A 288,358-nucleotide genomic window follows, 5' to 3' on the forward strand; every position below is an offset into this window, starting at 1 on the left:
GAAAGCGTTTTATGCTTGATTGTGCCACCTTTTGCATCTTTGAAAACGTTTTGAAGCCAATTCTGTAAATATTCATGGTAGGATTGGACACAATAGAAAGAATCGCACATTGAGTGTGGTTAATTTGCGATCCCTATTTTCAAGTGCCATGATGAACGCTTGTAGTTCAGTTCGCTGAGCTGTACAATCTCCTTGAGATTACGTTTTGTGACCATGGGTCTGAATTTTCCATTGCGCATACGACCTTTAACGACCGCGCATGCAGCACTTGTAAGCTTGTTTCCCCCCGTAGCAGGTTGTGCTGATCCGTCAGTATAAATAATACATTCATACTGTTCTAGAGGCAGAATTTCAGTAGGCAGAGGACATTCTTGTTCATGTTGTAGAAATGCTTGCGTTTTTAAATAGGGATCAAAAACGTATTCAACATCAGTTGCAGCAAGAGAATTAACCCATTGTATCCATCTTGGATGCAAGGCTTTTACATTTGGAATGCTTGCTTTTGTTACTGCTTCTAAGGCAGGTACAGGTGTCACAACCATAACTTGTTTTCCCTGTGCGAGGGCTCTCTTTTGCTGCAGCAGTTTGAACAGCTGTCAGAATTTTTTCTGTAGAAGTGAACCTAATTTATTCTTGTGTGTACAACTGTGATTTGTAAGCTATTGGTACTTTTTCACCTTTGTTAAAAGTTAAGTTTGTGAATCCACATTGTCCTGGAATGATCCCGATCACTAAGTTGCGTACATTTACCCTTGTTTGCAAATGTTTTGTTGCTAACATGTCTGTTTGGAGTGAATGCAAAATTTCTGTGTGTTTTTGTGTTCAATTTACTGTTTTAACATCAGGTTTGATTATTTTGTAGAGAGGTTGAACCCTTTCTGCGTAATTTAGAATGTAAGTTCTTCCGAAGTTCAGGAATCCTAGAATTGACTAAGTTTTTCAGCGTTTCTGGTGGTTGGAGCAGCGCACATTTTTCTAAAAAGTTGTCTGCCAGGCTTTTGCCTTCACTTGATAATTTATATCCTAGAAAAAGGACGTTGAGATGGGAAATTCTTGATGTTTTATAATTGAATTTATACCATTAAGAGGCGAAGCCCAGTATAATAGTGTTCACCCTGTTCAAGTGCCTATCCAAGTCATCATCTGTCAGATAGATGTCATCGACATATGACAATGCCTCATCATCATACGTCTGTGGTAACTGTTACACTTGCTGAGAATAACCCAGGGCTATTCTTGAATCCTTGAGGGAGACAACAGAAGAGACGCTGTGTCCCCATTATTGAGAAAGTGGTCAAATACCTACTTTCTGGTGCAATGTTTTGACAAAAGAAACCGTTAGAAATATCTAATGTGGTTTTATATTTTTTTCGCACAATGTTATTCATTAATGCTGTACTGTGTGCATTTTGCACTGCAAATGTTTTCCAAGAAGAGTTTAGATGTCTGTAATCCAATACTAGATGATATGTATTGTCTGGTTTGGAGACCGGAAACAAAGGATTGTTCATTGATGAGGTGCATGTTTCAATCACCCCATGGTATTCAAGTTGATCTAAGATCTCCCTGACCTGTTTTTTAGCTTCTTGCTTAACTGGGTACTGTCTTTGTGCAGTTGGTTGATTTTTTTTAACTGGATTTGATGGTGAGAAGAATCCTCATCCCATCCTACATGATTTTTGTATAATGCAGGAGCTTGGACGACTGCCCATTTACTGGCATAGGTATATTTTAAATGTATTGGAATATGATTAGAGAAGGCTGGCATAATGATGTCTTCGCCATGTGGGCACTCCCTGACAAATTCTGGTGGCCAGTCTTGTTCAACTAGAAGAATGTCATAACCCTTAGAAAATCGCTCCCAAAAGAGTGCTTTTACTTTTCTTGGTATGTCTCCTTCCATTCGGAGTGTTATTTCATATAACTTACGTGGAGAACTAACACTAGTATCTGCAGTTTCAACTTGAATTAATTAATTCAAGTCCACTGTCTCCAGAAGACCCTTCAAGTTCTGGTGAACTATTGTGACTTCTGCTGCGCCTTCAACATTGTCTGAGCCCATTCTCCCTTCTTGAGTTGTGTCCTCAAGATCCTCGGCATGTCTTATTTTTAGACCTGCGACCTTCTTTTTGGTGAATTGAGGTTTATTGTTTTTCTGAACTTGTTGACTTCCCCTGTTCGTCTTTGTTTTCTGACCGTCCTCTTCTTTCGGATATCTGTGATGAAGTCTGAAAGGTATGAGAGGAACGTGTATCAGTGTCTTGATATCTATCAGGTTTTCTCAAATTATCTTTATTCCTGAGGTTATACCTCCTTTCAGAGGGATCTTTTTGAGGAGACCTACCTCTAGAATGAGAACGCTTCTCTTTAGAAGTTTGTTTGCTCTTTTCCCACTTCTTTTTAGAATGTTTTGAGTAAAGACCTTTTCAGGAATTTCAGACAGTTGTATTTTCACTGGTTTCCCACCCAGAATGTCTCTGCCTAATTCTTCATAGGATTTTTCAATTATTCTGGCTAGTTCTTGTGGTTGCTCTGTTACGTCAAATTCCTTTAACTTCTGGCGAATCGCCACTGATGCTGCTTCTCCTTTAATATTAGCTAATATTATTGTCGAGACCTGTTTGAAATCTTTCAGTAGTTTCATACCCAAATTTAAAGCAGGCTCTGCCTCGTATTTGTTTTAATCTGTTTCAGGACATCTGGTATTACCACCATGAACGGAACACCATGTGTTTTAGTGTAGATACAAGCAAAGACTGTACCCCATGTGGTGCAGACCTCCAGATGTGGTGTTATCCCCAATGGTAAACGGATTGTTAAAATCCTGTGTTTCTCATGAGGGCTAGTATTAGGAAATACTGCTTCGATTTTAGTCATTTTTTGAGCTATCCAGAATGAAATTTGTTCACGCTTTGTAGGTAATTTACCTGTGGCGGAGTGTAAAGTCTGTGGTGTGATTTTTAATGTATTCCCCTGGTGAGAGGTATGTTGAGGAATAACTACTGTAGGTTGGACTGTAAGAGTCCGCATGACATATTGGACCAAATGTCTGTAGATTTTGATTAACTCCTTGAGTTGAACTAGTAATTCTTCGTCTGACATGTTGTTAATGTCAGGACGTGGTGTATAGCCGGCTAAAACCGGCCATGTTGCTCCTGGTCTCCCGAGTGGACTGAGCTGGTAATATGATTTAAATGTTTTAGGGCGCCTTTAAACCAGAGCTCATGCTCCTGGTATGTGAGTGGAATTTCAATATCCTCGAAAGAAGTGTATTCCTCTGGTGGATCATCTTCGTTGTAGAAGTGAAACATGTGTGTTACGGGATTTGCTTCTGGGAAGACTATCCATGAATAGAATACCTCTGTCTGGTGATATTCATGTGCCTCTATCACATGTTAGTTTTAAGAAAGAACAATGGTTTTTGGTGGCCTAAAAAGGTCCTTGTGTTTGAGATATAGTTAATGTTATTTGAATTAATCAATCCTTAGTAGGATAGCATATAAAAGGGTACTTGATTCTATTTGCAAACATATATTTCAAATATTTCAAGTGTTCACATTGGTGACAAAGTGCATAGGGTGACTGAGTGACAAAATACAATAAACTATATACAAATGTCACACAAACAAGGATATATTCCACAAAAATATATACAATGGGGCAAAGGAATTTCCTTGGTAGGGTTGACGGCGTTTCGATCTATATCATTTTAGATCATCATCAGGACATGGTGAGCTTGTCTGAAACAGTATTGGAAATTGGAATAATTTTAGTACTAGATCCTACATAAAATAGATTCTAAACAAGGTGATTTTGTGCTCCCAGTGGCATGTCAACCATAACCTGTAATAGGGACATGCATGTTATTTAAAGTAATTAAAAATTAAAATTAATTAACCGTGGCGTCTCTCGCTTACGTGCCTCTTCACTAAAGGAGCATGCGTGGACGTGTGCTTGTTCTAAGAAAATTGGGGCTTACTTAGAGTGGTGGAATACATTTCCATCCAATTAGACAAAGGGATAGTTAGTTTGATTGCTAAGTCTGAAGATCTGTGAATATCAGAACAAGAGAAAATTAGTGAAATTATTTAACATATAGGCTATAAATTGCTCTGTTCCACGTGGGAAAAGCACTTACTGGTATCTAGTGTCATCAAACAAATATATTTATTAATTTCATAGGTAGAAGTCTTTAATGGCGGCCACAATCTGTGCGTGGAGAGCAAAAAGGAGACTATTATTTTCTTAAAGGATAAGAGCAATCAAGGTGAAATAATGAATTGGTACAACTGAATTACCCATAATAATATGGTGTTGTATCATTTATCATGCAAGGCAGACGTAGAGTATCTTGATTTCTTTTTTCTAAAACTGAATTAGGGGAGAGGTTAGTGTCTGAGTGAGTTTACATAGTGACAGATTAGAACTCCGTGGAAATCAGGTATATTTACCCATTATTTATGCATCGTCCCGGCTGGAGCTGGGGACAAAGAATTTTCAAAGTATTAGAATCCTCGATTAGACCTTCGAAGCAACTGCAATTAGTTACAGGTACAGAGTCCTAGCGCAGGGGAGGGGTGGGCGGGGGAAATTAGCTTACTTGATCACCGTGTCCGCAGGTACGAAGAGTCTACCTTGCTGCTCCGGCTTCTTGTACGAACTAGTTAGTATGCCGGTTGGGGTTTTACTTCCTGATTCCGAGCGGCGCATGCGCGTTAGATGGTAGGCATCGCGCATGCTTGGAAGAGGTGACACTAGTTTGTGAGACTGCGCATATTGACACATCAATAATGATGCTGTAGGGGATGTGTTATATTGGTTGGGAGTTTATTAAACTGAGTTGGAAATATATAAATATATATAGCGCACGGGTTGGATTAGTGCTGGCGTTTGGGTACTCGACTTTAAGCATTACACTTGCGCACACGAGGAGACCATTTTGGAGACAACAATAATGATGCTGCAGAAAATTAAATAAAATATAAAACAATATAGTCATGTATGCATTTAAACTCATTAAACCTAACGTAATTACATTTTTAACAGCAGCAAACTGTACAGATCTGAGGTACTTTATGCATAGTTTCCATAAACGTACATATAGGGATTTGGTTTAGAGTCTTAGTGTAAAGAGTCTTGGTGTTCACAGTCTAAGTTTTTCGAGTCTTGGCATCAGATCAGCCACAGTTGTTCCATTCATCGAGGGTATTCAACCCTCTTTCAATGCTTTTGCAAATAAAAATCCATTTGCATTCAAGACGGTTTAAGATGGTTTGTTGGTTGCCGCCTCTTGCATTGGTACGCAGGTGGTCTATGACTTGCCATTTTATATCATTTTCAGAATGTCCATGTTCCAAATAGTGGTCCACCAGGGGCGCAGTTGTCACCTTGCAGCGAATTCTGATTCAATGCTGGGAAATCCTTGTCTTTATTTGTTGAGTTGTTTGCCCAATATACATTTTTTTGCAAGAACATTCTATGCAATATATCACATTTTTGGAATTGCAATCGCTAAAAGATTTGAGCAAATGTTTACAGTTGTTCTATTCAAACGTTTTTGTATTCACCGTGAATTCGCATGCAGTACAGTGATTACATTTGTAATGCCCTACAATCGGTGGTAAGTTCAGACTTGTATCAATGGTTGTCTTTTTGGTGGTCGTAGTAGCAGCCCTAACCAAATGGTCTTTCAGGTTGCGTCCCCTTTCTGGATGTGGATCTATTATAGAACCCCTAGGGAAATACATTGATTTCTTCATAAAAGACTTGGTTAAGGAACCACTACCTACATTAAAGACACGAAACATCTAATCAATCTGATTGAATCGCACCCATACCATCCCAACTCTGAACTGTTAGTCACTCTTGACATAGAGTCTTTATATACAAACATCCCGCAACAGAAGGGCATGGATGTAACCCAAAAACATCGAAATAACCGACCAGCCCCACACCAAGTCCCTACAGACTTTATAATTAAACTTCTAGAAATTGCTCTCACAAAAAAGTACTTCATGTTCAATGAAACCTACTACAGACAGTGTAAGGGTACATCTATGCCCCCAACTTTGCCATACTCTTTGTGGATGACCTTGAATCTAACATCATCCTCAATTCAACAAACCCATACCGCGACAATATCCTCATGTAGCGCAGGTACATCGATGATGTCCTTATGATCTGGTAGGGAGACGAAGACACACTAAAGAACTATGACAGACACCAAATTGACTATCTGGATGTCACAATCAAATGTCAAGATGAACTACTGTATACTACCCTCTACAGAAAGCCCACCGAGCACAACACGCTCCTTGAATATCACAGTGCTCATCCAAGGGCCCTTAGGGATGGCCTACCTTACGGCCAGTTCCTCAGAATCAGGCGAAATTGTAAGTTCAAGCAAGACTTCTTTGTAGAAGCTGAAACACTATGCACAAAACTGATGAACAGAGGGTACCCAAGAAAGTTGGTCAGACGGGCAATGAAAAGAGTGTGGTATGCACATAGAGAATACCTATTGTAACCCCAAAAGAAAAAATCACCCAAGAGAATTACATGTGTCACCACATTCAGTACAGTTAGCAACAAATTGTGCAAAATAATCAGAAAACACTGGGCAGTACTTGACCCCCTAGAGCTTGATACAGGAACCCCCCTGTTCTCCTTTAAAAGGGGACGCAACGTGAAAGACCATTAGTTAGGGCTGCTACTACGACCACCAAAAAGACAACCATTGATACATGTCTGAACTTACCACCGATTGTAGGGCATTACAAATGTAATCATTGTACTGCATGCAAATTCACGGTGAATACAAAAACGTTTGAATATGACAACTGTAAACATTTGCTCAAATCTTTTACCAATTACAATTAAAAAAATGTGATATATTGCATAGAATGTCCTTGCAAAAAATTGTATATTGGGCAAACAACTAAACAAATAAAGACCATGATTTCCCAGCATCGAAGCAGAATTTGCTGCAAGGTGACAACTGCGCCCCTGGTGGACCACTATTTGGAACATGGACATTCTGAAAATGATATAAAATGGCAAGTCAAAGACCACCTGCGTCCCAATGCAAGAGGCGGCAACCAACAAACCATCTTAAACCGTCTTAATGCAAATGGATTTTTATTTGCAAAAGCATTGAAAAAGGGTTGAATACCCTCGATGAATGGAACAACTGTGGCTGATCTGATGCCAAGACTCGAAAAACTTAGACTGTGAGCATCAAGACTCTTGATACTAAGACTCTAAACATAATCCCTATATGTACGTTTATGGAAACTATGCATAAAGTACCTCAGATCTGTACAGTTTGCTGCTGTTAAAAATGTAATTACGTTATGTTTAATGAGTTTAAATGCATACATGACTATAATGTTTTATATTTAATTTAATTTTCTGCAGCATCATTATCGTTGTCTCCAAAATGGGCTTCTTGTGTGCGCAAGCGTAATGCTTAAAGCGGAGTACCCAAACGCCAGCACTAATCCAACCCGTGCGCTATATATATTTATATATTTCCAACTCAGTTAAATAAACTCCCAACCAATATTACACATCCCCTACAGCATCATTATTGATGTGTCAATATGCGCAGTCTCACAAACTAGTGTCCCCTCTTCCAAGCATGCGCGATGCCTACCATCTAACGCGCATGCGCCGCTCAGAATCAGGAAGTAAAACCCCAACCGGCGTACTAACTAGTTCGTACAAGAAGCCGGAGCAGCAAGGTAGACTCTTTGTACCCGCGGACGCGGTGATCAAGTAAGCTAATTTCCACCCCCTCCCCTGCGCTAGGACTCTGTACCTGTAACTAATTGCAGTTACTTCGAAGGTCTAATCGAGGATTCTAATACTTTGAAAATTCTTTGTCCCCAGCTCCTGCCGGGACGATGCATAAATAACGGGTAAATATACCTGATTTCCACGGAGTTCTAATCTTTCACTATGTAAACTCACTCAGGCACTAACCTCTCCCCTAATTCAGTTTTAGAAAAAAGAAATCAAGATACTCTACGTCTGCCTTGAATGATAAATGATACATCACCATACTATTATGGGTAAGTCAGTTGTACCAATTCATTATTTCACCTTGATTGCTCTTATTCTTTAAGAAAATAATAGTCTCCTTTTTGCTCTCCACGCACAGATTGTGGCCGCCATTAAAGACTTCTACCTTTTGAAATTAATAAATATATTTGTTTGAAGACACTAGATACCAGTAAGTGCTTTTCCCACATGGAACATAGCAATTTATAGCCTATGTGTAAAATAATTTCACTAATTTTCTCTTGTTCTGATATTAACATATCTTCAGACTTAGCAATCAAACTTACTATCCCTTTGTCTAATTGGATGGAAATGTATTCCACCACTCTAAGTAAGCCCCAATTTTTTAGAACAAGCGCACGTCCACTCATGCTCCTTTAGTGAATAGGCACGTAAGCGCGAGACGCCACGGTTAATTAATTTTAATTTTTAATTACTTTAAATAACATGCATGTCACTATTACATGTTATGGTTGATATGCGACTGGGAGCACAAAATCACCTTGTTTAGTAGGATCTAGTACTAAAAATATTCCAATTTCCAATACTGTTTCAGACAAGCTCACCATGTCCTGGTGATGATCTAAAATGATATAGATCGAAATGCCGTCGACCCTACCAAGGAAATTCCTTTGCCCCATTGTATATATTTTTGTGGAATATATCCTTGTTTGTGTGACATTTGTATATAGTTTTTATTGTATTTTGTCACTCAGTCACCATATGCACTTTGTCACCAATGTGAGCACTTGAAATATTTGAAATATATGTTTGCAAATAGAATAAAGTACCCTTTTATATGCTACCCTACCAAAAAGCCTTTCTCCCAGGATTGATTAATTCAAATAACATTAACTATATCTCATAAACACAAGGACATTTTTAGGCCACCAAAAACCATTGTTCTTTCTTAAAACTTCTCTAACCCCGGATTTTACTATTGGGGTACCCTTGTTTTCCCAAACTACTCTATCACATGTTAGTCCATGTTTTATAAGGATCACTGAAACAATATTGATGTCAAAAATATAGATATACCAAAATATTGAGTAAAAAATATAGAATGCCAAAATATCGACTTTCTATCTCCAAACAGGTAAGTACAAAAATATCGAATCAAAAATATAGATGTTAAAAATATAAAGGGTCAAAATATCAACTTTTTCGAATAGTTAAAAGTAATTTAAAATTAATAAAATATTAAATATAACTAACTTTAAAATACTTAAAATACTTAAATAACATTAAAACTAATAGATAATCAATATCGGCGGTCGCCAGTAGGTAGTTATAGTTAGGATTATTTTGAATAGGGAATTCGCAACATTCTATTGGGAATAACTTTGGCGCTGGTTGAGGAATCTGCCTGAAAATGTCCTCATATTTGCCTCGCGGCGCTCCGCTCCTTCCCTGAAAGTTTGGGGGGGATTCGTCAAGCGGGGGCCGAGAAAAAAGGGGGGTCCCAAAACGTGTTTTCCCCATGTTAATTTCCATAGGGCGGTCAAACTCACTTTTAGCCCGAACGGCTGAATGGATTTCCACCAAACTTGGCAAAATTGTAGGTACTGGTAGCCCGATGTGCCTTTGCTATGTCTCAAGATATGTGCTCCAGTGGATTTTGAGTAATTTAGGTAAAAAGAAATATATATATCTATAAGCGCTCTCTGGTACGCGCACCGGGGCGCGAACCAGCGCGCTACGCGAGTTCCCACGTGGAAAGCTGATTGGCTCTCGGGTGTCTGTCAACATTCCAAACAGTCCGGAGCGGCCGCCATCTTGTGTCTCGGTAGGATCGAGACACAAGAGGTGGCAAAAAAAAGGGGGAAATGACCAAAAGGGGTCAGAGTAGACCCCCCTGACCCTCTAGGTTTGATGTTGGGGCCGTAAAAGGGCCCCGCGGGGCAAAACTATTTTTTACATTTTTTTTTTTCGATTTGCGCGGGGGGAGTGCCCGGTACGCGCACCGGGGAGCGTACCGAGGAGCGTACCATGGGGAAAAAAGAATGACAGAGTTCTAAAAAAATTTAGCCTCTTTTTATAAATTGGAGGTAGTTCTAAAAAGAACTGTTTTTTTTCTTCTTTTTGTTGTTTTATATTGTTTTTTGAACATTTTGTACTTTTTTGGCTTTTATGAACAATTATATATTTTTTTTGTTATTTTTATGGGGAGAAACAAAAAACAGGGAATTGTAAACGGCTCAACTGTAGCAAAAAAAAAAATCAGGAAAAAATTATGGTTTTTTGGGGCAATTGTGGTTGTCACCAGCACGGTTGATGAGCTTTATGCTTTGCTCACCATAGGTGATGGTTTGACCACAAAAAATGCAACTGATCTTGTATTCCCCAAACTGGGGTTGTATGTTTGGGACCATCTCCCTTGTCTCTGGTCCCGAAGGAGTGGGTTGCTTTCTTTTGGAGGTGCTGGGTGAAGATTGGGGAGGGTTTCTGGCCAGTTCACGGACCTCTGCCGCAGCATAGTTGTTAGGATGCCTGCGGTGCATGTGGCGAATCATGGTGTTATTGCCAAATGAGTATTTCTTGTTAGGGTTCCCCCTTGCAAGTTCAATGCCACAGATTAGGCAAGTAACCCTTGGCGCATTTACTTTTTTTTTGGTCCTTTGGGATGGAAAAAAACTCCCATATAATGTGCTGCTTTGTCCTATATGGGGTATTATCTTCTGGCAGGAATGTCCTCCTCTCCTTCTCCTCCTCTTCCTCTTCTTCATCTCCACCACTGTGGTGTTGTGGTGGTCCTCTTGGTGGTGGTGGTGGTGGTGGTGCCTGAGATGCTCCTGCTGCTGCTGCTGCTACTGAAGCCATTTTTCAGTCCAAAAAGGTACAGAGAGGTCTTTCAACAGGTCTTCTTCACTCAAAGTACAAAGTGAGAATGAGGAAAAAAGGTGGGAGCGTTCATCATTAGGGAAAAAAAACTGTCCTGAACCAATGAAAAGTGTTATTTTCAGGTCACATGACCAGGGCTTTCATCATTTGGAAACCAAAACTGTCCTGAACCAATAAAAAGTGTTATTTTTAGGTCACATGACCCGATGCGCCCCCGTGCGTGCCCCGGGGCCCGCCCAGGGCCGCGTCGCGTAAGTGCGTCGGATGCTTACGTTGCGCGATCGTATGCGCTCGAGTGCTTCCGGGTGCATTTACGCCGTGCGTATCACGCGGACGCGGCTACGCGATACGTCACGATGATGTTTTCGTTCGCGGCAAAAGCGCTAACTGGACGCTCACCGGTACGCGCCCTGGGGCGCGCCGCAAGACTGCGCTTACCGGTGCGCTCACCGGGACGCGCTCCGGGAGCGCTCCAGGGCAAACAAAAAAAAACGAACAATATACATAAAAAAAATAGTATTACATAAATATACAATATAGGATTCATTATAAAAAATATTACATTTCACAGCTATAAAAATTTGCTAGGAATTAGCATTTAAAAAACCTATGAAATTCACTGAAAAAACTATAGGTTTCACACCAGTTACAGTTAGGAATTAGCATTTAAAAAAACCTATGAAATTCACTGAAAAAACCAAAGGTTTCACACCAGTTATAGGTAGGAATTAGCATTTAAAAAACCTATTAAATTCACTGAAAAAACCATACGTTCCACACCAGTTATAGTTAGCTGGAAATTTTACTGACAAAAAACCATTGAAATTCCAACGTTATAGTTAGTTGGACTCACTATTAATTGCGCGCCTGCAATGCACTGCTGATGACGTCACATATTACATCACTCATGACATGGTCAGTGACATCACTCATGACATCAATTTTTAAATGCTAATTCCTAACTATAACTGGTTTGAAACCTATGTTTTTTCACTGAATATATATATATATATATATATATATATATATATATATACATATATATTGAGACCGCAATTATCAAATCTAAATCATTGTGTAGAGAGGATCTGCTGAAGTATAAGAACAGACAGAGCAGTAAAGAGGGACCGGATGAACCTGTAAGGCTGATTCTCAACTTTTCCAGGCAAGAGAAACCGATCAGGGGAATAGTGAGAAAAAATTGGCCTATCATAAAAAGTGACCCAGTAATTGGAGGTATTTTGCCTATTAATCCATCGGTTTCTTCTAGAAAAATAAACAGTATGGGGACCTCACTAGTAAGGAGTAGCATAGAAGCAAGACCAAAACACTCCTGGTTGAAAGCTAGAAAGGGGTTCTTAAAATGCTCTGTCTGTAAAGCATGTCAATATGGCATAAATACTTCTTGTTATAAAACGGCATTTGATCCTGGGGTTGGCAAGATCAATTTGCACTTGACGTGCAAATCGGATCATGCAGTATATGTGCTCACCTGTAGCTGTGATCTGAAATATATAGGGAGCACGAAATTGCCAGCTCATAAGAGGATTTTACAGCACATCCGTGGCATTTGCAACAATGCTGAAAGTTATCCGGTTGCTAGGTACTTCAAGCTCAGCCATAATAGTGATCCCAAACATCTCAAATATTATGTGATAGATGCCATACTACCTACTAAAAGGGGCGGGATAGGGAGGCAAGATTGAAGAGTCTAGAAACATCATACATTCTGAGATTCGACTCCAAACACCCAAATGGGTTGAACAATACTGAAGATCTATATACCTTCCTATAAAGACATTTGACTATATCCAACATGTATATACATATTTATATTTATTTATATAGACATGTTTATATGATTAGATGGATTTTATTTGAGTACCAGCCTGAGAACACGAACTGTATATACAATCAGATAGGAAACGTTTTCCACTTTTTTCACTGTTTATGATTCTTTTAACTTGAGAAATGGATTTTTGAATAATACTATTTATATATTAAATTAGGGATTGATTTTAGAGATCATTGAATAGAAAGTATATATATATTGGTAAATACTTCTTGATATTAGAAAGGTTTTCTACTAGATCAACCCTTGATAAATTAATATTATGTATATTTTATGTCCTAATGTCCTGCTTTCAGGCACTTTAAAGAATCTAGGATTCCAAAGCACATTAGTCACCTTATTAGGAATAGTCAATTTGAGACTTAGGTTAGATTTGATGTTTTTAGACTCACAAACACACACCTTCACACCGAGTATTCTTATACATTTCACTAACTAAATGTGATATTTATTCCATGCAATAGGTTGAAAAATTACTAAGCATTTAAGCTGTTATAAATTATCACAAAGGCATATAAGTGAAAAGTATTTCTACTATGTCTAAAAGAGTTTGCACTGCACTGGCACTTTAAAAGCGATGTGAAAAATCAATGAGATGTCATGTGATCAAGGGAGGGATCTCCCGAAACGCGTCATGGCGGCATTGGCGAAATAAAATAATGCACACGAAATCTGGGTCTACGCTTGTCTGTTCAAGTCTGGAGTTGAAGGCGAGTTGGAGTAATATATAAACATAGTATAATTTAAAAAAAATACAATCTATTTACCATAGGATAGCGAGAGGGTTAAATTTACTATTACCACACTGCAACTTTACCGGGAGGCGGGGTTGCAACTCTCCTGCTTCATGGTCTGGCGCTGTTCCCATTCCCTGTGGCTTTGGACGTAGGGGACTCGAGGGAGCTTTAAACACATGAACTATGGGGCCACCAGCCGCTACACGGCCCCCCTTTGCGAGGCAAACTTCGGCGCTCGTGCAAGCAGTCCAGCTGCCTGATGGATTAGAACTGATGCATGTAGGAAGCTGTAGTGGTTCATTGCACTGCAGCACTCCCAGGCGGCAGGACCAGCTGAGCTCCCACCAATGGGAGTGCCCTGGAAATTACAAAGGAGGGAGGAGGTGACACCCACGAACAATTCATCATCTGATGAAGGCCTAACGGCCGAAATGTATTATGCTGTGCAGTTTGGTGAATAAAAAGCTCCCAACAAGTACCCCGCTGAGTCCTTGGGTGTCCTTGTATGAAGGTGATCGTGTGGTATATATATATATATATATATAAACATAGTATAATAAAAAAATACAATATATTTACCATAGGATAGCGAGAGGGTTAAGTTTACTATTACCACTCCAGTGAGTGCAACAGTAGAAAAAACATTGGATAGCGTAGCATTAAACATTACTATTCCCACTCCAGTGAGTGCAACAGTAGGAAAAACGTTGGATAGCGTAGGGGTACAAATTACTATTCCCACTCCAGAGAGTGTAACAGTAGGAAACACGTTTGATAGCGTAGGGGTAAAAATTACTATTCCCACTCCAGTGAGTGCAACAGTAGGGAAAGCGTTGGATAGCGTAGGGGTATAAATTACTATTCCCACTCCAGTGAGTGCAACAGTAGTGAAAGCGTTGGATAGCGGGAGGGTAGAACTTACTATTCCCACTCCAGAGAGTGCAACAGTAGGGAAAGTGTTGGATAGCGTAGGGGTAAAAATTACTATTTCCACTCCAGTGAGTGCAATAGTGGGGAAAGTGTTGGCTAGTGTAGGGGTGTAAATTACTATTCCCACTCCAGTGAGTGCAACAGTAGGGAAAGCGTTGGATAGCGAGGGGTAAAAATTACTATTCCCACTCCAGTGAGTGCAACAGTAGGGAAAGTGTTGGATAGCGGGAGGGTAGAAATTACCATTCACACTCCAGAGAGTACAACAGTAGGGAAAGCGTTGGCTAGCGTAGGGGTAAAAATTACTATTCCCACTCCAGTGAGTGCAACAGTAGGGAAAGTGTTGGATAGCGGGAGGGTAGAAATTACCATTCCCACTCCAGAGAGTATAACAGTAGGGAAAGCGTTGGCTAGCGTAGGGGTAAAAATCACTATTTCCACTCCACTGAGTCCAACAGTAGGGAAAGCGTTGGATAGCGAGAGGGTTAAAATTACTATTCCCACTCCACTGAGTTCAACAGTAGGGAAAGGGTTGGATAGCGGGAGGGTATAATTTACTATTCCAACTCCAGAGAGTGCAACAGTAGGGAAAGCGTGGGATAGCGTAGGGGTAAAAATTACTATTCCCACTCCAGAGACTGCAACAGTAGGGAGAGCGTTGGATAGCATAGGGGTAAAAATTACTAGTCCCACTCTAGTGAGTGCAACAGTAGGAAAAGCGTTGGATAGCCTAGGCGTAGAAATTACTATTCCCACTCCAAAGAGTGCAACAGTAGGGAAAGTGTTGGATAGCGTAGGGGTAAAAATTACTATTCTCACTCCAGTGAGTGTAACAGTAGGGAAACTAAATACTTCATATATAAATAAAAATAACATAAATATTAATCCCAATTACAAATTAATTTAAATAATTAACAATTTTATATAATATATTAATCAATTATTAAAACAAATTAAAATTAATTAATAATTACCTACTAATTAAAAGTATTTACCAATTAACAGTAAATTCATTAACAATTTAAAATTAATAAAAAATTAGATCAAAAAATAAAAATGTAAAAAATGTAATTACTTACAATTAAATTACTTCCCACCCTATTCCCCTATAAACCCACAACAGAAAATAAATTAATAAAAGTAACATAATTATCACTTAATCAATTATTTAAAATTAATTAACAATTATATTTTAATTAATTACCAATTATTAATTAACAATTCAAAATAAATACCAATAAATCAAATAAAATATTTAATTATAATTAAATTACTTCCCACCCTATTCCCCTCTAAACCCACAAACCGCTATCAAGAAAATAAATGACTACAATTAACATATTTATCAAATAATCAATTAAAATAAATTACCAATTATATTTTAAATAATTACCAATCAATAATTAACAATTAATTCAAAATAAATACTAATAAATAATTTAACATATTTAATTAATTATATTTAAATTACTTCCCACCCTATTCCCCTATAAACCAACAACCCGCTACAGAAAATAAATTACAAAAATTAACATTTATCAAATAATCAATTAAAATTAATTACCAATTATATCTTAATTAATTCCCAATTAATTAACATTTCAAAATAAATACCAATAAATAAATTAACATATTTAATTAATTATAATTAAATTACTTCCCTCCCTATAAACCCACAACCGGCTACAGAAAATAAATTACTAAAATGAACATATTTATCAATTAATCAATTAAAAATAATTACCAATTATATTTTAATTAATTACCAATTAATAATTAATTAACAATTCAAAATAAATACCAATAAATAAAATAACATATTTAATTATAATTAAATATTTCCCACCTTATTCCCCTATAAACCCACAACCAGCTACAGAATTATATTACGCAAATATTAAAAATAATATTAACTTACTTATCTCAAATTTGATATTTTTGTTGTCTATATTCTGTCCATTCAATATTTTTGTAATCTATATTCTGTCCATTCGATATTTTGGCCATTCTATATTTTTGATTCGATATTAATGCTATTCTATTCGATATTAATACTATTCTATTCAATATTTTGGTAGTCTATATTCGGTCATTTCGATATTATGTCTATTCTATATTTTTTACTCGATATTATTGCTACTCGATATTAAAAACTCGCTATTTTGACTGTACACCGTTTTGTAAGTTTTATAGTGATGGCTTTCCTTAAATTTTGAGGAATGATTACAGCATTCTCAGCGGTTTCTTGGAAACCTGTGAAGTTAAAAGCTGCATCTGCTGGATCAGCCGCAGCTCCACTGGCCCCGGGATTATCTTTGTCGGCCATTTTGTTGACTGAAAGTTTGCAGAGCAAGTTTCAAGGGAACAAAGGTAAGGTACACAATATTTTCGATCACTGTATCCTTCAACGTTGAACAAACCAAAAAAGCTAATACATAGGAGTTTTCATTCTACTCAGATATGGCGGATATTATGCTAAATCGGGAGCAAATGCAGCTCCCATTGCAACTCCTTTTGTTTGCAGGTAAAAGCAGTTCTGGAAAAGGAAGAAATTTCGCATCATCGCAATTTTCAATAGTAAGATGATGAATGTGGTGGGACACGTACAGGAGCCTCTCGTTTGTCCAATGCCAAAGAAGCCACCACCAGTCCCTCTTCCTGAGGGATACTCGTGTAGAGTGACACAATGTCACAAGTAGCCAAGAGTTCTTCGTTGGGATCAAACGGAAGATTGTCTACTATGTTTATAGTGTGGGTGGTGTCTCGCAAATGCGTCCCAGTTTGTTCAGCCAGTGGCTTCAGAAAGAAATCTATGTACCGGCATAGTGGTTCCAATATTGAGCCGCATCCCGACACTATAGGTCGTCCTGGAGGGTTCTGTAGGTTCTTGTGGACTTTAGGCAGGGTGTAGATAGTCGGTATACGTGGATTTATTTGGTTTAGATACTGGTATTCTTGGTCCGAAAGGAAACCTTGATCCACACCATCCTTTGTAACTCTTTGTATATTGGAAACACTATGCCGGTACATAGATTTCTTTCTGAAGCCACTGGCTGAACAAACTGGGACGTATTTGCGCGACACCACCCACACTATAAACATAGTAGACAATCTTCCGTTTGATCCCAACGAAGAACTCTTGGCTACTTGTGACATTGTGTCACCCTACACGAGTATCCCTCAGGAAGAAGCACTGGTGGTGGCTTCTTTGGCATTGGACAAACGAGAGGCTCCTGTACGTGTTCCCACCACATTCATCATCTTACTATTGAAAATTGCGATGATGCGAAATTTCTTCCTTTTCCAGAACTGCTTTTACCTGCAAACAAAAGGAGTTGCAACGGGAGCTGCATTTGCTCCCAATTTAGCAATAATCTTCATGTCCACCTTTGAAACTACTTTTATTTTCAGTGATTTGAATCCTTTCAGATCGAACATACGACTATGGATGCGGTACATAGACGATATCCTTCTGGTCTGGACTGGCACGGATATCGCTATCAACAACTTCTTCAAGTGGCTCAATACAAAATCCCAGGACATCCAATTCACAATACAATTTGACAATAACAAAATTGATTTCCTGGATGTTTCTATTATCGCTGAGGATGGGGCCTTGCACACCAACCTCTTCAGAAAACCTGCCGAACGCAATTCGCTACTTCAATACTCCACCCATCACCCTAGGAGCCTCTGGGATAATCTACCCTTTGGACAATTTTTGAGAATTAGACGGAATTGCAGTAAGAAAGATGACTACATGGCACAGTCAGAAAACCTGATGGACCGCCTCATCGAACGTGGATACCCTAAAAGACTTACCAAAACGGCTCGGAAGAGAGCATGGTTCTGCCCCCGAGAGACACTACTACAACCCAACGAGCACACCAATACTCTAGACCAAAGACTCATCTGTGTAACAACTTTCTCCACGAAGAGCAACATGATAAAGAGAGCTGTGAACAAACACTGGCCCATGATATCGGAAGATGTGGGATGTCAAAATCCTCCTTTGCATTCATTCAAAAAAGCCAAAAATATACGTGACTATGTGGTATGCTCACTTCTGGATAATGCACCAACCCCTACCATTACCTCACTTTGGAACCTCCCTCCTATTCTGGGGCATTTCAAGTGTGGAAGTTGCAAGGCGTGTCCATCCACCATTCAAACCAAGGAACTCATCTTCAAACACCACCGAGTCAAATTGAAATCACACACCAACTGTAACACGGACAATGTTATCTATTGCATAATCTGCCCTTGTGACCTAATTTATGTCGGTCAAACACAACAACGCATCAAAATGCGCTTTCTACAACATTGTAGCCGAGTGAGATGTAAAGTAACAGATGCACCGTTAGTCGAACACTGCATGAAATAGAACCATCTCCCAGAAACCCTGAAATGGGTTGTACTCGAACAAGTAAGACTTGGTCCAGGGGAGGCAACATTGGCCCTGTCCTAAACGTCAGAGAACTTAAATGGATGCAATTTTTTGATTCAGTGCAAACTGGATTGAATGAGTCTGAGAGTAGTTTTGCACAATTAGCTACCCTCTAAATAATACCACTTTGACTTTCTTCTTTCAATTTTCTGAAACCTGTCACGTGCTTTTTCACGTAACTGTAATGATTTTGTGGAAAATGCATTTATACCACCTTGAAAGGCAGGTACATGCGATATGATGTTTACGTATGTACGGAAAGTGGAGTGTATTGGTTTTACCGACATGTGGGTCAGGTACACCAAGACGATTATCAGAAATGTTTGCTGACTAGCTGTACTTTCTCCCTTGAAAAATCCTATGCAATAGATTACGTTTTCACGCTAGCCATGACCACGCAGCCTCCTTTGGTTTCCTAGCAATACCGAGGTTAGTCCCTTCTCACTTTTAGTAACCCGTTATATAAACGTAGCCACGCCCCTGACTCTTACTTCCTGGTTACGAGAGCTGCGTCCATTGACTGCCTCGAGACCTCGCTGATGCGACTTTGGGTTTAACAAGGTAAGCCCACTGGAATACTGTGTAAGAAGAAGCAGTATGACATGTTCCCCATTCCCTGTGGAAAAATACTCATGAGGCCCCCCCTTTTTTCACTTGTTTCCATAGATTCAATCTGTTAAACACCGATCAAGATGCCCAAACGGGAACCAAAGGTAAATCTTAATTGCGTAACCTGTCACGCGTCATACCCTCTGTGTACCCCATAGTTTATTCGACTAAGGTTTTTTCTAAACCACGGTCTTTTTCACATTCAGAAATTCCAAAAGGCGTAACTGACCCGATCTGATGGCAACTCTATCGGTCCTCCCGTCTTAAGGTAATTTCAGCGATCATGCAGTCCTTTTAACATTGTTTGTCCAAATTCAATGACCAGGCGTTCACAACGCTTAGGTAATTGGGTAATCGATACCCCTCTGAGTTCCTCTCCATTTTTTCCCCCGGAGGCCTGCCCACTGCTCCCAAGTCCTGATGAAGACCCGTCTGTAAGGGCCAACTACCCTACACCTTGCTAGGGTCGAAACGTAGACTGCTCCCTATAATCTTACTCCCAAGGTTAATCAGGATTCGAACAGCCTTGTTTGTTTTTTCCAAAAAATGTGATTTAATTCCTTTCTTGGCTCCGACTTAGGGAGATCATTTCAGAATGTATTGAAACTATTAATCAATGATGTACAATTGACGATTGTTTATACATTTCACTTCTGTTCACTCTACTCCCTCACAGCACTTTCCCTTCCCCCTACCCCATGTGGGCACAATTGTTATAAAGTATGAATAACTTTACAGAAAATAGCGTAACCATGAAGTGGTTAATACAGGTACTTTGTGAATAAAACATCGTAACCTCATTTGTTTGTTCCTTTTTGATTCTTTTTTCTGTTCATTCTATGCTCCTTACTATATATCAATCACTGTATAAGTCCGGGACCCCTCTGTCCGTATCAATAATTACCCAGGTCCCAGTGACTATCTTGGGTCGAACCCTGTTTGTGTACAGCAAACCGCATAAACATGTCCACTTTGTTTCCCCTAGAATCGGAACAATATCTTCAGAGTCGTGGAAAACAATAGATAACTATTGAACTCAGTCAATCATGCATGCTCCGTTTCTACAGAGTTGCATAGAAATAGAGAGACGGGTGTTTCAATAAAAGGGTTTATTGAACAGTCTTATTTCTCATGCAGTAGATATGAACTGCTACAATCGTTAGACAGAATGCGGAGTATAATACGTAGAGCGTAAACAGTAATATAAAATAATACTGTAATAGCATTGTCTGTTGCTATGACATATATAAAAATGCATACATAAATAACACAGGCTAAAATACTCAACTGGTGCTTCTAAAATATGCCTACCCCATTGTACCTAACCTAGGTCTAGTAAGAGGGAAGAAGTAGGTGCTGTTTTAGCTAAGTTTAGTTTAGCCAAGAATCTGCAAAGGTTTCTCTGGGTTCTAAACAGCTCCATACCTTTAGAATGAAAGAGGTTGGTATCTCATTCTCGGGACTCGATTTCCCAACACCCCGCAAGGGGAGTCAGAAACACTGGAGCTGGATTCTCGGCAGGAGGATGACCGCTTCTGGTCAGTGAGTCAGCTTCGGGACTTGCTGTAGCGAGCTGCGCCATGCAAGTAGGTAGTCGAACTGCAGCGAACCACACCGTGCTTTGCCATAGCAAGTGAAGGTGTTTAGGAATGCCAGCATTGACGTAAAGTCGGGCATATGAACATCATGAATGAACCCCTAATAGATGTTCATGCATAATAAATGAGTTAGTGGAGAAATCCATATCTAAGCAAGGGTAAGTCCCTAATAGCTTAAGAGTATGGTTTTCCAGGGAATCGTTGGAACGTAGATGAACGGATGGAAGTAGCCATGCCTGTATTTGGGTAGCATGGACTATGCCTAAATAAGGACTGGATATCTATGCCTGTATAAGGGCAATGTGAAATGTACCTATATAAGGGCATGAATCGGGAAATGCATACGAAGTCTAAATCTAAATCGATATACAGTACTGTGCCTCCTATGGTCGGCGGACACCTCTGCCCAGTTTATTTGCGTATCTAGTCTTCCTGGGTGAGGAAACATGGCAGGTGGGTTTGGAGCCAAAGCCTCCAAAGCTCATCTCTCCCAACCTAGAAACGGCAGGCCGGAAGGCTTTCCGAATCAAATATCGTTTGAACCTTTCAAAAAATGCTGCAAAAAACTTCAAACCTAGACTACTTAAAACCCATCCGGAAACTATCATTTTAGACCCCATCTTCTCCATTAACAAGGGTATCTCCATAAATGATCTAATCTTCTACACTAAACACTACTATCAATGGTGGAAGGCCATTTACTCTCTTCTCAAGATTTCCTCTTCCCTTAAAACTCCTCACGGTCTCAGAGTGACCGTTGCTCCCTCCCCGGACTTTAGAGCTGAAGCCACCATCTCACTTTACAAGAATGAAACCATCCTTATCTAAGCCTCTGTCCGCAATCTAATGTTGCTTGACAACAGTCACACTTGAGCACTTTCCTCCTCTAGATCCCACCAACTTAGAGTTAATCATGCATCAGGTTAAGTCTGGCTCACCAAAAGACCCCGCGAATCCTTCTCCCAGTCATCCATCACATCTCAACCACCATTCTGGATCTACTCAACACCTTCCTCTACACTGGTACTATCCCTCCCCCCTGGAAGCAAGCCATGGTCAAAGCCCTTTTAAAAAAATCTAACTTAGACCAGAATAACCCCTCTAACTACCATCCCATCTCCCTACTGCCCTGGCTTAGAAAACCCCTAGAAAAACAAGTCAACGCCGTACTGACAAACTTTCTGGAGTCAAACACAAGTCTGGACCCGTCCCAGACTGGATTCCGTCCCCTCAATAGGACTGAAACCGCCCTGGTCGCAGTGACGGAGGAGGCCAGAAGGATCCTGGACAATGGAGGCTCAACAGCCATCATTCTCCTTGACCTAAGTGCTGCCTTCGACACTGTAAACCATAACATCTTACTGCACCGACTCAGTGGGATAGGAATCTCAGGAATGGCAATTACCTGGCTCAGATCCTTCCTCTCTGATCGTTCCTTCCAGGTATTTGACAGGGAATGTACCTCCCCAGCAAACCTTTGAAATATGGGGTACCACAGGGCTCCTCTCTAAGTCCACCCTTTTTAATGTTTACATGAGCCCACTGGCTGAGATCATCCGCTCCTTCGGAGTAAAAATCGTCACCTACGTGGACGACACCCAGCTAGTGTTGGCTCTAGATCCCCCCCCCCTTAACTCACACCATGGCCTGAAAAAATGTCTGGAAGCAGTCACCGAATGGATGACATCCTCCTGCCTCAAATTAAACGGGGACAAAACGGAGCTTATGCTCCTTGGGAACACCTTTGATAAGACCATAGATCCACTCTGGGCCCCCTGTCTGGGTCCTCCCCCTCCACCCAAAGATTCAATCAAAATCTTTGGCATATGGTCAGACAAATCACTCAACTTTAACCACCAGGCGGCCAAACTATCTGCCACTTGCTTTGGCCTTCTAAGACTGCAGTGCAAAATCCTCCCGCTCCTACCCCTTCATGCTAGACGGATTATGGTACAAGGTCTAATTCTGTCCTGTTTGGACTGGGGGAATGCCCTATACCTCAGGGCCCCCCAGTCCACCCTAAATAAGCTACAGATAATCCAGAACTTTGCCGCCAGAACCCTTCTCCAAATCCCTCGGCGAGTCTCGGTTAGATCCAGACTAAAAGATCTTCACTGGCTCCCAGTAAGGGCAAGGATAGAATTCAAGGCTATGTGCATTGCACATCGTTCTTACTGGGGAACAGGACCCATCATCAATCGCCCCCTGATAACTGCCTACCATACCAACAGACCACTCCGATCAGGATCCTCCTACCTCGCCATATTAGCCAGATTCAAGAGAGCCAGATGCGGAGGCCGCTTATTTTCTTACAATCTCGCTGGCCTCTGGAATGCCCTTCCTCTCACACTCCGATCCGAGCCCAAACTACTCGCATTCCGAAAACTCCTAAAAACCTTGCTCTTTAACAAACCAGAGTAGCTTCTGCAGCTCTGTCTCAAGCATGACCTCTTGCAGCGCTGCGACACCTTAGGGTAGCCAAAGCGCTTTAAAAATTGTCTTCATTTCATTTCATTTAACTTTTTCCCCATTATCATGAAGACAGTCAATAACTTCAATGTCTCTCCCCATAGAGGGGCTAGCCCCACAAGGGTTCCCTAGTACGTGCAAATTCTATCTCCCAGATCTTCATCTCCAGCAGCAAACCTGACATCTGTTCCGAAGGGCCCCCCTCTAGCTACCTCTACTCAGAATAACGACTCCACTGCACTGCACGTTGTGAACGCTAAGGTTCCCCATACTGTGCGAATTCTATCTCGTGCCTTTTAACCCCCAGCTGCCAACCTGACATCTGTTCCGAAGTGACCCCCTCTAGCTACCTCTGTTCTGAATAACAATTCCACAGCACTGCCTGTTGTTAACGAGCCACAAATGCACAGCCATCACAAGAGTCTACATGCTCCCCCTCCCACACCGTTAGCTGGCTCTAACTCCCCTAGTTCCACTGCTCTCTACGCTGCCCGGATTCTCACCATGAACCCGTCCCCCAGCTCAACCCGCAATCCTGACCTGGCCACACATGCTGGCAAGGGTCACCTGCTGTCCGTCCCCTAGCCCACACATCCCTCCAAGCACTCAGTTCCATTTCCCAGAATCCCTTGCCCCGGGGCCCATTCATTTGCAACCAGCTCTTCTTGTCCCTTCCCCCACTAGCTATCCTCAGCCGCAGGGTACCCAGAACCTAGCCTCACATCCCCATTCACACACCTCATTGGAAGACCGACGTAACAAGATTGCACTCTGCCGTCAACAACTTGAAGCTGATATTCGTAGCCTATCACACATCATTGAGGATCTATCGGGTAATTCCAGATTAAGCCGCTCTCTTATGACCAATCTCCATCTACGCTTGCGCCCTGACTGCGCTTGTACCTGGTGCCCCTCCCCCCTATCCTAGGTGAAGCACATCCCAGTCCACCCACACACCCCATAGTTTGGCCTCTGCTCCGCACCCTAGTGACCCCTCTTGCCAACCCCAGATGTAGAGCCTTCCTGTCTGAGACCGATATTAAATCTCTCCTACTGTCTTATGTTCTGCCACTTCCTTCTACCCCATCTAACGCACATCTAATTGAATCAATCCCCAATGATCCCTTCAGGGAACCTAAGCCAAATACAAGAACTTTAAATATGAACAGCCTCACGATGTCAGCGTCACGCTACCCCATCAATGGACACCCCCGTTAGTCTCAAATGTGCGCTCCTAAACTGCAGATCGGCTGTGAAACACTCTGCGGATATTGTTGATCTCATCCTTGTCGAAGATCTTGACTTTTTATTGCGGATGGAAACTTGGCTAAATGACTCCGCCGCTCCTATCCTGGACCTTTTAATGCCTCCCAACTTTGATATCATTAGGTTGGATAGAACTAGTGGTCAAGGGAGAGGCATTGCATGCCTACATCCTAGTAATCTAACAGTGAAAGTCATTCATGCCGACCTCCTGCAGTCTTGTGAATATCTATGCATTGACGTGACTAGAGGCAACAATCACACATGCAAACTGCATACGTTATACCACCCCCCTCGCAACAACCTTCCTTCACAGAACAGATCATGGATATTATTTTATCTAACGCAGATTTCCAGGGCACTCTGATCTTCCTGGGAGACTTCAACCTCCACTGGAATGATATAAACAATGTGATTGTCAACAGCCTCAAATCCTTCCTACTTGACCTTAACCTTACCCAATGATGTGACATTCCTAAGCATAACAAAAGAGCCACGCTAGATCTGGTCATTGGTAAGCCCAATTCTCTCCTCATGGAGCCGATCCTTTCATGTGACTGGGTGGATCACGACTGCATCACCTTCCTCGTCCTTGAATCGTTAAGAGCAAGCAGATCCCAACATAAGAACCTCAAACAGGTGAAAAGATGTTTACGGAACATCAACTAGCAAGGCCTAACGGTGCTCTGTGATAGCATCTTGCCACCCTCTTTGAACATGTTGGATGTCCATGACCTGACAGCCCACTATAACCACGCAATGCTTAATGTACTTGACTCAGTAGCGCCACTTCAGCTTAAAGGAACGTCCTCTTAATGCTCCAAACAGTGGTTCGATGAACGTCTTAATGCCGAAAAAGGAAATGTAAGACTTGTGGAAAGGAAATGGTGATCGCCTTGAACATCTTTGTCACTTGAGATCCTTGCTAAGCACATACAATAAACTCATCAGATGCACCTTCTTCAGAACTCAACTCGATCAAACAAAAAAAAGTCCAAATAAACAGTTTGAACTCAAGTCCCAAGCTAACAACCATCCTAACCGCTCCTCTCCAGGTCAAGGGACACTCCAGAAAAAATCGCTGTTTTCTTCACTGATAAGTCTACTAAGATGGAGATGGATCTAAGCTTGGCCCGTGATCTCATCCCGAGTGGTCCTCTGAACACCCTACACACTTCAGAGTCGACTAGCACTGACCCTTTCTCCCCAAAAACAATGCATCTTGGAGTCTGTTCCAAACCTTGGGTCAACCCACATACTCAAAATGCTGTTGACGTTGAAACCTTCCAATCACTACAACGACCCTTTGCCATTGAACCTGTTTCTGGAAGTGAGATCCTCCTTACTAATACTCTGGACAACGATCGTCAATGCTTTTCTTATGCAAGGTGCTATTCCGGATCGCCTTAAATCAGGTCAAGTTACCCCGATCATAAAGAAACCAAATGCTGATCCCACGGACCTTCTTAAGTTTCGTCCAATCACCAACATCCCCACTTTAGCAAAACTCATGGAGAAGTGTGCTCGCCCAGCTCTGTCATCACATCAACCACTTCCAGGTCCTGGACCAATGCCAATCTGGTTTTCGCCCAGGTCATAGTACGGAGTCAACGCTAACACACATCATGGATGATGTGCTTAGAATGCTGGATCACAATGAAGTGTGCTTATTGATCCTTCTTGACCTCTCGAAAGCATTTGATACACATCACCTAAATGACCTCCTGGACCATAGGAGGGGGCTGTCTGGGCCAGTTTTAAACTGGTTCCTTTCGTTCCTTCACAACAGATCCAAAGCTTCAAGGTGAACTACTCCTTGTCACATACTGCACCGGTCACCTTGGGGGTTCCCCAAGGTTCAGCACTGTCCCCCACGCTCTTTAACCTGTTCATTGAGCCTCTGACAGAAATTCTAAAATCGTCCAGCGTTCATTATCATATATATGCGGATGATAACCAACTATACCTGAAGATCGCCTTCCCCGAAGACATTCAGTCCCTCAAAGCAGTCCTGCTGGAAACACAAAACTGGTTGACAAGTAATCACCTGAAGTTAAATCCTCTTAAAACTGAATTCTTACTGATCTCACCCCACAACCAATCCCCTGTCATGGAGCAATGGCTGAATCAGCCGACTGCTCTTAACTGTAGACCACACCTCATGGACTCTGCCTCGTCTCTGGGTATCATTCTTGACAAACGTCTGAACATGCAGAAGCACATCAGTTCCCTCACTAAAGGAGCGAACTTCCAACTCAGCCTACTCGGGAAACTCAAACCCTTTCTCCTTGCTCATGACCTAAAGATTGCAATTCAAGCATTAGTGATCTCAAAGCTGGACTGTGGTAGTGCAACCCTTTGCAGCCTGCCTAGAGTGAGGATGGCTCCTCTTAGGGCTTGCCTAAACTCCGCTGCTAGGCTCTAAACTGGCACAAAAAAAAACATACCACCACATGTCTCCAGACTTGACAATTGGCTTCCATATGAAGGTCAGATACAGTTAAAAATTGCATGCATGGCTCACAAGGCCATCCACTTCAAGACCCCGCTAGGAAACAGGACCTCTCCTGCGGTTCCAGAGCTTCCAGAAGTGCCAGCACCCTTTTGCTAAAACCAGAAAAATTTAAGAAAATAAAGACCTATAACCGAAACCTTCTTAGGAATGGCTCCGAGGATCTGGAACTCCCTCCCACGAAGACAGGGTGAACTCCTCCACTGTCTTCTTTAAAAAGAAGTCAAAGGACTCTTGATGAAGAAATTTCTTCCTTACCCGTCCATACCCGTTGACTCTGGCCCAGCCAGCTGGTTCACGAGCTTCCTGGACAATTCTAGATTGTGACCTTGTTGCGCTATCGATTCTATTGTATCTGTTTTTCCCTCGGGATAATGTTTATCAATTAGATTTTGATTTTGTTGCCTTGTTTATTATGTAGCTTATAACAATTGTGATGAATAAGCTGTAAAGCGTTCTGATACCCTCCGTGGTCATGTTTGCTCTAGATAAAACTTTCAAAAAAAAGAAAAATAAATAAATATACGGGTAAAGAAATCTTGCTGTGGATGTTCCCTGGTACGCTTGGGGGACCCGTCTCATATGTGGCCGTAGCTTCATGGGAAAATTCTTAACAGCTTGTTCGCTCCAAGGGATTGGAAATGATTTGGCCCCCGCATTCAAGGACAGTGAAATGCTGCTGACAGTTTAAGGCCATGACTTCATGGTGAGACAAGCTCACTGCAGTGGAATCTCTGGCATCACAGGACTTGAAAAATGCGGTGAGACGTGATGGGGCCAGAGAGAAGAGTGTGTTCAACTATGAACTGGGGACATTTTAAACTGCACCTATTTTGTTGTTTCAAGATTACCAGCACTCGCTTGGGGTTTTAGCAGTCGACAGAAAAAACACTTACCCTGGCAGCCAAGGTGGTGCTCCCTGGGAATTGCAGTCTGCAGGAGAAGGCTGTGACCATGTGTTTTCAGGAACCAATCGACTGAGCTGGGTTTCCACCAATGGAAATAAAATAGGAACATTTGAAAAACGACTGATGAGAGTTACTGGGACAGGCAAATGATTAAGGCACTCCAGCCGAAACCGGTCATGCAGTCTTTGCTGAACAAAAACAAATCTTCCTGGCTCCCTTGTGTGTCCCTCCGGTCTCTTTCCCTCGGGTAAAGAAATATATATATATATATATATATATATATATATATATATATATATATATATATATATATATATATATATATATATATATTCACAGAAAAAACCATAGGTTATAGTGGATATATAGTTAGGAATTTGCATTTACAAAACCTTGAAAATTCAATGAAAAAAACCATTGGTTTTAGGCCATATATAGTTAGGGATTTGCATTTACAAAACCTTATTTTACTCGCATAAAACCATTGAAATTCCATATATAGTTATAAGCGCTAACTATATATCGCGCACCCGCAATCCACTGCTGATGATGTCACATATTACATCATTCATGACATGGTTAGTGACATCACTGATGACATCACTGATGACATCTCAAATGACATCACTGATGACATCACTGAGGACATCATCCAGTGACTGTGTGTTTCTGTAAAGTTTAAATATGTTTTACATATTGAAGAATGAGTAGATGTAGAAGTGTCTGGATGAAGGATTTAGTAGGGGCGTGACTGACTGTATGAGTGAGTGATCAAATGTGTCTCACTAAGTGCATGGGTTAGTGACTAAACTGTCTTAATTTGTGCATCATTATGTCTGTTGTTCTGTAAACTGCTGCATGTGTTGATCAGTAGCTATATGAGTAACTGTATGGGTTATTCATTGGTTGTCCAAGTATTTGTATGGGAAACTGAGTGTGTGTGTATGGGTGGCTGGGAGGTGTGTGACTGTACATAGATGTGTGAGTAGTTGATTCACTATATGTATGGATTCAAAAGTGTATGTGGAAACAGCTGTATGGGCGGTTGACTGTGCATGAGTGTATTAGTGAGTGAATGGATATCTCAGTGCTACATGTCAAATTAAGTACATATGTAAAACACAGTACATGTGAGAGTTGACATCTATAAATAACTGTGCATAAGAGCCAGTGAATGTGTGAGTGGCTGTATGGATCATTGTGAACATGTATCAGAGATTGTATAAGAGAGTAAAGTAAATATGTGTTAGTATATGTTTGAATAAGTAAGGTGTGTATAACTGTATAGTTGAGAAAATGGAGGTGTGATTGATTTTTGGCATAACTGACTAGGTGTGTGAGTAACTCCATGGATGAGTGACAGTCTGTGACTGTCTGTTTACACTGATTGTATCTAAGGTTATATTAGAGTCTGAAGAGGTTCATGGTATTATCACATGAATGATATCATCAGTGATGTTATCAGTCATGTCAAATGAGATGTTTTCAGTGATGTCATCAATGATGTCATTTGAGATGTCATCAGTGATGTCATCAGTGATGTCACTAACCATGTCATGAATGATGTAATATGTGACATCATCAGCAGTGGATTGCGGGTGCGCGATATATAGTTAGCGCTTATAACTATATGTGGAATTTCAATGGTTTTATGCGAGTAAAATAAGGTTTTGTAAATGCAAATCCCTAACTATATATGGCCTAAAACCAATGGTTTTTTCATTGAATTTTCAAGGTTTTGTAAATGCAAATTCCTAACTATATATCCACTATAACCTATGGTTTTTTCTGTGAATTTCATTGGTTTTTTAATAGCAAATATGAAAAGCTTTAAAATTTCAAGTACGTGATAGATAAAAACATTTTCGTATTTATGCACGCTGATGTGCTTTGAACGCTGCCCCCCCCCTCCCCTCTTTTCTCTTAGTAGTACTCTCTCTTTGCAGATAGTGAACGGTAGTTAACGCAGGCCTTTGCCCCCGTTGTAATCCGTCGTGCCTGCTTGTCTCTCCATTTGATTGATTGTTATCCAAGCATTTACTGTTTTAGAATTGGTTCTCTTTGGATCATTCTCTATTTACAAACAAGCACAAAGTCGCAATACTCTGTTTAGTCTTTGCAGATAGTGAAAAATCGTGTAAAAAAATAAAAGTAATCGAGCAAAATCAGTAGGCCACTAATTGGATCTCTTTTTGACCTCGCTAAAATAGAAATATTAGGAACAACCCTTCATGAGAAATACGAAAATAGTGAGATGAACTGAGCTCCACACCATGAGGGCTGCAAGACAGCTCGACTCCGTCACCCACCCCGCCCAAAATAACGACAAACCCTATGCAAATATTAAAAATATAGACAACACACCAGCAAAGAAACAGGGTAAAACATTTTATTAAATAACTATTTACATAACTATTTTATACTTTTTATTGCCCGATCCGGCTAGCTCAATCGATCGAGCATGAAACTCATGCACTCTGATAGCAAGCGTTGCTACTGATGCTATGCAGACCAAAACTGGTTTTCAGTTTGTACATTTTTCTAGATTTTTCAATCCAAGGTTGGTTGACTTTGTAGAACGATGGCTTCAGATTTTCAACATACGGTGTGGTGGCGCGGACTGGGAGGGGGCGCTTCGCTCCTGCCCGCTCCCCAAGTAAGTTTTTCATACGTGAAAGTACGTTAATGGTTTTGGTCCCTGAGTTGCTTCAATGTCACTGCCATTCTCAAATGGCATAAGTTCTGGATGTTGGGTGCCATAGTTAAGAGTTCTGAGCAGTGCTTGTAACACTGTCTGAAGCTTATTTCCACCTACTGCAGCTTCACTATTCTCAAAGTAAGTGAGTGTCGTTTGTGGACCTGACTGCATTAGAAAACAATGTGATATGTTACCTTCCTAAACAGCTTGACGGAGGCCCCTGAGGGGCGGTGTGATGGCCATGGACTCGGAGAAGACGCTTGGCTCCGACACCCTCCCCAAGTCTTATAGCACTGGTGTAGCCTGAGATCGCCCCCGACATAAGCGGCCGGCTCCCGGGGTCCGGCGGAACTTTTTGCCTTTTGATGACTCTTCAATTCTGGACCTTGTCCCACAATCCGTTTGACCTGAAGACACGCTGTAGTGGGGCGCCCCTTTACCGTTTCAGTTGCCATTCCGCCCGCTTTTGCTACACTGTGCCTCTTCCGCCATTCTGCTGTTTACCGCCCGCTCTTGCGACTACAGCGTCTCGCTCATCATGTAGTTGAGTTGCTCCCGCTCTTGCGGTGCAGCGATAGGCGGCTGCCACAGGACTCTCAAAATGGCGGCCGGCTCTTCGGTTTTGGGCCTGGTCCACTAAAATGGCCCTGGGACACCTTTGAACTCGGACGCTTCCCTGATAGGGCTTGGGTCCCATTCTCGAAAGCGTCCCCTCAGCCGTGAAGATTCTACAAAAGTCTTGGGGGCCTCCGACTCCAGCAGGCTTCTGGTGGGGAGCGGCTGCCATGATTGCTCGTGGAATGGCCACGACGGAGATACGAGATGGTAGTGCTCTCATGCTGACGCCAGCTTTAGTCTGAAACATCCAGAAACACTTTAGACTACCAATTCGATCAGTTCCGGTAGCGCCCCAACATGACCCGGAAGAGAAGAACTTGCCCTCCCCTCTTTGACTGATGGTTCTTCTTGCCTGTCCCCTCTGTTGTCATTTAACAGAACTTTTTGGACTGCTGAAAGGGGTTGTGTTCCGAACGCTGGTTGGTGGAGACATTTTGACTATATTCTTGACCTACGTTGTCGCGTAATGCGTTATATGACACGCCGCGTTAGCGCACCCGGAAGTGATCCGAGGCGCGGCGCGCAGCGCGTAACGTAAGGATAAAAGGTCATGTGACTTGTTAATAAAACTTTTCATTGGTTCATTTTGCTTTTGTTATTTTAATGATGAAAAGCTTGGTCATATGACCTAAAAATTACGCTTTTTATTGTTTTCGAACATTATTTTTTTTAAAACATATATGTTATAATATTCCAGGCTAATGTACTTTCCCGGAAAATTTACAACTGTCCTGCAAGTAAAATATATTCCTTTTTCGAGAAAAAGGGCGTTTCTTCGTTCCATGACGGAGCCGTTGAGTAAAAGAGACTCGGCCTGCTGTCTTAGTCGCCGATACGCCTGATTATCAGATTCTTATCGATCACTTTATGTTGCAGAAATGAAAAACACAACTGCCCTTGACCATTTATCTTTACTGCGTTCCTACATATTATACCTTTTATCCGTCATGTAATTGGACTGCTTTATTTCACTTGCCTTTTACTGATTCGAAAACAGTGACTAAAACTAAAAACTTTACCAATGTAAATACTACTACCGTGTTTTGTTTTAAAAACCTTTATTGTGAAAATGTCAGTATACAAATACGGGCCTATAACCACGTGGGCCGGCCACGGAGCAAACTGAAATCGTATATGATGAGGAGACATTTACACTGTAGAGGAACGTAACGAGCGGGCCATTAGGTTGCAAGAACAAAGGTGTCTAACAGTTGCGGAATCGGTGAACGTACATTTTGTAATTAAAATACGACAGGGCCCCTTACAATAACATTTTCTCGATATACATTTGCCGGCAAGGAGTTACGAGTCCCATTTATACCGGCGCCATTTTGGGCGAGGCCGGGCAGGTCCAAGATATAGTCAAAATGTCTCCACCAACCATCGGCCAAACCAGAACCCCTTTCGGCCCTTTATGCTACAAGATGGTGTCTTCCATTCAGAAAATATTGTTGGCAGCATTTTGAAAGGAAACAGAAACAGCCGTTCTCCTAGTGAGTTTCACATTGTTACATTTAGGAAGAATGTTGAAGAGTAGTATGTGGAAAATCTGAAGCCATTTTTCTACAAACTCTCAATCAGACTTGGATAGAAAAAAAAATCCTGAAGAATGTACAAACTGAAAACCAATTTTTGTCTGTATAGCATCAACAGCAACGCTTGAGTCAGCTTTGTGTCAAGCCGCCATTTTCATTCAATCAATAGCGTCCCCCTGCACACATTCAGGGACCTGGTCGTGTCTTCAGATGAAACGGATTGTAGGAAAAGAAGCAGAAAGGAAAAGGAAAAAAGTTCCGCCGGACCTCGGGAGCCGGCCGCCTATGTCATGTGCGACCTTTGGCCACACCAGGGCAATAGTGAAGCTGCAGCAGGTGCACATAAGCTTCAGACAGTCTTACAAGCACTGCTCAGAAATCTCAACTGAGGCACTCAACATCCAGGACTTGCCATTCGGATCTTGGCGCCTTGTGCTGGTTCCGACCTATTCACACATCGGTCCACTACTGACATCACCTCATAAGCCAACGGGGCACCCCACGCCGACTTTCGGCGCAGCATTGTAGGATGGCCACACCAGTGCGGCAACTTGCTGGACACCACCTCGGTGCCATCCGGATCTCGGCGCGTTCGAGTCACTGTGCCGGAAGAGTGACCGGAACTCAGCTGAACACGCCGTCTTTCGGCGCAGCATTGTAGGATGGCCACACCAGTGCGGCAATTTGCTGGACACCACCTCGGTGCCATCCGGATCTCGGCGCGTTCGAGTCACTGTACCGCAAGAGTGACCGCAACTCAGCTGGACACGCCGTCTTTCGGCGCAGCATTGTAGGATGGCCACACCAGTGCGGCAATTTGCTGGACACCACCTCGGTGCCATCCGGATCTCGGCGCGTTCGAGTCACTGTACCGCAAGAGTGACCGCAACTCAGCTGGACACGCCGTCTTTCGGCGCAGCATTGTAGGATAGCCACACCAGTGCAGCAACTTGCTGGACACTAACTCGGTGCCATCCGGATCTCGGCGCGTTGTGCTGCCTTCGGCCTATTCGCACATCGGTCCGCTACTGACGCCGCCTCACGTGCCAACGGATTTTCTACGCTTTTTGTAGCCCTATGCCGCATAACAGGTCATGTGACTTGTTTATAAAACTTTTCATTGGATCATTTTACTTTTGGTTTCCTAAAGATGGAAGGCTTGGTCATATGACCTAAAAATAACACTTTTCATTGGTTTAGAACATTTTTTTTTCCCAAACGATGAAAGCCCCACCTTGTTTCTGGATCATTCAGACTGAAGCTGGCGTCAGCATGAGAGCACCACCATCTCGTGGCTCCGTCGTGGTCATTCCGCGAGCAATCATGGCAGCCGCTCCCCACCGGAAGCCTGCGGGAGTCGGGGGCCCCCAAGACTTTTGTAGAATCTTCACGGCTGAGGGGACGCTTTTCGAGAATGGAGCCCAAGCCCTAGCAGGCAAGCGTCCGAGTTCCAAGGTGTCCCAGGGCCATTTCAGTGGACCAGGCCCAAAACCGAAGAGCCGTCCGCCATTTTAAGAGTCATGTGGCAGGCGCCTATCGCTGCACTGCAAGAGTGGGAGCAACTCAACAACATGGTGAGCGAGACGCTGTAGCCGCAAGAGCGGGCGCAACTCAGCTGAATGGCCACCACCTGGGGAGGCCTGTTCACGCCGCCTCCCCCACGCCCCCCCCCCCCCCCCCGGGCCGCCGCACGCAAATTTTCGGAGCAGCATTGTAGGATACCAAAACCAGTGCGCCAGTTTACTGGACATCACCTGGGTGCCATCAACATCTCAGCGCGTTCTGCTGCCTTGGGACTATTCGCACAACAGACCGCTACTGACGAGGCCTCCCCCCGCCCCACCCGGGACGCCCCACGCCAATTTTCGGAGCAGCATTGTAGGATCCCAAAACCAGTGCGGCACCCAGGCGACATCACCTGGGTGCCGTCCAGAACTCTGCACGTTGTGCTGCCTTGGGACTATTCGCACAAAAGACAGCTTCTGACCATTGTTGCTTTTTTGGGTGAAAAATGTTTAAATGTTTTTACAGTTTTTGTTCCGTTCATTATAGTTAAATGTTAATAAAGTTTTAAAATCTAACTTTGTTGGAGTGCTATATATCTTTAAAAAATCGAGTGAATGGGGCCTTGAATCGGGTTATTGTCATGTGTGGGCTTTGCAAGTGTACTGCTACAAGATCGGACATTTCAAACTCAAATGCACGTTCTTTTTCTTACCTTTCCGAAGCATGGAGCGCAATAGCAGGCAGAGAAAGGGTGATGCACGTGTTGAACACTGCCTGGCCTGGCAAGTTGCTGGCAGTGCCCCCCCCGCCCGCTCCTGAAAGAGGGCACACACACACCGCCGCCCCGAGTACTTCACAAATCTTTAAAAGACCATGCGCTTGTTCATGAGGCTTAAATGGTTTATCACCCCTTCTAGAACCCCTGCATCGACCCTCTGACGTTTCCTGGAAGAATTAGCACGTAACACAATACCAAGCCCTGTCAGCTGAAACCCCCGAGAAATCATGGGGCATATTATCAAGGGGGTTTATTTCCGCTTTTTGGGCTTTAAAAGCCAAAAAAAAAGAGATAAAATTATCTCCCTATTACCAAGCTGTCGCTAACACCAGTTAGTGACAGCTAAAAGGTGATAGCGACCATCTTGGGCCCCGCTTTGCATATCAGTGATATTTATCACTAATGACATGCAAAGTGGGCGTGCCAAGATTTTAGCGACTGGAAACAGTCCCTAACCATCGCTATCTCCTATTACCAACTTTTGGAGATATTCGCGCTAAGCGCGAATATCTCCAAAACCTAACACCTGCCCTGAGCAGTTTTAGCCATGTTATCCAATGGGAAGTGGATAACATGGCTAAGAGCATTTGCTGGATAATGCATGAATATCGCTGACTTTTCAACGATATTCATGCATTGCGGCCGTTTTTTATCGCATTTGCGATAAACCTTGCTAATAGCAAGGTTTATGAGCGATAAAATTCGCCGATGTGCGGCGATAATTTTTGTCTCTAAATAAGTTAGACACAAAAATTATCGCTAGTTGTTGGTAATATGCCCCCGGGTTTTTGCTTGCAGGAATCGGGAGGCGGGAGACTAGCACTGAAATCAGTAGTCTCACGCCTGAATCGGGAGGGTTGGCATGTCTGGATACTCTACAGCTGGGGCCATAAACTACATCCGCAGGGCTAGGTGATAGCCTAGGTCCGGCCTGGACAATCGGACACAGAGGAAGAGGAGTGTCAGAGGGTGCGGTAGTGAATAGGGTGAAAGGGAGGTGTCGGGCGGGCACAGGGTGTGATTCTCAGAGAAGAGCAGCGCAGATGGGGGGAAGTATATGGCCCATGCATGAGAGAAACAGCGGGGGTGACCAGTGCGTGGGGGAGATGCTTGCGAGGGTGGGGAGCCATGCTGAGGATCGGCGGCGTGCAGAGAGTGGCCCTGGTCAAGGCATCTAAAATGGCTGCCGTGCACGACAAAATTGTGGCATTGGACAAAAACGCAAGATGGCGCAGACAATGTTTATCAATAAGGATTCATTTATAACAAAATATTTACTCGCAGTGACAAAATGGTGGTCAACACTTCCTGATTTCCATCGAATCGAACGTTAACAAACGTCACGCAGCAAAAAAAAAAAAAAAAAGCTCACGCACAGAGCAGTTTTTAGCCATGTTATCCAATGGAAGGTGGATAACATGGCTAAGAGCATTTGCTGGATAATGCATGAATATCGCTGACTTTTCAGCGATATTCATGCATTGTGGCCGATGTGCGGCGATAATTTTTGTCTCTAAACAATTAAAACGAAGCACAAAATGGCGAATTCCCGTTTCGCTACCAGTTTGCGGCCCAGTTCGCGGCCCGTGAAGCGCTTCTACCGTGAAAAATCATTTTTTTTTTATTTTCCCCACGGGACCCTTTAATAACCCCAACAACAATCCTAGGGGGTCAAGAGGGGTATACCTTGCCCCCTTTCAATAAATTCCCCCTTCGTTTTTCACCTCTTCTTCTCTCTCGATCCTACCGAGAGATAAGATGGCGGCCGCTCCGGACTGTTTAGAATGTTGACAGACACCGGAGAGCCAATCAGCTTTCTGTTATCCAATGGAAGGTGGATAACATGGCTAAGAGCATTTGCTGGATAATGCATGAATATCGCTGACTTTTCAGCGATATTCATGCATTGTGGCCGATGTGCGGCGATAATTTTTGTCTCTAAACAATTCAAACGAAGCACAAAATGGCGAATTCCCGTTTCGCTACCAGTTTGCGGCCCAGTTCGCGGCCCGTGAAGCGCTTCTACCGTGAAAAATCATTTTTTTTTTATTTTCCCCACGGGACCCTTTAATAACCCCAACAACAATCCTAGGGGGTCAAGAGGGGTATACCTTGCCCCCTTTCAATAAATTCCCCCTTCGTTTTTCACCTCTTCTTCTCTCTCGATCCTACCGAGAGATAAGATGGCGGCCGCTCCGGACTGTTTAGAATGTTGACAGACACCGGAGAGCCAATCAGCTTTCTGTTATCCAATGGAAGGTGGATAACATGGCTAAGAGCATTTGCTGGATAATGCATGAATATCGCTGACTTTTCAGCGATATTCATGCATTGTGGCCGATGTGCGGCGATAATTTTTGTCTCTAAACAATTCAAACGAAGCACAAAATGGCGAATTCCCGTTTCGCTACCAGTTTGCGGCCCAGTTCGCGGCCCGTGAAGCGCTTCTACCGTGAAAAATCATTTTTTTTAATTTTCCCCACGGGACCCTTTAATAACCCCAACATCATTCCTAGGGGGTCAAGAGGGGTCTACCTTGCCCCCTTTCAATAAATTCCCCCTTCGTTTTTCACCTCTTCTTCTCTCTCGATCCTACCGAGAGATAAGATGGCGGCCGCTCCGGACTGTTTAGAATGTTGACAGACACCGGAGAGCCAATCAGCTTTCTGCGCGCAAAGTTCCGTTTCGCGAAAAGTAAGCGGACCGGATCGCTGCCCAGAGCGCTGTTACAGATATATATCTTGTTTTGAACGTTAATTTCTCAAAAACTACTGGAGCACATATATTGAGACCTAGCGAAGGCACATCGGGCTAACAGTCCCTACAATTTTGCTAAGTTTCGTGCAAATCCATTCAGCCGTTCGAGCTAAAAGTGAGTCCAACCGCCCTATGGAAAAATGAATGGGAAAAACGCGTTTTGGGACCCCCCTTTTTTCTCGCCCCCCCCTTGACGAAACCCCACCAAATTTTCAGGGGCTGCTCAGAAACAAAATGTGCCATTTTCCTGAAAATTTCAGCCGATTCCGTCCACAAACGCCAAAGTTATTAGACATAGAATTTTCAAAAATCCCATAGGGAAAAAATCCTAACTATATATACCTACTGGCGATAGCCAGTAGGTAATATATATATATATATATATATATATATATACACACATATACCTACACACACACACACACACACACACACACACACCCACCCCCCCGGGAGAGCTGTGTGCGAGCCGGTCTCTCCCCGGGTAGATTCGCGTGTGTCAATGGCCACGGCAGGTGGGTCCTGATTAGCGAGGGTCAGGTGGGGTAATTAGGGTCAGCGCAGGGAATCATTGCGCACTAGGGAGGCGGGCGGCGAGGTTCGTTTTTGTGCGGGCCCCTGTTTGTTTTCTGACCGGATGACGGAGCAGCTGCCAGCCCCCTCCGGAGTGTCGGGCCCCCTGCTGCAGGTATGTCCTGCCCCTCGTGGGGCTGCTGGCTCGCGTGGGGTGTCCCGCGGGAGGCGGGGCGCTCCGGGGGGAGGCCCCTGAAACAGGGGAGTGGCGTTTTCTCTAGCAAGGCCCTTAAGCCTGCCTTGAATGTTAGAGGTAGGCGGGGGCGGAGTTTGCTGCACAGAGGCTCGTCCTGTGAGCCCCGGGTGAGGTCTTCTTCTGTTCCTGCCCCCACTGCAGGGGTGGAGTCCCCCAAGCCTAATTTAGAGCCCTTCTTAGTGCTGAATGGGCAGTGCTATCTTTTTTCGCCTGCACCATGTGCTGCCACTGGGGTTCCTGCGATTTCTGCTGTGTTCCCTGGTCCTGTTGAGGTTTTTGGTGGGGTAGGTGGCCTGTTTGCCCAAGGTTTTTTTCGACCTTTGCCCAGGGTTGTCGAGTATGCTTTTCACGTGAGTTGGGTTGCGCAGGGGCCTTCAAGGGGAGATGTTGGTTCCCCTTTGCTTCCCGTTGTTTTTTCCCAGCCTTCCGGGGGTGTGCATCTCGTTGGCGACGCCTTGGCTGCCCACATTCACCCCCCCCCCCCCCCCCCCCTGTGTCCTTCTCCAAGCCTAGGGGGGCGCCCCTTGATTTTTCTGACCGGCGGCGTGGGGACTTTGGGCGGTGGCCGTTGGGTGTGGTTGGGCGCTGGTGGGGATTCGGCGGTGGCTCCTCTGGGTGCGGGTGGGGAGTTAGGTGCTTCAGTGACAGCGCGGTCCGGTCTGAGTGGCCGTAGGCGTAAGGCTCCTACTACCGCATGTCTTCCTATGCCAAATACAGAGTGGTTTGCTGGCTGCCCCAACGGCGGTTTCTGGGGAGGGGAGAGCGGAAGGGGTTTCTGGAGCGGGTTCCTCTTTTCAGCGGCAGGGTGCAGTGCGCATTGATGGTATCCAATGGGAGTCTTATGATGGAGGTGTGGGAGATGGGAGATTCCTGGTGGAAGTGGAAATTATGTTGAGGATGATGTCTTGCATTTGGATATTGATGATGATGATTGGGAGGAGGGAGAGGTACGTGATGGGGAGGTTGGTAATGTAGCACCGGTTTGGACACGCTTTTTTCCCTTGTACAACACAGTATACTTCCTTTCACATTTTGTTTGCTTTTGATACTTGCACAGGTGCCCCCATTGCCTACGTTACGTTTATGCTGGTGCCTGGTTGTCTAGCTTATATTGCAGTATTATACCTCTACTTGTTCTTGGTTTTCCTTTGTAACCTGCACATTTGTCATTTTTTCCTTCTGGCGCTTTTGCTACCCATGTCTTTTGTTTTCTCACAATTGTCGCTTTTACCTCATGTTACTTAACGTCTGCTTTTGTAATCTGTTCACGTATAATGTTCTCCTCATGTATCAGTCTGTTCTTTTAGGGGAGTGCTCTGGCGCCTTCGGGTGGGGTTTGCGCTTTCTGGAAACGCTTGAATGGCTGACTAACTACATACATATATAACTTTAAGTTTTGCATGAGTTGCAGGGGGGATGCTCAGAGGGAACTTGTGAGGGTGCAAGCTGTAGGGTCGCACAATGAGGAGGCTGGTGCTTATAGTTATCTCTGTATACCTGGGATGGGATACGCATGGGTATACTCTACGTGTTACTTAAGAATTGTAGCGTACAGAGGGCTAATGCATATACTAGTGCTTAGAGTTATCTCTATATACATAGGGAGGGGATACGAATGGATATACTCTAAGCGTCACATCGGCATTGGTTCTGGGTACAATGGCCCCTCCTCGTACCCCTGTTTCTCCGGTGTGTAGTGGGGCTGGCCAGGTTTTCGCTACGTCTCTCCAATTAATTGGCAGGGCTTATGTGTGAACCCCTTTCCCAGCAGGTTCAGCCTGGGGCCCTTGGTTCACTTGTTTCCTCTGTCGGTTTGTTTGGGGCATGGGGGTGTGTTGCCACCGAGCTACGCTCCTTTTCCTTTGGGAAGCAAGGTGGTTGGGCCTGACTCTATGCATGCTGCGGTGTCCTGGTCCGGGAGCCTGCTCCAGGTGGCGATTCATGCGCGGTAGTTTCCACTGCTGTGGGTATGTCAGTACGGTGCAGTCTGGCTTGAGCGGCTACAACTGCAAGGTTACAGCTACAGTGCGTCGGTCCTCGGCTGACAGGACACAGTTACGGGCGGAGCAGGAAACGTTTCAGTCTGGGGTGGAGGGCACTGGAAGGGGATCTAGAGCAGATTTCTCTTCTGGAATGTGAGGCGCAGTGCGCAGCGAAGTTATCCAATGGAATTCTAACGTTGGTGGACTTGGTGATGGCAAGTTGCCTAGGGGCTGTGGGGTTTATGTTGGACATGATGATGACCTTATTTTGGATGTCTCAAATGATAACCGGGAGGGGGTGAATTACGAATTGAGGATGTTGCACATGTTCAAGTCACAAATGAGAGGGGTGGGTTGGGGCAATCTGTTTCTCTCAGTATTTTGCAGGAGTACTGTGCGAACATGCAAAAGTTAAAGTCTCATCGTCAATCAAGTCGTGTCAAGGGGACCCTGAGTGGTTTCAACAGAGAATGTTGCGGTGCCGAAAGGTAAGGAAGGCTGGTGGTCTGTTTGGCAACAAGGGGAGAGTCTCCCAGTTCCGTACTAGATCTATTGGTATTGGGGATAAGGTTGTTGGGGAGCAAGTTGCTCTTCAAATGCTGCTTGTGCGGAAAGCTGATGTGAATTAGAAGTTTGGTGGGGACGATGCCGCCATTTCACGTGAGCGGACAGGAGACTATGTTGTGGGCTGCCCCAACTGCGTTTTTTTGGGGAGGGGAGAGCGGAAGAGGTTTCTGGAGCCGATTCCTCTTTTCAGGAAAAGGGCGCAGTGCGCAGTAATGGTATCCAATGGGAGTATTACGATGGAGGTCAATCCCATGTCGTTAGTTTTTGCAGGAGTCTGGTGCGGACCATGCAAAAGTGAGAGTTCCGTCTTCAAACAAAGCCACGCCAAGGGGATTTTTGCGGTGTCTCGACAAAAGTTGGCGCAGTTGCCTAAAAGTCAAGAAGGTTGCTGGTCTGTGTGGCAACAAGGGGAGAGTCTCCCTGTCAAATGTACTTGTTCTATTGGTTGGGGATGGGGATGTTGGTGAGCAGGTTGCTCTTACCAAGCTGCCTGAGCGGCATGCTGCTGTGAAGTAAGTCAAGGGGATGATACCGCCATTCGAGCAGGGCAGACAGGGGATGATGCTCACACAATGCCTTCAAGTGAAGGGGACCAGTCTGTTCGCAAAAAGTTGCCTTACTCTGGAATTGGTATCCCATTAGGTTCACACTTATCGGAGAAACCTACGTCTGGGATTTGGAGTAACGAGTTTGTTGATTTTTTTTAAGTTACCATCTCTGGCACATTGGAGGGGGTCTCTTTTTATGAGCTGCTGCCGTGGGGAAGCGATCCGGTGGGGGGGTGTTGGTCAAGGTTTTGAAGGGCCTGGGTAGGCTGCAGTCTGTTTCCAGGTGTTTACTCCGGCCGGTCACTTTGGATTGCTCCAACAAATGTTGTTTCAATTAAAGGGTTTGCTGTTATGATGAGTTTGAGTATTTCAAATTTAGGTTGTGTTTTGTGTGGTTGTTTTTTCGGGGGGGCATTTCAGGCCTTTGAAGTTTTGGGCTTGCGCACTAGGGTGGGCATGACCAGTGAGGAAGTGGTTCTTAAACCAAATAGGTTGCGCATCTGTTTGCGCGCTTCCAAAACGGACCAGCTGGGTAGAGGTAAGTGGGTTTTCTTGGTAGGAGTGGTGTTGTGGCTTTTTGCCCGGTGTGTGAGTGGGAGTGTTTTTGAAGTCTTGTGCTTTTTCGTCTGGTGTGATCTTTTGTCACGCTGATGGCAGTTCCGTTACAGTTGTCCGGTTATTGGCTGTGTACGAAAGGTATTGTTAGCTCTGGGATTGGAGCTTTCACAATTTGGTACCCCTTCTTTTTGGATTGGGGCGACCACTGAGGCTGCCCGGCAGGGGTGGGACTGGTCTCAGATCCGGAGAATTGGGAGGTGGAGGTCGGAGTGTTGCGAGCAATATGTGAGAAAGTAGCACATCTGTGCTTCGTTAACATTTCTTTTTCTACTAGGTCCCTGGCTCAGGCTGGCTGGCTTAAACCGAAGGGTTTGGATTATTGGACACTCCTTTGTGTCATGGGCCGCAGTGGCTGCAGAAGGAAAACTTTGTGGGCGATCTTTGGGGCTCAGCAGTTTAACACACTAGGTTGTTTGGCATGGTATTGGAGGAATGCTTTGGGGGGGGGGGGGGTTGCTTCAGTTGCTGGCTACTCTTTGTCTTAAGGGTGGGGGCCCGCCTGACCTGCTAGTCCTTCATCTGGGCGAGAATGACCTGGTCTCTTTATCTGGTTTAACTTTGATTCAGACAATGCAAATGGATCTGGAGGTCCTCAGAGAAGCATGGGCGAGCACCATGGTGATCTGGACAGAATTCCTACCTCTACTTCACTGGACTGGTGCAAGGCAGGGTTCTGCGATGGAGAAAGCACGGAAGAAGGTGAACCGTGCTATGAGACTGTTTTGTAAGGATTTATGTATTTATGCTTTGGCTCACCCTCATTTGCAGGTTTCGGAATGGCACCTATTTCGTGTGGATGGTGTCCACCTTTCTACAATGGGTCAATCCTTTTATCTTATAGAGCTACGTGATTTAATTGCCAAGGTGCTTGATGTTCAATTGTGGTGCTCTCAGCATTCAGTTTAACTCTTTGGGTGGAGCAGGAAAACTCTAAAGGTTTTCCTGGGTGGCGGATTTTTAGTGGGGGGTGGGCAGCCTGGAGCGGGTTGGTCCATCCTCAAAAGGCAGTTGTAGGAAAGGAAGGGGTATACATAAGAGTTAGGGGCTTCTGGTTTGTTTAGGATTAACTTGGTGGGGGGTTTATCAGTTGGTAGGAATGATCTGTTAGGCTGAGAGCTGTTTGAATTAATAATTAATTAAATAAATAAACAAGTTGTTTGATGTGTTCACACCTGTCTTAATAAAGTGGCCTTTCTTGCTGACTAAGAAGTTGTGGACAATGACTTTCTTGCGCGAATATGTATATATATATACAATCTGATACGGCAAAAAAACACCAGCGCGACAGTATCACGGACGGCCACAGCAGGGTTCGCCAACCCCAATATAATCCAAACAAACAGTTGTTTTTCGATATCTTGTAAACAACACGCTGCAGCCCATTCAGTTCCTTTGTGAAATGTATTCAGGCACAATCAGCCGACGCATTTCGCAGCAGCCGCTGCTTGTTCACTGGTACGGGTACTAACACACTCAAAAAAATTATATTGTTTGGTTACATCATGTGATAATTCTCACCAAAATGTGAAGACAGACTTCGTAACATTAAAAACATTCATGACGTGATACAAATTGTTACATTCTTAAAGTCAAACCAAAACATTGTGCCAAAATTAATGAATAAATCTTTAGGCATGAGCCGACATTTATCATTTACTCATTTTAAACGGTGCTCGGCAGTCAAAATTAGACAACAACTGACCAAGTACTAAACACAATAATTATCTAATGAGCATTAAGTCAATGTTTATGCAATTTAGTACAACATTGCAAACAAAATAAATGGGAGAAAAAAATTGTCATTTCTAAATCCCAACAGAAGCCTCGAACACCTGTGTTACATGTAATCAAAAGGGTTTCGTATTCCGTGCTTCTATCACTCGAGCTACGGAAACTATGTGATTAATTATTACAGTTCAGTGAAGGTATATACATAAACTTTTTGCCCCCCGTGGGCTAAGTAGTAATAAACACAATAACGATTTACAGCCTTACAATGATAGGTAACACGACATGCCCCATTGGACTGATAGGTATGTAATGTAGCTTAAAGCTTAAACATAGCTCATTAAAGTCAAGGAAATATTCCATTCATATTTAACTGTTAAGTTCTGCCCAAGTGGGCCAAATTCTCATGTAAAATACAAAATGATAGCACCCCAAGCATTATATATACACAATATCTACATTATGGCCTGATGGATGTAACGTATGATATCTGATAATCATTCTTGATTCCAATCTACGCAGTACTTTTAGCCTATCTCCTCCTCTTTCTCGTCTCGGAATGCAATCCAATACGACAAAAGACAGGAGACTTGTATTTTGTCTGTGTACATTAAAGAAGTGACGTGCGATTGGATATTGCTTGTCATGGTGGGTTATTGCCCTCAGGTGTTCCTGCACTCTTTTTTTAGCTTTATGTATTGTGCTCCCTATGTAATACTTATTACATGGGCACCTACCGCACACTCAGTTTCACAGGACAAATGTTTTTTAATCCTGAACGTGCTACAGTCATCTGACAGTTTAACTGTCTTACAACTGGAGCTGTACTTACAGGCATTGCACCTGCCACATACATAGAACCCCTGTACAGCTCCAGTTGATTTTTTGTTGATTTTGGGTAGCAAAGCAGGGGACATCATATCTTTCAGAGACTGTGCCTTTCTGTAGGTGATCTGTGGGGAGCTACTGATACATTTTTCTAAGTCTGAATCCGTTTGCAATATACCCCAATGTTTTTCTAAACCTTTCCTTTGACCCAACCATTTGTTGCTGTAGGTGGTGATGAACCTTACTGTATCTGATTCAACTCTTTCCATAGGTGTATTTTTTACTTTTAACAAATCATCTCTGTTCCTCAAGTCCATCCTTTTGCATGCAGTTTTTATGCAAGCCTTATTATAACCTCTTTTATCAAATCGTTTGATCATTACTTTCTTTTCTGATTCATAACTTTCCACCGTACTACAGTTTCTTTTAGCCCTCCAAAATTCCCCATATGGGATACTTTGGACTAAATTCCTGGGGTGGCAACTTCGTGCATGTAGTAAGCTGTTGCCAGCTTTACTTTTGCTTCCGAACATTCTTTTTTTTTTAACCATTTTTATTAGTATTTCATCACCCAGTCCAACCCCCTCCAACCCCCCCTCCCCCCCCCCCCCGGAGAACATGTGCCCCTTTTTGTTACACACAGGTATATGAAGACATTTTTAAGGATAATACAACATTTTGGCCAAATATGTATATAGAAGATACAAAAAGTAAAGGAGAAAAAAAAAGAGAATATCAGTACACAGTGCTTAGTAACGGTTGTTCCCCTTAATTCAGTTGGTACGCTTGTATCCATTCTAGTAGCGGAGCCCAAATTTGCATGTTCTTTCTCCGAATATTATGCCCTTTTTATTCCCATATATGGCAACCTCAAGGCTGCAGGTCGCTAGCAGCCTAGCCCTCCATTGCAGAAAGGATGGTGGTATCGGATCTAGCCAAGCTGATGCGAAACACAGCCGAAAAACGGCCATAGAGACAAAGATCATTCCTTGAATCGGATTGGGGCAGTTAGTGCTAGATGTACCCAACATGACCTCCTCCGCTGTGATGTTGACCCTTTCATGGGCAAGTCCGATAGGACGCCAGACATTTCACCTAGTAGATTGGTTAAAAGATTACATGAGGCAAACATATGTATGAGGTATGCCGCAGGGAGTGCACAGCCTGGGCATGTTGTGCCTTTCCCCGTCCCCCATTTTGAGATTTTATACGGGGTATAGTATAATGAAAGAAAAGTTTTATAAGATTGTGTTTGGAGTTTCATGGACATTAAACAGGTGAGTGAAATTTCGTATGATTTGAGAGAGGCTCGGGAGGGGATGCCAAGTTTAGTCTGCCATGCCAGCACATGTTTGTCCATATCATCTGGTAGTAATACATTCAGCCCTTCATAGATCTCACCAATTCCTCTACACAGATTCTCTATGGCTTGACAAGTTTGGAATTTAATACGGCTGCCCCCTTTCTTTAAAAGGAAATCTCCCACCTGAAGAAATTTGAAAAAATCCTTGTTCGTAATATGGAAATCAGATTTCAGCTCATCATACGATTTGATGCCATTAACAGTAAAAACGCATCCAAGCTGTCTGACCCCTGAGTCAGTCCATCTCCCCCTACAGCCATCATGAAATATCTCTGGTAGATCCGTGTTCTGTGGCACAAGGGTATAGTGGGAATATCGATCTAAGCCTAATAGCTTTTTCACATTTCCACATACTTTGACGACACTGGAGATAGTCTTGAATTTGACTTTTTTTAAATAACCATCATTGACATGTCGCCACAGGCATCCCGCACTCCCATCCCCCAGGATAAGTTCTTGTGGAGTGGGTATATTCATTCTACACAAAATAGCAGTTAAAAGTCTCACGCTGTACCTCAACACTGAAGCCCAATAATAAAGCTTAAAATTAGGTAGGGCCCATCCTCCACGCTCTCTTGGTAAAGTGATCCACCTGAATGTGCTGCGTGGTCTATTATATCCCCAGATAAACCGTGAGAACATGGTGTCTATATTTTTAAATACTTGCGGGGAAAACTCTAAACAGATTGCTCGGAACAAATATAAAAACTTGGGGTAAAAAGAATCTTCACTACGTTAGTTCTGCCACCGATAGTTAAGTGCAGGTTGTTTAGTCGGATCAGTTCTTTCTTAGTGCGCAGTATGAGTGGCTCCACATTATTGTTAACTATGTCATCAACATTAGCACTAATACTGACCCCCAGATATGTCGCCTTATCGATTACTCTCGGATCCCTCATCACAATTCTGCCGTTAAGTACGATCTGGGTCTTGCTAGAATTTAATTTATATCCCGAGACTCCACCGAAGACTTGCGATTCTTTTTCAATCAAGTTTATTGCATTTCTCGGGTCCCCTGTGACGATAGCAATGTCATCGGCATATGCAAGACATTTTGTATCTAGATCATGCACACATATAGGAGGAATTAACACATTATTTTCAAGTTTGTATATGAATGCATCAATATAAATTGCGAACAAGAGGGGGAGCAAGGACACCCCTGTCTCGTCCCCCTGGTGATTTGGAAATTTTCGGACAAAACCCCATTGATCAGTACCCTAGCACTGGGATTTACATAAAGCTGCTGGATTGCTGTTATAAATCTCCCTCCAATGCCACAGCTTGACATGGCGGCCCACAGGAATCCCCAGGAGACCCTATCAAACGCTTTCTCTGCATCAAGTAGTATTAGTGCCATAGGGTCTCCTGTTGTTCCCGTGTACTCAAAGAGAGAGATGACTCTTTGTACATGATCAATCGTGGATCGCCCTGGTACAAATCCATGCTGTCTTGCAGAGACTATTTTATGTATCATGGGGGCAAGTCTTGTTGCTAATAATAATAATAATAATAATAATAAGGGAGTTTTATAAAGCGCGCGGTTACGCTCAACTAGCGTGTCCCTGCGCTAAGACAGAAAACTCATGCAGGCAGGCCGCAGAGTCAGCTAGAGTTACTGTGTGTATAGATGTGTTTTTAGCTTCTTCCTGAAGTTGGCTTCAGACAGTTCTAGGCGAAGATCCAGGGGTAAACCGTTCCAGCCCTTTGCTACCAAGTAGCGAAATGATCTGCCTCCCATGCGAGCCTTTCTTATCCTTGGGACCTTTAACAGGCCACCGTGGGAGGAACGCAGTGCTCGCATAGGTTCATATCTGGAGACCAGACTCTGGAGTGGTGCTGGTGCCCTCCCATTAAGGATACGATGGCAGGTGCAGAGGGCCTTAAACTCTACCCTTCTCTTCACTGGGAGCCAGTGAAGAGTCTGAAGGGCAACTTTGGAGGCTGATCTTTTAGGAAGCTTCAGAATAAGGCGGGCTGCCGCGTTCTGCAGCACCTGGAGACGATTAAGTACCTTACTGGTTGCTCCCAAATACAGTAGGTTGCCATAATCCAGGCGCGATGTGACGAGGGCATGTACCAGCGTCCTGCGGGCAGATATGGGAAGTAGATCTAAGACTTTCCGCAAACTTTTTTAGGACGCTGAAACAGACACCCACCACCCGGCCTATCTGAGGTCCAAAAGACAAATTAGCATTCAGCCAATCTCCAAGATTCTTGGCTTCACGACGGGGTGTAGGAGCCTCGCCCAGGCAAACGGGCCACCACGCTGACGACCACACCGAAGGGCTCCCCCCCCCCCCCCACCACGAGCACCTCGGTCTTATTGCCATTAAGTTTGAGGCAATTGGTGGACATCCAGGTTGCCAACTCCTGCTAGTTAGTTATAGTTAGTAGATAGTTTGGAATATATTTTTGAGTCCCCTTTGATCAAGGTAATCGGTCGATATGACCCCATTTCCTGGGGGTCCTTATTTTTCTTAGGAAAGATGATTATTTTAGCTAATGACCAGGACTTAGGTGGATTCCCTCCCAGAAAAATATATTGAAAAAGTTCTGTCATAATGGTCCTCAGTTGAGGTGCAAATTTAACATAAAACTCAGTGGGGATCCCGTCCATACCTGCAGCTTTCCCATTAGCTAGGGAGTTCATAGATAGTAGAATTTCTTCCCAACAGAGTATGCTCTCTAATAGTAATAGTTCATGATCTTCTGTTCCCAGATGCTCTGTAATGAATGGGTCCAGATACGTTAAGGGGTCTCCACATTCATTATGAACTTCTTGATATCGTTTTTGGTAATACCCCTGAAATGCCTTGCTAATATCTGAGGGATCTGATTTTAAACCATGTTCTAGGTCCTTAATTGCTTTTATTAACGTGATTGATGTCTCTTTCAGAGTTCGAACAGCTAATTGGTGCCCCACCTTCTTACTCAACTCATACGTTTTTTGTCTACGGAAACTGGCTCTGACAATCGCTTTTTCAGTTGATATTTCAGAGATATAATTTATAGCGATTGCTACCCTGCTAACTTCACTATCTGTTGCCCTGCCCTCATGAGCTCGCAAACTAATTGTTGCTGCAGCTGTGCCGGAGGAAAACTATTCCGGTCTCGGTCCATCATTGAGTGGCCGAGTGTTTTGATCGTAAACGAAGTGGGATCGAGCATTTTCTCTCCCGCCTTCTTGGACTAACAAGAAGTAAATGCACGCCGCTAATACACCTAGTATCAAGTGGAGTAATCGTCTAAGCAGATGTTAATCATTTCTACTGGCTCAGGATAAAATACGAGTCCCATAATCGTTGGATTTCCTTTGCTTCACGTGCAAGTACTGTCCCCAGATAAACAGTCCTGATGAGACCCGGTATCTAGAGAGGGTCGAAATGCCGTCGACGAAATAGATTAAAGAGACACACAACAAACAAAATCATCTCATTTTATACAGTGTCCTTTTCCTTTTGTTTCTGTACTGATAACCTCGATTTTGAATATGTCACAACATTTCACTGTATATATGGTTACGGTCACCACACTTGGGGTTATGTGAATGTTTTTTTCAAAAATTGTTTTCAATGTTTATTTAATATTTTTATGTGAAATGTATATAAATTGATGACTTTTGTAGAAATAAAGTGCCTAGTTCAGTGAAATAGGCTATAACCATTGGGATGTTCAGTGAGCTTGTCAGTGTAAAATGTAATGATTGAATCATAGTAATATACAGAAGAGATCACCAGTATATAGTTTTCTATCAGACAGGGCAATCAATCAAATTGCCACAAATCTGTTATCAAAAATTTTAAATGAGTTCCTTGTGAACGTTGTTTCTTTAGTACAACTGTACTTACCCAGTTTGCAAGGACATATGGGTTGCTCTTGTTTGGTTAATAATAATACTTCCCTCATGTACTGCCTTAATCAAATCCTCCTCTGCTCTGCACAAATTTTGTTCTAATACCGTCATTTTCTGTCTTTCTGCTTTATTGTGTTGAAAGGAGAATCTCATAGTTTCTCCCCTAACACATGCCTTCAACGTGTGCCATACCATGTCCATTGATGTAGACCCCATGTTATCCTCCAGAAAAAGCTGGGATACAGGCTCTCATGTGCTGGCAAAACTCATCATTATTCAATAGTGCCCTTTCAAATGTCCATATGCTAACTGTGGGACTATCAGGGCAACAGGTAAGGCTGAGTTTAAATGGATTGTGATCCAAAAGAATTCTTGGTAGCTTTTCCATTCGACAGGCTGACTTCAAAGAGTTGGACATAAACATGTAGTCTAGTCTTACATGCCTAGAGTATGGGTGGGAATAATAGGTACAGCCTGGATCACCGGGATGTTTCTCCGACCAGCTGTCTATTAAGCCATGCAGCCCACACATGTCTTTTAAAGCTTGGAAAAATTTTCGTTTTCTGCCCTGGAATTTAAATTCTGAACCTGAAGACCAATTACCTGACAGGTGGATGTTAAAGTCTCCACATACTATCAAAGGGAGAGGGCAATGTACAAGTTCATTGGAGACACTATTGAATACGTCCGGGTCGTCGCTAATATTGCCATATATAGTGTATATTGTCATCTTATTTCTCCCCTTATTGTAGCAACATTCTGCTATTGCATATCGTCCAAATGTATCCGCTATTGACCGTGAGAACTGCTCCCCCCTCCTTTTGCTAATATGGCCACCCCCCTAGTGCGTGACCCTTGTGTTGTGGCAGAGATAAGTCGGTATCCGAGTGTTATGAGTAAATATTGTTGTGACCCCTCAATGTGTGTCTCCTGTAGACAAATAATATTTGCACCAGACAGTTTAAATCCCTCTGCTACTTTCTGCCGTTTCTTTAGATCATTCAGGCCGCATATATTTAGTGACAGTATATTTAGTCTAGCCATCCTGATCTCTGCCTACCCCCCGGCTGGTTTATGTGCCTTTTTTCCTGCCATTTTCTGTGTGTACCCTATGTCCTCTGTATAAATCCTGATCCCTGTTCTCCCCCACGCCCCAACCCTCCCTCACCCCCCACCTTTCTTGAAGCTGCCAGGCTCAACCTGAGCCTGTGTGATGTCCAACCTCACCCACACCCCACACCACCTCTCTCTCCTCAATTCACCAGTGCTCCCTGTCTAACCTGAATAAATTAATCCTAAGTTATATCACATTATACTTTATACATTATACAATCCACATTGCTAGTAGCCAAGACAAAGCAGTTAAATGGACCACCGCCCCCCAAAAAAAGAAAGGAAAAAAAAAACATTGCATAAAGAGACAATTTACAGAGGCTCAAAATAGTCCAAGCATCTCAGATCACCGATCTGCATTTGCTTACATCATTCTTATACTAGTATCATAACAGTGGTGTTAAGTTCTTATTATTGTGCTTCTATTGTCAATTTATTGATGACTTCCCCCTGCCGCCCCATTTTTTTGCGAAGTAATAGCTTTTAAAGCCTGCTCTGACTGTATTTCAGAGGTAAAAAATATTGTCTTGCCCCGTGAGATAACTTTTAATTTGGCCGGGTTTTGTAGAAAGGCAGTGGCACCAGCGCCAGCTTTACTTTTGCGATGCAAAATTGTATCCAGTCTGCCATTGCATGTTTCAAGCATCACATCTAAAAATTCCATCTTATGTGAACTAATGTGACTTGTGAAAGATAAATTCAAATTGTTTTTATTCAATGTAATTGCAAACTCTTCAGCTTCACTTTTTGTGCCCTCCCAAATGCAAAAAATATCGTCAAAGTATCTTGACCATACCCTAACATTTTTCCGATACATACCAAGCACCTGGACAACCTGCTCCTCCCACCAGCACAGTTCACTAAACTTTTGAAATCCATTTGCAATATTTATTTAATTCACTAGCCCAGTAGTCTGCCAATAGGCCTTTCAGCCAGTACACCCAGAGCTATTCAGGGGTGCATGAAACAACTGTTTCTGTGGTGTCTGTGGAATTTGAACAACATTTAGGGCATGGATCTCATTGGATTGAAATGCAAAATGTTTTTTAAAAAAATATTTTACTTTTTTTCATGTGTGTTAAATAAATTCCTTTGTTGGATAAGTGTGGTTGTTGTGTACCTTGCAAACCTTCTTTAGCCCTGTCGGTTTTCGTTTTTGTCATTGTTGCATTAAAGCTGTGTTGTTTAGCATGCTTCCTTTGTCTGGCCAATGTGTGTGTGCTTGTAATAGTGGGCCATCATTTGCCTTGGCTAACCCTCCTAATGTGGCATGGGGCCATTTTGTAAAGTCTGTGTCCACATTAGACCCGCTTGAGTTCATTGTTTTTGAGGCCTCCTGCTTGTTGTGAGTGACCATGTGGCTGGTGGCCATTTTGTGGTGGTAGTTAGTGTGCTTTTGCATGTATTTCCTTTGTTCCTCCTGGCTTTTTGCTTCTTGTTGTGGTAGTTTGGCCGTGTGGCTGTTGGCCATTTTCTAAAGACAGCCAGTGTGCTTTTGCCATAGGGCTGCATTGTTTGTCTTCCTTTTTATGTTATTGTGGCCAGGCCATGTGACTGGTGGCCATTTTGGAAAGGAAGCCAGTGTGCTTTTGTCATTGGCCTTCATTGTCTATCTTCCCTTTCTTGTTGTGGCCTGGCCATGTGGCTGGTGGCCATTTTGGAAAGGAAGCCAGTGTGCTTTTGTCATTGGCCTTCATTGTCTATCTTCCCTTTCTTATTGTGGCCTGGCGATGTGGCTGTTAGCCATTTTGTGAAGGCAGCCAGTGTGCTTTTGCCATAAACCTGCATTGTCTGTCTTCCCTTTCTTGTTGTTGTGGCCAGGCCATGTGACTGGTGGCCATTTTGGAAAGGAAGCCAGTGTGCTTTTGTCATTGGCCTTCATTGTCTATCTTCCCTTTCTTGTTGTGGCCTGGCCATGTGGCTAGTGGCCATTTTGTGAAGGGACAGCCATCGTGCTTCTGCATTAGGCCTGCAACGCTTCTTTTTGGTGGCCATGCCTTCTTGCTGGTTGTTTTGCATGCAATTTTTTCTTCTTTCATCCAGCAAAAAATGTAGCACAGTTCACTACATTTTGTAATAAATTTGCAATGTCATTCATTTGAAACTAATTATTTCCACTTCCGCAAAACTCTTAAGACCTGGCTTTTTGATCAATAAATACATCTGACTGCCCCACGTTCTTTGCTCCCTGTCCGCCATGGCGCCCGGAAACCCTTTTTGGGTAGCTGAGCGCCTTACAAGTCCAATAAATAAATAAATTGATTCCCTATGAGGCCTAGTCTGCCAATGGGCTATCCAACCATTAGGCCCAGAGCTACTCATGGGTGCACGAATCAACTGTTTCTGTGGTGTCTGTTGAATTGAAACATCATTTAGCGCATGGATGGCGTTGGATTGAAATGCAATGTTGTTTGGGGGTATTTCACTTTTTTTCATGTGTGTTAAATAAATGCCTTTGTATGTGTCTGGTTGTAACTTGCAAACCTTTTTTAGGCCTGTGGATTTTCATTTTTGGCATTGTTGTATTAAAGTTGTGTTGCTTAGCATGCCTCCTTTGTCTGGCCAGTGTGTGAGTGCATTTGTAATGGTGGGCCAGCATGTGCCATGGCTGAGCCTCCCCATGTGGCCAGGAGTCATTTTGTAAAGTCTGTGTACAACTCGATATAGGCCTGTTTGAGTTCATTGTTTTCCAGGCCTCCTGTATGTTGTGACTGAGTGACCATGTGGCTGGTGGCCATTTTGTGCTGGCAGTTTGTGTGTTTTACTGTTTTTGCCATTGGCCTGCATTTCCTTCCTTTGTTCCTCTTGGCTTATTTCATCCATCCATTGTCAGCTGCAGCTCAATGATTGCTGCATCCCACGTGATGCACAATGTCAAACCAGGTCCGTTACATTTGTATTTTTATTGTTCTTCTTTCCTATCATTCCTGGGTATACTGCACAGTACACCAACCTTGAAAGCCCTTGTTTTTGTCTAAGTCTCACAAATGGCTACACTGTATTGTTATGTTTATTTATTAATTGAGGTAAGACATGTAATAATAATAACACTAACAAGTATGACCACACACTAAGTTATATATTATATTTGTTTGTTTGTACTAGTAGTAGTTGAACCACAGCAATGGATGGCACGTTTCACTGATGTTCTTCTTGCTTCTTTGTTTTTAGGTGCACAAAATAGGAGATAATATCACCCATTGTACTGCCAGACAGAATTCCTGCTGCGCACGATGTCATGTAACGTGTGACTACAGACCTTTCTTCAACTTGTGCCACTGCGTGCTGCTTACATCTTCAAGATGGCCCCAAAGAAAGGTACCAGGTCCAGTAACAAAGTTGTCAGTGAGAAGAAGGCACTGCCACTTACCAAGACCGGTATGTCGCCCAAGACCTTTTTTGGGAAACCAAAAATTTCACCTGCAGCAGCAGTGTCCGGGGAGCAAGCTGGGAGCAGCACACCCACATCAATAGACCCGCCAACCAACCTAGGCCCAAGCCTATGTCTGTCGCAGCGGCAGCCAGTCTAATCACGAGTCCAATGCCAACGAGAAATGATGTTGAAATTGACTTAACGTTATCTCAAAGTAGTACCCAATCAATGCAGGAAACTCAGATAAGCGGGCAACAACAGCTGCAACCACCCCCAATAGTAGTAGTTCCTCCCGAAGTAGGGGCAGTTCAAGAGATCGAGCTTCCTGTAGAAGACGAAGAAGAGTAATCCATTCTTTCAGAAGATCCATTGTCTTCCGGATCCCCAGCAAGGAAAAGAAGGGTTAGTCCATCAACTTCTAATGCAAGCCTCCCTTCTGATGATCTAGATGCCACTTGGAAGCTACCTTAGTCTGAGAATGAGACTCACCACGAGACAAGGCTAGGGAAAAGGAAGGTTTCAGAAAGCCATAGAGTTATTGAGGTAGATGTAGAAGAGGGGGATGATGACGGTCCAGTCATCATGGACATCAGTCCGCCCCAGTGGAGACTGACATTGCCTTATCCCATATGGCTGTGATGGGTATGACACGGATACCACCAACAAATATACCACCACCAACACCACCTCCACTTCCATACTTTGCTGGCCTAGAAGTAGGTACTGCATAAGTGTCACACACACCTACCAGCTCATCTGACATTGCAAGTGGCACAATCAGTGCCAGAAAATTGACCTCTCCAGTTTGGGACTTTTTTCGATTAGCAAGAAGGAGGTGAACATTGCTATATGCTCCATTTGTGGACAGGGTGTTAGTCAGGCTAAGCTTGGTACAAACTATGGTACCGGAGGCCAAACAGCCCATCTGAGAAAACACCACTTGATCCAGTGGGAGGAACACCTTTGCGGCCAAGAAACTGGACATGTTGTTGGTGGAAGGGATAAAGAAGAAGATCCGATCACGGTGGAAGGTGAACAAGAGGGAGGGAGACATTTTCTCTGTTACACAAAGCAGCCCTGTCCCCAGCAGTGAAGTGGTACCGCCAACATCATCATCAGCAACATTGAAATGGCACAAGAGTCAGGCTGAGACACCAAGGGGTCCAAGGCAAGAAAGTACCTAAATGAAACAACATGCATAGAGCATAACATCTGGTGTCAAGAAGTCACCTTCATCAGTGGCACCAAAAAAAAAAAAAAGCCAGACTGACATTCTCAGCATGTTTAGGTCGGAGGGGCAGTGCGAACGCAATGAGAAGCTGGCTAAAATGTTAGTGCTAGACCTCCTCCCTTTTTCTTTTGTGGAAGGGGTGGGTTTTCATGAATGTGTGGCAGCCATCCGCCCCAAATGGAATGTTCCCAGCCGGTACTATTTCGTCAGAGTTGCTGTTTCAGCACTAAATCACAACGTGCTAGAATTGCTTGGACAAGCTTTCACACTAGCCACCTGAAACAGATACGTGGACCAGTTGCCAAGCCACTGATTACATGGACATCACTGCACACTGGATCTCTTTTGTGGGGGGAATAGAAAAGATATTTGCAGGTGTTGACACTGCTGAGATTAATAATGCCGCTCGGAAACATGCAACTGTAGCCATGTTAATCATGGAGAAATCTCATACTGCTGCAAACATTTTGGAAGACTTTGACAGCAAGGTCTTTAAATGGCTGCGACCAAGAGGGCTCAACATTGGGGCTGTTGCCACGACCAATGGCAGTAATATAGTTAAGCAAACACAAGGAGATGATGGACAGAGTGCTGAAACTTTTCAAGCACTCACTCCCAGTCACAGATATGGGTTGAATCCATCATCATTCTTTAGCTCACTTTGCCACCCCAGTTCTGACACAACTATATGAAAATCAGTCTTGACCCTGTGTCTCATGGGAACAGTCCAGCCCGAACTGCCAGTCCATGGACCATAAAAAGCATCCTGGGACCGGTTTCAGGCTAACAGCCCTCTTCAGCCAGGCTAGCTTGAATCCTGTGGCAAAGTGAGCAAGGGGCCTACGTCTGGGCCTACCCTGCCAACTTAGGGCAAACAACGCAAACACAAGGAGCTGATGGACAGAGTGTGAAACTTTTCAAACACTTACCACCAGTCACAGATCTGGGTTGAATCCATCATTCTTTAGCTCACTTTGCCACCCCAGTTCAGACACAACTATATGCAAATCAGTCTTGACCCTGTGCCTCATGGGAACAATCCAGCCCGAACTGCATGCCATGTCTTCCCTGGGCCGGAAACAAGCATCCTGGGACCGGTTTCTGGCTAACAGCCCTCTTCAGCCAGGCTAGCTTGAATCCAGGGGCAACCTGAGCAAGGGGCCCATGTCTGGGCATACCCTGCCAATTTAGGGCGAACAAAGGAAACACAAAGAGCTATAGTTAAAGCCATGGCCAATGGAGGCCATTTCAGGGTCCTGTGTTTGGTGCACTGTATTAACATCATTGTTCAAGAATTTCGGAAAAAAGAAGACCCAATCAGCAACTTACTGATCAGCTGCAGAAGAATCTGCACACATTTCAGCCATTCTTTAAAGTCCGGAAGCAGCTGAAGATCATTCAAAGTGATAATAGAATGCCAGTTAAAGCACTCATGCAGGATTGCCAACACATTGGAACTCAACTTAGTACATGCGTGAACATCTGCATGAGCAGTACAGACCAATCAATGAATATATCACACCAAGAGGGGATGCTAGTGTGAAAGGCATGATCATTGAGATGGACCAATGGGGCCTAGTTAAATGTCTGACAGAGATGCTACTTCCTTTTGAGGTTTTCACACATGAAGTCAGCAAGGGGGGCTCTACTATGGGCCAAGCTATCCCATTGTTGCACATGCTACTACAACAGCTGAAGGGGGAGTCTGCAATGTATGTAGGTGTGGAGGAAGAAAAAGAAGCACACAAAGGTGCAAAGAGGCATTGTCTCATCCAACCATTCATTACATTTGTGCCACAATTCTTGATCCATGGTACAAACCATTACTGCACACTTTCTTTCCTTTTTCGGTCCGGGATGTTGCCAGCTACAAAACTTGGATAGCTGTGCAAGCCAATCTACTAGAAAAAGAACGGCCGGGAATTGGAGGCCCGTTCCTACAGGGCACAACAAGTACTGCAGGTCACCCTTCAAGTTCAACTTCAGAGCCTGAGGGCAGTGCATTGGCTCACAGCAGCCAAAACCACCAATAACAGGATCAGGAGCATCAGCCTCAAAATCGGCACAGGAATGGTTTCAACAGGCAGGGCTTAAGTCCAGTGCTGAGGCAAAGGCAAAAGAGGTCGAGCAAAGCGGAGCACCCATACGCATTGAGCGGATGGTCCAGGCCTATCTGGATGACCCAACTGAGATCTGCTTTGATCAAAACACATTGCTGCATTGGCATTGGAAAAGGCGCCAGTAGCCAGTGCTCAGCAGTCTGGTGCTAAACTATCTGGCTTGCCCTGTCGCAAGTGTGTTTTCAGTGCAGCTGGTGCTGTCTGACAGTGAGAAGGACCAGTCTCTTGCCCCAAAATGTCGAGAGGTTCACCATGATCAAAATGAATCTGCACTTTATATCACTGGAATACACCATACCTGAAGTAGCACAGCAAGAAGATGATGACGGCGACTCAGGTAATGGAAGTAGTGTGTTAGGTGACCTACTTCTGGGTGAACCACCAGAGTTTGAGGATGAGCTTTACTTCCCTAACAACTAGACTTTTGAGTTACTTTCTTTCTTCCTTTGACGCCCCCAAAAAAGCACCCAAAAAAGATATAGCTAAGGAATATTATTTACTTTATTTGTGTGTTTCACTGTCTTTCTGGTTCAAATCTCACAAATCCATCAGAGTCTGTACTCACTCCAGATACTACAGAGTTGGACACAATGACCATACCTGTCCTGTACCAAGCAAACCTTCTGGGCCCTACCGATGCTCAAGAGGGGTCCACCTCTTGAGAGCCCCAAGTCTGGAGATATATATTATGCAGGCTTTAGGATGGTCAAGCGGGAGAAGGAAAGGATGGTGACAGCAGGGAGGGAGACCTGTTAAAATAGAAAGAGAACCTTGTAATGCACTCCTCTAAAACCATAAGATAACTACTCTTCAAAAAACATAGAGGAAAACAATGCTCAATTAACTACCTGCAAAGGAGAAAGACATAACCCCCTGACAGGGGAGGAGAGCAGGTGATCATGAATCCTCAATACTAATACACTTTAAAGGAGAGAACAGGGAGAACGTAAGTATCTCCAATTCTATACCTACATAATCTACCTAGGAAAAACAATACCTATCAACCTAACCTCTGTATCGGGTTGAGATCCCCAAAGATGATGTACCCGCAACTGAAACGGCAGTCCCCTACTACTGACCACCCCCTGTCAAGTTAAACATAAATAGTTGCCAATATGCTGATTATCAAAGTTTTGAAAAGATCCATAGATGAGCATGCATCAATATGTTATCAATGTTACTGCAAAGGATGTGTTCTTTCAATAGTAAATCACAAATGAATCAACATGGATTATAGATGGAGCAGGTCCTTTCCAACCGGAATCTGCTCAGGCACAATAAGAAAGAAATCTCTCATATGGTGCTAAAAATGTATATAGAGAGTTTACTTCACTTTCCGAATTTCCTGTTACCACACTGTTAACCTGTAAATCCTCTTCCCTGCATGAGCCAAGGAAACAGGCTCGCCAAGATCAGGAATAATTCTGTTGTTACTCTCAATACTGAATTGTACGCACAGCATAAGAGCAATTGCTGCCCAGCCTCTTGCTCCCTCGCATCAGCACAAGGAAAATACATAGGGAGACCTTCTGGTATATTTCATGAAGTGGCCTAAAAGGTAAACATGTCTGTGTAGTGGTGGAGGCGAGTGTGGTCGTGTGACTGACAGCAGTGCATTAATTTTGTTACTTAATTTGGAACATGCTATGTTGCTGTCTGTGTATGTGTGCTCAATGCTATCTGTCTCAAATTCTAAGCTAAGTGGAGGTTGGGTGGGGGGGCCTGTTGGAGGTAACTGCTGAAACAGGCATGATTTAGCCATGCTGCCTCTGAAAGTCTTCTTACTGCACTCCTTTAATTTATGCAGTTTAACTTTTCTCCTTGATTTTTCAATATCCTTTTTGTTTTTCTATCTATAGGCCGGCCTTTACCTTGCGCTATACTGGGAACAAAAAAACTAACACTTACCTTACCAACCGCATGCGCCAGGCAGGCACCCAAGATTGACGGACAGTCCAAGGAAGGACCAAGAGGAATGCGGAGATGCAACTCCCATTTTGGCAATAATTATAGAACCATTTCATTTGATTTATTTTTTCTCTTCATTCATTATGACTGTGTGTGTTGTTTGTTTTCTTATATATTTGACTCCTACATATATTCCTTAATTTTCTTTGCTATCTTTCAAAGGAAGGCCGGTACAACAACAGAACATAAAATGTATGTAACTTGGGTCTCTCTGGGGGAAGACAAGCAAGACAATTGCATATTAATTAATTATGTACTGCCCTGAAATAGTACTACATTCATCAAGTCCTTGTCATGCATGCATTTCCTTTTTCTCCCTTAACAGATTTATGATGGTCGGCTCCCAAGATTGTGTGTTGTGTGTGTTGTCCATGTGTAGTATTTGTCTTTGTCAAACCTTTCCCTCAAATCCACCTTCTCAACCATTCGTCAAACCCTATCCCTCTTCCCCCGGGCTGTGTGGTTTATATAGAGGTGTGACTAAATTAAATTTATACCAATTATTGATGGCACACTTGCTGGGGCGGATGTGTTGAAAGCAACTCTAACTCAAGGCAGGGCGAGGATATTCTTCTGCTGTAAGTATATATACTATAGCCCACACTGGCAATATTAGATTGCCCACCCATGGACAGTATTAGATAATCAAATTGTTTATCCAGAGGAAAATAATCCATCATAATATAATTGGTTGCCAGCATCGAGTCATCAATCATACTAGTTCCAGCACTAAAGGTTACAAAGCCGCTTCTCCGCTTCATTGCTTGAGTCGACTTCAGTTTGTAACTTGTACTAGGACAGGCATTCTGGTTTATTTTACTTTAGCATTGCTTATTATCATCATGGTTTCTTGTTTGGCAGTTCTCTTGTGTACTGTACTTCTACTACTTGTTCACTAGTCTCCCTCAGGTGACTGACTGTCTCATTTTCTTTTTTTGCAAATGCTACTGTCAGTGTCTACTACTCCTACGTCACCTTCGGAAACCAACTCATCACCATGCCGCCTAAGTATAAACATCAATCACAGGTAAGAGAAGAAGTGTGGGGGAGGCATAATGTATTATAATGTATTGTATATAATGTATTATAATTAATTAAAACACCCACACCCTTTCCGAGTCCATAGGGGTTTTAGTTGCAGATGCATAGACTGGGAGGAGAGACTGACAGTACTAGAAGGACAAGTGAGGGTACCGCATCTATCTGTTGGCGTGTTACACTATCGTAGATTTCAATCAAATACTGGCTGCTGCCCTGCAGTAAGGGAAATTGTGTGAAGTAAAAGAGTAACCCCCCACAAGAGATTTACATCATATGTAAACTATAAATAATATATTCCCCTAACAAACTAACTAGACCCGATCAATGTCCATCATTAAGAGTCCAATGTCCATAAATTAAAATGTCCATAAAAAACCCCAGGTTTTCCCCAGCGCCCAATTTACACCCACCAATAAAAAGATTAAAAAGGGGGCAACGCAACGGAGGTCTAGCGGCGGGCTCGTCGGTTCTTCCGCTCCAGGGTGTTTATCCGCTCCTCTAGGTGTGCCATTCAGAAGAGCACACGGCGCTGAAATGTCTTGCAGTTGCATGAACAGGGGTGGGCAGCAGTGTTTAAAGAAGTGTGGCAGGTGGGTGCCAGACACAGCGCTGTACGACTTGAGGCACTAAGGGGGGCCTGGCTGGGGCCTGCGGCATTGGAGGAGGCTGCAGCTGCTGCCTCCTCCTGCTCCACCAGAACCAGCAGCTACCGATATTCATCACGGATGGACTCCAGCTTCCATTCCTTCCGTTGCCGGGCCGTGGCTACTAACGCCTTCCTGTTGTGTGGTTGTTTCGGTTGGGTAGGAGTAGCTATGTCAAGAAAGAAAGAAGACCAATACTCTTAGCAAAACAGTAACACAAAATTAGTTTTACACATGAAATTATAGTGGCAAAGTAGCACTAGCAAGCACAGTACATAACATTTGTGGTATTCCCCCACTTCCTCGGCTTCTTCTCTCTCTTGTTCAGCTAAATTAACCTTGTAGGCATTCCAGCTCAGTCAGCTTGCACCCTAGACAGACATACGTGTGTCACAGTTGCAGACTCATGTTACTTTACTACTGTCTGCAGGTGGGGCAGCTGTAGTCTACAATGACACAATTATCAATTTTTCTGTTATGGCCATACTCTTTTAAATCAATGGCAACTGCTCAATTTCACTTTCGCCCAGACTACTACAACAAGCAGATGATATCTGATATGAAAGATTATATGGGACAAAGTGAGATACTATTATTGTTTGATTGTGTAACCATGCAGCCGCTAGGCCACTCATGGCTGACACGGTCGAAATGCCATAGGTAGGGAGTGGGCCTCGGAGTCGGAGGGAGGCGATTGAAAATAGGTGGGTGTGGGTACATACATATACCATATATATGTTGTGCTTGCAAACTACTATGAGTCAAGAGAGTATTCTGAAATTCAACCTTGAATCAGAAACCTTAAAAAAAACTCCTTGTTTCTTCCGAGCTATTTTTCCATTTATCATTGCATTGCCCTGCTAGCATTCTTTTTTTATTGTGATCTTATTCTTTGCATCTTTTTCCTTTTACATTCTCTTCATCCAGTGACAGTCTGCACCTATGCTATGATTGAATACCATCTATGCATCCTTCCATTCAAAGTAAACATGTCTAAAATTCTTCTTAATCTCTCAACAAACCTTTCACCAACAATATACATTTCTAATTGTTTAAACCCCCACCCATGCATCCTTGCTTGCTTTTGAGTTTGACCCATTAAACCCCCCAGGAAGATTCCTATCGCTCATACAGTTTCACTCACCCAGGCAGGCATCCTTTCTTTCTCCTTTCACCCATGCTTCAACCACCCCTGCATCCTATCAGCCACCTTTGAAGATTACATTTCTGCCACCATTGATTTTAAACTGTATTGTATTTTTAATGTTTTGTGTATATGGAGATTAAGTATGGGCGAATTTTGCGAATCCGCGATTCGCGAATTTGCGTATTCATGAATTCGCAATCTGCAAAATTCGCGAACTTTCGCGAATGTGCAGATTTTTTTTTTGTGTTCGCAAGGGTTTCTGCCAGTTTGCAAGGGTTTTTTACCAGTTCGCCAACGTGAACTTACTTATCGGATCGCAACGGTCGCGACCATGTTGTTTCTACGTCTGGTTCATCACAGCACCCTCTGTTTCACCACTGCCACCCTTTGGTTTACCATGCCACCCTCTGGTACATCACTGCCACCTTCTGGTTCATCACTGTAGATTATGGGGGAAAAGTACACCTGCCCTGCCTCAACTGACATGAATTAATTTGGGGCTGATTAATGTGTCACTGAATTTGAGCTGGCACCTGCTTCCTTAGCTGTAAGTGCTTCCTGATTAATGATGAGCTTGAACTTTTGCACCTGCCAAGTGCTTTCAGTTTTGCTAAATTCGTTAGCACACCTGCCCTGCCTCAACTGACATGAATGAATTAGGGGCTGATTAATGTGTCACTGAATTTGAACTTCCAGTCTGGCACCTGCTTCCTTATCTGTAATTGCTTTCTGTTGCAGTGTAATTTTTTTAACAGGACCTTTGTGGCATACTTGTAGCTATTCTCTGAGCCTGCTGTGAAGGTCAGAGCAGGGTCATAGAATAGTTACAAGTAGGCAACTGAACCATGGAGGGGCCCCTCAGGAAGCTCTACAGGGAATGGTTACTAATGATGAGCTTGAACTTTTGCACCTGCTGAGTGCTTTCAGTTTTGGAAAAATCGTTTGTCTGCAATTTCGCGGGATTCGCGGGGCTCAAATTTGCGCGAGATAAATTCGTCAGCCGCGAATTTCATTCGAATATGCGATTTGTTTTTTTGCGGCGTGTTAGTTTGCGTGTTTTATTGCGTTTTCGCGAGCCGCTTGTAGCGCAACGACGCGAAGTTACCCTAGCGGTCGTACATGGGCGCGGCCATCTTGTTTGCTTGACATATTTCCGTTTCCGGGCGCTATGTGTAATCTCGCGAAGTGTGCGGCTCGCTAGTACAAGTTCACGTTTGATCGCGGGGGAAATCTCACGCAAACTTACCCACGCGGTCGTGAACGAGCACGGCCATCTTGATTCTCATTCATTGCTATGGTTCTGGGCATGCTTTCTGTATCCTCTCTCAATCTCTGCCATCCTTTGCTTGTTTGAAGTTTTTTTAAATCTATTTTACATATTATCTATCCCTCTATTTTTCTAGCTCTATATTTTTGTGTTTTCTGCTACTTTTGGTTAATTTTAAACTACTTTTTTAAACTCTTTTCTTTTCTTCTTCCCTATTCTATTTCTTATTTATTATTTACCTTCCTTTCTGCCCAGACCATGGTAAAGGGAGCCAGGAAGCAGCCCGAGAAGGGGAAGGGTCCCGCACCCCGTGCCCGGCTCCCGTGCGGGCGTTTGAGTGGGGAGCTAGTGATGCCACGGGAGATCTTTAACGCGGAGGAAGTGGCCGCACTAGTGTTCTATGTACAGCGCCGCCTCCCCAGGACCATCACGGCAGACGGCAAGATCGCAAGCGGCTACGGGCACCGGGAGCACCGGAAGCGGTGGGAGAAGGTGTGCCGGGCCATGTATGAACACTCTCGGGTCCAGTGCACCTACAACCAGGCCACCCACCGCTGGACGGATCTCCTGGACCGGGAACGCGACCTGCTCGGCGTCGAGATCCCCGGGCTTGGTGAGTAGTAGTAGCTATTTAATCACTACTCTGTTTTCTCCTGCTCTGTGTGTTATTATATTGCAAATTTTTGTTTTTTACCAAGAGCAATAATGCTGCCGATTACATTGTAGGTAAATTATATTTCAAAATCTTCTGTGCATTTCAGGTGCGCTGCTCTCCTTCTCAGTAGCGTTGCTACTATGCTTATTTGTTTTCGATTTATTATGTATGAGTGTAGTTTACAGAACTCCGTAATGCTAGACACTAAGGGGCAGATTTGCAATTACCGGCGCATCCCTGCAAAGTAGCAGGGATGCGCCAGTAATTGTGCGCCACGCCACCACCACCCAGGGTGCGCCATATTTACAATGCAGTGCTACAAGGGATTTGTTTCTATAATGTTAAAACTCAGTTGGGAGTCGTATCAATAGTATCAACCTCCTGTGTAACAAGTATCACATATTTACTGCAATAGAGACCAATCTTATGGAAGGCAAAGGAGACACGGAGAGGTGAAATCTGTTCTTCACAAAGTTTTATATTGATTCAGTAAAGTGAATTTCGAGTCAAAATATGGGGAGACATACATAAAAAGCAAGAAAGAAGTGAAAAGGGGTATATATCACTTCACCACATCAATTCACAACTTGAACATCAACTCCAATCAAATTATAACAACAACCAAAAGAAATCAATTAGTAATGGTTGTATGCTTGTGCCCAAGCAACAGTAAAGGAGATGATGTAGTTCATTTGCAGGTAAAAAAAACCCCTGACTGTTCGCGACGTGACCCGAAGATACTCTGCCATCGGTTCTGAATTTCAAATTTCAACTAATTGGCCTTATATCTCAGTTGTATGAATTTACAAGATCACTGATACCACACACGCTTCGAATGAGAATCGTTTTTAACATACTGAATTCCACAAGAAAACAGTATTACTGGAATTTTCAGGGGTTTTTTTTACCTGCAAATGAACTTCATGGTCCTGATGATGGTCTTGACGACGGCAGCAATATAAGACCGAAACGTCGACAGCTACATCATCTCCTTTACTGTTGCTTGGGCACAAGCATACAACCATTACTAATTGATTTCTTTTGGTGGTTGTTATAATTTGATTGGAGTTGATGTTCAAGTTGTGAATTGATGTGGTGAAGTGATATATACCCCTTTTCACTTCTTTCTTGCTTTTTATGTATGTCTCCCCATATTTTGACTCGAAATTCACTTTACTGAATCAATATAAAACTTTGTGAAGAACAGATTTCACCTCTCCGTGTCTCCTTTGCCTTCCATAAGATTGGTCTCTATTGCAGTAAATATGTGATACTTGTTACACAGGAGGTTGATACTATTGATACGACTCCCAACTGAGTTTTAACATTATAGAAACAAATCCCTTGTAGCACTCCTTTGACTTGAAATAACCATTGCCCAAGCCTACAAGGGTTTATTGGGTTTCCCCTGTTACGTTTATATTTACAATGCGGCGCACCATGGGCCCAAAACGTTACCGAAGCGTTACGCATCTGTGCCGTAAAGGCGGCAGATTGCTGGAGTTGCATCGCAATGATGGCGCAGCTCCAGCAATGCTCTGGGGTGCCCTATCTCCCCAATGCTGCGTCAAGCCATACGTCTGCTTCAAGCAGGCGCAGGGTTTGAGTGACGCATCATTGTCTTAAAAGTGACTGATTTTAATCTTGTAGATTTCCCTCAGCCACTTTTAGGATGCGTTCCTGCGCAGGAACGCCCTCCCTTGCGCCGGAACGCCCCCTGATGGCGCAGGGCTTTACAACGTGATGCATCTCCCATATGCGTCACGTTGTTAATATATGCCGCACCGTGGCGCCTCTTTTGTTCTGCCGCTGCGTCACAAAAGTCAAGCAACAACGGAGCAAAAGTGCCGCAAGGGGCTTGTAAAAGTGTCCCTACAGACTCAAGTCCAGTCCTTCCTTTGTACACCTGGCAATATGAAGAAATAGTGGTGGTGGATTGATAGTTTGAGTATTTTAATGACTGGTCAATGTAGTAGGAAACTTTTTAGTGTTGTCACTGATCTGCAATCACAATGGAGTTTGTCTGTCACTTCGCGTGCTATGGACTGCTGCCTGCCAGTCCTAGGCGAACCTTTTTAGTAGGTTGTTTAGTGAGTTACATAACTTTCCAAGTCGACGGTCCGCAAATCAAGCAATACTAATATCGTAATAGACCACATGAGATAGGTCAATATATCCTGTGGAATAGTTGTCTATTTGCTATTTCGCCAAAATACTTTGTTATTGTTCTTTTGAAATGTTTGATTTGGTTGACAACAATCATCCATGTTTTCGGGTCTTTCTTTCATGTTGTACATCAGCTCCCCCCAGGGGCCAGAGGACAGAGGAGGAGGTGGTGTCGGCTGCTGCTGCTGTGGAAGGCCAGGATCGGTCAGGCGAGGGCTCCTTTGCTGGCCCCGGTAAGTTTTCATTTTAATATAGAGTACCTATTTTTTTCCTAGCGTTCCTTATTCGATTTTTTCTAAATCGTCTTTGATCTTCTTGTAGACTGTATCTAAATTCTTATCCTGCCTCTACTATGACTCCCTGTGGTATTACTAGATTATTCTTATTAGTCTGTCTGTGTAGCTAACTAAGATTGCACATTTTGCAAAATGTGTTAAACGAAACACCCATTCTAGTCAGCAATAGCTCTATTCACAGAGTGCAGTCCTCTGGGATTGTCCATAATGTCTTTTCAAGTCTTCTAAATGCTTATGCTTTGACAATTCCCAACAATAAAATGTGAATGACCACCAAGAAAGAATAAGATACTACTTTACTTTTGGTTTGGATAGGAGGACAATCCATACTACTACTGTTGCTGGGACAAATCTGCACAAACAGAACTATGGACACTAAATAGTGCATTGTTTATCAATTATAATAGGCGCAGGTAGACTTTCCACATACCTCAGTGATATCAGACTTTGAAGAACCCCCAATCTCCTTACTGACTAGATAGTGTGGCAGTCATTTAGCTCCTGAATTCATCGATGATTGATCCCCAATGATGATTTTCCAACGCAGGACAAGAGTACAGAGTCCAGAAGTGTCAGAGGCATGGACTCATGCTTGCAAATTGCAAAACCTTTTGCTCAGTCACTCTTGACCAAAAACCACATAGTTTTAAAGCTTTATTAAAAGTAAAAACATTTATTAAAATCAAGCTTCTCATAAAACATAAACGGTTTATTAAAAATGGAAAAGTGCTTGGAAAAGTGCTTAGTGATTTATTTCACACATTTATTGTGGGCGAGCCGAGCCCTCACCTGGTTTGAACTTTAATTTTTCTTTTTGGTGCTGAATCGTTGGTCACTCCGTCCTAGTGATGATGATGATCTGATCTTGCTCTTGTTCTCAGAAGTGAAGCTTCTGTCTGTTATGAAAAAAATGGTGTGTGTTAAAGGGCAAGCATTCATCAGTTAAACTAAAAAGTGCAGCAACACCCTTCCCTGGAAAAAGGGACATTTTTACTTTAGAGTAGACAGTCACAAATTATTAGATTGGTTTCTGTATTCACATTTCTTCATTCCTAGACAAAATACTAGTGAGTGGTGTATGTCTATGACATCTAACATTCTTAAATGTACTTTGTAGGTGGAACATCTGGTGCTGGGGCCAGCGCGGAGGTGGAGGAGGACCCTTCTGGGGAGGAGGCGGTGCAAGTGCCGGAGGAAACTGCTGTGAGGGTTGCCACGGTAGTGGCGGGCAGTGGTAAGCTGTTATATTCCTTACTTATTGAGATTGCAGACTGCAGAGTGTGCTTTCTGCACGGGTGTAGTATATATGTTCTACAGTTAAGTTACTATACTGTTAAGAAGACTTTCAAATTTAGAACAAAGTTTTTATCAACCAGGTAGTAGCCTCCTCTACATTTACTTCAACTCAGGAGTGATTTTTTTTTCGAGAATCCAAATCAGATCTGAGATGAACTTGATGGATGGGATGAACGAAAAGCGAAAGAAGGGTGTAAGTAAGTGTGGAAGGATGAGCAAGTTAAAAGTAATGATGACTGACAAAGAAGAATGATACGTGTTTAGTTGGTGCCCGAGGTGGCTGGGAAGGAATATGATGCATGGCTGGGTGAAGGATGAAGCAAGGATGGGTGGAAGGAGAACAGCCTGGGTGGGTGAAACAGAAACTGTATGTGTGCGCAATATATCCTTTGGTTGAAATTGAAGTCAAGCACGGATGTATGGCTTGCGGTTTCCCAAATAAAATGAAAAGGTTGTTTTCCTGTGTGAAAACGTAAGGTTTGTCCAGATGAGAGACATGAAGAAGAATGATTGACATATAGTTTGAATGGATGGATGCCTGGATCATGGTACTATCTGACTCTTAGATAGCATATGTGTATCTAGAGAGAGTAGGCGGTCAATGGATGAACTAAGTGTTACTTTGAAGAGCATGTAACACCGCACCCGCACGTCCGTCCCAGCGTAGGAAAGGCAAGGAAAAGAGGTTTTAATTTTGTCCGAATACTCCCATGAATAGTAGCAATAGTTTGTATTGCAAGCACAGCATATATCCGGCTATTACGATGGCCATTCACTACCTCTGTTAATAAGTTTTGTAGAACTCGGTCATTCCTGTGTGGATGTATCACTGTTCACTCAATAAAAAGCAAAGCACCTTTAGTCATCCCATATGTAAGCAAATACATGCCATGTGCAGTGATGGATAATCAGATTATTTATCTTCTTAATTTTCCTTTTCTAGTATTCATTGGCACTGTAGGGTGAAAGTTAAATTAATTAAGCAGTAGCCATTGTAACAGAGTATTCTCAGTGCCACCCGTAATACAAAAGTTAGAGCATCACCACCTTCATGTACTGGACTGGCACAGTAGCGCAAGTCTGTCTCACTCATCATGGCGGGTGTCTGTTTTTCTCGGGTGCAAGTTGACTGCGCTGGCATTATGCCGGCTTGCAGAAGTTAACGTACCAATTTTGGTAAACAAGAGAGAAGAATAAGAATAAGACTGGTGTACTGTCATAGTCGACTCTAATGGAGTGAGTCCATAGTGCTCGTAGAATTGATTCCTTAAACTCCCACTAATGTTAGAGCAAGGATGAAGAAGTGGGAGGTTAGATAGATACTGGCCACAATAGTTATGTACTGCGCTTGCAAGTTGCTAGTTCTACTGTGTCACAACTTTCTGCTGAATCATTTTGTGTTAATCTTAAAGAGCATTGGTTACAGTCTGTCTTTTTTTCTTCATATAGATGCTCCTTCCAAACCAACACGGAAGGAGCTGGCTAAAAGGGCCCGGTAACGGAGGCTGGAGGCGACTGTCACCGAATATCGGCGGCTGGTGGCCCAGGAGGAGGGGGAAACGCAGTCAAGCACAACATCGACCGGGACAGCTGCATCCTCCTCCGCGCTCCCTGGGTCAGCCAGTCAGCGCAGCAGGTCTCCAGTGGTACGGAGCCGGGGTACCGCAGCCACCCGCCACCGCCGAGCAGCAAACAAATCAGCTGCCCCCCACAGCAGTACCAAAAAAAGGTTGCACCGCCTTTCACTCAGGGTGTCCTACTTCGAGCAGGAGCTGTAGAACACCAAAACCCTGCTCGAGACCCTCTGCAAGGAGCATGCCGACTTGGCCCAAATAGTGAACAGCAGCCAGCAGTAGGAGGAGACTGTCCCTTGCCCCTTTTTTAAAGACTTCTGGGGGTGGGAGTTGGGTTTTTTGGACTTTTCATGGACATTCGTTGGGGTTAGGGAGGGGGGGTGGTTGGGTCTTGCGGGAGAATGTTTATGTTAGGGATATAAATATACTTTAAACTTTATCCTAGCATACGTGTTTTTTACTGCTTTTGAGGCTGGTGGGTGGGGGTTTAACAGTAAGTTTGTTTTCCTGAAACTTAAGTCTGTGTCATTTTCTTCCTTTAAGTGTAAATGGCTAAATGTTTTCAACACTAAGTGCCTCTCACAGAGTAAGTTAATTCAATAGTCCTAGGACTTTACTAGTACTACCGTCAGTCTCTCGTCTCTCCTAATACCCCATTATACTACCTCCCCCCAAACACTTATCTTACCTGTAATTTGTGTTTGGAAATAGGGCTAGCACAGGGCTGGCTGCACGGGAAATGGCGATTAAGGTTGGCAATACTTGGCGGATGAAATGTCATCATTGCGGTGGTACTAGTGGTGTTACACAGTGGCAGTTGCAGCATATGAAAAAAAGGAAAATGAAACCTTGTTTGTCCTTACCGTAGCATTAGAACGGTACGATAGAGAATATAGCAGGTGACGGTACACTAGAACAGTGCCACAATGTAGCCTAACAAATGGTAAAGTATTGAAAGTATAACTAGTACTTTCGTTGAATTTCTTTGACATCGGCTACTACTACAGGAAATAGTACTGAAGGTGAAGGACACAGCAGCGTAATCATTTGCCACATCTAGGAGGAGGATGTTCTTGATGATCAATCAGGTTGATGGCGCACATGAAAATCTGCTTTCATTTGCCAATAGTGACTATGTGTCAAGCTGAGTAAGAATATACCTTCGGATTCCTTCACCAGCCTGTTGCTATGACCTTATCCTCCCCAGCAAGTGTGTGGAATTATGGCTGTCATTTAGTCACACATTAATCAAAACCACACAGCCCGGGGGAAGAGGGTTAGGGTTTGGAAAATAGATGGGAATGGCGGTTTTTGGGAAAGTTTTGTTGAGAGAAGAAAAAAAAAAGCACAGCATGGACAAACAATAATTGAAGATAAACAAATCTTTGGGTACAAAGCTATCCATAAATCTTTTAAGTGACATAAAGGAAGTGCATGCACTACTGCATGCATGGTTACTGAAAAGTAAGTAGTACTTTCGACAACCGTGAATAAAAGAATGCGACAGTACTGGGCTGCAGTAATAATTATGCGTTTTCACTTGCCTATCTCTGCACTCTGAGAAACACTTTGTACATTAAATTAGGTTTGAAAAATAGCAGAAGTAAAACCTATACAATGGCTGTAGGGATGAATTTAGAAGCAGAGATCAAAGAAATGCAGTCACACTCATAGAAGTTCACAGCAATAACATTACTTAAAAGATAATTAGAAAAGAACGGATACTGTATCTGTATGTTGTTGTAGTTGTCCTGTTGAATTTGGGAAGTTGAATGCATCCAACCATTCCTCTTATTAGCGGGACTCCTCCATTCCATCTGACGCTCCGTCCATCAATGTTGGTGACCAGAAGACACCCTGTCCACTGCCTGCCTGGCGGATGCTGAATTGCGGCTCGCTAATGTGAAGCCTGACTTCATCCTTTTTTTCCCATTGCACAGGCTGAAACCCGGCCTGTAATTATTGATGGAAAAACAGGAAGTGGTATTAGAACACCACTGACAAATAAATATAAGGTATGTATGCTGTGTAGTGCAAAAAGTCACACTTTGAGTTTCCCAATAGACAGTACAATATTTTTGAAAGTGCGTACTCTGTCTGAGTCTCCTTTTGAAGGATAAATAAGAATGGGCGAATTAATTTAGCGGATCTTTCCCCTCAAGCTAGGTGTACTATAAATTGTGTTTTAGAGCAAAAGTAGACCTTCCCAGCAGTGCTCCCAGACCCTTACTAAACCCAGTTGCAAAAATGTAGAAGACCCCCAATCAGATCTCCAAAAACGAGGCCTAGTAGAAAATGGTGACAAAACGTACTTTGAAAGTAAAGTAGGCCCAAATCCCCCCTTACCCACCATGGATTGTATTCAAACCACTTGCAAGCAAGCAAAAGTATCCATACCCAGCATTGCTCCAAGACTCGCAAACCCCCCCCACAAATACCAAGAACCCCCACAAACAGCCCCCCGAAAACGGTAGAGTGAGCGAAATCTCAGAAAATGCAAAAACTTTTTCCCCAGGGATTGCCTCCAAAACACTTTCTTTCGGGTATTATACCTTCCCAGCAATGGCCCCAGAACTTTCAACCCGGGCAAAAACAAGTTTAACACCCCCAACAAGCCAAAGGCAAATCCCGGGAAAAGCCACACCTGGAATTCAGTCCAAATGTGCTCTGCAGCTAGGCCCCAACTCCCCTTTTCCACCATGGTTTTCCTGTAAAACAAATGCAATCAACATTAGAATGTGCCAGCAGTGCTCCCAGACCCCCAAACCCACCTACAAAAACCTGGAAGCCCCCGAAACAGCACCCCAAAGACAGGCAAGTGAGCAAAAACTCAAAAGGTTTTTCCCCGTGGATTTGGTCCAAAACACTTGATTCCGATATTAGACCTTTCGAGCTATGCCCCCAGACCCCTGCAGCCACCCGCGAAAAAGCAGAACACCCCCAAACAGGCAAAAAGCAAAAATGGGCCTACCATCAATTCTGTCCAAATGCGCTGTGCAGCTAGGCCCTAACTCCCCTTTTCCACAATGGATTTCCTGAAAAACAAATGCATTCAACATTAGACTGTGGCAGCAGTGCTCCCAGACCCCAAAACCCACCCCCAACAACCTAAAAGCCCCCCAAACAGCACCCCAAAGACAGGCAAGTGATCAAAAGCGCAAAAACTTTTTCTGCTCTGATTTTCTCCAAACCACTTTTATCCGGTATTAGACCTTCACAGCAATGCCCCAGACCCGTCAACTCACCCGCAAAGAAGTAGAACACCCCCACAAGTGCTAGGTCTTTCTTCATTGGGCGTAATCCAGCCCTCTGCTTTGAGGGAAATAGGAGTCTGGAGGAGGAGGATAGAGGAGCATGTTCTTGTGAACCTGAGGAATGCAGACTGCGGCACCTTCAAATCAATAAGCAAATAAGTGAAGACAGTTCTGCTGATGGGCTTGTTTTTGTGATTAGGTGATTAAAGTTTTTTTGTATATAGATTTTGCAAAACAAAGAAAGACAGACACACAGGAATAAAAGTGAATAAGGACGAAAAAGAAAGTTAGTGATTCATTGACTCATTTTCAGGGCTCGGTGTCGGGGAAGAAGAGCTCATCCTCAAACTCTGCGAATTCAGACGGGAGTAGGTCAATTAACAGAGAAGAACTTCCCTCATCTAAGTTGGTGTCCTCCTCGTCTTCTTCCTGCCTGCATTCTCGTATTTTGTAATCTGGTGGTATGAGGTGCTGATTCATCTTGATCATTGTTAATCTCTCCACATTTTTGGCGAGAGGCGGGTCCTTTTGGAAGTTAAAATGCCACCAGCAGCACTGAAAACACGTTCAGAAGACACACTTGCGAGTGGGCAAGACAAGTAATTTATAGCCAGGTTGGTGATCTCTGGCCACACATCTCTTTTCCCATGCCACTACGCCAATGGGTCATGATGAACATAGACCTCTGTTGAGTCATTCAGATAGGCCTGCACCATCGACTCAAGGTTCTCCTGGGTTCCTCCACTTTGCTTACTTTTTTCTGAGACCTTTTGAGAAGCAAACCCAAGCTGAGTTAGCCAATCCTCTTCTTCACACAATGTTACTGTTGTGTCTGGTGCAGATTGTACGGTTGCTGGTGTCGTTAACGGCTGAGAGAGAAAATCGCTCACTTCTGCCACAGATGCAGAAGTGGATTTTTTTGACTCCGGATGGCCTCCTGATGCTTATGTACTGCCTTTTTCTTTCAATTTCCTGCTGTTCTCTTTCAAACAGAGTGGCTGACACAGCTAGCCAATGTTTGTACTTTGTAACATCTGCGTCATCAAAAGGAAAGAATACTCTGCCTGCCACTGCCTTTTTGTACCGTGGATCCAGAATAGTAGCAGAAATGTAATGCTGTTCTGCGTGGATCTTTTCAAGACGTTCATCGCAAAGTAGGCGCTGTAATAACTTCTCCGCCAACTCAAATGCTTCTTGCTTTCCATCTTTTTGAAACGTAGAATACACCGCCTTCAGTTGGTGCTCTAGCAGGCGCAACAATGGGATATCTTTTCCCAAATTACAGTCCTCCCTGCTGACTGCACACGTGAAGACCTCAAAAGGACTAAGCATGTCGGTCAGGCTTTTAACTAGCTTCCATTGCTCCACCTGTATCCTCAGGTCTATCATAGGTGTACCCAGTTTAAAGAAATACTGATCGACTACCGCATACTGCTCATACAGATGCTCAAGCATGTAGAAGGTTGAGTTCCAACGTGTTACCACCTCCTGGATGAGTGCTTTCACTGGCACTTTACGTTCATGTTGCAGGCACCTCAGCTGCTTCCGGGCCTTAAAAGAATGGTTGAAATGTGTGCACATTCTTCGGCAGGTGGTCAGTAACTCGTACACTGGACTTTCTTCACTCAAGAATTTTTTAACAACCAGGTTTATACAGTGCGCCAAACACGGCACTCTGAAATAGTTACCCTTATCCAGGGCCTTAACTACATTGGCGCCATTATCCGTGGAAACATAACAATCATGCGTTTTCTTGGGGACAGCCATTGAAAGACATTTGTGTTAAACTCATGCAAAATGTTTTCTCCTGTATGATTTTTCTCCATGGCAAACATGGTTAGTGTTGCATGTTTCCGAGCAGCTTTATAAACTTTGTCCGTGTCAACACCTGCGTTTACCTTTGCTTTAACCCCTGAAAAAGAGACCCAGTGTGCAGTGATGCACATGTAATCAAGGGCTTGGCAACTGGTCCACATGTCTGTTGTCAGATGTATAGTGTGAACAGCACTCTTCTGCAAAGCTGCCCCAATCACCTCCAGCACATCTTCATGTAGTGCTGGAACCGCAACTCTGGCAAAATAGAACCGGCTAGGAACCTTCCATTAGGGCAGAACGTTGCCACTAATTCAAGAAAACCCACCCCTTCCACAAAAGAAAAAGGGAGAAGGTCCAGCGCTAGCATTTTAGCCAGCTTAGTGTTATACAGACACACCGTTGGGTGGTTGCGTTCAAATGGCGCATCTGAAAACAACATGCTTCTAATGGTTGGCTGGACCATTTTACGGGATGATGATGACTTCTTTGACCCAGTTACGCTCAGTGATGATGAACTTTTTCGCATTGGTGTCTCACTCTCTCCCACACTCTTAGTGTGGCTCATATATCTTGCAGGGGGTGTGCTGCTGACAGGGGTACTGGGTGTAACTGAAGAAATGTTTGACGCTTCTTCCTCCTCATCAGATGAAACATCAACGGATACAATTTGTTGACTTGCAATTCGGGCTGCCTTGATCTCACTTAGGTGCGCATGCCATTTGACAGTGTGCTGTCTCTCAAGATGACCTCTCTGGCCTCCGGTACCATAGTTGGTACCAAGCTTACCACGACTAACTCGAACCTTACAAATGGTACAAATGGCTATGTTTTCCCTTGTTGGGCTAACACTAAAGACGTCCCAAACTGCGGACTTCAAATGTCTGTGGGGGGCGGAGGAGGCGATACTGGGAATGCTAATGCCAGATGAAGTGGAGGATGTGTGTTGCCAAAATGTACTACGTTGTGCACTTACAGCACCACTAATTGAGGAAATGGAGGTCGAGGTGTATGGAGGTCCCATCTGGCGAGAAAATATGGAAGCTGTAGGTGGTGGTGTACCAGTTAACTGCATTGGTGGTGGTCCCATTGACACATCGCCAACATCACGCTCAGCAGCATTTCGGGATAGGGTAAAAATGTCTGTTTGCTGCATGCCCGCTGAGGCTGGAGTGACGTGTATGATGACTGCGTCGTCGTGGTGAGAGTCTTCATCAGCAGGAGAATACGCCACTTCTTGTTCAGCCTCATCATCACATTCCATAACTATGAGACTTTCGGGGACCTTCCTTTTAGGCTTAGCTACCTTTGTCAGATCATGGTGTGCCTCACTCTCAGACGGCACTGGTGGTTCCCAATTTTCATCCATATCATCAGAAGAAAGGGGGCTTGAAGAAGATGTAGACACCATCCTTGATCTTTTCCTTGCTGGGGATCTGGAAGACAATAAATGATCAGGAGGAGTGGTTTCCTCAGATGATACCTCGGCTTGAATGTCGATTTCCTGATGTGCCCCTACTTCGGGAGGAACAACTATTGTGGGCACTTGTGCCGCTCCATGCACCTCTGCTTGCGCCGCCTCTCCTTCCACATGTACTTGGGCTTGTACTTGCACATGTGGTTGTTGTTGTGGCTGTGGTTGTTGAACACTCGTCAGATGAGTTACAACAACCTGTGTTGATTGAGGGATGCTGCTACTTTCTTGCCATGAGCCAACATCACTGGTCGATGGTGATTGAACAACTATACTGGCTGCCTCTGCAGCACTCAAGGGCTTGGGCCTAAGTTGGCGTGGTGGTGGTGGCACTGAGCCCAATGGAGCGGAGGTGCTGCTCCCAGCTTGGTCCCCAGCAGACACCGCTGCTGCTGCAGGCGTACTTTTATTTTCCCAAAAAATGCGGCGGTCGGCACACCAGTCTCCTTGGTAAGTGGCGCCACTTGCTTCTTCTGCTCCTTACTGGCAACTTTCTTGCTAGAGGAGCTATGGGCAACTTTTTTGGGGGCCATCTTCTTCAGATGTCAGAACAGCAGGCCACAGTTGCACAAGTTGCAGAGTTGTCTGTGGCCACACGTGATGTTGTACTGCACACACCGCAGCAGCTCTTGTTCCTGGCACTGATGAGGAACAATGAGGCTGATGATTCGTCTTTCTGCACCTAAAAGCAAACTAAGCCAGAGGAACATCAGTTAAATAACTGTTGCATATGTAGCGCTTCAATTAATAGTTTGCAAGTAAGCATTTTTATTATACCCACCCCCCAAAATGGAAAAACCAATAAAATGCACCACTGGCAGAGTACCCCTGGGCATAATGGATGAAAGCATGGCAGACTGGGTGCAGGCCTATGGCACAACAAAGCACACTGCCTGGCTTCAAAATGGCCCCTAGACCCCCACCCTCATGGCCAGGCCCTGCCTGGACCAGGCCTCAAAATGGCCCCCACCCACATGGCCATGCCCCATCAACACCCCAAAAAATCGAAAAACACACAAAAATCACCACAATTCAATGCCATCCATGCCCTCCATGATGTTTACATTAAAGAGACCCCACAGAAAGACTCAGTGCATGCACCACTGAGTACCCCTGGGCAAAAGGCCCCAACAACAGCCAAAAAATCGAAAAACACACAAAAATCACCACAATCCAATGCCATCCATGCCCTCAATCATGTTCAAATTCAAGACACCCCACAGAAAGACTAGGCCCATGCACCACGGAGTAACCCTGTGCATAATGGATGAAAGCAAGGCACATTGGATGCAGGCCTATGGCACAAAGCACACTGCCTGGCTTCAAAATGGCCCCTTGACCCCCACCACATGGCCAGGCCCTACATGTACCAGTCCTCAAAATGGCCCCCACCCACATGGCCATGTCCCATCAACACCCCAAAAAATCAGAAAACACATAAAAAATCACCACAATCCAATGCCATCCATGCCCTCAATGATGTTTATATTCAAGACACCCCACAGAAAGACTAGGCCCATGCACCACTGAGTAACCCTGGGCTTTATGGATGAAAGCAAGGCACATTGGATGCAGGCCTATGGCACAAAGCACACTGCCTGGGTTCAAAATGGCCCCTTGACCCCCACCACATGGCCAGGCCCTGCCTGTACCAGTCCTCAAAATGGCCCCCACCCACATGGCCATGCCCCATCAACACCCCAAAAAATTAATAAACACACAAAAATCACCACAATCCAATGCCATCCATGCCCTCCATGATGTTTACATTAGAGACCCCACAGAAAGACTCAGTCATTGCACCACTGAGTACCCCTGGGCAAAAGGCCCCAACAACAGCCAACAAATCGAAAAACACATAAAAATCACCACAATCCAATGCCATCCATGCCCTCCATGATGTTTACATTAAACAGACCCCACAGAACGATTCAGTCCATGCACCACTGAGTACCCCTCGGCAAAAGGCCCCAACAACAGCCAAAAAATCGAAAAACACACAAAAATCACCACAATCCCCAATGCCATCCATGCCCTCAATCATGTTCAAATTCAAGAGACCCCACAGAAAGACTCGGTCCATGCACCACTGAGTACCCCTGGGCATAATGGATGAAAGCATGGCAGACTGGGTGCAGGCCTATGGCACAACAAAGCACACTGCCTGGCTTCAAAATGGCCCCTAGACCCGCACCCACATGGCCAGGCCCTGCCTGGACCAGGCCTCAAAATGGCCCCAACCCACATGGACAGGCCCCAACATCACCCCCAAAAATCGAAAAACACATAAAAATCACCACAATCCAATGCCATCCATGCACTCAATGATGTTTACATTCAAGACACCCCACAGAAAGACTAGGCCCATGCACCACTGAGTACCCCGGGGCATAATGGATGAAAGCATGGCAGACTGGGTGCAAGCCTATGGCACAACAAAGCACACTGCCTGGCTTCAAAATGGCCCCTAGACCCCCACCACATGGCCAGGCCCTGCCTGTACCAGTCCTCAAAATGGCCCCCACCCACATGGCCATGCCCCATCAACACCCCCAAAAAATCGAAAAACACACAAAAATCACCACAATCCAATGCCATCCATGCCTTCCATGATGGTTACATTAAAGAGACCCCACAGAAAGACTCAGTCCATGCACCACTGAGTACCCCTGGGCAAAAGGCCCCAACACGAAAAACACACAAAAATCACCACAATCCAATGCCATCCATGCCCTCCATGATGTTTACATTAAAGAGACCCCACAGAAAGACTCAGTCCATGCACCACTGAGTACCCCTGGGAAAAAGGCCCCAACAATAGCCAAAAAATCGAAAAACACACAAAAATCACCACAATCAAATGCCATCCATGCCCTCCATGATGTTTACATTAAAGAGACCCCACAGAAAGACTCACTCCATGCACCACTGAGTACCCCTGGGCAAAAGGCCCCAACAGCCAAAAAATCGAAAAACACACAAAAATCCCCACAATCTAATGCCATCCATGCCCTAAATCATGTTGAAATTCAACAAAACAGTTGTATCATGCACCCATAACTAACCCTGGTCCTACTGGATACTGTGGCTACCCACAATATATTTTATTTAATGTTCTGAAAAAGTTCCAAAATTGTAGTTGCAGCAACTGTAATGCCCCAAACAAACTTACTTGTGAAATTTCTAATCCAAAAGTGATCCAAAGAAAGTCAAAAAGGCCACAAATCCAAATATCCAGCAGCATCCACAAAATGTAATCCTTCCAGGTCAAGATCCAAATCAAGGGACCAGAACATGAACAAAGCACAGGGAGGAGCCTGTTGGACAGGAACAGGAAGTTGGAGACTCTGGGGCACTTCCTTCCTCCCACCCCCCCCCCCCGCCCCCCCAAATGGACTCCTTGCAAAAAAAAGTGCAGGCAAATGTCAACCTGAGGAGTTATTCTGATAAAAATCATCATTTTCAGAAGGTTTATGCTGCCTGCTGGTGGATTTCTTGTGCAGAATCGCAAATTTTGCAATTTCGCAAACGCGAGATTGTTGCTGCCAGCCGCATCTACGTGTTCGCAATTGTTTACTCCCACGATGCATGATCTCGGGCCTTTATGACGTACTCGCGTTGACAAACTCTTGATGTGCAAGGTGGCAAGCTGCGATGACGTAATCGCGGTCTTCAAACTCCCGCGGGATCCCGCAGCAAGATCCAAAATGGCGCAGCACACGCAAACATGGAGAAAAACAACTCTTCAAACGCTGAATGACGGTAAGTAAACGCCGCACGCCGCAATATTGAATCACCAAGCAAAAAAATCTGCTGCGTGCAAATTTTCGGCAAATTCGTGAGAATTCGCGGATCGTGAATTTGCCGAAAATCCGCAAATTCCGCGAGCGGAACGGATTTTACGCCCATACTTAATGGAGATAATTATAATACCATCTATATAATGTCATCAAATTGATGTCTTTTTAAAGAAACAACTGTTTCAATATGAATGTCATATCTGGTTTTTTTTAAATCAAAAACAAATTTCTTTTATATGGTATACACTGAACTGTTTTCTTGTAAACTGTTCCATTGTGATTTTGACAACTTGTATATTGTCTAGGAATTTTATTTTCAATTGCATATTTGCCCTGTCCTAGGAATTACACTTAGGACAAATGTAAGTATGAAGGACCCCCTGTATTACTATCAGCGACCTATGCATCCCGGGCCCCCTTCCCTCACCCACACATCCTTCTCCGCCAATCATATATTACATGTCACCCGTCCTTCCTCCTTCCATCCTTCTTTGCCTTTTCGTTCAACCCATCCATCAAGGTCATCTGACTTTTAGCCTTCTTCATAAAACTTTCCCAGATGAGTTGAAGTCAATAGTCTATTAGTTACTAAACTCCAGCCGCTAATGCTATTGCTAATGCTAAGTAAAGGGTGTCTTCTTCAACCTTTGTTCACAACATCTGTCTCTCTCAACAGTACAGTGTACACCGTTGCAGCGAGTGTGTATTGTCAATAAGTAAGGAAGATAACTTCCCACCGCCCGCCACTGCTGCTAGCTCACAGTAGCCATTCTGAACTGGGGTGGCGGAGTGGGCTAAAGAACGGTGATGGTTTAAACCCAGATCTTTTGACTGTGTGTAAATGTTTGATTGATTCAAATGCTCCGTCCATCGCCACCCCCTTTTGTACAGCTCACACCCTGCAGCTGCTGCATCTGCTCCCTCCTGCCTGGCGTTGCCTTCCCTGCTGGCCCCGGCACTGGTGGTCGGTATGCCTAGACAAAACATTACACATTTTTTAGATGCCATATATGCCTCCCCCTATTTTTTCTCTAGCACGATTGAAAATACAATACATACATACACCATTCACATCACTAGTACAAATCGGGTACTAGAGTAGAGTAGACCGTAGACCGTATGTCCTATTGTATCAAAAATAATAAAATATCGGGTTGGACATTTTGTTGGTGCCAGTTCTCGAAAAGCCTCTCAAGAAGAGGACAATCCAAAGGACTAGACTCCGTTGCACGAGCTATTGGTAAATCTGAGTTTTAAAACTTTTTAAAAAGACAAAGTGTGGCAAAATGGGCGGACAATTGGACATGAGGTCTCTTGAGTCTCCTCTTTTGGTTGGAAAATATAATTGTGCCCTCCTCCTCCTCATACTACCTTCCAGACATGGTGCACTCTAATCAGTTGTTCACAAGCAACCGCTGCTAATAATAATAGTACTAGGCCTAGATGAGAAAAGGTAAACATATACCACTTTGGGGTGTCCAACGTGACCATCATTTAATTTACTGATTGAGCATGAGAAAGAAAGTAAAAGGAAAGCCTTCTAATCTCAACAAACATGCGTAGAATACCTTAGTTGGGCATGCAATCTGCACAGCAGAGTAGTAGTAGTAGTAGTAGTAGTAGTAGTAGTAGTAGTAGTAGTAGTAAAGGACCAATGTGGTCTCTGAGTCTTATAGTAGTAACACCACTAGACAGTCCACAAAATAAGAGGAGAGGGAAAGCTGACTGAAAAATCGGAATAAATTATAAAGCAAGCTCCAGACAGACTAATTGTATTAGAGTCGGAGGCAGTTAGATAGATGTAAAAAAAAATGGCATTAGAAATATAAATAACTAAGTTGGTAGATAATGCAGGGATAACAAGAATTTAGAAACGGATAGATCAAAGAAGATTTGGTAAAAATTTGAATTAGGAAACAGAATTTATTCGTTCGAAAAACATAAGGTGCAGTAAAAGTTAGGGAAATATAATTATTAACAACAGGAGGACTTACTGGGGCCAGCAGCAGAGCCAAATGTAGAAGAGTGATCCTGGGAGGCACCTCCAGCTCCCGCCTCGGCAGACCCCAAATAATAAATATTTGAGAAATCTCTCCAAAAGATTTTTTGACAGGAAATTGCAATAAAATTGACCTATGTAATCAGATCAACTAGTAGTAATAGACTAGTGTTGCGGGCCGTCCTATCTCTTTATTATTCCACTGTTCCATTCCGATTCCAGAAGCCTAAACCTAAGTACCACCTAGTTTAATCATTAAATATTTATCCCAGCACTCGCAAGTGTCAGCATACATTACATAAATTACAGATATCAACGATTCTGGTTTTTCTTTGTATTGTTAGATTTGTTCTCTTACTTCTTGTTTAGTTCTCTTTTTAGCCAACACGCGTTTCGTCGCCAACGGTAAGAGATGGCGACTTCATCAGGGCTAAAAGATACAAGCATATTTATTTGCTACAAGGATATGATGCTTTAAAAGTCTTTAGGTATAAATGACTTGTGTGCCTCTAACCTTTGTTCTCATTCAAGTGACTTTATAGTGGCAACCCATGCACATTAATTAGAGCGTAATAATGTAATTACACAAAAAAATAATTTTCAAAAAGTTTCCAAATTTAGTACACAGACTTAGGGGGCCATTATGATGACGGCGGTGGCGATCCGATCACCATAACTCCCCGCCAGCCCGCCATTTACCCCTGCCATATTACCATGGCGGGGGTACCGCGGCGGACGGAAAGTCCGTTGGGCGCATTTACACTGGTCAGCAATCATCACGATTGCCGGCCGGGCGGAACTCGGACATTATATTGTGGCGGTGTCTGGAAGACCGCCATCCATATTAGGATGCCTGGCGGTGAAGGTCTTTCCATGGCGGCAATGCCGCCATGGAAGGGCATGCAGGAATTGGTTTGAGGGCCCGTTACAGACCTGCTTGGGGCTGCATTGGGTGGGGGGTACCATATACATTGACATACACAAGGTGGCAGGCACCGCTCAGTGCCTGTCACGTTGTGCATGGCAATGCACAACATGTCTATTTAACATTGCTGTGGGTGCTGTTTACCTCACTGCCTGCCGCAATGTTAAAATCCAGAATGCGCCCGGCGGACCCATCCTAATTGGCCTTGTGGTACCGCCACACTTCTGGCGGTCGGTTCCGTTTTCCGTTACGGTGGCGGGCGGACTTTGTATTTGATTTTCTCACCTTTGATTGTTCAACTTATGTCCCCGATTTTTCAAAGTTCCAGCTCAGTTAAATATTTGGATTGACACCATAATCTATAAAATCCTGAAATGCATTTAAAATCGCTTCACACATTGGTTACCTTCATTTTCTTATATCCTACATTTATCTAGGAAACATGCTCCCCAGTAAAACAAATTGCAGGCCTGTTTACCTGTATATGAAACGCCAAATGTTTGATAACCCAAATATCTTATTTTCTGTGACGCCATTATAACATATAGTGTACCTGTTGCATTGGTGCATTAGTGTTACTTGAAAATATATCGAATAGATACAATAAGTTTGTCCATTAAAAAGTCCATAATTTGCTATTGAAATCCTAATGTCAATATGTTAAGTTCAGCCTGTAAGGGCTAAATGTCCCTATCTTTCAGCTGGTTTTAATTCAGTCCCGGTCTCCACAAATCATCCTGTGTTTTCGATTATGTTTTCTGTTCCAACAGTATCAATGGTGTTGTCTCAAATAAGTTTTTTCTCAATTTTCCCGGATTCTGAAATTTTAATAGGATTGAATTTTCAGACTTATGTCCCATATATAAATCTAGCTGAACTTTTAACCCCCTCCTCTGCGGGAAATGTTTGAATATTTTACCCGAGTAATTACTCGTGCAGCCTTCCATCATCTAAGCGAGTACGCTTTGACAGTTTCCCACGATAAGCAAGCATTTTAAGTAAATACGCGTGGGAGTAGCAAGGGGACTACCCACTCATCAGTCTATGTTTCTATTTTCGCCATTTTGAAATGGCATAGAAACTACTTTCACAATTCAATTTAACACAATATATGTGCTTGGATATGCCGAAGTACATGTCTAATGTAAGACATGTTTTCTACCTAATCAAATTTAACAAAATGAGGAGCCAACAAATTAAGGCAGTAGTTTCGCTTCTATGTTAGCGATCAGGTTTTTGACTTGTTTCATCTTTTCCAGGGCCGCCATCTTTACGTGGCATCTAGTATTTTCTTACATTGAGGCCGAATATGTATGTCAATATGTGTCAATCCTCTCAGTCGTTCTTTGTAAGGTTTAATATTATAGTGTAGTGTTACTTCAGTAATTTCCCCTAAGAAGTGGTGGCTGAAGCCAGAAATTCCTTTTGTCTCGATTGTTTTCTTGGGTCTTATGTATGTATTGAATAGTGGTGATTGTTTACCAAGACTTGTAAAGCTATATAAGCATCAGCAATTCAGCATGTGTCCAGATCTGTGTTAAGACCCATTTCAACACATCTCAAGCATAATACCCACATAGCTTCCTTCCTTCTGAGGGTGAGTTCCCCGTTTCCTCCACGAGGGTCTCTAGGAATGTGCTCCATACCATAGAAGGTGAAAGATCTGTGTTCCCCTTGCTTGTTTCAATTCAGTTTGTGTGGCTATGCGGTATCTCATGTCATTCTGTATGACAGCTTTCATATGTTCACTGATTCTTTCCCGGAAAGTCCTTATTGAACTGCCCACATACCTCAACTTACATTTACATACAATTGAATATATCACGTATTTAGTGTTACAGTTAATGTTTGAGGTAATCTCAAATATGTGTTTATGGACACCCTCAAACTCCTTCTTTTTATCTGAAGCCCATTTCCATGTGACACAGTGGCCCCACTTGATAACGCCTTGTATGTGTTCCTGCATCCAATGGTGTTGTGAGGTGTAAGTCCGACAGCTGGGACTCAAAATATTTCTGAGAGAGATTCCCTCACGAAAGGTAAAGTCAGGTTTGTCTAAGGTGAATCTTTCAAAGCTTTTATCCGCCTAGAGGATATGCCAGTGTTTGCTCATGATGTGTGTCAATATTTTGGAGCTGTTGCAGAAGTCAGTCACCATGTGTACCTTGTTTTTGTTGTCTTGTTTCTTTATCTTTCAGTTTATCCGTTATATGCATCTTGTATATTCTCTTGGTAGCTTTCATTAATGTGTTTTTATTGTAACCTCTATTAGTGAATCTTGTGTATATATTAATTACAAAGTATGAAACTCCAAATCACGACTGCGGTTGCGTGATGCACATACCAGCTCTCCATATGGGATGGCATTAATCTAATGTTTGAGATGGGAGCTGCTGGCATGGAGTAATAATACATTGCAGGAGCTTGGCTTGCTGTACAGTTTACTGTGTATCCTGTCCTTCTCTATGTAAAGTTCTACATCCAAAAATACCAGTCTTTGTGTACTGGGTCGGTACATAAATTTAATGTTGCTCTCATTATTGTTTAAGTGGTGACTGAATTTGTGTAATTTATCTATGGATCCAGTCCAAATCATGAGACAATTGTCTATAAATCTGCCGCAGTATAGGATGAATTATTCCATTGTGATGCCTTATGACCCCAAATCCATTCCACCTCTAAGCGGCACATAAACAAATTGGCGTACGAGGGGAAAAATCTTGAGCCCAAAGCCAGTCCTTGTGTTTGCTTATACCAATCATTTTTAAATAGAAAAACATTATTGGACAGAATCAGTCTCGTCATTTCCACCAGCAATTACTGTATGTTCCCATAAGGTTGCAGATCTTGTATTTAACATATGTTCCAAAGCCTGGATCCCCAGGTCATATTTAATGTGCGTGTATAAGGAAACAACGTCTAATGTTACTAGTCATGTTGGGAAAGGGAGATTTTTATGTATTTACGATAGGGTGTATATGCATGGATATCTAGGGTGGTTTATTTTGAGATACATGTATTCATTTTAGTCTTTAAGACATCCATTGTGCCTTTGCCTTAATGAGTGGTTGATTTTATTCATCAAGACCCATATTTGGTTGTTATCTATTTTTTTATGGCATATTTGGTCATTCAGCTTTGGGAGTATGTTATGTTCATAGTCCTTAGTGTTTATAGGAACTATGTTGCCCCCTTTACCAGCTTCTCGAATAGTAAGGATCGTCCTTCTTTAGTACTTTTAGTGCATTATGTTCCACTTTGGTAAGGTTATCTGGTGTACTGTAACATGTTACTTTTTTGGCATGTATTTTGTCCAGGTCGTTTAGGACTAATGTGTGAAAGATATCAATATTGCAACCCAAAAATAGATTGGGTGTCCATTTTGATTTATCTATTAGTCCACTGATAGTCCATTCGTATATTTAAGTCTTTAAGAACTCTAATGGTTGTCGTTGGGTCTCCCTCAAAGTCTGTTTTTTTTAACTTATTTTTTTTATATTAGAAATGCATCTTCCACATTGCATTAGTCCACATCATCCTTACAACAATAATTATCAATTTTCTTTTCATCACACAATATAATCAAGTGTGCCCCAAATTGTACTGTATTAATATCGTAATTTAATCTTCATCAGAAATTGAAAATCTACTCTGGACAACTGGAGCTGTGCATAGGAGTCCCCGATATTCATTCCGTTTGTTCCATATCTTTCTCCACTTCTGGGGGTAGCCTCTGTTAGCATAGATTGTCTTTTTGGCCACCATACATCAATCTACATCTTTTTCCCAATAATACTGCTATCTGTTCCCCCTCCCCTGGTCCGTCGCATCCCATACATTGAGCAGGCACCATTTGGCCGAAAGTTGCAAACACAATGGGTCTGGATGCTGCCCATTTTACCCAGTGTGGTACATGGTCCTGTGCAATATCTTCAGCTGAATTAGGCAGAAGCAGGACCTAATAGCTATCTCTCTAGGGGAGGCTAGGGCTTCTGGCCATTCCTCCTCTTGTATATCCAGGATATCTCTTCCCCAGTTTTCACGCAATGCGTTAACCTATCTGGTGTGTTATTCACTAGTTTCTTGTATGCTAGTGATATCGCTTTCTGGGGCATGTGTTCCTCAAGTAGCCTGTTTTCCAGTGGTGATGATTCTGGTAAGTTATCCCCCTTCGGAATCTTTGCCTTCAGGGAGTTGTATATAACGGAATATAAAGGAATGCCTCGGTTGGGTCTAAGCTAAATGGTTTCCGCAGATCCACTAATGGAGTTATCCCCTTTCCTAAGTATATGTCACCCACCCGTGAGATACCCAACAGGTTCCATTTATCAAATCCCTGTCTCTTGTCCATATCTCCGAGCAAGTCTGAATCCAATAAGGGTGTTGCTTGGGTTATCTTGTTTTTCCAGCATAGCGATTTGAGCGTGAAGTACCATGTCTGAATTGTTAGGGCCGTAGGTCCCTCTAAATGGTCAGTTCTAGGTTTAGTGTGCAGTGTTCGAAGGTATTCCCATGGTTGTAAGACTAAGCGATCCATTCGGAATGCTGGTTCCGTCATAGGTTGGTGCCCCCATTGGTTTATGACAGTCAATTGCGCCGCCCAGAAGAATGTTTGGATGTACAGAAGTGCAATCCCACCATCGTACCATACCAGGGTTAATTTGTTTAGGGCAATTCCAGGTGCCCCCATCCCACAGTAGTGTTCTGACATCACCCTGTTTGGCACTAAACTAATTATTAGAGACGGGGAATGGCGTGTTCTGCAAAATGTATAGAAAACTTGGCAGAGCCTTCATTTCAAAGAGTGCTGCTCTTCCCAGAAGCAAGAGGGGGAGTGAGCACCATTTCCGCACATTTTCCTTCAAATGGTTTAGTGGCACGTGTAACTTTTTTATGGTGAATAGGTCTTGGTGAGGCTAAACACACCCAAATAACGGAATCCTTCAGTCACAACCTGTGCCTCACAGTATTGGAGCAGACGTGACATTGGTCTGTATTACACAAAGATTACTGAATTGGACCAATTGATCGTTAATCCGTAATATCTCATGAACGTCCAGAACCAGTGCCAATAATAAGGGGCAGAGAGGACAGCCCTGTCTATCGATGAATCGGATATACCTTCAATATTTTCCCGTTCACCACCACCTGGATAGGTATCAGGACCCAGACCTCGGTGTTCAAACACTGTCATTTGGTATGGCTACTCAGTGGTGTTAAAGGCCATGCGGGCATCAAGCAAAAGAACCACTGCATCCTCCTTGATCCTATTTATACACCCTAGCACCCAATGCAGCCGGTGCAGATTGAGGGCTGTATTTCTTCCTGGCATGAACCCGGATTGGTCAGGGTGTACTAGTTGGGCACTGATTGGAATATGTCAGAGAGCTAATAGTTTGGCCAGAATTTTTGCACCGCCGTTAAGTAAGGATATGGGTCGGTATTACCCACATTGATCTGGTGCATTACTGAGATTGAGGCAAGTCTTTGGTCTCTAGGTAAACCACCCTTTACCACACTGCAGATAGGATGCTGTGCATTTTGTTGTGTGTGTATATAGTTCAATTGGTAGGCCATTGGGACCCAATGCATCCCCCGATGCAAGCGCCGCAATGGCCAGCGCTACTTACTCGGAAGTCAAATCCTTATCCAGATGTTTTTTGTCTGCAATTGGGAGCACTGGCATGGGTCTGTCCCTAAGGAGGTATAGGGCATCTTGTGTGGTAGTTGTCATCTTAGAAGTGTAGATCTGTTCATAGTGGGCAGAAAATGTCTCCGCTATTACCTGAGGATCAGTGCAGTTTTCACCCGGCTTGCTTTTCCCCGCTTCTCTAGACAACCGAGCGATCTACCCGCCTTATCCCCCCGTTCATAAATTCAGTGTTGCACTAGTTTGTGGCTACAGCCTCTCCTGTTGTCAGGTCCTTATATTTCTGTTGTTTAAGGCTCAGTAGGTTTTTTGTGTTATCATTAACTCTGGTTAATTGTATTTCTAATTTTAGGAGGTCACTTTCCAACTAGTCTACCTCTTTTTTTGTGTCTCTTTTATGCCCTACCATCAGGAAGAGGGCTTTGCCTCTTATTACTGTTTTGTATGCCTCACCGTAGTGTTACTGCTGAGACTACTGAGCTAAATTTTCAATAAAATATTGTTTTATTGCATTTGTAATCTCTTTCTTGAAACTTGTCCTGAAAAGTGAACAGGGTTAATGGCGAAAGTTTTACTAGTTCTCTCCCGTCTCGTACCATATTTCATCCAGATTGGGGAGTGGTCGGAAATCCCTCGAGGTAAGTGCCGTACATCACTAAAGCCTGGTAGTTGTGGTGCTAGGGAGATTAGCTGATCAATACGTGAGAAGCTGGCGTGGACACCTGAGTATAAGGTAATTCTCAACAGGTTGCATTCAGTGTTCTCCAAACATCCACCAATCACAGGGCATTGAAAAACTCTGCCAACTGTGTTTGTGTTGTGTATTGTCTCCTTGCCGGAAGTCAGTCCAGCGTATCTTTTAATGACATGTTGAAATCTCCACCCATGATCAAGTGCCCTGTGGGTAAGCCCAACACGAATTTCCTGAGCTCTGGGAGTGGCGTGGCAGGTAGTAATGAAGAGGTGTACACCAAAGGGATATTAATCTTTTCACCCTCCCATCTTCCAGAGATTGCTGCATATCTACCCTCTTTGCCCACGTGTTCTTTATGATAAATGGGAAGCCTTTCTTAAACAGTATACCCACTCCTCTGGACCCAGATGTGAATCCTGTGTACACTACCATTTTATATCCTCAGAGGTCTAATGCTTTACACGTGTTGCTGAATAGGTGTGTTTCTTACCGGAGAGTGACGTCTGGGAAGTGTCTTTTCAGAAACTGGAGTACTACTCCACGTTTAACTTTGTCTCCTAAGCCATTCACGTTTTGGGACTACACTAGAAGCCATGTTGGATAAATATGCTGTCAACACATCGGATCTTAGGTAAGTCTACTTTACTTTTTGGCCCACGTGTGGCTTTTAATGCTGGCTCTAGGTGTGTCAGTTGCTGTGCTATGGCTTGCAGGATTGTGTTGTTGTCGTGTTGTGTATCCAAAAATGCAATGTGCACATATAATTTAACTAACCTCCCCCAACAAGTTTACCCTTCCAAATGAACCTCCCTTCCTGCATCCCTGCTTGACGAGACCATTGTGACCCGCCACCCCCAACTTAGAAGAGTGCCTGTTGACCCCTTCAACTTGATTACCTACTGTAGAGGAACGTTGACCACCGCAATCCCAACCCTCCTGCTTAGAGGCAATTTATCTCTTCTCCCTAGCCCCGGACTCAAGAGATGGGGCAATGAGTATTGCGCCCCTCACTGCGCTCACCCAGTCCTTGGTTGTGTCTCTTCTTAGTCTTCATCCCGGGGGCCTCCTAGGAAATTCTCATTCACTCCTGGGCCCTGTTTGTAGACCGAATTTTCTGTGCATATTACAACTTGCAGACCTTCAGATCTGTGCAAACATTCAGTCCTCTTGGTGTGTTGGGGATAATTCCTCCCCTCGGTTTGCTCCGTGGCAGCTGTATTGCAGAGGTTGCTGGTTCCAGATGATGTCTTCCATGCTGCTGTTTGGCTGAAGCGCCCCCAACAGTGTGCCATCCCTAAAGCCATTTCCACGCCAACTCTGGTGTGTCAAAGTCCCATGCTTTGCCTTCACCTTCAATTTGTGACTTTGCTGGAAAGAGCATAGAGTATTTTACACTTTTGGCCCTTAATTTTTGTTTTAATGATTGGAAGCTGCTTCTTTGTCTTTGCACCTTCAGGGTGAAGTCTGGAAAGAAGGTTATTCTTCCTTTTTCGTAAAGCACCGGCCGAGCTATCAGTCATCTGCAGTTTTACATCTCGATCTCTGAAGTTGAGGGTAGGTCTAGGTGGTGCACCCGGTTGGCTTTTACCTCCTGGCACTCTGTGGGCTTCCTCAACTGAAAAGAATTTCGATAAGCCATGTGGCTGCAGATGTTTGAGGATTAGTTCTTCCACAAATTGGTCTGCATTTGGCCCTTCGGCTCGCTCACGGACCCCTAATATGCACATGTTATCATGTCGCGACCTGCCCTCATAATCATCTAATCTTGCTTCCAGATTCGCCATGGCTGCCTGTAGGGCTCTGTAGGTCTCCAACCTGGTCTTTGAGCATTTTAGAGTCTTGCTGCAGGTCCACCGTGGTGTCTTCAACTTCCTTAACCCTTGCCCCCATGTTCGGGAGGTCTGCTGGAATGAGGGATATTTCCGTCGTGATGATGTCCATGCATCCCTCTAGGGTTGTTTGTACTCCTTGAATCGCTACCATTATATCACTAAGCGACACTGCGTTCAAGGTTGAGGTATGAGATGGTACACCGGATGTCTTATCCCCAGGGCCTACTGGTCTGTATGTTCCTTTGGGGAGGGCAAATTTGTTTGATGAATTCCTTTCATATTTTTGCAGCTGGACATTTCTACTGGGTCTGTTTCTAAATTAGTGCCAAGGGTAAAGGTCATCAGGTTCCTACCTGCTGCCTGCTACCAGGCTTAGCTGTATCTGGGTGGCATGTCAGGTTTCTCCTGGTGTATTGATGCCTCCTGGATGTTGTAAGTACCTTTGCTGTCGTGTTGCTGGGTTTTCAGTCACTGTTGCTGCCCCAGAGTTGTGATGTTCATGGTGTTACTTCTTGGGCAGACAGGGCTAGTGTCTCAGTGGCCACTCTCATTTGTATTCCTTTCACACGTTCCATTTCACGTTCTCCACAAACAATGGGAGGGAAAGGAGCGCGCCGAGTCCCAACCATCAGACAACCGAAAGCAGTGCCGGCCCTCAGACCTCATCCTTATGACAATTCAGTGCACACCTGTCACTACGCTCGGGAATTGGCACAAGTCTGCTATGTTCACTCACCTGTGTTGGAATCTCCGGTGTCTTTGCAACATGGCTGTGTCCTTCTCTACCACACCCTTGCTGGCTCGCTGGCTGGTGTCCCGGCCCTGCGATCCTAATTTTGACTGCTGCCATCACCTCCGCAGCCCTGCCGCATCGTGTTTATCCCATAGGCCGATGTTGCCGGTTTCGGGAACAAGCTCATCAGGTGCCCGCTTAGTTTACATGCCTCCGATCACACAGGCCAGGGCCTTTGATTCTGATTATGGTACAGATATTGGAGGGAAAGGTGTCGGGTTTCGGAGCCTCTTTAGAATGCAGCCATCTTCTCTGGCGGTTGCCCACGCCTCAAAGTCTGTTATTGAGAGTACTGTCTGTGTCATGATTTCCTGTATAGATAAGTCACTCAGCATACCATCATGTTGAAATTCCTTTATTGGTTTATTGAGCTGTGGGTTGAGTACAAAATATTTCTTAATTTTCAACCGTCTGATGAATTTAAAAACTGCGATTTTCATTTTGCAGATATCCTCGACACTGTTAGGGCATAAGCTCATTCGCTTTTGTAGTAGTGAGATCATGTCCTGACTGAGTGTTTTGTTAGTTGAGTTAAACACTGTGATATCTAGTTTCTTTTGTTTCAAGAGCGTGTTTTCATTCTCTCGTATCCTGCCTCCTGTGCCGCCCCCTCTCTTTCCCATCCTTGTGTCCTTATAGTGTCCACACGTTGCGTTTGTTCCCAGTTGCTCTTTTTTATCCTCTGTACTTCCCTTAAAAAACGATTGCTGGAGGAGGTGTCATGGGAAGCTCCCTGTCTCGGAGCCGATTCACTTTCACTAGTCTGTGCTGTGGTATTGAAGTAGAGCTTTAGCTCCTTGATATATTCCCTGATGTCTTGTTAAGCTTATCATGAGGTATGAGATGATCATATTTTTTAGCAAATGTGAAGACCCTCCCTCTTTCATTTTGGATTTCATGCAATATTTTGTAACTTTTTGTCAGTCGCCTCAGTAAGGTTTAGGTTTCTTATCTATAATTTTAAAGTTTCTATTTCTGTTTGCACCTTTCTGATTTTTATTTTTGAATTCTCTATAAGGATGTCCATCAAATTGTTAGAGTTAGATGTCAATTCATTCTCCCAGCTGTTAATAGGTCTGGGTCTTAACAAAAATCATGAGCTTCAGTACTTCCTGGGTGAATACGAATGCTTGAGAAGTAAATAAAATATATGTCTGTGTTAAAAGATTGGTATTTAAAAAAAATGTGATTAAGGGATGTTCATTGCAACGATTGATTCAAGTATGTCATATCAACTGGCATATAATTACATGCTGAGTCATAAAATATAATGTATTCTATACCCATTGCTTGTAATGTCTAATGTTCTGATATGTAATGTGATGAATATAGACATCTGGACATGTGGATGCTTATATAGCTTTACAAGTCTTGGTAAACGCGCACTACTATTCAATACATACATAAGACACAAGAATACAATCAAGGCAAAAGGAATTTACTTGCTTCAGCCGCCATTTATCAGGGGACATTACTGAAGTAACACTACACTATAATATCAAACCTTATAACGAATGACTGAGAGGATTGACACATATTGACATACGTATTTGGCCTCAATGTAAGCATATACTAGATAGCACATAAAGATGGCGGCCATAGAAAAGTTTGAGCCCTGGGGGTGGCTGTCCTCGGGGCTTGGGGGGGCCTTAGCCCGGGGGTGGCAGTCACCGTGGCTGCCGGGGAGTCTGCGTGCCCCCCGCAACTCATCAAACACATTTTTTTCAGTGCCCCTGGGACCTGGCCCACCCGGGTGCTTCAATACAACAAAGCACGGGAGGCCGCATCTTTTTTTTTTTCTTTTTTTCTCGGCCTGATTTGCAACCCCTGTGTGAATTCGACCGATTAAAAACAAAAAAATGCTTTTTTGGTCCCTGGAGGACCTTGTGGGACCCCCTGAGGGGGCCTAGGGGGTCAGGATGTTTCTACCCTGCCACCTTTTCTTGTTTTTGGCGTTTGTTTAACTGTTTTCTTGTGACTCGGTTTTACCGAGTCATAAGATGACTGCCAGCACTTCCTGGTTTGGAGTGTTGACAGCCAATTAGAATAAAGCTAGTGGTCGAGAGGATCTACTATGCCTCTAGATATCGATATATTTTTTTTAAATTTCCCAGCAACTACTGAACGGATTTACACCATTTTAAAAAAGGTTGCTTTCTGAACAAAGCACTACCTTTTAGCAAAATGTGGTGTCATTTGGTTCAGCAGTTTGGGCTGTAGCCCTGGTTAAAGTTAACATGGAGAAAACACTTTTTGGGACCCCCCTTATTTCTCAGCCCCTGCTTGACGAATCACCCCGAAACTTTCAGGATAGGAGCTGACCTGGATAGACTCTTTTTTGGAGGATTTCGAGAAGATTCGGCAAACCACGACAACGTTATTAGCAAATCAAAAATGCTTTTCCTATGGGAACTAGGTTCTAACTATAACTATCTACTGACTGCCAGTAGGTAATATATGTATGTATATATGTATGTATATATGTATATATATATATATATATATATATATATATATATATATATATATTACCTACCGGCGATAGCCAGTAGGTATATATAGTTAGGATTTTTTCTCTATGGAACTTTTGAAAATTCTATGCCTAATAACTTTGGCGTTTGTGGACGGAATTGGCTGAAATTTTCAGGAAAATGGCACATTTTGTTTCTGAGCAGCTCCTGGAAATTTGGGGGGGGTTCGTCAAGGGGGGGCCGAGAAAAAAGGGGGGTCCCAAAACGCGTTTTTCCCATGTTAATTTCCATAGGGCGGTTGGCCTCACTTTTAGCTCGAACGGCTGAATGGATTTGCACGAAACTTGGCAAAATTGTAGGGACTGTTAGCCCGATGTGCCTTTGCTAGGTCTCAATATATGTGCTCCAGTGGATTTTGAGAAAATAACGTTCAAAACAAGATATATATCTGTAACAGCGCTCCGGGCTGCGCTCCGGTCCGCTTACTTTTCGCGAAACGGAACTTTGCGATGCGAAGCTGATTGGCTCCCCGGTATCTGTCAACATTCTAAACAGTCCGGAGCGGCCGCCATCTTGTCTCTCGGTAGGATCGAGAGACAAGAGGAGGCCAAAACAAACGGGGAAATGAAGGAAAGGGGGCAAGGTAGACCCCTTCTGACCCCCTAGGATTGATGAGGGGGATATTATAGAGCCACGCGGGGCCCAAAAAAAAAAAAAAAAATCCGATTTTTTTCGCCGTAGAGACGCGTCTTGGTACGCGAACCGGGCAGCTAACAGGGAAGCTAACCGGCAGTGTAACGGGAGTCTGAGGAGAAGCTGATTGGCTGTTATCATTGTAAACAGTCTGGAGCGGCCGCCATCTTGTCTCTCTGTGGGATCGAGAGACAAGAGGTGGAAAAAAAAAGGTGTAAATGAATGAAAGGCGTAAGGCAGACCCCTCCTGAACCCCTAGGATTGATGAGGGGGCTATTAAAGTTCCCTGCTGGGCAAAAGAAAAAAAAATTGCGATTTTTCGCGGTAAAGGTGCTTCCTGGTACGTTAACCGGGCAGCTAACCGGCAGCGTAACGGGAGTCCGACATATTGTGTTTTTTGAACGTTTGTGATATGTGCACGTGTGGATTTTGTCTAATTAAGGTTAAAAAAATATATATATATCTTTAAGCGTGTTCTGGCGCGCTTACGTTTTGGGTTTGGTTTGCGCTGCAGAGACGATACATCACGGTTATGCGATGCATCATGAGGCATCTCACGGGCTACGTGATACGTCACTTAATAAAGAATATATTTTCCAGCTATAGATATTAGCTTTTAAAAAACCAATGAAATTCACAGAAAAAACCATAGGTTATAGACCATATATAGTTAGGAATTAGCACTTACAAAACCTTGAAAATTCAATGAAAAAACCATAGGTTATAGACCATATATAGTTAGGGATTAGCATTTAAAAAACCTTATTTTATTTGCACAAAACCATTGAAATTCCATATATAGTTAGTTGCACTAACTATATATCGCGCACCCGCAATCCACTGCTGATGATGTCACATATTACATCATTCATGACATGGTCAGTGACATCACTGATGACATCACTGATGACATCTCAAATGACATCACTGATGACATCTCAAATGACATCGAGAATTGGTTTTATGACAGTAAAATTTCCAGTTAACTATAACTGGTGTGAAACCTATGTTTTTTTCAGTGAATTTCTTAGGTTTTTTAAATGCTAATTCCTAACTATAACTGGTGTGAAACCTATGGTTTTTTCAGTGAATATATATATATATATATATCTATATATATATGTGCATCTATGTATATGCATGTATATGTATGTGTGTATATATATAGAATTCTGTGGATCGGATCGGATTCTCAATTTGCATATATATATATATATATAAATTGCAAAATCCTTGTTATACATTTCTATCTTCAAAAAAAAGGAGCGTGGTCCCAATTTTGTGCTTCAAAGTTGTTTATTGCCACCAAGTTAGTCCACCATGACGCGTTTCGGCCGTCCCACGTCCTTGATCACATGACACGACTCATACTGTGCTGATCATTTTTAAAGTGTTAGTGCTCTATTCAGTGGCGGCTGGTGACATTTGAAAGTGGTGAGGCGTAAATGCTGGGTATAAGTGTTATGTCGCAAGCGTGCGAAGTGCAGAAGCCCAACCAACAGAAAGGGTGTTTTGGGTTCTTCCCCAGAGAAAAGTTTGAAGAAAATAGTGGCAAATAGTACATTTTAAAGCAAATTTGAGAATGGAAGAATGTTTATATAGCAATTGTGAACGTGTGGTGGTAAAATATTTAAACATATCAGAACTGACCCATATCTTACTGCATTAAAAACATTCAACAGTTTCTGTAGTGAGCCACTTGTACAAGTGGACATTAGTACACCAAAACTCGAACTGTCACACATAAGCAACCTGAAGACTTGGCAGCTGTAAACAAACACTTTGACTGTCGGATCACCAATTAGCAATTAAAAAGCTTAAAAGCTCACAAAAGGAAACTTAATTGTTCCAAATGTGAATGTCACCTCAGACCAGCTTTCACCTTTCCCCTCTTTAATTTCACTCTAGTCTACACACTCCAGCAGGCGGCATTGACCATGGACGGACACATCCAGCTCACAATTTATGACTTCCCAACAATAAAACCAGCAATTTACAGAGTTTTTGATTGCGACAATCAAGGGTTCACTGATTTGGACAAATGCCAAGCCCCTTCCCAAGCATTCATATAATAAAATCTCTTAGCTTCCCAAGACTCTGCAGCCTTCAATATTTATGCTGTCTGTACGCCATATGCAGAGCTCTTTTATGCCATGCAGAAGATAGATGGTGCAGTCCTGTTACATACACACAATCCAGGCACTGAGAAACATTGTTCCAGCTTCAAGAGATTACTATTGAATTCCAGTGACATCTAAACTCCTTCGAAATTGTTATGAAAAATGTGAGATAAAGTCGTTGCCAGCTCAAGCACATTTTGTCTGTGAGACTTTCAATTATCCTAATGAATAGGGTGAGGCCGAGACTCAAACAGCGCTCACTGATTTTGTTTATTTTTTTCACAAATCTCCAGTTCGCCTCGTGTGTTACATGTATAATATTTTCACTGTATGGAGCTATAATCTGTACGTAAATATGTATACATGTAGCACACGACTCAATGTGAAACGGAAGCTCAAGAAAAAGAACTAAGTGCTTGACACCTTTTGTAGAAAGATGTGTAAGGTCACAGTTCTCTTGAAACCATGTCAAGCAGAGCAGAAGTTCCCAATTGTAATGAGTTGATGAATAAGAGGTACACTTTGTGTCAGAAGGCTCGAAATCATTACTGAAGGAACTGTGTCCCACAGGCTTTCAGAGCTGGCAGCTCACCGCTAGTTTTCAGGACTCAATCTGCTTCCAGAACTATTCCCCCAAATCACAATACACACTTGCAGTATCATTCATTCTGAATGTTGGCGCAGTTCAATCTCGGAGTGCAGCAACTCTTTCTCATCTTGGGAGTAAACAAGGAAGTCAACGCCACAGGCGAAAGTGCAGCACGTGTGTAGGTTTGGGGTCCGAGTCTCTGCTTTCTAAGGTTGCTGGTGCGACAGGTAACAGTCCAGTGGGAGAAATCATGACATGAGTCAGGCCTATTCTTCTGAACGGCTGGTGAGGCTGGGGAAGAGTCAGTCACAGGCCACACAGAGCTTGGACATCATTAATATGCCTTGTCTTCAGTCCTTTTAGAGGCTCCCGCCTTTGGGGCTATCCTACTGGGCATGTAATCCAATCTTCGTAGGAGGAAGCAGAAAGGGGGTTCCTGCAGACTGCTGTTGGCTCTAATAGATCCTGTAATTCTGGGCAAATCGCTTAGCCTCGTGGTGCTTACAAACAACCTCTGAGCTTGTGTAATGTATCAAGAGCGCACATGTAACACCCACCATACATTCGCCATTGTTTGATTAGTCAGTGAAAGATGTGTTTGCATTGCACAAAAATACAGCGTTTGAATAAACGTTTTGTTTAATTTATGAAGGGCAAAGAATAGATATGCAATTGTTGAACTCTGAACGGAAGTAAAATATTTGGCGATGTACTGTGTCTGCCCTCCTACCCACCCCGACATCAATCAATGTGACAAGGCCTTAAGGCTAAACGAACCTACATAAGTAAAAAAAAATGCCCACCTGAGCCTTACCTTGTGAACTGCCGGAACGTAATGTTGAATACGAGTCTGATTGCCTGCCTCCGGCCCTGGCCTCGGCTCCAAATCCAAGCAGTCTGAACTTCTGCAGTGACACAGACAGCAGTGGTGAAATGGCTTCCATCACTTTAATTGATGAAGACTCGTGTGCGGGAAGTAGACTCAGAGTCTGCGCAGACTTCACCTGCCACAGCCACACCCATTCCCAAGTTGTCACAGAGTGGGTTTACTCCCACCACGCCCGGTGACGAGTTGGAAAAGGGAGGGGTAACAAGCTCTCCAGTCTCCACTCTCTGATTGACGTGGAGAGTTTGCTATACCGGGCTTAAAATTAAAATGCCCGGGGCTAACTCTACCTTCACGCCATCAGGGGGTGGAGACTGGGCCTTGAAGCTCAGTCTTTGCTGAGCTGATGACCTCACAGACTTCAGGGCTGTGAGGTTTTCAGCCGGCAAACGCTTAAGCTTCTATGGGCCCGCTCAGAGACGGAGCAAGCAAGCAGTCAAGCAGAGTCACGTGACAGGGTTCACTGCACAACGCAGCGGTGTCAGTAAATGGGGCAGACAGTGCCCGGTGTTCCAAAAACAAGTATGTACAGTATACATTACCAAATACCAAAGGGGGTATTTTTTTTTAATTCAAATAAAATGTATGTGGGCATTGCTGTCATATTGTAGAATGTAAGCCCCGACGCCCTTGGTGAGAAACCGCCACTGGCTCTATTTGCATAGGATAGACATGGACAACATACTATAATAGCATTGCAAACAAAATTCTATGTATTGTACACATTTAAATAAATATATAAATATATGTACATAACTATTTACAATGCAAAAGGTAAAACATTATTGCAGTTTAATACAAAATCAACCTTTTAAACCAGACAGATCCCTGTGTGGTATGCTTATGTCATAGTTGTCCGGGTTCTACTGGGACAGGGTATTCACTTAATGAATGCTTAAATGCAAATAGAACTCCCGGTCCCAATGAATATCTAAAGAAAGGTCTACAAACAAGCACATACTATCATATAATCAGAAGATGTCGTTTTGATTATATCTAAATCTAAATCTAAATTAATAAACAATTTTAAAAAGTGCAAAATTAAAATTGTGTCCAAAAGTTTCTTATTATAAAGTGCTACGTGCTTTATTTTTACGTACATCGTAAACTATTCTGTCTAATACAATGAATCGTGGATACTATTATGATGTACTAGTGCATTTAATGCAATTAATTAACTCGTAAGCATATTCCTATATTCTTTAATATATATAAGCTTTGTAGTCTTTCTTGTATTGCAATATGCTTATTTATTGCAAAGGGTGTGAGGGCCAAGCTGAAATATGTAAACATTAAAATGAATTGAGATCCAACAATTTAGGGTATCTTACTGATGTACTAAATGACACTATAGTTTCTTGTTGTGATGCTGATACAAAATCCTAATTAGTTGTAAAATAACTCTCATAAATATTTATAATATATTCATGAAAATGCTGCATATATATATATATATATATATATATATATATATATATATTTTTTTTTTTTTTTTTTTTCATTTAAAAGAAGAATACATTTTACAGCTTTTGATATTTGCTATTAAAAAACCATTGAAATTCACTGAAAAAACCATAGGTTATAGACCATATATAGTTAGGAATTAGCATTTACAAAACCTTGAAAATTCACTGAGAAAACCACAGGTTATAGACCATATATAGTTAGGGATTAGCATTTACAAAACCTTATTTTACTCACACAAAACCATTGAAATTCGCATATATAGTTAGTTGCACTAACTATATATCGCGCACCCGCAATCCAGTGCTGATGATGTCACATATTACATCATTCATGACATGGTCACGGAAACATGTGAATAAATCTCTTTCTGCTTACATGAGAGACTTTAGACTGGGTTCAATATACAACAATAACTTGCATTACAACATGCAAGACATCTACAGAGGAGACGGTGTGCACTTCTCAGATGAGGGGAATAGAATATTCCTCCTGAATTTAAAACTGTGCATTGGAACCTACTTGTAGGTACCTAAATCAGCCACAGAACCCAATAACTCTTTTCAGAGCTACCTTACCTCTGATCATTCTAAACGTTTATCTTTTTCTAACTTTTTTCACTATTTTTCACCAAAGTACGCTCCCCGGTTTGCTTACCAGTGCGCGTACCGGGCGCTCCCCCGTGAAATTTTTCAAATTATTTATTTTTTTTGCCTATATGAGCGTCCTAAGCCCCCCTTAGAAAACCTAGAGGGTCACAAAGTATCTACCGTGCCCCCTTCTACCCATTCCGAACATTGTTTCCCCTCCATCTTGTGTCTCAATTCTACCGATACACAAAATGGAGGACTCCCGTAACGCTGTCGGTTCGCGTACCGGTGCGCGTACCGGTGAACGCTCACAAAAAAAAGGTGGGAAAGTAATCTACAGAAAAACCACTGAAGACACTTTCATCAAATATAGAATAGGCCCTACTACATAGCAGTCCCTACCATTTACCCAAATTTTATGGAATTCCATTGAGAAAATTATGCTGTAGGACTGACTAAATATCCTGAGGTAAATTACATGACAGAAACACATATGAAGTGTTAGAATTGACAACCAATTAAAATGTTACTTTCATTTTCTACTATTATTTCATGACATTTGATTGGTTATGCACCTGAATATATATAAAGAAAGAGAGAAACACAGCCATTTTGACTACTACTTCCTGAAGTACATTTCAAGAGCATTTTGACTGTGAACTTTAACTTCTTTTTCAAAGGTAAATTATAATTTTAAAAATTTGAAAGGAGAACTATGTTATGCACTTTAAATTAAATAAGGAAAACATTTTCAGATAGTTACATACTGTCCCTCTATAAGAGTTAGTCATTGAGAAAGACTTAATGATTTAAATTATTGATTGAGTTAGGCTTCTGTGGTATAATTATGAATTTACTTAGGCTTCATCACAGGCACTTTTTAATAGTTTTACTTCCTGCCTGAAAACATGCACTGCCCAAAGATTACTTCACTGTTAAAAACTCACAAGCACCTGTCTGAACTTAAACCCAACAGTGCCCTATCTCCACTGATATATTTTTTTAATGCAATTTACAGCACGAAAATGGAAGCACAGCCAAAAGAAAATACAATTTCATTTGAAATTAGGATTGAAAGCAATCCAAACCAAGAAAAAGAAGAACTAGACTTTATGGATGAATCAGTAGACCAAGAATTATTAAAATGGGCTGAAGAATGTGAATGTGATTCTTGGAATGCAAAGGAGGACATTCCTGATGATTTAAAGCTACAAATTCTCTTAGATTATGAAAAATCAGAACAATAAATTTAAATGTCAAAAGTTAAAATTGTTTGAGACATTATTCTTTTTAATATGAAAATTATGAAATAGTACCCAAAAAGATAAAATATAAACTGAGACTTAAAATATACTGTGCAACTTTTTTTGTGTTACATAGTAAGTTTGCTCATAGTTACTTCCTTCTCCCACTATATTATCTCCAATGTGTATTTAACATCTCTTTATCATCTCTTTCTGCTTTCCTCACAGACTATGCTATGAATTCCATATACCACAATAACTTCTGAAACAACATGCAAGATATCTACAAAGGAAACGGTGTATATTTATTTTTAGACTCTGCATTGGTACCTACATGTTGGTACTTAAATAAAAAAATAAAAAAAAATACAACAAAAAGAACAATCAATAAACATACAATATTTGAACATTCTTTCATTCTTTTTTCCGTATATTACGCTCCCCGGACCGCTTCCCGGTGCGCGTACCGGGCGCTCCCCCCGCAAAAAAACGATAATAAAATATATTATTTTTGCCCCGCGGGGCCCTTTTAAAGCCCCCTCATCAAACCTAGGGGGGTCAGGGAGGATGTACTCTGCCCCCTTATGCTCATTTCCCACTTTGTTTTTTCCACCTCTTGTGTCTCGATCCTACGGAGACACAAGATGGCGGCCGCTCCGGACTGTTTAGAATGTTGACAGTCACCGGGGAGCCAATCCGCTTCTCCTTGCGAAGTTCCGTTACGAGTCAGGTACGCGAAATGATGAGGGGGGGTCCAAGGTCCCCAAAGCCGCGGGGACCATCACCCCCTGGGGCTTTATGTATTGTGGGAGGGGAACTGCGTGGCCCCCCTCCTGGAGCACTCGAGGGCCCGTCTCTCCCCGAGGCTACAAAAAAAATGGGTGGGGGGCTGCAAGTTCTCTAAAGCCCCGGGGACCACCACTCCCCGGGGCTTTATGTATTGTGGGAGGGCTCCTGCAGTGTCCCGGGGTGCCCATCCCGCCCTCCCATAGCAAGGAAATCTGTTCTCTCTTTCAAAATCTAAATCAGATTGCTTTTTCACATGGGGAGCTTCATGTTAGTAGCTCCCCATGTGTAAAACCAATGCCGGCTCCCAAACGCGTAGAAGTTGTGCACGAAAGGCGCTTGAGCCGTGCACCCTACAGATTGAGTTGTGCATCCAGCGCATGCACACCAGGGGGCCTCACTGAGCGCAGCGCTGGTTGTGCAACTTCTAATTTTACCGTAAAAAAATAGCCCCTATCAGTAATTTCTAATATACCTGGGGACTCCATCCCCCGGGTCTTATAACAAATGTTGGGGACCGTGGGAGGAGCCAAAATACTCTCACGGCCCCACCGGCTCCCCACGACCTTTGGTAGCCAGCATTGCTTTTCCACATGGGGAGATGCTAACATGCATATGGAAAAGCAATCTAGTTTGGATTTTGAAAGAGAAAACAGATTTTCCTGCTCTCTTTCAAAATCTGAACCAACTTTGCTATGGGAGGTCGGGAGCCGCAAGACTCCCGTCCTCTCATAGGAAACAGCAGTGTCCCGGGGGTAGTCACCATTTATTTTATAGCCCCGGGGGTTAGCTCTCACTCTTGAATAGCAAACAGCAATGTTGAAAAAATCTTCCGGTAAAATAACAAAGGATTTTGAAGTCTATTTTCGCAGTTTTTGTTGTAGTTTGCTGCCGTTAAAGCGACGACAATTTTAACGCCGTGTTTGTAAATATGCCCCTAAGTTTTGTAATGTCGACAATCCCATTTAAAAAGGCACAAAGTATTTATTGAAGTGCATTGTGAATCATGAAGCAACACTGTCTAATTGTGATCGATAACGATTTGAAAGAGTTGTGTACTTCTTTTGCGCGTAATGTGCATAGGGGCGGATTTACAAGTTTATTGTGTTACTGTTGCATAATTTTTAAGCTGGGCAAAGTTACGCAAAAATGGCTCAAGGGGATTGTAAATCTGCCACACAGTGTTCTGTCTTACTTTGCTTTCCTTTCTGTTATATAAAGAATCCAGGGTAAATATAAAGGTTTCTGTACAGCCAGTACTTTTCAACCCTACTCCCAAACTGCTTACTGCCTGTTACCATAGTAACAGTTCATGGACCAGTTAAGTGAGAACAGAGGTTAGAAGTTCACCACACAATGTTGGTAATCGAAATAGTTACAGTGCTGGAGTTTTAATTTTTTTCCATAGGAACTGTTAGTCGTAGAAGAAGTCAGTGGAAAATATAATAAAAATAATTGCCGGGGTTCGCTGGGGCCCTTACAGTCCATGGGCTTTACTCATGTTGGGAGGGAGGTGCAGTAGGCTGCAGAAAATATATTGGGAAAACAACAATGCGGCTTATTGCGGCATTTCTTCAATATAATGTGGAATAATGTTTATTTATTAGGCAGTGTTCACTTTTGTTACGGATATAGTCACTTTGTTACAGGAAATGTATTAATATGTAGGACTGTATGTGTGCGTGGAACAAATTTAACGTTTAATTCGCTAAGGTGTTCCAACAACAAGCTTAATGTTCATTGGGTGCGAACTATTGAAAGTAGAAGTGTTTTCTGCAATTCACTTGTGCTCCGGAGAGTAGCAAGGACATCTAATTGGCTTACATGTTGTAAGGAGGACTTTCCTGAGCTTTATGTTGGTTGGTTGCGAACTATTGAAAGTAGAAGTGTTGCCAGCCATTCACTTCCGCTCTGTGGAGTAGGAAGGACATATGATTTGCTGACGTGCTCCAAGGAGGACTTTCCCAAGCTTAATGTTTTTTGGCTGTAAACTGTTGAAAGTAGAAGTGTTGTCAGCGATTCCTTCCCTCTTAGCGGAGTATTAGGGACATTCCATTGGGTAACGTGTTCCAAGCAGGACCTTAAGAAGCTTAATGTTCATTGGCTATGAAGCATTAAAAGTAGAAGTTTTGGCAGTCATTCCTTCCTCCTCTGCGGAACAACATGGACATTTTATTGGCTAAGGTGTTTCGAGCACAAGTTTGCTCCTTATTGGGTGGGAACGGTTCACTGTTGATTTTGTGACGCACTTCCAAAGGAGTATGGGAAAAGAAAGTAGTAGAGGGGAGGTTAGGAACACTATTAACTCTGTACAGTGGTCACAAGGTGGTGGACAGGGATTATGAAGGTAAAATTGTTTTTATATGTTTTAAGGGCCATTTACATAATAATCCGTATGGTGTACAAATCACGGCGGAAAAATGACAGTGTCTTGCGGTGTTTTTTTTATCAAGTTTGCGGGTGGGATACTTCCCAGGAGCACTATTTACTTATAATGTGGTGTTTACTTTTCTGATGGGGAGGTGTGGTTGCGCAGCAAAAATTTCAGTCTAGCTTTGAAACAGTTTTTTTTTAGCAAATACAAATAAACTTACTTCAGAAACTGACGCTGTATATATAAAAGGGGTGATAATTAAAAATGGAATTTAATAAAATATCAGTTAAGATTGGCGATACCCTCCTTTTTTCTGCTTTGGTTTGTAAAAGTGTTGCCCCATATTCTTGATAATGTAAGAGGGTATCAGTTACTGTTAGATAAAGTAGAATAGAAGTGATACAACAAACACTCCCGCACTACATTATCTGAGGTCAGAAGAGCAAGTAAAAACCTGTTAAATACAAGTGACTTCATATCACAAGAAATGTATGCATTATTATTTTTCAAATTTGTATTCTGTAGAATTCAGGAACGTTCGGTCCTAGTGCTTAGAGGTCGCACACTGCTCCGCTAACAAATCACATACTCACTTAAGAATATATAGGATAGCACTATTATAATATACAGTTCTGGTCCTATATATTCTTTTGGGAGAAGGTGAATAGGAACCGCAAATGAGAAGAATAGAAATTAGAAAATAACATACAGAAATGTAGGGTTTATCAAATAATTAAAGTAACAAAGTATGTATGAAAACTATTTTTTATTCAGCAATTTCGTAAAATATGCTCCCTCAAAAAAAATTTCTGATCAAGTGCGTTCTCATGTTTCGTAAACTGTATTACAGATGGCGCCGAAAAATCTTCTATTCCTCTTCTGTAACAATAAGAAAATCTATTACAATATAACGATTGATACCATTGTTACAGTAAAAAGAAAAGGAAAATAAAGTAATCTATTTAACAGAACATCCATAACGAAATACTTTTGAGCAGTAATTATTTTCTGAGCTTCTTTTCTCCAGGAGGTCAAAAAGTTTGATCTTCATGGTGACGGGTCATAAACTCCTCTGAGATCATGACTGAAAATTATAATATATATATTCACAGTACATAATCAAAAAGGGGGAACAGACTAAAAACCAGAAGCTGGTGACATTGCTTATATATCTTTACTCTTTGTGCCGACGGGTCATGAACTCCACTGAGATCAGGATAACTGTTAATATTATAATATACATATTAACAGTATATGACCCTAGGGGAAAACACACTAACAACTGGAAGGTGGTGACGTTGATTGTAAATGTTTAGGGTTTGCACCGACGGGTCACCAACACCTCTGAAGCGAATTACAGTGTCAATATTATAATATAGAAAGTCAATGTATAAGCTGAAAGGAGCCAGAAAAGGAGCAGTGTTTGTTGTAATCTATCTGTTTTTGAAAACAAGCTGCTGACGTTAGATAGAAAAATGGAAAAACATGGATTAACTCTTTTTTTCTAGATATAAATGTTTAAATATTGACAAATAGCCTCAAATTGTAACTATCGACTATGCCATAATGAAACAACTTACAACTCTGGAATATGTTTGTTGACGCAAAACAAGAATCCGATGCTAGAAAAGGGAACCTGCATCACAGATTGGCGACGCAGAAATAACTACAAAAATGAAACTAATCGCACAATAGGTGTGGTTTATATAGTTTTTGGTTGTTTAGAAGTCTAAGGAAGGAAGATTCGGCTCCGCCTATGTCGATGTCATGTTTTATATTTTACACGTGCTCAAGTTTTAATTGTTTTACTTGTGCACATGTTGGGAAAAGTTACAAACTGTGAAGCTGTAAAGGTTTCGATTTCCATAGTAACACGTATAAGGTCATTATTATCTACATACGTTGGAGAGTTTAAAAAGTGTTACCCGGTAAACTGTGTCTTTTGCATTCTCATGATTAAAAAGATCTAAATAGAAGACAAAAAAAATATTGTTTACCATAGAAGAAAAAAATACGTATTATTTGTTATCACTATTCTTTTTAATTTTAAAAAATGCCAGCATTTGTAAAACGTGAAGCTACCCCCAGTATGGTGTGCCGGCGCTTGGGGCATTGGGAAGATTAAGCAATGCTACCTACAGTGAGATAGTGGTGGGCCAAGATGCGGATGGACTTTGGAATCTAACTGTGAAAGCTGTTCTTGAATGTCCGGTATTATAGGTGCTGTATCATACTTTTACCACACTTATATTTTAATTACTGCTAATTAAGTTGAAAATATTCTTAAATTATAAGTAGGGCTCCTTGATTTATGTTTTTACTGATTTTTACAGATAAATACAGACGGAAAAGTATTTATTTTTTGAGCGTTTGTAGTTGCTGTCAATGATGAGTAGTAGGCCAATAGGTCTGTCGTTCTAAAAGTAAAAGGGTAAAAACAATAAAAGACTTTTAGTAAAGAGCCTTAAAGAGCAATATATATCCTCGTATAAGAAAACTTGCACATTTTAATATGAAGGTTGTGTATAGTTTATCATCTAAGAGTGTTTACATGAGTGAAACAGTCAGTCTTTCAGCCATGAGTGCATATTTATCAGTAAAATAAATGTGGAAATATACTAATTTCAGATTCATTTTTTTACAAAACCCGAAATATATATGGGTAAATACACATACAATTATTATTTTTTAAATATGGATAAATATAGATGCAAATGTCCCAAAAATATACACCATAAAACCAGGAGGTATATATAAGTTATAAAGCACTACTGTTAAGTTTGTTTTTACTATAAAAAGTATACACGTGTTTTTAAATTTTACTCAACAAACACTATAGGTTATAGGGATATTGTAGTTAAATATTGACATTTAAAAAACCTTTGAAATTAACTGAAAAAACCATAGGTTTCAGGCAGGTTATAGTTATGAATTAGCATTCAAAAAACCTTAGAAATTCACTGAAAAAACCACAGGTTTCAGGCAGGTTATGGTTAGGAATTATCATTAAAAAAACCTTAGAAATTCACTGAAAAAAGCATAGGTTTCAGGGGTGTTATAGTTAGCTGGACATTTTACTCATACGCAACCATTAAAATTCCTCCGTTATAGTTAGTTGTATGAAGTATAACTTGAGCGCCCGTAATCCACTGCTGATGATGTCACATTTTATATCATTCATGACATCTCAAAGGACATCACTGATGACATCATGCACATGACAATCAGATACACCTCATCATACACTTGTATAACCTTTGATCACTCACTGTAAAATACAGAGTACCATATTTGAATTCATTGACACACCAATACAACTTTCTAAAAACCCACTCAGTGATTCCTAGATCTACACACACATCTAAACACTTGCCTATAGATCCACTCATACATGCTAACAAAGATCAATAGAACACTATTAAATATACTTATACACCTACATCGACATTACACACCAGCACACACCCTATTCACATATGCAGTCATCCTACCCAGTTATGCAAACAATTGATCATACTTACATTTACTAAGCTACCCACTTATACAAACACCACTTTATTTATTCATATAGATAATAACTCATACTTAGTGTGTTATTTTTTGGGCCCCCCTGAGCAGGCCTAGGGGGTCAGGGTGTGTCTACACTGCCCCCTTTTTACGTTTTGCGGCATTTTGGGTTTCTTTTGCCTCGGTTGTACCGAGGCACAAGATGGCTGCCAAAACTTCCTGCTTTTCACTGTTAACAGCCAATTAGCATACAGCTCATGCACTGTATTGTACGTGCAGGCTGCGCTTAGGGTACGCGGATCCACCACGCCCATAGATATATAAATGATTTTAACTGTCATTTTCTCAGGAACTACTGAACGGATTTACACCAATAAGCAAAAGGCATAAGTCTGAACCAAGGACTACCTCTTTGCCAAATTTGGTGTCATTCCGTTTAGCAGTTCGGGCTGTAGCTGCGGCTAAAGGTCCTACGGGAAATTGCATAAGGAAAACGCATTTTGGGACATCCCTTTTTTTTCTGCCCCTGCTTTATGAATCATCAGGAAACTTTCATGAAAGGAGAGGACCGGAGCTGTCCAAAAGTTTGGAAAATTTCACACAGATTCGTAAACCGGTGGTATAGTTATTGGGAATAGAATGTTCTGGATTTCCGATGGGTAATAGGTCCTAACTATAAATACCTTCTGGCGACCGCCAGTAGGAGATATTTATATTTATATATATATTACCTACTGGCGGTAGCCAGTAGGTATATATAGTTAGGACCTAGTTTCCATAGAAAATCCCCAACATTCTATTGGGAATAACTTTGGCGCTGGTTGATGAATCTTCGCAAATTTCTCAAAGAAGATGGCTTGCTCCGCTCCGCTCCTTCCCTGAAAATTTGGGGGGGATTCGTCAAGTGGGGGCTGAGGAAAAAGGGGGTCCCAAAACGTGTTTTCCCCATGTTAATTTCCATAGGACCTTTAGACTCGGCTACAGCCTGAACGGAATTATTTGAAATTTGGTAAAATGGAAGAGACTGGTTCGCAGATTACGCTTTTCTTTAAATGGTGTAAATCCGTCCAGTATTTGCTGAGAAAATTGCATTTAAATTCAATTATATATCTATACGCGCGCACGCGTGCACGCACTGTCCCCGCCTGCCTGCCTGAAATTGGGCCGCCGCGCTGCCCGCGGCGACCCGGAAGTGCTGCGCGGCCGGCTGGAAATGTCCGCCCCCGCCGCGAGGGGGGAAGAAGGATGATGGCGGCTGACTCTGCAGGGCTCCCGTGATGGGAGGGAGCCCTGCCATCCGCAAAAGAAGCGGCTAAGTGCCCACCTCGTTTTTGTCTCCGCCTACCTGCCTAAACTCGGGCCGCCGCGCAGCCCGCGGCGACCCGGAAGTGCTGGGGCCGGCCGGCCAATCCCAGCGCGGCCGGCCGGGAATGCCCGCCCCCGCCGCGAGGAGAGAAGAAGGAAGTCGGCGGCTGACTCTACAGGGCTCCCGTGCACGGTACCGAGGCCGGAGCTGCTGAGCCAGTGGCGGTTCGTCCATGCCGGTCTATAGCTTTCATATATATATATATAATGAAAGCATTGTTTGGAGCTTCCTCTTTGAGTCTGTGTAGATAGCCATCTCGAAACGCCTGACACCTTCCTCTTTCACCTATTTTAGTAATTCTGGTAGGTTCTCGCTCACCGCAGAGTAAGGGAGCGGAATGGTTCTGAGGAGTGTGGGGGTTGAGGGGAGTCACGGTCTGATTGCAAGTTTACTCAGAGAAGGCAGAGGAAGTGGTGCATCTCTTCCTCAGCCATGAATGAGCGCGGCGTGCCGCAGGCGCTTGAATCATCCTCACAGAGAGGCTCCGGGCTGCTGACTTGCAGGGCCGTCTTTGAGCCTCCTCCTCCGCCTCTTCCTGGCGGAGGGCTGTGGAAATGCCGAGGCTCGGCAGCGGCTGACTGTCAGCGCCGAACTCCTCACAGCGGCGCAGTGACGTACACCATACTTCACATACCTGAGAGGCCCCGGCTCCCCGTCATATCTGGGCCAATGCACAGAGAGAGGTGACAGGTCATGGCAAAAACATGGCATCCCCGGGTATTATCAAACCCAGCGTAATGGGAACTGCGAGAGCTGTTGAAACACACACCGCCACTCCGGGCTGTCGTCCAGGAGATGACAACTTACTTTCGGTGTAAAAACGTCACCTTTACTAGTTTAGATTTCAATTTATTTAGGAGTTTTGAAAAGCTATCACAGGATAATTACATCATGCTAATGCATTTTGTGAGTTTTGTAGAGTGCAAACTGGCAGTGAATCCAAGCCTACAATAAGAATTTTAGTTTGTCTCGACAAAATAGGGCTACAAGTGAACGGTAATATTGAACCTAGGTGCATATTCCACATGCCATTTTCTTTATCTTTTCTGAGCACTGTATTTTTATGTATTTTAAAGATTCTTTTGTATTTTGTAAAATTGATTGATCTGACCTGTGCTTTTATTGACACGATAAAAAAATCCGAATAAAGATTAAAAAAAATAAAACAATAAATAAGAAATTGCAGTAGGAAACAACACTTACAACGCAACTTTTACAACTTACTACCTTTACAACAAAACTTTTACAATGTAACATCCATTACAACGCATGCCAACACAACGCAACCATTACAACGCATGTCACTACAACTCATACCACTACAATGCATGTCATTACAATGCAGTCATTACAACGCATACCTACACTATCCAACACTTACCCTACTGTTGCACCCCCTGGAGTTAGAATAGTAATTTTTACCCCTACACTATCCAATACTTACCCTACTGTTGCACCCCCTGGAGTTAGAATAGTAATTTTTACCACTACACTATCCAATACTTACCATACATGCTATGTAATGGTATGCGTTGTACTGGTATACGTTGTAAATGTAGTATGCGTTGTAGTGGAATGCGTTGTAAAGGTAGTTTCAAAGAATTCGTTGTAATGGCATGCGTTGTAATGGGATGCGTTGTAATGGATGTTGCAGCGTAAAAAATGCGTTGTAAAGGTAGGCGTTGTAAAAGTATGCGTTGTAACAACATACATCCAATTGCAGTGAATGGTATCATGGCAGAAAGCTAAATCTTGGTCCTGAAATAGTGCTTTATGTGATTTAGTGTAAACCTGTTCTGTACCTTTGGAGAACTTTTGAATCAAAACATTTGTATATTTCACACTGCTACTGATCCGCGTGGCCAACAAATCTCAAGATGAGATCTGATTGGCTACCACCACATCAACAAATATTTAGCAGCAGCTATGTTTAGGACGTGGGAACTGAGTCTACAGTCCTAAAAAAAATTAGCAAAAAAGGTGGAATGGGGCAGGGTAGTGATACCCTGTCCCCCTTGAGCACCTTCGGCCAAAAACATATTTTTCTTAACATTTTACTGCAAATTTGTAGTGGATCCACACATCTGGATTAACATTAAAAAAACACAATGGTGGGTTCCTGCTGTAAAATAAAAATGCAGGGTTGGGAAGGGCCCAGGGGGAGGGGGAAATGCACACAGGGCCGGACTGGGAACCACAACCGGCCCTGGCAAAGAGCTCGGCCGCCCCCTCCCCACTCGGGGGGGGGGGGGGGTTGGAGTTGCCACCGAGCTCTTTGCAGGGGGCGGTTTTCAGCCAATTTTGGTACAGGGTCGATTTTGCAGCTATGCCGCAAAAACGTCCCTGTAACAAAAACGTCCCCAGGGGCAAAAATCGGCCCCCACCCATACGGCGCACCGGGGGATTGCCCGGTGACCGCTTTAGCCAGTCTGGCCCTAAATACACACTTTAGTTAATAGAGGAAGGGGGCATATGGCACTGTCCATGTGGTTGTCCGCCACCGTAGAGTTGGTTGCTTGCAGGGTTTGGATGCAGGGCCTTGCCATAGGTCATGCCCTGTGCCCTATGCCTTGCTGCAAACGGTCAAAGGGTATGTGCAGAAGGGAGCTGGGAACCTGCAAGGGGTTGGAAGGAGGGCCTGGCAAAAAGCCAGGTCATACGTCCAGTCTCATGCCACATACATTTATGGGCACCTTACTGTATGTTAAAAAAACATAGAAACTCATATATATATATATATATATATTGGCTTTTAAAAAACCAATGAAATTCACTGAAAAAACCATAGGTTATACACTATATATAGTTAGGAATTCGCCTTTAAAAAACCTTGGAAGTTCACTGAAAAAACCATAGGTTTAAGGCCTTATATAGTTAGGAATTAACATATAAAAAACCATTGAAATTCCTCCTATATAGTTAGCTGGACATTTTATTGATATAAAACCAATGAAATTCCACATATAGTTAGTTGCACTAACTATATATTTCGCGCATCCGCAATCCAATGCTGATGATGTCACATATTACATCATTCTTGACATGGTCAGTGACATCACTGATGACATCACTGATGACAGCTCATTTAACATCAATGATCACACCACTGATGATATACTTCATGTGATAATACAATGCACCTCCTTACACTCTAATATAACCTCTGCTACACCTAGTGTAAAATACAGAGTATCATTTTTGAAACTATTGACACACCAATACCATTTACTACATACACCCTCACTGATTCCTACGTCTACATGCACATTCATTCATTCACCCATAAGGTCACTCGTACATACAGTCACTCATCATTACAACACTATCATATGCACTCATACACCTATGCAGACACTCACACACTGCCACTCATCCATGGAGTTACTCACACACCTAGTCGGTCCTGTAAAGAATCAATCACACTTTGATTTCTTCATCTATACAGTTAAACACAGAACAGCTTACATTTTCACAGATATACTAACACATACTTACTCACTTATACAATCAAATACTTCATCCATACTCTTATACATCCACTCATTCTTCAATATGTAAAACATATTTAAACTTTACAAAAACACACAGACACTGGATGATGTCATCAGTGATGTCATTTGAGATGTCATCAGTGATGTCATCAGTGATGTCATTGACCATGTCATGAATGATGTAATATGTGACATCATCAGCATTGGATTGCGGATGCGCGAAATATATAGTTAGTGCAACTAACTATATGTGGAATTTCATTGGTTTTATATCAATAAAATGTCCAGCTAACTATATAGGAGGAATTTCAATGGTTTTTTATATGTTAATTCCTAACTATATAAGGCCTAAAACCTATGGTTTTTTCAGTGAATTTCCAAGGTTTTTTAAAGGCGAATTCCTAACTATATATAGTGTATAACCTATGTTTTTTTCAGTGAATATATATATACATATATCTTTTATATGTATTGACTGAGAAAACCAAAAGCTACAGTGACATTATAGCTTGAAAATGGAATTTTTCAAAAAAGTTGAGATTCATTGAAAAAACAAAAGGTTACAGAGATGTTATAGTTAGACTCAAACTTCACTCGCACAAAACCATGGAAATTCAGTAGTTATAGTTAGTTGAGCTAACTATAACTTGTGACAGCACAATGTACTGCTTATGACCTCACATATTACATCACTCATAACATGATCAGTGACATCACTCATGACATCACTGATGGCATCATACAGTGACTGTGAGGGTTTTATGGTTTAAATCTTATTCACATGGATCAAGAACATTAACATAGAGCGTTTGAGCACACTTGCTCATTACCTTCAATACTCATACAAATTACGGTGATAAGCGGCTCTTCACTTGTCATGTGGGTTTTATATAAACAAAAAGAAAGCTAAAACTAACCCAAAACTCCTCCCTCCTTCCTCCAGTAATCATCACGAGGTGCAGAACCTGTCTACTGTGAGGAGATGTATCTGCCTCTCCCGGCCTACAGTCATGTTGTGTTGTACTCAACTTTAGCGAGCCAAAGAATGTGTTGAAATGTATGACAAGTATGTTCCCTACACTTGTTGGACAGAAGTGGAAGGAATCGGAGCCATATCTCAGGGAAAGAGGCCTCAGAGGTTGTGAGGGTAGCAGACATCCTTACCATAACAAAACTATACCAAAATATATGGAGCCAAACCAAATGTGTGAGAGTAACTGGAACCCCCTAGTGAGCAAGAATATTCTGGAGGCTTCTCCTAGTGCCTATCCCATCTGTCTTCCTTTGCGGGATTTGAGTGGGAAAGTCAACTGGTTAGGTAAGCCCAGTACTGTATACTCAGAGAACCTAGGGATCTGAGTGTCAAAGTGTTTATCTACCTCTTCTAGAATTTGGGCCCAGTAAGCTGTAATATTCAGACATTTCCAGAGTAAGTGTAAGAGCATGGCTGCTGAGCCGCATCAACGCCAACCTTCAGGGCTGCGCTCTGGATTACCTTTGTTAAGACACACTGAGTTTAGGTACCAATAGGTGACTATTTTAGTGGCCGTCTCTATACTAGATGTGCTCCGGCTGTATGGCGAGCTCTATAATAGATCCCTCCCCATTTAGAAAATAGCTCTCTCACAAGTTCTTTTGCCCAACGCTGCTGGCTTGGTGTAGTCTGTGTGGAAGCAGGTTGGTGCAACAAAACATACAGTTCAGAGATCAGTCGTTTATCTGTGGTTTTGGTAACTAGCCACTTCTTGTAGCTGGTAAGGCGTCTGCTTACTGTGGGGAGGTTAGCGGGGTGTAGCAACTCATGCCGCACCTATAGTTAGGGAAGTCTTTAATCTCTGGCAGTTTATATTGTTGCCGCAGTTGTGTCGAAGGAGAAGATTCACCCCTCGATAAACATGTGGCCCGCTGTGCGGCATTGGGTCTGATGCCAAGCCGCAAATTATCCCCATTGTAAGCCCGTAGTAAAATCTATGCTCTCAAATAGAGGTGCCATGGGGAGGGTAATGTGGTGAGCTCTCTTCTCATTGCTACATAGTCCCACACTTCCATAACCGTCTTAGTGATAGTAGACTTCTCGAGGATTTGAGGCCTATCCGATCTCTTAAGGAACAGTACCTTCCAGAGGGGAAGCCGCACCATTACCCAGTCCTGAGATAGCCAGAACTTTTCATAGTCCACTTTAATCCACTCCACAAAGTATCTCATTTCTGTTGCCTGGAAGTACCACTGCAAATCTAGGATTCCTAACCCCACATCCTCTGGCCCTAGGTAGCTCAAATTCTTTCTCATGTGTGGTCGTGCCCCCATCCACACAAACCAGTGTATTTCCCTCTGCATTCCTTCAAGCGTCCCTCTGGGGACGTACTGGTTCCCCCAAAACTAGAAACAAAGAAAATCTAGAACATGTAACGTTCATGGTGAGTCCAAGTCCAGTGAATCGAGTCCACAAGCCCCTGGGAACTGGAAAAGGTTGGAGCAATATGTGGCCCATGGGGTACCTCCACCTCCCGGTAAGCCCCCTGCGCGACACCAGCTGGCTTCTTCTGAAATTTAATGTCTGCCCTGAAATTCAATATGGTCCTCCTGTTGCCTTTTTTCAGACTGTGGTCTGTCCCGTTCCTCCGCCCACACTTCCCCCAATGCCATGCCAAGTGGAGTCTGGCCATGGGCAGTATCTCTGCTTTCTCCCTTGGCTCACCTCTTCTCCTGCACGAGGCCCGATGAATCACGCCTGCTTCCAGCAGCAGATCTTTGGCAAGGTATCTTCCTGATTGGTGGCATATCTGGTGTCCGCCCACTGCCATGCCGTGTGGCAGCCACGAAATAGTTGTGAGGCTGCTGCTGCCATTACATGCGTCTAGACCTCTGCACCTCTCTGGCCTTTCGTCACGCTCGCTGGTAAGTGTGCCCTACTTGCTGCTCTAGCAGTCAACACCTCACCCCGGATGGGAAGCAGACCCCCAGGGCATTTGATGTGCCAGCTGTATTCACGGCAGGCATCGGGAAGCAGGGAGATGAGGAGAAACACTTTTTACCCACTCGCATCACCCTCCACTGTAAGTTGTAAAAAAAAATTGGAGTGTATATACCAAGGTGTATTGGTGAATCTGTGGTTGCATGAGTACCTGTATGGATGGTTCAGTGGGTACATGACTGACTGTATGAGTGAGCGATTAGGTATCTCAATGAATGTATGGGTGAGTGACTAGGTTGTATGAATGCCTGTATCATTCTGTCAGTTTGTGTCCAAGCCGCTGTATGGGTTGGTGAGTGGGTATGTGAGCTGTATGGGTGACTGATTGGTTGTCTAAGTACCTGTATGGGTGTATGAGTGTCTGTGTAGATGGGTGAGGGTGTGTTTGACTGCCTGCATGGATGAGTGAGTGGGAAAGTCAGTGGCTGTAAAGGTTGGCCAGTGCATCTGGCTCTATGGGTGACTGAGTGTGTGTATGTCTGTGTCACTGAGTAAATGGATGTGTGAGTAGCTGCATATGTGAAAGGCAGTATAGGTGAGTGTTGGGGTATATGAGTGATTGTATGTGTGAGTGAGTGATTGTGAGAGGGGCTGAGTAGGTGAGTGTGTGTTTGTGTCACTGACGGTATAGGTGAGTGAGTCTATGTTAGACTATGTATAAATAAGTGAGAGGGGGTATGTATAACTGTAAAGGTCAGTAAGTGGCTGTGAGTGAGTGGGTTGGTGGGGGTCCCCAGTGCCATTTTTCTTCAGGACAGGAGCCCCAGAGAGATGGTGAACCAAAAAAGGGATGTTTTTTGAAAATTTTGAGAAGATTTGTCTTGTGGTGCCAATTATTGGCAAAACAAAAAAATGCTTTTGGTCCTGATTATAACTAAGTACATATATATTTATATATTCACAGAAAAAACCATTGGTTATAGACCATATATAGTTAGGGATTAGCATTTACAAAACCTTAATTTACTCGCACAAAACCATAGAAATTCGCATAAATAGTTAGTTGCAATAACTATATATCGCGCACCCGCAATCCACTGCTGATGATGTCACATATTACATCATTCATGACATGGTCAGTGACATCACTGATGACATCACTGATGACATCTCAAATGACATCACTGATGACATCTCAAATGGCATCACTGATGACATCACTGATGACAACATCCAGTGACTGTATGTTTCTGTAAAGTTAAAATATGTCTTACATATTGAAGAATGAGTGGATGTATAAGTGTTTGGATGAAGGATTTAGTAGGTGCATGACTGACTGTATGAGAGAATAAATTAAATGTGTCTCACTGAGTGCATGGGTTAGTGACTAAACAGTCTTAATTTGCGCATCATTATTTCTGTAGTTCTGTAAACTGCTGCATGTGTTGATCAGTAGCTATATGAGTAACTATATGGGTTATTGATTGGTTGCCCAAATATTTGTATGGGAGTGTGTGTGTGTGGGGGGGTGGCTGGGAGGTATGTGACTCTGTGCATAGATGTGTGAGCAGTTGATTCAGTAGATGTATGGGTTCAAAAGTGCATGTGGAAACAGCTGTATGGGCGGTTGACTGTCTGCATGAGTGTATTGGTGAGTGATTGGATTTCTCAGTGCTACATGTCAAAGTAAGTACATATGTAAAACACAGTACATGTAAGAGTTGACATATATAAATAACTGTGCATAAGAGCCAGTGAATGTGTGAGTGGCTGTATGGATCATTGTGAACTTGTATCAGTGATTGTATAAGAGAGTAAATATGTGTTAGTATATGTTTGATTAAGTAAGGTGTGTATAACTGTATAGTTGAGGAAATGGAGGTGTGATTGATTCTTTGCATGACTGACTAGGTGTGTGAGTAACTCCATGGATGAGTGACAGTCTGTGAGTGTCTGTTTACACTGATTGTATCTAAGGTTATATTAGAGTCTGAAGAGGTTCATCGTATTATCACATAAATGATATCATCAGTGATGTGATCAGTAATGTCAAATGAGATGTTATCAGTGATTTCATCAGTGATGTCATTTTAGATGTCATCAGTGATGTCATTTGAGATGTCATCAGTGATGTCATCAGTGATGTCACTGACCATGTCATGAATGATGTAATATGTGACATCATCAGCAGTGGATTGCGGGTGCGCGATATATAGTTATTGCAACTAACTATATATGCGAATTTCTATGGTTTTGTGCGAGTAAATTAAGGTTTTGTAAATGCTAATCCCTAACTATATATGGTCTATAACCAATGGTTTTTCCAGTGAATTTTCATGGTTTTGTAAATGCAAATTCCTAACTATATATGGTCTATAACCTATGGTTTTTTCAGTGAATATATATATATATTATTTATATATATATATATATATATATATATATATATATTACCTACTGGCGGTCGCCAGTAGGTATATATAGTTAGGATTTTTTCTCTATGGGACTTTTGAAAATTCTATGTCTAATAACTTTGGCGTTTGTGGACGGAATCAGCTGAAATTTTCAGGAAAATTGCACATTTTGTTTCTGAGCAGCCCCTGAAAATTTGGGGGGGTTTCGTCAAGGGGGGCCGAGAAAAAAGGGGGGTCCCAAAACGCGTTTTTCCCATTCATTTTTCCATAGGGCGTTTGGCCTCACTTTTAGCTCGAACGGCTGAATGGATTTACACGAAACTTGGCAAAATTGCAGGGACTGTTAGCCCGATGTGCCTTTGCTGGGTCTCAATATATGTGCTCCAGTGGATTTTGAGAAATTAACGTTTAAAAAAACAGATATATCTGCAACAGCGTCCCGGATAGCGCTCCAGATCGCGTACTTTTCGCGTAACGGAGCTTTGCGAAGTGAAGCTGATTGGCTCTCCGGTGTCTGTCAACATTCTAAACAGTCCGGTGCGGCCGCCATCTTGTCTCTCGGTAGGATCGAGAGACAAGAGGAGGAGAAAAACGAAGGGGGAATTTAATGAAAGGGGGCAAGGTAGACTCCTCTTGACCCCCTAGGAATGATGTTGGGGTTATTAAAGGGTCAAATAAAAAAAATTTGATTTTTCGCGGTAGAAGCGCTTCTCGGTTCGCGAACCGGGTCGCAAACTGGTAGCGAAACGGGAATTTTGCCATTTTGTGTTTCGATTTAATTAAATTACAAGATGGAGGAAAAGCAATGTGAGTATTGGGTATAAGGGGGTATGGGAGACGTATCCTGACCCCTTATGTTTTCTGAGGGTGGTTGAGGAGGCTCATATATGTTGATACTTGTCTTCCAGCGGTTGCGCGTGAGCGTTTTTTTTTTTTGCCGCTTGACTTCTGTTAACGGTCAATTCGAAGGAAATCAGATAGTGTTGACCGCCATTTTGACACTGCGAGTAAATATATTGTTAAAAATAATTGTTATAAATTAATTCGTATTGATAAACATTGTCTGCGCCATCTTGCTTTTTTTCCAATGCCACACTTTTGTCGTGCACGGCAGCCATTTTAGATGCCTTGACCAGATCCTCAGCATGGCTCCCCACCCTCGCAAGCATCTCCCCCACGCACTGGTCACCCCTGCTCTCTCTCATGCATGGGCCATAAACCTCCCCCCATCTGCGCTGCTCTTCCCTGAGTATCACACCCTGTGCCTACCCGACACCTCCCTTTCACCCTATTCACTACTGCACCCTCTGACACTCCTCTTCCTCTGTGTCTGATTGTCCAGGCCGATCCCAGGCTATCACCTAGCCCTGCGGATGTAGTTTATGGCCCCAACTGTAAAGAATCACCCCTGTTCAAAGGAGTTACAGTAGATCAAGGCCCCCACCTCATGAGATCCGTCACACCACACGCGTTCCCACTATCTGATAACGATCCTGTATTGTGATTGGGGAGGGGATTCTCACTGTAAGGGTGTGTGGGACCGAGCCTGAAGCGGAAGATTCCAGGGATGCCTTTTTGTTCATCAAAGTCTTCACAATTATGTGTCACATAAAAAATATATAGCACTCCAACAAAGTAGTAGGATTATAACACTTTAATAACTTATAAATATATACAACGCTCCAACAAAGTAAACACGTTAAAAAAAAACTTTTTAAACAACTATTTACATGACACTGCTTTAACCAGGATAGACAAAGAAATGACACAGTGATGTAAAAGTTTCTGAAAGAAATGCCAAGAACGTCCCATGTGAAAGTGAATTTTATCTGGCAATTTTTTTCTTTTCCTTCTCATGAAAAGAAAGTTAAAGCCAGGTTCGTTACCTGCCTCATCTGCAAAAAAAAAACTCTCGAGAGAGACCGAAAAAAAATATAGCTATGGTAATCATACCATGCATCGGCACATGGAGAGGTGGCACCCTCTTAATTATTCTAAAGCACAACTTCGAGATTTGGTGGATAACCCCCGACCGGCAAAAACATCCACCAATGACTTAGCAATAAGTGAGTCAGAGGCAAGGGAAACGGTCCCAAATCTGCAAAAGAACTTTGGGCAGATGAGATTGACTTGTGTAGCATGTGGAAAATTAATTTCATGCGGAGAGATTACGTTAATAAATAGATCATATGAAAATCATCAACGTCCAAAACGTCCTAGAAAGTAATTTTTGTCATTTTTGAGGAAGAGAGATAACCTACAGTGGTACGGGGTCGTTTTCGTTCGTACTAGGGGGGGCAGGTGACATTCCTTTGGGGTGGCTTAGGGGCATTTAAAACAACTTCCCTGATACAGGTAGCATATAAAGTAGAGGCTAAATACCAGGATCTTTATCGATTGCTTTATGCTGTACAAAAATGAAAAACACATACAACAAACCTGGACCATTCATATTTTCAATGTTTCTGCGTACTATACTTTTTAACCCTTAACTAATTGAGCTGCTTCATTTCACCTGCTTTTTTTTTTTTTTTAAATCGGAAACAGTGGCCATTTATTCTAAACTTACCAATCTACACGTTACAACTACGTTTGCTTTTTCAAAAACCTTTAATAAAAATGTTGGTGCCCAAATACGGGCCTACAACCCCGTGGGCCGGCCACGGAGCAGGCTGGAACTGTAAATGGGGGGGGGGGTATTTATTTGTGGAAAACATAACAGAGAGTCAGTGGTCGTTGATTTCATAGTAAAAAGTGCGACAAGTGCAACAAAATCATATCGATAATTCATTGTGAGCAAGTACCAAAAGTGTCGACAATTCGAACCTTCAATAATAAATACAGTAATCAATGATGCATTAGAACTTAATATCAATTCATTGTTCGTACGTGTAATCAGTACTCGTCCCATGTCAATTCATTGTTCGAACGTATAATCAATACCCATCCTGGATCAATTCATTGTCCGAACATATAATCAGTCTTATCCCATATCAATTCATGTGCTAAAAACTGCATACATATCTCATGATGTCAAGGCTGAGCAATCGGTGCACAACAAGGAGTTGAGAGTTTCATTTGTACCGGCGCCATTTTGGGTGAGGTCAGGAAGGTCCAAGTATAGTCAAAATGTCTCCACCAACTCGTGGTTGGACCGGGACCTCTTTCGGCAGTCCAAAAGTTTTCGTTGAAGGGTAGCAGAGGGGACTGGCGACATGAACCAACAGTCAAAGTGGGGTGGGAGGCAACAATCTCTCCTACCGGGTCATACTGGTGTCCCACCGGAACTGATCAAGTTGGTAGTCTTGCAGGATTTTGGTCATTTCAAGACTGAGGCCGGCGCCGGCATGAGCGCGCCGACGTCCCACGGCTACGTCGTGGTCGTTCCGTGGGTGATCATGGCAGTCATTCCCCATCGGGGGTGTCTGCGGGGGTCGGGGGCCCCCGTGGCTCTTATAGAATCTTCAAAGTCGAGGAGAACGTTTTTGGACGCAGGACCCATTTTTTAGCTGAACTCAGAAGCGCCGTTGCACCGCAACAGTGGACGAGACCCCCGCTGGGTGAGCGGAGCATCATTGCCTCGCAATAGTGGACGAGACCTTTTGTCGGGTCAGTGGAGCACCGCTGCATCGCAAGAGTGGAGGCACCCTTGTCGGGTGAGTGGAGCGTTGGGGGTGCAGCTGAGGGGCCCCAACCTGGGGGGTTGGGAGAGGCTCGTTCGCGCCGCCTCTCCCTCCCAGCGCACCCCACGCCGACACCTGGCGTTGATATCCGTGATGTCCGGACCAGGCGATAAGAGGGGGGGGGGTCGGAGGCAGAGGCAAGACATCCCCCCCGTGGCCTGCAGGGCGCCAGAAGAGAATGGGAGGACCAGTACATTCCTGGCCGACCATCCCACGACTTCTCCGGCTGATGGCGGCTAGTCGGGCCCCGCCCTGCACGTGTCGAGGCCTCGTCTTCCGGATGGGCGTAACCGTGGACCTGTTGCACTTCGGGAGTTTCCGGAATGGGGTAGGTATCTGCTGATTTGTATCTATTTCATGTTACCGTTATTGGGCGTGGTGGGCGGTGGGACAGACATGCTTGGAGCAGTGGGGGGGGTGGCGGAGGTTAGCTACCTCGTGGCTGCCGTAACGTCAAGCTTGGCTTCTCTCACCACTTTCATGTTTCTTATTTCTAGCGAAGTCAAAAACTCATCAGTGGCCTACTGATTTTGTTCAATTTCTTTCCCTTCCTTTTCAAGTGTGTTTCATGTTTAAGTGTCTGTTTAACAGGATACAGTGATTACTTCGTATTTTACATATGTCTTCTTTATTAGGGGTACTCTCCGGTTGAGACAGATGATGTACCTCTAATAAATGATCCGGGTGGAACTAGTTTCTCAATCAGTGGGGAGTAGAGGGGCATGACAGATTACAACTGGGGACAAAAGTCCGCATTACCTATCCTTCACTATCAGAAAACAGAAACAACAATGACAACTAATAGTAGTGATATCCTGGGCGGGTGATGGAACTGGGATTGTTAATGGAAAAAGATCTACAGAGAAAGCTATTGGTGAATTATACTTCTCCGGAAATTTAAAACTCACAAATGTTTTATTTGTGTAATCGTTTCAGGTCAAACGGATTGTGGAAAAATGTTCAGAATGGAAGAGTCACCAAAAGGCAAAAAGTACACTCATGTATGAAAATCTTACTATTAATGCTTGACTGAGGCCAAGGAGATCAGAGTGCATGAGTCTCATGCTCGATCGATTGAGCTAGCCGGATCGGGCAACAAAAAGTATAAAATAGTTATGTAAATAGTTATTTAATAAAATGTTTTACCCTGTTACTTTGCTGGTGTGTTGTATATATTTATAATATTTGCATAGGGTTTGTCGTTATTTTGGGTGGGGTGGGTGGCGGAGCCGAGCTGTCTTGCAGCCATCATGGTGTGGAGCTCAGTTCATCTCACTAGTTTCGTATTTCTCATGAGGGGTTGTTCTTAATGTTTCTATTTTAGCGAGGTCAAAAAGAGATCCCATTAGTGGCCTACTGATTTTGCTCCATTCCTTTTGTTTTCTTAAAGATTTTTCACTATCTGCAAAGACTAAACAGAGTATTGCGACTCTGTGCTTGTTTGTAAATAGAGAATGAACCAAAGAGAACCAATTCTAAAACAGTAAATGCTTGGATAACAATCAATCAAATAGAGAGAGAAGCAGGCACGACGGATTACAACGGGGCAAAGACCTGCGTTAACTACCCTTCACTATCTGCAAAGAGAGAGTACTCCTAGGAGAAAACAGGGGGGGGGGGACAGCGTTCAAAGCACATCAGCGTGCATAAACACGAAAATGTTTTTACCTATCACGTACTTGACATTTAACAGCTTTTGATATTTGCTATTAAAAAACCATTGAAATTCACTGAAAAAACCATAGGTTATAGACCATATATAGTTAGGAATTAGCATTTACAAAACCTTGAAAATTCACTGAAAAAACCATTGGTTATAGACCATATATAGTTAGGAATTAGCATTTACAAAACCTTAATTTACTCGCACAAAACCATAGAAATTCGCATATATAGTTAAATGCAATAACTATATATCGTGCACCCGCAATCCACTGCTGATGATGTCACATATTACATCATTCATGACCTGGTCAGTGACATCACTGATGACATCACTGATGACAACTCAAATGACATCACTGACAACATCACTGATGACATCAATCATGTGATAATACGATCAACCTCTTCAGACTCTAATATAACCTTAGATACACTCAGAGTAAACAGACACTCACAGACTGTCACTCATCCATGGAGTTACTCACACACCTAGTCAGTCATGCACTGAATCAATCACACCTCCATTTCCTCAACTATACAGTTATACACACCTTACTTATTCAAACCTATACTAACACATATTTACTCTCTTATACAATCCCTGATACAAGTTTTCAATGATCCATTCAGCCACTCACACATTCACTGGCTCTTATACACAGTAATTTATATATGTGAACTCTCACATGTATTGTGTTTTACATATGTACTTACTTTGACGTGTAGCACTGAGATATCCATTCACTCACCAATACACTCGTACACAGTCAACCACCCATACAGCTGTTTCCACATGCACTTTTGAACCCATACATCTAGTGAATCAACTGCTCACACATCTATGCACAGAGTCATACACCTCCCAGCCACCCACACACACTCAGTCTCCCATACAAATACTTGGGCAACCAATCAATAACCCATATAGTTACTCATATAGCTACTGATCAACACATGCAGCAGTTCATAGAACAACAGATATAATGATGCACAAATTAAGACAGTTTAGTCACTAACCCATGCACTCAGTGAGACACATTTAATCACTCTCTCATACAGTCAGTCATGCACCTACTAAATCCTTCATCCAGACACTTATACATCCACTCATTCTTCAATATGTAAGACATATTTTAACTTTACAGAAACATACAGTCACTGGATGATGTCATCAGTGATGTCATCAGTGATGTCACTGACCATGTCATGAATGATGTAATATGTGACATCAGCAGCAGTGGATTGCGGGTGCGCGATATATAGTTATTGCATTTAACTATATATGCGAATTTCTATGGTTTTGTGCGAGTAAATTAAGGTTTTGTAAATGCTAATTCCTAACTATATATGGTCTATAACCAATGGTTTTTTCAGTGAATTTTCAAGGTTTTGTAAATGCTAATTCCTAACTATGGGGGTCATTATGATGGAGGATTTTCCGCATCCTCTGGGCCGGCGGAAGCCACTGCCGGCCCGGAGGATGCGGAAAATCCTCTGCGGACCCACCAGGACCCACCGCCACATTAGGATGGCTGGTGGGTCATGGTTTAGGTCCGCAGCTTTTCCGCCGCGGCTGGCTTACAACCGCGGCGGAAAAGCACTAAAATGGTGAAGGTGTCTCTTAGACACCGTCAGCCAGATTAGGATGCGCTTGGGAACATGCTTTTCCACGGCGGCTTTTCCGCCGTGGAAAAGCATGTGTAACTGCACTGCAGGGGCCCGTTGCGGGCCCCTAGGTGTAGTGGGGGGGTGGGGGGTGCACATGGGGGGTACCTATGGTACCCCCCTGCATTTGCGTGCCCAATGCAGCAGGCACCGCGCGGTGCCTGCCACTTTGTGCACGCAAATGCTGTGCGTGCATTTTTAACATTGCTGCGGGTGCAGCTTGAAGCTCCACCCGCAGCAATGTTAAAAATAGAGGATGTGACCGCCACCCTGGCGGTCACATCCTAATCTGCACAGAGGGAACGCCGCAGCCCATGCGGATGTTCCCTCATGCTCTGGGGTCGCGGACGGACTCAAGTCCGTCCGCGATCCTAATGACCCCCTAAATATGGTCTATAACCTATGGTTTTTTCAGTGAATATATATATATATATATATATATATATATATATATATATATATATTACGCTGCCACAGTTGGAGGTGCACGCAATGACAGGCGAACACACCCACCAAGGGCCTGTCATTGCGTGCATCTCCAACTGTGGCAGCGTAATGGAACATATTTACTGGCCGAGCCAGGTCGGGGAGGTAGCAACATCACGAAAATGTTTGTGGACGGCAGAATTTGAAATATTGAGAAACCGTATTGCAGAATGACCGGGTTTATGCATGTAACTTTCAACGAACACATATTTGGAGTCCCGACTAAGGGCTTGATTTTATCTTGCCAGAGGCAGAGCCCAACATGGGCCATATGGTGGTTGGAGGACTACGAATCCGATAAGTTCAAAGATTACGTCAGCAATAACTGCTATGAAACAGGACGAACCAGGGACTTGTTCTCTTCCTACGTCTGCCTCTGCATGCCCGCCCCGTTAGCAAGGAGCATAAGGAGCTCCGAAACGCGTTGGGGCTGCATGAAATATCCAGCGCTATGTCCCGTTGTGCCTCAATAAAGGACTTAACCATGGTGGCTGAGTTCGCCTGTCATTGCGTGCACCTCCAGCTGTGGCAGCATAATGGAACATATTTACCGGCCGAGCCAGGTCGGGGAGGTAGTAACTTCACGAAAATGTTTGTGGACTGCAGGATTCGAAATATTGAGAAACCGTATTGCAGAATGACAGGTTTTATGCATGTAACTTTCAACGGTCACAGATTTGGAGACCCGACTAAGGGTTTGATACAACTTGACGGAGGCAGAGCCCAACATGGGCCATATGGTGGTTGGAGGACTACGAATCCCATAAGTCCAAAGGTGATGTCAGCAATAACTGCTATGAAACAGGACGAACCAGGGATGTGTTCTCTTCCTACGTCTGCCTCTGTATGCCCGCCCCGTGAGCAAGGAGCATAAGGAGCTCCGAAACGCATTAGGGCTGAATGAAATATCCAGCGCTGTGTCCCGTTGTGCCTCAATAAAGGACTTAACTGTGGTGGCTGAGTTTGTCTGTCATTGCGTGCACCTCCAACTGTGGCTGCGTAGTGGAATATATATATATATATATATATATATATATATATATATATATATATATATATATATATATAGATATATATATATATATATATATCCTGGGATGAAAGCAGCAAGGAAGATCACCAATTTTATGACGTGCAGTACCACATTAGTGGTATACTGCCTGACCTGTCCTTGCGACCTCAGATATGTGGGGAGCACCATCAACCGGGTAAAAATGTGGGTCCTTGAACATCAAAAGGCCATCGCCAGCAGTTACACTAATTATCCGGTGGCGCGGCATTTTGCCAGCCCCCACATGAGAGACAGATCCCTGTTACAGTTTTTCTGCCTGGACCACGTCCCCAGAGATGTCAGAGGAGGGGGAAAGGGAGAAGAGACTAAGGAGATTGGTATTTAGATTCATTATAGACCTCCAAAGCAAGTTTCCAGGAGATTTAAATAGTGAGGAAGAACTCGCTGTACATCTGGGAACATAAGTACTCCTTTAGAAGAGCTGGGCCTAATAAGAACGTTGGTATGGGACCGAAGTCAGCGGCCATCCTGTTGGTAAAACAGTGGCCCATATAGGGCAATATAACCTCAATGTATGACCGGGTATTACCTGTGATATGGTAGCGTCAAACCAAACAGTGGATCTGATTAAAAGGCGCAATCTATATGCCCATACAGGGCGAGAGAAAGGCCTATAATCCACTGACAATACACTGAGATTGGTACTCAGTGTAATATGTTTAAGGAACTGAGAAGTCCCCACTAGGATTTGCCGTGTAAATATGTACATGGAATCACTGGAACAAATGTGTATAATGTGAATAATCTACACAGGATGCGCTTGGACAGAGAATGAATTTAATTTAATTTAACTCACACTCTCTGATTTTATTGTATTGATGATATGAGTTGAGAAATGAAATAGAATATTCAAATTCATTTTAGTGTTCAGAGAGTGTAATGCAATATAATACTGTATCCCGCAGTTCGTTCAAAGATGGCACCCATAGATTTGTATTTTAAAATGTCTGTTTTCGAATTATTGCGAGAATCAAGCGTTGAAATGTCACCATGACAATGGGGCCGCCGACATTGACAAAGGCAGGATTGCCGAAACACGTTTGTTGTGTTTATTTTTTCGCCCAATAAATCTATAAACAGATTTACAGTAACGCAAGTGCTGGTCAATTTTTACTTGTATGGGGAGCTGAAATATATATATGTATATATATATATATATCTGTGTGTGGGTGTTTATATATATATATATATATATATATATAATTACCTACTGGCTGTCGCCAGTAGGTATATATAGTTAGGATTTTTTGTCTATGGAACTTTTGAAAATTCTATGTCTAATAACTTTGGCGTTTGTGGATGGAATCGGCTGAAATTTTCAGGAAAATGGCACATTTTGTTTCTGAGCAGCCCCTGAAAATTTGTGGGGGTTTCTTCAAGGGGGGGGCCGAGAAAAAAGGGGGGTCCCAAAACACGTTTTTCCCATGTTAATTTCCATAGGGCGGTTGGCCTCACTTTTAGCTCGAACGGCTGAATGGATTTGCACGAAACTTGGCAAAATTATAGGGACTGTTAGCCCGATGTGCCTTTGCTAGGTCTCAATACATGTGCTCCAGTGGATTTTGAGAAATTAACGTTCAAAACAAGATATATATCTGTAACAGCGCTCCGGGCTGCGCTCCGGTCCGCTTACTTTTCGCGAAACGGAACTTTGCGATGCGAAGCTGATTGGCTCCCCGGTGTCTGTCAACATTCTAAACAGTCCGGAGCGGCCGCCATCTTATCTCTCGGTAGGATCGAGAGAGAAGAAGAGGTGAAAAACGAAGGGGGAATTTAATGAAAGGGGGCAAGGTATACCCCTCTTGACCCCCTAGGAATGTTGTTGGGGTTATTAAAGGGTCCCGTGGGGAAAATAAAAAAAAAATGATTTTTCACGGTAGAAGCGCTTCACGGGCCGCGAACTGGGCCGCAAACTGGTAGCGAAACGGGAATTCGCCATTTTGTGCTTCGTTTTAATTAAATTACTAGGTATAAGGGGGTGCGGGAGACGTATCCTAATCCCCTATGTTTTCTGAGGGTGGCTGAGGAGGCTCATATATGTTGATACATCTCTTCCAGCGGCTGTGCGTGAGCTTTTTTTTTTTTTGCTGCGTGACGTCTGTTAACGTTCGATTCGATGGAAATCAGGAAGTGTTGACCGCCAATTTGTCACTGCGATAAAATATTTTGTTATAAATGAATCCTTATTGATAAACATTGTCTGCGGCATCTTGCCTTTTTTCCAATGCCACAATTTTGTCGTGCACGGCAGCCATTTTAGATGCCAGGCTGGTCCCAGGCTATCACCTAGCCCTGCGGATGTAGTTTATGGCCCCAGCTGTAGAGAATCCAGACATGCCAACCCTCCCGATTCAGGCGTGAGACTACTGATTTCAGTGCTAGTCTCCCGCCTCCCGATTTCTGCAAGCAAAAACCCGGGGGCATATTACCAACAACTAGCGATAATTTTTGTCTCTAACTTGTTTAGAGACAAAAATTATCGCCGCACATCGGCGATTTTTATCGCAGATAAACCTTGCTATTAGCAAGGTTTATCGCAAATGCGATAAAAAACGGCCGCAATGCATGAATATCGCAGAAAAGTCAGCGATATTCATGTATTATCGAGCAAATGCTCTTAGCCATGTTATCCACCTCCCATTGGATAACATGGCTAAGAATTGCTCAGGTCAGGTGTTAGCTTTTGGAGATATTCGCGCTTAGCGCGAATATCTCCAAAAGTTGGTAATAGGAGATAGCGATGTTAGGGACTGTTTCCAGTCGCTAACATCTTGGCACGCCCACTTTGCATGTCATTAGTGATAAATATCACTGACATGCAAAGCGGGCCCCAAGATGGTCGCTATCTCCTTTTAGCTGTCACTAACTGGTGTTAGCGACAGCTTGGTAATAGGGAGATAATTTTATCTCCGCTTTCTTGGCTTTTAAAGCCAAAAAAGCGGAGATAAACCCCCTTGATAATATGCCCCACGATTCCTCGGGGGTTTCAGCTGACAAGGCTTGGTATTGTGTTACGTGGTAATTCTTCCAGGAAACGTCAAAGGGTCGATGCAGGGGTTCTAGAAGGGGTGATAAACCATTTAAGCCTCATGAACAAGCGCATGGTCTTTTAAAGATCTGTGAAGTACTCGGGCGGCGGTGTGTGTGTGTCCTCTTTCAGGAGCGGGCGGGGGGGGGGCACTGCCAGCAACTTCCAGGCCAGGCAGTGTTCAACAGTTGCATCACCCTTTCTCTGCCTGCTATTGCGCTCCATGCTTCGGAAAGGTAAGAAAAAGAACGTGCATTTGAGTTTGAAATGTCCGATCCTGTAGCAGTACACTTGCAAAGCCCACACATGACAATAACCCGATTCAAGGCCCCATTCACCCGTTTTAAAAAAAATATATAACACTCCAACAAAGTAGGATTATAAAACTTTATTAACTTTTAAATATAACGAACGGAACAAAAACTGTAAAAACATTTAAACATTTTTCACAAAAAAAAGCAACAATGGTCAGAAGCTGTCTTTTGTGCGAATAGTCCCAAGGCAGCACAACGTGCTGAGTTCTGGACGGCACCCAGGTGATGTCACCTGGGTGCCGCACTGGTTTTTGGGATCCTACAATGCAGCAAAGAAAAACAGCGTGGGGCGTCCAGGGTGTTGCGGAGGGAGGCCTCGTCAGTAGCGGTCTGTTGTGCGAATAGTCCCAAGGCAGCAGAACGCGCTGAGATGTTGATGGCACCCAGGTGATGTCCAGTAAACTTCCGCACTGGTTTTGGTATCCTACAATGCTGCTCCGAAAATTGGCGTGGGGCGGCCCGGGGGGGGGGGTGTGGGGGAGGCGGCGTGAACGGGCCTCCCCAGGTGGCGGCCATCCAGCTGAGTTGCGCCCGCTCTTGCGGCTACAGCGTTTCGCTCACCATGTTGTTGAGTTGCTCCCACTCTTGCAGTGCAGCGATAGGCGGCTGCCACATGACTCTTAAAATGGCGGACGGCTCTTCGGTTTTGGGCCTGGTCCACTAAAATGGCCCTGGGACACCTTGGAACTCGGACGCTTGCCTGCTAGGGCTTGGGCTCCATTCTCGAAAGCGCCCCCTCAGCCGTGAAGATTCTACAAAAGTCTTGGGGGCCCTCGACTCCTGCAGGCTTCCGGTGGGGAGCGGCTGCCATGATTGCTCGCGGAATGACCACGACGGAGCCACGAGATGGTGGTGCTCTCATGCTGACGCCAGCTTCAGTCTGAATCATCCAGAAACAAGGTGGGACTTTCATCGTTTGGGAAAAAAAAATGTTCTAAACCAATGAAAAGTGTTATTTTTAGGTCATATGACCAAGCCTTCCATCTTTAGGAAACCAAAAGTAAAATGAACCAATGAAAAGTTTTATAAACAAGTCACATGACCTGTTATGCGGCATAGGGCTACAAAAAGCGTAGAAAATCCGTTGGCACGTGAGGCGGCGTCAGTAGCGGACCGATGTGCGAATAGGCCGAAGGCAGCACAACGCGCCGAGATCCGGATGGCACCGAGGTGGTGTCCAGCAAATTGCCGCACTGGTGTGGCCATCCTACAATACTGCGCCGAAAGACGGCGTGTCCAGCTGAGTTCCGGTCACTCTTGCGGTACAGTGACTCGAACGTGCCGAGATCCGGATGGCACCGAGGTTGTGTCCAGCAAGTTGCCGCACTGGTGTGGCCATCCTACAATGCTGTGCCGAAAGTCGGCGTGGGGTGCCCCGTTGGCTTATGAGGTGATGTCAGTAGTGGACCGATGTGTGAATAGGTCGGAACCAGCACAAGGCGCCAAGATCCGAATGGCAAGTCCTGGATGTTGAGTGCCATAGTTGAGAGTTCTGAGCAGTGCTTGTAAGACTATCTGAAGCTTATTTGCACCTGCTGCAGCTTCACTATTGCCCGAGGTGGTGTCCAGCAAATTGCTGCACTGGTGTGGCCATCCTACAATGCTGCGCCGAAAGACGGCGTGTTCAGCTGAGTTCCGGTCACTCTTGCGGTACAGTGACTCGAACGCGCCGAGATTCGGATGGCACCGAGGTGGTGTCCAGCAAGTTGCCGCACTGGTATGGCCATCCTACAATGCTGCGCCGAAAGACGGCGTGACCAGCTGAGTTCCGGTCACTCTTGCGGTACAGTGACTCGAACGCGCCGAGATCCGGATGGCACCGAGGTGGTGTCCAGCAAGTTGCCGCACTGGTATGGCCATCCTACAATGCTGCGCCGAAAGTCAGTGTGGGGTGCCCCGTTGGCTTATGAGGTGATGTCAGTAGTGGACCGATGTGTGAATAGGTCGGAACCAGCACAAGGCGCCCTGCACTGTTGAGCTTTTTTCAATGCCTGTTTTTTGTTGTTTCCCCTCCATCAAAAACAAAAAAAATATATAAAACTGTGCAAAAATACAAATAAATGTTTAGAAAAGCAGTGCTTGTAAGACTGTCTGAAGCTCTTTTGCACCTGCTGCAGCTTCACTATTGCCCTGGTGTGGCCAAAGATCGCCCATGACATAGGCGGCCGGCTCCCGAGGTCCGGCGGAACTTTTTTCCTTTTCCTTTCTGCTTCTTGTCCCACAATCCGTTTCACCTGAAGACACGACCAGGTTCCTGAATGTGTGCAGGGAGACGCTATTGATTGAATGAAAATGGCGGCTTGACACAAAGCTGACTCAAGCGTTGCTGTTGATGCTATACAGACAAAAATTGGTTTTCAGTTTGTACATTCTTCAGGATTTTTTTTTCCATCCAAGGCTGATTGAGAGTTTGTAGAAAAATGGCTTCAGATTTTCCACATATTACTCTTCAACATTCTTCCTAAATGTAACAATGTGAGACTCACTAGGAGAACGGCTGTTTATCTTTCCTTTCAAAATGCTGCCAACAATATTTTCTGAATGGAAGACACCATCTTGTAGCATAAAGGGCCGAAAGGGGTTCTGGTCTGGCCGATTGTTGGTGGAGACATTTTGACTATATCTTGGACCTGCCCGGCCTCGCCCAAAATGGCGCCGGTATAAATGGGACTCGTAACTCCTTGCCCGCAAATGTATATCTAGAAAATTTTATTGTAAGTGGCCCTGTCTTATTTTAATTACAAAATGTACGTCCACCGATTCCGCAACTGTTAGACACCTTAGTTCTTGCAACCTAATGGCCCGCTCGTTACGTTCCTCTACAGTGTAAATGTCTCCTCTTCATATACGATTTCAGTTTGCTCCGTGGCCGGCCCACGTGGTTATAGGCCCGTATTTGTATACTGACATTTTCACAATAAAGGTTTTTAAAACAAAACACGGTAGTAGTATTTACATTGGTAAAGTTTTTACTTTTAGTCACTGTTTTCGAATCAGTAAAAGGCAAGTGAAATAAAGCAGTCCAATTACATGACGGATAAAAGGTAGAATATGTAGGAACGCAGTAAAGATAAATGGTCAAGGGCAGTTGTGTTTTCCACTCCTGCAACATAAAGTGATCGATAAGAATCTGATAATCAGGCGTATCGGCGACTAAGACAGCAGGCCGAGTCTCTTTTACTCAACGGCTCCGTCATGGAACGAAGAAACGCCCTTTTTCTCGAAAAAGGAATATATTTTACTTGCAGGACAGTTGTAAATTTTCCGGGAAAGTACATTAGCCTGGAATATTATAACATATATGTTTAAAAAAAAATAATGTTCGAAAACAATAAAAAGCGTAATTTTTAGGTCATATGACCAAGCTTTTCATCATTAAAATAACAAAAGTAAAATGAACCAATGAAAAGTTTTATTAACAAGTCACATGACCTGTTATGCTTACGTTACGCGCTGCGCGCCGCGCCCCGGATCACTTCCGGGTGCGCTAACGCGGCGTGTCATATAACGCATTACGCGACAACGTAGGTCAAGAATATAGTCAAAATGTCTCCACCAACCAGCGTTCGGAACACAACCCCTTTCAGCAGTCCAAAAAGTTCTGTTAAATGACAACAGAGGGGACAGGCAACAAGAACCATCAGTCAAAGAGGGGAGGGCAAGTTCTTCTCTTCCGGGTCATGTTGGGGCGCTACCGGAACTGATCGAATTGGTAGTCTACAGTGTTTCTGGATGTTTCAGACTAAAGCTGGCGTCAGCATGAGAGCACTACCATCTCGTAGCTCCGTCGTGGCCATTCCACGAGCAGACATGGCAGCCGCTCCCCACCAGAAGCCTGCGGGAGTCGGGGGCCCCCAAGACTTTTGTAGAATCTTCACGGCTGAGGGGACGCTTTCGAGAATGGGACCCAAGCCTTATCAGGGAAGCGTCCGAGTTCCAAGGTGTCCCAGGGCCATTTTAGTGGACCAGGCCCAAAACCAAAGAGCCGGCCGCCATTTTGAGAGTCCTGTGGCAGCCGCCTATCGCTGCACCGCAAGAGCGGGAGCAACTTAACTACATGGTGAGCGAGACGCTGTAGTCGCAAGAGCGGGCGGTAAACAGCTGAATGGCGGAAGAGGCACAGTGTAGCAAAAGCGGGCGGAATGGCAACTAAAACGGTAAAGGGGCGCCCCACTACAGCGTGTCTTCAGGTCAAACGGATTGTGGGACAAAGTCCAGAATAGAAGAGTCATCAAAAGGCAACAAGTTCCGCCGGCCGCCTATGTCGGGGGCGATCTCAGGCTACACCAGTGCTATAAGACTTGGGGAGGGGGTCGGAGCCAAGCGTCTTCTCCGAGTCCGTGCCATCACACCGCCCCTCGGGGGCCTCCGTCAAGCGGTTTAGGGAGGTACCATATAACATTGTTTTCAAATGCAGTCAGGTCCACAAACGACCCTCACTTACTTTGAGAATAGTGAAGCTGCAGTAGGTGGAAATAAGCTTCAGACAGTCTTACAAGCACTGCTTTTGTAAACATTTTTAGATTTTTTTGTATTTTTGCACAGTTTTATATTTTTTTTTGTTTTTTATGGAGGGGAAACAACAAAGCACAGGCATTGAAAAAGGCTCAAACTCAGAACTCTGAACTATGGCACCCAACATCCAGGACTTGCCATCCGGATCTTGGCGCCTTGTGCTGCTTCCGACCTATTCACACATCAGTCCACTACTGACATCATCTTATAAACCAACGTTATGTAAATAGTTATTTAATAAAATGTTTTACCCTGTTTCTTTGCTGGTGTGTTGTCTATATTTTTAATATTTGCATAGGGTTTGTCGTTATTTTGGGCGGGATGGGTGACGGAGCCGAGCTGTCTTGCAGCCCTCATGGTGTGGAGCTCAGTTCATCTCACTATTTTCGTATTTCTCATGAAGGGTTGTTTATAATATTTCTATTTTAGCGAGGTCAAAAAGAGATCCAATTAGTGGCCTACTGATTTTGCTCGATTACTTTTATTTTTTTACACGATTTTTCACGATCTGCAAAGACTAAACAGAGTATTGCGACTTTGTGCTTGTTTGTAAATAGAGAATGAACCAAAGAGAATCAATTGTAAAACAGTAAATGCTTGGATAATAATCAATCAAATGGAGAGACAAGCAGGCAGGACGGATTACAACGGGGGTAAAGGCCTGCGTTAACTACTCTTCACTATCTGCAAAGAGAGAGTACTACTAAGAGAAAAGAGGGGGGGGGCAGCGTTCAAAGCACATCAGCGTGCATAAACACGAAAAAGTTTTTACCTATCACGTACTTGACATTTTACAGCTTTTGATATTTGCTATTAAAAAAACAATGAAAGTCACTGAAAAAACCATAGGTTATAGGCCATATATAGTTAGGAATTTGCATTTACAAAACCTTGAAAATTCACTGAAAAAACCATTGGTTATAGACCATATATAGTTAGGGATTAGCCTTTTCAAAACCTTATTTTACTCACACAAAACCATTGAAATTTCATATATAGTTAGTTCCACTAACTATATATCGCGCACCCGCAATCCACTGCTGATGATGTCACATATTACATCATTCATGACATGGTTAGTGACATCACTGATGACATCACTGATGACATCTCAAATGACATCAATGATGACATCTCAAATGACATCACTGATGACATCTCAAATGACATCACTGATGACTTCTCAAATGACATCACTGATAAAATCACTGATAACATCTCATTTGACATGACTGATCACATCACTGATGATATCATTCATGTGATAATACCATGAACCTCTTCAGACTCTAATATAACCTTAGATACAATCAGTGTAAATAGACAGTCACAGACTGTCACTCATCCATGGAGTTACTCACACACCTAGTCAGTTATGCAAAAAATCAATCACACCTCCATTTTCTCAACTATACAATTATACACACCTTACTTATTCAAACATATACTAACACATTTACTTTACTCTCTTATACAATCCCTGATACATGTTCACAATGATCCATACAGCCACTCACACATTCACTGGCTCTTATGCACAGTTATTTATATATGTCAACTCTCACATGTACTGTGTTTTACTTATGTACTTACTTTGACATGTAGTACTGAGATATCCATTCACTCACTAATACACTCATGCACAGTCAACCGCCCATACAGTTGTTTGCACATGCACTTTTGAAACCATACATATAGTGAATCAACTACTCACACATCTATGTACAGAGTCACACACCTCCCAGCCACCCATACACACACACTCAGTTTCCCATACAAATACTTGGACAACCAATGAATAACCCATACAGTTACTCATATAACTACTGATCAACATATGTAGCAGTTTGTAGAACAACAGATATAATGATGCACAAATTAAGACAGTTTAGTCACTAACCCATGCACTCAGTGAGACACATTTAATCACTCACTCATACAGTCAGTCATGCACCTACTAAATCCTTCATCCAGACACTTATACATCCACTCATTCTTCAATATGTAAGACATATTTTAACTTTACAGAAACATACAGTCACTGGATGTTGTCATCAGTGATGTCATTTGAGATGTCATCAGTGATGTCATTTGAGATGTCATCAGTGATGTCATCAGTGATGTCACTAACCATGTCATGAATGATGTAATATGTGACATCATCAGCAGTGGATTGCGGGTGCGCGATATATAGTTAGTGGAACTAACTATATATGAAATTTCAATGGTTTTGTGTGAGTAAAATAAGGTTTTGAAAAGGCTAATCCCTAACTATATATGGTCTATAACCAATGGTTTTTTCAGTGAATATATACATATATATATATATATATATATATATATATATATATATATATATATATATATATATAATCTTACAGACCACTATCCATGTTCAAGAAACGTACACTCTGCTTAGGACTCTCCTTCTGCCCTACTAACTCCTTTAATTATCCCGAAACCAGAGTTGATATGTTTAAATTTATCAGAAAGGTCAAACTGAAAAAATGGCACATGCTGAAAGGAACACCTCAGGTCCCGCAAGTTAGAGTCAGTGATGAAGAGAACACGTATCTCAGCATAAGAGATAGGGAAACGATGATGGCGATGCAAGGTCTATAACAGGAATCAGGACTACATGACCTGGATACTGAGCAAGAAGTAAGAACAGATAGACTGGCCAACACTAAATTCAAGCCTAAATCCATCTTCTCACCAACCATGCCACATAACAATATAGATGCCTTTCATGAGACCACCATCCATGACTTGATGAACCTTCGGAAAAGCAGAAACCACAGAAATCATGACTCCACTAACTTTTCCAAAAAACAATGGGAGTTCAAAAAATCCCTCAGTGAAGATTAGAATATCATCATCCGCCCTGCGAACAAAGGGGGAAATATTGTACTTTGGGACAGGGGGGTCATATATTTTTTAAGCTACTAGACAACTAACTGATACCAGATTCTATGTCACTACTACTACCATGCAGGAGTACAACGCCAGTACCATTAACATATGGGACACACTCAAAGGTTACAAAGATAAAGGGATTCTCCAATGGGAAGAATATTGTTACTTGATGTGTGATTACCCTAGAACCCCGATTTTTTACCTTCTACCGAAGGTGCACAAGGATCCCAGGGAACCTCCGGGGAGACCTATTGTGTCTTCCATTGGCTGTGTTACTGAGAATCTCAAAATACATTGACCACATTCTCTGTGAATATGTTGAGAAATTGCTGTCACATGTTAGGGATACTAAAAGATTTCCTGTACAAAGTTAAAGACATTGTATGGAAAGAGGGTTACCACATGATCTCCCTCGATGTGAACTCATTGTATTCTATAATTGATCACTCACTAGGAGTAAGATGCTGTCAATATTATCTTAAGAGACGTGAAATATGTTACCTCAAGCATACCGAAATGCAATTAGAACTGATGCAGTTCTGTTTCCTCAACAACATGTTCATATTTAATGGTACCATGTTTAAACATGTACTTGGAACGGCAATGGGCACGTGCTTTTCCCCCAGTTACGCTAACCTTTTTCTGGAGGTATAGGAGGGAGAGTTCCTCAAAAAACTATACCAAGACCCCAATGGCAGTAAAGTCGTCAAATGGTATAGGTACATCGACGACCTCTTCGTAGTATGGAATGTCAGCGAGTAGAGTGCTAAAGAGATGAATTGAACAACAACAATTTTAATCTCACCCTCACACACAACATCAGCACCAGTCAAATTGCATTATCGATGTGGTAGTGGAGATTCCAGAAAATAGAATAAACACCAAACTCTAAAGGAAATCCACGGCAGGGAACAGTTTGCTTCACGCTCTCAATAGCCATCCATGAACACTGAAATGGAGAATTCCATTTGGAGAACTACTGAGAGTGAAAAGAAACTGTAGAAACCAGGAAAGTGTTCATGCAGAACAAGAACCATGATAAAAAGATTCAGAGAAAGAGGGTATCTGAACTGGGTCCTACAGAGAGCCAGAGACAAGATTGGGAAAGTTGAAAGGGAGGCTACGTTGAGTGAGAAAATCACAGAGGAGGATAACACCACCAGAGTGATTCTAACTTACAACAAAGAATCGAAGGCCATATCTAAAATACTTACACGGAATTGGAACATTCTCACCACTGATCAGGTGGCACGCCATACCATACAGGAGAGACCCCGTATCACCTACAGGAAGGAGAGAAACCTTAAAGATTTCCTAGTCAAGGGGGATATCACTAATAAGAGCTTAAATTCACAGATTAACCTCCAAGGGTTCTTCCCCTGTGGCCACTGTAAAGCCTGTAGGAACAGTTCCATGAGAAAGAGCTACAGCACCGCAACTGGAGAATACAACAAAACAATTTCTCACATATGGCACAATCTTTACCATCTATATTATTGAGTGCCCATGTAAGATGAGGTATATAGGCAGCACTACTCTGGCCACAAAAAAACGGGTGTTGGATCACATGTGGGCTATAACCAATAAAGACCCACATTACCCTGTAGCCAAGCACTTTGCAGAGTTCCATCTCTCTAATAGCTCCCATTTGACATTCTTTGCCATTGAACAGATCGAATATACCCAGAGAGGGGGTAATAGAGTCCCACATTTGCGCAAAAAAGAATCCTGGCACATAATCAACTTCAAAACAAAGAGCCCAGTAGGGCTCAACCAGGATGAGGAGATGAGCATACATCTCCAAGAATAATGACAGTACATGCTTGAGACTTTACCATCTTTTTTTACATGATTATTACCCATGCAACTGTACACTTGTGTAACTGTAACTTTGTTTTGAAATGTTTTTAATCCTTAAATGAGACTGCTCATGGATCTTAATATGTGTGTTTTTTTCTTCTTTTTACAGGAGAAAAGGAAGGGGCAGATATTGAACGACAACCTCTCCTCTCACATCCCCTACCCTTTTCTTCTTAGCAATGGTGGAGGGCCCAACCACACAGATAAGAGACTTTATAAAAATCTTTTTTAACTCTGTTTATTTGTTTTCACACACATATATATCACTTTATTTCCTTGCTGGGTGTTTGTGTAGCTCTGATCTACGGGGAAGTGAGCATATATACACAGCATGATGGGAAGGCTTACCAGCAATTCTAAAAAGGCATTAGTCCGAATGAATTTTGTGCATCACACACAGTGGCCCAATGACATTTTTGCACCACACGCTGTGCTCAATGTTGGAAAGACCATGACACTGTTCTCATTATCTCCTTGTACATTTCCTGATACCTGTAGCATACATGTTACAAGATGCCACCTAGGTTTAAATGTATAATTCATTGTTTGCCTGGTTTTAGCCTTCACCTTTGTGATTGACTTTGATATTTAATTGTCAATATTACGTATATTGTGACTACTACATGAGAAGGAGGGAGTATGATGTAATACACCACCTTAATTCTCTATAGGCTACACACTACAAAATGGATGCGACTTGGCTATGTCTTAGTGCACCTTATGTTGGTCCTACGTTTATTTCTAATATGCCTATGTAATGCTTTCACTTTCCCCGGTTGCATTGTGTGAACAAGCTCGCTGGGTGAGCGAAATGCGTAACCTGGAATAAATTACCATCACTGGTGTATGCCTTAACTCGGAGTGATCACATTATTGAACCTTTTCTAAACTGGATGTCTATGTTGGCACGCTCCACCAACTTCATGCGATCCTGTACAAGGGCGGGGAAGGCAGAAGGAGCAAAAAAGTTAAAGATATATATATATATATATATATATATATATATATATATATATATATATATATATATATATATATATATATATATATATATATATTCACTGAAAAAAACATAGGTTTCACACCAGTTATAGTTAGGTGGAAATTTTACTCGCATAAAACCATTGAAATTCCCACGTTATAGTTAGTTAAACTCACTATAACTTGCGCGTGCAATGCACTGCTGATGACGTCACATATTACATCAGTCATGACATGGTCAGTGGCATCACTGATGACATCTCAAATAACATCACTGATGACAACATCCTTGTGACAAAGTGGCAGACCTCCTATCAGCATAAAATAACATTTGACACACACATTCAAAAATAGAAACTAACATTTTCTTAAAAAAGGAGAAACCAATACCAATTACAACAACTTATTAGGTAATTCCAACATCTACATACACATCCACTCATTCACCAACAGTTCTATATAGTCACTCATGCATGTACTTACTCATCATATGTACTCATACACCTATACATCCTGTTACACACTAATACTCATCCATATAGTTACTCACACACAAAATCACACATGCAAATAAACTATCAAAAAACCATTTACTTGATTATACTGCTATATACACACCACTACACAAACTTCTACAGAAACTGAAACATATTTACTCTCTTAAACAATCAATTATAAAAACACATACTCACTAACCCACCCATACACACAATCATCCACCCATACAGTCTTGCACACATGCTGTCTTCAAAATACATACAAATAGTGAGTCACTCATTTATGCATCTGTGCTCTAAGTAATATCCCCCACCGAACCATACAGACACTGATACTGATACTCAAAAAACAACTAATAACCCATATACACACTCATGTAGCTACTCACCAACCCATGCAGCCACTTATACACAAAGTGAGACACAGATACAGATATTTGATTATTTAAACATTACTCGCTAATATATGCATTCACTAAGATACATTTAATAAGTCAGTTAACCAATCAATTTTACACAAAATAAACATCCATTTAGACATTTATTTACCCATTTATTCTTCCATCAACCTTTAGATATACATATATAAAAAATATTTATTTTTCAGAAAGATACACATTCACTGGATGATGTCATCAGTGATGTCATTTGAGATGTCATCAGTGATGTCATGAGTGATGTCACTGACCATGTCATGAGTGATGTAATATGTGACGCCATCAGCAGTGCATTGCACGCGCAAGTTATAGTGAGTCCAACTAACTATAACATGGGAATTTCAATGGTTTTATGCGAGTAAAATTTCCACCTAACTATAACTGGTGTGAAACCTATGGTTTTTTCAGTGAATTTATTAGGTTTTTTAAATGCTAATTCCTAACTATAACTGGTGTGAAACCTATGGTTTTTTTCAGTGAATATATATATATATATATATATATATATATATATATATATAACATTTCTATGGCGAAATGAAACCCCTCATTTTGTTCCTTTTCAAATTAAATGTATTAAGTGTTACCACTTTATTCCAATCAAGATGACTTCAGGTGTGCCATACTTTTGTCATAAGTAAGACTGTTAGCATTCTAGTTGTTCTTTAGAACACTCTGTCATTGGGCTATAGTTGGGCTACATCTGGCTGGTATTTGGGCTACATTTGGGCTCTTTTGTCTCTGGTGGCCATCTTGGGAGACTGCATATCAGAATTTTTTTAATGAAATATAAGAGGATTTGAGAAGTCACTCAAAATGTGCCCTAATTTTTCTTTCTTCAGCACTAATCATAATTTCTATGGCAAAATGAACCCCCTCATTTTGTTCATTTGCAAATTAGATGTTTTAAGTGTTAACACTTTATTCCAATCAAGATGACTTCAGGTGTGCCATACTTTTGTCATAAGTAAGACTGTTAGCGCTCTAGTTGTTCTTTAGAACACTCTGGGACATTCTGTCATTGGGCTATAGTTGGGCTACATCTGGCTGATATTTGGGCTACATTTGTTTTTTTTTGTCTCTGGTGGCCATCTTTGGGCTACATTGGGCTACATTTGGACTCTAACATATATATATAGCCCAATATATATTTGTTCAAAGTTAATTTTCGTAAAAACCACTGGAGCACATATCTTGAGACATAGCAAAGGCACATCGGGCTACCAGTCCCTACAATTTTGCCAAGTTTGGTGGAAATCCATTCCGCCGTTCGGGCTAAAAGTGAGGTCGACCGCCCTATGGAAATTAACATGGGGAAAACACGTTTTGGGGCCCCCTTTTATCTCGGCCCCCGCTTGACGAATCCCCCCGAAACTTCCAGGGAAGGACCGGAGCTTCGCGAGGCAAATTATAGGAAATTTTCAAGCAGATTCGTCAACAGGCGCCAAAGTTATTCACAATAGAATTTTGAGATTTTGCATTGAAAAAAATCCTAACTATAACTACCTACTGGAGACCGCCAGTAGGAAATATATATCCTCGCAGCTTCTGCAAAACGGCGTTTGGACCACAGAATAACGGACCACCAAGCAGCAGGTAAGTATTCCAGGAAGATTTATTATCTCTTCATACGGTTCACTTCGGCATGATGCGTTTCGGTTAACAAGTAACCTTGATCACATATGTATATATATATATATATATTCACTGAAAAAATCATAGGTTATAGACCATATATAGTTAGGGATTAGCATTTACAAAACCTTAATTTACTCGCACAAAACCATAGAAATTCGCATATATAGTTAGTTGCAATAACTATATATCGCGCACCCACAATCCACTGCTGATGATGTCACATATTACATCATTCAAGACATGGTCAGTGACATCACTGATGACATTACTGATGACATCTCAAATGACATCACTGATGACATCTCAAATGTCATCAAAGATATTAGACATAGAATTTTCAAAAGTTCCATAGAGAAAAAATCCTAACTATATATACCTACTGGCGACCGCCAGTAGGTAATATATATATATATATATATATATATATATATATGTATGTGTATATATATATATATATAAATCGATGGTGAGGAACTCCAAAAAAAGATAGATATACTTGAGGAGAAAATAAAAACACTCCTAGGTGAGAAGGAAACCCCACAAACCACCAAAATGAGGGATGAAATGGTAACAAGATTATCCAAGGAGGAGGAAAAAATAAAGACAAGGAAAATATGCAAATTTAAAAGAGACCGGGACAACTACGCAAATGGCCAAATATTTACTTTTGCACGTCGCTATGATAACTTAAGAGCAGCAACAGCAAGTAAAAGAGGAGCAGCCAGTACGGGAGCATTACCAGCTGAGTCTGAGGATATATCTATATACAGCTCTGCCGCAGAAAGTGGCTCTGATAATCAAGGTGCAAGAGGCAAAAGCAATGTTGTTCTGACAATGGGGGAAGAGTTGGCGGTCTTGAAAGACAGCAGAAAGGCAACCCTAAGATCGCACTTCCAGGGAAAATTGTCCCAACCAAATCCCAACGCAGGAGGGGCAGAAGAAAAGCTGCCAAACAAAGGCGAGACAACCAAGCGGGGACGAGGCCGAGGACGGGGAGGAACAAGAAACCCCAGGCCTAGTCAGAGACAATATAATGGACCCTTTAAATAATGAGAGCTGTGATAGACATCAAGTCAGCAAGGAACAACAAGCAAAATCTATAATTAACCTGAGCTTAGTACAACTATCAGCTGCAGAACAGCAACTTCTAAGCTTAGGTTTAAGCTTCTGCCCTGAGTCCAATTTCTCCTATACCACAACGAGGGCGGATATCTACAGATATATAAGGAAATTAAAACTTAAGACACAATTCCTAAATAAAGCAGTCAGCACAGAAAATGCTCCGACAAGATCAGTGACAGGCACCTCTGAACTGGCAGTCAGTGACCTAAATCTATACCGTGATATGTGCCAGCTAGGGATTGATGAAACTATGGGGACACAGGAGATAGTGGCATCTAGTGGACAGATGAAACTAACTACCCCATTTAAGCCAAAGTCAAAATATATTCCTCTGGCGGCACGTGATGGTCTTGACTCCTTTAGCAACGCAGTGGTGCAACAAGTTAAAAAGATGGCTTTAAACACCAAAAACAATAAGTGACAATACACGAATCAGGAGAAAAAACTAAACCAACTGTCTACCAAGCTTAAAAATGCTGAAGTTATAGTTCGGAATTCGGACAAAGGCGGAAATATTGTTTTATGGCCTACCGCGGAATATCTTGAGGAGGCGCATAGACAATTGGATGATATACAATGTTATACTAAGAGCAACCCCCAGAAATACAGGGCAATGCTAGAGGCCCTGTGTAAGAACCTGGTGGCATGGAAGGGCCATGGCATGTTAAGTGGAGATGAGTTTAAGTATGTGAAGAAAGATCATCCACTCACTCCATATATATATTTCATACCAAAGGTCCACAAAAGTATTACCAAGCCACCTGGCAGACCAATAATTGCGGCTTGTGGTGGCCCACTGGAAAACCTCTCACGATACATTGACTATTTTTTGCAGCCACACATGAAATCTTTAAAGTCATATGTACAAGATTCAAGTGACTTTCTGCCAAAACTAGAGGAGGTAGTGTGGAGCCCAGATCTGCTGTTGGTAACATTGGACGTTAGCTCTTTATATACTTGTATAAAGCATAGGGATGGCCTGCGTGCATGTGAGTACTATCTGAGCCGCAGGCCCATCGAACTGGCCCAACATACTAAAATGCTTCTAGAAATGCTAACATTTTGCCTCAACGATAACTTCTTCATTTTTAACGGACAAATGTACCAACAGGTTCAGGGTGTAGCAATGGGGGCCAGTTTCTCCCCTAGTTACGCGTGCCTGTTTATGGGGTGGTGGGAGGAACTGGTCCTCAAGCGTAAATTTGAAAAATTCTGCACCACCAATATAACCTGTTGGCTTCGTTTTATTGATGACTTATTTATTGTATGGCGTGGTTCTGAGGAAAGTGTTTTAAATTTCATACATGAAATCAATGAAAATGATCTTAATTTGCATTTTACCTCTGATGTAAGCAGGGAATCGGTGACATTTTTAGATGTACAGGTTTTTATATCTAACAATATTCTTACCAGTACCCTTTTTAGGAAACCGACGGCAGGTAACACTCTTTTACATGCAACGAGTGCCCATCCCCAACATCTAATCAAATCAATACCTTACGGCGAGATGCTACGCATCCGCCGTATTTGCAGCAACAATGATGACATGATTGTTAAACAACATGAAAGTTTTTTGAGATTTGTAGATAGGGGCCAAGATACTGAATACTGCTGTAAGGAAATCCAGGCTTAAAAACAGAGGTGATTTGTTGACTGAGAAAATAAAGCAATGTGACAAAACCAATGAAGTCAGACTAGTACTGACATACTCCAAGCAGGAAAAAGAAATCAGGAGTATAGTTAGAAGAAATTGGCATTTTGTTAAAGATGATCCCACGATTGGTGATGTGATGCCCCTAAACCCTTCAATAACGTTTCGTAAAAGTCGAAGCATGGGCACTATCCTCTCAAAAAATAGTGAGGAACACATAGGTAAAGAGCCATGGCGACCTACTAGCAGGGGCTTCTACAAATGCCTGGCATGTAAGGCTTGCCAACATGGTGTCAACACCAAAAAATACACTACAGTAATTCCAAGAACTACCAGGGAGATAAAACAGCATCTAACCTGCAGAACTGAATACTGTGTGTATGTATTGGAATGTGACTGTAAACTCAAATACATTGGTAGTAGTAAATTACAAATCCACAAGCGTATTTTACAGCACCTCCGCGCCATTGTCAACAAAGACCAGAGTTACCCGGTGGCTAGACACTTTGAGGCATGTCACAATAGTAAGCCTCAGTGTCTTAAATACTTTGCCATAGAATCTATCCCTCTTACAAAAAGAGGAGGTGACAGAGAGGCGTGTATGCGCAGGCTTGAAACCAAATACATTCTCGAGTTTAATTCCAAGTGGCCGGGAGTTCTCAACACCACGGAGGACCTCCACACATATCTATGACCAGCCTATGTATATGCCGTATTACAGCCATATAGTTAACATCACCAAACCATAGTAAACCATAGTAAAAGAGGAGTTGGATCATACCCTGCACTTTTTGCACATATGTATTTATACTGTGATATATTGTGTATAATCTATATATATAGTGTGATGTATGTGTATATATATGAATTGATTGATTTTAGCCATCTTTTAAATATTGGGGTAGATTTTTATCCTAATGTTTTTTATGATAGCTGATTTTAGTCATGTCACCGATTCCCTCTTTTATAGATTGGTTTTATGGTGTGACTTTTTCTATATGTGTTTCATTGGTACTGTATGACTATATTTTGTCTTGAATCTAATGATTATAACTCTTGTTGAATAGTGTCAAGTTTTCCCCTCCCTATACCATTTCATTCCATTATAACCTCCTAGCACCAGTCACTTTATTCTTATTGCACTTTCTTGACACGATGTCCTTTATGGGAAAAAAATATATTTTTTTCTATTGACACGAAGTCACTTTAATAATATGTGCAATAATATGGTTGAAGGTGAGAATGTATCTACAGAACTAAATAATATCAAGTGGTATTATAATCCCTTCATCCAAGTACTTAGTGGCTGGCCAAATGTTCATTATGGACTCATCTTTTGTTGTATGGTCCTTATAGATAAAGTTTATTCTTTTTTGGATCTTCTTTTCTCTATTATTATGAAATAGTAGAAATTATTATTATTTTTGTTGTATTATGATTTAATACACGTTGGTGAGCACTGATTATGCACTTTAGTTATTAACTTATTTGATGGACAAGGTTGAATTAATTCTTTCAGTAAAAAATTTCCCTACCTTGAGGAGTAAAAGGCATTTATGCTGTTATGTATATGTTTGAAAAGTTAAAAACATATTCCCATAGGAAAATTAAAAATTGCAAATGTATTTTCAAAAAACTGCAAGATTAACTTATGTATTTATACAGTTAATAACTATCATTTGCAATGGTAAGGATGAGAGAGAAATAACATATATGTATTTATACATGTAGTATTTTGTTTATGTCCATCAAAGGAACATGTGACTGCACGATATCACTTTAAAAAGGGCAAAAGCAATATGTAACGCCATGTGACCAAGGCCGCTGGGACGGCCGAAACGCGTTATGACTACCTGTCTAATGGCTAAATAAACAAGAATGCTGAAAAAAGATGGTCCTTGCCTCGTGTTTCGCTAAGGAAGCGCCGCTGCTGCGAGGTATTTGCAGATATATATATATATATATATATATATATATATATATATATATATATATATATATATATATATATATATATATATATATATATTAATTACCTGCTGGCGGTCGCCAGTAGATATATATAGTTAGGACCTAGTTTCCACGTTTCCCCTGTTGTGGCCTTGTCTTCCTTGGAAGAGTGTTCTGGATATTATCTCAGCGCGATTTCCAGTGTCGCGCTCACAAGGCTCACGCATCATCTTGGGTTCAAGCCTCACTGGTTCCCGCCTTCGTGGAGGATTTTTGCTGTCCTGGTTACAGGAATGTCTTGAACCTGCCTACTCGCACTAGAGATGAAGAGGCGGAGTAGGTGTCATCGACATCACGCAGGACAAGGCTACTTTGTTTTCCAAGTCCCCGCTACAAAGTCTCCTGTGCTGTGGTAGGAGATGCGGTTGGGGACCCGAGGAAGGGGCTTGTTTCCAAAATTCCGGACTTTGGAGTTTCAGGCGGCGCTGCCCCACCCGTCGCATTGCCTGCCAGCAGTTTCCTGTGCATGCTGGTACCTGTAGGCGCTGGATGAGAGGCGTCCTGTAGGAGGCTAAGGCGATTGGCACTGACCAGAATGGGCGGAGCAGCAGTCCACGAAGCAGGTTGCGGGACGATATTTAAATCAGCTTACTCACCTGCTTCCTGTTCGTCACACCCACGGCGCTGAGGAAGGCTGATATGATGCCGAAATGCATTCGCCACTGCGGGTGTCTGTGAACTTCTTACCGGTTTGGTGAAATAAAGCTGCTTTCCACGTTTCCCCTGTTGTGGCCTTGTCTTCCTTGGAAGAGTGTTCTGGATATATATATATATATATATATATATATATATATATATATTAATTACCTGCTGGCGGTCGCCAGTAGATATATATAGTTAGGACCTAGTTTCCATAGGAAATCCGCAACATTCTATTGGGTATAACTTTGGCGCCGGTTGATGAATTTTCACGAATTTCTCAAACAAGATGGCCCACTCCGCTCCTTTCCTGAAAGTTTTGGGGGGATTCGTCAAGCGGGGGCTGAGAAAAAAGGGGGTTCCAAAACGTGTTTTCCCCATGTTATTTTCCATAGGACGATTAGACACGGCTACAGCCCGAATGGCTGAACGGAATGACACCAAATTTGGCAGAGAGGTAGAGTTCAGTTCGCAGATCGGCCTTTTGCTTAAATGGTGTAAATCCCTCCAGTAGTTCCTGAGTAAATCAAAAGGAAAAAAGTTATATATCTGGGCGGAGCCTAACCACACATCTCATCGTGAGATCTGGTTGGCTGTCAGCACTTCATCCAAGAATTGTTGGCAGCCATCTTGGGACCAATATACATGATAGCACCTCATTAAAAAGCAGTACAGTTAATAGAAGGTTTTAGGACTTTAGTTACATTATAAATCATTTGTTGATGGTACCATACACATTTTAGGAATTGTGGTGTGTTCTAAGGTGATTTTACCATGTGAAAAAGCCTTCTTCTGGGATATCATGAATCATGTTTGAAAGGAAACTATTATCTCATGATTTTCCCACAGTGGTTTGGAAGGGGATCTATAAGCTAAACTGAAAGCATATTTTCTGTAAATTCACATTATCTTTCCCAGTCATGTGAGACTGAAGTCTGGCATTCTCAGTAAAACATGTACATCCAATAAGGACAGAGACTGTCAGTTGATTCCTTTGTGTTCTACTGCAGCCTCCTAGAGTGTTCTAAAGAACAACTAGAGAGCTAACAGTCTTACTTATGACAAAAGTATGGCACACCAGAAGCCATCTTGATTGGAATGAAGTGGTAAGTCTAAAAACATTTTAATTTAAAAAGGAACAAAATGAGGGGGTTCATTTTGCCATAGAAAGTATGATTAGTGCTGCAGAAAGAAAAATGAGGGCACATTTTGAGGGACTTCTGAAATCCTCTTCCATTTCATTATAATAATTCTGATAATGCAGAGTGAAACATGCACTTTAAATACCAGCAGCAGACTTCCCTGGTGAGCAGTAGCTTTACTACAGTGATCTAATGAGCAACTAGAGTGCTAACATTCAGAATTTTATGGCATATGTGTGACACATCTGAATGCCTTCTTGATGGAACCAAAGTAAACAAGCATTGAAAATGCAATAGATCTCGCCCTTGTTTAAGTTAAAGCCATTCTGTTTGTAATGAGGTGGCAGTTTAGCTTTGCTTTTATTAGTGTTTTTCAAACTTTCATGTAAATAACATGCATATGTATGCATATATGTATATGTATGCATGCATTTATATTTGTATTTATATAGATATGCAGATTATATATGTTTATATATGTATGTATATATACTGCTCACAGCATCCACAGGTCCTCACCCTATATAATGATCGCAGCACTCGTGGGGGTGGTTCCTCAAATCAATTTTATTTGCAAACCTTACAGCATGGTAAGACGCGTTTCGGCATCGCCTTCGTCAATTGTTACATAAAGGTGCGCGGCGGCCATTAGTACTTTATAACCATTGCATGTTCACATTTCATCGAAATAGACAAGAGGCGCATAAACATCATGAAAAGGTGCCGCCATATTGTAACCTGCAATTCCCTCTTATGTAGAAAACTTTGTAAACATCATAAATGTTAAATCAGGCTACTCTGCCTAGAATATATCTCTTTAGTCAATACTCATGAGATGTTCTGTAAAATACAGGTCTCAGCTCTCAAATACCTGCCCTGGATGGGCAGCAGGTAGCCTGGGCCGATGACAATCAAGAGTGGAACAACAGAATCGTAGGGTGGTATCGTTATATCGACGATCTTTTAATCATCATGGATTGCCCCAAAGAATTAGCAGCCACCTACATAGAAATACTAAATAGAAATGACATTAACTTGAGGTTTTCGGGAGAAATCAGCAAAACATCAGTAAATTACTTAGATCTTACGGTGTATATAGATGAGAGAGGCAAAATGCAGACCAAACTTTACAGGAAGGCCACGGCGGGCAACTCGACATTGTATGCAACGAGTAGTCACCCCAAAAAATTGTTTGAAAGCATACCGTATGGTGAGCTGTTACGTATTAGGAGGAATAACTCGAATGACATAGTTTCATAAAGCTGTCAGACTAAGTCTTCAATGGTTCAGAATAAGGGGTTACAGTGTGAGGGTGTTCTCACACAGGCCCTTAGGAAGGTTAGCAATATTCAAAGGAAAGATCTATTGCAGTCCCAAAAGAAAGAGAAGAAGAATGGGGCATTCAGATTGATCACCACATTTTCTGAGAATGCAGGTGAATAAAAGAGAATACAACGCAAGAATTGGAACATCTTACTCACTGATTCAATCATTAGGGAAGATCAGCCTACCAATCCTTTAGTTACTTTCAGAAAGGCAAGGGCCCTAAAGGATCATCTAGTCAAAAGCCACCATGTAGGACATTCATTACAACCCAAACTGCCACCTCTAAAAGGTTTCTATCCTTGCGGCCGATGCAAGGCCTGCAAATATAGTAAGCGTACACTTACTTATAAGTTACCAGGGTTGACTACACCTAAACGCATACAGAAATTCCTGACATGTTCTACCCCCTATGCAATTTACTGTTTGATTTGTCCTTGTGGGCTCAGATACATTGGCAGCACAACCCATCCTGTGAAATTGCGTATTTTTGAGCACATACGTGCCATTAACAACAATGATGAGTCCTATCCTGTGGCTAGGCATTTTGATAAGGGACACAAACGCAACAGGGATCTGTTGTCTTATATCTGTCTAGATAGTGTTCCAGTGAATGTGAGAGGGGGACATCGTTTACAGAAATTAAGGCGAGTAGAATCGCGCTATATCGTAGATCTCCAGAGCAAAATGCCGAAGGGACTTAACATGCATGAGGAATTGTCGGTGCATTTGGGATAATATGTCTTTCGAAATGTCCAATGTTTGATGTGGAACTGTGGTCGGCTGGCCACGAATGAATTTCATAATCCTGCTGTATATTTATGAATTTATAGAATAACAAAGTTTAGCCAGTATGTTGTGGCCGGACGGCCAGGAATGACCTTTGAGAACCTGCTATAAATTGTCGAAGTGAATTTTATTATGTCTGAGTATTGTAGTATTGTTTCCATAATGATGGAGATAAATTGAATGTGGTAATAAGCATAACCATTGAAAAGCCCATACAGGACGTGATAGACTAATGAATTAACAACAAGGTCGCATTTACGGGCAAGGTCAGTAGAGTGAGTAGTAGAGTGAGTAGTAGAGTGAGTAGTAGTAGAGTGAGTAGTAGAGTGAGTAGTAGAGAGAGTAGTAGAGCGTAAGTAGTAGAGTAGTAGAGAGAGAGAGTAGTAGAGAGAGAGAGTAGTAGGGAGAGAGTAGTAGAGAGAGTAGTGAGTGAGTAGTAGAGAGTGAGTAGTAGAGAGTGAGTAGTAGAGAGTAGTAGAGAGTAGTAAAGAGTGAGTAGTAGAGAGTAGTAAGGAGTGAGTAGTAGAGAGTAGCAGAGAGTGAGTAGTAGAGAGTGAGTAGTAGAGAGTGAGTAGTAGAGAGTGAGTAGTAGAGAGTGAGTAGTAGAGTGAGTAGTAGAGTGAGTAGTAGAGAGTGAGTAGTAGAGAGTGAGTAGTAGAGAGTGAGTAGTAGAGAGTGAGTAGTAGAGAGTGAGTAGTAGAGTGAGTAGTAGAGAGAGTAGTAGAGAGTGAGTAGTAGAGAGTGAGTAGTAGAGAGTGAGTAGTAAAGAGTGAGTAGTAGAGAGTAGTAGAGAGTGAGTAGTAGAGTAAGTAGTAGAGAGTAGTAGAGTAAGTAGTAGAGAGTAGTAGAGAGAGAGTAGTAGAGAGAGAGTAGTAGAGAGAGAGTAGTAGAGAGTGAGTTAGAGAGTGAGTAGTAGAGAGTGAGTAGTAGAGAGTGAGAAGTAGAGAGAGTAGTAGATAGTGAGTAGTAGGGAATGAGTAGTAGAGAGAGAGTAGTAGAGAGTAGTAGAGAATGAGTAGTAGAGAGTAGTAGAGAGTGAGTATTAGAGAGTAGTGGAGTAGTAGAGAGTAGTGGAGAATATTCCAAAGTTTGGCACAGCACCACTTGCACAACAAGTCCAATCAAATCATATCACTTAGAGTCCTTAATGAAGAGCTGAATCTTGGTGTATATTCAAATGTTTTTTTTTCCTTAAGTTTATGTACCACAGCCAACCGACGCGTTTATTTCTGTACAACAGAACTTCTTCAGGGCGTACTTATTTCCTTCAAGTTATGTCGGTATCCTGTTGTCATATAACTAGATATTTCTTCCAATTGTTAGACGATACGTAAGTACATTCTTATTCAAAGTGACTAGGTATAAATTTTACCCACTCAATTCCGGCAGACTTGAGTAATTTATAGCATCCTCAAAGTCAGTCTTTCAAAAATTCCAAAGTATAGGACATGATAATCCAAATCTTTCTCAAGAAAAGTCATTTTCAATCGTTCGGAATATCGGCGTTTGGGCAGATATGACCCACAGACACGGTTTATGACTTTTCTTGAGAAACATTTGGATTTGGATTATCATTTCCTATACTTTGGAATTTTTGAAAGACTGACTTTGAGGATGCTATAAATTACTCCAGTCCATGGATGCTGCTGGGAACGCCCCCAGCAACACCCATTGCACACCCCTTTAACGCAGGACACTGCGTTAAAGGGACTGATACTGTTCAGGCAGTACTACGCCACAAAAAGTGGCTTAGTCCTGCCTGATAAATATCACTCAGTCTTCTGCGCCACCGGAACGTCACAAAAAGTGCATCATTCATGACATGGTCAGTGACATCCCTGATAACATCACTGACGACATCTCAAATGATATCACTGATGACATCATCCATGTGACAATCATACACCTCATCACACACTAGTATAATCTTTCATCACTCACTGTAAAATAGAAAGTGCCATATTTGAAACCATTGACGCACCAATAGAAATTTCCAAACACCCACTCAGTTATTCATAGAACTATACACATATGTAATCACTTACCTATAGATTCAGTGTTATATGCAGTGAATAATAACCTCAGAACACTATCAAATATACTTATACGCCTATTTCAACATTACACACCAGCACACATTGTATTCACTTATAAAGACATCCTTCTGACTTATGCAAACAATTGATTATACTTACATTTACTCAACTACACACTTATGCAAACACCACTTCATCTATTTATATAGATAGTAACTCACACTTAGTGTGTTATAAAATCACTATTACAAGTATACAGTTATCCATATAGTGACTCATACAATCACTAAGTCTTAGGACACTTAATTAGATATAACTGTCACATACACTGCCTTTTTTCAAGTTTAATGGAGATGTACCATTGAGAGGAATATTTCATCACCACCACACCCATAAACATATACACTCACTGAAACAACTGTTATAACATGTAGTCTTAACCTCATATGCCTACTGAATGAACTATTCACACATTTTTGGGCAATCACACACCCCCCACCAAACAACATAGACCTTCATTTACCCATGCAAATACTCAGTTAAGAAACCAATAACAAATATAGTCTTTAACATAGCATTTAAGACAAAGCAATAAAGACTTTCACACAGTTTAGTAACTACACATTATATATAGTGAGACTCTACAAATTAGTCAAGGAAACAATCAATGACACTGTTACTAAATCCACTATCCACACATTTATATTTATATATCCACTCATTCTTCAATGCAAAGTAGTGTATTTATAACACATATTTAAATATCAAAACAAACCACATTCACTGGATGATGTCATCAGCGATGTCATTTGAGATGTCATCAGTGATGTCACTGACCATGTCATGAATGATGTAATATGTGACATCATCTGCAGTGGATTGCGGGTGCGCGAGTTATAGTGAGTACAACTAACTACAACGGGGGAAGTTCAATGGTTTTATATGAGTAAAATGTCCAGCTAACTCTAATATATATATATATATTTATATATACGTGCGCGGACGTGCACGGACCTTCGCGTGCGCGAGCTGCATGGTGATTGGCTGCCAATGTCTGTCAATGTCTGTCCACACTCCAAAACAAAAATTGTTGGCAGCCATCTTGTGCCTCAGTAGACTGAGGCACAAGAAGCAGAAAAACAAACGTGTAGAACTAAAAAAGGGGGCAGGGTAGAAGCACCCTGACCCCCTAGGCCTGCTCAGGGGGTCCCACTAGGACCCCCCCCCAAGGCAAAAAAAAAAAGTTTGAAAAATCGCGGGTTGTGCGTACCGTGCGTGCACAGGTCCACGTACGTACGCGGACGGTGCGCGTACCTTTCCGAGAAAGCTGCTTGCTTATTGGCGGTCAACACTCCAAACCAGGAAGTGTCGGCAGCCATCTTGTGCTCATTAGACTGAGGCACACGAAAGCAGAAAAACAAACGTGTAGAACACAAAAAGGGGGCAGGGTAGAAACACCCTGACTCCCTAGGCCTGCTAAGGTGGTCCCACAAGGACCCCCAAGGCCAATTATTATTATTTTTTTTAAACCCAGTATGTTTTTTTAAAAATTACCCCCCAGGGGGACCAAATCGCAGTGGCATAGTGATAAAGAAGTGTGGGGGGTGCCCAATCCCCCCACACTTCCCCGGGGACCGCCGCCCTCTGGGGCAAAGCAACACAGCCCCCTGGTGCATACTGGAGGCTCCTGGTGGCCTACTTGCCCCCCAGGGACCCCCAGTATGCAAGGGGAATTAGTTCCCCCTCTGCAAACGCGCCAGTGGGCTGCGTTGCAGAGAGGTGTAAAAAGGGGCTTAATCTAATTACATCTCTGTGCAATGCAGCCCCCTGGCGCATACTGGAGGTTCCAGTTGGGCTAGTTGGCCCCCAGGGACCCCCAGTATGCAACAGGAATTAGTTCCCCTCTTCAAACGTGCACGGGGCTGCGTTGCAGAGAGGTGTAAAAAAGGGTGTGGCCTCATTACACCTCTCTGCAATGCAGCCCCCTGGTGCATACTGCAGGTTCAAGGTGGGCTAGTTGGCCCCCAGGGACCCCCAGTATACAAGGGGAATTAGTTCCCCCTCTGTAAACAGGCCCGGGGCTGCATTGCAGAGAGGTGTAAAAAGGGGCGTGGCTTCATTACACCTCTCTGCAATGCAGTCCGCTGGCGCATACTGGAGATTCCTGGTGGGCTTTCAGGTCTTATATAGTTAGGAATTAGCATTTAAAAAACTTTTGAAATACACTGAAAAAACCATAGGTTTCAGGCCTTATATAGTTAGGAATTAGCATTTGAAAAACCTTGCAAATTCACTGAAAAAACCATAGGTTTCAGGCCTTATATAGTTAGAAATTAACATTTAAAAAACCTTTGAAATTCACTGAAAAAACCATAAGTTTCAGGCCTTATATAGTTAGGAATTAGCATTTAAAAAACCTTTAAATTCGCTCAAAAAACTATAAGTTTTAGGGGTGTTATAGTTAGCTGTATATTTCACTCATACAAAACCATTGAAATTGCTCCTATATAGTTAGTTGTACTAACTATATTTCGCGCACCCGCAATCCACCGCTGATGATGTCACATATTACATCATTCATGACATGGTCAGTGACATCACTGATGACAACTCAAATGACAACTCGAGGCAAGTCAGAGCTTTGATAAATATATATATATATATATATATATATATATATATATATATATATATATATATATATATATATATATAATTACCTACTGGCGGTCGCCAGTAGGTATATATAGTTAGGATTTTTTTGAATAGGGATTTCTGAAAATTCTATGTTGAATAACTTTGGCGTTGATGGACGGAATTGGCTGAAATTTTCAGGAAAATGGCACATTTTGTTTCTGAGCGTCCCCTGAAAGTTTAAGGGGGGTTTCGTCAAGCGGGGGCCGAGAAAAAAGGGGGGTCCCAAAACGTGTTTTTAACATTGAGTTTTCCATAGGGCGGTTGGACTCACTTTTAGCTCGAACGGCTGAATGGATTTCTATGAAACTTGGCAAAATTGTAGAGACTGTTTGCCCGATGTGCCTTTCCTAGGTCTCAAGATATGTGCTCCAGTGGATTTTGAGAAATTAACGTTCAAAAAAATATATATATCTGTGACAGCGTCCCGGTTAGCGCCCCGGTTCGCGTACCAGACGCGTAACGGAAAATCGCGAGGAGAAGCGGATTGGCTCTCCGGTGACTCTCAACATTCTAAACAGTCCAGAGCGGCCACCATCTTTTCTCTCGGTAGGATCGAGAGACAAGAGGTGGAAATAAACTAAGGGGGAAATGAATGAAAGGGGCAAGGTAGACCCCTCCTGACCCCCTAGGATTGATGTGGGGGCTATTAAAGGGCCCGGCGGGGCAAAAAAATAAAAATAATTTTTTTTCGATTTTTCGCGGTGGAAGCGCTACCCGGTACGCGAACTGGGTAGCTCACCGGTAGCGTAACGGGAGTCCGCCATCTTGTGTTTTGGACGAATTTAGTCACAAGATGGAGGATAAACAATGTTGGGAATGGGTATAAGGGGGCACGGGAGACATATCCTGACCCCCTAGGTTTTCTGAGGGTGGCTGAAGAGGCCCATATATGTAAAGCACCGGGTAGCGTCCCGGAAAGCGTAACAAGGGGAAAACCAAGGGAAATAGTAAAATAATATTTTAGAGTGCTTTAAGGTAGGGTAGCTCTGAATAGAGCTGTTGTGTTGTGTGGGTGATGTAAGTACCAACATGTAGGTACCAATGAAGAGTCTAAAATTCAATGTACACCGTCTCCTCTGTAGATATTTTGTATGTTCTAATATGGATTATTTAAATGTAAATGTGTGGAAAAGCACTTCATGCTTTAAAGCAATTGTATTTTTGAACTGATTGTTCTTTTCTCTTAGTCCTCCTCTTTGTTTTTTTTTCCCCACACTCTTCTTCAGCATGATAGTTGATAAATTTGTTCCCTCAAAAAATGTATATACATAAAAAAATTATATTAAATACATATAAAATATATATTTCCTTTAAAAGAAGAATACATTTTACAGCTTTTGATATTTGCTATTAATAAACCATTGAAATTCACTGAAAAAACCATAGGTTATAGACCATATATAGTTAGGAATTAGCATTTACAAAACCTTGAAAATTCACTGAAAAAACCATCGGTTATAGACCATATATCGTTAGGAATTAGCATTTACAAAACCTTATTTTACTCACACAAAACCATTGAAATTCGCATATATAGTTAGTTGCACTAACTATATATCGCGCACCCGTAATCCACTGCTGATCATGTCACATATTATATCATTCATGACATGGTCAGTGACATCACTGATGACATCTCAAATGACATCACTGATGACTTCACTGATGACAACATCCAGTGACTGTATGTTTCTGTAAAGTTAAAATATGTCTTACATATTGAAGAATGAGTGGATGTATAAGTGTCTGGATGAAGGATTTAGTAGGTGCATGACTGACTGTATGAGTGAGTGATTAAATGTGTCTCACTGAGTGCATGGGTTAGTGACTAAACTGTCTTAATTTGTGCATCATTATGTCTGTTGTTCTGTAAACTGCTGCATTTGTTGATCAGTAGCTATATGAGTAACTATATGGGTTATTAATTGGTTGCCCAAGTATTTGTATGGGAGACTGAGTGTGTGTGTGGGTGGCTGGGAGGTGTATGACTCTGTGCATAGATGTGTGAGCAGTTGATTCACTAGATGTATGGGTTCAAAAGTGCATGTGGAAACAGCTGTATGGGCGGTTGACTGTGTGCATGAGTGTATTGGTGAGTGAATGGATATCTCAGTGCTACATGTCAAAGTAAGTACATATGTAAAACACAGTACATGTGAGAGTTGACATATATAAATAACTGTGCATAAGAGCCAGTGAATGTGTGAGTGGCTGTATGGATCATTGTGAACTTGTATCAGGGATTGTATAAGAGAGTAAATATGTGTTAGTATATGTTTGAATAAGTAAGGTGTGTATAACTGTATAGTTGAGGAAATGGAGGTGTGATTGATTCTTTGCATGACTGACTAGGTGTGTGAGTAACTCCATGGATGAGTGACCGTCTGTGAGTGTCTGTTTACACTGAGTGTATCTAAGGTTATATTAGAGTCTGAAGAGGTTCATCGTATTATCACATGAATGATGTCATCAGTGATGTCATCAGTGATGTCATCAGTGATGTCATCAGTGATGTCATTTGAGATGTCATCAGTGATGTCATCAGTGATGTCATTTGAGATGTCATCAGTGATGTCATTTGAGATGTCATCAGTGATGTCATCAGTGAAGTCACTGACCATGTCATGAATGATGTAATATGTGACATTGAGGTAATATGAATTTTTATGGTCAAATGTGTCCCCTAACGTAGACCCCAACGGCTCCATGTACGTGCTTCAAGTACATGTATGTTCCCTCCACTTCCAGCTATGAAGACGCAAATACATTTGCGTCCAACGTTAACATGTCCTCTTTCAGATCCACCATGAATGGGTCGGATATTCAGTTTCTAAATATGCCTTGCCACCGTCTTTACATGGTGCACTTTCACATTTTCCTGGCTCTGGTGAGTTAGGCCCTGATTCCTGCCATCGAGCCCTTTCTGCCTTTTGTCTCTGAAAGCTGCAGCCTACCGCTTCCATGACCCTTGCCTTACTCCCTGTGCGGCGAGCGGTGCCTGGCTCGACCTGCTTGCCTGCCAAGACTGTATTTTGCCTTCAAGTTATCTGCTCCGCTCCTCGAAAATACATTCCTATCTAGTGATTTAGGAAAACATCTCCCCAGCTGCAGAGCAAAGGGCCCGGCCTTTCTGTCTCCGTGCAAGTAATTCATAGCTCCCGTTACCATGGTAGGCCCATGGCCCCTCGCATCTCACGTAGACACGTAGTCACATATGCACACACTAGCAGTCAGTATAGAATAGCCTCTGCCCGAGAGACCTTTCCTTCTAGATAATACAGTTCCTCAAACACAAGATATTAGATATGATTTGGGTTTAGGTTGTTCTGACACACCAGACTTCTGTCTCCTCATGTAGGGCTAAATGTCAAGTCCCCTTCACCCTCCAGTTCCACGTCAATCACACGTCATGCTGCTGCGCGCGCATCTCTGCCATGTATTTGTAAATGTAAATGTAAATGTAAATGTATTGGCATTTATATAGCGCACTACTTACCCGTAGGGTCCCAAGGCGCTTCGACCGCTGCGAAACCCTTCCTGGCTTCCCTGAGAGATGGTCCCTTAATGGGTATCTCCAGGGTGAGACCAGGCATCCCCGGCGGTCTGGTGGGGCCGTTAGTGAAGATGAGGCAAGCTAATGCCCAGAGTTGCCGAGTGTGATCGCTGATCAGAGTGGGTACCGAGGCGAGAGAATTATCGAGTCCGCTGACCCTGGTCCAGAAACCTGCCACGCCGGGAATCGAACCCTGGTCCCGGGCCGTCCTCTGCTCTCGGGTCTGCCGCCTCTAACCAGTGAGCCACACTACTTCACTGTTTCTGCTGACACTGCAGGATTCCTCTATGGATCCACCTACCTGTGATACGTTTCATGTGACGTTGTCTAGCACACACCTCCGTGTACGCCCTCATGCACGCCTTCTGTTACGCACATGTGTTCTTATCTCTTTTCTCTCAGCTGTTACGTCTTCTGCATTCATCACCACTATATGCATTGACTATATATATGATATTCTGTTAATAAAGCATTGTACATGTCCATGTCCATTCCCTTCCTGAACCCTTGTGGTGATGGAACATGATACCTGGTTCGAACCAATTCCTTTTTAAGGAATAAAACCCTTATAAACTCAGATGCCACGGACTCTGCCTCTTATTTCTGATTGAGTTATTCTTATTGAACTTTACCGCATAGAAATTAAGTATAGGTAATTTAAATTTACCACATAATTGGCGCCCGAATAGGGACCCCTCCCCCACCTTACGCGCCGGCGGTGCGTTGCAGGCCTGGTCCCCGCCACAGCCGTGACGGACAACCACGCGTACCCGCAGGATTTCCTGTATCTCCATCAGGCCAACGGAGGTGACTGAGGCTGCGATCGACACCCAGACGAGGCGGTGAGGAGTGCGGAGGATCCCGACCAGAGCCCAGCCGAGAGAGCAAGGTCCGAGGTATTCAGAGGCCCACCAGTTCCGAAGTTCCGAAGTACCTACGTCACGAATCGAGTCGAGTCCAGTCCGGTCCAGTCCAGTGTCGAGTTTCCGAGGCCTTCCATTCCGTGCTTCCCGGTGAGTACCGTTGCTGGGGACGCATCTAGACGGGTGCATTAATTTGTGTCCGGTCAAGACGGGTTTGGGTACACAGATCCGGTCTGCACTGTTTAGCAGTGTATCTGTACTGTTTAGCAGTATATCCGGTATTCCGCCATCAAGTTATTGTTCGTTTTCCGAAATGTTTTTATGTGTTTTTAATGTCGTGGTATGAGTGATTGTTTGATTTTCATTACTGTGTTTATTGTATTAGTTGTGTCCAAGTCCGAGTAAGTATCAAGTATCAAGTATCACGGCTCAACATGCCGCTGTTTTCTAAACTGAAACAGATAGGAACTAGAAAAGGGATACTCGAGGAAGCTGTTCCCATCCCACCCAGGGACACTCCAGGATATTTTATGTACCACAAACACGGCTTAGATGCTGTATTATTTCTCGATTTGTGGGTGGACTACACCAAAGATCTAGCAGAGAATCAGAGATGGCCCGTTACAGGGACATGGGATGCCGATTGCATCATGAGAGTAGAATAAGCGTTATGGAAAAAGAAAGCCAGACAGTCACAGAAAGATGCCATTGAATTATGGCGTAAAGAATCGCACAGACGGACAGAGAAAGCACTCAGAAAAGCAGAGAGAAGTAAAGAGGATTCCGAAAAAGCCAAAGAAAAAGAACTACTAGAAGAAGGAGAACGAGTTAGGATAGAACAACACGATAGACGTAGTAATGCTATTATGACAGGATTGTATCCAGTCCTGGCCGAGGGCCTGCCCAAGGCGACCCCGGAAGTACCGAAAGATCAGCCCCCACCATTAGTTCCGACTAAATTACGTCACAAGACCGCAGCAGAGATTTTCCTTTCTTCGTATTTAGACGATGTAGCACCCGCATACACCAATGTTCCACCTGCACCTATACCACCCACTAATAACCGCCTTCCCCAACAACAGGCCACTCCTCCACCACTTCCTGCACCCCCATTAACCCTATTAATACGCTTAATCCTTTTGGGCCTGACACGGCCCTACCGACAGGTCATGCTCAAGCCTCCGTCACAGGAGGTGCAACAGGAGGTTTCAAGACCCCGCCACCAGTACATCGATTAAATACTAGAGAACTAGCAATGCAACGTACTCCGAAACCGATTACCAATGAAAAGGCAAAAGAACTTATCACATACTGTAGATATGACCCCATACCAGGCAAAGATGGTTGCATGTTATTAGCCTCAATACGTATAAGACGTGCTGCAGACTTTTTAGTTCTGTTTCCAGGAATAAAAGATAATCTAGACAGGATATATCATTTTGTTCAGACGGGGGAGGGTCAGGAATGTATTCAGGATGCTATGGCGCATCAGAAAGTAGACATTCAGAGCCTACTATTAAGATTCCTCATAAACTGTTTCATAAGAGAACGAGACCGGCCTGGTGTAAATGAAGAAGAGATGAAGGTACTAACTGCATGGAGTCAGAATATTTCAGACGGAAAACATGATAAACAAAATTGTATAGAGAGCATGTACAGAAAAATTCGTAAAGAAATAGTAGTATTCCATGCAAAAGAGAAAGCTGAAAGGGAAGCAGAATCAGATGCAAATAAATCCTCAGAGGAGGAAGAGCCAGAAGATAGAGGAACAATAGCATATGTAGGAAAGGGTAGATCCTTTAATAAACAGATACGCCCAGAAAGCAAGAGACTTTTTCACTCTACTATGTCAAATCCGAAGACTCCTGAACATCTGTTTCAGGCTACCGATAAAATACTTCAAGAACGAATGGGGTACCATGTACTCGATTCCATGGATGAACAAGAATTAGCCAGGTCAGCAGTACAATGGGCTGACAATTCTGATAAATATAGCGATGACGCATTAGCGCAGACCTTTTTGAATCTTTCCCCAGACGAACAGCGACTAGCTAGTATGTATATGATACAACACCTCCTTATATTGTATAAGAGCCAACATTCTGATCCAGGTCCCTTACCTGATGTATTAATAGAGTTACTCATGAATAAATGGAGGGGCCTGGGTACCGATTTAATTAAGGTAATTCTAGAACATCGACACAGATATAGTGCTTTCCTGAATCCACAGTTTGTTTCAGCTCCACCCCCAGAAAGAAAAATGTTTTACATAGACAGACAAAATCCCTTGCGAGAAGTGCATCCAGTCAGGAATGCTGATAATACCTTTAGACGTGTGTTTGTGTACACGCCCATAACTAAAATGGAATTATTGGAAATGAAGAAACTAGTGCCCAGTCACGATAAAGACCCTGCAGGTTTCCACCGTGAAATAAAAGACATGTTACTCATGGGAGATTATACCTATCCCGACATCATGAAAATATTGAAAGTATTATTGCCTGCCGGTATTTACGAGAAACTCAAAGAAAAAGAATGGGAGGTGGGAGAGCAAAAGATTGATTGGGCTGCATTAGAGAATGAAGAAAATACTCAAACCCCAGGCCTAGGGCTTGGGGATAAAACTAAAGCATTACCAGGATTGTTAGTGCAAGTATTGCCACGTTTATTAGCTACGAAAAAGGAGGACTGGGATGCAATCTCAGCCTGCAAACAGAAACCCGATGAAGACACTAGTGATTTTTATTCCCGATTTGAGAAATGTTTTATTATTAATAGTGGCCTGAAAGCAAGTAGCGAGTCATATCCACACCTTTTTGTATCCAAGTTAGTCGAAAATTCCCTGCCCCAAGTTAAGAATCGTGTACTGAAAGTCGAGAGCACATGGCAAGCAAACACGCCTTCCCAAATGTTACAAATGTTACAGTACCACCAGAACAGAATTAGAGAAGAACATGATCACGAACAAAGACGTATGAAAGACACGAAAATGAAAATGTTAGTGGCCCAGTCAGTTCCAGCTGACGGTCAGAAAAAGGGCATGACACAGTCCAATAATTCAGCAGCTCCTGTTAAAGGGACATGCAACTATTGTAAACAGCCAGGTCATTATATAAACGATTGTGCAGTTTTGAAACACAATATAGCTACAGGTAAAACTAAAGAAAGACTGCGTCCTCCTAGACAGGACCAGGTCCAACAACAAGTACCACAGAATATCCAGCCTATGCAGGCTCCACAACAGACAGTACAGACCGTAGCAGTACCACAGCCACAACCGATTGCTGCAACACAACATGCAACGCAACAGATGTACCAGTATGCCCAAACTGATTATCCCGATTATCAGCGATACACATGAAACAGCCTAGAGAGGGAAGTTGGCTTGCCTCTTATTGAGGTTCCTGTAGATCAAGAGGGTCCTTACGTTCATAGTCAAGTATTAGGTAAAGATAGAAAGTTTTTGATTGACACAGGGGCAAGCAGAACAACCATAAGTCACGACGAGGTTCCAGGGGCACCCCTCTCAGGCTCCCAGAATGTTTCCCTTGGATTTTCAGGCAAACCTATTGTAAATGAAGTATCGAAACCAGTACCTCTTTTAGTTGGTCCATTGTCTCGCACTACAGATTTGTTATTAACAAAATCATGTCCAGAAAACTTGTTAGGTATCAAGACACTGAAAGCTCTAGGAGCTGTGATTTGCTGTTCTCCGGAAGGAGTAAGATTGTTCTTACGTGACTTTAAGGGTCACTATGTGTTGAGAGATATTGATCCCAGATTACAGAATGTTCCTGCACATTTATGGGCACAAGGCCCCACTGATGTAGGTTGTATGCACATTACACCATATCGAGTCACACTCAGGCCAGGAGTGGTATTACCACGAATCCGACAATGCAAGCTACCCCCAGATGCTGTAGTGGCTTTACTGAAAATCATTGACGAGCTTATTGCACAAGGAGTGGTTGTAGAAACCGACTCAAATCTATGTAACTCCCCTATCATTCCAATTCTTAAACGTACTGATCCAAATGCACCCCCAGTTTATCGATTAGTGATCGATTTACGAGAACTAAATAAATGCATCGTACCACAGTATCCCGTGGTCCCAGACATCTCGTCTCTATTGACTGCCATTGATTCCGAAGCAGCGTTATTTACTGTAATTGATCTGAAGAACGCCTTCTTTAGTGTCCCCATTGATCCGGAAAGCCAATATCTCTTCGGATTCTGTTTAAGTGGTCGAAGCTTCAAATTTGCACGCGCACCTCAAGGATTCACAGAAAGCCCCAGCATTTATAGCCAAGCACTGAAAAGACAACTTGACAGTATACACATGCCTGACAACACTGCCCTGCTACAGTATGTCGATGATCTACTGATCACCGCCCGCAGCGAACCTGAATGTGAGCAAGCATCACTGACGGTTTTGCATTTCTTGGCTGACAAGGGACACAAGGTGTCCCCTTCGAAGCTGCAATTCTGTGTTCAGCAAGTGGTTTACCTTGGGCACTTGCTGTCCAAAGGGGGGAGACAGCTAACACCTGACCGTATCCAGTTAATTGTAAACATGTCACAGCCCAAGACACAAAAGGAGGTACGAGCCTTTATAGGCCTCACTTCTTACTGTAGACAATGGATCCCTCAGTTTGCATTTCTAGCGAAACCACTCATACAGTTGACAACCCAGGAGGCAGCGACATCGACTGTCCTCCCTTGGACTCAGGAACATACACAAGCTTTTGACGAATTAAAGAAAGCCTTATGTCAAGCACCAGTTTTAGCGACACCATGTTACAACAAGCCTTTTACACTTTTTGTCACAGAACGAGAAGGTACCGCATTGTCAGTACTCACCCAAGATCAAGCAGGTTCATACAAACCGTGTGCTTATTTTTCTAGTACATTGGATCCAGTAGCCCAGGCGCTGCCTGCGTGCTTGAAATCAGTAGCAGCGACAGCTCTAGCAATCAGACAAAGTGATTCCATAGTGTTAGGACATCAATTGACAGTACAAGTTCCACACTCCGTGGAAGTTCTTTTAAACCGAACACAGACTCAGCACTTGACTATAGCACGACTGACAGGTTATGAATTGACATTGTTTCAGCCACACATAGAAATCAGACGTTGTAATACATTGAACCCTGCTACACTTCTGCCATTAAGTGAGACAGATCCATTGGCACATGATTGTATTGAAGTCATTACCATCACGACGAAACCCAGACAAGACTAGACAGACACTGCATTACCAGATCCAGACCTGAGACTTTATGTGGATGGTTCATGTATGAGAACAAGTACAGGAGAATTAGTGGCCGCCTACGCAGTCACGACAGAAACTGAAGTCATAGAAACAAAATGTATTGACACCCTGTCAGCTCAAGCAGCAGAGCTCATCGCTCTGACTCAAGCCTGTATTCGAGCAAAGAACAAGAGAGTTAACATATACACAGATTCACGTTATGCATTCGGAGTCGTACACGACTTCGGTGTACTCTGGCGAGAGAGGGGTTTCTTGACCTCTCACGGGGCCAAAATCCAGCACGGTCCCCTCATTGAAGCTCTGTTAGACGCAATACATCTGCCTACAGCGATATCCATCATGAAGTGCAAGGCACATACGAAAGTCACAGATACAATTTCCCAGGGTAACGACCTGGCAGACCAAACAGCCAAGCATACAGCTCAGACTCGGACTCACGCAACTGATCTGACAAAGACAATAGTCCCGACACCGACACATTGCATGACAGTTAAGGATCCCGCCCTAGATGTAATTGACATACAGACACATGCTACACCAGACGAAATCAAGAAATGGATTGAACTAGGAGGGATCCAGACAGAACAGGGATGGATGACGAAGGGAAAATCTACATGGTTTCTCCCCGACTCTATGGTTCAAGTTATCATTAACACAGTACACAGTCCTTCACATTTAGGAGAAAAAGCCATGTTAGACAGTATTCAAAACCTCTGGTTCAACAAACATTTACGAGCAGCAGCCAAACAGAAAGTGCGTACTTGCATGATCTGTTGTCAGTTCAACCCAGGTAAAAGCATTCCTGTAGAGCAAGGTGGATTTCATCCTCCCGATCATCCTTTTGAAGTCCTCCAGATGGATTATATCCAGATGGAACGTTGTCGAGGATTCAAATATGTCCTCGTAGTTGTATGTGCACTCTCCCGTTGGACAGAAGCATATCCAGTCCCAGATTACACTGCTCCGACCACTGCCAAGCAGCTGGTTCGTGAATTCTTCCCCAGGTATGGTTTGCCCCGCATCATATACTCAGATAACGGTCAGCCATTCTCGTCCGAGCTTATGAAGCAGATATCACTCCTGCTAGGCTATCAATGGAAATTCCACTGTGTCCGACATCCCGAGGCAGCAGGTCTCGTGGAACGTCATAATCAGACTCTGAAAATTCGTCTTGCCAAGATCTGTAGAGAGAAAGGCGTCGACTGGATAGTAGCTTTACCATTGATTGATTGATTGATTGATAAAAATGTATAATGCGCATAAACAATAACCCGCAGGTATCAAGGCGCCTAACAATACGATCAAATTGAAACAGATGTCCTTACACATAGGCTTCTCGAAAGAGGTGAGTTTTTAAAACATTGCGGAAATTCTGTAGAGATGGAAGGGATCTCAAATCAAGCGGAAGGTCATTCCACCATTTGGGGGCTAGCGTCGAAAAAGCCCTGCCACCCCATTTGGCTCTTCGTACACGCGGGGCTTTAAGGAGCAATTTCCCGGAGGAACGCAGGCTCCTACCAGGGGTATAGTGGGAAATGATAGAGCCAAGACCTGTGTCGCTATTTTTTGCGATGGCTCTGTAGGTCATACATAGCACTTTGAACCGGATTCGAGATTCCACCGGTAACCAATGCAGCGATTTCCTGGCCGCAGTGGCTGAGGAGCGCCTGGGAATGTCCAGAACAAATCTGGCTATAGCGTTTTGGACCACCTGCAAGCGCTGTAAGTGGCTCCGATTTAGCCCAGCATACAGCGCATTGCAGTAATCCAAACGAGAGCCAATCAATGCAACAGCAATTTGCTTTCTTGCCTGCAGGGAAAGATATTTCCTGATCCTTCGCAGGGTGTGGATCAGGCCCCAGCAGGTAGAGACAGTTCTGCTCACCTGAGCGCCCATGTCAAGGGCTGGATCTAACATCACCCCAAGGTTCTTAGCAGACGTGGTGGGGGAGGGACATATTCCTAGTGAGTCAGGCCACCAAAGGGCTGACCAGATGTATTCTTTTCCCCCAAACACCAATATCTCAGTCTTCTCCCCATTCAGTTTAAGAGAGTTCTGAATCATCCAGTGGCCAACCGCCTCCATACAGGATCTAAACTTGGAGGCGGTAAGCACATCAGAATGGGGGAGAGAGACGAGTATTTGGGTGTCGTCTGCATAAGAGACTACCTCCATCCCGAAAGATCTTATTAATCTGGCTAGTGGGGTCACATAGATGTTGAAAAGGGTCGGACTAAGCGCCGACCCTTGAGGGACCCCACACTGCACTGGTCGGGATGGAGATAGGAACTCTCCCAGCTTGACTCTTTGTTCTCTCCCAGTAAGGAAGGAGGTCAAGAGATCCAAGGCTGCCCCTCTCACCCCCACCTCCTTCAGGCGAGATGTAAGCACTGAGGGGGAGAGGGTGTCGAAGGCCGCTGTTAGATCTAGCAGGACCAGGAGGGAGGTCTGGCCCCCATCTACTGTCGTGCGGATCTTATCAAGCAGTTGCACTCTTTTATATGAGAATGGTCGCACACTCTAGAACAGGGCTATCCCCGTACGAGGTGGTCTTTGGTAGGCCACCGAATATGTGGGGGACGCCTCTGCCGAGAAAAATTACTGATGTTGACTGTAACATGCTGACAGATTACCTTGCTTCCTTGATGTCTGCACTACAATCATGTCGTTCACAGGTTGCTGCAGCCTTTCCCGACAACACCGAGGTGAAGCCACATGAGGTTGTTCCGGGGGACCTGGTATTCGTGAGGAACTTCGACAGGAGAAGTCCGCTGGAGCCCCGTTGGCAGGCGCCGAAGCTAGTACTATTGACTACAAGGACTGCGATTAAAGTCGAGGGCCGTAAGGGCTGGCTTCACTCGAGTCATGTTAAAAAATGCCATGGACTGCCGCCAGATTTAGACTCCCAGCCCTGCCCTCCTCCACAGACTGACTCGAAACTCCCCCTGGTCGAGAAAACTTCTTCTCAAGAGTATAAAGTAAAGTTGAGGTCTAGCAAGTCAGACAGTTTAATTGTTTAAGTCCTCCCCTAGGTGAATCGGTTAGACGAGTTTCTGACATGTATCCCCTAGACCCCAATAGAGAGAGAGATAGACAGAAACAGCTCAAGAAACGTGAATATTGTAAATCACTTCGTAGTCACTGTATTGTGACACTATTGATTATGTTTTTTCTGAGTCTTTTGATTATTGCTGCAAGTATACTGTTACATATATATTATCCTATTTTCAAGCGTGCACATTCTTCCTTAAATGTCACTGTCGAGCACACTTTCAGTGAACTGCCCCCGCATGAGTTATCTTATCGACTTGCGCTGCGCAACAATACATTCATTAGTATGTTACATCATTCCCATCAGACCAGCAATGCTACCAATTGTTGGATATGTGGCCAACTCCCTCCCTATCAGAAATACAAGGGAGTTCTGCCCCTCTTCCCGTACCCGTTCACACACAATGGTTCCTGTGGTGCATGGTTTAGTTTAATGAACTCTTTAGATTCCAATTCCGTAGTTTACCAGGGCAACTGGGTATGGGGAAATCTGAACACAGTTCTGCATAAAGTATGTTTTCCTGACAAGGAGGGTCTTCCCAAAAGGACAGGGACTGATCTAGAAAACGAAGTATATGGATTAGGTAACTTTACACTTAACCTCATGATTCTGAATGTTGAATCCGAAACCGAACCAGTCTTGCCTGCTATGTCCGTATTACCAGTCAAAGGTGAATTATGTGTCAGAAAGAATGGTTCAGTACACCTGGGTCATAGTAAATGTACTACTGTGATCGAATTCAGTGATAAAGGCAAGTCTACATTTAAAGCTTCCCGTCATTCCTATTTCATTTGTGGTCATACTGCATATATACGCTTACCTCTAGATTGGGATGGCACCTGTTACATTGCATTCCTTCTGCCACCTGTTTTCCTAGCCCCTCCTGATTATCATAGGGACTCCCATCTAGTACACGTTAGACCCAAGAGAGATCTCCCGATTGTCGACTACACTGAAACGGCATGGGAGCAGTATACAGACTTCAATAAAGGTTTCTTTCCCTACTTAGGTGCTGTCTTTAATAGTAAACTGATACGTAAATTAACTAGAACCCTCGAAGCAGTAGTGAATGAAACTACTTCCGCCCTAGGCAACTTAACGGAGGAGCAGTCTGCTATGCGGATTGTTGTTCTTCAAAATCGTCTTGTCCTTGACGTCATCCTGGCCGATAGGGGCGGAGCTTGTAGAGTCATCGGATCGAGCTGCTGTGTTTTCATTCCAGAAAACGCGCCATCAGTATATAGAGCCATAACCCGTCTTCACAAGATTGCAAGTCAGATACACCAGAATCCAGGCACCTGGACTTGGTCCGGTTGGTTCTGGAGTGTACTATCAGCCTGGGGATGGAAGGTCCTATCCTTCCTAGGAATAGCCCTTCTCATAGTATTCAGTTGTTGCCTATGTTTACAATGTGGGCCAGCGATTTGCGGCTTGTGCGCCACATCATGTATTCCTCATTCAAGTCCACGTTCGAAATACCGTAAGAAGAAAGAAGAGCAAATGATGTTACATGAACAGATTGATAGATTAATGAGGATTGATATATCATGAAGGGTCCGTAGGGGACAAGGAGGGAATGAGGTAATATGAATTTTTATGGTCAAATGTGTCCCCTAACATAGACCCCAACGGCTCCATGTACGTGCTTCAAGTACATGTATGTTCCCTCCACTTCCAGCTATGAAGACGCAAATACATTTGCGTCCAACGTTAACATGTCCTCTTTCAGATCCACCATGAATGGGTCGGATATTCAGTTTCTAAATATGCCTTGCCACCGTCTTTACATGGTGCACTTTCACGTTTTCCTGGCTCTGGTGAGTTAGGCCCTGATTCCTGCCATCGAGCCCTTTCTGCCTTTTGTCTCTGAAAGCTGCAGCCTACCGCTTCCATGACCCTTGCCTTACTCCCTGTGCGGCGGGCGGTGCCTGGCTCGACCTGCTTGCCTGCCAAGACTGTATTTTGCCTTCAAGTTATCTGCTCCGCTCCTCGAAAATACATTCCTATCTAGTGATTTAGGAAAACATCTCCCCAGCTGCAGAGCAAAGGGCCCGGCCTTTCTGTCTCTGTGCAAGTAATTCATAGCTCCCGTTACCATGGTAGGCCCATGGCCCCTCGCATCTCACGTAGACACGTAGTCACATATGCACACACTAGCAGTCAGTATAGAATACCCTCTGCCCGAGAGACCTTTCCTTCTAGATAATACAGTTCCTCAAACACAAGATATTAGATATGATTTGGGTTTAGGTTGTTCTGACACACCAGACTTCTGTCTCCTCATGTAGGGCTAAATGTCAAGTCCCCTTCACCCTCCAGTTCCACGTCAATCACACGTCATGCTGCTGCGCGCGCATCTCTGCCATGTATTTCTGCTGACACTGCAGGATTCCTCTATGGATCCACCTACCTGTGATACGTTTCATGTGACGTTGTCTAGCACACACCTCCGTGTACGCCCTCATGCACGCCTTCTGTTACGCACATGTGTTCTTATCTCTTTTCTCTCAGCTGTTACGCCTTCTGCATTCATCACCACTATATGCATTGACTATATATATGATATTCTGATAATAAAGCATTGTACATGTCCATGTCCATTCCCTTCCTGAACCCTTGTGGCGATGGAACATGATACCTGGTTCGAACCAATTCCTTTTTAAGGAATAAAACCCTTATAAACTCAGATGCCACGGACTCTGCCTCTTATTTCTGATTGAGTTATTCTTATTGAACTTTACCGCATAGAAATTAAGTATAGGTAATTTAAATTTACCACAACATGATCAGCAGTGGATTGCGGATGCGTGATATATAGTTAGTGCAACTAACTATATGCGAATTTCAATGGTTTTGTGTGAGTAAAATAAGGTTTTGTAAATGCTAATTCCTAACTATATATGGTCTATAACCTATGGTTTTTTCAGTGAATATATATAATATATATATATATATATATATATATATATATATATATATATATATATATATATATATATATATATTCACTGAAAAAAACATAGGTTTCACACCAGTTATAGTTAGCTGGAAATTTTACTGACATAAAACCATTGAAATTCCCACGTTATAGTTAGTTGGACTCACTATAACTTGCGCGCCTGCAATGCACTGCTGATGACGTCACCTATTACATCACTCATGACATCACTGATGACACCATCCAGTGAATGTGTGTCTTTCTGAAAAATAAATGTTTTATTTATGTATATGTAAAGGTCGATGGAAGAAAATATTTAAATAAGTGTCTTAATGGATGTTTTAAAAAAAATTGATTGGTTAACTGGCTTAGTGTGTATGTGTGTGTTAGTGAGTGAATGACTGTCTCGCTAGTGTCTTTATCAGTAACTACATATGTTTTAGTCTAGTATATGTGAGTATTGATGTATATAAGTGAGTATATGTGAGAGTGAGAGATTGAAGAGTTCTTGTTTAAATAAGTATATGTTTCTATAAGTGATTGTTTAAGAGAGTAAGTATGTGTAAGTTTCCTTAGAAGTAAGGTGGTAGTGTGTGTATAGCTGTATATGCAAATAAATGGATGATCAATAGTTTATTTGCATGTTTGATTGTGTGTGAGTAACTTTTGGATGACTGTCTGTGTGTAACAAGATGTATAGGTGTTTCACTACATATGATGAGTGAATATATGTATGAGTGACTATATAGAACTGTTGGTGAATGAGTGGATGTGTATATAGATGGTGGTATTACTGAATTGGTTGTTGAAACTGGTATGGGTACCTCTATTTTTTTTGAACATTTTAGTTTCTATTTTTGAATATGTGTTTCAAGGGTTACATTACACTGAAAGGAGGTCTGTCACTCTGTCACAAGGATGGTGTCATCAGTGATGTAATGAGTGATGTCACTGATCATGTCATGAGTGATGTAATATGTGACGTCATCAGCAGTGCATTGCAGGCACGCAAGTTATAGTGAGTCCAACTAGCTATAACGTGGGAATTTCAATGGTTTTATGTCCGTAAAATTTCCAGCTAACTATAACTGGTGTGAAACCTATGGTTTTTTCAGTGAATTTAATATGTTTTTTAAATGCTAATTCCTAACTATAACTTGTGTGAAACCTATGGTTTTTTCAGTGAATTTCAAAGGTTTTTTATAAGCTAATTCCTTTCTATATCGAGTTTCTAACCTACGATTTTTTTAAAAATGTGCTGTTTTGTGTAAGTATTAATTATTTTTTTTAATAATATTTTAATTTTATTTTATTTTTATCATTTTTTCCTGGGGCGCTCTTGGTGCGCGCACCGGTAAGATCTCCGGAAAGCGCATCCAGAGCGCTACTTGCGTTCGTGAAAAAAAATACGAATGAAAAGTAAATAATAACGCAAGAAATTTAGTACCATACATATAAAAGCAGTTTTTTGAATAAGGAAATGAAAATGATTTTGCATTTCCGTGAAACTATCAAAATGTCACTTAGGTGGGCCGCGTAAGCGCCCCCGGAAGCGCCTTCGTTCGCGCCGCGTATGCGCCCCCGGAAGCGCCTACGTTTGCGCCGCGTTAGAGCCCCCGCAATCGCTTTAGTGCGCGCAGCGTAAGCGCGTCAAGTCATGTGACTTTAAAATAACACTCTTCATTGATTGCTAGTAGTTTTTTTTTACAAAGAATGAAATCCCCACCCATTTCCTTCACTTCTTCTTTCACTTTTGTGACTGAAAGACCTGCCTTTTTGCTCTCTGTTCTTTGTTGGATATCTTGGATTGTCATGGTGTTGTATCCTCGTGCATATCCTCGCGTTCACCGTGCGCACTGGAACTTGGAATACTTTGTACTTGTTATTCCATGAATGCCGGTGCAGCGGTTGGCGTGGGCTCCTATACTCTCTATCTTATCTAAAGAAATAAACTATCCTAATTCACCATACGCTGTGTTCCGAGCACCTTCTTTACCCGGATTCTTCACTGGCGACGAGGGAGAAGCGAACTCACGCGATTTGTGAGCCCACAGCCCCGGGAGCTCCGGACCAAGATTACCGTTGCTGAAATCGAGAGCTGAATCTCCGCTACCTACTTCGCGGAAGCTTCGTTATTCTTCAATTAATACGTTCCTGAAAATCCCGCTCTTTCTGGTCAAGCGGTGAGACTTTGATACATTTTCATCACTTTTACTATAACGCTGTTACTTTCTCTTGCGCGAGTTAACGCATGCGCACTGTCACGCGCTAAGAACACTATTCCTCGCGCGAATTAATGCATGCGCACAAGCTCATTCTCCTCATTCCACTTTACATCATAAAGGCAGCGTCAACACAAGCAAATTCTTGTAACAAACATCACTCGCCTTTGTGACATCACAAAGCTCTACTTCTAGGAAATTTTATTTGCTCAACAAAGAACTGCAGTTATGTCACAATGATCTTCTTCTTATAATGTGTTAAAGGAATTGATTCTATCCTGGATTTCTACCACGGTTGTTTATGACATCACTGTTATTTCTGAAAGCAATTCTTTGTTAATTATAATGGAGAGTTTCAACGCTCCTCCCCCATTTCTAGCAAGCCCTGGAGAACCTCCTTTAGAGTGGAAACAATGGCGTGAAGGTTTTGAAGCTTATCTAGAAGCCATTGGTGGTGAGAATTACACTGATAAATGCAAACTCGCTATTCTTAAACATTCACTAGGTGCTGAAGGAAGACAAGTTCTTTCTCATCTGCCTCCTCTAGCTTTGGACAATTCTTCCAAAGAAGAAACTGATGTCTATGAAAATGCCATTATGCAGCTCGACAAACAGTTTATCAAAAAAGTCAATGAGGTTGTGGCACGTCATAAATTTCTGAGTAGACAACAATTACTCGCTGAACCCATCGATTCTTTTGTGAAAGATTTAAGAATTCTTGCTGCCAAATGCAATTACCAACAATTTCATGATCAAATGGTGAGAGACCAGCTTGTACATAACGTTTCTGATGTGAAACTTCAAGAGAAATTACTTGATGCAAAAGATCTATCTCTTTCAAAAGCCCTTGACATTGCACACCGATTTGAAGACATGAAGTTGGGTATCAAAGAGTTGTCGGATAAGAAGCCAAAAGAATTCTCTTTAGAAAAACCCAACATTTCCGTAGTTCAAACCGTCAAAAAAAATCAAACTGAACCTGTTTCCAACAAACCAATGTTTTCGTCTTCAATGAATCGAGGCTTTAGAAAAGAAGTAGTTTGTTTCAAATGTGGTTTTCCCGGCCACGTTGCAACTGATAAAAGATGTCCTGCGATCGGACAGTTCTGCAACTATTGTAAATCTAGGGGTCATTTTGCTAGAATGTGCAAAAGTCGCAACAAGTCCAAAAACTTTTCGTCGGATCCTAGACGCACTAGACATTCCGATATTCAAGCCGTGGACAGTGATGATGATGAGTATGATGATATATGCACCGTATATGAAGTAGGAGAGGAGAAAAAGGATTCGCCTTTCTGTATGCTTCAGATTGGTTCCAAATCAATAAAAGTCATGGCAGACTCTGGTGCAAAATACACTTTGATTGGTGATGTTTTATTGAAAGAATTTCCTGATGTAATCTCTTTGTTTCCTTCTGACATTAGACTACTGGGTTATGGTAAAAAACCTATTGAAGTGTTTGGGTACTTTTGCTCCACTTTATCGTTCAAGGGCAAATCTATTACAGCGAAAGTATATGTGGCCAAAGATGGTTCATGTTTGTTGGGTTGGCCACAACAGAGAGAGTTAATGATGAAACTTGATCCCAACCACCCTGATCAAGTTTTGGGGTATTCTGATTTTGTCAATTCTGTTGATGTTCCTTCTGGCAACAAATGGGAAACACTTTTTCCTCAAGTTTTTTCCTCCAAGTTAGGTTTACTAAAAAAGTTTAAACATAAGATCATACTTAAACATAATGCTATTCCCAAGGTACATAAGGTACGCAATATTCCTTTGGCTTTAAGAGAATCTGTTAAAAAAAGAACTTCAGAGATTATGTGACCTTGATGTAATTGAAGAAATTGAATCTTCAGAGTGGCTTTCACCTGTGGTTGTTGCCCACAAACCTAATGGGAAGATTCGTCTTTGTGTTGATATGCGCGATTTAAATTCCAACGTGTGGGTTGATAGACATCCCCTTCCTAATATTGGATAGATGTTCTCCAAACTTAAGGATGCATCCATTTTCACCACGTTGGATTTATCTAACGCATATCATCAGATAGCCCTCCACGAGGATAGTAAACATCTTACATCTTTTATAACCACTGAGGGTGCTTACAGGTATAAGAGGATGCCTTTTGGCTTAGTGTCCGCGTCCTCAGTGTTTCAGCGTGTCATGCACAATATGTTCAAAAATGTTTCTAATGTTTTATATTTCCAGGACGATATATTAGTGTTCGGCAAAGATGAGTGTGAACATTCTGAAATTTTATTTAAAGTTTTGTCGATTCTACAAGACAACGGTCTTACTCTCACCAAAGAAAAATGTAAATTTGGCAGAAATTCTGTAGACTACCTAGGCCATTCCATCAGCAAAGAGGGTATTTCTCCCAAGACGAGTTTAGTTAAGGCTATTGAGAATGCTCCCGAACCAGTCAACAAGGATCAGCTCAGGTCCTTTCTTGGTTTAGCTGAATATTATGCAAAGTTCATCCCTTCTTTTTCTGACAAAACTTCTCACTTAAGGAAGTTAATGAAAAACCAACATCAATTCGTTTGGGATGCCAATTGTAAAGATCAATTTAATTTTGTGAAAAAATGCATTGTTTCTGCTCCTGCCTTATCCCCTTTTGACACCAATTCTAAATCATTCATTGTCACTGATGCAAGCAATGTTGGCATTGGTGCGGTGTTGATGCAGAAGCAAAAGAGTGGCTTTGAAACCATTGCTTTTGCATCAAGACCGTTACGTGGTGCTGAGATAAAATATTCTACCTTAGAAAAAGAAACTTTGGCTTGTTGGCGGGGAATTGAATATTTCCGTAGATATGTATATGGCACAAATTTTGTTGTACGCTCTGATCATCGTCCCCTAGTGGATCTTTTCACGACTAAAGGTTGTTGTAAAGCCACTTCCCGAATTGCAAGATGGCAGTATAAATTGCAAGACTTTCATTTCTCAGTTGAATACATTCCAGGTGCAAAAAATGTTCTAGCCGACTTTCTTTCAAGGTTACCTGTGGAAGATGATAACCATGTTGCCCCCGACGATGATCCTGATAAAGTTGTGTCAATTTGTGAGGTGTCCAATGGTTGCATCCGTGAGGACGATTGGATGAATGCTTGTGGTGGTGATCGTGATTACTTAGATGTTTTGTCCTTTGTCAAAAATGGTTGGCCTTCCAAAACCAATTTGTCTTCAAGTATTTTGCCTTATTTCCATGTAGCTCATGAATTATCCATCCAATGTGAAACTTTGTTGAGAGGTCTGCTTTTAGTTGTGCCACATGGCTTAAGAGACACCGTTTTAAACATGGCTCATGAGGGTCACCCGGGCATGTCCAGTATGAAAAGGAGAATTAGGAGCGAATTTTCGTGGCCAGGTGTCGACAGGTTTATTGAAAAAAAGGTAAGATCTTGTGTTGAGTGTTGTGTGAGTGATAAATTGCAAAAACCTATAAAATATCAACATGATACTGTTTCTAGACCTTCTAGACCCTGGGAATGTGTTTCTGTAGACATCGCTGGTCCAATGAGTTTAGGTTGTAGTCCCGTCTATGCCATCGTTTTGATAGATCAGTTCTCCAGTTGGCCTGAAGTGAAATTTGTTCCCCATGTGTCTTCTAGGGTCATTATTGACTTTCTAAATTCGATTTTTGAGAAAGAAGGTTTCCCGACTTCCATCCTATCTGATAACGGCACAGAGTTCACCTCTACGGAAATGAAGTCCTTTTGTTGCAATCATGGTATTTTACACAAACGTTCTTCTGTATACTATCCACAAGGTAACGGCATGGTAGAAAAGTGGATCAGAGTCCTTAAGGAAGGTTTACAACTTGCTGTGTGCAACGGTGGGAATTGCTACGATGCTGTTAGGAATCTTTTATGGAGTTATAGGAACACTCCTAGGTCTGACGGGGATTTGTCCCCTTTTGAAAAAATGCGGGGGAGGAAGGGTGTGTGTAATATGAGCCAACCCTGGATGAGAGATCTGGTTAATGGCAAATACCAACAATCCGTGCAAGGTTGGAGATTGGGTACGTGTGAGAAAGTCTGTTTTTATTAGATCTGGTGAGTCGCACTTCTCCGATCCCTTGCTGGTTGTTAGAGTGGGTAGACAGGTCGTGGAATTGTCGGACGGAAATGTTTGGAGCCTCTCCAAGGTTGTTAAAGTTCCGTCTCTGTGTATGAGGTCGTCACCCTCTGATGGTGGTGCTGCTTCTCATAACCTGTCCAGAACTTCCCTACAACTGTTTATCCGCACCTGCCTGTTCCCATTCCTTCACTCCAGAAGTGTAATCCCCGTTTAAGAAAACCCCCTACTTGGCTCAAAGACTACAAAGTTGGAGAGTAATTTTATCATATCAAACTGTTATGATTAGTTTCATCCATTGTATTTCATGTACGTATCTTTGTTGTTATTATGTTTTCTTTTCTTTTCTAGAAACGAGGATGTGTTGTATCCTCGTGCATATCCTCGCGTTCACCGCGCGCACTGGAACTTGGAATACTTTGTACTTGTTATTCCATGTATGCCGGTGCAGCGGTTGGCGTGGGCTCCTGTACTCTCTATCTTATCTAAAGAAATAAACTATCCTAATTCACCATACGCTGTGTTCCGAGCACCTTCTTTACCCGGATTCTTCACATGGCTGCCAGACCATCCAGCAGTGAAGATGACTCCAATGAATTCCTTGATGAAGAGCCTCCTCAGCCGAAAGTGAAAAGAATATTTCATCTGGAAGTTTTTTTCCATACCTGTTGACCAGAAGAAAGTAAATGCTCCAAAAGTGGAGGATCTGTCACACAGTCCTGTCACGGGGTGACCCCACTAAAAAATATTCTGGCACAAGAGGTCCCCATCAACCGGAGGACCAACATCATCGGTGAGGGGGAGATCACAAGAGCTGGTTCCGAACATTCAGCCTGCATTTAAGAAAGGCGTCCTTAAATGCAGATACTGTGATCAGCTACTTTGCTTTGGGGTGCAAAGTGTTCTGCTCATGGTTCGATCATTGGAGAACCATCGCTGCCGTTCCCAGCCCTAATTTTTTTTTTTTTGCTCCTGTTAAGCAGTTTCCATTCCCTGTTTTTGTTTTTGTTGAAAAAAGAAGAAAAAAAGTTCTTTTCAGAACTACCTCCAATTCTCATCAAAGAGCTATATTCTTAAAAAAATGAAAAAGAGTAAGCGAAGTCGAGTGCATTGATAAAGGAAAGGAAAATGAGTAAGAAAGAACAGAAAGGTATGAGAGGAGAAATGAAGTGAAGTAGGGGGACTGAAAGAAGGTGAGTGTTGGGAAGGAAAGTAAGGAGAAGGAGAGTGAACATGGGGAATGTAGATATTCAAAGGAAATGTAGAAAAGGAACAGGGGTGTGGAAGGGTAAGAAAAGATGCATTGCTGGAGTTGCATCATTTTGTGACGCACTCCAGCAATGCATCACTTTTGCGCTTACAGATACATCTGAAATACTGACGTATCTGTAAGTACTTGCGACATAATGCGTCATATATTTAATATGACGCATGAGTAGAAGACTGAAGGCCTCATTTATGAGGCCATGCGTCACTTTTACGCCACCGGTACGTCACTTTGTGTGACGCACCAGTGCTGTAAAAAATGCACCTTATTGAGTCATATTTACAAAGTGATGCATCTAGGTAGATGCGTCACTTTGTAAACCAATGTGCCACATTATACCTACGTCAGGTGTAATGTATGCAAAAGGGACGAATTGATGCAAGAAAGGGTCGTAGAGGTGACGCAGTGAAATCTATGAGATATCACTGCGTCACTTTTATGACGCTGTTACGTCCAAATCTTGCGCCTGTTTCACAGCAGGCGTAAGACTGATGCAGGCCCTTTCACATGGGCCTGGCCCCATGTGAAAGGATGCATTGCTGGAGTTGAATCATTTTTGTGACTCACTCCAGCAATGCATCACTTTTGTGCTTACAGATACGTCTGAAATACTGACGTATCTGTAAGTACTTGCGATAGAATACGTCATATATTTAATATGACGCATGAGTAGATATTTAATATGACGCATGAGACTGAAGGCCTCATTTATAAGGCCATGCGTCACTTTTACGCAGCGGTACGTCACTTTTTGTGACGCACCAGTGCTGTTAAAAATGCACCTTATTGAGTCATATTTACAAAGTGACACATCTATGTAGATGCGTCACTTTGTACTTTTACGCCACCGGTACGTCACTTACTGACAAAAAACCATTGAAATTCCAACGTTATAGTTAGTTGGACTCACTATTAATTGCGCGCCTGCAATGCACTGCTGATGACGTCACATATTACATCACTCATGACATGGTCAGTGACATCACTCATGACATCACTGATGACACCATCCAGTGAATGTTTGTCTTTCTTAAAAAAAAAAAATTTTTTATATGTAGTTGTAAAGTACGATGCAAGAATAAATGGTTAAATAAGACCACCACCTCCCAGGGGCTGTGTCCTGTAATGGAGGAAGTCTGCGCTCCCCCCTCCTGAAGCCAAGGAAGGCCCTGGGAACCGCCGCCCCCCAGGGCCGGCTCCAGCAATGTCCCGAGGTGCCCAGCCTAAGACATTGCAGTTTGCTATGGCTTGGCGGAAGCATTACGGCTCCCGCCAAGCCATAGCAAGCTCTACTCTGCTTATAGTAAGAGAGCAGAAAAATGCTCTTGCTGACTAGAAACTGAGCAGACAGAGCTTCATGTTCGGCAGCTCCCTCTGTTCAAAATCAATGCCGGCTCCGGCAGGACATGGAGAGCCGGCAAGGACAGCGGGAGCCTTAAGGCTCCCCCTGTCCCAGTCAGTGGGGGGACCTTAAGGCCCCCCTGTCCCAGTCAGTGGCAGTGGGTGCTCTGGGTTGGGACCCTGGCACCTGCAATGAGGATGGGCCCTGGGGGATAGGGTCCCCAGTGCCGAAATTGGCACAGAACGGGGGATGCGCAGTCCTCTCCCCTTATTGTTTTTAATAAAAAAATTATTAGGTCAGGCCCAGGAGGAGGGGGTCCCCGGGGTCGAATTCAGCCTGGGGAGGAGGGCCATGCAGCCACACTTCTGTAAAAAATAAAAAAATGCAGGACCAGAAAACTTGTTGGTGGCCCGCCCCCTTTCTCCACTACTCTGCAAACAGGCCTCCAGGCGTACTGCTCGTTGAGGGATGCCCTTGGATGCTGAGGGTTCTTGGGTGCCAGGAACCCCTTCTGTTACCTCCAGTAAGTTCCAGACAGCAGAATTGCTAAGAGGTCTTTGGAGGCCCTGCCCCCTTTCTCTCCAACTCTGTAAATGCTGTAAATGCATCTCTTGGCGCACCACTGGTTGGGGAAGGAATTCCACTTAACTCCTGAGGGCATCAGGAGTAAAGTGGACTTCTTCCCCAACTAGTAGTGTGCCAGGAGGAGCATTTGCTGAGTGGTGGAGAAAGGGGGTGTGGCCTCCAAAGACCTCTAAGCAATCCCGCTGTGTGGGACTCACTGGAGGTAATGAGAGAGGGCGTGTTGGCCCCCAAGGATTCTCAGCACCCAAGGGCACTTCATTCCCCAACCAGTAGTGCACCAGGAGACTGGTTTGCAGAGTGATGGAGAAAGGGGGCATGGCCTCTTACGACCTCTCAGCAATATCGCTGTGTGGGATGCACAGCTCCCCTCCCCCATTCACAAAAGTCTCGGCCCTGGGGGATGGGGTCTCCAGGGTCCAAATCATCCTAGGGAAGGGGGGCCACATGGCTCCCCTCAGGTAATAAAAAAAAAGCCAGACCGTTAAGTAGCCGGAAGCCCTGCCCCCTTTCACCACCACTCTGCAAACTCTCTTGCTTGGCAGGAGCATTTTCAAAACTACCACCAAGCGAGAGCAAAAACAGTCTGCTCGTAGTGGGTGAGAACATTGAAAATGCTCCGGACTGCTAGGAGCAGCCTTTTGGTCTATTTTATTGCGGTCAGGGAAAGAGATCAAAATATTGCACCTGCATGCAGGGAACAGCATTAGTAGCTGCTCCCTCCAGGCTGGAGCAGTGCCAGCTCCTGCTGCATGCAGAGAGCTGGCTGGGGCTTTCCCCCTCCGCAGCCCCTAACAAGAGAACTAGGGCACCCACTTAAAAAAAAAAAATGTGGGCCCCACAGAATGGGGTCCCCGGGGCCGATTGAAGGTTGGGGAGAGGGGCCTCTCCTTTCATGTGCAAAAAAAAAAGGCCCAAGGGGGATGAGGTCCCCGGGGCCTAACAAGACTTGGGAAGGAGTACCACTCGCCCCCTCTATATATAAATAAGTGGGGATGGGGTCCCCAGGGCATAACTAGGCTCGTGGCGGGGGTCCGTGAGTCCTTCCTTCCCTTTATTGAAACGAGTGACCCTGGGAGATGGGGGCCCAGGGCCTGATAAGGCTCGTGGAGGCGGACCACTCTGCTCCGCCTTCATTTAATTGAGTGACCCTAGGGATGGGGTTCCCAAGGCCTAAAATGGCTGAGAGAGGAGGGCCGTGTGGACCCCTTCCCTTTATTTTTAGTAATGGCCCTAGGGTATGGGGTCCGCAGGGCCTAATGAGGCTCGGAGGCTGCTGCCCCCTTCCATTCATTTTTAGTAATGGCTCTGGGGGGATGGGTCTGCAGTACCTAATAAGGCTAGGAGAGAGGGCTGCGGACCCCACCTCCCCTTTAAAATAAACTAGGCCCTGGTGGATGGGTTCCCAGAGCCATAATGGGTTCAGGAGGTGGTCCACACTGCCACCCTTCTCTTTAAAAAAAAATGGGATGGGGTCCCCTGGGTTAGGCCTTGTGGCCAACCCCTGCTGCGCATTGCAGAAGTCAGTGTGAGGTTGGTAGCATGCAGGCGGTTGACCCTGTGGCCAATCCCTTGCCGTGCACGACCAAAGGCCCGGCACAGTGTGGGATTGGCTGCCTTTACGGGGGTTGGCCACAGGGCCTGGCTGCATCAATGTTTTGAACTAAAAAAAACACAGAAATGTACCTGTTATTGTTAGCATAGCTAACCCCCCCAGCCACCCTGCCAGGATGGCCCATCCTGTCACACTTCAGTCCCCTTTGTGTTACTGTCTTGAGGCAGTACACAAAGCCCAAGAGAAGAGCTATTTACAGTCATGTGACCTAGGACACTGGCAGAAGGCACAAATAGTTGGGACAACAAAATGCCAACTTTCTAAAACTATAGAGCAATAAAGGGTTCTGGTCCTTAATCAGTAAGGCTGGACCAATGTATAATCGATACAACACAACCGTTGCCAATACTGATAATTATTCAACATTTCATTCCTGTCAATCATACGTGACACTCAGTGATTGAAAAAACATAAATTAATGAAAAAATCGTTTTATTTTCTTTTCGATTTTGTAATCTTTAAGAGCTATCCTTAGTTTGTTATTACTTACATAAACATTACACATATTTATCACACACAAACCACAATACAATTATAAAGCAATACTTTACACTTCTGAACAAAACACAATTACAGAATAGAGACTGGATGAGGTTCACCATCCCTCGTCACCAGATTAGTACGACATGTACGAGGCTCTGAAAACCAAGAACGCATTAAAATTTGACTAGCCCAGTCCCCTACACCAACGATGGTAACAATCAAGCTGACCGCTTGAGCGCAACCTTATTACCCCAGTTGAGAACTTGGGAATCTATCCACAAGCCACTTTCTAGCAAGTGATTGTGACATACAATTCGTAAATTGGTTCTAATGAGTTGAGGCACATGAAGTTAGAGTTCAGAAGCTCATCTTTCCAGGTCCTGAGGAAAACCCCCCAAAAAGTATTAAGGGTTTGAAACTCGTAGACATCTGTATTTGTCCAAACAAGTATTTCTACTACCTATTGTATATCGGGTCTCTCTTGAATAAGTAAAAGAAAGCAACAAACCTGAATATTGAACTGTTTGCCCATTACCCTCCCTGGGATTGTGTTGCATCGTAGTGTTTAACTGTGGTGTATCCTCTATAACCTTTCCCTTGGGCACTTTTCTTTCTTCTTTTTTATTTTTTTCTAATTTTGAGGGAACTTGAGCTTCTTAGAAGTTCGAAAACTTTTTAAATGTGATATGCAATGTATTGCTTTGTTCACAAGTGTAAAGTATTTCTTTATAATTGTATTGTGGTTTGTGTGTGATAAATATCTGTAATGTTTATGTAAGTAATAACATAAACTAAGGATTGCTCTTAAAGACTAAAAAATCTAAAAGAAAATAAAACGTTTTTTTAATCATTTGTTTTTTCAATCACTATGAGTGTCACTTGTGATTGACAGGAATGAAATGTTGAATAATTATCAGTATTGGCAACTTTCTAAAACTGGCATTTTCAGAATTGTGATTTAAAATACACTTTTACAATTAAAGAGTATTTTAAATTACAATTAATTTGAGTCAAAAAAGCATATCTCCATCAATTCCCAATCCAAAGTCAGCACTTATTCATGTAAAAAGGAAATTCAGTGTTAGTTGATGGGAACAATAAGCCTATCAGCAGTAAAAAATAACCTCAGGAGTTTTTCATGGTTAGGAAGGTAAAACTTAAACCCAAATGCCCACTTCTTAAATACTATGCACCTTGCCCTAGAAGCGTTTAGGTTCTGCCTTCGGGGTAACTAATATGTATTAAAGAGTGAGGTTTAAGCCTGGCAAAAATGTTATTTTCCAGGTCAAAAAAAGCAGTTTAAAACTGCATTACAAGCTGCAATAGCAGGCCTATAGCATGTTTAAAAAGGCTACTTTAGTGGATAGCACAATGAATGCTGCAGGCTCACTAGTAGCATTTAATTTACAGGCCCTCTGTACATGTAGTACCATATACCAGGTACTTACAAGTAAATTAAATGCATCAATCAGGTGTAGTTCAGGTTTACCATGTTTGAAGGAGAGAGCACATGCATTTAACCACTGCTAACCTGTGCTAAAGTGGAGTGTCCTAATGCCAACAAAAATGAATTCAGCAAAACAGGAGGCATTAAGGCAAAACATTTGGAGGAGTACCCCACAAAAAATGTCCGGTCTAACATGTGCCTTCCCAAAGCGAAAAACTGAGAGAACTACCCTCCCTAATGGGAGTTCTCAACGCTAAGGCGGAAGAACGTGGAAAGATCATCAGCATTGATGTGGTCAGTTCCAGGGTGTTGTTCCACCGTAAAGTCCATTCCCTGTAGGAAGATTGACCATCTTAACAGTTCAGGATTCTCACCCCTCTCTGCATTAATCATCTGTAGGGTCTGTGGTGTCTGAACCCACAAGTGAGTCCAAAACCAGTATTGTCTCCACTTCTTCAGTGCTCAAACCAGTGAAAAGGCTTCCTGTCAGTTGCACTTCACCACTGTTCCTTGGGAAGCAGTGTCCCACTGATTAAGGCTACTGCTTGGTCTAGGCCCTCCTCATTCAGCTATACCATGATCTAAGGTGTCCATCTGATCAATACATTCTTTGTAGAAGTCAGGGACACTAAGCATGGGTGCTGTACATACGGGCTCCTTCAAGGTATCAAGTGTTCTAGCATGCTTCTGTCCAGATCAGCTTTTTGGGTTGTTTTTTAAAAGGCAGCTCTGTCAAGGAAGCCACAATGGTGTTTTACCCTTTGACAAATCTCCTGTAATAACCAATGAGGCTCTCACCTCAGTCTGGTTCTTTGGGAGGTCCCCAACCAAGATGGATTGAACTTTGACCTGGAGGGGCTGTACCTTCCACCACCTCCTGCCCTATCTGGTACTTGCTGGCCTTGATAGGCCCGCCTTCTGCAGGACCTGGAGCACTTCCTGGAGGTAGAACAAGTGGTCTACCCAGCTGGAGCTGAAGACCTAAAAATTATCTAGATAGCAGGCACCTAAATCCTCCATCCCAGCCAGGACGCAATTGGTCAACCTCTGGAAGGTGGTAGGAGCAATTATTAACACAAAGGGAATCACTTTACAGTAGAAGTGTCCCTCTGGGGTAGAGAATGCAAATATCTTCTTGCCCCCCTTGCTTAAGGCAATCTGCCAGTACCTGGATATGAAGCCAAACGTGCTCAGGAACTTGGCAGCTCCTAGCTGATGAATAAGCTCATGAGCTATGGGAATGGGGTGGGCATCAGTCTCTGTGACTGAGTTTAGCCCTCTATAATCTACACAGAACCGGAGTTCTGGTGTTGCACCAGATGGGTCAACCTTGGGTGGGGGCCCCTCTGATGATCATTTGATTTGAGACTAATCTCCTGTATTGGGAGACTAAAGTTCCTGAGTCTGGTGCAACCCATGTGATGGTGGTCCCCCAGTGCTACAGGGCCTTCCTACTGGGTTACTTGATCTGGCTCATAATGTAGCCTGCTAGGAGGTTATGAAATTCGGGCATGACCTGAAGGCCACTCTGGTTGAGTTTCAGCACCACTGGGCCGCACCAAGGTCTGTTGGAGTGCTCAATCCCCCCTACCTCCAGCATCTTGGACACCTCCTCCTTCATGTTGGCTCTCACCTTGTCAGATATGCTGTAGATGTATTTTGTTCTTTACAGGCATGCTTTTCCAAGTTCCCACATCATGTGTGCACCAAGTGGTGAGCCCTGTCGTCAGTGAAACGAGAGAGGCAAACTGCCTAGCTAGTGACAACATTTCCTCTCTTGCTCAAGGGTCAGGGTAGGTGAAAGGATGATACTTTCCACTGACCCATCCTGCTCCTTGGAAGGTAAGAGGTCAGGGAGAGGTTCACTCTCCTCCTCTACCCCATCATCCGTCACCAGTAGCAGAATTACCTCGGACCTCTTAAAGTGAGGCTTGAAGGAATTGACATACAGGACCCTTAGGGCTCCCTCCCTCTTACAACCTTACAGGCGACAGTGGTCTCCCTTCCGAAACCGGGGAAGGACAGTAGAGATATGGCAAGTTGTCAACCCCTTTCACTCCTTAACACGGATTACAAGATTTTGAGTAAACTGTTGGCAACCAGGCTCTTGCCATATTCCCCCAGCTTGATACACACTGATCAGTGTGGGTATTTTCCCGAACAGAAGTATAGCACTCAATATTAGAAGTCTTCACCAGGTAATGTCCCAGATGCCTGCAGATGCTGCTCCGAGGAACTGCATCTCTTTGGATTTACGTCAAGCATTTGACTCCCTGCGATGGGAATATATGATGAATGCTCTGCCTAGATTTGGGATTCCGCCCGAGTTCACGAACTGGGTGCGACTGTTATCTACGAATCCAGTGGCACGGATTTGCACGGGGACCCACATTTCACAACAATACAAAGTAGCGCGGGGTACTTGACAGGGCTTGCAGCTCTCGCCCTTATTATTCATTTTAGCATTGGAACCTCTATTGCACAAGCTCCGTGTCATGGCAGGCCACAAGGCAAAACACATAAATGGGGAGGTGTATGTGGTTTCGGCATATGCAGACGATATCAGTTTATTTATTAACAATCTAGACTAGGACTATGACCCTATTCCTGCGCTTTTTTCGGTGTTCAGGAAAATCTCGGGACTCACAATTAATGAGAACAAATCATATGTCTTCTTTTTTAATGACGTAGCCAGGACAGAACCAATTCAATTCGGCTTTTGGATGTTTCAAACTGCGATGGTTACCTTTAAATATCTGGGTATCCAAATATACCGGGATGTGGAGGATGTGTTGGATGGTAATCTGACTTGCACTATAACATCGCTTCGGAAGCAAATACGGTTCTGGACTTCCTGACCTATATTGGTAGCTGGGCGGGTTGCCATTGATAAAATGGTGATGCTGCCAAGGCTGTCATATTATTTTGTTAATCTACCCATTATAATTCCGCTTCAGACGTATTAGTTGCTGGAGACCCTGCTCGTGGAATTGATAATGGGTTTGGGACGTAGACTTATAGGGCTTTCTAAACTACAGTAAATATAAATGTAAATTGATACTTGTATAGTGCACTACTCACCCGCAAGGGTCTCAAGGTGCTTGTACGAATACCGCTGTGGAACCCATCCTGGCTTTCCCTGTGAGGCTCCACTCCAGGGCACCCCTAAGGTGGAGGCCAGGCATCCTTAGCGTTGTGGGGGCCGTTGTGGAGATTAAGCCCAGAGTTGCAGAGTGGGACTCCATGATTGGAATAGACACTGAGGTGAGAATTATCAGGTCCGTGGAATTTTGAGCCCAAGACCCGCCGAGGCGGGGAATTGAACCCTGGTCCCGGGCTAGACCTCTGCATCAGGATCTGCTGCTCTAATCATTGAGCCACACTTCTCCAGTTAGCCTCAAAGCAAGGGGGTATGGGAGTCCCTGATATGAGAGCTTATTGTTACGCAGGCCAGCTGCAATGGTTGGCTTACCGGATCGCAGGTCGCAACTTGAGAGAAATATCTATGACCACCCAGGTGTGGGAACGGGGGGAAGAGCATGCACCGCTGCTACTGGGCAGCAAAATTTAGTTGACTGCGTCGCCACTTTTGCTGACAGCTCTGTTATATTGGAAGAAGGCAACGCGTTATACTAAAATAACAGCACCATACGGCCCCAACATACCCCTAATGGGCCTTCCACTACCATCGGGAGGGTGACCCTTAGACATATTGAGGCATGGGTAGAGATGGGTGTGTCCATGATAGACGCTTTCTTCTCCAACGGCACACTGATGAATTACGATGCATTTCTACGGGAGATGGGGGTACCGAGTAAATTGCTTCTGCTCCATGCACACGGTATACAACTGTTACAACACATTTTTTACAACGCAATACCATTACAACGCATACTTTTATAACTGAAACTGTTACAACGCTAGTACTTTTACAACGCAGGTACTTTTACAACGCATTTTTTTATGATATGTTTGGATTAAATTGAACTAATTTATATTTGAAATAATGAGTATTTAATTTTTTTTTAAAAGGGTATTATAGTATAAATTTTTTAAATAATTTTTTACTATTACTATTTCATATTTTACATTTGTAGTTTTAATTTAATAATTTATTAATTCGAGTATTTATTTGGGTACTATAGAATTAATTTATATAAAGTAATTTTTTTTTTTAAAGGGGGATTTAATTTATAAACTTTAAAGGGAAATATATTAGTAATTTAAATGTAGTAAATAGTAATTTATTTTAAAATAATATTTAAATTAGAATAAAAATTAGGGTACTATAGAAGTAATTTAAAAAATTACAATTTCAAATTTCAAAAAGGCAAAACCCATGACTAAGCGCTCATTTAAGGATATAACATTTTTTACTCGCCCAGATTTCTGCCACACGACGGTGGAGAGAAGGTGGCGCATGAGGCAACTAATAACGCCTTTTCAGAACCTGGGATGTGAAGTATATCTAATGTTTCCTTGCCGTCTCAGAGTTGGCCTTAATGGCCAATTCAGGGTCTTCTTTTCAGAAGTAGTCGCACAGGAGTATTTGAATTATTTAAAAGAAGTGAAAGCACAAAGAGATGGGAGGACACAAAATGAGAGAGCATAAGACAAACTGAGTACGTGACACAAAAAAAGAAAAAATGAAATGTAAAAAGAAGAAAATGAAGTATCAGGGGTGAGGCAGTATGGGTAAAATGTATTAATGATATAGATTGTACAACATGATTTTGACATTTCGGGAGGGTGGGAACGGAGAGGGCCGCTGGGGGAGGATCGGCTGTCAGACAGAGGTCAATATTGACCTCTTTGCCAGTAGGGAGGGGGGGCGGGAGGGATGGGGTCTAGGGTGGGGGGAGGAGAGGGAGGAGGGGGAGGGGGGAGGGACAGGGCACGACAATGCAGAAAAGGCAGAAAAAGACGGAGTTATTGACGGAAGCGGAAAGTAAAAGATATAGAGTGATAAAGCATGAGTATGAGTATGAGTATGAGTATGAGTACAAGTATATCTGGGTACACAATAGACATACAAAGAAACATTTATGGGGACGAAGTATGTGACATGGAACGTATGTGGGTTAAACGAGGCTCAAAAAAGACTTAATGTATCACTGTTGTTAAGGCGAATGAATCCAGATTTTATTTTTATTCAGGAAACGCATGTCATGAGCTCACAAGATTTTTTTTTGAAACAATTGGGGTTTCAACTATTGGTAGCTTCACAGCAAAATGTTAAAAAAAGAGGAGTTGCTATATTATCTAGGGATAAAAACATATGTTTGAGAAAAAAAGCATACGATCAATGGGGAAGATGGGCAATGGTTGAATGTATGATTGATGGGGAGTGGACAACAATGATAAGTGTATATGGGTCAACAGAGGATGACCCGGAGATTTTTCAGTTCCTAGATGTGGAATTAGCTACTTGGGCTCCAAGAATTATAATGGCGGGAGACTTGAATATTAAGGATTAGGTTTAGGCTCATTTGGCAAATACTGTGGTAGGAAAAAACGAGTGTGTTATGCCCTACAAGAATTAGCAACTAATAATTCTGTATATGATGTGTGGGGAAAAAGAATGCCAGGGAATAAGGGCTACACATATTATTCTGCCCCACACAAAATATGCGTGAGACTGGATTATTTCTTTGTTTCAAATGAAATATTAATAGAATCCAGGATAGATAGATTTCCGCGAATCTTAAGCGATCACAACCCCCTAATACTCACAGTGAGAAAATCAATAAATACTAAACAACATAGGCAATGGACCTTTGAAAGGGCACTCTTCTCGGAAGAAAAATACGTGGAGCATATGAAGCAATGGATAAAAGAATTTTTTGAGATTAATAGAGATAGCACCTCTGTGGGGGTGGTATGGGATGCTTTCAAGTCAGGGGTGCGGGGAGAGACGCTGAGTTTTAGTTCACATAAGAAAAAACAGGAACAAAAGAAAAATGTGGACCTAGCCGAGGCAGTACTTAAAGCTGAGGAGGACTTAGAGGAGTGCATTCAGAGTGGAACCCCGGTAGAAAATGCGTATGTGAAACTATTAAAGGCTAAGGGGGAAGCTGAAGGGGATATTGCTAGAAGGGCTGCAAAACTCTATACTAGTAAAAGAGAAAAGTGTTATGAGTTTAGTGAAGCAGTGGGAAGAACTCTAGCAGTCCGAACGAGACAACAAGACGCATTAGGCACGGTAAGGGAGATTAAGGACTCCTTTGGCAGGATACACACAGAGACTGAGAAAATAAGGGAAGTCTTCAGATCTTTTTATGAAGACCTATATGAGGAACCGATAAGGAGTGACCCCGGGAGAATCAGGGACTATTTACAGGATATTCCGGTGACTAAATTTACGGAAGAGGAGGTAGATAGTTTAGAGGAAATTTTTATGGAGGAAGAAATAAAAAATGCCATATCAAATCTCCCATCTGGTAAAGCAGCAGGCCCGGATACAATCCCAGTAGAGTTTTATAAAATATTTTGGGAGGTTCTTAAAATAGATATGCTTAGGACAATGCAGAAGGCGCAAGACGGTAATTCAATACCTATGACATGGGGAGGTGCCGAAATAGTTATAATATTAAAAAAAGGGAAACCAGCAGAAGAGCCTGGCTCATATAGGCCTATCACGCTAATGAATACCGATACCAAAATCTTTTCTAAAGCACTGGCGACAAGATACGCTAAGATCATAGACAGAGTGGTGAGCAAAAATCAACATGGCTTTATACCTGGGAGGGGCACCACCCACCATACGCGCAAAGTAATTACATTGTTTGACGCCACAGCAGTCTCAGGGGATCCGATGGCAATTATGTTATTAGATGCAGAAAGGCATTTGATCAGGTCTCCTGGGACTATCTGTGGTATACACTGGAAAGAGTAGGGGTTAAAAAGGGATTTATTAAAGCAGTTCAAGCGCTATATGTAAATCCTGTGGCCTCGGTAAGGGTGAATGCGGGGGTCACTACCCATTTTGGTATAAAGAGAGGTACAAGACAGGGTTGCCCTTGCTCCCCATTGCTATTCGCAATGTATATGGACCCATTAATCCGAAAAATAGAAATGAGTGCTTTAATAAAACCATTATTTACACGACTTGGGTATTGTAAAATATTGGCATACGCCGATGATGTTGCAATAATTACACCAGATCCAACGGAGGCTATCCCTCAAATAGAAGCAGAAGCTTTGAAGTTTGGAAAAATCTCGGGATATAAACTCAACACTGCTAAGACCCAGATCATTAAAAATCGGTACACCATATGTACAGACGATCGAGTAACTAAATCTGGAACATATTTGGGGGTGAGTATATCGTCTGAGTTAGATAAATTAGTGGAAACAAATGTAACCCCCTTAATAAATAAATTACGAAAGGATTTAGATAGAATAGATAATCTACACTTAACAATCTTGGGGCGGACTAATGTGGGTAAAATGTTGGTGTTACCAAAGTTTCTTTATTTTTTTAGAGCAATTCCTTTATTATTTGAGAACAACTTATTTAAGAAGATAGAAAATGTAATTAATAGGTTTATATGGGAAAAGGGTAAAACTAGGAGAGCACTTAGGTTCATGACGTTGCCAAGGGAGAGGGGAGGGTGGGCACTGCCAGACCTAAGGTTTTATTACTGGGCAGCAGCTCTACAAAATATGGTGGGTTTGGTGGGTGGGGGAGAATATGAAGGAGGGAATGAGTTAGGCTCATTGGCAATATATGGTTTGCTACTAGGGCCAGAAGCAGAAAATGTTTTTTTGAAGTATACTGAACCTAGCTATTATAAAAGAACACGCTTTAAGACACTCATTGATGCATATAATGTATGGAAAGCTTTCACAAAAAAATTCGGGATGGGGCGGTATAATGCATATACAAGATTGAAAGGGAATCCGAATCTATCCGAGGAAATTACATCGGGGACTATATTGGCAGAGTGGGAAAGAAAAGGGCTTAGAAAGGTGGGAGACATTTTAGGTCAGCAGGGAGTCTACCAGTTTTCTGAATTACAAATTAAGTTTGCAATAGATAGAAGACAATTCTTAAGTACCTACAAATCAGGAGTTTTTTATTTAATAAGAAAGGTGGTTTATTAGGTTTCAACAAAAATTCAATTATGGAAGTGATACAAGCAGGGGAGGATTGTACCATTAAGAGATTTTATGCAGAATTGCTGACCTCAAAAGAGGATGATATGGAGAAATGGGCAAATAAGTGGAAAGATGGTTTGGGAATTGATGAGGAAAGTTTTGATATATCCTTAGAAATGGGATACACATTGTTATGCTCAGCACCTCTACAAGCGCAACATTACAAAACATTATATCATTTATATTATACGCCCGCTAAAATAGCACAATGGGGCGGCACAACTGGAACTACCTGCTTCAGATGTGGGGAGTTAGAAGCAGACTTAATACACATATTCGCAACATGCCCTCACCTGCAGCCATTGATAAAAGATATTGAGGGTTTTATAAATCAAGGATTAGCAATAGATGTGAGCCTCACTTCTTCAGTTATTCTTTTGGGGGTAAGAGAAGAAGGGGATGGACAGCAACAGAGTAACAACAGGGTAGGTGAGAGATGGGAATATTGTTTATTTGTGGCTATGGCAGTACTTAGACTCTGCATTGCATCGTCATGGTTAGATCCTAAAATTCCGACATACCACCAATGGCTGGCTAAATTACTCAATATATAATTTGGAGAAAGGAATCTACGAAAGAAAGGGGAAAAAGGGTAGGAAAATTGGTAGGCAGATCTGGGGACCTATTACTCGGTGGAATGAGGAGAGATAAGAATGAAATGCTTAATGTAAATATTTTTTCTGGCCTCGAGTGACTCGGATAGAATGTATTAATATTGTTTGATGTATATGGAAACTAAAAAATATTGTATCTTATTTTATTTTATTTTCTGTTAATCTGCCTTGATATATGTAATGTAAAAGTTATGGTTGTGCCCTGTATGGTTAAAAATTTGGAGAAAAAATTTGACAATAAAAAGATTTAAAAAAAAAAAGAAGTAATTTATATTTATTATTAATGAGTATTTATTTATTTTAAATAAAAGGTACTTTAGTATTTTTTTTAAAAAAAATATTATTAAATTATTTATTAAATTTAGAATTTTTAAAGAGTTTTTATTTTTTTATTAAAAAGGCTACTATAGTATTAACATCTATAGTATTATTTTTCAAATTATATATTTGTAGTATTAATTTAATAATTTATTAAATAGAGTATTAATTTGGGTACTATAGAACTCTATTATATTTATTATTTAAATTTAAAAAATAAGAATAATAGTTTAATAGTGAATTTATTTATTAAATTTAAAGGGAAATATAGTAATAATTTATATTTAATATATTGCAATGTATTGAATAAAAATATAAATAAAATAAAACGGTACTTTTGAACTAATTTATATTTTTTAAAAATGAGTAATTATTTATTTAATTTACAGGGTACATTAGTATTATTTTTTTATAATATTTTCATATTTTCAAATTTATTACATTGAGTATTAATATGTTTACAATATTAATAAATTATGGTTCCCACAGTTTTATATTGTTGTCTATGGATAAATTTGTCCTTTATTTATTTCCATGGTTTCTTGATATGTGTATTGCGGTCCGGAATTACAGTAATGGAAAGAACAGGATTGAATCGGAAAAAAAGGGTAATGAAAGAAGAAAACAGGTAAGTAATGAAAGTTGTAAATTTAGATGATAAATGTATATATAAAAAAATAATGCTTAAGAAAATAATAACACGAAACCAGTGATTACATAAGTTTAGTTTTTATTTTATTAGTGACAAATATATTGAAAAATACATCCAATTTTTAATAATTAAATGCATATTTTTGTACAATTTATAATATAATGTAAGAGTAAATAAAAAATATAAGTTTATTAACATATATGTAATATACATAAATGTACAGTAGTCCATTCTTTATCGTTGCAGCACTTTTTGATGTCCTGACGTTTACGTGAGCGTCAGCGGCCATTTTGTGGAGTATCGAAGCAGGAAGCAGCTGGAAGCTGATCTACGTCCAGGTAGGAAACAATTTAAACCTTCTTAAATAAATTTATTGTTAAAAAGATTAACATTTATTGTAAGGAAAGGATAAGTAGAGGTTGCTCAAATAGTAAACAATGTAAAATATGAAAACATGTCGCTACCCGTATTTCTAGAATATGCCTCTGTTGGGTCTGTGGGTGGGGGAAGATCGGAAACTTAAAATTTGGAAGTAGTAGTTGTATTTAATGAAGAATAAGTGATTTAGAGTTTATGTTTTATAAATTCGAAATTGTTTGGAATGTGATGTATTATAATGCATTTTTGATCTAATGTAAAGGTTTGCAAAAAGACGTTTGAGAAAGTTAGTTTCACTTTATTGTTGATAAAACATAAATCGATAGTAAACAGTGATATTTCTAATGTTGTTTTCTTGATTTGTGGAAAAGGAATAAGATTTTTAGTTTCGAAGTGTTGTATAATGTGGAAAAAAAGACATTATGAAAGGCCGAATTGTTTTTCACTCATTTTTGAAAAATATGGTGAAGCTTATATTTATAGATTATATTTGAGTGACTAAATTTTGGGAAAAAAAATCCGATTTTGCTACTTTCTTGATTGGTTGATTATTTAGCGTTGACAATTCATTGCAAAAAAAGATTGTACTCGAAATTTTGTTTAGAAAAAAATTTCAAGAAGTATAAAATGTAATGATTACATTTGCTCTTGTGTATTTGGGTATGTTTCTAAATGGTAATTAATATGTTTAATCCGTTTGATTAAAAAAATTTGAATATATTTACGAATTAATAAAATATTGGATGTGGTGTTTTAACAAAATTAAAAAAGATGGAAACTGGTTATAATGAAACCAAAAAATATACAGAAAATATTTTTGCAGACTTTTCAAGTTTAGAATCATGTTTGATTGGTACGAAAATATAGAGGTTTTGTACAAGTAGATTGAAGATTTTTGGAAACTATGTTTTGAAAAATTTTTGAAAATAATTTGCCAATATCGGTAATTTCTAAGAAATATCAAGTTACTGCTTTAAGAAATAGTTTTATCAACAATTGTATGGTGTAGACTGAAAAGAAGAAGAGTATTGGATCTAGATTTTTGTGGGTAGTACTCTGAAAATAATATATGGAAAAAAATATGTTATTTATGCTTTTTTTAGAATGAGAGACAATTTATAAGCACAATGTTTATATGTTTTTCAATTTAATATGGATTTTAATGATGTGCACTGTTTTAGTTAGATTGTCTTTTTGACTTTTTTAAAATTAATCTGAACGTTCACTTTTGTTGCTGCTTAATAATGTTGATATTGTAATTTATACCTCTATACTATCCAGCACTTTCCCTACTGCGGCACTTACGCGGTGTTGGAATAGTAATTTATACCTCTATACTATCCAGCACTTTCCCTACTGCAGCACTTACCCGGAGTTGGAATAGTAATTTATACCTCTATACTATCCAGCAATTTCCCTACTGCAGCACTTACCCGGAGTTGGAATAGTAATTTATACCTCTATACTATCCAGCACTTTCCCTACTGCAGCACTTACCCGGAGATGGAATAGTAATTTAAACCTGTACACTATCCAGCACTTTCCCTACTGCAGCACTTACTTGGAGTTGGAATAGTAATTTATACCTCTATACTATCCAGCACTTTCCCTACTGCAGCACTTACCCGGAGATGGAATAGTAATTTATACCTCTATACTATCCAGCACTTTCCCTACTGCAGCACTTACCCGGAGTTGGATTATTAATTTATACCTCTATACTATCCAGCACTTTCCCTATTACAGCACTTACCGGGAGTTGGAATAGTAATTTAAACTTCTACACTATCCAGCACTTTCCCTACTGCAGCACTTATTTGGAGTTGGAATAGTAATTTATACCTCTATACTATCCAGCACTTATTTTTAGTTACTTATAAAAATTAACAATTTACACTCATACACTATTGTTTTGTGTATTTATTATTTTTCAACTTCACTTACTTATGAGATTGGAGTTTTCTTCACTTGATACATTTAATTGATGTGGTTGTTTCTTTGAGCTGTTGTTTTTTGGATCGAGATTTTTGTGGGTAGTACTCTGGAAATAATATATGGAGAAAAATATGTTATTTATGCTTTTTTTAGAATGAGAGACAATTTATAAGCACAATATTTATATGTTTTTCAATTTAATATGGATTTTAATGATATGCACTGTTTGAGTTAGATTGTCTTTTTGACGTTTTAAAAATTAATCTGAACGTTCACTTTTGTTGCTGCTTAATAATGTTGATATTGTAATTTATACCTCTATACTATCCAGCACTTTCCCTACTGCAGCACTTACTTGGAGTTGGAATAGTAATTTAAACCTCTATACTATTCAGCACTTTCCCTACTACAGCACTTACCCGGAGATGGAATAGTAATTTATACCTCTATACTATCCAGCACTTTCCCTACTGCAGCACTTACCCGGAGATGGAATAGTAATTTAAACCTGTAGACTATCCAGCACTTTTCCTACTTCAGCACTTACTTGGAGTTGGATTAGTAATTTATACCTCTATACTATCCAGTACTTTCCCTACCGCAGCACTTACCCGGAGATGGAATAGTAATTTATACCTCTATACTATCCAGCACTTTCCCTACTGCAGCACTTACCCGGAGTTCGAATAGTAATTTATACCTCTATACTATCCAGCACTTTCCCTACTGCAGTACTTACCCGGAGTTGGAATAGTTATTTAAACCTGTAGACTATCCAGCACTTTCTCTACTGCAGCACTTACATGGAGTTGGAATAGTAATTTAAACCTGTAGACTATCCAACCCTTTCTCTACTGCAGCACTTACCTGGAGTTGGAATAGTAATTTATACCTCTATACTGTCCAGCACTTATTTTTAGTTACTTATAAAAATTAACAATTTGCACTCATGCACTATTGTTGTGTGTATTTATTAATTTTCAACTTTACTTACTTATGAGATTGGAGTTTTCTTCACTTGAAACGTTTAATTGATGTGGTTGTTTCCTTGAGCTGTTGTTTTTTGGATCGAGATGTTTGTGGGTAGTACTCTGGAAATAATATATGGAGAAAAATATGTTATATATGCTTTTTTTAGAATGAGAGACAATTTAAAAGCACAATGTTTATATGTTTTTCAATTTAATATGGATTTTAATGATGTGCACTGTTTGAGTTAGATTGTCTTTTTGATGTTTTAAAAATTAATCTGAACATTCACTTTTGTTGTTGCTTAATAATGTTGATATTGTAATTTATACCTCTATACTATCAAGTACTATCCCTACTGCAGCACTTACCCGGAGATGGAATAGTAATTTATACCTGTATACTATCCAGCACTTTCCCTACTGCAGCACTTACCCGGAGATGGAATAGTAATTTATACCTCTATACTATCCAGCACTTTCCCTACTACAGCACTTACCCGGAGATGGAACAGTAATTTATACCTCTACACTATCCAACACTTTCCCTACTGCAGCAATTACCCTGAGTTGGAATAGTAATTTATACCTCTATACTATCCAGCACTTTCCCTACTGCAGCACTTACCCGGAGTTGGAATAGTAATTTAAACCTGTAGACTATCCAGCACTTTCCCTACTGCAGCACTTACTTGGAGTTGGAATAGTAATTTATACCTCTATACTATCCAGCACTTTCCCTACTGCAGCACTTACCCGGAGATGGAATAGTAATTTATACCTCTATACTATCCAGCACTTTCCCTACTGCAGCACTTACCCGGAGTTGGAATATTAATTTATACCTCTATGCTATCCAGCACTTTCCCTACTACAGCACTTACCTGGAGTTGGAATAGTAATTTAAACTTCTACACTATCCAGCACTTTCCCTACTGCAGCACTTATTTGGAGCTGGAAAAGTAATTTATACCTCTATACTATCCAGCACTTATTTTTAGTTACTTATAAAAATTAACAATTTGCACTCATGCACTATCGGTATGTGTATTTATTAATTTTCAACTTTACTTACTTATGAGATTGGAGTTTTCTTCACTTGAAACGTTTAATTGATGTGGTTGTTTCCTTGAGCTGTTGTTTTTTGGATCGAGATTTTTGTGGGTAGTACTGTGGAAATAATATATGGAGAAAAATATGTTATTTATGCTTTTTTTAGAATGAGAGACAATTTAAAAGCACAATGTTTATATGTTTTTCAATTTAATATGGATTTTAATGATGTGCACTGTTTGAGTTAGATTGTCTTTTTGACGTTTTAAAAATTAATCCGAACGTTCACTTTTGTTGCTGCTTAATAATGTTGATATTGTAATTTATACCTCTATACTATCAAGTACTATCCCTACTGCAGCACTTACCCGGAGATGGAATATTAATTAATACCTCTTTACTATCCATTAATTTGTATACTGCAGCACTTACCCGGAGATGGAATAGTAATTTATACCTCTATACTTTCCAGCACTTTCCCTACTGCAGCACTTACCTGGAGTTGGAATAGTTATTTAAACCTCTACACTATCCAACACTTTCCCTACTGCACCACTTACTTGGAGTTGGAATAGTAATTTATACCTCTATTCTATCCAGCACTTTCCCTACTGCAGCACTTACCCGGATATGGAATAGTAATTTATACCTCTATACTATCCAGCACTTTCCCTACTGTAGCACTTACCCGGAGATGGAATAGTAATTTATACCTCTATACTATCCAGCACTTTCCCTACTGTAGCACGTACCCGGAGTTGGAATATTATTTTATACCTCTATACTATCCAGCACTTTCCATACTGCAGCATTTACTTGGATTTGAAATACTATTTTTTACCTTTATGCTAACCAGCACTTTCCCTACTGCAGTACTTACCCGGAGATGGAATAGTAATTTATATCTCTAGACTTTCAACATTTTTACCAATACAGTACTTATCTGGAGTTTGATTGTAAATTTATACCTCTACATTATCAAGCTTTTTTTTTGGCTGCACTTACCCCGTTTTTGAAAAGTAATAAATAATATTAGGCTATCCAGCACTTTACCCACTGCAGCACTCACCATGAGATTGAGTAGTAATTTATACTTCTAGGTTATGGAAACACAATAGGTGATGGACCGAATGTGGATCAATGTCACTCCAGTCCAAAGATATAATACATATTAATTATTTTTTTTTTAATTTACCTTTTGGAACGAAGGTTGGATGTTTGATTTTTCTTGAAATGGATGAATTTTCTTATCTGTTTTTTAGCCTCAGTTTTCGTATCTAAAACATATAAAAAAATAATATTATTTCTTCTATTTCTAGTTTACATGTTTTTTAAACTAATTGCTCTATTTACTCTTCCTTTAAATAATTTTATTTACCTTTTTCAAAAGATGTCGAGACACTTTTTTCTGTCAGTTATGAAGTGGTATTTATTTTTGAAGTGATTTTTTTGTCAAAATAATTAAGAATATGTATTGATTATGCGACTTACTTCGTATACTTCATTTTAAAGTAGTTGTTAAAATACTGAATATGTACCTTTTTTTAAATTGAAAAATACGGTTGGAAGTATCGAATAGAATATTTTTCGTGGTCACACGTTTTCTGCGGCCAAGAAGTGATTTCTATGAGTAATAAATTAAACACATTTTAACCTTATGTTAACCCAAACAAATGTTATTGCGTTTTTTTTTTCTGGTCAAGAAAATTACCTGCATTTAGAAATACATATTTAGCGTTCTTTCTTAATATGTGTTTCTTTCACGTATATGTTTAATAATTCTCAGTAATATATTTAAAATATAAGTTCAATTTTTAAATATTAATAATAATTATTTTTAACTTTTTCCGTCATTCCGTATAAATAAAATGTGTTCTTTTTTTTATTGTTTTCTATTAATGTTACTCACTTGTTAATCGTTTAATTATTTTGCTCTGTTGGTAAAACGGATCTCAAAAGGTGAAAAGGTCAGGGGTTCAGATTTCACGTCTGCTCTCTCGGGTAGTTGAGGATCAACTGGTTTAAAAATGGTGTCTGGCTCTTATTTATAAGTTTCGCTTACTGACTCTATTTTAGTATTAAAAATATGCGTTCTAATTGTTTTTATTTTTTTGATTTATTTCTCTGTAAACGCTTATTTAAAAAATTAAGTAAAAGTAATTTTGTTTGCGATAATTCTGCCGTTTTGGCATCCATTTTGGATAATGTGTTGTGGTATTAATTCATAGAAATAATAGTAGGACTAATCTATGCAATACCTTCTTAAAATGGCGTCGAATTTCTTTAATGATTAATATCGTAAAAATAATTGTTGTTTCATTTTTTTATCATTTTGAAATGTAATGTGGTAAAATAAGTTGATTTTTAGCAGCCAGAGTATCAATTTAAGTACCCGAGTATTCATTTTCATACTTGAGTATTAATTTTTAAAAAATACTTAGTTTTCGTTATAATATGGTAGTTTCTTTCATTATTATTTAATACACTTCCCCACCCAAAACCCCTATTTTCCCTGCATCCCGTGCCAGGTTTTATTGTACAAAAAAAAAAAATTATATATAATTATATTTTTGCGTTGTAATGGTATACGATGTTATATGTTGCGTTGTAATGGTATTTTTAGTATTAAATTACTATTTTGAGTTGTTATAGTACTCATTGTAAAAACATGTGTTGTAACAGTATTTGCGTTGTAAAATATGCGTTGTAATGGTATGCGTTGTAATGGTACGCGTTGTAACATCATATATCCCATGCACACATTTCTCGCTACATAAAAATGGTTTGGACCCTAGGGGGAGTCGAGCCGTTGACACATGCACTGACACACAGGCAATATTTGATGGATGCTGGTAGTCACCTGATGAAGTGGTTGTACAGGGGTATCCGCACACATACATTGGCGTCACTTCAGTTGATCTGAGATAGGTGGGACACAGATATTGGCCATACACTCACGGATAAGGAATGGTAGATGCTGTTGGAACACCCACGCAAGGTCTCTAGGAACCCGAAGTTTAAGTTTATCCAGCTCATGATTGTGCATCATGTGTACTTAACCCCACATAAACACAGCCTAATGTTCCCAGAGGTATAAGGTGATGCCCCCGCTGACTCTCCCCAAACGCCAATTTACTGCACATGTTGTGGGATTACCCGAGACTCATTCCTTATTGGTCATGGGTGCAGGAAATAGTGAATAGTGTGGCACAGATGAGGAACATTCGGTCATTGGAATGTTGCATATTGGGACTAGGTCCCAAGGGGCAGAAGGGAAGCTCTGCCCGCAAATTCGAGAAACTTGCATTTATCTTGGCAAAAAGAAACACCACCATGAGGTGGAAAGCAACCAGGCTGCCCCTATTATTAGATCGGTATAATGAGGTGGTTCGATGGGGGAGGGCGGAGGAAGTTGAGATTAAAATAGAGGAACAGAAAGAGTTGCGAAAGATACCTATCTCGCTATACTGGTATGCTATGTTGGAGGAGTTTGTGGCCAAAGAATTATAAACATAGAAGTGGAAGGTATAGTCCTGGGATGCAAGTTTTGCCAGACGGTGAAGGCAGAATGTGGTGCGGGACAGTCCGCCTTTCTGGGTATTGCTCATGTCACGGAATTTTTGTGTGCTGATATGTATCAATGTCTCTACCTGTGGGATCATCACTAGGCATGTATAAAAATTTTAGTTTAAGCCCAGGGAGGGGTGGTGGGTGGTCAGTTACTTTCGATTTCTTTCTTACACGCATGAAGGTAACGTTTATGTTGTAAAATTGTCAGATATAACATTTGTATTAATGTGAAAATCAATAAAAACATACAGGACCCTTAGGGTGTTCCAGGGGTTCTTGAGGTCTATCAGGTAGGTGACTGCCCCATTTCGGCCCTTCACCTTATATGGTCTGGACCACTTGTACTGCAGGGCCAGGGACTCTACTAGCTCCATCACCCACTCTTTCTGAGCAGGCTGAAACTTAACTAGAGTGGCCTTCTGGTCATGTCAGAGTTTCATAACCTCCTAGCTGGCTTCCAGGTTCTCAGTAGCCTTTTTCCTACAGAGTTTATCGGAGTCCGCAGAGCCAACATGTGCCTGGCTACATCATGCAGGGTTTCTTGGAAGCTTGTCCTCACCACTCAGCTGAGAGGCACTGATAGGGTGGCCATACAAGAGCTCATAGGGACTGAAACTAACTTCCTTTGGTGGCACCTTCCTGTATGCAAACAGGCTTGGCAAGACGACGCCTCACTTCCACCTCAAGGGTTCTGACAGGCCCATAATTATGCCTTTGAGGGTCTTGTTTAATATTTCAACAAGCCAATTGGTTTTGGATGATCGGGTGTGGAGAACTTGTAGGTTACTCCACAGTTGTCCCAAATGGACTTCAATTATGAAGACACTTCCTCCTTGGTGAAAGCCACTCGGATATATAGCCCTATCAGTGCCCTGGCAACCTCGGGCGCAGTTACTGTCCTCAGGGATATCGCCTCTAGATACTGGGTGGCATTGTCCACTAAGACAATGTTGAACCTGTTGCCTAGAGCAGTCTTGGGATTCAGGGGCCCAACAATGTCGATGCCCACCCTTTGCAAGGGTTTCTGTGACAGGAAGGGAAACCAGGGGAGCATTCCTCTTTCCCCCTGATTTCCAACAGGCCTGGCAGGTAAGACAAGACCTGCAGAATGTATCTGAAGTCACTCGGGCCAGTAGACATGAATGACAAGCTTGGCAAAGGTCTTGTCTTGCCTGAGATGTCCTGCCAGTTACATTATGAGCCAGACCCAGTAACTCAGTAGGAAGACCCTGTAGCACTGGGGGACCACCATCACATGGGTTGCACCAGACTCAGGAACTTTAGGCTCCCATACAGGAGATCATTCTCAAAGTAAATCAGGTGATCATCAGAGAAACCACCAGTTGACTGGGCCTCGGCCTGCCGCCATAGGCCCTCAAGAGTAGGTGACTCCTTCTGGGCTTTGCAGATTTCCTCCCTGGATGCCCCCCCTTTCAGCTTGCCAGCTTGGGTGGGTGCCCCAGTGCACCAATGTCCTCACCTGTAGGCTCGGCGGTGTCACCCTGAAGCTCAGCCTCCTCTAAAACTATGGAAGCGGGTTTTCCACGACCCCAGCACTTCTTCTTTTTGGCAGGTTCCTGGTTCATTTTTCTAGGCTCCAGGTCCTCTTGACTTCACTCTTTCTTGGGCTGCCACGGACTATGTGGTCAGGCACATCCACTCAGCCAATCTTACATCTCCAGATGTGACCAGAGCTCCACATCCTTCCAGATAGTGTGCTCCATGTCGTTACCAAGCAGACATTCCACAGGAATGGCAGGTCTCACAGCTATCTTCAAGGAATCTGAGACCCTCCCCAAACCCAAAATTTAAAGAGAATACGAACCACAGTATAGTGACTCTTGTCAGCTACTACAACCTTGTTGAATACATTAGGCATTACATTCTCTGAAGACACCAGATGAAACCTGGCAATGGTCCTACTGGCTCCTATGTCTCGGAGTCTCCATTGATTGATGGTTACCCACTGCCTGTACCTATTAGTGAAACTAGAAATATGAGCCCTAGGCACCATGTCTCTTTCACCCGGTGTCACTAGGATAACCTCTGAACTTCCCACCCTATCCTAAATAGTGCAACCACGTTCCCAAGCTCTACACTACCCATCCCTGGTATCTTAGGTCCAACAACAGTGACCACCAGTCATCGCTGGTGGTCACTGTTCCACATAAAGCAGGTCTCACCGGACCTTCACCACGTTGGCAGTAGTTGTGGGCCCCAGAGTCTTGATGCTAACAGCCCTGTTCAGAGTTGCAAAGAGCCCAGCCTAAGGTTTTTACCTTTTCACTTCAGAAAATGTGCACTCTGATGCCAGCCAAGGGTACAGGACCTCGAGAGGCACCTCTGGGGGATCATGGACTCACTCCAGCAGATGCCAGCAGGGCTCAGGCAGGTCCAGTTGTAGGTTCATGTAGGTCATTTGCAGCGGGTCATCTGGGCAGTCACATAGAAGCATCTGGAGGTTGTTGTGTATCTGTAGGTCTCACAAGAGGTGACCCTTAGAGTCATTCTGGTTAGTCTGTGAGTGAGGCAAGAAGGTCTAGTCTTCCTTCTCAGACAGCAGAGCAGTCCTTCTGTAATTTCCACAGGTCCAGGAGTGTACTGATGAGTGGCTCTGGAGGTCCTATACGTATACCTCTAAGGAACTGTGAGTCATTCCTTCCTTTTCTCAAGATGTTGAAGACGTTGCTATTCTGAGAAAGCGCTGTGGGATAGTAGAGCTGCGTCTGCCTTGCGCTGGGAAACCCTTCGAGGTAGCTGTGCGCACTACAAATTGCTAATATTAGTAATGCCTGGTGCCAGCCTTTGTGTGTGGAGGAACACTCTGTCCTACACCCACATCTAGTTCTAGAAAGTTCTTCTGTTCCCCTGTCAGGGTTCCAAACTGTCTAAGCGTGACAAATGGCATGGGGGCCTGGTGTCAGATTCCTTTGTGCATCCAAGAGACAAAGCTCTTCGAAATGTAAGTGAGGCTGGGTACAACTCCTTCTCCCCCAACCTTCCTGCCAGGATGGCCCATCCTGTCCACAACTATGCCCCCTGTGTGTTACTGTCTGGGAGCAATCCACAAACCCCAGCAGCAGAGTTATTCTCAGTCATGTGACCTAGGACACTGGCAGAAGGCACAAATGTGTGGGACAAAACAATGCCACCTTTCGAAAAGTAAGACACACAGTTGATGGACCGAATGCAGAACAAATCAAAACATTCACCCCCAGTCAAGAGATCTGGGTTAAATCCATCATTCTTTTGCTCCCCTTGCCACCCCAGTTTAGACCTGGCCATATACAAATCAGCCTTGACCCTGTGCCTCATGGGAACAGTCCAGCCCGAACTGCTAAGCCAGGTCCTCCCTGGACCGGAATCAAGCATCCTCAGACCAGTTTCGGGGTTTCACCCCTCTTCAGCCAGGATAGCTTGTATCCAGTGGCACAGTGAGCCCAGGACCCACGTTTGGGCATACCCGGCGCACTTAGGGCGAGGAAGCTTGCCACTGGCGTCAAGCTATCCTGGCTGATGAGGGCTGAAGGCCCAAAACCGGTCCTAGGATGCTTGTTTCCAGTCCAGGAAGGATCTGGCCTGGCCATTTGGGCTGAACGGTTCTCATTGGGCGCAGGGTCAAGACTGATGTGCGTACGACTGGGTCCAAACTGGAATGGCATGGTGAGCAAAAAAACGATGGATTTAGGCCCAGATCTCTGTACTGGGGTGAATGTATGACATTGTTCAGCATTCTGTCCATCAATTGTTGTTTTTGCATTTGTCACCCCGAGTGGGACGGGTATGCCCAGACGTGGGTCTTGTGCTCTCCATGCCACGGGAGTCAAGCTATCCAGGCTGAAAGCCTGAAACTGGTCCTAGGATGCTTGTTTCCAGTCCAGGGAGGACCTGGCCTGGCAGTTCGGGCTGGACTGTTCCCATTGGACGCAGGGTCAAGACTGATTTGCATATGGCTGGGTCCAAACTGGAATGACATGGTGAGCAAAAGAACTGTATGGGGTGAATGTATGACATTGTTCTGCATTGTGTCCATCAATTGTTGTTTTTGCACCTTTCTAAAAGTGGAATTTTCAGAACTGTGACCTACAATCAGATTTTATCATTAAAGAGGATTTTAAATTACAATTCATTTGAGTCTAAACAGCGTATCACTTTCTGCTCCAGATCCATAATTAGGTGTTATAAATCTAATAAGGTAACCCAGTGTTAGTCAATGAGCATGATAAGCCTTACAACAGTGAAAAATTACTTGAAGAGTTTTTTACTTTTATGGCATAGAAAACTTAAACCCTCATGTCTCACTTTAAAAATACTGTGCACCCTACCCTAGGAGCCTTTAGGTACTACCTTAGGCGTGACTTACCAGTATTAACAAGGAAGGGTTGGGCCTGACGATAGGTTTATTTTAACCTGTCAAAAAGGGTAGCTTAAAACTGCACTCCAGGCTGTAATGGTAGGCTTGAGATACATTTTAAAGTGCTACTCTAGTGTAAGTAAGTAAGTAATTTGTATCGTTAATTAAAACCATTGCAATACAACCTTTAAAATTTCGTCTACACGCAAGAACGTATACCACTACAAACATTAAAATTTCATCTGCATACATAAAATGATATATATTCTTTTGAAATGTTTCCTTTTAAAATCAATAAAATGGCAATTTTTTTGACAATCATTATTAGAATGAGGTATACCTTGTGTTATAATGTCATTTAAGGGGCAATTCAGAGTCAGATTTTGACATTTTCTTTTCCACCACTTTCATAAGCTTCACAAAGCTACAGGTCAACTGCTGGTCATTGGGTGAAAAGCACGCAAGAACTGCTTGTCTTCGTGAGCGTATTCTTCACTGGTTAAATTGAAATTTAAGCAAACGTTTTTGTTCCTCCAGCAATTTGTCGCAGGAACACAACAGATGCGACATATCCTCAGACGCCATGCCACATAAGGCAATTAAGAATGAGCAACCCAATATACCCTTGAGGGCTTGGGTGATAGGTATGAAAGGGTAATTGTGCCGTCAAGGGTTTTTGTTAAACTGTTCAATATTCAGAATTATATATTATTTTGTGGTCCTAAACATTTGACACCACTGATGCGCAATTTGTGTCAGACAAAGTTTTTAGACAAATAGAGCTAATACCAGACGGTAATAAAAAGAGAGAGCAATAGCAGGGTGTATGGAAAAGTTCTGTTTGTTTTAATTATTCACAAAACAAGAATAAAATGTACGTGGGTATACCATTTGTTGCAAAAGCTACAATAGGAAAAATATCAATAAAACAGCCTATTTGCAGCAATTGTTGTAGCTTATCCACCTATTTACAGATTCTATCATTACAAGCGGTGGAACAAGCGCAGTCGACGTTTCGGTCTCTAGACTGGCGTTATGGAGACCATCCTCAGGACAAACAAATCAAATCATGAATACCCTTTCTTATAGATTAATGAAGATCATGGAGTTTAAATGGGCCTCAAATTCAAGTAGATGGTAGCGCTGAGTGCAATCATTTGTAAAGACAGGAATCAACTGATTTTATCTCTCCCTGTGTAACTTTAGAGGTGGCACTGCTGATAAACACGTACATCTAGTCTGTACTTCAGTTCTCTATATATTTAAACGATTGGCAGGCCCTCGGTCACTTTTACATGAAGTTCACTTAACACAGCAGTCCTGGCTAAACAAAGGTCGAAGGCGATCCTCACAGTTCAACAGGCAGCAGCAATCCGTGCTGATCTCTGCCGGATTGCTGCTGCCTGTTGAACTGTGAGGATCGCCTTCGACCTTTGTTTAGCCAGGACTGCTGTGTTAAGTGAACTTCATGTAAAAGTGACCGAGGGCCTGCCAATCGTTTAAATATACAGACAACTGAAGTACAGACTAGATGTACGTGTTTATCAGCAGTGCCACCTCTAAAGTTACACAGGGAGAGATAAAATCAGTTGATTCCTGTCTTTACAGATGATTGCACTCAGAGCTACCATCTACTTGAATTTGAGGCCCATTTAAACTCCATGATCTTCATTAATCTATAAGAAAGGGTATTCATGATTTGATTTGTTTGTCCTGAGGATGGTCTCCATAACGCAAGTCTAGAGACCGAAACGTCGACTGACCTTGTTCCACCGCTTGTAATGATAGAATCTGTAAATAGGTGGATGAGCTACAACAATTACTGCAAATAGGCTATTTTATTGATATTTTTCCTATTGTAGCTTTTGTAACAAATGGTATACCCATGTATATTTTATTCTTGTTTTGTGAATAATTAAAACAAACAGAACTTTTCCTTACACCCTGCTATTGCTCTCCCTTTTTATTACCGTCTGGTATTAGCTCTATATGTCTAAAAACTTTGTCTGACACAAATTGTGCATCAGTGGTGTCAAATGTTTAGGACCACAAAATAATATATAATTCTGAATATTCAACAGTTTAACAAAAACCCTTGACGGCACAATTACCCTTTCATGCCACATAAGGGACAGAGGGATCCCGCCTTATCCTTAAGCCAGTGTGGAAAATGGCAGATACAGGGTAACAGGCCCAATCTGTACTTTAAGAATTTCAACTTAGTAGTTTTTGAGTAGCCCAAGTCAAGATAGCTCTGTTGTGCTTGTGCGGAATAGGAGTTTAGGGTCATCCATCCATGAGACCTTTTCGCAAGAGATGCTGTGTCTTCAGTCCATGAGAGATGTTTAATTGTTTTCTTTACCAATTTTTTAACCGTTATATGGTTGGTAGGGGTATTCCAAAGCTTTTCCAAGCCGAGATTCGCCAGACTATCTTTCAGATACTTGGAGGATGGTGATGCTGGGCTTCGCTCTAATTCCGACCATAAATAATCATTTAAGGTACCCTTTTTGGCTTTCCGGACTTTGTCCCAAACGGGTATGTACGCCCCTGTCTTGCCAGGAGCTGTTTCTGGCCACCAAACTCAAGCCTAACTTGAGCTTGGGATGTGTATTTAGGCAGACTAAAAATAATCCTGTATGCAGCTGTAACTGTATTGTCCAAAATCATTGCATCTCTGCCTCTCTGTACTTCACTCCCATTAGTAATTGTTGGCAGGAGCTTGGCTCATATTACTTGTGCAGGGGCAGGAGGGCGGGGCTAGTACGTTTACGATTTAGTGCTTTTAAAGAGATTGCTACAGCAATGCCTTTACCTCTAATGCTAGCTTTCTGAAATACGTCTTGACAGGTGGGAACCATCACCCAGCTTTACCTGGATCCATGTCTCATTGTGCAAGTTGATCAGCAGATCTAACAGTGGTCTTGATTTCCCCCACCTCTTCAGTTTGGACCATAATAGGTTCCAGTTAATGTGATCGGAAGCAGCCTTGTAATCTATAAAGCAAAAGTGGATGGGCATTTTAGTTGTTTTGGCCTTGTCATTTAGCAGGCACATGGTTAAAATATTGGTAGTTGTCCCAACCGATTTAGCAAAGCCAGTCTGGTTAACCGGAATTTGGGATTTCTCTGCGGCCCAGGCCTGCAATTCCTCCAAAAGTAGCCCAGCAAAATACTTTGCCTCGTTGTCCATAAGGAGGAAGGGGTCCCAGTGTGGACAGGGAACATATAATGCAATTCATATGAATTAATCCAAAACAATTATTTTGATCCGCAAAGTTTATTTCACTGTGGGATCCAGTGTAATGAATACACGTAACATAGCAAACAGTCAACTGTATTGGAGGTCATACAGTGCCCCAGGAGGGAGAGGGGAAGTGGTAGGGGAGTGGAGGGATTATGTGACAGTAAAATCAACAATTCAAAACACTTCATGCTATAATTCGTATAGCAACAGCTGCCATGAAAAATGGCGACATTATTTATGGAAAGGCATACAACACAAAGTACAGTGTATATACAAATATTGGCGTGTGGTTGCCGCAATTGGAAAAACCGTCGACGTTTCGACCCTCTGAAACTGCAGGAAGAGTTAACCTTGCTGCGGGGTCTTCATCAGGACCAGGGGGAGGGGCAGGGAACCTAATGAAACGGGTATAATAGACTAAAGTTAGAGGGTTGCTACTCCAGCCTCTAATTGTCACATAGGTAGATATTAGCATTGGACACCATCCTAATTAAAGTCTTTAGATGATAGCATTGGGAATTTAATACAAATCGAGAGTAAATTATAGAATACCAAAGTTTGGTCATGTCCAGAACATGGAATAGAGTCTGAGTCCAGTTAAATACAAACGTCCAAGCGCCTGAGTGGGGAAACCGGCATGGTACAAGACGGCCAACCACTCACACAGTAAGGCATACATTGATTGAGATTACCAAGAGGAGAGAACTTAGACTAAAAATAAAGGGGTCATGAAGGAGCCTAAATATTAGTTAAGTTATGACTAACATTTAAAACAGCGTGAGTACAAGATTTACAATGAAAGACATACCACAGGGTCAAAAGTCCTCCGTGTGGTCTTGTGGTTAATTAAGGCAATGACGGTAGTAAATCAGCACCTAAGGTAATGAGCATAGACTGATTAGGGGGACACTCACAAGAGAGTCAAAGCGTTAACCGGTTGGGTAAAGAGAGGTGATGCTTACCGATAGCGGCGTCATGCACTCATTGGTATTCGGTAGATTCAGATATCATAGGGAGTTGATCCAAAGTTCGTCTGATGAGTCAAAACAATGGGGTCATGAGGCAACAATTCACTAGCGAATGATTCAGGGCGGAGGGTGGAACAGGAGGGGAGTTGTACTCACTCGGTAAGAGTTAATCTGGGAGCTCCGTACGAGGGCAGCCGATGAGTGCTGCGTTTCCTGGTTTAGTGAAATAGTCATGGTAACGGATCACGTGGTGATCGTGAGAATCGTGAAACGAGAAGAAAGACTATCAGTCTCGTCAATGATGATTGGTGAAACTGAGATGCGCTTAGGTAAATTTGAGGAGTTAGGCATAACAACCGTCCACTATATTGTCATACGTAAATAAATAAATGCGAGATAGTATTCAGAGCATAATGTTAGAAAAAGATATCATCTCAAAACAAACAATTAGTATATTCAGGGCGTACCTCTTCAACATGAGGGTAAGGCCCGTCGAGTAGTCAATCAACTCATACAATCCCAGATCATGTAATACACAACAATTGAACAATTGAACAATTGAACAGTAGCGTACCTCTCGAACATGAGGGTAGGGCCACCATGTTGAGACATGAAAGCAGTTAGGTTGGATGTTACTGGGAGAGGGAACCCTACTTAAGATGATAACAAGGGGATTCACTGATGCGGGATTTGGAGCTAATATAAGCAGACAGACCCATCATGGTAGTGTAGCCAATTGGGAAAATGAGCTGTCAAGTTCATTGAGGCCAGTTTCAATTGAGTTAAAAAAGTAGATCCATTTCAATTCTCGGGTGTTTAGAATATCAGAGATATTACCACCTCGTGGTCCCAACGTTGTTTTCTCAATGACCAACCATTGTAGACTTTCAGGGGGATGGGAATTCAACTTGAAATGTTCTACAAGTGGTGCGCCAGGGACATCACATCGGATTCGACTCATATGTTGTAGGATACGTGCTTTTATTTTTTGCTGAGTCTGGCCAATGTAGATTTTTTGACATGGGCATACGATGGCATAGATGATGTTATTGGAGTTACAGTTACTGAAGGATTTTAGTTTAACAGTTAGATGAAGATATACAAATTCTTTAGTCTGAATAGCCGAATCGCAAGCCTTACAATGGCCACATTTGAAATGCCCAATAACTGGTGGTAAGTTCCACATGGTGTTGATCGTGGGTTGGTTGTCTGGGGATAAGAAGGAGCACACAACATAGTCCTTAATGCTCTTGGCCTTCTTAAACGCATGAAGTGGTGTCTCAGGTTGTTTGATATCATCAGATACCAAATGCCAGTGCTTGTTAATGATCCGTTTAATGCTGTTGCTTTTAGTATTGAAAGTAGTGACACAGACAATACGGCTCTCTTCACAGTTGGTTCTATCTTTTGGTGTTAAAAGTTCTTCACGGAGATAGAACCATGCACGTTTACGTGCTTTTTTTATCAGACGTCTTGGGTATCCCCGGTTTAGCAGGCGGTTCGAAAGATCCTGTGATTCAGAAAAATAGTCGTCTTTATCTGAACAATTCCTTCGTATCCTCAGAAGTTGCCCAAAGGGCAGGTTATCGCGGAGAGCTCGAGGATGATGACTATTGTAAGCCAGTAAAGAATTTCTCTCAGATGGTTTGCGATATAATTTCGTACATAGTCTTCCAGAGTGATGGTAAATTGTGACATCCAAAAAATCGATGGTGTTGCTATCCGATTGGATCGTAAACTTGACATATTGAGATTGTTGGTTTAGCCACGTAAAGAAACTGTTCAATTGGTCATGACTGCCACTCCAAATCATTAAAATGTCATCAATGTACCTCATCCAGAGGCCAACATGGTCTCTGAATGGGTTCAATTGGTTGAGTATGGTATCTTCTTCAAAAGCTGCCATGTACAAAATGGCTACATCAGGAGCGAAGGGAGCACCCATGGCTACACCGGAAGTTTGAAGGTAAAAGTTATTGTCAAACAAAAAGAAATTGCGGGTCATCGCGATTTTGAGCAAAGCTACGATAAACTCTGAAGGAACTTGTACAGGTGCAGGACGTTTCTGGAGGCATCTGGCTATCACTGTAAGTGCCTCTTGTTGTGGAATGCATGTGTAGAGGGAGATTACATCACATGTAGCTAGTCTTTGGTTCAACGGATCATAGGGTATACTTTCAACTATGTTGATGGTGTGCATAGTGTCTCGAAGATATGACGGAGTGGACTCAGCAAGTGGTTTAATGAAAAAGTCAATATATTTCCCCAATGGTTCCAGTATGGAGCCGCAACCAGAAACAATTGGGCGACCAGGAGGATTTGTCATATTTTTGTGGATCTTGGGCGAGGTGTATAGTGTTGCCAGGCGAGGGTGTTTATTATTCAGAAACTGAAATTCATTCTCAGACAAAAAGCCTAGATCAAGACCTTCCTGGGTTACTTCAAGAATCTCCATTGCGATTGATCTGGTGGGATCAGACCTCAATAGTTGGTAGCAATTGTCGTCCTGTAGTTGGCGTAGAATCTCAGACTTATAGGCAGATAAATCCTGTATAACAATGGCGCCACCCTTGTCTGCAGGCTTGATCACGACTTGATGGTTATTTGCCAGTGATTGTAGGGCTGTCTTTTGGGGTTTGCTGGTGTTATATCGAACAAAGGTTTTGTCTTGAAGAACTCGTTGCACATCACGCCAAACGACAGTTTCATAGGCTAGGATCTGATTCGACATACTGTTGGCATATGGAACAAAAGTTGAAGGAGGTCGCAGGCCAGTGACAGATGACTTGAGCTGTGTTTCAGCGTTGCGGAAAAAATACTTCAATCGGATCTTCCGGAAGAATTTGTAAAGTTCAGTTCTTATGGTAAAATTATCTGGATTATACGTAGGGACGTAGGATAGTCCCTTGCTAAGTACTCGGAGTTCTGCATCAGTGAGTGGTTGTTTGGAGATGTTCACCACAGGATTCAGGGTTTCAATCGGTTCTACCAGCGGTAGGTCTTGTTGCGAGTCACTCTCTCGCCGTGTTGTTCGGGTTGAAACCGAACTTGTTTCGAAGACTGGCCTCGTCCTCCATCCCAGTTGGTTTGATTCTGCTGGGAACCACGTTGATTTTGACCTCGGGGCCATGAATTGCCTCTTCCTTGTGGGGGTCGCCAAGATCCCCGACCTTGTCCTAAAAAAGGAGAGAATTGTTGGGGTGGGTAGTTGTAATCAGGATATTGGTATTGATAGCTGGGACCTGCTGAGTCCTGTTCTCCCTCGGAACTGTAAGACGAGTCAGAAAAAGTTGGAAAATTACGTCTACCTCGGTAAGTTCCACGGCCTCTGTTCGTGAATCGACCCTGTGTATCTTGTCGGTAGTAGTCGTCCTGTAAGTATGGGTATGTCTTTTTTTATCGTATAAACGAATATCACGAGCCAATTTTTCAAGTTTGCAGGTTTGGGTGGTTAAGTCAAAATCTTTGAGTGTAGCTTCCAAATTGGTTAACGTATCCTTTGCGCTGGCAAAGTTGGTATCAGCGGCAATTTCGGCTTTTAATGTCTTGATTTCGGCAGTGAGAAGTTGGAATTGTTCCGCAGCCGTTTCAACGCCCAGCACCATCCAGTGGCGCGAACAATTGTTCGAGATGTGGCTAAATCCTTCTCTAAATTTCGGGACTTCAATGAAGATAGCCGGTTCAATTTTAATTTGTAGTCCAACCGGAATTATGTTCTCTTTGAGATACCTAGTGAGCAAGTGGCCATGCCACCGTGTCCGTACCAATTTCTTCTCCAGGCGCTCGAGACGAGAGATTTTATCCTTTAATGAGAAGTCAATTGATGGGATATCAGATGGGAAGAAGATATCGGGATTCTCCAACAGTTTGTCTATATAGTCCTCCGAGTAGGACAAAAGTTCTCTTTCTACCATATTGTGATATCGAAAAATAAAATGAAAAAAAGGGGGAAGGAAAACCTCGCAGACAGCCGTCTGCTCGAAGTAGATTATATATGAGGGGGTTACCCAATTAGTCACTGGGACCTGGGTTCAGTAAGTACTAGGAGGAAGGGGTCCCAGTGTGGACAGGGAACATATAATGCAATTCATATGAATTAATCCAAAACAATTATTTTGATCCGCAAAGTTTTATTCACTGTGGGATCCAGTGTAATGAATACACGTAGCAAACAGTCAACTGTATTGGAGGTCATACAGTGCCCCAGGAGGGAGAGGGGAAGTGATAGTGGAGAGGTAGGGGAGTGGAGGGATTATGTGACAGTAAAATCAACAATTCAAAACATTTTCATGCTATAATTCGTATAGCAACAGCTGCCATGAAAAATGGCGACATTATTTATGGAAAGGCATACAACACAAAGTACAGTGTATATACGAATATTGGCGTGTGGTTGCCGCAATTGGAAAAACCGTCGACGTTTCGACCCTCTGAAACTGCAGGAAGAGTTAACCTTGCTGCGGGGTCTTCATCAGGACCAGGGGGAGGGGCAGGGAACCTAAGGAAACGGGTATAATAGACTAAAGTAAGAGGGTTGCTACTCCAGCCTCTAATTATCACATAGGTAGATATGAGCGTTGGACACCATCCTAATTAAAGTCTTTAGATGATAGCATTGGGAATTTAATACAAATCTAGAGTAAATTATAGAATACCAAAGTTTGGTCATGTCCAGAACATGGAATAGAGTCTGAGTCCAGTTAAATACAAACGTCCAAGCGCCTGAGTGGGGAAACCGGCACGGTACAAGACGGCCAACCACTCACACAGTAAGGCATACATTGATTGAGATTACCAAGAGGAGAGAACTTAGACTAAAAATAAAGGGGTCATGAAGGAGCCTAAATATTAGTTAAGTTACGACTAACATTTAAAACAGCGTGAGTACAAGATTTACAATGAAAGACATACCACAGGGTCAAAAGTCCTCCGTGTGGTCTTGTGGTTAATTAAGGCAATGACGGTAGTAAATCAGCACCTAAGGTAATGAGCATAGACTGATTAGGGGGACACTCACAAGAGAGTCAAAGCGTTAACCGGTTGGGTAAAGAGAGGTGATGCTTACCGATAGCGGAGTCATGCACTCATCGGTATTCGGTAGATTCAGATATCATAGGGAGTTGATCCAAAGTTCGTCTGATGAGGCAAAACAATGGGGTCATGAGACAACAATTCACTAGCGAATGATTCAGGGCGGAGGGTGGAACAGGAGGGGAGTTGTACTCACTCGGTAAGAGTTAATCTGGGAGCTCCGTACGAGGGCAGCCGATGAGTGCTGCGTTTCCTGGTTTGGTGAAATAGTCATGGTAACGGATCACGTGGTGATCGTGAGAATCGTGAAACGAGAAGAAAGACTATCAGTCTCGGCAATGATGATTGGTGAAACTGAGATGCGCTTAGGTGAATTTGAGGAGTTAGGCATAACAACCGTCCACTATATTGTCATACGTAAATAAATAAATGCGAGATAGTATTCAGAGCTTAATGTTAGAAAAAGATATCATCTCAAAACAAACAATTAGTATATTCAGGGCGTACCTCTTCAACATGAGGGTAAGGCCCGTCGAGTAGTCAATCAACTCATACAATCCCAGATCATGTAATACACAACAATTGAACAGTAGCGTACCTCTCGAACATGAGGGTAGGGCCACCATGTTGAGACATGAAAGCAGTTAGGTTGGATGTTACTGGGAGAGGGAACCCTACTTAAGATGATAACAAGGGGATTCACTGATGCGGGATTTGGAGCTAATGTAAGCAGACAGACCCATCATGGTAGTGTAGCCAATTGGGAAAATGAGCTGTCAAGTTCATTGAGGCCAGTTTCAACTGAGTTAAAAAAGTAGATCCATTTCAATTCTCGGGTGTTTAGAATATCAGAGATATTACCACCTCGTGGTCCCAACGTTGTTTTCTCAATGACCAACCATTGTAGACTTTCAGGGGGATGGGAATTCAACTTGAAATGTTCTACAAGTGGTGCGCCAGGGACATCACATCGGATTCGACTCATATGTTGTAGGATACGTGCTTTTATTTTTTGCTGAGTCTGGCCAATGTAGATTGTTTGACATGGGCATACGATGGCATAGATGATGGTATTTGAGTTACAGTTACTGAAGGATTTTAGTTTAACAGTTAGATGAAGATATACAAATTCTTTAGTCTGAATAGCCAAATCGCAAGCCTTACAATGGCCACATTTGAAATACCCAATAACTGGTGGTAAGTTCCACATGGTGTTGATCGTGGGTTGGTTGTCTGGGGATAAGAAGGAGCACACAACATAGTCCTTAATGCTCTTGGCCTTCTTAAACGCATGAAGTGGTGTCTCAGGTTGTTTGATATCATCAGATACCAAATGCCAGTGCTTGTTAATGATCCGTTTAATGCTGTTGCTTTTAGTATTGAAAGTAGTGACACAGACAATACGGCTCTCTTCACAGTTGGTTCTATCTTTTGGTGTTAAAAGTTCTTCTCGGGGATAGAACCATGCACGTTTATGTGCTTTTTTTATCAGACGTCTTGGGTATCCCCGGTTTAGCAGGCGGTTCGAAAGATCCTGTGATTCAGAAAAATAGTCATCTTTATCTGAACAATTCCTTCGTATCCTCAGAAATTGCCCAAAGGGCAGGTTATTGCGGAGAGCTCGAGGATGATGACTATTGTAAGCCAGTAAAGAATTTCTCTCAGATGGTTTGCGATATAATTTCGTACATAGTCTTCCAGAGTGATGGTAAATTGTGACATCCAAAAAATCGATGGTGTTGCTATCCGATTGGATCGTAAACTTGACATATTGAGATTGTTGGTTTAGCCAAAAAGAGAAACTGTTCAATTGGTCATGACTGCCACTCCAAATCATTAAAATGTCATCAATGTACCTCATCCAGAGGCCAACATGGTCTCTGAATGGGTTCAATTGGTTGAGTATGGTATCTTCTTCAAAAGCTGCCATGTACAAAATGGTTACATCAGGAGCAAAGGGAGCACCCATGGCTACACCGGAAGTTTGAAGGTAAAAGTTATTGTCAAACAAAAAGAAATTGCGGGTCATCGCGATTTTGAGCAAAGCTACGATAAACTCTGAAGGAACTTGTACAGGTGCAGGACGTTTCTGGAGGCATCTGGCTATCACTGTAAGTGCCTCTTGTTGTGAAACTGAAATTCATTCTCAGACAAAAAGCCTAGATCCTAATGAAACGGGTATAATAGACTAAAGTTAGAGGGTTGCTACTCCAGCCTCTAATTATCACATAGGTAGATATGAGCGTTGGACACCATCCTAATTAAAGTCTGTTTTAGTCTATTATACCCGTTTCATTAGGTTCCCTGCCCCTCCCCCTGGTCCTGATGAAGACCCCGCAGCAAGGTTAACTCTTCCTGCAGTTTCAGAGGGTCGAAACGTCGACGGTTTTTCCAATTGCGGCAACCACACGCCAATATTTGTATATACACTGTACTTTGTGTTGTATGCCTTTCCATAAATAATGTCGCCATTTTTCAGGGTAGCTGTTGCTATACGAATTATAGCATGAAAAGTGTTTTGAATTGGTGATTTTACTGTCACATAATCCCTTCACTCCCCTACCTCTCCACTATCACTTCCCCTCTCCCTCCTGGGGCACTGTATGACCTCCAATACAGTTGACTGTTTGCTATGTTACGTGTATTCATTACACTGGATCCCACAATGAATAAAACTTTGCGGATCAAAATAATTGTTTTGGATTAATTCATATGAATTGCATTATATGTTCCCTGTCCACACTGGGACCCCTTCCTCCTAGTACTTACTCAACCCAGGTCCCAGTGACTCTAATTGGGTAACCCCCTCATATATAATCTACTTCGAGCAGACGGCTGTCTGCGAGGTTTTCCTTCCCCCTTTTTTTCATTTTATTTTTCAATATCACAATATGGTAGAAAGAGAACTTTTGTCCTACTCTTAGGACTATATAGACAAACTGTTGGAGAATCCCGATAATATCTTCTTCCCATCTGATATCCCATCAATTGACTTCTCATTAAAGGATAAAATCTCTCATCTCGAGCGCCTGGAGAAGAAATTGGTTCGGACCCGGTGGCATGGCCACTTGCTCACTAGGTATCTCAAAGAGAACATAATTCCGGTTGGACTACAAATTAAAATTGAACCGGCTATCTTCATTGAAGTCCCGAAATTTAGAGAAGGATTTAGCCACATCTCGAACAATTGTTCACGCCACTGGATAGTGCTGGGCGTTGAAACGGCTGCGGAACAAGTCCAACTTCTCACTGCCGAAATCAAGACATTAAAAGCCGAAATTGCCGCTGATACCAACTTTGCCAGCGCAAAGGATACGTTAACCAATTTGGAAGCTACACTCAAAGATTTTGACTTAACCACCCAAACCCGTAAACTTGAAAAATTGGCTCGTGATATTCGTTTATACGATAAAAAAAAGACATACCCATACTTACAGGACGACTACTACCAACAAGATACACAGGGTCGATTCTTGAACAGAGGCCGTGGAACTTACCGAGGTAGACGTAATTTTCCAACTTTTTCTGACTCGTCTTACAGTTCCGAGGGAGAACAGGACTCAGCAGGTCCCAGCTATCAATACCAATATCCTGATTACAACTACCCACCCCAACAATTCTCTCCTTTTTTAGGACAAGGTCGGGGATCTTGGCGACCCCCACGAGGAAGAGGCAATTCATGGCCCCGCGGTCAAAATCAACGTGGTTCCCAGCAGAATCAAACCAACTGGGATGGAGGACGAGGCCAGTCTTCAAAACAAGTTTGGTTTCAACTCGAATACCACGGCGAGAGAGTGACTCGCAACAAGACCTACCGCTGGTAGAACCGATTGAAACCCTGAATCCTGTGGTGAACATCTCCAAACAACCACTCACTGATGCAGAACTCCGAGTACTTAGCAAGGGACTATCCTACGTCCCTACGTATAATCCAGATAATTTTATCATAAGAACTGAACTTTACAAATTCTTCCGGAAGATCCGATTGAAGTATTTTTTCCGCAACGCTGAAACACAGCTCAAGTCATCTGTCACAGGCCTGCGACCTCCTTCAACTTTTGTTCCATATGCCAACAGTATGTCGAATCAGATCCTAGCCTATGAAACTGTCGTTTGGCGTGATGTGCAACGAGTTCTTCAAGACAAAACCTTTGTTCGATATAACACCAGCAAACCCCAAAAGATAGCCCTACAATCACTGGCAAATAACCATCAAGTCGTGATCAAGCCTGCAGACAAGGGTGGCGCCATTGTTATACAGGATTTATCTGCCTATAAGTCTGAGATTCTACGCCAACTACAGGACGACAATTTCTACCAACTATTGAGGTCTGATCCCACCAGATCCATCGCAATGGAGATTCTTGAAGTAACCCAGGAAGGTCTTGATCCAGGCTTTTTGTCTGAGAATGAATTTCAGTTTCTGAATAATAAACACCCTCGCCTGGCAACACTATACACCTTGCCAAGATCCACAAAAATATGACAAATCCTCCTGGTCGCCCAATTGTTTCTGGTTGCGGCTCCATACTGGAACTATTGGGGAAATATATTGACTTTTTCATTAAACCACTTGCTGAGTCCACTCCGTCATATCTTCGAGACACTATGCACACCATCAACATAGTTGAAAGTATACCCTATGATCCGTTGAACCAAAGACTAGCTACATGTGATGTAGTCTCCCTCTACACATGCATTCCACAACAAGAGGCACTTACAGTGATAGCCAGATGCCTCCAGAAACGTCCTGCACCTGTACAAGTTCCTTCAGAGTTTATCGTAGCTTTGCTCAAAATCGCGATGACCCGCAATTTCTTTTTGTTTGACAATAACTTTTACCTTCAAACTTCCGGTGTAGCCATGGGTGCTCCCTTCGCTCCTGATGTAGCCATTTTGTACATGGCAGCTTTTGAAGAAGATACCATACTCAACCAATTGAACCCATTCAGAGACCATGTTGGCCTCTGGATGAGGTACATTGATGACATTTTAATGATTTGGAGTGGCAGTCATGACCAATTGAACAGTTTCTTTACTTGGCTAAACCAACAATCTCAATATGTCAAGTTTACGATCCAATCGGATAGCAACACCATCGATTTTTTGGATGTCACAATTTACCATCACTCTGGAAGACTATGTACGAAATTATATCGCAAACCATCTGAGAGAAATTCTTTACTGGCTTACAATAGTCATCATCCTCGAGCTCTCCGCGATAACCTGCTCTTTGGGCAATTTCTGAGGATACGAAGGAATTGTTCAGATAAAGACGACTATTTTTCTGAATCACAGGATCTTTCGAACCGCCTGCTAAACCGGGGATACCCAAGACGTCTGATAAAAAAAGCACGTAAACGTGCATGGTTCTATCCCCGTGAAGAACTTTTAACACCAAAAGATAGAACCAACTGTGAAGAGAGCCGTATTGTCTGTGTCACTACTTTCAATACTAAAAGCAACAGCATTAATCGGATCATTAACAAGCACTGGCATTTGGTATCTGATGATATCAAACAACCTGAGACACCACTTCATGCGTTTAAGAAGGCCAAGAGCATTAAGGACTATGTTGTGTGCTCCTTTTTATCCCCAGACAACCAACCCACGATCAACACCATGTGGAACTTACCACCAGTTATTGGGCATTTCAAATGTGGCCATTGTAAGGCTTGCGATTCGGCTATTCAGACTAAAGAATTTGTATATCTTCATCTAACTGTTAAACTAAAATCCTTCAGTAACTGTAACTCCAATAACATCATCTATGCCATCGTATGCCCATGTCAAAAAATCTACATTGGCCAGACTCAGCAAAAAATAAAAGCACGTATCCTACAACATATGAGTCGAATCCGATGTGATGTCCCTGGCGCACCGCTTGTAGAACATTTCAAGTTGAATTCCCATCCCCCTGAAAGTCTACAATGGTTGGTCATTGAGAAAACAACGTTGGGACCACGAGGTGGTAATATCTCTGATATTCTAAACACCCGAGAATTGAAATGGATCTACTTTTTTAACTCAGTTGAAACTGGCCTCAATGAACTTGACAGCTCATTTTCCCAATTGGCTACACTACCATGATGGGTCTGTCTGCTTACATTAGCTCCAAATCCCGCATCAGTGAATCCCCTTGTTATCATCTTAAGTAGGGTTCCCTCTCCCAGTAACATCCAACCTAACTGCTTTCATGTCTCAACATGGTGGCCCTACCCTCATGTTTGAGAGGTACGCTACTGTTCAATTGTTCAATTGCTGTGTATTACATGATCTGGGATTGTATGAGTTGATTGACTACTCGACGGGCCTTACCCTCATGTTGAAGAGGTACGCCCTGAATATACTAATTGTTTGTTTTGAGATGATATCTTTTTCTAACATTATGCTCTGAATACTATCTCGCATTTATTTATTTACGTATGACAATATAGTGGACGGTTGTTATGCCTAACTCCTCAAATTTACCTAAGCGCATCTCAGTTTCACCAATCATCATTGACGAGACTGATAGTCTTTCTTCTCGTTTCACGATTCTCACGATCACCACGTGATCCGTTACCACGACTATTTCACCAAACCAGGAAACGCAGCACTCATCGGCTGCCCTCGTACGGAGCTCCCAGATTAACTCTTACCGAGTGAGTACAACTCCCCTCCTGTTCCACCCTCCGCCCTGAATCATTCGCTAGTGAATTTTTGTCTCATGACCCCATTGTTTTGCCTCATCAGATGAACTTTGGATCAACTCCCTATGATATCTGAATCTACCGAATACCGATGAGTGCATGACGCCGCTATCGGTAAGCATCACCTCTCTTTACCCAACCGGTTAACGCTTTGACTCTCTTGTGAGTGTCCCCCTAATCAGTCTATGCTCATTACCTTAGGTGCTGATTTACTACCGTCATTGCCTTAATTAACCACAAGACCACACGGAGGACTTTTGACCCTGTGGTATGTCTTTCATTGTAAATCTTGTACTCACGCTGTTTTAAATGTTAGTCGTAACTTAACTAATATTTAGGCTCCTTCATGACCCCTTTATTTTTAGTCTAAGTTCTCTCCTCTTGGTAATCTCAATCAATGTATGCCTTACTGTGTGAGTGGTTGGCCGTCTTGTACCGTGCCGGTTTCCCCACTCAGGCGCTTGGACGTTTGTATTTAACTGGACTCAGACTCTATTCCATGTTCTGGACATGACCAAACTTTGGTATTCTATAATTTACTCTCGATTTGTATTAAATTCCCAATGCTATCATCTAAAGACTTTAATTAGGATGGTGTCCAACGCTCATATCTACCTATGTGATAATTAGAGGCTGGAGTAGCAACCCTCTAACTTTAGTCTATTATACCCGTTTCATTAGGTTCCCTGCCCCTCCCCCTGGTCCTGATGAAGACCCCGCAGCAAGGTTAACTCTTCCTGCAGTTTCAGAGGGTCGAAACGTCGACGGTTTTTCCAATTGCTACTACCACACGCCAATATTTGTATATACACTGTACTTTGTGTTGTATGCCTTTCCATAAATAATGTCGCCATTTTTCATGGCAGCTGTTGCTATACGAATTATAGCATGAAAAGTGTTTTGAATTGTTGATTTTACTGTCACATAATCCCTCCACTCCCCTACCTCTCCACTATCACTTCCCCTCTCCCTCCTGGGGCACTGTATGACCTCCAATACAGTTGACTGTTTGCTATGTTACGTGTATTCATTACACTGGATCCCACAGTGGATAAAACTTTGCGGATCAAAATAATTGTTTTGGATTAATTCATATGAATTGCATTATATGTTCCCTGTCCACACTGGGACCCCTTCCTCCTAGTACTTACTGAACCCAGGTTCCAGTGACTCTAATTGGGTAACCCCCTCATATATAATCTCGTTGTCCATAAGGGCGACCAATCTATAATTTTGTGGTAGAGACTTGTCCCCAGATTTAAAAATCAGAGAAATGAAAGAGCCCTTCCAGGAGCTGGGCAATATTTTGAAGAGCTTAATTTAAAAAAAAAAGTGGCTCGAGTGCTGCAGCCCATTCATTTTCCTCCTGTTTGTAAAGAATAGGCAGAATTCCATTCGGGCCTGGCGCCCCCTCTTTTATTCCTTTTTTAATTTGGCGCTTAATTATTTTTTGTAAATTTATTACTCCTTCAATCATGGGTGGTATGTGGCCTTATTGTCTGCAATGGCTCCTGTACGGTAACTTTGAGTTGTTGTTGTCGGTTTCTGTCTCCCAGTGGAAATCTCCGTCTTGATTAAAGTGATTTTTAAGATGGTTTGCCCATACGACTTCTGTGATGTTTGAGGAGACTCCATCATGCCTAGGTTTTATGAAGGAATTTGTTTTTCCAAATTTCGCGCCATCATTCTGTTTTATATCTGCATGTAGTTTTACCCACATGTTATCCTCCACAGATCTGTTCGCTTCCCATTTTGTTTTTTTCAGTGACGCCTTTAATTCCCGTAGAAGATCGTATTTCACTGTATCCATTGGGTTACGCCTAAGTTGTCGTATTGTCTGATAGATTGATTTTCTTGTATGCCTGATCTTCTCTTTATGTTCCCTTGTAAATTGTTTCATGTTGCTGCAGATCAGTCCCCTTTGCAATTTAGGACTTGTAAGGTAAGCTGCCATAGTTGGTAAAAATTTCTCCCATTTCTCGACTTCGCGAGGACCAGTTCTATCCTCAAAGTGCTGCTTAGCCTTTACTAGCATGCTTTCATCGCTCGCTGCCGAGTACTTGATCCTTTTATAGTTGATGGTGTAAACTGAGTCTTTGGGTACTAAGGTTTTCTCAAATTTTGGTTTGCTAATAATAAGAGCGATTTCATGGGGCAGAGATCACTGTCAGCTTTCTCCCCTATCTGAAATGAGGCCATTTGATGGAATAAGGATAATGAAATAAAGGTGTAATCCAGAATATTATTGGTTCTTGTTGAATGAAATGTAGTCGCTGGGGGGGTTGTCTCCAATAAATCTCCCGTTTAATGCTCTGATGTTGAAAGTTTCGAGATTCGCCAATATCTGTCTGTCTAGCTTGGAGTGTTTAGATATTTGCGGCTACGATGAAATAAATTCTCATCGTCTGTCGAGTTTCCCATGTGATTAAGATTAAAGTCCCCAGTGATCATAAGGTCTGTTGACGGTGTTTCCATTATACACTCCTCCAGGAACTTGCATAGTTCTTTCGCGGCCTTTAATTTTCTCTTTGGATGAATGTAGACATTGATGAATGTAAGATTTATTCCTCCCATGCCTGGTTGCATAATGGAGAGGTTTACTGCCATTTGCTCCGGAGAAGTTGGTCCAACTTCTTTGACCACATAGGCACTTGTGGCTGAAATGTAGGTCACTAGACCACCTTGAGGGTGTCCATGTTTTGATGTCCTTGTTGCACTAGTAAAGAAACGCAAAAATCTGTGAAGGTGCGGAGGCTCTGCTTGCCATGTTTCTTGTAGTGCCACAATATCAAAAGATTTTATGTAACTGACGAAGTCTGAATCGGACATTTTGGAGGCCAGGCCATTGATGCTGCATGAACATATACTAAAATGGTTACCCCCACGCAATCTTGAGAGTGTACTTGTTTGTCAATTTACATGATTGTTTATGGTTCTGGCGATTCATCTTAGATTCATTAGTCCTGTTGGGGATGATGTGCCATCGTGAGTACTTCCAGTGGCTAGAAGATGTTCCACATTTCTTGCACCGTCTCTCCCTATTTCTCCTCTAAGTACTGATATTCTGGGTCTTTGGCAGAGTTCTGTTCTCCGTCTGTTCCTACTGGAATTAGTAGTTCGGATATCTTGGTTTTATATAAGGAGATATTATGCTACAATTTTTGGAAGTTTGAGCCTCTGCCAGTATTTTGTGTGCAACTAGAGATGTTGTCCAAGTTGCTTTTGTTTTTTCACCACTTGTTCCATCGTTAGCTATGAAGTTGATTAAAGCCTGATCCAAAGTTGTTACACCTGCCAGAGAGGGAATATGAGACAGCAGTCGTAAAATATTGCCTCTATTCAGTATATATAGTCCTACCTTTTGAGATATAGTCCGGTTAAGCCATATAGTGTTTGTTACATTACTTGAATCTTCGGGGTTCCTGATCTCTTTATTGACATTTCTTCCTTGTAAGAGTTCATGACCTTGTGTTGCTGTCAGTGTTGCTTGATATGAGGAGGAAGCTGCTACGTTGCACACATGCTGACAAAATATTTGTTGTCCTCTTGTGTTTAACTTTTGGCCCTCCTCTTCATGCCCGGGGGCAACTAACGTGGTTCCCAGATACAATAAGTGTGCCTGTGTTTCATTTCTCTGGTTTACCCTGTGTGTAGATGTAGTCAATTGCCTGATGGGAGCCAGTTCGCTGTCATATGTCTCATTAAAGTCGCATCGTGTTGTATTTCCTAGTTTAGGTAGTGTATGCTGATCGCTTTCACTCTCAAGCTTTACTGCCATAGAGTGTGCAGTGTTTATTGTTTTATTGGTGATAGAACGAGTCCTGGCGTTGCACTTTTGTCATTGTTTCTGGACTGGCTCAATTAATGTGTTTTCTTTTTTAGTTGGTAGTGGAAACAAGCTGGTCCCTTCCTGATGTAGGGCTTCTGCTTCTTCATTCTTATTGACGTCTTTTTCAGGTTCGAGTTTGCCTTGTTCTGATGGCAATGACGACCCAAAAAGACGCTTGAAACCTTCTTGATTTAAATTTTTTTTTTGGTTACTACCTTTGTTTTGCGTTAATTTGTTTATCTACCTTTACTTCCCTTGAGACTGCAGACGGCTCATCGTCTGCTGTTTCGGTTTCTTTGGCTTCTTTGTTCTCGATCGTGTGAGTCTGTGGATCCTTTGTCATAGGGCATACCTTTTTTTTTTTTGATAATCAATTTTATTGAAAGTTTTTATCACAACATACTAATTAATTGGTTGCAGCTTACTAATTACCAGGATAATCATGACTTTACGTACAGGTGACAGAGAAAAAGGCGTTCCATCAGGGCATAACCCGGCAGTCCATATGGTAGATACAGTTGTACACAGAGTAAAACACATATAGGCAGACCATCAAGGTGGAAGCATATTGAACCATTTGCCCCACACTTTACTAAATAGGTCAGGGCGTCCCGGGGCTTTGAATAGGGCCTCCTCCTGGATCCGCACCAGTCCACCCCACCCCTCCCCTCCAGCCTTTAACAGAGGACGCATTAGCCAGGGACCAGTGCGCCGCTATATCTCTCTTGGCAACCCCCACGGCTGTCCCCAACAGGCGCTTGTCCGCCCTAGAGCCATCCAGACCATCGAACACCCCTAGCAGCATACGCCGCAGATCATGGGGAACCTCCCATCCCAGGGCCTGCGTGAGCTCTTGCTCCACCCCCCTCCCAAAGGGTGCCAGCACTGGACAACACCATACCATGTGATAAAAATCGGCAGGGGCAGAGGCACAGCCTGCACGCGCCTAGGGCATACTTTTTTTATTGATTTTGTTAATTCTGTATTTATCGGATTGACCATTTTGTTCCCAGTAGGACTGCAGGCCCACTAGAGACTTACAAGTAAATTAAATGTGTCAATCAAGTGTTATCAAATTTTACTCTGTTTGAAGGACAGAGCACAAACACTTTAACACTGGTTAGCAGGAGTGAAGACAAAGGGTTTGAGGGACGGGATGCCACGCCAAGGATGTAAGGTCTAACAGCAATTTATAATCCATAGTGTCTCCTTTAAATGTGTTCAGTCTTTACCTACAAATGCTAGCAGTGGCTTACATATTGTTGACCAGGATCTGCTTCAGAAAACTGATTTAGTTTAAACATGAGGGCATGCCAAGACGGAACACGCGCTCAGGTCAAATAAACATCTTATTAATACAAAAATATGCGCACACATATCGGCTCAACAAACCTTCATCTAAAGATCATGCAAGTCTCTGTTAGCTAAATTTCTGTGTGAAAATACACAAGTCTGTTTTGTTTAATGGCAATGTTTAATTATTTACTTGGTAGAAAATTACATGCTTTTTTACACTTAACAGTCTTCAGGTTTCACTTCTCAGCCTTACCATATTCAAAAACAATATGAGCTGCTAGTTTTGAACAACCAAGCCCTTTCTTTGTTTATACAAAAAGCAATGTCTAAATTCTTATGTAAGCTCCCTCTTGAAAACATTGCATAAAAACATGACATAAGGGGAAGAAATGAATTTTACTTTCATGACAGTCAATCCTAAATGTTTCTCTGGTCACATTAACATCCTCATTTGTTTTATTCGAATTCTGCATCAACCTAGCTGGGTGTCGCAAATGCACACTAAATTTGAAAAACAAGACCTTTTAAGCATTGGATTATTTCGTAATCAAACTCACTTTAAGCCATACAATGACACTACCATATACAACGTTTGATGAATACTAGGCGCCTTCCCTCTACAGTCATTTTACTGGGGCTTGGTTTGATCAGTGAGATTTGTGGGGTGTCAATCTCAAATATTCCAACTAAAAAAGAAGAGTGCTGCATGATGGAGCGGTGAGTTGACCAAGGTTCGGGGTGGACTGTTTTCGGGAAGAAAGGGATCAGTACTGACTTGTATTAGGTGGTCTTCTCTCCAGAGTGGAACAGTGGATGAAAAACAATGATTTGGAGTGCTATCCCGAGCGATGGTCCTTAATAAAATTATGTCAAGCGTTCATCCCTTCACCTTTTGGGTGTTTGACTGCCAGTAATAGTATACCTGGAAAACAAACACTGGCGTTGCTTTCCAAGCCTACTACTGCCAATGTTTGTGAATTCCAAAAAGTAGTAAATTTGAACCCATTCAAGGAGTTGCCAATTTGCTATTTGATTTCTAAATCAGTCATTTATACATTTACGTTTTCGCTCTAAAAAATGAACACGTTAAAATCTTTATTGTAATGAGAACGACGAGAAAAACTGACAGACCTGGCAAACCCGACTCGGGTTCACTAGACCCACTACCAGGCCAAGAATGCATTTAGGGGCCGATTAGGATGGAGGATTTTCCGCCTCCTCCGGGCCGGCGGAAGCCACCTCCGGCCCGGAGGAGGCGGAAAATCCTCTGCGGAGTCACCAAAGACCCACCGCCGCATTACGATGGCTGGTGGGTCTTGGTTTCTGTCCGCTGCTTTTCCGCCGCGGTCGGATTACAACCGCGGCGGAAAAGCTCTCATTTGGCTGGCAGTGTCTATCAGACACCGCCAGCCAAATTAGGAAGCATTAGTAAACATGCTTTTCCGCGGCGGTTTTTCCTCCGTGGAAAAGCATGTGTACTTTTGATTTTGGGGGCCCGTTGCGGGCCCCCAGGGTGTTGGCGGGTGGGGGGTGCACATGGGGGGTACCTATGGTACCCCCCAGCATTTACATGCACAATGCGGCAGGCACCGCGCGGTGCCTGCCGCTTTGTGCATGTAAATGTAAAACATGCACTTTTAACATTGCGGCGGGTGCTGCTTGAAGCAGCACCCGCCGCAATGTTAAATATCCAGGATGTGACCGCCAGGGTGGCGGTCACATCCTAATCGCACATGAGGGAACGCCGCAGCCCCTGCGGACGTTCCCTCATACTCTGGGGTCGCGGACGGACTCAAGTCCGTCCGCGATCCTAATCGACCCCTTAGTCTGGTGTTTCATCCCAAACACCCTCTTCCCTCCTTCAGCTACGCCCTTGGCTATCCCACTTGGGCCTGATAGTACTCCCTGGGAATTGATGACTGCAGAACTAAGGCCTGGAGTCTCTGACTTGGAGTCCTATTTTCAATGTATTTTCACTGCTTGCACACTTCTTCCTCTCCGCTACGAGCAGCATTGATGGTAAAGTTGTTAAATTGGTGTATGTGGGCAGGGCTTCGTGTTTCCACTTCTCACCTCTTGCAAACCATTTTATCTGGTGAGTGGCAGCCCCTTGTGCTAAGCCCAAGTTGCAAACAGAGGTGGGTGCAAATTAATAAGGCGAGCTGAGTCAGAGGTGTGGCTTGGCTCTAAGAGTCCATGCGTGACCCAAGCCATAAAAACTTCTTGCATGTATAACATGCAAATACCATCATTTTAAAATATTATGCAGTCCCTTCAATTTTTTTTATTTCTTTAACCTGTAGAAGCATTTTAATTTTAATACATCCGATTGTATTACTGCATAGGCATTTATTCATAGTATTGATTTTTATTCATAAACCTAAAAACATTAATGGCCCACCCCCCTTTGCCCCTCCCCTAACAACGATGCCATTCGTGAACTAAGAGGCAGGTTAGTAGTCCTGTAAACCCTAAACGTGGCCTAGATTCTTCTCATAGTTGGAACAACATTTTAGTCTATTTTATCAATCCTGAGAGGTTCTTGTGCACCACATATCCTGAACTGAGGTATTTTAAAATGCTCCTATATGTGATGTTAACGAAAAGGGAGCGTCTATGACATAACATGTTTGACAAGGAACACACAATTTGGATAGGCAGGGAAACAAGTTTTTATTACAGGTAATCTGCTTTCAGATTTTGAAATTCAGCCACCAGATGTATATCTGTCTCTCTCTCCTGTTTTTACATCAAATATCACGGTTTTGTCATTCTATTCCTGGTACACTACGAGAGTAACTGACACAGACACAGCAGGCCTGACTTGTGGCCCCCGACTGTACTACAAAGCCAACAGTGTATTTATTTGTAAACGTGTTTCACCCATTGTGACACTCCAGACAGAAGCCCACCTAATGCAAATTGGTATTCACTCTGTTTCTTATTGGAAAAATGAATCCCAATCTTTCGTCTTATCACCCCTCCACCCTCCGGACCCCTTTTTCTTTTGTTGGGGGATTTGAGATCCACAGGTCACCCTCCCCCGAATGGTACTGACTAAGCTTTTCCCTGGCTGCATAGTGCCGTTCATGGGTACTCACAAACCTTTTCCCAGGGGCCAAAAGTTTGGGCTTTAGTTTGACCAGCAAGGGTTGGGGTCGGGGTGGTGTGGGCATAAAGTGGGTGCAGGGGAAGCGAAGCATGTACATCTAGTAGTTGAACTGAAATGCACAATGTGAAGCCAGAAAACATGGGACTAATCCCAGCTTCACCGGGGTATGCAGTTTCTAGCAAGTACGGATTCGTCTGCTTAGGTCAGATAAGTTACAGAGTCTGGAGGGAGCATTATTCTCCGTAGAAACACCTAGATAGGTGTCATGCTTCATCATTGGGCTTTTGCTCCACGGCGGGCTGGCGCTGAAATGCCCGACTGGCACCCTCAATAAGGGGCTCTTTACCGGAGATCTTTTTATAAGCAGTATGGTGAACTGTGTGTGTGTGGGTAAAGTAGTAGATTGGTGTGTTTTAAGTAAATATGTGAACGAGTGGGATAAAATAGAACAGGGGTACTCCACAGAAATATTTTAATGTATTAGTCCTACTGCCTATGTTAAAATATGTGGTGCTAATTCTTGATACATAGGAATCCCAGCTTCCCCACTTGACCAAATTTTGTGATCACGGGCAACTGTTTTGTTCCAATTTTCCTACTTTTTCTGTATTATCACATATAAGACGACCTCGAAATACATTACTTCAGGATTTGTGCTGTACAAAACCTGCTCCTGTGTTTGGATTTGATCATTAATGGCATAGTTGTCAGGGTGGGCGTGGGAGGGGGGATAATGAACGTCTCTAAAGTCATGTTTGAAAACGATCACTTTAAAAAAAAAATGCTTCTGAATGTATTGCTAAACTCTGATTTAGTAAGGTGAAACAGTTCTGTGGGTTAATGAAATACATTTTTTGAATTTTGAAGTTTATCATATTTTTACAAGCTTGCTGTCATTAAAAATGAAGGTATTCCTAAAGTTAATGGGTACAGTACACCCCAGTTAATTCTTTTCTTTAACTAAAAATAAACTTTAAAGCAATGCTTGCTGCTTATTTACATTTTTTTAAATGTTAGAGCGGAGTTCAGTAAACAGCAGCCGAGTGCTATTGTAGCCCAGGGCGCTGTATGTAAAGGTTAGGAGGGCTGCATGAGGCCTCCCAAGCTGTACTTTGAGTATCACTGTGTAGTTAGTCCTGAAGAGAAAGCTAGTGATACTGAGCTGGTGGTCTTCATTGTGTTTTCCACTGCCTACCAAAAGGTTAGCAGCGAGCCGCAGGATTTTTTTTTTTTTAGTCCTCATTTCACCATTGGCAAGTGCAAATAAACACTTACAACCCCATTCCGTCCTGGGCGCCCAGGGCTGCTGATCTTGCTTTCACCTGGATCCGACCCGGCCTGCCCCTTTGTTCCGAGGCTTGGTGTAATCATAGGACCTTTCGGGGCATTAGACCAGCCTCATTTCTGTTCCCCATTCTATCAAAGGATCCCAAAGCGTGCTATTTACATAATGTGCCATACCAGATTCTAAAAGTGCTGCTCGAAGCCAGTTTTCATACAGAGGAGGACTAGTATCCTTCCATAGCTTGCAGATCTCTCTACGAGCAATAAGAATAAGGCTAAAAAATAAAGCCACTTGTGTCCCCCTTAACCCACTAATAAGATCAGTGTCCAAACCAACAAAACTCTAACTATATTCAAACTCAGTTTAACATTAAAAATACTCTCCATAGCCTTCTACAGAGTAACCCAAAAAGGACCCAAGATAGGACAGACCTAGAGAACATGGATGTCATCTGCCTCAACTAGTCCACATCTGGGGCACAAAGGGGACGGGCTCACGAACTTCGCAATTTTTTTCGCCGTGTAGTATAGCCTGTTGATGGCATAAAAATGATTTTTCCTAAGAGAGTCAAACCTAACATACTTATACAAAATTTGGAGAGATGTATCATAAAGGGTAGCTGAGGCAGCCTCCAGCCTAGAAGAGTTCCAGACTTGATATAATGAGGGGGCCTGTTTTTCCTCCGCCTCAAGCATTTTTCTGTACCAGAATCCCACTTCCCTCTTCCTAGAGCCAGGAGATTGGAGAGCGAACTCGATATCCCAGTTACCGCCGATGTTCTCCTTCTCAGCGGAAAACCAGGAACAAAGTTGAATATATTTAAATCTGGAGGAGTCCCCAATCTTTGATCTCAAAACCTCCCAAGGAAGAACCCCTTCTGATGTTACTAGGTCCGACCATATTGTTATCCCTGCTCTCCTAATGGGAAGGGACAGACTATCCCCAAGGCATAACGGCAGGCCCGGAGACTCCCAAATTGGGGCGAAGTCGGAGTAGTATTTTATGCCCCATCTTCCTTTAACTCTATTCCATACTGAAAGGGCGAGTTTTAATACCTTGAGGCGTACCTTTTTGTAGAATTTTGGCGCGCCAAATTTATACAGAAAGTCAGACCCGCCCACCTGTTGATCAACCATTATATTCAAGATTTATGTTGTGCCTCTCATCATACTGTCATCATCATTGTTAATGTTCTTAGAGTGTTAGCTGGTATTGATTCCATGTCCTCTTACCTGTGTGTGTTCCATGTTCTCTATTCTGATCCTGGCGGTTGCTGAGGCAGGATAGATAATACTTGTACTCCTGTGTTATCTTAATAAATTGACTTTACTCATGCTTCTGGACCACGACTCTTCACTTCATTTTGGCGACGAGGTGGCCTTCCACGTCATTGAGGAGTCACAGCTGTTCCTGGAGAGGCGCTTATCTACACGCCGTCCTCGCTTGCCGGTTTGCAGGTGTTCCGGTTTCCCTGTTCCCCTTCGCCCATTTGCCGATTTTCGTAGTGCCTTCGGCATCGACACTCATAAGGTACTGTTTTCTTTTATTATTGAGTGCCCTTTGCTCCTTTGGGCGGTTCACTGCGCATGAAATGGCACACAGCGCGAGCATTCCCTCGAGGCACACAGCGCGAGCATTCCCTCAAGAGCTGCCCTCTCGTGCTTTCATTCACGGACGCTGTATGCGCTCTGACGTCATCGCGCATAACGTCTAGCGGCCATTTTGGATTTCCCTTACTTTGCCAACCACGCATTGCTTTCAACTGGCAAACTGGTCTCGGACACTGTAATATTGCCGTTTTGCCAACCACGCATTTCTTTCAACCGGCAAATGGCTTAAGACATTAAAATCGTGCCATTAAAGTACTTTCTTTGTCGATAAGCGCATTTAAAGCACATTTTTATTACATAAGTGCATTCAAAGTTGCTTTTATTTTATTTATTTATTTTTTTCTGTTACCTGCCTCAGCTTAATTCCGCAATTCTAAGTACATAGTGAAGACATATATACATATTTAAATGGCAACTACGGCTAATCATACTATTTCTCCTCCACCTGCCTTTCTGATTGAAGGAGAAATTCTGACCACTGAATGGGAGGAGTGGTTAGGATTCTTTGAAAATTATCTTGAAGCCATAGATGGTCTTAGGTTTCCTGCAACTAGGAAGAAGGCTATTTTATTAAATTCTTTGGGGAAAGCTGGACAACACGTTTTTAAATTTCTGCCAGAACTTCTTAATGCAGATGGTGAACCTATCAATAACCCCTACAATGAAGCAAAATTGAGGTTGGAAAAGTATTTTGGAAAGCAAGTAAACATCGTCATGCAAAGACATAAATTTTACACTGCTCCGCAGAAGGGCAAAGAGACAGTGGATCAGATGGTTGCTCGCTTAAGGGAGTTATCTCTAAAATGTGACTTTGGAGCTATGGCTGACCAAATGATTCGAGATCAATTGATAGTACAATGTAACAATAAAAGGATGCAGCAGAAACTGTGGGCAGCTAAAAATCCTACATTGGTGGAAGCTATCACTATTGCAAAAGTTGTCGAAGAATCTGACAAGTGCATGGAAGAGATGCGGCTTCTTGAAATAAAGAAGGAAGAGACTGTCAACGTTGTCAACAAAGCTGACAAAGAATCTACTTCTAATATAGACAAATTTAACGCTAAACCAAAAGTATTTCTTCCAAAACCTAGGTCTTTTTCTACTAGTCCTGGAGGGAAGGTGAAATTTGTGGGGTGTTTTCGTTGTGGTGACATGTCTCATGCTGCTGACTTTCAGGGTTGTTTTGCAAGAGACAAAACTTGTCGTAAATGTGGTAAGCGTGGTCATATCAGCAAAGTGTGTAAATCTGCTGCTTTCAATAGAGTCAACTTTGTCGAAGATGATTTTGTTTCTCAAGAAATGTCCCTTTGTGTGGAAGGTGATTCTGATGACAATACTCAATTTGTTTTACAAAGGCCAAGAGCTTCCTTTATTCTCAACGATATTACTGTTACACTTCTGGTTGATCCTGGTTCAATGTTTTCTATCATTCCTTATAATATGTATAAAGAGCATTGGCCATCAATTCCACTTTCACACAGTGACTTTCTGCCAAAAGGTTATACAGGGAAAGTTATTCAATTGAAAGGAGTCATGGATACATCTTTTCAATTTGAAGGGAGATCTGCTGTTGGCAAAATTTATATTTCGGAAGAGGGTCCAGCTATTCTTGGGTGGATACAACAGTATGATTTACACATCATTCTTGACCCGAGGTCCGATGATGTAGTACTAGTAGTTGATGTTTTTAACAATGTCGAGACTGTTCTTTCTAAATTTTCTGATGTTTTCCGTCCTACTTTAGGCAAACTGAAAGGTTATTTACATGAGATTAAAGTTAAGGAAAATGCTTCTCCAGTTAGGCACTCTCTCAGAAGAATTCCCATTGCTGTTAGGAAAGAGGTAAAAGAAATGCTTGATGATATGCAAAAGCAGGACATAATTGAACCAGTGGAAGCTTCTGAGTGGCTTTCGCCCGTTGTGGTCACACAGAAAAAGGATGGTAAGCTCCGCTTTTGTGTCGACCTTCGTTCTCTAAACCAGAACATTATAGTTGATAAATTTCCATTGCCCAAAATTTCAGAAATGGTTCTCTTAATGGACAAGGTTAAATTCTTTAGCAAATTGGACCTAAGGTCCGCTTATCATCAAGTTGTGTTAAAACCCTGATTCGAAAAAATGTACTGCTTTTGTTACCATTGAGGGAGTGTTTCAGTTCAAAAGATTGCCTTTCGGCTTAGCTTCCGCAGCAAGCGTTTTCCAGCGTATGATGCATTCCTTATTCAAAGACTTGAAGCATGTTCATTTCTTCGAGGATGACATCTTAATTAAAGGTATAGATGAACTTGAACACAATTGTAATTTGTCTAAAGTCTTACAAATTTTATCTACTGCTGGTCTTACCCTGAGAAGGGACAAATGTCAGTTCCTGTTAACTGAGATTGACTACTTGGGGTATACAATCTCACAAAATGGAGTTAAACCTAAAGAGGATCTTCTGAGAGCGATTAGGTGTGCTCCTATTCCTGCTGATAAAGACCAACTAAAATCTTTTCTTGGTTTAGTGGAGTACTACTCCAAATTTGTACCTAACTTCTCGCACAAAACTGAACCTTTACGAATGTTACTTAGGAAGGGTGTGCATTTTAAGTGGGAAACTCAACAATCTCAAGCATTTGAATTGGTTAAGAGTGACATTATAAATGCGGGCATTTTAACAACTTTTGAACCAGGTAGAGACACTTACGTTACTGTTGATGCAAGTGCATATGGAATTGGTGCCATCTTGTCTCAGAGATGTGGTGGGATTGAGAGGACTGTAGCATTTGCTTCTCGCTGTCTCAATTCCTCTGAGCGTAACTACGCTGTTATCGAGCGAGAGGCTCTAGCTGCTGTGTGGGGCGTATACCATTTTCGCACTTATTTGTGGGGTATGCAGTTTTGTCTAAGGACTGACCATAAACCCCTTCTTAAGATCTTGTCACCGGGTGGGGCTAATAATGGTTCTCCCCGCCTGATGAAGTTTGCAGCCAAATTACAAGAGTATACTTACAAGTTAGAACATATCTCAGGTTGGAGAAACACCCAAGCTGACTGTTTGTCACGCCTACCTATTTCTTCTGAGAATGTAAATGAGGATTTTGAAGATGAAAGTGTGTGTCTGGTTGCTACTTTCGAGGATGTTTGTTCTTCTGAGTTTCATTCCATTTCTAGAGAAGAATGGCATCAAGCTGTTTTAGAGGATTCTGACTTTGGTGAGCTGGTTAATGCTATTCGTTTAGGTTGGAGAAGGGAAGGGGATGTTAAGCCTTCCTTGCGTTCCTTTGTTAAATTGCAAGAAGAACTTAGTCTGGGTGTTTCAGATGATTTGGTGTTGCGTGGTGAGAGGTTTGTCCCACCCTTCACTCTCAGGAGGAAACTTTTCCGTTTAGCTCATGAAGGACATCTTGGGCAAAACATGACTCTTAAGCGTCTTAAAAAGAACTTTTGGTGGCCTGGAGTTGACGATGATGTGCGTAGGTGGGTTGAGTCTTGTCTTTTGTGTAGAGAGAGTGAAAAGAGGTTGAAGATCATTTCCACTTCACAGGGCTCCATTGTTAGCACGAGCGATTTACCTTGGGATAAGATCTGTTTAGATTTGATTGGTCCCATGGATTCTTTACCTTCTGATTGTAGATTTGCCTTGGTTCTTGTAGATGTGTCTTCTCGGTGGTTGTGTGTGGAATTTATGAGGAATATTACCACTGATGCTGTTATTAAACAATTGAGGTCAATATTTTTAAAGGAAAGTTTCCCGAAAGTTTTAATCACAGATAATGGCACTCAACTTACATCTTCCTCTATGCATTCTTTTCTAGCCAATCATGGAATCAAACACATGTGCACTTCCCTGTACAACCCCCAGGGTAATGGCATGGTTGAGCGAATGAATCGTTTGGTCAAAGGGACTATACAGTTATCGGTGCAAGGACAAAAGGATGTACGCAGGGCTGTGGAGGATATGGTGTGGTCTTACAATACCACAGCTCATGGGATTACTGACCAAGTTCCTTTTGAATGCATGCGTGGTAGGATTCCCAGGACCAAGTTGGTCCCACAATGGTTGTGGGAAGGAACTGTCATTTCTAAGGTTGTTCCTGGAAAGGTTAGAGTTGAAGTGGGTGACTTGGTTAAAATTAAGTTGGGCCGTAGAGAGTTTGGCATGAATAAGTTTTCTGATCCTATGAAAGTTAAGGAGGTTCATAAGTGGCATGTTGTGCTGGAGAATGGGCAGAATTGGAATTTCCGTAGGATTGCCTTGTATGCTAAGAAAGGTGTTTCGAATGGAGGTTTGGATGAGCGGTCTTCCATGGATGTGTCCTTGAGGGAGAGTTCTCTTCCCAAGGAATCTCAGTTTGCGCCAGGTCCTTCTCAGGATACTTTTCCATCACCCAGCTCTTCCCTACTGACACCCAACTGTCCCAGGAAATCTTCCTTTGTACCTGGGTCACCAGAAGAAGCAACTCCTAATTTTGGTCGGGCTTCCTATGGCAGAACTCATCGTGTTCCTAAGAAATTTAATGATTTTGTTAGATATTAATATCTTACTTTGTTTTTGTTTTGTTTTTCTCTCCCTTTTCCCTTTCTTAGTTTTTGGTTTTACTTTTCTTTCTTTAAGGGGAGGAGATATGTTGTGCCTCTCATCATACTGTCATCATCATTGTTAATGTTCTTAGAGTGTTAGCTGGTATTGATTCCATGTCCTCTTACCTGTGTGTGTTCCATGTTCTCTATTCTGATCCTGGCGGTTGCTGAGGCAGGATAGATAATACTTGTACTCCTGTGTTATCTTAATAAATTGACTTTACTCACGCTTCTGGACCACGACTCTTCACTTCATTTTGCCCCTAGTTGGAATCATCGGGGCTAGTGAGAAGGCTTCGGATGTTTTTCAGGTGAAAGGAGAAAGCATACCAAAGGACATCCGGAAGCGCAAGTCCCCCTTGCAACAGTTTTCTTTTTAGCTTTTTCCATGATAACCTGGAATTTTTATTTGCCCATATGAAGCTGCCTATTTTTCCCTGAATTTTTCCATGAATTTTATCGGGGAAAAACAGAGGTATCACATTAAACAAGTATGTCAACTTAGGCAGGATTACCATCTTGACCAAGTTGACACGGCCATATATGGTCAAAGGGAGGTTCTGCCATCTCGAGAAAAGGTGATCAATATCTTTACCTACCTTCTTTATGTTAGTCTGCGCTATACTATTAAGATCTGATGTTATTATTATACCCAAGTACCTAAACTGGCTGCTTCAAGCTCCCTCCCAGTTGTCAACCCCCAGCACATTATTTCGGTTTTTGAGTTGTTGATCAGATGGCCAGAATACAGGCAAGCGAGCCGCAGGATTATATCATGTGGGTCATGTCTCCATTTGGGTCTCTGCATCTTCAGTATCCAAATTTGTGATCCAGGTTCACAGCTTTTGAGGAAACCAATGCCAGCCATGAAGCAGTTTGAAACATCTGCATTTCAATCTGGCCTATCAAAAACCAGCTGTTGTGCTTTTCCAGCAGATTGAACAATTCCTTCACAAATATTCTTCCAAGAGTTTAGGTTGTCATTTCTCTTTTAACATATATTGTAGTGGTTTAGAAAATATTTTTTTTCAAAGTGTTGTAAAGTCCAGATAAATCCCCATTATACTCCCCTCTTTTCAAGTACTGGTGTACTGGAGAGGCGGTCATTGTACCAGACACGGGCATTGCTTTGAGCGGAGACCGTATTTTAGTTGTATATATCTCCATTTTTGTTTTGCTTCAATGTTGAATTCTGTTTGCTCTTCACGTCCACCAGTACCTGGCCAAGTTGTTTAAATTGAGTGTCTGGCCATTCCTTCCAATGTATCCTACATGCTTCGATCAACATAACAGTATTCCAAATTCCATGTAGGTGCAAAATGTGATTGATCTGAAGTAGTTTGAGTGAACAAATTCGATTATTTTAATAGCAGGTTCTGGGGATCAAGTGATTTTGTGATATTGCAATGTATCATATCATGACCAGGTATGCCGCCCTTTAGATGATTTTCAATGTGCACCAAGTTCATTGTTTTCAGCTCTGTGGAAAAGAAGATTGCCTGCTTTGCTAAATTATGAGCTTTGTAGTATGAATCCATTTAGGTAATTCAGAGGCCTCTGGATGTCATTGCTTCTTGTAATTTGGACATTTTAAGTCTTGGACACCAGGTTCTCCATAGATAGCCTTTAGTCATTTTATCAATACGCTGTAACAGAGCTCTGGGAAGGTCAAGGGTGGCACCGCAAATATGTTGGATCTGGGGACCACAACCATTTTTGTTAATTGTTTTCAATCTTCCCCACAGGGTAAGTTGCAAACCAGACCAGACAGTTACATGGTGTTTCTAAGACGCAAGGACTTTCTTCATTTTAATTAAATTGGTAAATCTGTTCATGTTCAAAATGAGAACTTTAAGATTCTTTTTATTTGCTTCTGGAAATGTAATAGACAATGCTAAATTATCACAAACGTAATGATTAGATGTTGGATCTGGCCCTTCTTACGGGTTCACCCCTGAACTTTTTGCCTTTTAATGGTACATAAATATAGTGATTTCTGGTCTTTGCGCACTTTGACACTGTGTCCCAGTGTAAAGTGTGTGCGCTCTCTCAGTGCGTGTGTGAGATTGGCCTGCCCTCCCATAGGAATGCATTGGGGATATGTGTGTCCATGGTAGTTCCTGATGTGTGGGGAGTGCAGGGTCGAGTTTGCTATGTACGGACTCGTGAGATTGACTGCTGCGCGATGATGTGTGCAGATTTATTGTGTCTAGTGTGGAAGTGCCACTTCTAGAAGTTGGCCTGTCTGTGCAGTGAATGTGAATTGACTGTCTGGCTTGTGATTGGCTGGAGCTTGCTGGTGTGCCCGGCTCCAGGAGTCAGGGTGGGTCTGCCCCGGTGGTAAATAGAGAGATTTATATCCAGATGGGTGGGAGGAGTGCCCCATGGCTCTGAATAGGGCTGAGCCTTCCCTCCACAATGCTGGCTCCACCCCCTGTGGTGTGTCTGATGCCCCTGATCCATCCTGTGAATAGGGAGAGGGGCTGAGCAAAACAAAGTGCTCAAAAACCAGCTGCATCTGGTTTGCCCCTTGCCTGCACCTTTGACAACAAAGGAAATGTGTGTATAAAAAGAGGCTGTGACCTCATGTAAAATGTTTCCTGACTGCTGGGGCCCAGTGGAAGGCTTGCCTCCCTGGGCCCTACCCTACCCCTGGATGCCGGATGCCTGGAGTTCTTGATGGATCCTAACAGGAGGGGGCTGGCTGCTGCTGGGGCCCAGGAGGGACAGCCATGGGGACTGTCTCCTTGCTGGAGTGCCCTGTGTGCTGGCCCCTGGGCCCTGCATTGCCCCTCCTGATTCCCAGGACTTCCTGGACCTTGCTCCCTGTATTTCTGCTGTATTCCTTGGCCCAGCGAGGGAGAGCTTGGGGGCTGAGCAGCGCTGAGCGGCAGCCCGGGCTGAGGGAATCCCCCTCATACTGATTCCCCCCTCCTTTCCTGCCAGCGCGGGTGCCCACCCCGCTTATTTAATTAATTCTAGAGCGGGTTCGCACCCCGCTTATTTGTGTGCCTTAGCGGGTGCCCACCCTGCTTCTATGTTTTATTTGCGCACTGAGGGTGCCCACCCCTTGTTACTGCCCCCGAGCAGTCACCGCCGCGGCTGGGCCGAAAACCGGAAGTCAGGCCAAGCAGCCTGACGTGGTGCAGGACTTTCGCTTCCTCAAGGGAAGCTCTGCGCCCACTGCTGGTTCCGGAAGAAGGAGGAAGCAGCGCGAGTGTTCCGGGGGCTCCCATGCGCTGGAGGGAGGCCCAGAAGAAGAGGAGCCCGGAGCCTTGAGGGCTCCACCTCCCAAGTCCCGGTACCGAGATGGGGGACCGGGCGAAGCCATGCACCTTGCGCAGGCGGGGCTCTCGTAGGGAGAGAGAGACCCGCCGCCTATTGCTGCGCAGGGGGCGCGAGGCAAACTGCCGGTGCCCGCCCCCGCCGCTTCTGGAGAGAGAGAGAGAGAGAGACTCCCCCCGACAGAGCTGGTGAGTAGGGCCTGCGGGAGGCAACAGATGTAGTGCCAGCAAGGGCACCGAGTCCAGAGCGGCCCCGGGTGCTCAGTGGGCCGCTCCAACAGCGAGGGGCTAAATCAAGAGAGGGGGTCCCCTTGGGGTCATGTTAGGGTAGTTTCTTCAACAGCATGTTCAACCTCACTCTGAGTCATTATGTAAATGTAGAATGTAATTCTGGACTTTGTATTTGCCATGTCAAATTATTTTAATTTGCATATTGTATTTGCCAAGGTTTGTTATGAGAAAGCTTTCCTGGGATTGCCAATGTTTGTTTCTTGAATTGCCAATGCTTCTTTCTCATTTGGAAGTATCAAAGCTTCACACATCAAGACATCTGTTAGGCAGCATTTAGTTAACTCTGCACGTTGACTCTAAAGACAGTTAAGCAGAGTCAGACACGTGCAAACTGAAATCCCCTGCCTCGTGAAAGAAAACCCCACCCTTCAGACTCCTATAAAACCCCTGCATGCCAAGTTACAGACGCTTGTGTTTGTTTCCCTTCCTCCTCACCTGCATTCCAGGATTCTTCCTTGGATTCTTCCTCGAAGCCTGTTTCTTGGTGGATGCATTCCTCACAGCAGTTGCCATGACAAAGAAGGGACAGGCAGCGCGCTGATTCTTTCCGGTCCGGCAGCATTTCTCTTCCCCTTTATTGTGTTCTTTTCTTTGTCCTGCATAATAGAGACACAGACCTCACATGCCAAGATCATCCTAGAGAGCGAAGCAGATTTTAGGAGTGTCTTTTTCAGTTTATTGTTTTATCAACTTCCCCCTTCCCTTGGGATTTTGAACTGGTGTGACTGTAATTAGTAATCAGTAATTCCGGATCAATTTCTTAGGGGCAGACGAGAATAATCTCCACGTCTTTCAAGGTGAACCACCTGGATTCTCAGGTGAGTGAGGGCTTCAACAGGTCACCCCAGGCACCAGAGTGGTGCCCTGTCTCAGAGCGGCCCCAGATGGCAGTGGGCCGCTCCAACGTGATGTTTATTCCAGGAGCTAGGTGGCTCCCCCGCCCTCCTTTATTTTACAGAGCCAGATGGCTCCAACAATGGCCCCAATTACCGCAAAAGCCCCAGTGGGGGTCCCGAGGGTCAGAGGGGCCCGTGTTCTTGCCCCTGAGGGCCCCAATTGTTATAGATCCTAGGAGGGCTCCCAATGGGTACGCTATTTGTCTTGAGAGCCAGAGGGCTCCAGCAGTTGGTGCAGTTTTGCTCCTAAGGACCAGTGAGGGCCCCTGTCGCAGTTTTTGATTCACAGCTGCCCAGCAAGTAGTGGGCAGCTGCACCGTTTAGGTCTTTCTTTCAGGGGACTTGTTCTTTGGACTCAGGAGTGAGTCGCACTCCTTCGCCCCCTACCTTGGCCTTCCCCAGCTGCGCAGCACTTAGTGCCAGCTGCAGCGTTTAGGCCCCAGTTCATTGTCCTCAGCTGCCCAGCAAGTAGTGGGCAGCTGCCACGTTTAGGTTTTGGCACAGTGGCGCAATCTGGACCTTGATGTGAATTATGTGCTAATGCTTTGGTTGTTAGGAGTTGTAGTGTGTGTAGTATGTTTTGCGCACCCTGTGTTTGATGCCTCTAGATATGAGGTATGCATAGGACGTTGTTTTACCTGTTTAGGTATGTTAGGGAGATTGTACTTCCCTGTGTGATTTACGCCCCTAGTGTAAGATTTTACTTAGGTGGTGAGGGTCTAATGTAGTTAGACTGGTGGGATACTGTGTATGATGGATTTCATTGCACAGACTGTTTCAAGTGCAGTGATTATCAGTGTTTACTGACTGTACGTTCTATGACCTATTTTTACTTGTATGTTTTAGTTCACCTTTACCAAGTTCACTTTGTGATGATCCTGACAGTGGTCCATTTGGCCCTGTCAGGTGTACATAATCCCTTGTAAATATTGCCCGTGCCAGTTGGCACAATGTATGTGGTGTGATTACTATGTGATGTGTTTTGATAATACAAAGGCTATTTTTAACCTTGTGTGGTGTTCCTTTTGTGGGGGGCCTGGGATGGGGTGGGTGCGTGCGCAAATGCTTTACAAATTGCCTCCGGGATAAGCCTTACTGCTCGTGCCAAGCTACCAAGGGGGTGAGCAGGGGTTATCTTTGGCGTGTAACTCCCTTGCCCTGACTAGAGTGGTGGTTTCTGCCTGGCTTTGGAGCAAGCCTCAGCCAACCAGAAATCCCATTTCTAACATTAGAGATTAGTGATGTGGTAGTTAAATTTAATATCTGAAGTCTCGTGTCACTATGAGAATATATATATATTGGCAGGGTACACAGGAACTGATTTTGTAGAGCTGTTTCAGTAAGGCACAGTAAGTTTCAGTGAATAATCACTAGAAGAAAAAATACCTTTGGCAACAGATTCCTTGCTGGGTAATACAGGAGAGGTAATCACAGAAGGTATTGCATGAAAGTGAGTGAGAGAGAGGTATAATCAATCAACTTTAAATGGCTGGCTATCCCTCTATAGAAGCTGCGTACAACCTAGCATTATTTTTCCCACTTAAGGTAGAATCTATTAGAACCATCTATTATATCCAACAAGTTTAGCATTTTCTGTATGTATCTGAGTCTAAGCAAGTAAGTAATTTTTATTTGCATAGTTAATTAAAACCATTGCAATGCTACCTTTAAAATTGTCTACATGCAAGAATGTATGAATCTGAGTCTATCTAGGGCTATTTAAACCTGTTCTTTAAAAAACATCAATGTAGGCCCTGATACATGGTGCTGGAATACCTTGAACCTAGCCAAGAGACAGCAGAGCACTGTAGAGGCTCTATTAGTGACCACTGCTGCCTGTTCTATAGTAGATACTGACAATATGATGGCTTTAAGTTCTGCCAGGATAGAATCTAAAGAAGCAGCTGCCTTGTTTTTTTGTTGATGGGGTTGTTATTGGAGCACTATCTGAAGTGTACCTCTGAACAAAGGAGTTGTCTGTGAGTATACCACCAGACATAAGAAGGGGACCTCTGGTACATCATGCTTGTGTAGAAACAAGGTTCTCTTCTTCTGAGGGCCAATGGTATAGTATTGCCCTGTTTCATGCCTTTCAGCCTTTCTCAGGTTAAATTGTATCTGCCCAATATTCTTAAGTATTTATTATGACTTGATGAATGCTTTCTAATCTACAAGTGCCTTATAGAACCATTCATTTTTGTAATTGTTCAGAGAACAATCTGCATCTGCAGCAATTCAGCGAAGTCGACAAAGTTATGTCTGCTTGTTATGCATCACTTATGCAAGTCAACAGATGACGTTCAGCCAACTAACTCTAAGGTAGCTTGGGATGACGGGAGCAGGTGCAGTCCTCCTTGTCGGAGAGTTGGGCAGTCCTCTGCAGAACAAGGCAGGCCTCAGTCAGCAGAACAGTCCTCTTAGGAACAAAGCAGGCCACAAGCAGTAAGGCAGTCCTCTGAGGAACAAGGCAAGCCTCACGCAGCCGTGCAGTCTTCTAGGGAACAAGGCAGTTATACCTCTGCAATGTCACCAGGTCCAGGAGTGTACTGACGAGTGACTCAGGAGGTCCAATAATTATAACAGGTGCCAGCCTTTGAAATGGGGCAATCTCCTACACTACCCCAACATCTGGTTGTGGAAAATTCCTTCCTTCACCTGCCAACTCTCCAAGATGTCTTGGGTGGCAAAAGGCTAGTGTCAGATTCAATTGTGTGTGTGATGGAGGCCGTTCCTTGACATGTAAGTGGGGCAGGGAGCAGCTACATTCCCAGCCATCCTGGCAGGATCGTCCATCCTGACAACACATAGTCCCCCTTTATTTCGCTGTCTAGGAGGAATACAGAGAGCCCAAAAGCTAAGCTATTCACAGCCATGTTAAAGTGCTACTTAAGTGGGTGGCACAATGAGTGCTTCAGGCTCACTAGTAGCATTTAATTAACAGGCCCTGGGTACATGTAGTACCATTTACTAGGAACTTACAAGAAAATTAAATGTGCCAATCCGGTGTAGGCCACTTTTACAATGTATTAGTGAGAGATCACTTTGGCACTGGTTAGCTGTGGTAAAGTGCACAGAGTTCTAATACTAAGGCTATCTGACATTTCTGTCTCATCACTTGCAACAACACTCTCTGAATCATTGTGAAAGGTGAAAAAGCATAACCATTTATTCCTTTCCACTTCTGACCGAAAGCATCTGCCCCTATATTCTCATTCCCTGACAAATACTATACTTTAAAAATGATCTTATATACCAGACAAAGCTCCTACATCCCCTAAACTATCTCTGATCATTTCTTTGATCTGCGTCCTCCTATCTTGCATATGTAAGTTACTTTTGTAAAATTGTCCAGCCTCAGTAACACCGACCACCCCTGGACCTGCTTTCTTAAACTGCAAAGTGCAAAAAAAGTCTGATTCATCTTCAAATAATTTATATGCTCCTCTCTCTCCTCTATCTTCCATTTCCCACCCCTCTCTTGCTCTAAAAACATTGCTCCCAAACCTAAATTGCTCATGTCTGCATTTTTACACATAATCTGGGTGTGTTAAAAAAAATTGCATGCTTCCAAATTTTCCGAAAACCAAACACTGTTTCCTTTGAAACCATCACTTTGTCTCCAAACCAGAGACCATTTTGCAGAGCCAAATTCTTCATGTGTTGCAAAGCTCTGTAATTTAATGGTCCTGGGAAAACTCCCTGTATTGACAATGATAAAAGGTCAATCACACAAGCTAGTTCCCTAAAACCTCTACCTATTTCCTAACAAGTATTTTACCTCACGATTTATCAGCTTCACTTTCTTCTCTGGTAATTGAGACTGCACCATCATCATGTCTTTTGCAAATCTTACTCTATCTACCGCGAGGGTATCAAAATTGACTTCTCCTGATTCAACAATTCATTGACTACTACCAACTGGGGTTTTAACACCTCCACATCCTGACTCCTCAGCAGATTGTCATATAAACAGCTTATCATTTGTATCCCTTAGTCTTTTAAGTTTCCTACAACGAGTTGTAGAACCTTTGTAAAGCATCAAGGAGCAGCTAACAGCCCAAAGGGCAAACATCGGAACTGGTATAATTTATCCTTTTGGGGAGAGGATGTAGCCTTACGGCTACAGTGGTCAACCTCTAAGCTATGGTAACCGGGTTCGAGTCTTGGCAAAGACGCTCAACATCCTGTGATTCAGGGCAAATCACTTAATCTCCACGATCCTAACAAAAATGAATGTGTCCATCTGTAACAAAACCAGTGCTCATGTAAAGTGCTCTGCTATCTGATATCCTCGGATTTAGTTTGCGCTATATAAAACTAAAAAAAATAGCATTGGAATTGTGAAACAAGCATCGTTCAGATTCAGTTTCACCATCCATTTTCCTTCCTGCAACATGTCTCTTCACAGATGTGTTCAGTCTTTTTTTAAATATCTGTATGTGACAAAATAATTCAGACTTCTCAAGTGCATTACCCACCATGAACCCTTGACTTACTTTCTCACCAGTAACAGAATACTTACAAATCCTTTTTCCCTGTTGTTTACCATCCTTATTGCACCTGTTTCAACTTCTGTTCTACTTTGACCCGCACAGTCTCCCTCTGAACCTGTTGAAAATTGTACTGGGTGATGTGATGACTGTGGTTGCTGGAATGATAATGCGACAAACAGGACTGCGCGTGCCGAAATGCAAGGAACAAAACCTGGACTTGCGGATAGAATCAGAATAATGGAGAGTTTTGCTTTTGCCGCCTGAAAACATTTTTATCATACAACAGAAGACAATAGGACACAATAATAAAGCCACATGGCAAACACAAAAAAGGGTGTTTTATTTTAAATGATCAATAAGCAGCTTTTACAATACATGCCTTTAACACACGTCTTTATCATGCAGCCTTTGCACACAGATGACTTTCACGCGCATGCCTTTACCACGCACTGTAAGGATAGTTAACCGAAACGCGTCATGCCGAAGAGATAATAAATCTTCCTGGAATACTTACCTGCTGCTTGGTGGTCCGTTATTCTGTGGTCCAAACGCCGTTTTGCAGAAGCTGCGAGGATATATATTACCTACTGGCGGTCGCCAGTAGGTAGTTATAGTTAGGATTATTTTCAATAGAAAATCTCAACATTCTATTGTGAATAACTTTGGCGCCGGTTGAGGAATCTGCCTGAAAATTTCCTTGAATTTGCCTCACGGCGCCCCGGTCCTTCCCTGAAAGTTTGGGGGGGGATTTGTCAGGCGGGGGCCGAGAAAAAATGGGGGTTCCAAAACGTGTTTTCCCCATGTTAATTTCCATAGGGCGGTCGACCTCACTTTTAGCCCGAACGGCTGAATGGATTTCCACCAAACTTGGCAAAATTGTAAGGACTGGTAGCCCAATGTGCCTTTGCTATGTCTCAAGATATGTGCTCCAGTGGATTTTGAGTAATTTAAGTTAAAAAAAATATATATATCTATAAGCGCTCCCCGGTACGCGCACCGGGGCTCTAACCAGAGCGCCACGCGAGTTCGCGCGCGGAAAGCTGATGGGCTCCCGGGTGTCTGTCAACATTCCAAACAGTCCGGAGCGGCCGCCATCTTGTGTCTCGGTAGGATCTAGACACAAGAGGTGGCAAAAATAAAGGGGGAAATGACCATAAGGGGGCAGAGTAGACCCCCTTGATCCCCTAGGTTTGATGTGGGGGCTATAAAAGGGCCCCGCGGGACAAAAACATTTAAAAAAAAAAAATTTTGATTTGCGCGGGGGGAGCTCCCGGTACGCGCACCACGGAGCGAACCGGGGAGCGTACAATGGGGGAAAAAGAATGATAGAGTTTTTAAAAAATGGAGCCTTTTTTTATAAATTGGAGGTAGTTCTGAAAATAACTGTTTTTTTTCTTCTTTTTGTTGTTTTATATTTTTTTAAATGTTTTTTTGAACATTTTGTACTTTTTTTGGCTTTTATGAACTATTTTATATTTTTTTTGTTATTTTTATGGGGAGAAACAAAAAACAGGGAATTGAAAACGGCTCAACTGGAGCAAAAAAAAACATGAAAAAATTATGGATTTTTGGGGCATTTGTGGTTGTCACCAGCACGGTTGATGAGCGTTATGCTTTGCTCACCATAGGTGATGGTCTTACCACAAAAAATACATACAAGAGATCTTGTATTGCCCAAACTTTTGTTGAATGTGTGGGACCATCTCCCTTGTTTCTGGTCCCGATGGAGTGGGTTGCTTTCGTTTGGAGATGCTGGGTGAAGATTGGGGAGGGTTGCTGGCCAGTTCTCTCACCTCTGCCGCAGCATAGTTGTTGGGATGCTTGCGCTGCATGTGTCGAATCATGGTGTTATTACCAAATGAATATTTTTTAATAGGGTTCCCCCTTGAAAGTTCAATGCCACAGATTTGGCAAGTCACCTTTGGCGCATTCACTTTCTTTTTTCCCTCTGGGATGGAAAAAAACTCCCATACAATGTGCTGCTTTGACCTGTATGGGGTATTGTCTTCTGGCAGCCACCTCCTCCTCCTCTTCTACTTCTTCTTGACCACCAATGTGATGTTGTGGTGGTCCTCTTGGTGGTGGTGGTGGTGGTGGTGCAGATGCTCCAGAGTCTGCTGCTACTGTAGCCATTTTAAAGTACAAAATATTACTCAAAGATCTCCAAACAGGTCTTCCTCAGTCAAAGGACAAAGTCAGAATAAGGAAAAAAGGTGGGGGCTTTCATCATTTGGACAAGAAAACTGTTCTGAACCAATGAAAAGTGTTATTTTCAGGTCACATGACCTGGGCTTTCATCATTTGGAAACCAAAACTTATTATGAAACTAAAACTGTTCTGCACCAATTAAAAGTGTTATTTTCAGGTCACATGACCCAACGCGCTTACGCGACGCGCCCCGGGGCGCGTCGCGTAAGCGCGTCGGATGCTTACGTTGCGCGATCATATTCGCTCGAGTGCTTCCGGGTGCGCTTACGCCGTGCGTATCACGCGGATGCGGCTACGCGATACATCACAATGATGTTTTCGTTCGCGGCAATAGCGCTAACGGGATGCTCACTGGTGCGCGCCCTGGGGCGCGCCAGAAAACTGCGCTTTCCGGTGCGCACACCGGGGCGCGCTCCAGGAGCGCTCCAGGGCAAAAAATAAATAAAATAGGATTATATAAATATACAATATAGGATTCATTATAAAAAATATTACATTTCATAGGTTTGAGGCCCTATATATAGTTAGGAATTAGCATTTAAAAAAACCTATGAAATTCACTGAAAAAACAATAGGTTTCACACCAGTTATAGTTAGGAATTAGCATTTAAAAAACCTATTAAATTCACTGAAAAAACCATAGGGTTCACACCAGTTATATTTAGCTGGAAATTTTACTGAAATAAAACCATAGAAATTCCAACCTTATAGTTAGTTGGACTCACTATAACAAGCGCGCCTGCAATGCACTGCTGATGACGTCACATATTACATCACTCATGACATCGTCAGTGACATCACTCATGACATCACTTATGACACCATCTTTGTGACAGTGACAGACCTCCTTTTAGTGTAATTTAACCCTTGAAACACATATTCAAAAATAGAAACTAACATTTTCAAAAAAATGGAGATACCCATACCAGTTACAACAACCAATTCAGTAATTCCACCATCTATATACACATCCACTCATTTACCAACAGTTCTATATAGTCACTCATACATATACTCACTCATCATATGTAGTGATACATCTATACATCCTGTTCTACACCGACAGTCATCCAAAAGTTACTCACACACATACTCAGACAAGCAAATAAATTATTGAACATCCATTTATTTGCATATAAAACTATACACACACTACCTCCTTACTTCTAAGGAAACTTACACATACTTACTCTCTTAAACAATCACTTATATAAACACATATTTATTTAAACAGGAACTCTTACAATCTCTTACTCTCACATATACTCACTTATATACATCAAAACTCACATACACTAGATTAAAATATATGTCGTTACTAAAAAAGACAATAGTGAGACAGTCATTCACTCACTAACACACACATATACACACTCATCCACCCATACAGTCCTGCACATATGCTGTCTTCAAAACACATACAAACAGTGAGTCAGTCACCAACCCATGCAGCTACTTATACATAAAGTGAAACACTGATATATATATTTCAATATTTAAAAGTTACTCTCTAATATATGTATTCAATAAAATACACTTAAGGCAGTTAACCAATCATTTAAAAAAAAAAACATCAATTTACACACTTATTTAACCATTTATTCTTCCATCAACCTTTACAAATACAAATATTAAACATATTAATTTTTCAGAAAGACATACATTCACTGGCTGGTGTCATCAGTGATGTCATGAGTGATGTAATATGCAATGTCATCAGCAGTGCATTGCAGGCGCGCTTGTTATAGTGAGTCCAACTCACTATAACGTTGGAATTTCTATGGTTTTATGTCAGTAAAATTTCCAGCTAACTATAACTGGTGTGAAACCTATGGTTTTTTCAGTGAATATATATATATATATATATATATATATATATATATATATATATATATATATATATATATATATATATATATATATATATATATATATATATATATATATATATCCAACAAAGTTTGCCCAAAGCAATGAGAGCGCACACGATTTCAGAGGAAACCATCCGGTTTATTTCAATAAAGAAACGAGCAGCAGCATTCATGTTTATTCCTGTGTATTCCTTTGAAATGCTGTAAATCAAGTGTGGCACAGTTCCAACTTGCAGCCTCTCACTCGTGAGTTTGGAGATGGCGCAGCTCTCCACGGCAGGGCTGGCGTGTAATTAAATCCAACAAAGTTTGCCCAAAGCAAACCTCCAGTGAGCCTCACTTGATTTACAGCATTTCAAAGGAATACAAAATATAAACGGACTCAGCAAACATGACCCACTGGAGGGGAATAAGAACTTCCAAAAATGAACTTTAAAAAGGTCATACACGAAGCAGCACCTACTGGAAGGTAATGACTTACTCTGATTAGGACTACAAATCCTAGCATGCTTGGGGAAAGGGACGCAAACAGCGAGGCTCACTGGGGGTGTGTAAAGGAGGCATGCTCAAAATGAAATCATCAGAGTCAGCTGCTGGGTGTATGAAAAGGTCCATGATTAAGAGGCAGGAGCCTTGAAACGCGTCGGACGGAAATGAATTTTAAACATGAATGCTGCTGCTCGTTTCTTTATTGAAATAAACCGGATGGTTTCCTCTGAAATCGTGTGCGCTCTCATTGCTTTGGGCAAACTTTGTTGGATATATATATATATATATATATATATATGTATATATATATATATATATATATTACCTACTGGCTATCGCCAGTAGGTATATATAGTTAGGATTTTTTCCCTATGGGATTTTTGAAAATTCTATGTCTAATAACTTTGGCGTTTGTGGACGGAATCGGCTGAAATTTTCAGGAAAATGGCACATTTTGTTTCTGAGCAGCCCCTGAAAATTTGGTGGGGTTACGTCAAGGGGGGGCTGAGAAAAAAGGGGGGTCCCAAAACGCGTTTTTAACATTGAGTTTTCCATAGGGCGGTTGGACTCAGTTTTAGCTCGAACGGCTGAATGGATTTGCACGAAACTTGGCAAAATTGTAGGGACTGTTAGCCCGATGTGCCTTTGCTAGGTCTCAATATATGTGCTTCAGTGGATTTTGAGAAATTAACGTTTAAATCAAGATATATATCTGTAACAGCGCTCCGGGCAGCGATCCGGTCCGCTTACTTTTCGCGTTTCGGAACTTTGCGCGCAGAAAGCTGATTGGCTCTCCGGTGTCTGTCAACATTCTAAACAGTCCGGAGCGGCCGCCATCTTGTCTCTCGGTAGGATCGAGAGAGAAGAAGAGGTGAAAAACGAAGGGGGAATTTAATGAAAGGGGGCAAGGTATCCCCCTCTTGACCCCCTAGGAATGTTGTTGGGGTTATTAAAGGGTCCCGTGGGGAAAAGAAAAAAAAATGATTTTTCACGGTAGAAGCGCTTCACGGGCCGCGAACTGGGCCGCAAACTGGTAGCGAAACGGGAATTCGCCATTTTGTGCTTCGTTAATTAAATTACTAGGTATAAGGGGGTGCGGGAGACGTATCCTAATCCCCTATGTTTCCTGAGGGTGGCTGAGGAGGCTGATATATGTTGATACATCTCTTCCAGCGGCTGCGCCATCTTGCCTTTTTTCCAATGCCACAATTTTGTCGTGCACGGCAGCCATTTTAGATGCCAGGCTGGTCCCAGGCTATCACCTATCCCTGCGGATGTAGTTTATGGCCCCAGCTGTAGAGAATTCAGACATGCCAACCCTCCCGATTCAGGCGTGAGACTACTGATTTCAGTGCTAGTCTCCCGCCTCCCGATTTCTGCAAGCAAAAACCCGGGGGCATATTACGAACAACTAGCGATAATTTTTGTCTCTAACTTGTTTAGAGACAAAAATTATCGCCGCACATCGGCGATTTTTATCGCAGATAAACCTTGCTATTATCGCAGAAAAGTCAGCGATATTCATGTATTATCGAGAAAATGCTCTTAGCCATGTTATCCACCTCCCATTGGATAACATGGCTAAGAACTGCTCAGGGCAGGTGTTAGATTTTGGAGATATTCGCGCTTAGCGCGAATATCTCCAAAAGTTGGTAATAGGAGATAGCGATGTTAGGGACTGTTTCCAGTCGCTAACATCTTGGCACGCCACTTTGCATGTCATTAGTGATAAGTATCACTGACATGCAAAGCGGGGCCCAAGATGGTCGCTATCTCCTTTTAGCTGTCACTAACTGGTGTTAGCGACAGCTTGGTAATAGGGAGATAATTTTATCTCCGCTTTCATGGCTTTTAAAGCCAAAAAAGCGGAGATAAACCCCCTTGATAATATGCCCCGCGATTCCTTGGGGGTTTCAGCTGACAGGGCTTGGTATTGTGTTACATGGTAATTTTTCCAGGAAACGTCAGAGGGTCGATGCAGGGGTTCTAGAAGAGGTGATAAACCATTTAAGCCTCATGAACAAGCGCATGGTCTTTTAAAGATTTGTGAAGTACTCGGGGCGGCGGTGTGTGTGTGCTCTCTTTCAGGAGCGGGCGGGGGGGCACTGCCAGCAACTTGCCAGGTCAGGTAGTGTTCAACACGTGCATCACCCTTTCTCTGCCTGCTATTGCGCTCCATGCTTCGGAAAGGTAAGAAAAAGAATGTGCATTTGCGTTTGAAATCTCCGATCCTGCAGCAGCACACTTCCAAAGCCCACACATGACAATAACCCGATTCAAGGCACCATTCACCCGTTTTAAAAAAAATAGATAACACTCCAACAAAGTAAGATTATAAAACTTTATTAACTTTTAACTATAATGAACGGAACCCAAAAAGCAACAATGGTTAGAAGCTGTCTTTTGTGCGAATAGTCTCAAGGCAGCACAACGTGCAGAGTTCTGGACGGCACCCAGGTGATGTCGCCTGGGTGCCGCACTGGTTTTGGGATCCTACAATGCAGCACAGAAAAACAGCGTGGGGCGTCCCGGGTGGTGCGGGGGGAGGCCTCGTCATTTGAGATGTCATCAGTGATGTCATCAGTGATGTCACTAACCATGTCATGAATGATGTAATATGTGACATCATCAGCAGTGGATTGCGGGTGCGCGATATATAGTTAGCGCTTATAACTATATATGGAATTTCAATGGTTTTATGCGAGTAAAATAAGGTTTTGTAAATGCAAATCCCTAACTATATATGGCCTAAAACCAATGGTTTTTTCATTGAATTTTCAAGGTTTTGTAAATGCAAATTCCTAACTATATATGGCCTAAAACCAATGTTTTTTTCATTGAATTTTCAAGGTTTTGTAAATGCAAATTCCTAACTATATATCCACTATAACCTATGGTTTTTTCTGTGAATTTCATTGGTTTTTTAATAGCAAATATGAAAAGCTTTAAAATGTCAAGTACGTGATAGATAAAAACATTTTCGTATTTATGCACGCTGATGTGCTTTGAACGCTGCCCCCCTCCCCTCTTTTCTCTTAGTAGTACTCTCTCTTTGCAGATAGTGAAGAGTAGTTAACGCAGGCCTTTACCCCCGTTGTAATCCGTCCTGCCTGCTTGTCTCTCCATTTGATTGATTTCATGAGGGCTGCAAGACAGCTCGGCTCCGTCACCCATCCCGCCCAAAATAACGACAAACCCTATGCAAATATTAAAAATATAGACAACACACCAGCAAAGAAACAGGGTAAAACATTTTATTAAATAACTATTTACATAACGTTGGTTTATAAGATGATGTCAGTAGTGGACCGATGTGTGAATAGGTCGGAAGCAGCACAAGGCGCCAAGATCCGGATGGAAAGTCCTGGATATTGGGTGCCATAGTTCAGAGTTCTGAGTTTGAGCCTTTTTCAATGCCTGTGCTTTGTTGTTTCCCCTCCATCAAAAACAAAAAAAAAATATAAAACTGTGCAAAAATACAAAAAAAACAAAAAATGTTTACAAAAGCAGTGCTTGTAAGACTGTCTGAAGCTTATTTCCACCTACTGCAGCTTCACTATTCTCAAAGTAAGTGAGGGTCGTTTGTGGACCTGACTGCATTTGAAAACAATGTTATATGGTACCTCCCTAAACCGCTTGACGGAGGCCCCCGAGGGGCGGTGTGATGACACGGACTCGGAGAAGACGCTTGGCTCCGACCCCCTCCCCAAGTCTTATAGCACTGGTGTAGCCTGAGATCGCCCCCGACATAGGCGGCCGGCTCCCGGGGTCCGGCGGAACTTTTTGCCTTTTGATGACTCTTCTATTCTGGACTTTGTCCCACAATCCGTTTGACCTGAAGAGACGCTGTAGTGGGGCGCCCCTTTACCGTTTTAGTTGCCATTCCGCCCGCTTTTGCTACACTGTGCCTCTTCCGCCATTCAGCTGTTTACCGCCCGCTCTTGCAACTACAGCGTCTCGCTCACCATGTAGTTAAGTTGCTCCCGCTCTTGCGGTGCAGCGATAGGCGGCTGCCACAGGACTCTCAAAATGGCGGCCGGCTCTTCGGTTTTGGGCCTGGTCCACTAAAATGGCCCTGGGACACCTTGGAACTCGGACGCTTCCCTGATAGGGCTTGGGTCCCATTCTCGAAAGCGTCCCCTCAGCCGTGAAGATTCTACAAAAGTCTTGGGGGCCCCCGACTCCCGCAGGCTTCTGGTGGGGAGCGGCTGCCATGATTGCTCGTGGAATGGCCACGACGGAGCTACGAGATGGTAGTGCTCTCATGCTGACGCCAGCTTTAGTCTGAAACATCCAGAAACACTGTAGACTACCAATTCGATCAGTTCCGGTAGCGCCCCAACATGACCCGGAAGAGAAGAACTTGCCCTCCCCTCTTTGACTGATGGTTCTTGTTGCCTGTCCCCTCTGTTGTCATTTAACAGAACTTTTTGGACTGCTGAAAGGGGTTGTGTTCCGAACGCTGGTTGGTGAAGACATTTTGACTATATTCTTGACCTACGTTGTCGCGTAATGCGTTATATGACACGCCGCGTTAGCGCACCCGGAAGTGATCCGGGGCGCGGCGCGCAGCGCGTAACGTAAGCATAACAGGTCATGTGACTTGTTAATAAAACTTTTCATTGGTTCATTTTACTTTTGTTATTTTAATGATGAAAAGCTTGGTCATATGACCTAAAAATTACGCTTTTTATTTTTTTCGAACATTATTTTTTTTAAAACATATATGTTATAATATTCCAGGCTAATGTACTTTCCCGGAAAATTTACAACTGTCCTGCAAGTAAAATATATTCCTTTTTCGAGAAAAAGGGCGTTTCTTCGTTCCATGACGGAGCCGTTGAGTAAAAGAGACTGGGCCTGCTGTCTTAGTCGCCGATACGCCTGATTATCAGATTCTTATCGATCACTTTATGTTGCAGGAGTGGAAAACACAACTGCCCTTGACCATTTATCTTTACTACGTTCCTACATATTATACCTTTTATCCGTCATGTAATTGGACTGCTTTATTTCACTTGCCTTTTACTGATTCGAAAACAGTGACTAAAAGTAAAAACTTTACCAATGTAAATACTACTACCATGTTTTGTTTTAAAAACCTTTATTGTGAAAATGTCAGTATACAAATACGGGCCTATAACCACCTGGGCCGGCCACTGAGCAAACTGAAATCGTATATGATGAGGAGACATTTACACTGTAGAGGAACGTAACGAGCGGGCCATTAGGTTGCAAGAACTAAGGTGTCTAACAGTTGCGGAATCGGTGGATGTACATTTTGTAATTAAAATAAGACAGGGCCACTTACAATAAAATTTTCTAGATATACATTTGCGGGCAAGGAGTTACGAGTCCCATTTATACCGGCGCCATTTTGGGCGAGGCCGAGCAGGTCCAAGATATAGTCAAAATGTCTCCACCAACAATCGGCCAGACCAGAACCCCTTTCGGCCCTTTATGCTACAAGATGGTGTCTTCCATTCAGAAAATATTGTTGGCAGCATTTTGAAAGGAAAGATAAACAGCCGTTCTCCTAGTGAGTCTCACATTGTTACATTTAGGAAGAATGTTGAAGAGTAATATGTGGAAAATCTGAAGCCATTTTTCTACAAACTCTCAATCAGCCTAAGTCATGGGCGATCTTTGTCCACACCAGGGCAATAGTGAAGCTGCAGCAGGTGCAAAAGAGCTTCAGACAGTCTTACAAGCACTGCTTTTCTAAACATTTTTTTGTATTTTTGCACAGTTTTATATTTTTTTTTTGTTTTTGATGGAGGGGAAACAACAAAAAACAGGCATTGAAAAAAGCTCAACAGTGCAGGGCGCCTTGTGCTGCTTCCGACCTATTCACACATCGGTCCACTACTGACATCACCTCATAAGCCAACGGGGCACCCCACACTGACTTTCGGCGCAGCATTGTAGGATGGCCACACCAGTGCGGCAACTTGCTGGACACCACCTCGGTGCCATCCGGATCTCGGAGCGTTCGAGTCACTGTACCGCAAGAGTGACCGGAACTCAGCTGGTCACGCCGTCTTTCGGCGCAGCATTGTAGGATGGCCACACCAGTGCGGCAACTTGCTGGACACAACCTCGATGCCATCCGGATCTCGGCGCGTTCGACTCACTGTACCGCAAGAGTGACCGGAACTCAGCTGGACACGCCGTCTTTCGGCGCAGCATTGTAGGATGGCCACACCACTGCAGCAATTTGCTGGACACCACCTTGGGCAACAGTGAAGCTGCAGCAGGTGCAAATAAGCTTCAGATAGTCTTACAAGCACTGCTCAGAACTCTCAACTATGGCACTCAATATCCAGGACTTGCCATTCGGATCTTGGCGCCTTGTGCTGGTTCCGACCTATTCACACATCGGTCCACTACTGACATCACCTCATAAGCCAACGGGGCACCCCACGCCGACTTTCGGCACAGCATTGTAGGATGGCCACACCAGTGCGGCAACTTGCTGGACACAACCTCGGTGCCATCCGGATCTCGGCACGTTCGACTCACTGTACCGCAAGAGTGAACGGAACTCAGCTGGACACGCCGTCTTTCGGCGCAGCATTGTAGGATGGCCACACCAGTGCGGCAATTTGCTTGACACCACCTCGGTGCCATCCGGATCTCAGCGCGTTGTGCTGCCTTCGGCCTATTCGCACATCGGTCCGCTACTGACGCCGCCTCACGTGCCAACGGATTTTCTACGCTTTTTGTAGCCCTATGCCGCATAACAGGTCATGTGACTTGTTTATAAAACTTTTCATTGGATCATTTTACTTTTGGTTTCCTAAAGATGGAAGGCTTGGTCATATGACCTAAAAATAACACTTTTCATTGGTTTAGAACATTTGTTTTTCCCAAACGATGAAAGCCCCACCTTGTTTCTGGATCATTCAGACTGAAGCTGGCGTCAGCATGAGAGCACCACCATCTCGTGGCTCCGTCGTGGTCATTCTGCGAGCAATCATGGCAGCCGCTCCCCACCGGAAGCCTGCGGGAGTCGGGGGCCCCCAAGACTTTTGTAGAATCTTCACGGCTGAGGGGACGCTTTTCGAGAATGGAGCCCAAGCCCTAGCAGGCAAGCGTCCGAGTTCCAAGGTGTCCCAGGGCCATTTCAGTGGACCAGGCCCAAAACCGAAGAGCCGTCCGCCATTTTAAGAGTCATGTGGCAGGCGCCTATCGCTGCACTGCAAGAGTGGGAGCAACTCAACAACATGGTGAGCGAGACGCTGTAGCCGCAAGAGCGGGCGCAACTCAGCTGGATGGCCGCCACCTGGGGAGGCCCGTTCACGCCGCCTCCCCCACGCGCCCCCCCCCCCCCCACCCGGGCCGCCGCACGCAAATTTTCGGAGCAGCATTGTAGGATACCAAAACCAGTGCGGCAGTTTACTGGACATCACCTGGGTGCCTGTCGTACATGTTGTGTCAGCCATGGGACACTGGACACACTGCCATCAACATCTCAACGCGTTCTGCTGCCTTGGGACTATTCGCACAACAGACCGCTACTGACGAGGCCTCCCCCCGCACCACCCGGGACGCCCCACGCTGTTTTTCTGTGCTGCATTGTAGGATCCCAAAACCAGTGCGGCACCCAGGCGGCATCACCTGGGTGCCGTCCAGAACTCTGCACGTTGTGCTGCCTTGAGACTATTCGCACAAAAGACAGCTTCTAACCATTGTTGCTTTTTGGGTTGAAAAATGTTTAAATGTTTTTAGTTTTTGTTCCGTTCATTATAGTTAAAAGTTAATAAAGTTTTATAATCTTACTTTGTTGGAGTGTTATCTATTTTTTTTAAAACGGGTGAATGGGGCCTTGAATCGGGTTATTGTCATGTGTGGGCTTTGGAAGTGTGCTGCTGCAGGATCGGAGATTTCAAACTCAAATGCACGTTCTTTTTCTTACCTTTCCGAAGCATGGAGCGCAATAGCAGGCAGAGAAAGGGTGATGCACGTGTTGAACACTACCTGACCTGGCAAGTTGCTGGCAGTGCCCCCCCGCCCGCTCCTGAAAGAGCACACACACACCGCCGCCCCGAGTACTTCACAAATCTTTAAAAGACCATGCGCTTGTTCATGAGGCTTAAATGGTTTATCACCTCTTCTAGAACCCCTGCATCGACCCTCTGACGTTTCCTGGAAAAATTACCATGTAACACAATACCAAGCCCTGTCAGCTGAAACCCCCAAGGAATCGCGGGGCATATTATCAAGGGGGTTTATCTCCGCTTTTTTGGCTTTAAAAGCCATGAAAGCGGAGATAAAATTATCTCCCTATTACCAAGCTGTCGCTAACACCAGTTAGTGACAGCTAAAAGGAGATAGCGACCATCTTGGGCCCCGCTTTGCATGTCAGTGATACTTATCACTAATGACATGCAAAGTGGCGTGCCAAGATGTTAGCGACTGGAAACAGTCCCTAACATCGCTATCTCCTATTACCAACTTTTGGAGATATTCGCGCTAAGCGCGAATATCTCCAAAATCTAACACCTGCCCTGAGCAGTTCTTAGCCATGTTATCCAATGGGAGGTGGATAACATGGCTAAGAGCATTTTCTCGATAATACATGAATATCGCTGACTTTTCTGCGATAATAGCAAGGTTTATCTGCGATAAAAATCGCCGATGTGCGGCGATAATTTTTGTCTCTAAACAAGTTAGAGACAAAAATTATCGCTAGTTGTTCGTAATATGCCCCCGGGTTTTTGCTTGCAGAAATCGGGAGGCGGGAGACTAGCACTGAAATCAGTAGTCTCACGCCTGAATCGGGAGGGTTGGCATGTCTGAATTCTCTACAGCTGGGGCCATAAACTACATCCGCAGGGATAGGTGATAGCCTGGGACCAGCCTGGCATCTAAAATGGCTGCCGTGCACGACAAAATTGTGGCATTGGAAAAAAGGCAAGATGGCGCAGCCGCTGGAAGAGATGTATCAACATATATCAGCCTCCTCAGCCACCCTCAGGAAACATAGGGGATTAGGATACGTCTCCCGCACCCCCTTATACCTAGTAATTTAATTAACGAAGCACAAAATGGCGAATTCCCGTTTCGCTACCAGTTTGCGGCCCAGTTCGCGGCCCGTGAAGCGCTTCAACCGTGAAAAATCATTTTTTTTTCTTTTCCCCACGGGACCCTTTAATAACCCCAACAACATTCCTAGGGGGTCAAGAAGGGGATACCTTGCCCCCTTTCATTAAATTCCCCCTTCGTTTTTCACCTCTTCTTCTCTCTCGATCCTACCGAGAGACAAGATGGCGGCCGCTCCGGACTGTCACGCAGCAAAAAAAAAAAAAGCTCACGCACAGCCGCTGGAAGAGATGTATCAACATATATCAGCCTCCTCAGCCACCCTCAGGAAACATAGGGGATTAGGATACGTCTCCCGCACCCCCTTATACCTAGTAATTTAATTAACGAAGCACAAAATGGCGAATTCCCGTTTCGCTACCAGTTTGCGGCCCAGTTCGCGGCCCGTGAAGCGCTTCTACCGTGAAAAATAATTTTTTTTTCTTTTCCCCACGGGACCCTTTAATAACCCCAACAACATTCCTAGGGGGTCAAGAGGGGGATACCTTGCCCCCCTTTCATTAAATTCCCCCTTCGTTTTTCACCTCTTCTTCTCTCTCGATCCTACCGAGAGACAAGATGGCGGCCGCTCCGGACTGTTTAGAATGTTGACAGACACCGGAGAGCCAATCAGCTTTCTGCGCGCAAAGTTCCGAAACGCGAAAAGTAAGCGGACCGGATCGCTGCCCGGAGCGCTGTTACAGATATATATCTTGATTTAAACGTTAATTTCTCAAAATCCACTGAAGCACATATATTGAGACCTAGCAAAGGCACATCGGGCTAACAGTCCCTACAATTTTGCCAAGTTTCGTGCAAATCCATTCAGCCGTTCGAGCTAAAAGTGAGTCCAACCGCCCTATGGAAAACTCAATGTTAAAAACGCGTTTTGGGACCCCCCTTTTTTCTCAGCCCCCCCTTGACGAAACCCCACCAAATTTTCAGGGGCTGCTCAGAAACAAAATGTGCCATTTTCCTGAAAATTTCAGCCGATTCCGTCCACAAACGCCAAAGTTATTAGACATAGAATTTTCAAAAATCCCATAGGGAAAAAATCCTAACTATATATACCTACTGGCGATAGCCAGTAGGTAATATATATATAGTATGTATATATATATATACATATATATATATATATAATATACTAGCAGCTCGTACCGACGTTGTCCGGGAGCAAAAGGCTGATTCAGGGCCCCCGCCCCGCAGAAGAGTTGTCTGTGCAAGTCCTGGCCCTGTTCAACTGATTTGGCCCACCTTTGTTATTTTTTTAATTCGTATGTATTGTTTTCCACGTTTTATGTTGTCCGCAAGATGTGAGGAAATTGTTATCACCTGGTTAATGTTTTTTTTTCTTTCGAAGTCTCTTTCCGTGTGTTCGTTTTTGTATCCCTTCAAAGAAGTATCCCTTTCGTTTTGTCAATTGTGTGGTGAAGTCCTGGCAGTGCTCGAGTGATTAAGGGCAGGTGTGTTGTTTTCGTTATTCGTATGTCTTATTGTAAGCGTTTTATCTTGTCCGCAAGATGTGAGGAAAGTCTCGTGAATGCGCAGTCGATTGCGTTTCTCCGTTAAGAAATGTCGGCTTTTTTTGTTCGTGTTTACCCCCCTGTGACTTCGTTGGTCAATGGCCAATGGTTAAAGACTTTTTTTTTGGTAAGCCGAAGTCGTGTGTGTGTTTTCTTTAGTGCGTTGTGATTGGTGTAGTATGCGATTAATCCTTCCCCCTGTGTGGCGTCATTTGACACTCCTCGTCGATGGAAGGCCCACCCGGTTTTTAATGCGAAGGCGTCAATGTTGTCTGGGTAACTGCAACGAATGTGTGTATATTTCTTATAGCGCGCACCTCTGCTGTTTTTGCATATTGGTGTTACCACGCTGTATGTGTGAATTTAAATTCATTGAAAGCGCATTTCCGCTGTATGTGTTGGGATTTGCAAATGTTTGTTAGAAATTATTTGAAAGCGCATTTCCGCTCTATGTCTGCATATTGTGCGTTCTAAATTCATTGAAAGTGCATTTCCGCTCTATGTGTGCATATGTAAGTGTGTTGTGAAGTTGCTTGGCCTATGTTTGTTATTTGCACTTGGCACGCCCACATTTGTTGTTTGAGACGCCCACGGCCACACTCCCAAGGGACTACTTTACCACTTTTGGCGTTTTTTGCTTTTTTAATGTATATGGTGTACATATCTATAGCCTATGTCCTTCTGCCACATCTCCCCTTTCAAATGGTGTATTGGGTGTAGTGATTAGTGCATCACTTTTGTAGTTTACCTGGCTCAAAGGTTTGTGTTCTCTCTTTATAATAGTAGTAGTGTTAGTAGTGTATGTGTATATATATATATATATATATATATATATATATATATATATATACATTAATTGTGTTTTTTTTGGGGGGGAACACCCTTTTCTAGGTTTCGCCTGCACAGCGCTTGTTTTTAATAGAAACTTAAAAGGGATTTACATCCTGGGCAAGCCACTTACATTTCCTCCATTTCTATTGCCTGTAGAAAATTTTCCTGTGTTTACCAATGCTTGTTCCTCATCTGCTTCCCATATCAATTTGCGGTTGCTGAAATACTGTTAACATCCACTTTGGTGGAACTATATTTTCATAAAGTTTTGCCTTTTACTCTTGCAGCATATTTATTACAATTTATCACCCAGCGAGATTTGAGTGATTTACTCATAATCACAGGATGTTGCCCGGCGCCACTGAGATTCCCGGGACACCCAGCTCTCGAGTCAGCAGCTCTGGCCACTGTACCACATCCTCTCCACTTATGTGTTATTTGTCAGGTAGCTTTCTTCTTCTGCCAGACGATGATTGATGAAAACAGCTCTTTATTCATTACGTATGTGAAACGGATGCATTAGCAATGCTTGTTAATATACTCCTAACCTTCCTTTACCACTAACCTGGAAAATTACCCTTACCACCCTTTACCACTACCCACCCCTAAACCCTAAAATTACCCTATCCTTGTTTTACCACTACCCAACTACCCACCATAAACCCTACATTTAGCCTTACCATTATTATATTATATATCTATCTATCTAGGTCGCTCCCCCACCACACAGCTCCGCCTGTGTGTCCTGACCCTGGCCCAGCTGCTGTAAAAGTTGAGGCCCTCCTCCTCCCACAGGCTACCACCTGCGCCTCATCCCTGGTGGCCAGTGGTAGGCCTTAGGTTTGTATCACTGTCGCTGTCTGTCTGTCTTCCCTGTACTGCCCATACTGTCTTCTGGTGTCTGTGACCGCTGTTGCCTGTCTAACCCCTGTGCCTGCATTCTTATATGTGCCTGTTATCTTGCCTTCTGCTCCCCTGATTGCACTCGTTTTTCTTGCCTCTGCTCCCCTTATTGTACCCGTTTTTCATGCTTTCTGCTCCCCTGATTCCACTCGTTCTTCTTGCCTTCTGCTCCCCTGAGTGTACTCATTTTTCTTGCCTCTACTCCCCTTTGTGCCTCTATGCCACTCGTTTCCCCCCATTTTTTGTGACCTTTTCTGCCCCTCCTTGTGACCTTTTTGCCTCTGTGCCACTCATTTCCCCCCGTTTTTTGTGACCTTTCTGCTCTTTCTTGTGACCTTTCTGCCTCTGTGCCACTTGTTTCCCCCGTTTTCTGTTACCTTTTCTGCCCTTTCTTGTGACCTTTCTGCCTCTGTGCCATTCGTTTCCCCCCGTTTTTTGTGACCTTTTCTGCCCTTTCTTGTGACCTTTATGCCACTCGTCTCCCCCCATTTTTTGTGACCTTTCTGCGCTTTTTTTGTGACCTTTGACCCTGCTTGCAGGCAGGTCGCCCCCACGCCGCTGCTCGTCACCCGACTGTCTGGTTCCTGCCTCCTTGTTTCCTAGGTTTTTCCCTCCCTTCTGCCCTGTGCACCAGTACCCCCCGCCGCTCCCGATCCAACTGTTTCCCGCCGCTGCATCCCTGCAGCCCCGCCCCCCTGCACACCCATTCGCCTCCCCGCTCCCGCCTCCCAGGTGCTTCTCCCTCCCAAGCCACCTCATATACAGGCCGAGAAGCAGCCGCACAGGGGACGCGTGCAGCGGGCGCACCGCGCCCATCCGTGCCTGGACCATGCCCAGCAGCAGAATCCACTACGACGCCAGCACCCTCCACGCACTCAACGCCGGCCAAAACCACACCTGCTTCCAGGCCGCCCCGAAACGGACCCACAGACCCTTCTCCTGCCACACCTGCAGCTTCACCTGCGACAGAACCACCAAACCTTCAAGGACTGGACCCAACCACCTCTGCTGCATACTCCTCAACACCCGCTCCACACGCAAACACGCTGTCGAGCTCTGGGATTGGCTCAACACCTCCGTCCCAGATGTGGCCTTCCTGACCGAGACCTGGTGGAACGACTTCTCGGCGCCCAAAATCGAAGGAGGAATAGCCATCGTTTACAAGTCCACCCTCAAGGTCGCCACCCACGCAGACGACACCCTCAACACCGCCGAACAACTGCACTTCCGGATCCACACCGACCCCAACACCACCCTCAGAGAACACTCATCTACAGACCCTCTGGACCCCAGGCTCAGTTCAGCAACTCCCTCGCCAGCACCAATGCACTCGCCTCCACGGACTACATCCTCCTCGCAGACCTGAACTTCCACCTCAAGAACAACAACAACAACAACGCAAACTCCGCCACCCTGATAGACAACCTCGCCAACCTGGGCCTCAGACAACTCGTCACCGCACCTACCCACTCCGCCGGCAACACGCTGGATCCCATCTTCTCCACAGGCTCCCACGTCTCCTTCGACCACACCACTGCACTCCACTAGACCGACCAATGCTGTATCCATTTCACTTTCAAGAAACCAACCACGCACCACCGCACCCAACAGCTGCCTCGCCGCTGCTGGAGCAAAGTCACCGAAGACCAGCTGATCACCTCCTTTGCCAAGAACCCACCCCCCGAGCCCACCAAACCAGACTCCACAGCCTGAAACCTCAGACAGTGGATCGACGACTGTGCCTACACCCTCCCCCCGCTCAAGAAACCCTCCAACAGCGACGCAAACAAGAGAGCCACCTGGTTCCTCGACGAGCTCAAGACCTCTAAATGCGCATGCCGGAAACTGGAGAAGACATGGCTCCACGAATGCACACCGAACAACTACGCAGCCCACAAGGACGCCACCCGCAGACACCACCACCTCATCAGATTAGCCAAGAGATCCTCCTTTCAAGACCGCTTGGATAACAACGCACACAACAGCAAAGAGCTCTTCAGCATCGTAAAGGAACTCTCCAACCCCAGAGCCAACGCCAACACATCTCGCCCTCACAAGGACTGTGCGACTCACTAGCCATCTTCTTCCACCGCAAGAACGCTGACATCCACAACAGCTTCAACACCACGACCGCCCAGACTACGACAGACTCCACCTCCCCTGTGAACACCAGCGCCAACCATCTCACCTCCTGGTCCAACGTCAACGACGACGAGACACGCAAGGTCATGAACTTTATTCACTCAGGATCTCCGTCTGACCCGTGCCCACACCACGTATTCAACAAAGCAGATGCAGCCATCGCACCCCAACTACGGAAGATCATCAACATCTCCTTTGAAACAGCGACATACCCGGACATCTGGAAGCACGCCGAAATCAACGCCCTCTTCAAGAAGCCCAAAGCGGACCCCAAGGACCTCAAGAACTTCCGGCCCATCTCCCTGCTCCCGTTCCCGGCAAAGGTCATCGAGAAAATCATCAACATTCAACTGGCCCGCCACCTCGAAGACAACATCTTGGACCTGTCCCAATCCGGATTCAGACGAAACCACAGCACCGAGACAGCCCTCATCGCCGCCACAGACGACATCAGGCGCCAACTAGACAACGGTCAAACATCAGACCTCAGCCTCCTGGACCGGTCAGCCGCCTTCGACCTGGTCTGCCATCGCACTCTAAAGACACACCTCCTAGAAGCCGGAATCCAAGAGAAGGATCTTGACTGGACCACGTGCTTCCTCTCCAGCAGAACCCAGAGCGTCCTCCTCCCACCCTTCCAATCCGAAGCCAGCTACATCATCTGCGGCGTCCCCCAGGGCTCATCCCTCAGCCCAACACTGTTCAACATCTACATGGCCCTCCTCGCACAAATGGCCCGCCATCACGACCTCAACATCATCTCTTACGCTGACGACACCCAACTCATCCTCTCCCTCACCAAGGACCCACACACCACCAAAAAAACCTCCACGAGGGAATGAAGGCCTTCGCCGATTAGATGAGGAGCAGCCGTCTGAAGCTGAACTCGGACAAGACGGAGGTCCTCATCCTCGGACCCACACCCTCAGCCTGGTACGACTCCTGGTGGCGGACCACACTGGGAACAGCACCAACACCCACCGACCATGCACGCAATCTAGGATTTATCCTCGACTCCTCCCTCTCCATATCTAAGCAGGTCAACGCCGTCTCCTCCTCCTGCTACAACACCCTCTGCATGCTCCGCAGGATCTATAAGTGGATCCCGACCGAAACAAGAAGAAATGTGACACAGGCCCTCGTCAGCAGCAGACTACGGCAACGCACTCTATGCAGGAATTCCAGGCAAAAACCTACGACGACTACAACGCATCCAAAACGCCTCCGCCCGACTGATCGTCAACGTCCCCCGCCACAGCCACATCACCCTCTACCTGAGAGACCTACACTGGCTCCCTGTCGACAAGAGGATCACCTTCAAGCTCCTCACCCATGCACACAAAGCACTCCACAACGCCGTACCAGCCTACCTGAACAGCAGACTCCGCTTCCACACCCCTACCCGCCAGCTCCACTCTGCCAGCCTCGCCTTTGCCGCTGTCCCCTGCATCCAACGAATGACCTCCGGCGGCAGATCCTTCTCCTACCTCGCCGCCAAGACCTGGAACACCCTCCCTACCCACATACGGCAGACCCAAGACCTACTCTCCTTCAGAAGACTCCTCAAGACCTGGCTCTTCGAGCAGTAGCAGCACCCACCCTCCCCTTAGCGCCTTGGGACCCTCACAGGTAAGTAGAGTGCTTTACAAGTACTCTGATTGATTGATTGATTGATCTATATCTATCTATTTATATATTCACTGAAAAAACCATAGGTTTCACACCAGTTCTAGTTAGGTGGAAATTTTACTCGCATAAAACCATTGAAATTCCCACGTTATAGTTAGTTGGACTCACTATAACTTGCGCGTGCAATGCACTGCTGATGACGTCACATATTACATCACTCATGACATGGTCAGTGACATCACTCATGACATCACTGATGACATCTCAAATTACATCACTGATGACAACATCCTTGTGACAAAGTGGCAGACCTCCTATCAGCATAAAATAACCTTTGACACACACATTCAAAAATAGAAACTAACATTTTCTTAAAAAAAGAGAAACCAATACCAATTGCAACAACTTATTAGGTAATTCCAACATCTACATACACATACACTCATTCACCAACAGTTCTATATAGTCACTCATGCATGTACTTACTCATCATATGTACTCATACACCTATACATCCTGTTACACACTAATACTCATCCATATAGTTACTCACACACAAATTCACACATGCAAATAAACTATCAAAAAACCATTTACTTGATTATACTGCTATATACACACCACTACACATACTTCTACAGAAACTGAAACATATTTACTCTCTTAAACAATCAATTATAAAAACACATACTCACTAACCCACCCATACACACAATCATCCACCCATACAGTCTTGCACACATGCTGTCTTCAAAATACATACAAATAGTGAGTCACTCATTCATGCATCTGTGCTCTAAGTAATATCCCCCACCGAACCATACAGACACTGATACTGATACTCAAAAAAACAACTAATAACCCATATACACACTCATGTAGCTACTCACCAACCCATGCAGCCACTTATACACAAAGTGAGACAGATACAGATATTTAAATATTTAAACATTACTCGCTAATATATGTATTCACTAAGATACATTTAATAAGTCAGTTAACCAATCAATTTTACACAAAAAAACATCCATTTAGACATTTATTTACCCATTTATTCTTCCATCAGCCTTTAGATATACATATATAAAAAATATTTATTTTTCAGAAAGATACACATTCACTGGATGATGTCATCAGTGATGTCATTTGAGATGTCATCAGTGATGTCATGAGTGATGTCACTGACCATGTCATGAGTGATGTAATATGTGACGTCATCAGCAGTGCATTGCACGCGCAAGTTATACTGAGTGCAACTAACTATAACGTGGGAATTTCAATGGTTTTATGCGAGTAAAATTTCCATCTAACTATAACTGGTGTGAAACCTATGGTTTTTTTAATGAATTTAATAGGTTTTTTAAATGCTAATTCCTAACTATAACTGGTGTGAAACCTATGGTTTTTTCAGTGAATATATATATATATATATATATATATATATATATATATATATATATATATATATATAATTTCTATGGCAAAATGAAACCCCTCATTTTGTTCCTTTTCAAATTAAATGTATTAAGTGTTACCACTTTATTCCAATCAAGATGACTTCAGGTGTGCCATACTTTTGTCATAAGTAAGACTGTTAGCGTTCTAGTTGTTATTTAGAACACTCTGGGACATTCTGTCATTGGGCTATAGTTGGGCTACATCTGGCTGATATTTGGGCTACATTTGGGCTCTTTTGTATCTGTGGCCATCTTGGGAGACTGCATATCAGAATTTTTTTAATGAAATAGAGGATTTGAGAAGTCACTCAAAATGTGCCCAAATTTTTCTTTCTTCAGCACTAATCATAATTTCTATGGCAAAATGAACCCCCTCATTTTGTTCCTTTGCAAATTAAATGTTTTAAGTGTTACCACTTTATTCCAATCAAGATGACTTCAGGTGTGCCATACTTTTGTCATAAGTAAGACTGTTAGCGCTCTAGTTGTTCTTTAGAACACTCTGGGACATTCTGTCATTGGGCTATAGTTGGGCTACATCTGGCTGATATGTGGGCTACATTTGTTTTTTTTGTCGCTGGTGGCCATCTTTGGGCTACATTGGGCTACATTTGGGCTCTAACATATATATAGCCCAATGTAGCCCAATATATATTTTTTCAAAGTTAATTTTTGTAAAACCCACTGGAGCACATATCTTGAGACATAGCAAAGGCACATCGGGCTACCAGTCCCTACAATTTTGCCAAGTTTGGTGCAAATCCATTCAGCCGTTTGGGATAAAAGTGAGTTCGACCGTCCTATGGAAATTAACATGGGGAAAACACGTTTTGGGACCCCCCCTTTTATCTCCGCCCCCGCTTGATGAATCCCCCCCAAACTTTCAGGGAAGGACCGGAGCTCAGCGAGACAAATTTGAGGGAATTTTCAGGCAGATTCGTCAACCGACGCCAAAGTTATTCACAATAGAATTTTGAGATTTTGCATTGAAAAAAATCCTAACTATAACTACCTACTGGCGACCGCCAGTAGGTATTACATATATATATATTCACTGAAAAAACCATAGGTTTCACACCGGTTATAGTTAGGAATTAGCATTTAAAAAACCTATTAAATTCACTGAAAAAACCATAGGTTTCACACCAGTTATAATTAGCTGGAAATTTTACTGATATAAAACCATTGAAATTCCCACGTTATAGTTAGTCGGACTCACTATAACTTGCGCGTGCAATGCACTGCTGATGACATCACATATTACATCACTCATGACATGGTCAGTGACATCACTCATGACATCACTGATGACACCATCCTTGTAACACAGTGACAGACCTCCTTTCACTGTAAAGTAACCTTTGAAACACATATGGTTTTATATCAGTAAAATTTCCAGCTAACTATAACTGGTGTGAAACCTATGGTTTTTTCAGTGAATTTAATAGGTTTTTTAAATGCTAATTCCTAACTATAACCGGTGTGAAACCTATGGTTTTTTCAGTGAATTTCATAGGTTTTTAAAATGCTAATTCTTAACTATAACTGGTGTGAAACCTATGGTTTTTTCAGTGAATTTCATAGGTTTTTTTAATGCTAATTCCTAACTATAAGTCTCACTTTATAAATAAGACTGTTAGCACTCTAGTTGTTCTTTAGAACACTCTGGTACATTCTGTCATTGGGCTACAGTTGGGCTACATCTAGTTGAAATTTGGGCTACATTTACATTTTTTGGTCTCTGGTGGCCATCTTTGGGCTACATTGGGCTACATTGGACTACATTTGGGTTACATTTTGGCATTTTGGCATATATATATAGCCCAATGTAGCACAATATATATTTTATCAAAGTTAATTTTCGTAAAAACCACTTAAGAATAGGGCTACCAGTCCCTACAATTTTTCCCATTCTTTATTTTTTATTTTTTGCTTTGGAGCGCTCCCGGTGCGCTTCCCGGGGAGCGCCCCGAAAAGCGTACTTTTATAAAGCGCCCCCGGGCGCGCTCCGAGGAGCGTCCCGTAAGCGCCAATATCGCGAACGAAAACATGATCATGACGTATCGCGTAGCCGCGTCCGCGTGATACGCACGGCGTAAGCGCACCCGGAAGTACTCGAACGAATACGATCGCGCAACGTAAACATCCGACGCGCTTACGCTACGCGACCCAAAGCGCCCCCGGGCGCGCCCCGGGGCGCGTAGCGTAAGTGCGTCGGGTCATGTGACCTGAAAATAACACTTTTCATTGGTTCATAACAGTTTTAGTTTCATAATGATGAAGCCCCTGGTCTTGTGACCTGAAAATAACACTTCTCATTGGTTCAGGACAGTTTTTTTTCTAAATGATGAAAGACCCCACCTTTTTTCCTTATTCTGACTTTGTCCTTTGACTGAGGAAGACCTGTTTGTACATCTCTGTACCTTTTTGATATTAATAATGGCTTCAGTAGCAGCAGCAGCTGGTGCATCTGCCCCACCACCACAACCACCAAGAGGACCACCTCAAGATTATATTGGTGGTCAAGAACAGGAGGAGGAGGAAGAGGAAGAGGAGGAGGGGAGGAGAAGATGGCTGCCTGAAGAAAATACCCCATACAAACCCAAGCCACACATTGTATGGGAGTATTTTTCAATCCCAGAGGGCAAGAAAAAAGTGAATGCGCCCAAGGTAACTTGCCTAATCTGCAATGATGAACTTTCACGGGGCAACCCAAACAAAAAATATTCATTTGGTAACTATACCATGATTCGTCATATGACCCGAAAGCACCCAAACAACTACTCTCGTGCTGAGTTCAGGGAACTGGCCAGTAACCTCCCCCAGTCGTCAAGGACCACCTCCCAAACAAACCAACCCACTTCATCGGGACCAGAAACATCCGAGATGATGCCTTGCATTCAGCCAAGATTTGCTGATTTTAAAATCACTTGTTCTGCATGTGGCAAGCTTATCGCCTATGGTGAAAAAAGCGTTAAGCTCATAGTCCTTGCAGGTGATAATCACAAGTGCCCCAAAAAGAAGTAATTTTTGGGGTTTTTTATGTTTTTTGCTCCAGTTGAGCCAGTTTCAATTCCCTTTTTTTGTTTCTCCCCCTAAAAAAATACAAAAAAAATATAAAACTGTTTTGAAAAGCCAAAAAAAGTTCAAAAAGTTCAAAAAACACAAAAAAAATATAAAACAACAAAAAGAAGAAAAAAAAACATAACAAAGGCACATCGGGCTACCAGTCCCTACAATTTTGCCAAGTTTGGTGGAAATCCATTCAGCCGTTCCAGCTAAAAGTGAAATCGACCGCCCTATGGAAATTAACATGGGGAAAACGCGTTTTGGGACCCCCCTTTTATCTCGGCCCCCGCTTGACGAATCCCCCCCCAAACTTTCAGGGAAGGACCGGAACGCCGCGAGGCCATTTTGAGGAAATTTTGAGGCAGATTCGTCAACCGGCGCCAAAGTTATTCCAAATAGAATTTTGAGATTTAACATTGAAAAAAATCCTAACTATAACTACCTACTGGCGACCGCCAGTAGGTAATATATATATATATATATATATATATATATATATATATTCACTGAAAAAACCATAAGTTTCAGGGCTGTTCCAGTTGGCTGGATATTTCACTCGTACAAAACCATAGAAATTCCTCCATTATAGTTAGTTCTACTAACTATAACTCGCGCGCCCACAATCCACTGCTGATGATGTCACATATTTCATCATTCATGACCTGGTCGGTGACATCACTGATGACATCACTGATGACCTCTCAAATGACATCACTGATGACATCATCCAGTGAATGTAGTTTGGTTTGTTATTTAAGTATGTATTATATAAATAGCAATCTGCATTGAAGAATGAGTTAATATATAAATATCTGGATGGAGTTTTTAGTAGCAGTGTGATTGACTGTTTACTTGACTAATTTATAGTGTCTCACTAAATATATTAGATAGTGACTAAACTGTGTGAATATCTGTATCACTTTGTCAGTTGTTGTGTAAACTGCTGCACCAGTTGGTTACTAGCTACGTGAAAGGCTATATTCGTTATTGATTAGTTAACTAAGTTTTTGTATGGGAGAGTGAATGTGTGTGTGGTTCGGTGGGGGGGGTGTGACTGGCCAAAGATGTGTGAATAGTTGATTCAGTAGGTATATGAGCTTAAGACTGCATGTTATAACAGTTGTTTGGGTGAGTGAATATCTTTCTGGGTGTAGTGATGAGCAAATATATCTCTCAATGGTACATGTCCAACAAACTAGAAAAATAAAAGTCAGTGTATGTGATAGTTGTTGTATATCAATCAATCAAATAATTTGTAGAGCGCACTACTTTCCCGCAAGTGTTTCAAGGCGCTGAGGGTGGGGGGGGGGGGGGGGGGGGGCGTGGGGGGTGCTGTTACTACTGGTGGAACAGCCAGGTCTTGAGTCGTCTCCTGAAGGTTAGAAGGTCTTCGGTTTGACATAGGTTGAGTGGGTCCAGGTCTTGGCGGCGCGGTGGGAGAAGGATCTGCCTCCGGCTGTGGTTCTGCGGACGCGTGGGACGGTGGCCAGGGAGAGGTCTGCGGAGCAGAGATTCCTGTTGGGTACGTAGAAGGAGACTCGACTGTTGAGATAGATTGGGCCGGTCTTGTGGAGTAACTTGTGTGTGTGGATCAGGAGCTTGAAAGAGATTCTTTTGTCGACGCCGAGCCAGTTCAGGTTCCTCAGGTGGGGGGTGATGTGGTCACGGCGCAGGACGTCGAGGATCAGGCGTGCCGAGGCATTCTGGATTCTTTGCAGTCTGTTGATGAGCATGGTCGGGGCTCCGGCGTAAAGGGCGTTTCCGTAGTTGAGTCTGCTGCTGACTAGGGCCTGGGTGACTGTTTTCCTTCCTGTCTGTCGGGATCCATCTGTAGATCTTGTGGAGCATATGGAGGGTGTTGAAGCAGGTGGAGGAGACAGCGTTGACTTGTTTGGTCATGGTGAGTTTCGAGTAAGGATGGGCGGAAAATCCGTTACGCTCGCGGATTTTGCGGATTTTTGGGAAATTCGCAATCCACGAGATTTGCGAATTTCCCGCAAAATCCACAAATTTGCACGCAGCGGATTTTTTTTGCGGCTCGCGTCGTTGGTAATACAATTTTTGCGGCGCGCGGCGTTTATCATCGTTTGCCGAGTTGTTTTTCTCGATATTTTGCGAGTGTTGCGCCATTTTAGATCTTGCTGTGTGATCCCGCGGGAATTTGGCGAGCGCGATTACGTCATCGCGGCTTGCCAACTTGCACAGCGAGAGTTTGTCAACGCGAGTACGGCGAGATCACGTCTCGCGGTACTTCGCAATTGCGAGATTTGAGATGCGGCGAGCAGCAACAATCTCGCACAAGCAAAAATATAAAATTGGCAATTCTGCACAAGAAATCCACCAGCAAGCAGCATAAACCTTCTTGAAATGATGATTTTTATCTGAATAACTCCTTAGGTTGACATTTGCCTGCACCTTTTTAGCGAGGAGTCCATTTTGGGGAGGGGGGAGGGGGGTGGGAGGAAGGAAGTGCCCCACAGTCTTCAACTTCCTGTTCCTGTCCAGCAGGCTCCTCCCAGTGCTTTGTCCATCTCCTGGTCACTTTTCATTTGGATCTGGAGCTGGAAGGATTACTTTTTGTGGATGCTGCTGGATATTTGGATTTGAGGCCTTTTTGACTTTCTTTGGATCACTGTTGGATTAGAAATTTTACAAGTAAGTTTGTTTGGGGCATTACAGTTGCTGCAACTAAAATTTTGGAATTTTCGATTTTTGGGCTGTTTTGGGGCCTTTTGCCCAGGGGTACTCAGTGGTGGGTGGACTGAGTCTTTCTGTGGGTTGTCTTGAACTTAAACATCATGGAGGGCATGGATGGATTGGGATTGTGCTGATTTTTCAGTGATTTTCGTTTTTTGGGGCTGTACTTGTGGCCTTTTCACCAGGGGTATTTGAGTCTAGCATGGGCCTAGTCTTTCTGTGGGCTGTCTTGAACTTAAACATCATGGAGGCCATGGATGGAATGGGATTGTGCTGATTTTTCAGTGATTTTCGTTTTTTGGGGCTGTACTTGTGGCCTTTTCACCAGGGGTATTTGAGTCTAGCATGGGCCTAGTCTTTCTGTGGGCTGTCTTGAACTTAAACATCATGGAGGGCATGGATGGAATGGGATTGTGCTGATTTTGCAGTGTTTTTCGATTTTTGGGGGTGTTCATGGGGAGGGACAGGCCATGTGGCTGGTGGCCATTTTGAGTGCTGCTACAGGCACTGGCCATGTGCTGGGAGAGGCAAGTGGCCATTTTGAATGCAGGCCTTGTTGTTAGGCCTGCAACCATTTTGCCTACTTTTCAACCTTTATGCCCAGGGGTAGTGAGTCTTGCATGGGCCTAGTCTTTCTGTGGGTTGTCTTGAATTTAAACATCATGGAGGGCATGGAAGGATTGGGATTGTGCTGATTTTTCAGTGATTTTCGTTTTTTGGGGCTGTACTTGTGGCCTTTTCACCAGGGGTATTTGAGTCTAACATGGGCCTAGTCTTTCTGTGGGCTGTCTTGAACTTAAACATCATGGAGGGCATGGATGGACTGGGATTGTGGTGATTTTGCAGTGTTTTTCGATTTTTGGGGGTGTTCATGGGGAGGGACAGGCCATGTGGCTGGTGGCCATTTTGAGTGCTGCTACAGGCACTGGCCATGTGCTGGGAGAGGCAAGTGGCCATTTTGAATGCAGGCTTTGTTGTTAGGCCTGCAACCATTTTGCCTACTTTTCAACCTTTATGCCCAGGGGTAGTGAGTCTTGCATGGGCCTAGTCTTTCTGTGGGTTGTCTTGAATTTAAACATCATGGAGGGCATGGATGGATTGGGATTGTGCTGATTTTTCAGTGATTTTCGTTTTTTGGGGCTGTACTTGTGGCCTTTTCACCAGGGGTATTTGAGTCTAGCATGGGCCTAGTCTTTCTGTGGGCTGTCTTGAACTTAAACATCATGGAGGGCATGGATGGATTGGGATTGTGCTGATTTTTCAGTGATTTTCGTTTTTTGGGGCTGTACTTGTGGCCTTTTCACCAGGGGTATTTGAGTCTAGCATGGGCCTAGTCTTTCTGTGGGCTGTCCTGAACTTAAACATCATGGAGGGCATGGATGGATTGGGATTGTGCTGATTTTGCAGTGTTTTTCGATTTTTGGGGGTGTTCATGGGGAGGGACAGGCCATGTGGCTGGTGGCCATTTTGAGTGCTGCTACAGGCACTGGCCATGTGCTGGGAGAGGCAAGTGGCCATTTCGAATGCAGGCTTTGTTGTTAGGCCTGCAACCATTTTGCCTACTTTTCAACCTTTATGCCCAGGGGTAGTGAGTCTTGCATGGGCCTAGTCTTTCTGTGGGTTGTCTTGAATTTAAACATCATGGAGGGCATGGATGGATTGGGATTGTGCTGATTTTTCAGTGATTTTCGTTTTTTGGGGCTGTACTTGTGGCCTTTTCACCAGGGGTATTTGAGTCTAGCATGGGCCTAGTCTTTCTGTGGGCTGTCTTGGACTTAAACATCATGGAGGTTATGGATGGACTGGGATTGTGGTGCTTTTGCAGTGTTTTTCGTTTTTTGGGGCTGTACTTGTGGCCTTTTCACCAGGGGTATTTGAGTCTAACATGGGCCTAGTCTTTCTGTGGGCTGTCTTGAACTTAAACATCATGGAGGGCATGGATGGAATGGGATTGTGCTGATTTTGCAGTGTTTTTCGATTTTTGGGGGTGTTCATGGGGAGGGACAGGCCATGTGGCTGGTCCATTTTGAGTGCTGCTACAGGCACTGGCCATGTGCTGGGAGAGGCAAGTGGCCATTTTGAATGCAGGCTTTGTTGTTAGGCCTGCAACCATTTTGCCTACTTTTCAACCTTTATGCCCAGGGGTAGTGAGTCTTGCATGGGCCTAGTCTTTCTGTGGGTTGTCTTGAATTTAAACATCATGGAGGGCATGGAAGGATTGGGATTGTGCTGATTTTTCAGTGATTTTCGTTTTTTGGGGCTGTACTTGTGGCCTTCTCACCAGGGGTATTTGAGTCTAGCATGGGCCTAGTCTTTCTGTGGGCTGTCTTGAACTTAAACATCATGGAGGGCATGGATGGAATGGGATTGTGCTGATTTTTCTGTTTGTTTTCCGATTTTTTTTGTGGTGTATAACTGAACTGATGTTCCTCTGTCTTCCATTGTTTTTAGGTGCACAAGACTCAAGAGAACCACCAGTGCCAGGAAGAAGTCCTGCAGCGGTGTGTGTGTGCAGCATAACGTCAAGCGACGTCACGTCTGGCCTCAGACAACTCTACAATTCGTGCAACTGCGGCCTGCTGTCTGACCTGCTCTGAAGAAGATGGCCCCAAAAAAAGTTCTCTGTAGCTCCTCTAGCAAGAAAGTTGCTAGTAAGGAGCAGAAGAAGCAAGTTACCAAGGAGGCTGGTGTGCCAACCGCCACGTTTTTTGGGAGAAAAAAAAAAGTACGCCTGCAGCAGCAGCAGGATCTGCTGGGGACCAAGCTGGGAGCAGCACCCCTGCTCCATTGGGTTCAGTGCCTCCACCACCACGCCAACTTAAGTCAAAGCCCTTGAGTGCTTCAGAGGCAGTCAGTGTACTTCTCCAATCACCATCGACCAGTGATGTTGGCTCATCGCAAGAAAGTAGCAGCAATGTCCCTGAATCAACACAGGTTGTTGTAACTCATCTGACAAGTGTTGAACAACCACAGCCGCAACAACAACATGTGCAAGTAGTACAAGCCCAAGTACATGTGGAAGGAGAGGCAGCGCAAGGAGATGCGCAAGCAGAGGTGCATGGAGGGTCACAAGTGCCCACAATAGTTGTTCCTCCCGAAGTAGGGGCACATCAGGAAATTGACAATCAGACCGAGGTATCATTTGAGGAAGCCACTCCTCCTGATGATCATTCATTGTCTTCCACATCCCTAGCAAGGAAAAGATCAAGGGGGGTGTCTACATCTTCTTCAAGCTCACCTCCTACTGATGATCTGGATGACGAATGGGTACCACAACGGCAGCCTGAGAGTGAGGCACACCATGATCTGACAAAGATACCTAAGCGTAAAAGGAAGGTCGTCGAAAAACTCATACCTATGGAGTGTGATGAGGCTCAACAAGAAGTGACAGATACTGCTGGTGATGAAGCCTCTCACGATGACGACGAGCCAGTCATCACAAAGGTCACTGCAGCCCCACCGGGCATGCAGCAAAGAGACATTTTGACCCTATCCCGAGAAGCTGCTGAGCGTGATGATGATGTCGAAGAGGAGGCAATGGAAATGGAAACACAACAATCATTAGATTTGGAGTTAAGTAGTACACCAACACCTACCGCTTCCATATTTCTTCCTCGCAAGAAGGTACCCACCTCGACCTCAATTCGTGGTGGTGAAAGTGCAAAACGTACTGAAGTTCGGCAATCCACATCCTCCACTTCATCTGGCATTAGCAGCAGGACCACCACCATCAGTATCGCCGCCTCCTCCGGCCCCCAAAGACATTTCAAGTCTCCAGTTTGGGACTTCTTTAGTGTTTGCCCAAAAATGGAAAACGTAGCCATTTGTAGCATTTGTAAGCTTCGAGTTAGTCGTGGTAAGCTTGGTTCTAACTATGGTACCGGAGGCCAGAGAGGTCATCTTAAGAGAGCGCACCCTGTCCAATGGTTTCCGCACCTAGAGGCGTTCAAGGAAGCCGGAATTGCACGTAATGAAAACGTTGATTTTTCATCTGATGATGACGAGGAGGAAGAAGACGATTCAAACACTTCACTTACACCCAGTACCCCTGTCAGCAGCACACCCCATGTGAGGCACACTATGAGTGTGGGAGAGAGTGAGACATCAATGCGGAAAAGTTCATCAGCGAGCGTAACTGGGTCGAAGATATCATCATCATCCCGTAAATCCTTGGTCCAGGGCAACATTAAAAAGATGTTGTTTACAGAAGCGCAATATGAACGCAACCACCCACTGACGCGTCTGTATAACACTAAGCTGGCTAAAATGCTAGCTCTGGACCTTCTCCCTTTTTCTTTTGTAGAAGGGGTTGGTTTTCTAGAATTAGTGGCAGCGCTCTGCCCTAAATGGAAGGTTCCTAGCCGGTTCTATTTTGCCCGAGTTGCGGTTCCAGCACTACATGAAGATGTTCTGAAGGTGATTGGGGCAGCTTTATAGAAGAGTGCTGTTCACACTATACATATGACAACATACATGTGGACCAGTGGCGCAGGCGCTGATTACATGTGCATCACTGCACACTGGGTCTCTTTTTCAGGGGCTAAAGCAAAGCTAAACACAGGTGTTGACACGGACATTGTTTTTAAAGCTGCTCGGAAACATGCAACACTAGCCATGTTTGGTTTGGAGAAACGTCACACAGCAGAAAACATTTTGGATGTCTTTAACACAAAGGTCCTTAACTGGCTGTCCCCACTAAAACGCCAGGTTGGTTATGTTTCCACGGACAATGGCGCCAATATAGTTAAGGCCATGAGGGACGGTAACTATTTCAGAGTGCCGTGTTTGGCGCACTGTATAAACCTGGTTATCCAAAATTTCTTGGGTAATAAAGGCAGTGCAGCGTACAGCGTATTGGACACCTGCCGAAAAATGTGCAAGCATTTCAGCCATTCTTTTAAGGCCCGGAAGCAGCTGAGGAGCCTGCTATATCAACGTAAAATGCCAGTGAAAGCACTCATCCAGGAGGTGGTAACACGTTGGAACTCAACCTTCTACATGCTTGAGCGTCTGTATGAGCAGTATACGGAACTCGATCAATATTTCCTTACAGAGGGTACAGAGGAGCTGAGGATGGGTGCGGCGCAATGGAACATAGTTCAAAGCCTGACACGCATGCTTCGTCCTTTTGAGTTCTTCACGCGTGCAGTCAGCAAGGAGGACTGTAATTTGGGAAAAGCTATCCCATTGTTGTACATGCTGGAGGACCAACTGAAGGAGGTGTGTTCTGTGTTTGAAAAAGATGTAAAAAAACAAGACTCTTTTCTTCTGGCTGAGAAATTATTAGAGCTCCTACAAGGTGATGAACGTCTTAAAAAGATCCACTCAGAAGAGCATTACATTTGTGCTACTATTCTGGATCCACGCTACAAAAATACGCTGGCAGTCCAAACATTCTTTCCTTTTGATGATGAACATGTTCCAAAGTACAAACATTGGCTAGCCTTGTCAGCCAAGAGGTTTGAAAGAGAACGGCTGGAAATTGAAGGAAATGGCAGTACATCAGCAGGCCATCCCCAGTCAAAACAATCCACTTCTGCACCTGTGGCTGTGGCACAAGTGACCTCTCAGCCGTTAAAGACACCGGCAACCGGATCATCTGCACGAGACACAACAGAAACATTGGAGGCTGAAGAGGATTGGCTAGCTCTGCGTGGGTTTGGTTCTCAAAAGGTCAGAGGCACAGCAAGAGCTAAGCAAAGTGGAGGAACCTTGGATGAGGACCTTGAGTCGATGGTGAAGGACTATCTGAATGACTCAACAGAGGTCTATGTTAATTCTGACCCATTGGCGTATTGGCATGGGAAAAAAGAATTGTGGCCACAGCTCACCAACCTGGCTTTAAACTACTTGTCTTGCCCACTCGCAAGCGTGTCTTCTGAATGGGTTTTCAGTGCTGCTGGTGGCATTGTATCTCCCAAACGGAGCCGCCTCTCGCCCAAAAATGTGGAGAGGTTAACAATGATCAAGATGAATCAGCACCTCATACCACCAGATTTCAGAGTACGAGAAAGCGTGCCGGATGAAGAGGAGGTGGCCAGCAACATAGATGAGGGAATTTCTACTCTGTCAGGTGACACTGAGCTCACCCTGCCTGAATTCGCAGAGTATGATGACGAAGCCTTATTCTCATTCCTGGACCGTGATACCGAGCCCTGAAAATGAGACAACGAATCAATAACTTTCTTTTTCGTCCTTATTCACTTTTATTCCTGTGTGTCTGTCTTTCTTTGTTGTGCACAGTTAATATATTTCAAACTTTAATCAGATAATCACAAAAACAAGCCCATCAGCAGAACTGTCTTCACTGGTTTGCTAATTGATTTGAAGTTGCCGCAGTCTGCATTCCTCAGGTTCACAAGTTCAGAAGAACATGCTCCTCTATCCTCCTCCTCCAGACTCCTATTTCCATCAAACCAGAGGGCTGGTTTACGCCCAATGAAGAAAGACTCAGCACTTGTGGGGGTGTTGTTGTACCTCTTTGCAGGTGAGTTGACGGCTCTGGGACCATTGTTGGGAAGCTCTAATACCGGATAAAAGTGGTTTGGACCAAATCCCAGGCTGAAATTTTTTTGTGTTTTTGCTGACTTGCTTGCCTTTGAGGTGCTTTTAGGGGGGGGTCCGTCTGTTTGTGGGTGAGTTTCGTGGTCTGGGAGCACTGCTGGGACACTCTAATCTTGATTGCATTTGCTTTTCAGGAAATCCGTGGTGGCAACCCTGACTTATGGCCTAGCTACGCAGCGCGTTTGGACCGAAGACCGAGAAATATTGCAAGTATGAGATTTTGCCTTTGGCCTGTTTGGGGGTGTTATGCTTCTTGGCGGGTGGGTTGGCGGGTCTTGGGGCATTCCTGGGAAGGTCTAATACCGGGTAGAAGTGGTTGGGACAAAATCCAGGCCGATTTTTTTTTTGGGCCATTTCTGACATTTTGCTCAATGTAGCGTTTTCGGGGGCCTGTTTGGGGGGCTTTCTGGTGTTTGTGGGTGGGTTTCGGGGTCTGGGCGCTCTGCTGGCTATATATACTTTACTTTGCAAGAGGTTTGAAGCAAATCCATGGTGGCAGAGGGGAGTTATGGCCTAGCTGCAGAGCGCGCGCGGAGTGATTTGGGAAATTTGTGGAAAACTGACAAAGTCCCCATTTTTGTACTTTTGCTCTTTGGCTGTTTGGGGGTCTTCTACTCGTTTTCTCCTGGGTTGACGGCTCTGGGGCCATTGCTGGGAAGCTCTAATACTGGATAAAAGTGGTTTGGACCAAATCCCAGGCGGAATTTTTTTTGTGTTTTTGATGACTTGCTTGCCTTTGAGGTGCTCTTAGGGGGGGTTCCGTCTGTTTGTGGGTGAGTTTCGTGGTCTGGGAGCACTGCTGGGACACTCTAATCTTGATTGCATTTGCTTTTCAGGAAATCCGTCGTGGCAACCCCGACTTATGGCCTAGCTACGCAGCGCGTTTGGACCGAAGACCGAGAAATATTGCAAGTATGAGATTTTGCTTTTGGCCTGTTTGGGGGTGTTATGCTTCTGGGCGGTTGGGTTGGCGGGTCTTGGGGCATTCCTGGGAAGGTCTAATACCGGGTAGAAGTGGTTGGGACAAAATCCAGGCCGATTTTTTTTTTGGCTATTTCTGACATTTTGCTCAATGTAGCGTTTTCGGGGGCCTGTTTGGGGGGCTTCCTGGTGTTTGTGGGTGGGTTTCGGGGTCTGGGCGCACTGCTGGCTATATATACTTTACTTTGCAAGAGGTTTGAAGCAAATCCATGGTGGCAGAGGGGAGTTAGGGCCTAGCTGCAGAGCGCGCGCGGAGTGATTTGGGAAATTTGTGAAAAACTGACAAAGTCCCCATTTTTGTACTTTTGCTCTTTGGCTGTTTGGGGGTCTTCTACTCGTTTTCTCCTGGGTTGACGGCTCTGGGGCCATTGCTGGGAAGCTCTAATACCGGATAAAAGTGGTTTGGACCAAATCCCAGGCGGAATTTTTTTTGTGTTTTTGATGACTTGCTTGCCTTTAAGGTGCTCTTAGGGGGGGTTCCGTCTGTTTGTGGGTGAGTTTCGTGGTCTGGGAGCACTGCTGGGACACTCTAATCTTGATTGCATTTGCTGTTCAGGAAATCCGTCGTGGCAACCCCGACTTATGGCCTAGCTACGCAGCGCGTTTGGACCGAAGGCCGAGAAATATTGCAAGTATGAGATTTTGCTTTTGGCCTGTTTGGGGGTGTTATGCTTCTTGGCGGGTGGGTTGGCGGGTCTTGGGGCATTCCTGGGAAGGTCTAATACCGGGTAGAAGTGGTTGGGACAAAATCCTCGCGGAAAAGCCTTTTGGCACTTTTTGTAACTTAGGGTTCGTTAGGGTTAGCCCTAGCAGCAGGATTGCATGTGTTTCGGGGTGTTCTAGATTTTTGCGACTGAGTTCTGGGGTCTTAGAGCACTCGTGAGAATGTGTAATTTTGGTTGCAAGTCATTTGAAGAAAATCCATGGTGGGAAAGGGGGGATTTGGCATAGTTAAAGAAAGCCTTTGCCACTATTCTTAACTTAGGGTTCGTTAGGGTTAGCAGTATTTCTATTGCATGTGTTTGAGTGGGGGGGGATTTCGAGTCTTGGAGCGATGCTGGCTATGGATACTTTTGCTTGGTTGCTTGCAAGTGGTTTGAATGCAATCCACGGTGGGTAAGGGGTAATTAGGAAGGGGGTACTTCGGCCTACTTTTACTTTTTGTCACCAGTTTTCTGCTAGGCCTCGTTTTTGAAATTTGATTGGGGGTCTTCTACATTTTTGCGACTGGCTTTAGTAAGGGTCTGGGTGGGAGCACTGCTAGGAAGATCTAATTTTGTTCTAAAACACAGTTTACAGTACACCTAGCTTGGGGGGAAAGATCCGCTACATTAATTTGCCCCTACTTATTTATCCTTCAAAAGGTGACTCAGACAGAGTACGCACTTTCAAAAATATTGTACTGTCTACTAGGATAATCAAATTGTGACTTTTTGCACTCCACAGCCTACATACCTTATATTTATTTATCAGTGGTGTTGTAATATTATATCACTTCCTGTTTTTCGTTGAATAATTACAGGCCGGGTTTCAGTCTCTGCAATGGGGAAAAAGGATGGAGTCAGGCTTCACATTAGAGAGCCACAATTCAGCATCAAACAAACAATTGTCCTAGACCTATAGATTTTTGTACACTGATCAAATCATGAGCAAGAGATTATTCAAGATGATAGCACCTTCAGTTAGTCTGCTATCTGTAGAGGACTGAATCTTTAAGACAAAACTGTTTACACCACGGTATTTTAGGAAAAATATATGTTATTTAATTTTTCAGATTTTTACATAATTTTTGGTCAATATTGTCAATAAAAGCATACAGGTTGCCCCAAGGGGGGAGTGCAAATAGAGAGTGTGATTTCAAAGGGGTGAATAAGTGAGGTGAAAGGAAATGGCACAGTGGTAAATAAGAAACAAATTTATAATTTAAACAATCAATACTGAATCCGGTACTTCACGAAATAACAGTATTGGGCACCTAGCCAACAAATATCAGTTCATTTGAATTTGTGAACAACAACATTGTAGGGTTCTCATAACAATATTTACAGTCTTGCACTGCCTACAAAGTTGAAGAGGTACTGGTCACTGACGGCATACCGCATCACTGAGAGGCTCGTAATCGGCAGACGCTGCACCCGGAGATATGGCATCCGGAATCGAGTGGAATTAATTTGCACACTACCTCGACATCCGATGGCACTGAGAGGCTCGGATGGTGACGCCTAATCGTCTCGAAAGCTGCTTGTATCGGGGAACTTCGTGGGATTAATTCCTCCTGAAGTACACGTTCAGTGCACATCGCAGGAGTGACATCTTGAATCTCTACCCTACATGGAATTCACTTCATAGAGGCTGGTTTCACATACATGAAAGGTATCTTCCATCGTGTCCAAGAAAATAAAACCCCCCTTTTTCTTGGGACTTAATACGACTACAAGGTCTCCTGTTTTGAGACGTTGGTGAATTTGGATCACCTAACAAAATATTCTCTCTGCCACAAAGGGGTTATTGAGTACTCCCTGGTTGCCTCGTTGTTTGTTTTCCGTCCTGATGAAGACTCGCAGTCCCCAGGTCTAAATTACCGTTTGGGAAAAAGTCGAGTCGAAACGTCGACATTCTTTACATACACACCCTAGACCAGTACCTCTTCAACTTTGTAGGCAGTGCAAGACTGTAAATATTGTTATGAGAACCCTACAATGTTGTTGTTCACAAATTCAAATGAACTGATATTTGTTGGCTAGGTGCCCAATACTGTTATTTCGTGAAGTACCGGATTCAGTATTTATTGTTTAAATTATAAATTTGTTTCTTATTTACCACTGTGCCATTTCCTTTCACCTCACTTATTCACCCCTTTGAAATCACACTCTCTATTTGCACTCCCCCCTTGGGGCAACCTGTATGTTTTTATTGACAATATTGACCAAAAATTATGTAAAAATCTGAAAAATTAAATAACATATATTTTTCCTAAAATACCGTGGTGTAAACAGTTTTGTCTTAAAGATTCAGTCCTCTACAGATAGCAGACTAACTGAAGGTGCTATCATCTTGAATAATCTCTTGCTCATGATTTGATCAGTGTACAAAAATCTATAGGTCTAGGACAATTGTTTGTTTGTATTATTAGATACCCAGGTCCATACCTTTAGGGTCACCCCATTCTTGTAATGGTTACAATTCAGCATCAGGCAGGCAGTGGACAGGGTGTCTTCTGGTGACCAACATCGATGGACGAAGCGTCGGCTGCAATGGAGGAGTGCTGCTAATAAGAGGATTTTTTTTCTGCAGGCAACTTACTTACCACTTCCAACAGGACAACTACAACAACATAGATACAGTATCCCTTGCCTTTTTCTCTGACTGTGACTGCATTTCTTGGATCTCTCTCTGCTTCTAAATTGATCCCTTAACACATCACTTAGTCCACTCCACTATCACATCTGCACCACACATAGTCATTTGTAAGTGCTCCTACGTAATTCGCAAGTCGCAGCACGCCCCAGCCCGTAGAAGACTGGGATGGCCCCAATGATGAAGCATGTCACCAAGGGGCAACCCTGGTGAGTGAGGGGACACCTAGAAAAAAAGCAATTTCTCCTTTTCTATCTACTATACCTTCCAGACCAACCCCATTGAGTGTTGTTGTGAATGGATTTATAGTGACCAGCAAGGCTCTCAGGTATCTGGCTACAGAGACCTTATGTTGAATATAGTTATCAATAATTCCACACACGCCCTGTACTGTCTCATTCTTTCTTCCACAGTTGTCGAAAGTACTACTTACTTTTCACTGACATGCATGCAGTAGTGAATGCACTTTCAAAGATTGATGGATAGGTGTGTACCCAAAGAATTGTTTATGTTCAATTGTTTGTCTATGCTGTGCTTTTTTTACAGGGTGTCTTCTGGTGACCAACATCGATGGACGAAGCGTCGGCTGCAATGGAGGAGTGCCGCTAATAAGAGGATTTTTTTTCTGCAGGCACTTACTTACCACTTCCAACAGGACAA

This window comes from Lissotriton vulgaris, chromosome 6 (genome assembly GCF_964263255.1).
Source record: "Lissotriton vulgaris chromosome 6, aLisVul1.2, whole genome shotgun sequence".
Taxonomy (NCBI): domain Eukaryota; kingdom Metazoa; phylum Chordata; class Amphibia; order Caudata; family Salamandridae; genus Lissotriton; species Lissotriton vulgaris.